The 243,964-nt window shown below is 42.9% G+C and overlaps 2 protein-coding genes, 1 long non-coding RNA gene and 1 other non-coding gene across 11 annotated transcripts; 2 read left to right on the top strand and 2 right to left on the bottom strand.

Moving 5' to 3' along the window:
* Positions 1-17,792: 17,792 nt before the first annotated feature.
* Positions 17,793-31,569, bottom strand: LOC113986397. The gene is made up of 3 exons (XR_005566987.1): positions 31,468-31,569; positions 18,858-19,044; positions 17,793-18,267 (listed from the first exon to the last, which is right to left on the bottom strand). It is a non-coding gene; the product is annotated as an uncharacterized LOC113986397 (transcript).
* An 804-nt stretch (positions 31,570-32,373) lies between these two features.
* On the top strand, positions 32,374-202,008 carry MAP4K4 (mitogen-activated protein kinase kinase kinase kinase 4). 8 transcript variants are annotated; one of them, XM_027718062.2, is made up of 33 exons: positions 32,374-32,459; positions 32,841-32,906; positions 110,539-110,595; positions 137,617-137,742; positions 138,537-138,647; positions 141,445-141,535; positions 143,048-143,178; positions 145,430-145,484; positions 147,859-147,937; positions 150,044-150,219; positions 150,891-150,963; positions 151,442-151,652; positions 161,511-161,672; positions 163,774-163,860; positions 164,535-164,768; positions 168,055-168,216; positions 170,248-170,472; positions 171,385-171,491; positions 172,416-172,567; positions 173,264-173,361; positions 173,704-173,712; positions 174,357-174,532; positions 174,898-175,018; positions 176,187-176,378; positions 178,709-178,826; positions 179,082-179,252; positions 183,984-184,127; positions 190,936-191,070; positions 193,957-194,057; positions 194,780-194,929; positions 195,765-195,924; positions 197,880-198,019; positions 198,767-202,008. In XM_027718062.2, the coding sequence occupies exons 1-33, from the start codon at positions 32,403-32,405 to the stop codon at positions 198,848-198,850; spliced, it is 4,161 nt and encodes a 1,386-aa protein (XP_027573863.1). In that variant the 5' UTR covers positions 32,374-32,402; the 3' UTR covers positions 198,851-202,008. The 8 variants fall into 8 exon arrangements, with proteins under 8 accessions (XP_027573863.1, XP_027573862.1, XP_027573861.1 ...); XM_027718061.2 differs by having other exon boundaries at positions 170,242-170,472; positions 179,085-179,252; XM_027718060.2 differs by having other exon boundaries at positions 170,242-170,472.
* LOC113986398 lies at positions 151,325-154,617 on the bottom strand. The gene is made up of 3 exons (XR_003540154.2): positions 154,516-154,617; positions 153,504-153,536; positions 151,325-151,964 (listed from the first exon to the last, which is right to left on the bottom strand). It is a non-coding gene; the product is annotated as an uncharacterized LOC113986398 (long non-coding RNA).
* Positions 202,009-229,803: 27,795 nt separating the features above from the next.
* On the top strand, positions 229,804-242,113 carry IL1R2 (interleukin 1 receptor type 2). Its single transcript, XM_027718173.2, has 8 exons — positions 229,804-230,068; positions 230,161-230,419; positions 232,546-232,720; positions 234,136-234,310; positions 235,387-235,452; positions 236,715-236,850; positions 238,277-238,422; positions 239,732-242,113. The coding sequence occupies exons 1-8, from the start codon at positions 229,990-229,992 to the stop codon at positions 239,845-239,847; spliced, it is 1,152 nt and encodes a 383-aa protein (XP_027573974.1). The 5' UTR covers positions 229,804-229,989; the 3' UTR covers positions 239,848-242,113.
* Positions 242,114-243,964: the final 1,851 nt, after the last annotated feature.

Raw genomic sequence — 243,964 nt, 5'->3', positions numbered from 1 at the left:
TTTTTCCAGACAGTTATCATAAATAACATTTACTGTTAAAACACACGACAAAAACACTATTACATTTTCTGCTGTGTTTTGAAATACATGCCTTTCTACAGTTCATGATCAAATCTGGCTAAAAGACCCTAGAATGAAGCTTTTGTGATCAGACTGCTATGCTGTAAACTGAAATAAAAAGAAGCACCTTCTTTGTCAAGGTGGTTTAAAGTTGCCACAGTCAAAAGTCAAAACTTCCACATAATCTGAGATGACCAAGAGTATTTGTACAATGTAATGCTTGGTGACAAAAAACCCTTCAGAAAAGTTATCAGTCAAAATTAATTCAAAAGTGATCACATAATATTTTTTCTTTAATTCTAGATGTCAGGATCTCTCATAAATAATCAGATAGGTGACTTGCTGGATGAATAGATCAAGTTCTGCATATTCAGAAAATAGGCAGTAATTCAGTCAAGATTTCTTTTAAGAAAAGCACAATATTTGGCTGACCCTGTGAAATTTGCCTCTCAGCTTAGGCCCTCACCTGCACCAGCACACTTCAGCTTACAGTCCTCTCAGTGTGTGCCATCACACGTGCTGATTTTGATCAGTGCTGGCCAGTGAAATGATCCAATTAATCCTCAAAGTTAGCAAGTGAGTTGGTACAGAGGAAAAGGCACTAACCTCTAAGGAAGGGATAAGAACAAGCCCTGCGTACATGTAGAACGTCCTAGCCCGGTGCACAGTTGAGGCTAGAATTTTGCAGAATTCCCCCTCCTGCTGTATTTATTAGTTAGATGGTGGCAGGAACTCCCCCGGCTGCTGAGCCTTGGTCATCAACACTGCTCATTTGTTGAATGGTGCCTGGCCTGAGGGTTTGGCCTGCAGTGACTAATGCTATTCCAAGTGATTTGGCAGCTAGCGCAATCAAGGACCGCTTCCCAGTAGATACCCTGTTTTAGAAGTTAAGAGAATTGAATGCAACAGGCACGGGCTAAACTCCATCCCAGCTGCCCTTACTGACAGAGAGTGGTCCTGGGCGATGTACATTTGAGAAGACATCCACCTACATACTTGTTCATCCATCTTGCCTGTACCACATGATTTATAAAGACAAAATTATTATCCACTGTCCCTCTGCAAACTGTCACTGGAGATTGATCAGATCTAGAGAGAACATGGAGGCCCTTGGCAGTCCTAACAGATCATAGAGCCACAGAATAGTTTGAGTTGGAAGGGACCTTTAAAGGCTGTCTAGTCCCTGCAATAAGAAAGGACATCTTCAACTAGATTAGATTGCCCAGAGCCTCATCCAACTTGACTTTGAATATTTCCACAGATGAGGCATCTGCCACCCCTCTGGACAACCTGTTCCAGTGTTTCAGCACCCTCATTGTAAAAATTTTCTTCCTTATATCTGTATATACCCTCTTTTAGCTTAAAACCATGACCCCTTGTCCTATGCAACAAGTCCTGCTAAAGGGTTTGTCTGCATCTTTCTTATAAGCCCCCTTTACGTACTGAAAGGCTACAATAAGGTCTTGCCAAAGCCTTCTCTTCTCCAGGCTGAACAGCCCCAACTCTCTCAGCATTTCTTTGTAGGAGAGCTGCTCCAGCCCTCTGATCATCTTGGTGGCCTTCCTTTGGACCTGCTCCAATAGTCCACCCATCAAATCCTTCTCTCTCCAATTTAAATGGAAGGATGTTGTGGGGGACCATGTCAAAGGCTGTACACAAGTCCAGACAGATGACATCTGTAGCTCTTCCCTTGTCCACTGGTGTAGTCACTCCATTGTAGAAGGCCGCTAGGTTGGTCAGACAGGACTTGCCCTTGGTTAAGCTGTTGTGGCTGTCCCAAATCACCTCCCTGTCCTCCGCCTTAGCATAGCTTCTAAGAGGGTCTGTTTCATGATCTTCCCAGGTATAGAGATGAGGCTGACAGGTCAGTAGTTCCCAGGGTCCTCCTTTCTACCCTTTTTAAAGATGGGTACAGTGTTTTCCAGTCAGATGGGACTTCATCTGACTGCCATGACTTTTCAGATATTGTGAAGAGTGGCTTGGCAACTACATCAGCCGATTACCTCAGGACTCTGGGATGTATCTCATCAGGTCCCATGGACTCATGTACATTCAGGTGGTCATGAACCTGATCTTTATGTGCGGTGATGGGGCACTTTGCTCCTCCAGTCCCCATCTTGCAGTCCATCCACTCAAGAAGTGTGGAAAGAGAGGTTGCCAGGGCAGTCTGAGGCAAAAAGTTGTTGTCTATCTCAGCCTTCTCCAGTTACCAGTTTGCCAGTCCTGCTCATTGGAGTACATTTTCTTTGATCTTCCTTTTCTGGCTAAAGTATCTGTAGAAGCCCTTCTTGTTATTCTTTTCATTCCTCACCAAGTTCAGCTCCATCTGCACCTTGGCCTTCCTAACCCCATTCCTACACAACTGGACTGCCTATCTCTACCCTTCCCAGGATATCTATCCCTGTTTCCACTGCCTGTGCATTTCCTTCTTGCATTTTAGTTTTACCAGCAGGTCTTGACTCAGCTGTGCCGATCTTTTGCCTTCCTTACCTGATTTCTTACATCAGGGGATCAAGAGCTCTTGTGCTCTTTGGAAAGCATCCTTAAAGATCTGCCAGTTCTGTTCTGCTCCCTTGTCTTTGAGGGCAGTTTCCCAGGGGGTCATATTGACTAACTCCTTGAACAGCTGGAAGTTTGCTTTGGTAACATTCAGGGTCCTGATTTTATTCTTTATCTGACACATATCCCTCTGGACTGCGAACTCCACCAGTGCATGATCACTTCAGACCAGGCTGCCTCCAGTCTTGACATCCTTGATTAGCTCTCTTGCTTTGGTAACCATCAGATCCAGTATCTTATCCCCTCTGGTAGGACTGTCTATTACCTGTCTCATGAAGTTATCTTCCATGCATTCCAGGAATCTCCTGGATTGCTACTCACTGTGCTACTTTTCCGGCAGATGTTGGGGGGGGTTGAAGTCAGCAGGACAAGAGCCTGTGAGCACAGTGCCTCCTGTAGCTAGAGAAGGAAAGCTTCATCAGTAGGCTCCCCTTGGTCAGCTGACCTGTAGCAGACACCGACCATGAGGTTCCTTTTCTTACCTTTGTCTCTGATTCTCACCTGCAGGCTTTCAACTTGCTCATGGATATTCTTCAGAGATAGCTCTTCACGTTCTGTCCATCTCTTGATGCAGAGGGGAACCCCTCTGCCTCTCCTTCCTCTCCTGTCCCTTCTGAACAGCCTGTAGCCATCAGTAGCCACACTTCAGTCATTGGACTCATCCCACCAAGTTTCAGTAATGGCAACTAGGTCGTAGCTTTCTAGCAGCATGGTGGCTTCCAGCTCTTCCTGTTTGTTGCCCACACTGAGTGTGTTGGTGCAGAGACACTTCAGCTGGGCTGTTGGCCACGTCACCTTCTTAGAGGAACACCCCTTAATTCCTCTGAGATATTTCCCTGTTGGTTTCTATCACTCCAGGAGCCCCTGGTTCATCTCGGTAAGGCTTCAAGTCGGCTGCAGTGTAGACAGCACCTTTCAGAGCTGGCTGAGGCCCTTGCTAGCACTCAGTCCTTCTAACCTTGGTGTGTCATCCCACAGCTTGTCACAGGCAAGCCTGACATTATCCACTTCCCACTTCAAGTCTAGTTTAAAGCTCTGTCAAGGAGCCATGCTAGATGGTGAGGAAAGACCTTCTTCCCCCTTAATTATGGAGGGAAAATTTAAGGTTTAAATTTGGTCATTCTTCAGCATCAAACTGAATTTAACCTGCAGCCACTGAATGCCATTGAAATGGAAGCTGCAAAATAATCAGTTCTGGGGCAGGAAGAAGATTTTCTGGGCGATGTTTCTGACTCATTTTGCTGCAGTACTACCATCTTTGTCAGTTAATACTGCTTTTAGCAATGAAACTGCTTTACTTTGGGTAGAACACAGAACTTCTCTGCTTTCTTAGAAAAACAAAATTATGCTGATTTGTATTTTTTCCTCATGCAGGCTGCATTTGTTTGCACACAAGATATGAATAATGAAGGAGTCTATAAAATTCAGCTGGTGAAATTCTATTGGAGTTTGCAAGAAACAAAACACAAAAACAGCCCATCAAGTAAAAATGGCTGATTGATGCAAAAGGCAACACAGATGGAGGTAATGGGGTTTCAAAAAAGGAATTAGAGAAGATCTGAACGGAAGCTCATAAATCTGCAGCAATTCAGCTTTGCCAAGAATTGCAGTGGGAAATCCTCATTATGGGAGATATTTCTGTGCTGTATTCACCCGTGAGAGCAGCTTTGCTAGGGCAACCAGGGGAAAACATGATCTTGTGGTGACAGTGAGACCCAGCCATCAGCATTCCTAAGCCTTGTCAGCCTTCGATGCTGACTCACCAGGCAGCCTTGAGTGAGTCACTTATTGCCAGATGCTTCCACCTGACCTTGTCAGGGTGCTGCAAACAAGGAAGCAAAACAGACTTACCTTTGGCAACTCTGGCAAACAAGTTTTATCATGTTGTATTCCAGCTTCCCCCATGCCGCCAGATGAGTAGTGTGGCTGAGAAAGAAGCCAGGCCAGGCCACTTTTGGTCTGGGGGCTTGGCAGAGACACAAAGGAGTTATTTGTAGCAGAGGAAGACGAGAGAGGCTCTCCACTGTTGCAAAGGAAACACGATGACTGGTAGAAAGCTCTTTGTGCATAGGAAGTGGAGAACCTGGTTGGTGGAAAGCTTTTTGTACGTAGGCAGCAGAGAATCCAGTGGCTCAGCAGATCCCATGGGAAAGACCAGTGAGAGAGGAGAATGCAGAGCCCCAGGGAGGGAGCCACATGAACACAGGAAATAACCTCGTGCCACACCAGCTCACCTGAAGGACTTAGAGGCTGGCCTTACATCTTCCACTAAATGGAAAAAAGATCACTGCTTCTAACAGTGGGCTAATGAATCTTAGAGGGCTGAAAAATCTGGGGATTTTTCTGGTTTATTCCACCAGTTTCTCACCAGAAGGCACACCATGTTGCTAGTCTGGGAAGGGCTGTCCTTGGTATGACAATCTCTGTCTTGAGGCAATTGCTGTGACATGCTTTTTCTCTTCTGTGGGATCAGGTGTGGGCAGCCTGATCTATGTTAGAAAAAGATCATCAGGAGTGTCTGAAACAATTTATTTGGCATTGGGTTTTCCTGAGGGTTTCTCTCTGTAGTGCCTCTCCAGAGCACTTCTTGTACCACCCCCTCTGACCACTAACACTGAGCTGGACTAACATGACTCACAAAGCCTAAAGAAAGAGCTGAGACTAGAGTGGTGCTTGGTCAGATCTACAAGTTCAGGACAGAAGGAGCCATAATCACCCTTCTTCCTGCCTGAACTTCAGCTCCCCTCACCTCCCATTGCTGGCTCTGGACCAAACATCCCTTTTTCATTACAGGAGATAACGTTGTCATTAATCACGTTGCTGCATCCAATATTTATACATAGAAAATTCAACCTGTATTCCAGGTTATTGAAAATCCCTCCTGCGTGCCAGCAGAGGGTTAGTTTTTGGCTGCCCAGATCCTCAGTAACAGCTGTGGGGGCAGATTTTCAAGGAGGGGCAAACGAGAGGCTAGCCATCCTGCAGAGCTGTAATCTGGGGTTTGGAGTTAGCCCACCTCTTGTACATATGTAAGTACCATTAAAGTCAGTCCAGGAGTCCTCACTGCAGTAGGCAGCTTAGACACAAACTCAGGAAACAAACTGTGTCCCGAGCACTCCCTCCACACCCCCTCCCTGCCCAGCTTCCCCTGGGCTCTGTGAGGGCTGTGAAATGCTGGAGGGTTTGGGATGGATCTCAGCTCCGCTGGGCTGAGGTGGGTAAACCAATGTGAGTAAACTATAAATGGTCCCTATTTTCTGTTACTGTGACCCTTCAGTGACACCTGGAAGCTTCAGGGAGCGATTCATAAGACCGCGTTTACAACAGGTTAGCTGCACTAATGGAGCTGTAGGAAGAGGTGTCTAGAAATCTTCATGGGTATGGGCTTAGCCCAGCTACATACCATGGGCAATGCAGAAAGCTGTCCTGAGGTGTTTGTACTAACCCACAAGCCAGGTTGTATTTTAGTAGGTAGTTCTCTACCTGTTTGTAGAGTCTTCTCAGCACTCTGGCAGCTTCCTAGGTAAGTGATGGACATCCCTCTGTGTGAGGTCTCAATCTGACACCACAAAGTACTCCATAGCGAGCAAGCCTTCATTCAGAGAGGGAGATACCTCCATGCAGTAAGTCCATCTCATTTCTGGTCTGTGACTCTGTTGGAAAACTGCGCTAGTGAAACATGTTTGCCAGTCTTAATCCCTGGATAGCACAGTGAAGCCTTATGTCCTTTGTGCTGCATCCAGCTACAGCATTGCTTTGCTAAACATATTAAGTGTTAGAATTTTTGTACTCTCTTGCTAGAAACAGATAAAAATAATACTTATGACGCAGCCGACCAATCTGAGTTAGTGAAACATTGAAAACTCCCAGTTGTCTTTGAATAGATACATTTCAAAGTGTTGCCCAAATACTTTGGAACAATATTCAAACTATGTTTTCTTTGTGAAGTATTTTATTTGATGCTTGAAAGATATTTGATGTCTGCAAGCTATTGAATTTGACTCTCAGCTCATGTTGAGCTCTAAGCAACATGCTTCATGGCTGCAGGACTGAAGTTTCTCTCTTGACAACTGGTGATTTGCACACAATAGTTTTTCTCCTTTTTTGGCTTTTTTGCAGGTAATTTATGCTAAATTCACAAAGCATTTGCAGAATGGCTTCTACCATAGAAAAACCGTTATGTTATCTCAGAAGTTGCAGTAAATGACATTATGTGTTTTATTTGCAGTGCACCTAAATGCTTTATTTGCTCTTTGAAAAGAGCTATAAGCAAATTTTCTCTTTCTGAAACTGTTAATGGGCATATTTTCTGTCACATCCGGAACTTGCATATATTACGTGACCAGCTATCTTGTTAAATTCCTTTGAGCAAATCATTGTTTAGTACTGCAGGTGTAAATTCTTCTGGAGCCAGTGGAAGCAGGAAGTACATATCCAAGAGCTGCATTTCGCCTGTTAATTGAATTGTCCAGACCATCAGATGACCAAAGGGGACAAGGGGAAAAATGGGAGCAATAAATTGCGGTACGCTTGATGTGCTGGTATGCTGGAAGGATATAGAGGGAGATGCCTTTTTGGACACATAACCACTATTCATTGATTAGAAAAGCTGGGGAAAGGGAGGATATTTGAGAGGCTGGGAAAGAGATGTAGCAACTGGAGCCAGTGGGAGAGCATGACTGTACCCACTGTCAGAGTTTCAGTGCACCAAAGCCAGGGTGCCTCACCCCATAATGACACAGCTAAATGGAAAGATTTTGTTTCTTTTGTGTCTCCACCCAGTTAGATAAAGATATGGCTAATGAAAGCCAGGTCACACCTGTCTACTGGCACCTTTTCCTCTCTCATTACGTGTGTTACCTTCCAGATAGATTTATCTTGGCATAGAGAGAAAGCGGGTTCTTTTTGTTTGTTTTCTGTTTTCCTTTTAATTTTAGAGGAAGTGTTTCATACCTGAAAGGTACAGATTACAGATGCTTTTACTTTCTCTAAACTTTACTCTGATGGCAAAATGGAAGCTACTGAATCTTTTGTGTTTGATTCACTAGAGAATAAATATGTAAATAAAAAGTTGGGGCTGCACAGATTATAGCCCTCTGACAATAGCCCATTAAAAAACATGAAGTAAAACCAGGGATATCTTAAGCAATTTCATGAAATGGAAAATATTTATGTGTCTGGTTTTAATATTTTCACATATCTTTTATCTTTTTGCATATTATGATTTGAAGGAATTTTAATTCACCTCAAAATACTTGTTAATGCAATGGAAACACTTCACTGCCTAGTGTAGCTGGTTCTAGCTCTGTATCTTTCATCAATACCTTCTCTGGGGAAATCCTCTTTATTTCTAACAGACAACCCAAATCAGGATAAGAGAGTTTGACCTACAATGAATTAGGGATGCAGACATGGTTTAGCTGAGAAAACAGAGGTTTCTGTTAATTGAGGAATTATCTGTCCTGAAGCAAAACCCCTTTTGAACATACCATGTATTCAGATGAGAGAATATTTTTTCAACTTCAAGCCTCTAGCAGAATGATAAAAGTCTCATGTTGAAACTACAGGTGCTTCATGCAACACTGAGTAAATTACTCTGGAGTGAGTTTGGCTGGAGAGAAGTGACAGTACTGTTATTCATTGCACAAGCACCTCAGTCAGTCTGCTCAGGTTTCTGGAAACCTCTGTAGTCTGATTCACTATTTCCTTACTGTTTGTTCTGGGACTGGGAGTAACTATGCAAACATGATGTTGATGCAATATTGCAGGGAGTATCTAGGCTAATCCCCGCATTCAACTTCTGAACATGTTTGTTGAGAGCAAGGGGTTGGATTCCTTGCTGTCTTTTCTCCTATGTTGTCTGTAAGCCTTTGGAGGTATAGCCACAGGTAGAGTTTTACACTTATTTTCTAACTGTAAACCTCCATGTGCAAGCCAGTGAAAGAAATAATTTCTAGTCTACAGTGAACATGTTCTGACAGTTGGCATAAGGACATAGCTAGCACAAAAATGTATTATCATTTTACAATATTATCTTTTTACAAATTTGCATGAAATCATCTTTGTCTTTAAAATCATCTAAGGTAATCAGGCTAACATCTTGGTTTTGGTTTTGGTATTGATGGCTTGGTGCTGTCAATAAAGAATTAGAATTTTCTTCCCTCTAGATTTGCTTTAATGTGTCCAAAGATTTAGTTGTTCTACCAAGACTCTTCCGATGACTAAGAGTTTAGTTGGGAGGGGACAGTATAGGAACCAGAAGCACACTTTTAGAGATCTGTGTTATTTTTTAATATGCATTTCAGACAGCATCCATCTCAGCTAACACTGAACAGCTTCATCTGCATCTGAGCTAGTCCTGTATGTCCTGTTCCAGTAACTGTGAGAAACATCTGACCTGTTTTAGATATCTGCCTTATGAAGAAAAGTAGGAAAGCCTGCTTCCTTCCATCAGCTGTGAAGGGATCTCTTCAATGCATTCATATGTGGAAGCTTGTAGTCAGTTTGATGACTGGCATTCCACCCTTTGCAACTGACCAAGAAGCAGGATTGGATAAAATAAGTATCCGATCGTACAACAAGTAGGTTATTTACAGTAGCAGAATGTCTGAAGGAAGAAAAAAATCAGCAGACCTTTCAGACCTGCTTTGCAGTTCCTGATTCTCCAGGGAGTGTTGTGTTGGTTTTGGAGATATTTATGAGGGAGGAGGATTTAACGTTTCCTTTAAGGGCTGCAAAGTTTCTAAGGGCAGGGTGGATGGTGGTTGGATGTCTTTTTAGGAAAAAAAACCTTGACTTGTATTTCTCTGCAGACAGTCCTACTTTCAGTTGCAAAGTAGTGGTATGGAGACCAAAAAGGTTTCCTGTTTAATCTCCCAGCCGGAACTACAAACACATGAACAGATTTCTAGAAAAACACAGCTATAAGATTGCATTTCCTGGCACTGGCTGTGGATGTGGTTTGATATTGTAAAGTGTACATGGCCTGCAGACAGGCAGGACAGAAGTCCATGGGACTCGGGATGCATCTGAGGGTGCTGAGAGAGACAGCTATGGCTTTCTGTCATCTTTGGAAGGCTGTGGCCATTGGAGAAGGTCTCTAATACCTGGGAAAATGCAAATATCACATCTGAAGTGTGAGAAAGTATCCAAGGAACTGCAGATTGGTTGGCCTAATCTGAAAAAGATTATGAATATATCTTCTGGAAGCTGTGACTGGACTCGTGAAGACAGACAGATAACTGGGAACAGCCAACATGGGCTTAGCAAGAACAAATCATGCCTACCCACCCTGCCTACCTTCTGTGCTGAGATGATTAGCTCCGTGAAAAAGGGGAAAGCAGTGCTCATTACAAAGATGTTAAGCAGTACTGACCCCTGAGGGAGGCCACTAGAAAGCAGCTGCCAGTGGAACTTTGTGCCTCTGACCACAAACATTTAAGCCCAGTGATCCAGCCAGCTTTCCACCCACCATGCAGTCTGCTCATGCATTTCAGCAACTTGGCTCTAAGGATGCTATGAGAGGCTACAGTGAAGGCCAAGATCAAATCAAGAGGCAACTGGCATAGGTTGCACCAAAGGCAATCCTAATCAGATAAAAGGAAAACCAAACCTTATGGAGGGGGTTGATTCCTACTCTGAAACCCCCATCCTCGAAGATGGTACACAGGTACAAAGGCCCTGAACAACGTCTTCTGAGAGAGCCCCATTCTAGTGAAGGGGTGGACCAGATGGGTGAAAGGCACCCAGACAGGTCCTTTCCAAACTGAATTATTCTATGATCTATACTGTAGGGTATGTGTTTATATGTAGATGTGCAGGAGACTTTCAGCACCATCTCTGGCCTTGTGTGGGAGGCTGTTTTGTACCTTAATTCAAAACAGTCATGTCTGGCTTTCTCCAGGAGAAGAAACAACCTTCTGGGAGCTGATGCTTTTGTTTCCACTTCTGTTATGGAGATGTCAGAATCATGAAAGTTACCACTGCATGCAAGACTAATTACCACCTATTTGAGAAAATGAATATGGGGCTGTATTGCTTTCTTACAAGGTCAGGTGTGGAAGCTGTCTGGGCGATGGGAGGAGGTCTGTCTGTGCTATCCTATAGAGGAAGGGCTGAAGGACAGAGCTGTCACTCTACTGCTTACTGCCCCCAATACCCATCTCTGTTTTGTGTGTGAGTTGGTGTTTGTTCCACCCTGATGCTGCTCTAAAATTAAAGATGATACTAATTCAACATGTTCTTGCCATGTAGAGGCAACTAAAGAGAAATAACGGCAAAGACAGACTCATGGGGAACAGCAGTGAGGGGCAGTATGTACCTTCTCTGTCCTCTGGATAGGAAACGGAATAACCTTTAAGGGCTCAGCCAAAAGTAAACATTTTTGTGACATCATCAGTACTTAACCTAAGCAACCCATGCTAATATTGCTTCCAATATCATGATCTAGATAATGCCTGTGAATGGATAGAAGGCTCCACATTGTGGGGCTACATCCGTGTACATTTTATCTCATATGTGATGATATGAGCACTAGTATCTGTGCTCATTCTTAGAGGTACATCAAGCAGGGTTTCTCTGACCCATTTTAAAGCAAACCCATCTACACTAAGATTCCCTTTGTGGTCAGAGGAGAGATATAGATATTTCCAGGGAGTAATTTCTCTCTTTCTACAGCATATCTTCAGAAGAGATTATATAACTTCCTGGCAGCATCTGTTTCTTTCCAGCTACTGGAAAGGATGTGTGGGTGACAGGCTCAAATGCAGATATCTGCACTGTAAACATCAAGGGTGTGGATTCATCTCACCCTGATTTTAGGGTGTAGAGTAATTGCCCTGACCAGCCTCCCACAGGACCCTCAGACATCTATCCTGTACTCTTTGTAGCAGAGTCTGGTGTGAACTCGGGCCCTGGTGCCCAGCCCTTTTTCCGCTTATACTGTAATTTTGCTATGCCCTGATGATCCTTACTTGCTCTCTTGACTCTCCACATTGACTTCACACCTAGCTCCTTGCCTGCTGCTCGCGTCTGAAGGGCTGGATTCAGTCGCCTCAGGTCCAATGCCATTTGGTGTTGGCTATCCCATTTAGCCTTGAGCTGATGCTCCAGTAGTCTCCCACAGGTCCTACACCAGCCCCACGAGGATGTCACAACAATCCACAGGAATCTGAAATTGTGCCAGACACTGATGGGCAGGCAGCCGGACTGTGCCTCAGGTGTCTAAAGCCTAGGTGTCTGCAGGGGAGCTAGGTGCCTAAGCTCTTGGTACAGTCAGTAAGGATCTAGACCATATGGTTAGTGGAGTCTGGAGAGCAATTTGGCTGACCAGATGTTGGTGTCTACTTCAGAGGGAGAGTAGCTTGCTGGGCTCCACCAACTGTATGGGCTCAGTCTTCCTTGGCTGCCACTGGAGTTTCAGCTGTATATCACATCTAGGCACTATAATTCAGGCTAAATCCCACCCATGGTTACTAGAAAGAGAAGAAATAAATACATTTATCAGAAAAATATGAAAATGATCACTCTTTGTGTGAAACATTATGATTTTCATCTGAAAAGTATAGAAAGGGAAAAGCTTTGTGGATATTTAAGGCTCAATCACTGTGTCTGTACATGCAATCACACACACGGTGTATTATATAAACTCTCACAGAACACATCCTTTGTTTACAGTCATATGGATTTACAAACAGGAACACATTCATTGTATACAATATGTTTTTTGCTTCTGTAAACTGCAAATGTGGAATTATAAATAATAATTTGGGATATTTCCCACATGTTTTTCTGCATTCTTGGTTTCTATCTTTACAAGTAAATGAAAATATCGGTAGTATAAAATAATGATCTCTTTTTGCTCCATCTCCTCTGCTCAGTTCTACAGTATTGTTATATCCTCCTCTGTTGTCATAGAAATGATTGATATGTCCAGTCACAGTGTTCTTGCCATACCCTTGCCTCTACATATTATCCTTTAAACCAGACTCTAAGTTGGCTTTTTGATATTTTGGGTTATGTTCTGAAGAGACCAAAAAAAAAAAAAACCCAACCAAACCAAACCCAAAAACCTTTGGCCTGAGAAGACTGAAACTAATTCAAAAGACAAAGCTACATATATTAATACTGTGAATATCCATGATTTTATTCTAAGCCTTGTGACATTTTTATTAACCCCTGACTTTGGCAAGCGTTGACTTTGTGAGAATCTTAGCATCTTCTCATGCAAAACAAGTATTTGCATTGTTTAAAGCTTCCTAGCTATGAAACTTAAAAACACAAGGGCAAATTTAGAGGAGGGGGCCCTGTTGATCTTAGGGGGAATTAATTGAGATTTTTGCAGATTTGGGTTTCCCTCTCAAGAAAGCAGGAGAAAAAAAGAATTAGTCAAGCTCTTGTTTGACATGATGCAATATTTCAGAACTTAGTAATGCAAGCTGGCTACTTCCAGACTCAGATGTCCATTCCATGGCAGTTTATCATCCTAAGGAATACCCTGGAGCTAGCTGGGCTTCTTTTCCACTGGCTTCCACTTCCCTCCAGCAGTGCCTGCAGGGATATGGCACCAGACACATCTCCCTTTCCTTTCGTCTGGACAATAAGTCTTGGTTTTTTTCCCACCCCCCCACCCCCCAATTCCTCCACCCAGAGCCCCATGAAGGCCTCTACACGGTCCCCCATGCATCCTCTGTGCAGGAGAGAGGGCTTTCTGTTCATCTAAGGCATTTGCAACACTTGAATGCTTTCAGCTCGGAGCAAAGCAACACAAGCCGAGTCTTGGGAAAGGGGGCTGCATGGCTTTGAACCTAGGAACAGGGCGGCCCAGCCAGAAGCAGAAGGGGCTTTCAGTGCAATTGCGGCATGGCACGGACGGACCTCGAAGCTGCCACTAAATCTCTTTTTCAATCTCTCGCCTTTTTTGGGGACTCTGCATCGTGATGCTGCCTGTAATACCGATTTCTAGCAAGTGCCACTAGGTGGCTCGAGATTGAACCTCTGCAGGCATCAGCCTTCAGTGGAATGTGCGTGTGTGGGGGGCAGGAATTTGGGAATTATCCTTGGGCGGTGCACACCACCCTCATTGCTCTGTGATTTTCAGATCTTGGTTACAGATGCTGAAGGAGGGAAAGAGGCATCCCAGCAAACTGTCTGAAATGGGAACGAGCTCATTCTCATTTCTCACGTGAAATGAAACACCGGGAATTCTCTCTTGATTTATTCCTTGAGAACTGGGACTAGTGATAGCCTGGAGTCTAGTAATACTCCTTGGAATACCAGTCATGCCCCGTTCCCCCCACCTGCCTGAAAAAAAAGTGTATTATTCTTCTTCTCTTTTAAGATTTTATCAAAGGCAATTGTTACCATCATCAGGGCTTATTTTGACCCAAGTTTGCCTTGAGAACCCACTATGGATGAGAGGTCTGAGTTTAACCTACTGGAGGAGAGAAGGGCTTTCCCAGGCCCAGCAGATGACAAGGGTGATCACCAAAAGCATTGGTTTTATGCCTGTCACCCTTCTGACCTCTTTCAGGGTATGCCCTGAAGTAATCAATTACTACCCGTTTCTTGCTTCACTCCGTACCAAACCTCTGTGTTTTCTGCCCATTCTTGTTCAGTCTTATTCCAGAGTGCTTCTTGTTTTGTCCTTCCCTCCATGCATGAGGCTTTATGTGTTTGCCTGCAGCAGGAGCTCTGCAGGCATCTATTACTTCTTTTCCAAACAGTGCAATTCCACATCCCAGGAGGGCTGTGACCCTCTTCCCTTTCCCTCACTGATACCTGTCCGGGCATCAGACCTGCGGTTTGGCACACACGCCCTGCGACAGTGGTGGGGCATCTCCCACCTGCCACCCACTCTGAGCTGCCCCAGCTGCCTGGGGTCCATGTGAGAGGATGCTGTGGGGAGGAGCTGGGAGGAGAAAGGAAGGTGGGATGCACTACTTAGCCCTGCCTGGAAAACCTCACCCTGCTGCCTGAGGAAGCCAGGGCTGAGTTAGTCAGGGAGCCAACACCTCAAAGGCAAGGAGGAGGAGGGGGAAAGAGGAGATAGAGGCATTGTTGAGCAAGAAGGTGCAAGTGGGTGCCATCAGCCAGTTGTTTGAACTATAAACAACTGCAGAGATGCCGGGAGCTGTAGCTATGCTAAACAGTTGGCCCATCCCCCTCCTATGGTGTTTCCATTCCCCTTTTCCTCCTCCACACTCAACAGGGCTTTGGCCAGCAATACATTTTGGATTTGATTAGAAAACAACTTATATCCTATGAAATGCAGGCAGGCAAGCACAGCAATGCTGGCAAGTCAAGCATCTGGTCTCACAGGCCCTGACAGCAAGTCAAATATATCCCCCCACTCCCTTACTGGCCTTAAAACTCCTCATTTAGGGCCAGAGGCAGTAAAAGTGAGCAACACCAAACTACTCATCCGGCTCTTCTACAGTAGAGCATGGAGAGATTTCATCTGGTTTCTGTGCAGCAGCTACCAGAGCTCCCAGTATCCATTGAGAATTTAGAGGCTTGTTTTAAAGTGTAAACATACACTTATTCCCAACATTGCTTTTATCAAGAGAAAAGAGATGAAAAAATTAATTCATTAGTCCCACCTAAAGCCCCTTTCCCAGTGTTGGCTCTTGCCTCAGCCTCTGTCCCCACAAACATTACCTACATCCCCCGCAGAGGGCTCCTCCTGTCTTCCTCATTTTTAGGGTGGAGGCTAATAACCTCCCCAACCCTGGTAAGTCAGGATTAATTAACCTGCGCATCCCTGCAGGCTTCCAACACCTGCTAATTGAGAGAATCTAGCCAGGCTCTCACGGTGCGGTTTTTGTTTTTTTTTTTTTTTTTTTTTTTTTTTTTGCACACAGCAAGTTTTAGCACCTGGAATAAGGGAAGGTTATAAGCCCTGCCTTTGCTTGGGTGCTTTACAGTGAAGGAGAGAAAAAAAGTGGGGACGCAAATTATATTTCATAGTGTCTGTTTTAGTTTTATTTTTTCATTTTAATTTAGACCAGCAACCTCTTTCGCATGGGACGGGCATCTGCTAGTAAGCAGCCCTGTTGCATGCCATTACCACCTTTCTGAGGCTGGGGGAGGCACTTCTAGCTGAGTTCTACCTCTCTGCTAATGGGCACCCCCTCTGATGGCTGGTGGCTGCCATCTGTGGCACATGTTGTAGAGCATGTAGTCAATCACTGCGGGATGCAGTTATCTTGTGCAAGAGCTCTCTAGGGACTGATTTAGGACCACTATAGTAAGGACAGTTAGAGCTAATTGGATTTTTTTCCCCCCAACCTGGGTTTCCAGATGTGACAGGGCAGCACTACTTTATTAACCTAGCTGTGTTCATCCATGCTCCCTGTTACAGAGGAAGTGATTTTTTTTTTCTTGGTGTTGAATCACAGCTTAGTGGGGGTTGTTTCCTGCCAGTTCCTGAACAAGAGCCAAGTGGCCTTCCTTGCCTGCTGGAATTTTACAGCATGCACTGAGCAGGGGTGCCACTCTGCTAAATGCTGGCATTTTTTATTTCAGTGAACACTTCTTGTTATCTCCACTAAAAAATGACTCATTTTCAGTGGACTGGGCAAACCAGAAAAAAAAAAAAATCCCTGGCAATATCTTCAGTGACCCATTCAGGTGGATAAACCTTCTACAAATGTCCCCTCACAGCTAACAGGACACTGGCAAATAACTTGTGTGCAGAAGAATGAAGGTGGTGTTTTGCTGGCTCCCCTCCCACAAGAGCCTCGGCCACAGGTGGAGAATTGTCACCACCCAGCCCTTCCCTGCCCAGACGCTCAGCTCTGTCTTGGGACCAGCTTTGGTGCTCTCTGGGTCCTCCTGCAACCAGATGAAAGCTGGATGAAATACAGAGCTGTTTTCTGCTAGCGCTTTGGTCCAACACCTACCAGGCCACAAGGGAGGAGAAATGAGCCCACCTGTTTGGGAAGATGTTTGATCACTGTAGAGCAGCAGCCTCAGTTTGTCTGCCAGTGCCACCCACCAGCCACCAATTCTTTTTCACAGCATCTTTTTGGGAGAGATGAGAAACAAAGGCCCAAGGGGAGCTTAAATAACATGCCAAAGGTCATAGTAAAATAAACCTAGCTTTCCTCACAAGTTTTGCTAGAGTGTTTTTGGGTTTGTGCATTTCTGTGGGTAGGTTTTACTAGTAGGGGTGGGGGCTACAAGGTTGGCTTCTGTTAGACACTGCTAGAAGCTTCCCCTGCCTAGCGGAGCCAATGCCAGCTGACTCCAGGACGGACCTCCTGCCGCTGGCCAAGGCCAAGTCAATCAGGAGTAATGGTAATGCCTCTGTGCTAACATATTTAAGAATAGAGAGGTATTGCGCAGAAAGAATTCCAGCCAGGGAAGAGCGGAGTGAGAACATGGGAACAAGGTAGACACCAATTTCAGTGCAGAAGGAGGGGCAGGAGGTGCTCCAGGCGCTGGAGCTGAGGCCCTGCAGCCCGTGGTGCAGACCATGGTGGAGCAGCTGTGCCCCTGCAGCCCATGGAGGACCATTGGGGTGCAGAGACCCACCTGCAGCCCATGGAGGAGCCCATGCTGGAGCAGGTGGATATCTGAAGGAGGCTGTGACCCAGTGGGAGGCCTAAGATGGAGCAGGGTCCTGCCGGAGACCTGCAGCCCATGGAGAGGGAAGCCCACGCTGAAGCAGGTTTTTCCTGGGTAGGACTTGTGGCCCCTGTGGGGGACCCACACCGGTACAGCTCATCCTTGAAGGACTGCACCCCATGGAGAAGTGATCCAGTTTGGGAAGAACTGTTGCCTGTGGGAAGGACTCACGCTGGAGAGGTTCATCAAGGACTGTCTCCCATGGGAGGGACCCCAAGGGAGCAGGGGAAGGACTCCTCTCTCTGAGCAGCGGCAAAAAAAACAACTGACCATAACCTCCATTCCCCGTCGCCCTGCACTGCTGGGGGGAGGAAGTAGAGCATGGAAGGAAGGAGGGGTGGGGGGAGAGTGTTTTTAAGATTATTTTATTTCTCACTCTTTTGCTCTTATCCTGTTAGTAATAAAGTAATATCCCCACTTTTAGACTGTTTTGCCCATGATGGTGATCAGTAACTGACCTCTCCCAGCTGTTATCTCAACTCATGAATCCTTAGCTGTTATTTTTTTCTCTCCTCTGTCCAGTTGCAGAGGGAGAGTGAGAGAGTGGCTATAGTGGGTACCTGGCATCCGGCCAGGGTCAACCCACTACAGTGTTGCCTCAAAGCAACCAAAAAATGACTTGTATGCTATATTTGTTTGGCTAATCCCGTGCTTTAGATAATGGACAGCTTGGCCCCATTTGCACTGTGACCCACTCCTAGGGCAAAGGAATGTGTTTCAGAGAGCAGAAATTATTTTATATCATGGCCATTGATCCTTTGCATTCTGCAGTTGTTCGCTGAGGATCTCCACAAGAATAAGTGCTCCATCTTTATCTGTCTGAAAGATCTTTAAGAGAGGCTGAAGGCTTGATTGTACTGTGCACAATACCACTTCAGAACCAGAGCAGAGAGCATCCTTCAGATCAGCATGGAAAATCTGTGTTCTTCACAGTCCAGGCAGGGGTGGTGGTGGCTCCTGCCAACCACAGTGGCTCCAGCAGGATACTTAGAGGAATGCTTAAAAGGATGCTCCATCTACCTGCAAACAATTATGACAAAGGCTTTAAGAAATGCAGCTCTGGAGCAAGAAGGACCACAGGCAATACCATCTGCATAAATATCAGAGGCTTCATTCCCTTGGAGACCCTAGACCCATAGATACACCTGCTTGTGCCTGGTTACTCCTTTCTCCTGGCTTCACACATAATCTCCCTCCTTTTTTTTTTTTTTTTCCCCATCTGCCAGCATCAGGGCATCTCCTTTCGTATGGAGAGCAGCTGCCCCTTCCCCACCACCCACCCATCAGCCACAATACCTTTTCCATCCTAAATGTTTCCATGATTCTATATAGCTCTTCTTTCACTAGCAACTGAAGGCTAGTACCAGAGTAGTGGTTCTCCTTATGAAGTCCCTACCTGCCCTCCCACTCACAGTTTCCCCATGAAGCATCATTCCTAGCATCCTGTACTTGGCTTGCCTAAAGGCCGCCGCTCTTTAACTACAAGACATGCTTCTGGCATTCCTGGGAAGCAAATTACAGTCATGCTGGCAGCTGCCCTCTGCCCCTGTCTATTGCAATAGCTCAAGATGATGCCAGCAGGCCCTGGACTGCATTAGGAAGAGAGTCACCAGAAGGTCGAGGGAGGTGATTATTCCCATCTGTTCAGCACTAGTAGACAGACACATCAGGGTGCTGGGTCCAGTACAACACAGACAGGAACTTTCTGCAGTAAGTCAGTGAAGGGCCATGAAGATGATGAAGACACTGGTGCATCTGACATCTGAGGAGAGGTCGAGAGAGCTGGGATTGTGCAGCCTGGAAAAGAGAAGGGTCAGGGGTATATGGCCCTTGTGAATGAATACCCAGTGGGGTAACTAAGGAAGATGAACTCAGACTCTAAGGGGTGTCCAGTTAAAGGACAAGAGACAATTGGCATAAATGGAAATACAAGAAATACCATTTCAACATTAAAAAAATCCCACACTTCTTTACTAAATGGATGACCACCGAGATGGGTTGTGGAGTCTCCATCCTTGGATATACTCAAAATCCGACTGCATCCAGTCCTAAGCAGCCTGCACTAGCTGTCTCTGCTCTGACCAGGCATCTGACTAGACAATTCCCAGAGGTGCCTGCCTCCCAGCCTTCACCATTCTGTGATCCTGCTTGCTGATTCACATGTCCTGTGGTCAAGCCTAGTACCCTTACCCTCAACCATCTTGATGGAATGGTGTTTGGCACTCCAGGGTGAAGGAACAAATTAGCTCTTCTACAGCAGATACTCAAGAGATACCTGAGCAGCTGACAAATGCACATCTGATATGGGAGCAGATGAGGAAAAATCCATAGGGCGTTAAGTCCAGACAAGGCATTTGGGATTCCTCCCATCTAACTCTGGACATTTGCAGTGTAACCATTTATGCATGAGTTATGTATCTCCCTTTTGAGTCAAATAGACTCCCTTTTGGCTCCCTTTTGAGTCAATACAGAGAAATAGGCATTTCTAAAAAGTGATTCATGTGACCTATTTCACATGAGATGAATCATGGCCAAGAACTGCCTTTCTTTCTCTGATGACTATTATAAAGAGAGAGAGACATGAAGAGGTCAAATTTGGACTTCTATATTGTATATATCTTATGGCATTTAGGATGATTCCCACCTCTGATACTTGTGCAGAAGTCTATCTGTTATTGCCTAGAGTAAATTTTTACACACCATAAAATGAAGTCAAAATTGATGAATGTCTCTTCGACTACAAAGAGGACTAAACAAACAGACAACTGAAAAGGACAGGCAAACTCCAGAGCTCTGAAGATTAAAAGTTCATATAAGCAACCTCGGGACTGGATGAAATCCTATTTTATTATTCCAAGAGTGAGTGTATTGGGGTACAGATCAAGGGCACTTTTTAAGTTATGGGACTTCTTCTGGTACATTGGACCAAAGTCAAGGGCCCTAAACCCAACCCTAAAGATTCCTTGTGTGGCTAGGCTCCTCAGAGTCCAGGGGAGTCTAGAGAACTGATCACTTGATCAGTCCATGCTACTGTCTCTGGGGTGGACAGAAGAGAGCTGTGGACAAGACAGCTTGGTAAGGATATATCTTAGATCATTCTTTGCAATTGTTAGTCCATATTTCCTTGCATACATCTATCAACAGGATCTTTTTGGGGCATATCTTCGCCTCATCATGCTGTTGATTGAACTTCCTTACTTATAAACTATCCTTGGCCTGAAATGACAAGCAGCAGTGACAGGCCTTGGGTTGGGTCAAATGCTTGAAGGGCGCTGCAAGAAGACATAACCTGTCTTGTCTTGTCTTTTAAAATATGATGAGGCAACAGAGCATAAAACCGTTTTCCCTTTTTGCACTGTCTGGCACGCATCTGGACAGTATCTGGACAGAAGACTGATCAAACTTGGCAGAGGTGGCTTGGCTATGCAGAGCGATGCCTGCACACACCATAGGAAGCCAGATTGCATAAACACACTATGGTAGTATGGGTGCTGGGGCACAATGTGGTCCTGGGTGCTTTAGATAGTCAGTCTAGGAGCTTGACCTTAATGTTGTTCCAAGGGTTCTGTGAAAAGGCACTATAGCTCCAGATTTCATCAGACAAGTAATATCTTGGCAAGATTCTTAGCCCCAGGATTTTTCAAAGGAAGCCACAATCTTAGAGAGCTGCATCATTTTGGGATGTTAGCAGTGTAGAAAAAGAAAAGGTTGAGAAAGGGTATATAAAGTCAGTTGCTTGGAAAAATAACATATAAAGTGTGAATGAAAATAGTTCATCTCAAATCAGGTATCTCAAATCCCAAACTAGTTCCTGGTATAAAAGAACTTATGACCTCTGATTTCTCAGCATTTTGATAAAGATGGTAATGCTTTTGTTTTTCTCAGAGATGTCACACAACTATATCAGATTTAGGTGTTAAGTGTAGATATTAGCTGTTGTCCTGTAAAACGTAGTGTGCAAACATGTTGGAAACTGTTGTGGGATGCAGGGAGAAGGTTGATATTTAAATATAATTTTACATCTTTCCAGTGTAAAATTCCATCATTAAAAAAATCATACAGTGTTTCTGTCCTATGTTATTATAGTGGTGAGAGGAAAATGACTTACAAAATGCTTGAAATGCTTGATAAGGTAACTGGCTAAGGTAACTGGCTCTTATTTAAAACTCAGTAACTTCACCCATTTGGTATTGCCCTTTCAACAGTATGAAAATATATCTATATGTTTTCTTCCAGCAGAGGTGAGTGAACACCAAGACAGGGCCTTTCTTTCTCTACTGCACACATGTCCACCTTTGCATGATCTCCACCATTTCTTGCACTAGCATGATTCCATCTAGGTCAAGAATAGTCCAGCTGCAGAGGTTTCTATCCCAACCTTGTCAAAATTGAAGTGCAAGGGAAAACTATTTTGGTGACATCACATTCATCCTCAGTAAGATGAATTTCAGACCCCAACATGAGTGTAGATTTAGCCTTTCTCCCCTGGAGGAAATCAAGGACTTGTTCAGGAAGGGAACTGTAGGCAGGGTTCGAGTACATCTGGCAGTGTCCTAGGGAACTCTACAAAGCCTCTTGCCAAGTACTTAGGATCTGATCTGGGGCAACGCCCTTGTTCAGAAGTGTGCATTTGCATGCCATTAATGTCCTACCACCTTTAGTACTTTAGCTGTCTTCTGAACTGGGACTTCCTCCTGTGGTGTATGCCTTCATCTCATAATTTCTCCTTGTGCTTTACACCTAGCTGAAATAACGGCTCCAGTCTGGGCTTGTGAGAGGAGGGAGCAACAATGATCAAAGCAGCAGAAAAAGTTTTCAAATGCTGTTGGGAAATCATGTGCTGTTTTTCTATTCTTTGTATAAATTTTCATGCTTTTTCCATTTCAGGGCTACTTGAGCCAAGGGCAAATTGCCTATTCACCATTGCCTAACAACATCTTTTTTTCTGATGATGACTGTTTACAGTAAGAACACAAGCCTTAAATGTGAGAAGTTGGTCATCAGAGCTTCCATGCAGTTTCAGAAGAAGAGCTGCACTAATTCACAGCAGTTAAAGATCCGTCCCCTGGACTTCACTTTGCTAGTCAAACGGGTAAATAGCTTTCAAAACATGCATGATTGCACAGCTGAAAATCTCAAAAACTGGCATTGCATGAAAAAGCATTGCCTGGCTGCATGGGATTCATCACACCAGTCCAAGATATCTTCAGCACAGGCTTCAGCCTCCAAACTAACCATGCCTTCTTAGTCAGTGCTAAGATACCACTCCTCTTTGCCACTTTATCTGTCTGATTCATGATGAGATGAACATGAAGGTTCATCCTGAAGGTGCTTACTTCTTTCAGTCAACTATTAAAGGAAGCTTAGGTGATCAGCTTAGATATAGGCATGCAAAATGGATGGATGAATCCCATGTTTTAGCCGCAGATAACAGCTCTCTGTAGACACTCTTTATTCAGTGTTTCTGTTATGACCAGAAAGCCCCTAAAAGCTTACACATTTCAGAGGAAAAAATATTTGCATTGATTAGGAATACAAAGGAATAAATTCACTAGAAGTACTTCACAGTTACACTGAGGAGCTTTACCAAACTGCTGTGTCACAGCTGCCCTGATATTTGGCTTACTTAAAATCAGATCACAGAAGGTAAATGCATCATACAGAAGAGCCCTGTTAAATTAGCAAGATCTAGAAAAGGACAGAGGATGCCCTTGCAAGCCAAACTGTAATACAAAGCTAAAACACTTTGCCTCACATCAAAATCCAGCAATGTCCCATAACATTCAATCTTTTACTATATTTTGATGGCAATATTTTGTTTAAAAAAACAATACCTGGAAGATTATTTGTGTCAATGAGCAGCCCTTTTCATTTCAACCATCTATTTTTTCAAATTCTACACTGCATAGTGATATCAGCCTAGAGGCTCTGTCTGTTCCCACAGACCTTTCCCTGGTATTTCTATTGGCATGTCAGCAGCAGCCCCATGAGATCTTGGTTTTGCTGTTGGAGTTAAGAAGCTGCCAATGCCATTTCACCATTTCAGTCTCCCACTTGCTCCTCTTCGCTGTCATGGCCTCCTCGGTGATGCCACTGCCAGGAATCAGAAACGATTTTCTCCTTCTGGGGGAGTGTTATTTTTTGGCCAGTGTGAGGCTTAGTCCTGCAAACTCTTGTTCTGGCAACAGGAGTTGCCCAAGGAGAGGTGTGAAGCCAGGTACAAGGCGCCAGAGAAGGGAGAAGAGGGAACATTTTAAGTTAGCTTCACTGACAAAGCCAGTTTCCTGATATTATGTCCTCTGTGGACCTCATGCTGTATAAAATGAAAGGGAAACTTAAATCAATTAAGCCTATGTATTAACTGTGGAAATCCTTACCTGGTCCTACATTTTCTTCACCAGCACTGGGTTTTAATTTTTCATTTAAAAGGATAGTTAATTTTCACCTAAACTTTTTTTCTCCTTTCTTTTGCATTTTGGTGATAATTCACTCTTCATTTTAAAGTTACTTTCAAAACATAACTCCCTACTCATTGTAAAATATAACACAAAATGAAAATCCCTTCAACATTCAAATAAAAGTGACTTGGAAACTGAAGAAGAAAGCTTTCAAAGGACAGACTTCAGTAGCCTTAATGTTTGTTTAAAATATATGCCTTACACTTTAATTTTGACTTCTATAATTTACCTCACTTAAGTCACAGTCCTCAAAGATTTATGAATTCACAGGGAGTTTTCACAATGCATGAAGTTCAACATGGGGATAAATTTGCAGGTTTAAAGGCAGCTGTACTCAGACCAGGGGCACTGTGGGAATTCAGATTGTCACAGCTTCTTTGCAGAAGCCCACTGTTCATAGAAGTGCATTGGCTTCATTCTGGGGACACGATGACTTCTGTACCAGCTCAGGCCATGGCTAAAGGTTGATTATTACCCCATCTGTGGACTTTTTTGGATCAGCTTGCTCTGCATCAAATACAGACACACAACATCACCTTTCCGTTCAGTTACCCAAGTATAGAGAAATATTTCTGTGATGGCTTTATGCCATTTTTACCAGGTTTAAGCTGGCTACAGTACCTGCTCCATCAGAAAATGTTCTGTGACAAAATTACTTCTTCAGAATTTTTTTAACACATTTGAATTGACAGAATAAGTTCATAAAGGTTAAGTGTTTTGCATCATATTGTTGTGGCATTTCTGACTCAGTACATGGCACATCAAGACTATGTTGAGGGTCATGCCAAAACAAGGCCCAAGTTCCTGAAAAGTGATCTCCACCTATCTCCTCAAGAGCCTGGCACGCTTGCAGACTCAACTTGACATGACAACAACCCCCTGCAGCGCTACAGGCTGGGCACAGAGTGGCTGGAAAGCAGCCAGGCAGAAAGGGACCTGGGGGTACTAATTGACAGGAAGCTCAACATGAGCCAACAGTGTGCCCAGGTGGCCAAGAAGGCCAATGGGATCTTGTCCTGTATCAAAAATAGCGTGGCCAGCAGGAGCAGGGAAGTGATCCTTCCCCTGTACTCTGCGTTGGTGAGGCCACACCTTGAGTATTGTGTTCAGTTCTGGGCCCCTCAGTTCAGAAAGGATATTGAGGTGCTGGAGCGGGTCCAGAGAAGAGCGACAAGGCTGGTGAAGGGACTGGAGCATAAGTCCTATGGGGAGAGGCTGAGGGAGCTGGGGTTGTTTAGCCTGGAGAAGAGGAGGCTCAGAGGTGACCTCATCACCGTCTATAACTACCTGAAGGGAAGTTCTAGCCAGGTGGGGGTTGGTCTCTTCTCTCAGGCACTCAGCAATAGGACAAGGGGGCACGGGCTTAAGCTCCGCCAGGGGAAATTTAAGTTGGATATCAGGAGAAAATTCTTTACAGAGAGAGTAATCAGGCATTGGAATGGGCTGCCCAGAGAGGTGGTGCATTCACCATCCCTGGAGATTTTTAAACGCAGATTGGACGTGGCACTGAGTGCCATGATCTAGTAAATGGACTGGATTTGGACCAAGGGTTGGACTTGATGATCTCGGAGGTCTTTTCCAACCCAATCGATTCCATGATTCTATGATTCTATGATTCTATGTGTTTATATAAGCTAGAGGGCTCTGAAAGAGCAGCACAACCATGTACACACTCAATGCCTTACTTATTTCTGCCTTCACCACACTGTGAGCACAACTGAGTTGGAAAAAACAAAATAAAATCTGAAAAGAGGTGTTATTTCCAACAGTTACCTGTTTGGTCACATGGCTCTTGTAAGGACAATGCAGTGACAGGAGCCAAAAAACAGGAGAAAAAGCATAGGATACATGCCCATTGCTTAGTGGGGAAGGCTTGGGAGATCCTTACACAAGCACTGCCTGTAAATGCCTGCGGAGCCACAGCCACCATCATCTTGGCAAAGCAACTTTTCTTATTCTGGGGAACAAATGTGGTGTGAGCAGGCTGTCTCTCTGTCTTGCTCATCATCCAGAAGGACAGCTCTCAGAAACCCAGAGCATCCCCAGGTGCCACTGGGTGAGATAAAGCAAATCAAGACAAATGTGAGGACAGACACACTCCCTGAGGAGTTCTGACTCAGACAGGGAGGAAAAGAGTTTGCTCATAGCCACTACAGTTACGGCTCAGGGCCCTGTATAAGAGGTGAAATAAGTGGCACAGTTGGGTCATGGGAAGATAACTACAAGGCAGCTTAGCTACAAGCAGAGATAGCCTGTGACAGCCAGTCACATGTGGTAATTGCATGCTTTGCGTGACAGATAGCAGGACAAGAAACAGCTTGTTAAAACTTAGAGCATGGGCAGTCCTGAAAAATATACATGGGATCTTCTCCATTAGCCCAAGCATGCAACAGAATTTTCATATCAAGTTTATGCATTTTTGCCAGGTTTAAGCCTGGCTGCAGGACTGACAATTCACAGCCTGATAGGAAGTGCAAGATCCTGGACTGTGCTGTGAATTCAGTCTGGGTAGATCAGTTAGGGATGTGGAGTCAGAGAAAAGACTATGGTGGCATGAAATCACCCTTCCTTGTGTACAGGAGCAGTCTCTTTATGGAGGCTGTGCTCCATGGATGTAAATCCTGTGTGGGCATGTTCAGAATCAGATTGAAAATGCCCCAGCTAGGTGATGCAAATTATTGAGCTTCACTCTGCTGGTTTAGATTTGTTCACAGATTTCTCTGGAAGCACATTATCCTGGCAAACTTCATACCATTTCAGCCATCAGCTTCCCACATCCTGTGGCTCTAAATGGACCAGGTACTATCCTTCTTCACCACATCCAGCATAAAAGATGACACAAACACTATTATATTATTTTCATAAGACTATTGTCATATGTTCATTTGTGATCTGGATTAAGTTAGAACTGCTGGGTGCTCCAGTACTGCACAGGTGTGATACTAATTATTACAGGACTAAAGTTAACTTTTCTCCTTAGGCTATACTGCAGTTTCTCCCCAAAACAACTTTTAGGACATGGTTTCATGGTACCTAGATCTCTGTGCGACAACAACTTGAGGAATTTCTGCTCTCACATTACTGCCCACCACTTATTTAAAGCAGGGCATTAAAAAGAAGTGAATCAACCCCTGCAAAAAAATAAAGATGGTGTTTTCTTTTTTGCTAAGATCAGTCTAGCTACCTGACCACTACTCAGGGGAGCTGTACTGGCACAGCTGAAAAAACAGCACAGATGTGGAATCTGGCTGGGGATGGGAAAAGGTGGGCACCTCTAAAGTGCTGACAGTGCTGATAGTACTGTGCCTTCCCACCTGGTACCAAGCAGCTGAGGAAAGTGCTCTGACTCACGATGCCACTCTTCCTGCGCTGGTGGGATTGCTATATTTAGGCAGTCCCTGTGTTTCAGTCCTTTCAGTCTAGTCCCCCAAATGCTAACAGAGGAAGCCAGCCAGGTAGTAAACAGTGATGGCCTCAAAGCACACAGCTGGTGGACAGCTGCTCCTTTTTAGCCTTGTGGAACATCGTGTCACCTACAGCAACATCTACCTGTGCTTCCCCAAGCTTGGGGTCTAGCTACCTGCCTGAGCCTTGCCTGCGTGCTGGAACGAGGGTAACCCATCGGTCTGGGAGGCAGTACAGTACCCTGAGGAGGGAGAAGCAGCAGGAAGTCACCAGCAGCAGTGTGTGTGCAACTGGGCAACCAGAGCTGTAGGAACACATCCACCCATATGACATTCAGATGCAGTATGTAAGAACCTGGGTGTGCCAGCAGTGATCACATAGAGCAGCTCTCACATGGAGGTGTGAGATGGTGGTGGAAGCAACAGAGGAGAGGAGCATAAGGTGGAGGAAGCTGTGTGGCATCCTTCTGTAATTGATCTGCTCCCAGGACCTGTTGTAATCACCAGCATGAGAAGAACTCACCAGCATGAGGAGAAAAGCTAGTCTTCCATGTCTCCCAACCACCCTCTGGCCTTGGGATCCCACCAAGATCTCCTGCAGCAGGAGAGCTAGCCTGTGCAAAGTCTCACTCAGCCTCATACACTACTCTGTCCTGTGATATTCCTTACCCTCACAGACTTTTTCAGCCAAGGAGAGAACCATTTTCCTAGAGTATGATGGGTGATATGTCTAACACTTCACACTATCAAGGAGGTCAAAATCACTGTCATATTCTAAACAGAGAACGGGAAGGGAGACAGGAAATGAGATGCCCTAAGGCTATGGAATGAATCAGTAGTAGAAACAAAATGAAAATTCAGAACTTCCTGTCTCTTTACTCATCTCCCTGAATACAGTTGATGATTAAGCTCATAAAAAGTTAGTGCAGTTGATGACCTCTACATCTCTGTCAGTTATTAGGGCCCCAGCACATTAAATGTAGAAAATAATAAAACAAAGACAATTTCAACAAACTGGGAAAAAACTAGAGAGCAAGGAATTTCTTTTGTGGCTAGAACATAACTGTTGGGTTCCCACAGTTCTTCTTCCAGTAAAGAAGGAAGCTTCTCTAGTTCTACCCCTATGGGTCCACCGAGAGTTGAAACTGGCTTAAGCCATAGCCACAACCAAGAGGAAATGCTGTGGTTACACTTCCTTCCCTCATACAGCTTCTGCCCCTCTCTCTTTTGTCAACACAACTGCCCAAGCAGGCACATGATGAAGCAGCCCATAGACCTGATCAACAGTAACATTAAAAGTTGTTTTCCTTTCATGGGCTAGCTTTGCTATGAGTCCTGGCTCACTGCACAGCTGTATGAATGCTTATGCTGACACAAGGGGTGAGGTGCCAGAGAACAGGAATAAATGGCCAGAGAAAGGGAGGCTCAGCACCCCTCTTTCAGGAATGCTGAAACTACTCAGGCAGCTGCAGCTCTTCTGTTCCCTCAACTGCTACAAGCACAACAAGCAGGGATGGGTGCAACTGTGCAATAAGCAGGGAGGGTGATGGAAATCAGTGCACAGGTCCCCAACTCTCTCCTGCTTTGTTCCCAAATGGATGGAGTTGACTCAGATTTTTTGATGCTTCTTCTCTTTTTGTCATTAGAGAACACCGTATGTGCTCTGTGTGTGGCATGACTATCCACAGGGCTGAAATTGCCTTTCCTTGCGTTTCATCTTCATTATGATTTTTGATGGCTGCCTCACTGTCTCCTCAGGGTGCTGGTTTCACTGCGAGGAAGAGTTAAACCAGACCACTCATCCTCTTTCCAGTGGTTTCAGATTTGATCTTTTAACCTTTAGACTTTCCAAAGTGGGTAAGTATACTGTGCTGAAGAGCATGATGAACATGTGAACAGAGTGGTTTTGGCCACAGCCAGAGAGGCTTCTTCCTCAAGAAAGCAAGCCTTTCATCCTGCTGCTTGTGTGGGAAGGAAAACGGAGGGGAGGTGGCATGGTGCTTCACCCTGGGAACTAGCAGGAACCTCTCCTGTGGCATTTACTGCTTTATGAAAACTATTGTTTTCCCTGAAGTTAGGGGATGCGTTACTTTTCAAGGATTCATAATCTTCTTGTTAGCACTTTTCCTTCTTCAGCGGTCTTCTGGTATAACACTAGAACACAACAAAGTACTAAACTCACTGCATTAAAACAAGCTCAGAGCAGAGAGGGGACACTATGGTGGAGCCACATCAGAGCTAGAATAGTGAAAATGTGTATTTGGGCTCAGATCCTCAGCTCTAAAAAACCTGTGCTGTACTTTTCAGGGGCACAAGAAAAGTGTTACATATACTGGGTTTGGAAAACTTTTGGTTCAGACTTTGGGCTTGAAAATCTTTCAGCATCCAGAAACACACAGCAACAGTCTCTAAGGTAGTATTAACATTACAGAAGGGGATTGTGGAGTTATAATAGACATGTTCCACAGAAATGTCTTAGTCATACTCAACAACAGTGAAAAAAGGAAGTATCAAGAGAAGACTAGTAATCAGGACATCACCATGACACTGCATGGTGAACCCATCACAAACATGATATGGAAATCCACTTCCTTGTCTTAAAAAAGAAGGCATTAGAAACAGAAATGGTTCAATGAAGGGCAAATATTGAATAGCTTCCATTCATGGTATCACTAAAAAGACCAGAATTTGCCAGCTGGCAAAAACTGATGGGAAACACAACATAACAGAAGTCTATAAAAAATTAATATAATGGAGAAATTGAATAGGAAATTATTCCAACACAAGAACCAGCAGGTTTTTTTTTTTTCTTTTGCAATCTAGCACATGTTGGTTCAAAGCCAATGAACAAAGGTGGTCTCCACATAACATGCTAGTTCAGCTCTGGAACTCTGAGCCAGAGGACACCGTAAGGGCCAGAAGCATGTATGAATCCACAAAGTAAATGGGCAATCTAATGGAAGGAAAAAATCATCAGAGAATAGGAAATGCAGTGACACCAAATGCTGCTAAAGAACACGCTGAGGTGTAGAGAACCAGCAGGATACCCCAGGGAAGTATCACTGGACGATTAAAGTATCCCTGTGATCTTCCTTCAACATTTAGCACTGGCTACACCTGCAGACAGGACGCTGCGGCAGACAGGCAATGGAGCTGACCTTCCAAGTCTTCTCTTATGCATAAAAAGGCTGAGTTAAATAAGCCACGTAATACAAACCAGGGTGATGACAATAAACCTTCGTGGAAATCCACTTTTCAAAACCTACTGCATCTCTAGACCTGATCTTACTCCTGTGTGCATGCACTCAGGTGGACCCAGTGTCAAACCCATTTGAAATAATTTGCCTTTTTCCAACTATAGGTTGCCGTACAGAGAAAAACAGTTTCCTGGCCTAGGCTGGAGTTTCCTTTCTTTGTATCTACACTTTAAGTGAAAATGATGCACACCATTAAACTGTTATGGTAATTTATGCTTACACTTTCTGCTCAACAGGTTTGCTTTGTTTCAAAAGTATGTTTCTGTGATAGTTATAGCTATGTATATGTAATTTTGTGGTTAAAGTAGAAGAGAGAGGAAAACCTTGGTTCCCACAGGAAATGTAACTCAACCTCTTGCAAGTAGGTAACATTTTTGCCATATCAGTGTGATAAAGAACTTCAGTGAGAAACAAACCCTGCCAAGGTTTACACCTGTGTGCAAATGCCTGATGTATCTAGCTTGAAAGAGGTTAATGAGATTTTTCCACGATTCAGATTCTGCTGGAGGATTCTTCTGGGTGGGAATGGGGCCTGAGACAGTTCGGTTAGAAATGATGTGATAAAACACCATGACAGTTGGGTCTGGTTCTGGGGGCTAGGATTTGACTCTCTTTCTGCAGAGGTCTCTGATGAGGCAGGAATATTTTTCCTGTAGGCCTGGGGTCTCGGGGCAGGGAGAAACTGACATTTTGTTGGTCATCTCACGGGGGATGGGAAGGGAAAATACTCCTACCCCATGGTCAATACCGGCCGCGACAGAACAACGCTGACTGTGCAGTCCCCCAGAGGGGCGGCGGGGGCTGGGGGGCGGCAGGACCCCTTCCCTGTCCTCGCCGCGGGGCAGAGGCAGCGTGGGCTGCCCGCAGCAGCCCGCCAGTGGCGGCCCTGCCGCAGATACGCGTGGGGCTCCCCGCCGGCAGGGCCCAGGCACTGCTGGGGCGGGGAAGGGGCCGCCCTCAGTCGCCCCTGCCCCGCAGGGCTATTGTTGGGCGGCGGGGCGGGCAGGGCTGTGGGGCCGGTTCTCTCCCCGCCCGCCCGCCCGCCCGCCCGCCCGCGCTCCCTCCCTCCGTCCCTCCGTCTCTCTCTCCCTGCGAGTTTACCCAGAAGTGCTCTGGTGCGGGCGCGTTTCCGCCGGTTTTTCCTGTTGGAGAAGGGAAGGGGGAGCTGTTTTCTCTCTCTCTCTTCGCTCTCAGTATATTTTGTATCCCTTTTCTCCTCCTCCTTCTCCTCCTCCTCCTCCTCCTCCTCCTCCTCCTCCTCCTCCCCGGCTATCTTTGTCTGGCTCGCAACACCCCGCTCCAGCCCCGCGCCCCTGCCCCGCCGCCGCCGGGACGCGCAGCCCGTGCCCGCCGGTGCCCGGCGCCGTTGGATGCGAGGGCAGCGCCGCGGGAAGGGCTGGGAGGCGGCGGGGGCTCCGCCGCGCCGCTGGGCGTGAGCCGCCCCCCCATGCGAGAGCGGGGCCGCGGCTGCCACTGCCGGCTCCCGGCGTGAGCGCCGCCGGCCGGGCTGGGCCGAGCCGAGCCGTGCCGTGCCATGCCCGGGCGCGGGGCGCATCGTGAGGCTGCCAGAGGCTGCCGGCCCCGGCGCCGCTCCTGCCGCCGCCGCCGCGACATGGTGTGAGCCCGCTGCCGCCGGGGACGCGCGGGCACCCACCAACCCACCCACTCAGCCACCGACCGGCCGGCCGGGATCCTCGGGAGGATCCAGCCCCGCAGTGCAACGCGGGAGGACAGACGGACAAACCGCAACACCCCCTCTCCTTCCTTCTTCCTTCCTTCACCTCCCTCTCCCCCCTCCTCCTCCCACCATCCATCTATCTATCCATCATCCCCCCCGCCAACCCCTCCCAATGCTGAAGAGTTTCAACCCGGCGGGGCTGGAGTGAAGAAGGGAAGGGCGGAAGGGAGGAGAGGAGAACAGCGGAGCGGAGCTTCGCGCAATTCACAGCTGCTCCAGGGAGGGGGGAGCGGCCTCGCTATTATTTAACAGAGAAGAAAAAAATACTAAAGGAAAAAAAAAAAGAAGAGACGGGAAAATGGCGAACGATTCTCCTGCAAAAAGTCTGGTGGATATCGACCTTTCCTCCCTGCGGGTGAGTGCCGGTGCCGGGGGCCGGGGCGGGGGCCCCCCAGGGCCGGCGCGCCCCTTGCCAGGGCTGCCGGTCCGGCGGGGGTGGGAGCGGCCGGTCTGGGCCTGGGGCCGGTGCCGGGGCGCGGGGGGCCCGCGGCCGCGTGGGGGGAGCCCTCCCGCGGGGGCGGGCGGGGGGAGCGCGGCCCTGGGCTGCTTTTCCTTTGTTTGCATGTATTGGCATGTGCGTGGAAAAGCAGGGCGCAACAGCTGCACGCCGCCAGCAGCCGGGCTCGCTGGCTGGGCTCTGCCAGCAGCCATCGCCTCACAAAAATGTAATAACCCCGCTTCTCTTCTCCCCCTTCTCCCCTCCCCCCCCGACCCCTTTGCCCCTTCCTCCTCCTAGGACCCCGCTGGGATTTTTGAGCTCGTGGAAGTGGTTGGCAATGGCACGTACGGGCAAGTTTACAAGGTTTGTGCAGAATTTTTTCTCCTTTTATTGTTGCCGATTTTCCAGAGGGTTCCCGGTGCCTGCGCCGGGCTGGGCACACGGCTGCAGGCGAGCCACCCGCTGTGGCAAACGGAACGGTGAGGGGTGGTAAAAGTGTTGTCCTTGTCATTGTTGCTGGCCGTGACAAGTTTGTCAGCCTCTTGGCTTCTGCTTTTTCAAAGGGGCACAAATTGCTCTCCTAAGTACCCATCCTGAAATGGTGAAATAGCTCTTTATTGTCCTTGTTCCTCCCTGTGCTCCCTCTAGAGAAATGACCAAACCAAGTGGACGCTGTCAGAATGTGGCCAGGTTATACAAATAGGTCCACAGGCTTATTCTAATTTGCTGCTGGAAATCCTCATGGAAGTTGCTGCTGCTGCAGTGACTTTAGACAAAGACATTGTCCTTAATTAAAATTGTCACCCGGTTTCCTTGTTGGAAAACCTTCAAAGTGCTGAAGCTACAGAGTTGGGGGCGAGTGCATCTGATCCCACTGGGCTGTGCTGTAATGGGGGGTGCAGAGTGACAGTAATAAGTGATTGAAGCAGGAAAAGCTTATTTTGTGAAAACCAGAATTCCCAGAATAACCTGTTTGACAAGTGTATGACTTTAGAAAATAGAAATCGGACAGTGCCCATGTGGGTGTGAAACTAGCCTACTTTTTTTTTTGTTTCTTTTTTCCACTTTAGTGTGCAGTCAGTGGAACAAACAAATCTTGAGATTGCATGACTGCAGTGAGTGTTAGCTACCAGAATGACTAATTATTCACACAGACTTAATACTTGGCTTAAACTGTAAAAATGCAAGATACATTTGGAGAGGGAAGGAGAGAGAACTGAAAGTAGCTGAGAATGCCTAGCTGTTTGTTTGGGTTTTTTAGTTGTTTTTTGTTGTTGTTGGTGTTTTTGTTTTGGTTTGGTTTTTTTGCTTATAAACAAGGCAGTGTAATTGGTGAGTTTCCCTGATGGCAAGATACTGCTGCTTGCAGCTCCAGTAACTAAATAAAGCACTTTGGTGCCTCTTCTGCAAATGAAACGCATGTCAGTATGTTTTGAGGGCGTGAACCTCAGCCTTCCTGATGGAGAAGTAGTCTGCCTGCGCAGTGTGTGAATTGCATTTTAAGACTTGAGGTGGAATAATCAGGCTGCTGCTGTTGGCATAGAGATGGAAAAAAGGATGTGGCTCGAAAAGTCAGAGGAGAGGAGGGAGATGAGTAAGAAGCTGCACTTTGACACAACTATGACCATTTAATTTTTTTCTGCCATTTTTTTTCTGAAAATTGAAATGACACAATTTAATTTTTTTCTGTAATCCTTTTGCTCCCAGAGCTTGCATCAGCTGAACCCTTTTTAAAAAAAAAAAAAAAAGTAGGGCGTGAATGTGTGACTTGAAACTCTCCTGTTAATTATTACAATTTGGTGCATTGTTTCTTGGCTTGATTGTTAATGCTTTGAGTTAATTGGCAAAGTTTTCCGTGGTTTAACAGTCTTGACAATAGAAATTTTAAATTTATTTTTCCTTAGGTACGCTAGAACTCTCCCAGAATAGTTAGCATTAGAAATTAAACTCAAAACATGCATTTATTGACTTGGAAGAGCTGAATGAAGACCTGATGTCTAAGGGCATTGCGTCGGTGTCGCTGATAACAGGGGGAGCAACAGGCACTCTCCTTGCTTGCTATAGAGTCTACCAGACAGTAGTGGATTGACAGTTGTTTAAGGTTGGGTTGGCACTGCTTCTTCTTCTTAGGCATTTGCCCACATTTATATACATAGACTGAAAATCTGGACACCTAACAGAGCCTTACATAAACAAAAAATACTAAACCAAAAGACTTCCTTGCTGTGATAAACATCCTTTGCAGGGCTAAGGGTTGGACTTGATGATCCTTGTGGGTCCCTTCCAACTCAGCACATTCTCTGATTCTGTGATCTTTCTTCTTAAAATAATGAAGTTATGTAAAAAAAATTAATTATTGCAATAGTATTTAACTTTTCTTGGCCACTTTTTTGTTAGGAAAAATGCTCCAGGAACACCCAAAGGTGAAACTCTGTGTGTACATTTTGAGGGCTTTCATAGGAACTGCTTAATTGAGGGAAAAATGAGGTTACGCTGCGTTTGCTTGTTGCTTTCCGCTTTCCTCCTACCCAGCAACCACTTCTTGAAATCCCTCTTCCTGGATGGTTTTATTTCCCTTTTAAGCGGTCTGTCATCCCCAAGGACTGGGGGGTGGGGTGTAGGTTGCCTTTGAGGAGCCGTGCTCCGAGATGTAGTTTGATGTACTTCCACATTCGAGTATAGGCATCAGCGATGATGTCACCCGGGAGCGGGATTGGCTGGCTACCTGCCACTGCGGGGAGGACACGGAGGGAGTGGGAGAGGGCATGACGTTATCTCTTTGTCTAGCTCATAAACCCGGCGATGATGCCGAAGGTCGTTTGCCTTGCTGGGGAGTCTGCTTTCCAGCAGCGGTGGGAAGGGGACTGCGCCGACCTGTTGAAAAGCAGAAAACAGCCCTGTTTTATTCCTCTTTGCCTTAACTGAGCTTGCTGGAAATAGCTGATCTCTCTAGCTAGTGATATTTCTGTAGCTAGTTCTAACTTAGCTTTTTATTTAGCTGTATATAGGTGTCTAGATGTATAAGCAAGGAGGAAATGTGAGGGCAGCACTTGGATATTTGGCACCTAAATACAAGTGGAGTTACTCCCTGTCACAGAGCAGTGTGAACCCTCCTGGGATTTTATGCCATTGAATGGGTTGGTTTATGCGAAGTGTACTGTGGGCCTGAGACCATAGCGGTGAGGTATTAAAAATACTAAGTTTTATTCTGCTGTGCCTAAATTGGGGTAATGAGTTTAAACTGAAAGAGAGCAGGTTTAGATTAGATATTGGGAAGAAATTCTTTACTGTGAGGGTGGTGAACCTGGGAACAGGTTGCCCAGAGAAGTTGTAGATGCCCCATGCTTACCAGTGCTCAAGGCCAGGCTGGAATTGGGCTTTGAGCAACCTGGTGTAGTGGAAGGTGTCTCTGCCTATGACAAAGGGGTTGGCACTACATGACCTTTAAGGTCTTTTCCAACCCAAACCATTGTGTGATCCCATGATTGTGAAGTCTGTAGAGTTTACATTATTTTCATCTTCGTAACCTTGCTTACACCTCTCCCATGTGAAGAAGTCTTGCGTTTCAAGAGGAACTTGTTACAAAATGGTGAACTGGGGGGGGGCAAAAAGAGCCTGAGGTTCCCCAGCCCTGGGTAGCTAAAAGAAAGGGGTGTTTTGAGGAAGCCTTTGCCGAGCGCAGGGCAAAGGGCAGCGGTGGGGGTGGCTCATTTGTCCTGCGGCCAAGCAGAGCTCCTCTACTGCTCCTCTGAAATCCCGGGCAATCAAAGTCCGCATGGAAGTTGTTTGCCCTTTTATAGTTGATGCAGACCCCGAGAACAATGGCGTGGAAGTTGCGTCGCTTAGATTAGTTAGAAAGCAAAGGGTTAAACGCTGCCAAGTACAGCCGGCAGCGTTCCCTCGGAGCCGAGGCAGGAAGGATCGGCCACAGAACCCCCTGGGTCGGCAGTCTTAAAACTTTTAAGGAGCCTCGCGCCTTTGCTGGCGTTGGGAGGGAGGAATTTCCCTTCAGTAGGTCGGAGTCAGCTGGCGGGAGCCGAGCGGCGTGTGCGGGCCGGCCCGGGCAGCGCCCTGTGCCCGCGGCGGGGGCACAGCGGGCAGGAGCTCCCACCGCGGCCCCGCCGCCCCTCCTTCCAGCAGCCTGTGCCACCTTCCGCCAGGGGCAAGCAGGGGAGGATGTGAATGGCACAGGAATCGGCAAGAAATAATGGTGTTAGCATGCAGTTGTGCTTTTTGTGCTTGCTGCTGGCTTGTGGTGCGGTTGGGATGGGGGATGGATGTGCCGCCCCTCTTCTTTCCTCTTGAGTGAGGCCAGTCCTGCTTCGGTGTAACTGGAACTTGTAGCCAGCTCACAAAGTGATCGGCTGCCGTAAGGGTTTTTTTTGATCTTTTACAAGTAGTGGAGAAGCATTTTTAGCATTGCTGCGGTTAGATTTTAGTTTTTCAAATCCAATTGCGAGCTTAATTTGAAGTTTGGCTTGCACCAAATGAAAACTCTTCTGAAATTGGTCTCAAGATAAGGTTCGAACTAGGTGTTTGCTTCCCTTCTGTGTTTTTTTTGTTGTTGTTGTTGTTGTTTTATTGCAGAAATTACCTGTGAACTAAAGGCAACTGGTTAATACTTTTCTACCACCTGATCGTTCATAGAGGCTTCTTAACTGTGCTATTGAGACTAAACTGTGTTACCTTGCTCAGTCACTTCTGGTTTTTTGTATGTGTCTGTGTTTTTTAAGACATCTAACACTTTAAAATAGCTGTTGTGAGTGTGCTGTTACATCTCACAGATAGACATTGTAATTCTCTTGTGGCAGCAGTGACTGGGGGGGAAGGATATTTTTGTGGGAGTTCTGAGACTTAACAGGAGTGCACCAGAAAGATGAGAATTGGGGTTGATACTCCTAATTGCCCTCAACGCAGGCTGGTGTGACTTTCTGAGAGCCTTGTAATAGTTAATTCATAGTGAAGGCTTCTTTTGTTGATTTATGTTGCAGCCTTCCAAAACTGCATGTAAATGATGTGTATTGTCTAACGGCTGACTCGTAAAAGGAAATGATGTAAGATGTGATCGTTTAAATGCTGATTTGAAAATAAATTAAAACTTGTATAAATGTTTTCCCATGCTAAGGATACCCTGTTTTTGTCTTAATGGAGTTTATATCTTAGAAGGTGACTGTGTTGGGGGGTAGGAAGAGAGGACAGTGCTTGGTATTCTCTACTAACTCAGTTAAGGTTTTTTTTTCCCACCTCCCTCTCCCCTTTGTTTCTTTCACTGCTAAAGGGACATCATTGTGGATTCAAGTGATTTTGTTAAACATGAATACAATTCCAGTCTTATCACTATAAAGACAAACTGTACTCAGGATCAGTGAGGTCACTGGCTTTCAGGAACTGGTCCAGACCAGCTCTCTCAAGTATGAACTGCCCTTCTTCCCTTCCTCCTCTGATTTTTTGTGGATTGTGTTGCAAAGTGAGTGTCTGCCATTGGAGAAATTGCAAAGGACCAGGCAGTGGCTGGAATACAGACATTTTTTTTGGGTCCTGCAAAACCTAGATGTTTATCCTCCTGTCCTCTCCCAAACTGGCTGAACTTTTGACCAGTTCTCCATCACCCAAATCCTTCTTAATTAAATATACAAAAGCTAGGCAGGTGGCCAGTGGGGATTACTGATATTTATTTTTATTAAAAAAAAAAAGAAAAAGAGAAAAGAAAGCAATGTGTCAATTGTGGGTAACCACATGTCCCTCTTATTCCTCCTCCCCCAGTCCATCTGTCTGTTTGCAAAATGTGTGGGTTTTTGTATTTTGTCTTAAATCAAATTGCAGGTTCCTGGGGCAGGGATTCATTATTTCTGGAGTAAATAGAAGAGGACCCAGCACTCTGGGACATGGGAACATGAGTGTGTGCAGGGCTTTGAGGTGATGGATGGAAAAAGATCTAGCCCAGAGTTTTATGCTGACTCTTAAGAATTTTTTTTTAGCTTTCTGTAGGAATATATTTCAACTGGTGTGGATAAAATTTCAGTTGAAATCATCTCGTACTCTCTCTTTCCTTTTTGTATGCATGTGCTCTTTCCCCATTGGCAATGGTAGGGGTCATTTCTCTGGGTTTGTATAGGTGGATGGTTTTCCCCATCAAGGTCTCTGCACCTTGCTGCAGGCATGAGGAAGGTGAGCTTTATCGGTAAGGCCCAGAGTAGGGGTTTTTGGTAGTTTTGGGATATTGAAGAAAGACGAGGGGAAAACCAGGGAGCTACACCTTCCATTTCTTGTTTAATTTTTGCTCTCTCCTAGTAATGTTGCCTAGTTTGGTGACATGTTGTAACTTCCAGGCACCAGAGCCTTGACGGTAGTGTGCAGAAATGCACGGTTTGGGCTCTGTGATGATAGCAGATCTGCACCTCCCACCCTAGGGAATGATGTAGAGGAACGTCCCCGAAGGGAATCCAGCATTACAAGAGGTGCTCACCCTTTGCATTTCTCTGCCTTCAGCATATACATTTTTTAGTATAAATTTTTGGACTAGAATTCTAGCTGACTTTTCTCATGTGGTCTAGCGTGTGTTTGTGTATATGCATTATGTTCTAGTCATCTTCTTTTCAAGTGGTACTTTCTGTTGCAAGTGTGATTTCAGCTCAGTAGGTAGTGTACCTACCTTCCTGAGATCTGTTTTCCTTGGAGGAAAGTGGTATTTTTGTTTTTCCCGTTTTACATTTCTGACTGTACACTCTGGCTCCCCAAGATGTTGGATGACGTTGATATTTAAGATCAGTAGCATTGACTTGCAGAATGTGAGCTTGACTATAGTCAAAAGTTACAGTAAGATCCTTATCTGTGTCGTTATTTTAGGTCCCAGCCCACAGAAAGTGGTGGAAAGAATTCAGCTTGCTGAATGAGAGGTGGATTTGGAAGGGGATCTCATAGCTTTGCTCAAGAGTTCTCTCATCAAATACCTTATGTTTGTAGTTATGCGTCCCTGACTATTTCTCAGGTCAGCACGGGCTCAAGAAAAGATACTGTTGGCTATAAAATCGGGCAGCTATGGGAAGGGGGAGGAAAAAATGCACGGCTGAACATACCTCTTGAGAACTTTGAGGTAGCTTTGAATATAGAGGATTTTGACATTGCATCTCAGTATTATTTCCAAAGTGTATTTTCTGCCTTGAATGCGGTGTGGAACACTTTCACAGAGGCACAACAAATATGGCACTGATTACAAACTGTGGAGTGCTGCGGAATGGTCAATATGCTGTTGAGAAGTTCATTGTACCTCCACCTAAGCCTCATTCTTGGTCCCTTGTCGTTTCCTGAGCAAGGTTTGATGTATCTTCTCCCAAGTGGCCACGGGACTCTGCAGTCCTAACTTGTGTGGTGTCTATTTCACTGTTAGAAAAAGGACAGAGCAGCTTTCCGAAAAAGAAGCAAATGCAGACTGTAGTCCTACAGGCAGAGCAGTCCTCTACTCTCTCAGGCTTTGTCGTCCTGCAGCACAATGAAGTCTGCTGTTCTGAGTGTAATGAATAACTACAATATGACCTCAGTGGTGGTGATTTTAATTTTCTGCTGATTGGGAAACCTCCGAAAAGCACCACTAAATAAAGATGAAATCACAGAGACTGGGGAGTGGAGATGCTGACCCTTGCAGAGGACTTGCACTTCTGAGGCACATAAGGATTGGAAAGATGTATGGATGCAGAAGGATTCTTTGTACTTTATTTAGAAATTGGTGCAGCTAACTCCTATCTCTAGTGCCCTGTGCAGCTCAACTGTAGCAGGCATGAAGGGTGTTGACATCTCCCAGGGATTCTCCTGTGTCCTCCTCCTGCTTGACCTTGCATTATAGTTGTAAGTGAAGGATGAAATCTATGGGAAGATTTGGAGTTAGGAAGAGATAGTGGAACAGTTGAGAGAGCAGCAGTCTATTGAAGGTGAATTTACAGAAGAAATCAGAAGGTGAAGAAGAATCTGGCTTACATGTTGAGAATTAATTAGTGGATTGTTCACAGTTGTGGGAAACAAAAAGTTGCGTTGAGTCAGGAAAGTGCTTAATATAAGAAAAAGTAAGGAGCAGCTTAATTGTCAGTAGCACATTAGCATATATAATTTATATTTAAAAACTAATATATATATTATGAAAATTATATTATGGAGTTCATTAGCCAGCCAGGCTGTGGGGCTTATGCACACCAGGGGAATGTTTGTTTACACAGGTTTTTATGCTGATTTTAGCATGGCCCAGGCTGAGGAGACCTCCTTTAGCCCACCTAGCCATGTTGTGACCATATGCCAGAATAAGGAATGTCTTTTGAGGGAAATAGTTTAGCACTAGTGGCAAAATGCTGGTTTCCCACTGGAGCTGCCCCTCCCTGAGTTGCTCTGGCACTGTAGCTGTCATTATTATTATGCAAACAGGACACTACAAGTGCCAACAGGTCCTGATCAGCCTGTCTAGCAATTAAACAGCTAATGTGGTAAAACTCCTAACATGGATGCAGTTATACTGGTATTATAGTGCTTATCTGGTATGTCTCCGTCACCTCCATTTGGAGCTGTCCCATGGCATGTTGATAAGAGCTGTTCTCTGTGCAGGGATCACAGTGACTCATAGGTTTGTACCTGTGGCTAAAGGAGCTGCATGGACTGTAGCCACTCCTCCTGGAGCAAGGTCTGGCCCTGGAGAAGGTCTGCTGTGGGCTGGGGTCAGGGATGTGGCTGCTGGCACTGATGGTGGTGTGCCATGGCCATTTGTCTGCTTTGTCCCCTGCCCCTGTGTGACTTGAGCACCCCAGTAACTCCCTGGCTCTGGGGCTGTTGGTGAGGTCCGCTTGCTTAATGCTCTTCTTACCACCCTGGCCGAGGAAGCCCAAAAGGATCCCTCTGGTCATCTTAGATCTGCAGCTTTGGAGGCATGGATGCTGCCCCACTCTGTACCTGCCTCTGAGGCTTTTTCTTCTTCTAGTGTTGCTTTCCACATGGAAGTGCAAGTCCACATGTCCATTCATGACACCCTTCTGCTTTCTCTGGCTACTCACTCTATGGTGTATTATCCTCCCAAATGACTTCTCTTTTTGGTATGTTCATGGAGTTCCCCTTAGCTTCACTGCATATTTTAGGGTTCTGAAAATCATGCTGGTTTTAGGTATAAATGTTTGGGTTACCATCATTCTGTGTTGGACCAGTCCGTGGTGTGGACTTGTTGGCTCTGGTTCCTGTACCTAGCAACTTCACTGGAGGACAGAGGTGAAATGGGAGAGTGTTACTTAGGTAGGTAAAAAAAATGACAGCAGCTTGAAATAATTAATTGCATCAAATCTGAATTTTATTAACTTCCAGAGGGCTACCAAGGCCATAGTTTACTCCTTCTGGTTTACCTCAAAGCTGATGCACTTTGTTTAGGATTTTTGCATTTGGCACTGTTAAAAATGACTTGAAGTCTTAAAAATACAACAGTCAATTTTAGTTAAGCTCTGGTAATTTCAATTGCTTCTTCGTGGGATTTTGTGAGAGTAGCTGTAGGGGATGACAGTGGGCAAGAGTTCATGATTCTAATTTTAGCTGTAAGCTCAAACCAAAATAAACTGGTCTCAAAACTTGCTCACTAAACTTTGAACTGTCTAATGATATTGGGTTATTTTGTTTTCAAATTCAGGAAAGAAAAGCTTACAGTCCATGGACCTTAATGTGTTATCACAAAGTATACTGTGCCCTACTTGGGTTTATGTATCTTAGAGTCAGGGACCCCCCAGTATTATTTAGGTTTATTATTTTTCTTCATTTTTATACTTCCCAAGGGAAATTCGGTACAGTACCTAACAGGAAGCATAACTGTGCAAAGCTCTTCTCAAGAGGGAATACTTGTAGCTGAGTTATAAATCCTTACATGTAGGATGTACCCACATAAAGAAAAAATGCTGATGGACTCTTAGCTGTAGTCCACTACCATGTGCTAATGCAATAATCAAAATAATGCTTGGGGGAACTGGTGCAGCAGAATTTGCAAATAATGTTGAGGTGTTTGCTGACTGAAAGCCCTGATTAAGTTTCTTTTGTGCTTCCCCAAAAAACTGATAGTGCTGTTTAGCTCCAGTTATTAGTGGCCTGATAGGTGAAAAATGCATTTTGTAGTAAGAGCTGTTGATACACACAGATGCTCAGTAATTTACAGCTTGTTTCTGTACAATGGGCTTGGATGGTACTTTTGAAAGACGCTTAAGTAGGGGTGGGCTGCTTACTGTCCTTGTGCCTTTAATCTGAGCTGTGTGCTCTAGGACTCACCGCGGGGGGGTGGGGGGGGGTGGGGGGGGAGGCAGGGGGAAAGAGGGGAATGGCATCTAAGAATTAACTACCCTAGGATGAGATAAATTGCTCTTTACCTGAGTCTTTGTCTGTTAGTTAAAATGGGAACTTTGGATGAATATCTCAGTTTTATGTCTTCTAGATGTCTTAGGATTGGACAGGTTGACCCCACTCTGTACCATGCATGTAGCAGCTCCTACAGTCCCATCTACTTCGTGGGACATATAGTAGGAGTGAAGATGCCTTTTTAAGTGGAAATATGAAAGTGATTGACATGTGAAAGCCCCCTTGCCCATCGCGGAAGGGAAACATCCATTTTCTCAAAAGACTCATAAGTAAATGGCCTGTTTTTGCGTTTCCCAAGAGGTGAATGTGCTTGCCCTGAATTGGTATTCTTTGCACTCTTATGTGGAGGCTGGGAACTTACCCATAGATAGGTTTATTTCTGCAGAAGTTCTGAGGGATCTGGTTGAGAAGAACTATCAATGTAAAAAGCAGTCAGTGTCTTGAGTCTTTTCTGTGTACCCCAGCAGTAAGCACTGGGGTCTTTCCTGTTCAGGTAAATTAAACTTTTATTGAGCATCCATTTAATCTAGGTTACTGTTTTTCAGGAGAGAATTATGGAAATACTTTAGTTTTTTTGATAGTGTTGATAAGGATTGTAATTAAGTGCCTGACATTCAAACTGGTTTTTCCAAATGTCTGCTTCTCTGGAGGGTATACTTTCCCATCAAACCTGTTTGTTTTTTTTAAGTATTTGTTTTTCCCAGCTGTGTCATTATATTGCTTCTCCCTATCTGTAAGCTCAGCTAGTAGAATTCAGTCTGGTTGCGAATTTTACGTTTAAATCTCAGCCTGTTGTAAATCCAAGTATCTTTTCTCCAATTAACTCTGGGGCTTTTTTTTGGGCAATATCTTGGATCTTCCTTCGGCAGCTACAGTCCTGAGGTACTTGAAGTTTCATATTGCACACTGTTTTTTAAACTTCACTGTCAGTTGCATGGTAATCTCCTGTATAAACATAGAAGGAAGTGGAACTCTTGTGTCATTGTCCTCTGATACTCTAGTTATCCACTGTGCTTTACTTCGGAGTGAGGATGTGGGAGGGAAGTACATGGGGCAACTGATGTAATTTATGCCCAGCCGCTCAGGAAATACATGACAGAGGTATGATCCAAACCTCTGAATGCAAAATGATGTGCTTTAATCAAAAGGTGTGTTTTCTTCTGCTTTAGTGGTAGCTGGGATCAGTTTTCACACTTCCAAGCCAAAGAGAGGGAAGACTTTGCATGCTGACCCTCTGGTCTCTTAAAAACTGTTCAGAGGAAGGGTCTAAATGTCCTTGGGTGACTGGGTGGGTGGATCTCATAGAGTGAGCCTCATGGTACCCCTGCTTCTTTTACTTGTGTTTGTGGTGGAATTATTATGTGCTGTCCTGCAGTTGGCAAGGTTTCTGTTGAAATGAGTTCTGCAGAAAGGCCTGAACTGAATTGCTCACATTTAACTGTGTTGCTGTCTGTAACAGAGGTGAGGAAGGTATTAGGATATTTTACCATGACTAAACAGCAGCTTTAATACCTTTAAAATTGGTATCTTGACGTTTATGAGCAGATATCACATTACAGTGATAGCTTCAGGGGCCTTCTGCTACATATGAGAGCTCTGGGTTGATTTAGGAAGCAAATAAATAGAATTTTAAAGCCACCCTAACCCAATCAAGCATGTTAAATCGAAAATGCAAGGTGATGCTATATCCTTAGATTATCCTGTAAACCGCTGTTGCTTAGCAGATGAAGTTAATGATGTACTGTTACAGAAGAAGGAGCAAAAGGCGCAGTGTTGAGAACCATGGGGGAGTCTGGGATGTGAAGGACCTCTCTCATAGAATCATAGAATCAGCTGGGTTGGAAGGGACCTCCAAGATCATCAAGTCCAACCCTTGATCCACAACCGCTGTGGTTCCCAGACCATGGCACTAAGTGCCACATCCAGTCTCTTTTTAAAAATCTCCAGGGACAGAGAATCCAGCACTTCCCTGGGCAGCCCATTCCAATGTCTGATCACCCTCTCTGTAAAGAAATTCTTTCAAATATCCAACCTAAACCTCCCCTGGCACAACTTGAGACCATACCCTCTTGTCTTGCGGATCTTTTCCTGGGAAAAGACACCAACCCCCACCTGGCTACAACCTCCTTTCAGGTGGTTGTAGAGAGTGATGAGGTCTCTCCTGAGCCTCCTCTTCTCCAGGCTGAACAGCCCCAGCTCCCTCAGCCTCTCCTCACAGGACTTGTGCTTGAGTCCCTTCACCAGCCTAGTTGTCCTCCTCTGGACCTGCTCCAGGACCTCTCATTTCACAGCAGGTGTTTTGTGCACCAGTGCCATACCCTGCACCTGAGGGGTGCATACGCAGGAGTCCCTGTGCCACAGGGTTTGGGGCTTTGACAGAGCTGGCACGTCTCCGGGCTCCCTTAACTTGTCGCCTTTGCCTGTGTTTCTGGTGTGGTCTTGCGGGGGAAGAAAGAATGTCAGCTTATTAATAGTGACAGCGCAGGCTTTCTCCTCTTCATCTGTTTAAAAATCACTGGAATGCTTTGAATAACAAATTAATGAAATTTTTTTTTTTTTCTTTTTAATCCGAGCATTGGGAAAGGTGCACTTTGCTCCTTCTTTTCCCACATGTGAAACACATTGAAATTCTCTGATCTGACTTGTCCTTGGGGACTATGGAAAACATTCCATGCAGCTCCCCCTGTGCCTTTTCACCAATAGTTAAGTTCTGGGGTGATGACAAGTGAATAGGGAGAAAATGTTTCAAGTCATGTGAAAGAAATGTTACTTGTTAAATAACTTGAGTGTTAAAAGAAGGAAAGGGAAAAGCTTTTCTTAGCCTTTGTGCATCTTATATGGCAAGGAATGAAAATCTTTAATATTGACCTAATTTTATTTGTATTTAAGATCAAAGAGCTCTTGTGAATGAGTTGCTTGTCTTATATGTCAGTGACTTTAAGGTTTTCTGAATGGCTTGAGGCAGTAAATCAGTTCTGAGTAATGCTACCTTTCTTTAGGTTTCCTCTGAGGTAATGGAAGTGTGTTCTGGTTTCCTCTTCAGGAATACAGATATATTAGTTAGTGAGCAGACTTCTTTCCAGCTAATTGCTGAGTTTACCTCCTCATGAGGCAAATTGGAGGTGCCTCCTCATGAACCAAGTTTTGTCGCAATGCTTGTGCATTGGTAAGGAATATGTTTTGTATATGTGTGCTATGGTTGCACTGGGCTGTATGGGAAAGGGGAAGATTTTATTTTGTGTTCCCCACCAGAAGGATTTTCTGTTTCAGAAAGGAGAAGGGAAGGTTAGGCAGACAGATGGAACACCTTGGATGTGGTGTCTGATTACTTTATTCCAGCAAGGAGAGGGATCATATGGTACAGAGCTGCGCTGAAAGCACCAGGTCTTGGAGATGCCTGGACTTGCTGGAGAATCTACTGATAATGTGGGTTTTAATCTTTCTCTGTAACTCAGATAGAAGAAGATCAGAAAATGGCATGTGAACAGCATTTCAAATCTGTAAAGACAGAATCAACTTAGTTTGTAGATCCTTTTGAGTTTTGAAACAAAGCCAATAGACTTGTGTATTAAAATGTGTTACTGCTAATATTCATTCACTCTATAGGATCACTATGCTTAGGAAAAGAGGAGGTTCTTCTTAAGGGAAGAATCCTAAATCCTCCTCTTTTTTCTTCAAGAATTCTTTTTGCGGATGCCATTGTTGGTTGATGTGATATGGCACATGTAGATGAAAACTTACTGAAGAGGGTGTGGGTGGTACAGTACCTCCAAGGTGGTAGTTGTGTCTGCTGAGCTTTGCTTGTGTGTCTGCATCAGTGGTGGTGGATGCTGCTGACTAGGCTGTGCCTCTTCTCACCTCCTTGGCTCTGAGGCAGTGCTTGTTGTGAGAGTGAGAGGTGCCCAATAAATGGGAAATCTCATAAAGCCACTTGTGTTGCTTAACTTTACCAAAACCTGGCTCTTTGTCAAGGTTAGCTCAAAAGTTGGGATTATGTTTTCCTTCCAAGAACCCTGGTTTGAAGCACCATTAATTGTGTGTCAGTTACCATATGTGTTATGATAATAACCAAGAGTGGAAAAGACTAGATTTATTTTAGTGAACATTTCACCTGGTAAAAATGTAATAGTTTATCTGCCTTCAAAGGCCATTCCTTTTTCTCTTATGCAAATTGTGCACCCAGAAGCAGTACAGAGTGTTTCCCAGAGAGATATGTTTATAACGTGACCTTGAGATGCTGCTCTTCCTAAGAGGCGGGTGGGGCTGTTCCAAGGATGCTTAGTCCTGAGTTTCTTTGAAAGGCACAGATTGAGTTTGCCTCTGCTATGCTGAATTCTGTGGGTTTCTTTTAATAGTGACTACGGACAGCTTTAAAAGATGATAAAAACCAATATGCTGAAATGACTAGGGACTTGTGTCTGAATCACAGCTGTCAGCAAAACCACCTAGTTTCGGGAACTGTTCTGCGTGATGGCAGAAAGTCTTGTCAGCACCCAAACCAAACTTCTCTTCAACAAATACGTGATTTCATTGTTGGAATGTTTTGAGGGAAATGTTTTGAACATCTTTGCTGTCTTAGGCCTGCAGGATTGCAGACCTTAGCAGATTATGCAGACCGTCTGTGTGTTTATAATTTAAGAGATGTAAATGTCATTTGAGAGACAAAGAAGTGTGGTGGAATAAGAGCATGATAGAGGTAATCCTTCTTCTGCAGAGTTCAGGTGTATATTGGTTTAGTTTAGATTATTTTTTAGATTATTTTGGTAAAGCTAAATGTGCTTTGACTCTCCAGGAACAGACCCTGTCTGCTGAAGTCAGAGGAACTAAACTGAGTGTCAGCCTGGCTCTCTAGCTTGTGATTAGAGCCGTGTGGGCAAAGGCTGGCACAGTTGTGGTTTGAGACAATGCTCACTTGTCACACTTGAGAGAAAAAAGTATTCTTTCTAGTTATAACACTTTTTGGAAGTGCCTCAGGTCTTAAACTTCTTTGACTTATTCTTTAATCTTTTCTCATATAATGAATTTTCTGATTTTGCCCTTTTTCTTAGTGATGGCAGATTTCTCTCCCTTTCTGTGATTTGTTTTGTCCTTCTCACTCTCTTCCCTCATACTCATCTGATGTAGGTGAATTCCTCCTGCTGGCCTCCCTTCCTCTACACTCATCATGCCTTGCATTTCTTCCTCTAGGCTTGCCTGTGGCTTATTTGCTTTTTTTGGTATAAAAGTAACTGACAAATAGAAAGGATATGGTTAAATCTGCATGACCTCTGGTATCGGCTGTAGTTCTGCCAAGGTAAATGAGAGTGAGGTATGTTTGTTTTTACATGAATGTGTTGCTCCACATGCATTCTGTACCTTCTTTAGATCTTTATTTTGTGGTCTCTTTTTGCCCTGGCTTTCTGTCCATTTTATTCTGTCCTCAACACTTTTTTAACCTCAGGGCTGACTTCAGCTGTGTTTGGATTTGTGGTACAGGTCTGAAATCCTTACAAGGTTCATGAAAAAATAGATGACTAGGTAGATGGGAGTGAGAGAGCCCGTTTACTCTTCTTCTCCCCCCTGCTTCTTTGTGGAGAAGGCCTATTAAACCCTCTCTTTATTGGTCATTGGGAAGATGTGTGCCCAAGCTTCAGGCTTACCTCTGCTTGCAGATCTGTCTTTTGTTACACTGGGGTATTTTTTTTACCCCCATCTTTCAGACAAAAGTGTGGTGCAATCTTATGAAGTTAGGGTGTTCCCCACCAGTGGACAGAGGAGCTCTGCGGGGATGCTCTGTGCTCTCCCAGGGCTCTTTCCGCTGGGATTGAAGGTGTGAGGTTTGGATATGCTAATAAAGGATATTGAAAGTCTTTGTCTAGACTAGGCATGCTGCCCTTGACACATGCTATGTTGGTATAGTTAAAACCTCGGGTACTTAGTGTGTGCTAACCTCGGGTGGTAAATCCACGGCTAGACAAGCCCCCTAAGGAGGTAGTGGATGAGGTGGGGATTTCTTTGCATTAGTCTTTGCTGTAACTTCAGCTGGTGCCTGAATGTAAAACTGGTAATAAACAGCCATAAACCCTGGATGATGCTTCTCTTGTCAGCTCCTGTCTGAATAGGGGCTTTTTCATGACACATGCTTGTTTGCTCATGTTTCTCTTTTAAGGAAAGCAGTTAAACTAGGCAATAACCACCAGTAATTCACTGCTCTGTTAAGCATGTAATAAACCAAGCCCCAGATCCCTTGGTCTCGAGCCGTTAGAGACTGCTGCCCTTTGTTTCTCTCCTGGTAGACAGGAGGGAAGAAATGGGCACAACCAGCTTGTTAGGTGTGGGAAGGACGAAAGGGTGGCTGGACAGGGGAGAAGTGTGATGATGTGGTGCTCCTAGGATAGGCATCGCTATCCTTCCCAAAAATTGTGGGATCACATCCCAGCCTTTGCTCTGTCTCTGTGATGGCAAAACATTGTGAAGTCTGCTGCGAATTTGTTTTAAAAAGGAATTGCAGCAGCTTGTGGTTGGTGTTGAATGATGTGCGGATCTCAGCTCATTCTCCTTAGTAAAGCAGGCACCTCTTGTTGACTACAAGGCTTGCTATCATATTCTGACCTTTGTTTAACCCAGGTGCAGCCCACCTGTGGGCTAGCTAGTAGCTGATTTAATTCTGCTCTGCCTTCACTCATTGCTAAATACAGCCTTCTAAATTACCAAGTGGACTTTGTTGCAATTTTTTTGTTTTCTTTTGGTTTGGATTTTTTTTTTTAAACAAAGCTACTCCATGCAAGTGTTGGTGCAGAGTGGAAACAAAGGAAAGGCTTTAACCAGTATGTGGATACATGTTTAGGACAGGTGTCTTACAGAGTTCTGGGAAACTCTTATTGTAAAAACAAAATTAAAGTACCTTCAGATCTCTGAGCTGCCCCCTTAAGCCTCAGATGCAGCCTCTGGAAATCAGTTTGCTCTTTCAGAAAGAGAATGGCTTCATGCTCTTTCTCTGCATGATTCTGCGAAATGCATTTCCAGGGGGGATCTTTCTTACACTTATGCAGAACAAATTTTAGGAAAACGTTCCACTTTCTTCTCTCTTCAGATTTCTAAAAGTGAACTCCATCATGACTTTTCAAAGTGTGGGTTTAAGCAAAAGCTCTCAAGGCATTTCAGTGCTGGTTCTGATGCAGCTGTTAGTTTAAGGAATCTTTTTTAAACTGGAGGTGGTTGTTAATTATATTCAGGAGAGGAAAATGCAGTGTTGAGCTGGATAAACTGTAGTTTAGCTGATACTTATTTTGAGGTTGGGTGTGGCAGGTACAAAAGACGTCCTGTAAGAAACATAAGAGGAGAAAAAGACTGGTTTAAATTTTGATACAACTAATTTTTAACAATCTTTTCTGAAATTTTCTCCTTCTGCAACATATTTTTAGCATCACTGCCATGCAGGAGAGCACCATTGCTCCCTGCCACCCTGCTTCCACTGCTTTGTTGCAATGCTTCTGGCTTTCCAAAATGTGATGTGACTTTTAGATGCTCAGTGCGGTTCACTGTAGGACAGGGAGTATACATGAGTGTTGTTTCTCAGTCCTCTAGGTATAAGAGGTGCCTAGTGGCTCTGTAAATGCTAAATGGCAGTAAGACTGTAAGTGCTAGGTAACTGGTAGAGAGGAAGTGGGGGAATTGAGGGAGGAGATCTGGTTGTCCCTGTGGGTCTCTCTTTAGCTGGTTGGCTTGCAAGTTTCCATGTGGACCGTCACCACATCCCATCTCTGGTTCTGTGGGTTAGCCTGTGTGATTGTCCCCCTGAGACTGTATGGGTATCATGGCCTTAAGAAATGGTTCATTCAATTTGTCAGGATGATAATAACATTTGATGGGGAAAGCTTTATATGTGGAGTGACTGCCCTTGGAGCCTGAAGCTTAGTCACAGTTTTCCTTGCTGATTGTGCTTCTCCTCTCTGAATGCATCCAGGGCCATCCGCTCCATGCACAGGAGTGATGCTCTCCTCTTGGGAGCCATCCACCACTCTGCTTTGATTCAGACTGTGCTGCCCAGGAACTGCTTTCCTGCCCTTACTGGGAGTGGAGTGGGTGGGAGAACAGGGACACACACCAGGCTTACTATACTTGGTTTCCCAACCCGCTGGGTTTACCAGGTGAAGTCCAATTAGTTATTTATTCAGATTTTTGTCACATCGTGGATTAACTGAGGCGTGCCTAAGGGTGTCTGTGACCTTGTGCCATATCGTGAGCAGTGGGGGATGGAGAGACTGATGTGCCTCGCTCCAGCATTAGGCACAGTAATTGCCACTGTATACTTACCCAGTCTTTCGGGTGCTGGACAGGAATACAGTGATCCCTCTGGGAGTGTCAGGCAACAAATTGTAAAGATCCAAACTCTTACTCAGATATCTGCAATTTTGAATATACTCACATAGCCTCTTTTTCCCCAGGAAAACCATGATTGCATCTATTTTTTTTAAGATTCCCTCCCCCCCCCCCTCTTTTGATCTGCAGGGAGGTGACAGTTGTGGGAGGATTGAGCCAAGTCTGTTTTTTTTAGGTATTAGGAGGTACTTAGAGGAGTTTCTGTTCAGACCACCATCTGGACAAAGATTCATTTACTGAGGAGCTGCACTGGTTCCAGGGGAAGCCTGGTCATGTGGAGTGTGTATGGTTATAGCAGGATGACAAGGCCGTAAAGGAAGGTCTAGGCTGCTATATGGTTACTTTAGGGCAGTGTGTTTTTCTGAAATTTTTACTGGATGAAAAAAAAACAGGTAGTTGGTACAGATGGGCAGATCTGTTTTTTAGAGGGTTTGGTGCTGACCTCTGTAATTCATAGGATAGGCAATGTTAATTGTTAATTGTTCCTACGTGGCAAATTCAAAAATAATACAGGTGCTTGAGTACTTGGGAATCACTTTTTCCTTGGATTGGCCTGGACCTGTACCCGCCCCATGCAGGAATTGCTGAAAGCAGCTTAGGTTCTTGGGAGGAGTTTAAATTGCAGCAGATTTCCAACTTGACCGCATGAAGTGTTTGGCTCTTGCCCTTGGACATGGATCCTGTTAGTCCTGCTCTGCTGAATTTAACTGGCTGTGTTTCATGCTCTCTGTGCTGGAATTGATTACCAGGGGAACATGGCACACATGTCCCACTCTGTGGGCATCATACTGGTGGGGCTTTACATTTAGGCACCAGAAGGATTAAAGGGCACACTTTGAAAAGATACTACTTCATCTCGCTGATAAGCGGAGCTGAACAGGCGGAGGGAGAGAGGGGTTAATGCCCCTTTTACCCAAGGTCTTTTTAAAGAAAGGCAGTCATTTAGCTAAAATATACATCCACAGTTCATTCCTGTTTAAACTGAAATTACTGAGTAAAGAAATGCATCCTGGGAATAGATTAAGCCGAATGCTAGGAAAGGAGCACATATCTCTCGAGCTCAGTTGACAGCGATATGCTTCAGGGTTTTCTGTATTAAATATTTGATAAATCTGTAGTAGACTTGAATCCTGCGTGGTTTTAATTACTTTTGATTTTTTAAGCCTGCAGGATTCTGACATTTTTTTTTCATCGTGATCCTGTTTCATCATGGAATGAGCACTTGGGTATAATCAACCATAGCCACATCCTTGTGACGGGCATACCAATCCCTGTGGAGCTGGACATAAGGCTGGGAGGTGAAAGTTCTGGTCCTGAAATTTGTTGCTTCATAAATATTTGATTAACTTTATTATTTTAGCATAAGGTTGGTTTATTGCTATTTACTATATTTTATTAAAATTCTACTATTAAAAGTGCAAGCATATGTATTTGCTTCTAATGAACCCTTTCTTTCTCTGCTGTTGCCAGCAGTTCGCTATAGGGTTGTTAGCAGCCAGTGCTTCCAGGGATTATGGGATGCGAAAGAAGGAATGGTGGGGAAGCATTTCCTCTTCCTATTTACTTTGAAGTATTTTATGTCAGAAAATATTTAGCTTTTTGTTGTTTTTTGTTTTTTGGTTTTTTTTTGACTGGAGAGAGGCTGATTCTCCCTGTGCATTTTAAAGCAGAGTTCTGGATCTTCCTTTGCTGTTGAGTTATATTTGGAGGGTGTTTGCCTGTCTGCGTGCCGTAAGCATGTAGGTGCCACTGGCCTCTGTGCCTCTTTGCTTTTTTCCCCCCACTCCCAGCTGAGCAAACCCAGACCTTTCATCTGTTCCCTGCGTTGCATTTCCAGCCTTTGGATAAACTTGTCTTGCTGGGAGCCACCAACACAGGCAATTCTGCTGAGCAGATGCACCTGTTATCTCCCTGTGTAATTTATGTCAGCTAGTGTGATGGTGTTCTCACAACACTGAATGAAGAGAGAGGTCAAGGGGAATAAAACAAACCAACCCAGCCATAAGCAGTTGTTTGTAGCTGTTTCAGACAGTCTATTCTTGCTGTTGCTTTATCACTGTCATGTTTTGGGCCTGCAGACTCTGGACTGTAGAGAGTAAGGAAAAAAAGTCCATCCCCGGAGAGAACTTTGCTTATTCACAGTGCACATATCTTTCCTAGCAAGAATACACGTTTTTTAAGGGGAAAGCACTGATCCCATGTGAGCAATTGTGATATTTTGTTGTGAGTAATCAATACATCCCTATGCAAAACAGGACTGCTAGAAGTACTTTCACCCAGCCAGAGGTGCAGACCAGTAGCTGACAGTCTTTTCCCATTTCTCCTTATTTTGACCAGGTCTGCAGCTGTTTGTCTTTTGAGAGACCCTTTCTGGAGAAGTTTTTTGTGACTTAATTTTTTTTCCCCTCTCCTTGTGGTATGTTCTTGGTCTCTGAATTTTGCATTCTCCATCCTTCAGAGTTTTTAATACTTGGGAAATTAATCTTTCTTTAGTCTGTTTTCCATAAGGTTGTAGGTATTCAAGAAATGTTGGAGACAGCCAAAACAAAAGACCTTCCAAGACAAAAAATATAATACAAGCCACCTGAGTAGCTTAGTGTTCTTCAGCTGCCCACTAGTGACCCTCCTTTTCCCTCAGTCTCGGGGGCTCTGTGAAGTCTCTCCTCTCTGGATTTGCCAAGTGCTCTTGCCTATAATCACTGGTAATAAAAGCATGCTTAAGATCTGACGAGTGTCTAGGGATATACTTGTCAAGACTGTATGTCTCCTCAGTCTCTGCAACTTTTTCCAACAATGAGTGTGGATGGAGTGCCTCAGACCCCTAAGCTGCAGCTGAGCGAGCGGCTTGCCTGGGGGCACGTGCTTGGCCATTTCCCTCTTAGCCCCTGCCTCGGGCAGAGACAGGTATGGGGCAGATCCTCATTTTTCAGGAAACATCAGGGAGGTTATGTTATATATGGTTGGGTAGAGGATGTGTTTGCTGTGTGCACAACACTGGTGAAACTTCTGCTGAAGGGCAGTGGCTCACCCCACTCCTTTCTCTGAGACTTAATGTGTTTTAAGGGGACTCTGCTACTATGGACAACCATGGAATGATGCTCTCAGCATGGGTATGGGTCACAGGGACACGGTCACATAGCTAATGAAGGTTGGTCTGTATCAGGGCTTATGTTAGCCATGGGTGACTCTCTGGCTGACTGCAGGTTGGAAAGCTTAAGCTCAGGTGGGAGAGCCTGGTTGTGTTGTCTTCCTCTATCACCTGTCTCTGCCGATGCTCATCAGCACCTGGGTGTTGCCCAACGCTGGTTTAACTCCTTGTCAATTCATCTCTGTTATACAAGTCATCTGCTGACAAAACAAAGATCTGGGTCACTGCTCTTAAAATAGATTCAGCATTAGGCAAATTGCTCAAGCAAGCTCTCCTTTCCTCTGAGAAGACAATGTCAACTCAACCTCATAGGGATACCCCTGAGAAGCGGAGCATCCTACTGCAGAGACCCTGTCAATTTAGCACACTTGCCTAATATGCTTTTAAAATGCAATGCCCAGCTGTTTGCACAATGTTTGACTTGTGCATGAGAGAGTAAGGTTTTCTTTCTTTATATTAATGCAGATCTGTGCATCAATATGAATTGTTTTGGGTCTTTTGTTGGGTTTTTTTTGAGTTTGTTTTTTTTTTTTTTGAGGTGGTCTTTGGAAATCTCTTCTTTCTTTGTGCTTTGGTACCTGGAAGTGTGATTGGCATGTTTAACTTTATCCATAACAGCTGTAATAAATGATATCTGTACAAGTTGATTATTTCCCTTGCTTAGGCAGGGTTTAGTGGTGCCACTTTCATCTTGATAATAGTCATCCAGTAACTGCTCTGAACACACTGTGCCAAGCTCACATGTGGGTGCACAACTGGTCAAGGTTGGATTACTCATGAAATTCACTTTTAAGGTCACAGCCGGGCTTCTGCAGACTTTGATCCTGAGTTTATAGGACGGCTTGCTGCACCACATGCCCTTCTGCCAGAATACTGCGGACTTCCTGGGCCTAGGCTGCAAAATGTACTGCCTGGCAGTTTCTTCTGCTTGTCCAGGGGATTTCTTCTACTCTGAAGAGGGCTACTGTCACTGGGAGTGGGACTGGAAAACACTGATTAAAAAAGGGGAATTGGAAAGCAGGATGTTGGTTCTTCTTGCTCATCGGAGTCCACCTCTCTGTTGACGTTATTGTGGGCATGGAAAAGCGTGGTAGGCATTGATTTGATGAATTGGGAAGTCTAGGTAGAATTTCCATTTATGAGGCAAATATGGTTTGGTGTCCCATGACTGTGTTCCCTGCTTGACCCCTTCTCAGTCTGGGTTGGCAGTAGCAGAAAAGTTCCTCTAATGATAGGGGAGCTGGCAGTTTTCTTCTAGTTGTAGAATCATAGAATCATTTAGATTGGAAAAAACCTTTAATGCCATGGAGTGCAACTGTTAACCTAGCACTGCCAAATTATGCCTTAGAAAACATCGTATGTTTTTGAGGGAGAGGTGGGAGGGCAGCATGAGCCCTCATAATTTTTACCCTACCCTAACACTTGCTTCGGTTTTGGGTGATACCCCAAGTAGATGCTAGACAAGGTTGCGGGCAGTGACTTGCTGTTGTGTGAAATCAGCACAAACTGTGCACCCCAACAAGGCTTCGGGGGAGCAGATGCCTTCAAGATGGATCTAACAAAACCAGGCTGCTGACCAGAGGGCTACGTGTGCAGGCAGGTAAAATACTGGTAAGAGTTGTGTGCAGCACCATTGTAAGTGGAGTTTCAGACTTCTGTTTGGGCAACAGCAGATTGCTCTCTGTGTGAGCACTCTGCAGCCCTGAAAAGCAGTGGCATGAGCACTCACTAAATATAGGCAATACTGGCATTGCCTCTGCAGTGTTTTAGCAAGAGCACTTGGCTAGCATGGAGTTCAGATGAAAGCTCTTCCTCTGGGCCGCGATCCTTTATCTCCTTCCCCCTGAAGGCTACTCCAACTATTGTGCTGTAGAAAGTCTTGGTAGAATTGGTCCTGTCCTCTTTTTGAAATTTTAGTACTTGCATGAATAAAGGTTTGATTGGTTTGGGAAGGACATGGTACGATGCTTTTTGTGATATGTCATCACGTGCAGTGTTTCCTAAGTCTTGAGTCTGCACAGTTAAGGATATTGAAATATTGTTCAGATGAAAGGGAGGATGAAGGGTTGGTTTTTAATGGTAGTTCTTCCACTTGGAAGAGGAGAGGTGGGCATGCTAGTACCTACTTCAGCCCCCTCCCGACATTGTACTTTGAGGAAAAACAGAATGTCTCAGTATTTCTGGGGGGTGAGAAGGGAGTGCAGGCTGAACTGAGAAGTGGCTGTTGGCAGGTACCAGTTTTACCCCCAGTGAGGGACTGAGGAACAGAGGGAATCAAATACTTCTGTAGATACTGTGCTCAATGGGAGCAGAAGGCTCCCTCTGTTATCAGGCCTGTATGTCCCCAGTGGATTTTAAGTCCAAACTGTTTCTTGTCTGTTGGCTAAGAACAAACCATTTCTTCTCACAGACTAGAGGAAAAATCAAGGATCACTGTGGCAACTGTTAATAATGTTCTTCTACCCTAATGTTTTTCTCGTGATGAAACGTTGATTGTTTCTTTTTCCTTGATGATGAAAAAGCAGAAGTGCCAGGCAGTGATTTTAAATGGCCCTCTCCAAAGGACATAACTACTTTGGAAATTAACTCCATGCTGCCACTGAGATTAGTCCTGACCTGGAGCCTAGCATTTACCTTTTCATTTTGGGTTCTTCCCAGTCCCAAATCCCAAGTCTAATCAATTTAAACAGAAATTTGAACTGGGAAAAGACTTTGTAACTGTTTTCCTAAAGTAGCAGATGCTCATCCTGTTGTAGCCTTTGTCAGTGATGCGTTGGGAGCAGAAAACTCTGTTACTTGTTTGCCCCAAATCACTGCCAGGAAGATGGACTGAATGAGGGTCAAAAATTGTTTCAGGTGATTGTCAGTCTTTTTATTTCAGCTGTACTGAAGTTTTGCTGTACTGAGCCCAGCACTAAAGCTGAGTGACCTTCAGCTACTGCTGCACCTTCATCTGTGAACTGAGGTCTGGCCTTGATTTTATGCTTTAACATTTTAATCAGAAAGGGTAAGGACTGGGACAGAGAATGGTTGGGTGGCACATGATGGGTCTACTTATGAAATCGGGCCCAAAGTCATGACAAAATCAAAGTACTATGATGCACAGAGTAGGAATTTTCAGCAGAGGCAGTGCTGAGGTGCTGTATGCTTCAGTTGCTTGCTGTATCTTTAAAAAGCAGTTGCCTCTGTCTCTCTCATTTCAGCATTTCTTTTACAAAATTACAGTTAATTTGGCCCAGAACTGGTTTTCTTTTGTTTGTGCGTTTTTGGTTTTTTTCCCCCAAGGGGTGGAATATTCATATGGGCTAGAAAAACAGCAAAAAGTAAATACAAGTTTGCTGGAGTGGTCTTGCTGCTTGTGCTGTACCTTTAGATATTATTCTCTTGGCTGGAAATGTTGAGCTAAATCTTAACTGGGGTTTGAATGGTGAAATCACATGACATGCTAATTTTGGCTCAAAAGGTAAGAAAACAAAAGGAAGATGAATAGAATGGTTGACATAATGCAGAGAGATTGAATTAGTATGTTAAAGCCATATGTGAAATACTCCTATTCAGGCATTTCATGCAGCTTCTAAGAGCTCTCACTGCTGTGTTGTTGCTTGGTCTCTTCTGTGTCGCTACTATGAATTTTTTAGTCTGTGAGAGAAATGTGTGTGTACTGCACATCAGAATAATATAAATCATGCATGTTAACATACTAAAGGGATAACTGTAACTGCTCTGTTAGGCTGATAGTGTCTTTATAATCAGAACTTCTAAATCAATGCTCTCCCCTCAATGTATGAAGCTGTGACAGCTGTTCCTTGGACATTCACGTGCGTGTATTCATTTTTAGTTCCTATATCAATCACTAGCTTTTTATACAAGGCTTGGTCAGGTTGATAAAAGACAAAAAAGGATCCTGTCTAATACAGCTTACAGTGAAAGTGGCACAGTGAGTTCCTTCTGCATGAACAGTGGTCCCCTGATGTATCAAGGAGACCTGATTATACAACAGGACTAATCAGCTCTGGATGCTGCCATGAATTATGGGTTGGCTTAAGTGCTGCGATACACATTTCTGCCTTAAATTGATGTCAGAATCAAAACAGAAAACCAGAGCAGAAAGCCCAAATGTCGTCGAGGCTTATCTTCTTTAGGTCTCTATCAGGGTTAAAGAAGAGGTTTCTTACTGTAATTATAACCTGTCTCTTCTATCCAGGCTAGCAAGAATAAACCAGTTTATATTGGAACTTTACTGCATGATGTTACACAACTATGCTTATTTAAATGTGGCTATTTTTGTAATATGTGCATTGTGCCTCAATGAGAGTAATGGATAAAGAGTGTTGACCCACTGAAATGTAGCTGAATACAGAGGTACAATGTTTATGGAAGTTACAGTGAACACACCATGTTTGCACTTGGGGCAGAAAAAAAGGTGGAAAATAATGAATGTGGAAAAAAATAATATCTGGTGTAAATATATGCCTTTTCATGCTACGGAGAACCAATAAGTTATTTCCCCCTCTCCCTTTCTTTATTTGACTATTTTCCATTTTTATTTAGCTCTTTTCAGTGGTTTAATTTTGGCACCTTATGCGCAGAGCCTCCTCACTTTTTAATTTCAGACGCCAGCAATTAATGTCCAAGGCTTACCCATTTACTCAGACTTAGTTGCATATATGGTTGAGAGAGGAACAGGCATTTCCAAGTGATTCATCTGACCTGTCTTATCGCCTAATCAAAAGGTGACTAGCTGAAACTAGCGGTTAGATGCCCTGAATTAGGACAGATGTGTTCCCTCTCTCCACCCCCATAATTTCCCCAGAACAGATTGCTTTGTGAAGAGGATGAGGAGGGTGACTTTGGTCCATTCCCAGTAATTCCCAAACGAGGTCCAGACCTGTTAGGTGAGTTTGAGGGATAACTGTGCTTGGGAGATGGTGATTCAGACCAAATGGCTTTCAGAAAGGGTTCAATACTGGCTGTGGAGAACTCAGCTGTTTCTTAGATATGCAAATGGACTCCCTCTGGTTTGGCTGGGAGAGCTGGGTGTCTGTGTCTCCTCATGATGAGATTGTTTGTTTGTTTATCTGTATAGGATTTTCAACATTATAAATTCTAAGTATAATTATAATAATAGATGGCATGGTTATTTCACAAACAATGTGCCCTCTGCTGCCATCAACTACTGCATTCAAGAGCCTATGTGCCTGTCTACAGCTTCCTGCCCTCTTACCATCTCTGTATTCCAGTTGTTCTAGGCTTACCCTCATTGAAAACAGCAGGAGTTTTGAAACACTAAGAGAAAAAATAATAAGAATGCTAAAGAAATGCTAAAAATGCTAAGAATGCTTTTGGGGTTTTCCTGTCCAGAACCAGGATTTGGACTCAAAGATTCTTGTGGGTCCCTTCCAACTCAGGATATTCTATGATTCTGTGATTCTAACATGATCTAGTAAGGAGGAAATTGTCAATTCATTGGTAAGAAGCAGCACTCCGTCACCTTATTTTTGTGCTGGCTGGGAGTAGTGACACAGCCCCTGTGACGTACGAGGTGTGCCTGTAGAGGAAAGCTGGCACCTACCTTGCAAATAATTACAGTCTAAGCAAGCTTGGAAAAGGGGTGGGGTGCGGTGAATAACTCAGTTTGTGAGGGATTTGTTGTACAATAAAGTTGACTTCAGTTGGGTTCAGTTCAGTTGGTTTAATTTTTCTTCTAAGTTTTTACCCTTGCAGGGTTCAAGTCACAAAGTGAGGGGACACTGCCATTCGTATGCTTTTTTTGGAAGGGGGGCTCAAAATTTGAACCCCCACAGTTAAACCTGGGTCTTTCTCAGGTGTTTCTTTCAGCAGATACATTGACTGGGAGAGTTTGGCCCTTCCCCACTACCACCCCCTTGGCTGGGCTGATACAGCCCTGGCAGCAGCCTGAATTTCAGTCTCCGGGCAGCTGGCAAAGTGGCTCTGGGTGCCAGAATGGCGGGGAGGGAGAAGGAGGAGGAGGGATGCTGGGCTTGGCCCTGCTATTGAAACAAACGCTTTGGAAACTGTGGTTGGAGACTGGCAGTTTGTGAAAGTTGGTTTTAGGGCTTATTAGTGCTGGATCAGAAGCGTTCTGATCACATCTAAATCCTTGCTGTGTAAACTCTGCTGGTTCAAATCCGCTTGCATTTATTTATTTTTTTTTATTTAAACAGGTTAACTTCCCACTGATGGGGCTTTGTGGAGGTTTGGGTGTCCCTCTCCTCTTGCAGCCAGTGGAAAGCTGGCAGGTTGTCCGAGCTTTTGCTAACACAAGAGTAATGTGGCTGGCTGGCTGGCTGCTGGCTTCTCTCCAGCATTTTGGGGTGGGGAGGTGGTGAGCTTTGCTTGCCCTATGGGCACCTGCTGGCTGGTTGTTGCTGGCAGGCTCGTGGGGAAAGGTATGGTCCCCAGCTGGCAACAGTGTTCTGGAAAAGCCTTGGAAATGTGATGCTGCTTGCACGGCAGCTTGCCTTGGCTGGGGACAGCTACCATGGCGTGTACCCAGCCAAAAGAGGGCTTCATCTGCCCCGGGAACATGTTGGGGTTTCACTGTGCTGGGGGGGGATGCCTTGCAGGATGCTGCTTGTGCAGATGTCGCCCTTACTGGGGTGCCGTGTCAGCTGGAAACGGTTAGCTTGGGAGTCGGAATACTTGCAAATACATAAAACATGGATTGAAAATGTCAGGCTGGAGTGTTGAAGGGAGATCCCTCAAGTCTCACCTATGCTATGAAGATAACCATCTAGGCCTCTTTCCTCAGAGTACAGTGCAGCCTGAGTAAATGGGTCTTAATATTTCTGATGAGGAACACCCCACAGCCATCTTGTCTCCCTCGAAGGGGCTCATGGGCTATGCTCATAGATGCTTTCAGCTTTATCTTGAACAGTTTCACTTGTATGCTACTGCTTCTGAGGGAACATCACGTGGGCCCTGTTGGAGTGAGGCAAAATCCTATTTGATTGATAGCTTCTCCTGCCCCAAAGAGAGGTAGGGAAACCTGTGCCCCTTTGCTTCGCTCCTTCTCCCAGTCACTGTGTCTGTGGGAGAGCGAATATGCTGGCCAGTACAATACCAAATTCATTCTTTTTCATTTATTGTTGTTTCTTGATGGGAGATAAAATCGAGAGGCAAACACCACATCAGAAAACTGGTAGAGCATTTAGTTTTACCTGGAAGTTGTAGTAAGGGTGTGAAACTCTCCTGATAAGATTTCCCCCGAAATTATATTTTGGCTGTGCAGCCCTTGTGTTTGTTTGAACCAGGGGTGTTCCCTCATATTTACTGTTTTTTCCTTTTGCAAGCCAAACATCCCTCAGGTGTGCAGCTGAGCCAGCCGTGGGTGGGTGGGACTGAAGGCAAGAGGAGGACAAGCACATGCAGGAAGAGACATATTCTGGATTCCTGCTGTGGAGATGAGTAATCACTGGTGGTTAAAGCAAAACAGCAGTTACAGATAGAGTTTTATCTTTTCCTCACATCCCTTTTCCCTACTGGAGAGCTGTGTACCTTTTCGCGATTGAGGTCTAAACAGCTGAACCCCAGGGTTGCAGGAAAAATTATGAGCTGTGTTTTTTTTGGCATTGGAAAAAACTTGCAAATTATCTTACTATTTTTTTCTTTTTACTGTGAACTGTGAAATGATGATCTATAGCCACATGCCAAATACTGGGTAATCTGTGAAAGGGATTGTTGCGCAGGAGGTGAGGGTGCTTGTGTGCTGCCTGGTTTTGAGGATATTAAAAAAATGCTGAATTGTTTTTGTAGGACTAAGTTTGACTTTATAGTGTATTGGGGAACACAGGTAGGAACTGGAGCCTACTGGCACAGTTGCTCAGCCTGGCAGTTGTAAAAGTTTTGTGTGTGAGGCCATGAACAATGGCTTGGAATGTGATGCTATTGATTTTTTTTTTCCCTGCAGTGTTTCATAAATACTGTGCAGTTTAACTCAGCTTTTAACCTTGCATGGAGTTTGAAGTGTGAGGCTTCTCACCCGGCATCAGATGGCTCACTCAGTGGAAAAAAAAGCCATCCACCCTACAGCTCAAATCCCATTGGTACGTGAAAACGTGCCCATTCCTCTGTCTGATTCCCAGCCTGGGTGGTGGCAGCCCTCCGGGGTGGTCCCTGGGAGGTCTTGCACAGCTCACTGAGAGAAGCACAAGCACTGCAGGCTGCAGTGCCTGGAGTGTGAGCCTGAAGTCTTAGACGCCTTAGTTTCTCGCCTGGATCACTGTAGCATCTGTTTGGACCTAACAGGGCTTTGTAGTACAGTGTAACTCTGCTTACTGAGTTTTAGACTGCATGTGGTACTCAGTGCTCACCAGGAAAAGGTGACCATAGAGCGCTCTGAAAAAAAAAATCTTACAGCTAACCGAGACTTGTTTTTAACCAGTTACCATTTCACTGAATATTGCATTGCATATTCATTAAAAAAAAAACATAAAAAAGTCCAGTGGGGGAGCTTTATAGCTTTTCCATGTTTTTATAATTTTCCCATGTTTCTGGATGTGCAGGTGTCTCATTTACATTCCTAGAAACACAGCATTCATGTTTCCTTTAAAGTCAAGGTTTCTGATCTGTTGTACTTAGCTTAAGGCATCCTTGGCATTGCTCAGGAACACCTTGGAGAGGGGATCATTTCACAATGCAGTAACTGCAGGTGGTGACGTCGTGGTGATATGAGCAAAAGAAAAACTGTTGGAAGTCTCACCATGTGAGTTGGGTTTCTCGTGCTGTGACACCCATGAATATCTCTTGTGTGTTGAGTTTCTGTCGTAGCATGTCTTGGTTTGTGCCTGTGTGTTGTCCTGTGCCTCTTGTACAGCCAACCCTTTGTACAGGTTATTGTGCAGATTTTGCTCCCAGTTTTGCAGATCTGGATTTAGTTAGTGCTACACTCCCTTGTCTGATTTATTTATTGCTGTTTCACATGGTGGATCAGCAAATACTGTTGAAAGATGTGCTTGATAGCAGTATTAGGAGAAAAGCCAAGTGCCTATCTTGTCTGTAGGTGGAGTGACTACCTCTCGTGAATAAGATGATTAACACACATGTACACACCAGAAAAAAAACCCCAACCAAAAAAAAAAGGCCTTGAAATGTTCACTTTTTCCTTTAGACATCACCCTTGACTTGCTTGGGGCAGTGACCCTGTGTTGTGATTTTCAGACGGGTGACTCAGGAGTGCTGATGACAAAACATCTGCTTGGAGTTTTCTGGTTATGAGAGGAGCATCCCATTTCTGCTCCTCTGCACCTTGCCTGCTTAGCCACCAGGCAGCTGGAGACATTGCTGCATCTGCATTAATAAATGCTCTGAGGTTACCCCAGAAATGAATTATATGCTGGACAAACTGTGGAAATATAAACATATTTTTTGTTTCCTGGAGTAGCCCTCTTTGAACTTTGGTGAAGCATAAAATGTACTGGAGGCTCTCACAGAGGTTTTACAGGAAAGTTTTTTCTGTAGGATCAGCTAAAGGGGAAAAGGTCTGACCTGTAGCTGGTTGAAATGAGTGTTGGCTAAAGTTAATAGAGTAACACAATGTGCAGTTTTGTGTCTTTGTGTTTTACACTTCTGCCTGTTTATGCTTCTGCCTAAACTCAAGTTATCAATGAAACTGTCTAATTCCAAGTGTTGCTGAAATATTTTGATATTGAATGTGGCTTTTAATGTTGGGCTCTTTTGGGAACCAAATTTTGTCATTTTATGATGGAACGATTTTAAACAAGAGCAAGTGCTATGTATCTTTTTTCTTTTTTCTCTTTGTTTTTTTTTTTTTCCCTTTTCTATTTTTTTCTTTTTTCTTTTTCTTTTTTGTTTTTCCCCTTTAGGGAGTGGGATTTTTTAAAAAAATTAAGCTCTATGGTAAGTTAGTTGCAGCTGTTAAGATCCTGGTATGTTGCTCCAGTGCATCCAGACAGTGTAGCCATGATCTAGCCATTGCACTTGAATTCTTTGCATTCTGGGAGCACTTGCAGTTTAGCTACTGGGATCTGTTGGACTGCAGAAATCCCCATGGTGGGAAGGTATGCACATAGGCTCTCTGCGGAGAAATTATTCGATTGACACCGCCCCTCCCCCATGGAAAACATGTGCATGTACTCTCGAAGGCTATTTATTTGCCTTATACTGGGTCAACTGTAAAACCCTTTCTGAAATTATGTTCCCTGAAAGCCTCTTGAAGAATAGTGAGCTCAAGCCAGAAAGGTCCTGTTTTACAGCCCTGCTGTCATGAAAGAAATCTAAGTGTAGAAAAAAATACAGCTTAAATACCTCAGATATTTATTTTGCCCTTTCATTACACAAGCATCTCCTCCCTCCTTAGGTTAGGGGGTCAGGGCATGTGTGTATGTGGGGCTGTGCTTTCGAGGGGAACCCTGCTGCACAGGCACTTGTGGGCCTCCTCTGAGCTCTGGTCCCCTTATTGTTTTAACAATTAATCTTTCACCCATTTATAATTTGAAACACTGATAAGTACATCCTTCTCTCCCCAAATTCTCAAGAATCTCTCCAGTCTCCTGCTTGATTACGTATCTCCAAGCTTGCACAAATAAGTCCTCCAAAGTTATCTAGCCAAATGAAACCTTGGGGGGATGTGTTTGACCTTGGTTTGTGCAGCGACTGTACCTTACCCACTTGTCCTGAAGACAGAAAAGAATGTTGACATTCACAATGTGAAAATAAATATTTGAAGATAGGTTTTGGTCTGTCAACATAAACAAAGTCTGTCTCATGTTTGTGTTTTAAGGGTCTGTATTATAGCCTTCACAATACTAGCCTGTATTATCCAAAAGCCCTTCATAGGAGGCATTTTAAATTGGAAGTTAAAATCAGAAAACAAAGCAGAAGTAAAGCTCCTCTACTCCTATGGTTGCTTATATTCCTTTCTTCCTCCTAAATCTTTTTTTTAATGTATTTTTTTTCTTTTATGTTTTTGCATATCCTCACAACAAATGGGATGTTTGCTACCCCACTTGGTAGCTCAAACCCCTGCCCCAACCCTTGCTTTCATGGGAGGCCTTAATTTGAAAGAAAATTTGAGAATATCTGTAGGCTGCTAAAGAAGAATTGGAAGGCTTACTTCATGTTAAGAGCTCCCACCTTCATTCTTTGCTGTGGAAATAAATAAAAGACTTGTTTTTAAGACTTGGCATATTTGCCCGAATGCCTTCCTTGTCACTAATGGATGGAGGGACCATAGCTCTGTGTAACAATAGGCCATAGGAACACTGCTTCCAAGGACATCTAATGACAGGAAAGGAATAAAAGCCCAAATATCTACTTTGGATTCCGTATGTGTGCATCTGCTCCAGGAAACTTCAAGATGAAAAAAATTAAGATTCAAGGATGCCTACTTGGTAGCTTTGTTGATACATGATCCTATGTGTGAATCCTTTCCTTTCTTTCTCTGTATTGTTGAAAGAGCACAAGCCCTTGTTTTGGACCATTCCCCATTCATTAGGACCTCCTAAGAAAGTAAGGAGTGACATGTTGAATTTGGACTGGGCCAGGTTTGTTTGCGTGAGGCCAAGTAGGGATTTGCACAGTGGGCTCTACAGGAGTAATCTCTTGCAAGGAAAATGGTTCCTTAAAGTGTGGCGCTCATTTCCCAAAGTGCAGCTTGCATGAGACGAGGGCGTCTGTACCACTGAGGTGCACTGTCTCTTGGGCATCCTGAGAGAGATGTGCCAATGGGAATGGGCTGCTACTCATGGAGATGTGACAGTGCCTCTCAAAATTCTCCAACTAATATTGCAAAATTTCTTCTGGAGTTTTGCTTTAAAGACTAAAGGGAACCAGAAGCATTTGGCACTGGTTAAAATGCTGAGTTTATTGTTCTCCTACCTGCTGTGCTTTTGTATTTCTAAAGCCAAGGTGAGATTATTAGTGGCCTACAGTATGTGTTCACTTGATTTTCAGATAATACTTCCAATGTTACTGTGCCTGCTAGCACTGTTTCAGACCATCAGGTTGGCTTCAGAGAAGACTGGAGAAGAGCAATCGTTGGTATCAGTTTCTGCACTGAGAATTCACTGGCAGTCTGTGATGTGCGCAAGGACCAGATCTGGTTTTGATCTGATTAACTTGTTTATAGCTTCAGGTAGAAGAGCTGAAAACTATCTGGAAGCCACTTTGCCATCCTCTGTTTTCCCTGGCTGCTTCAAATGACTATTGCTTTTTCTTGGAGTTTTCCTCCACGTTGGGCAGCCTTTCCCACCCTATTTAAAAGGGACTGCTGCGCTTGGTGCAGTATTTGTAGAAAATCTAATGTTGACAGACAATAATATATTTAAACAACTTTCCTTGAAACCTTTTTGTCATGGTTGGACTATCTGGCAGGCTGATTGTGTTGTGCAGAGCAGAGGCCTGGAGTCAGGTTTCATGTTTTGGTTAATTTGCAGGTCATTTAGAGCTCAGGGTATTGCAAGAAAACAGCAGAGCTGTGTGAAAAACATGGGGTTTATCACTTACCTCTGTCTGGTTTCGGTGTGGGAGGTTTTTTTTGTTTTGTTTGTTTGTTTGTTTGTATCTTATTCAGAGAAATTAGTTTTCCTGTCTTTCCTGCCCTTCCAGTTCATGCCCTAAAAATCTCTGAACTTTCAATGAAGAGATGAACTTGAAGTCAACCAATTGGCTTCCTTGTTTGTGTTTGTTTGAAAGAAAGTTTTAAATTTTTACAGTTTAAGAGATGGAAGTGTAACCAACTAACCCTCACCAGTGGCACTTCCAGCTCCTTACTAGTGGCCTTTGCCTGGTAATGTCCTACTTGGAGATGGTGTCCTGATGGAACTGAGACCTTGGCAGTGGTCCTTAAAATGAATAAAACTCTGTGGACAGCTACATCTGTCCTATAGGTTTTATGGTCTCTGCTATAGCTCTATTCTGGCAATAATAAATGAGAAATGTGGTTCTCGATGGCGTGGGAGGCCAAAGATAGTACCAGCTACTGTCTGTTCAGAGTGCAGATCACCCAGCTCCTGAGACATATACACCTTCAAATGCTAGCTCCTTAAACTCACACCTTGTGTTCTTGCTTATTCTTTTCACTATTGAGGTGTAAGAAAGGCACAAAAAGTAAGCATAGCTTACTTTAGAGTTGCAATTCAGGAGAGGTTCTCTGTCCCTTCCAGTGCAATATTAACCTTGTAATGGTCTTAGGGGTAAACAAGTGCTGGGAATGGTTCAGGAGTCTGAAGTCTGATCACTTTAAACAAATCTGTGGTTGGAAGCAGTGACAGACAAGAGGATGGAGCTGGGGCTTCCTAAGCTGCTTTGCTTTCATGGAGAGTGACGCCTGGTTAATCTGTCACTGCTGTTGGGTGCCTGGCTGTCCCACCAGTGGGACCACAGGTCAAGGCGCAATGAGCTTGGACCCAAAAGCGGGATGGGTCTGAGGTCTCAAGTACGGGCAGCTTCTGAGACAGTGACATCAGTGTATCAGTGCATGGTCAATGCTGTGCCAGTATCTTAGTGATGTGAACATGCTCCCTTTTAGAAGGCACAATGGGAAGCTTATGAGACAGAGCACTAGAGGTAGCTGTTAAGGAAAGGCTGAAAAGTTTGGTATGAGTCACCCAATGTGGGGGTGACTCAGAGAAGCAACTGGTTCTGAACTGTGTCCGTGGAGTAGACCTCTTCTTGGGCACCGTCAGTTTAGCCTGCTGGCACTGTGAGACTGTGTATTGCTTCAACACTGATGGGATGCAATCCGCTTTCCTTCTGCTCTCAGGGTTTTTATTGCTGGGGGAAGTTGAAAACGAGTTGTTGGATATGGTGGCTTGGTGCCCACCAAAGCTGCTCTATCACTCCCCTCCTCAACTGGACAGGGGAGAGAAAACAGAACAAAAGGCTCATGGGTCGAGATAAGGACAGGGAGAGATCCCTCACCATTTAATGTCACATGCAAAACAGACTTGACTTGGGGAAATTAATTAAATTTATTACCAATCAAATCAGAATAGGATAATAAGTAAAACAAATCTTAAAAACACCTTCCCCACAGTCCTCCCTTCTTCCCTGGCCTAACTTTATTCATGATTTTCTATCTCCACACCTCAGTGACGCAGGGAGACAGGGAATAGGGACTGTGGTCAGTTCATCACATGTTGCTTCTGCCCCTGCTTCCCCCTCAAGGAGAGTAGTCCTTCCCTGCTCCAGCATGGGGTCCCTCCCACAGGAGACAGTCCTTCACAAACTCCTCCAATGTGAGTTCTTTATGAACTGCTCCAGTGTGGGTCCCTTTCACGGGCTGCAGTCCTTCAGGAACAGAATGCTCCAGTGTGGGTCTACTGTGGGGGCACAGGTCTTGCCAGCAAACCTGCTCCAGCATTGGTTCCTCTCATCATGGGTACCCAGGTCCTGCCAGGAGCATGCTTTGGTGTGGGCTTCCCCACAAGCTCACAATCTCTTCCAGGCATCCATCTGCTCCAGCATGGGTTCCTCCAGGGGATGTAGGTGGATATCTGCTCCACCATAGACCTCCATGGGCTGCAGGAGGACAGCCTGCCTTACCATGGTCTTCACCATGAGCTGCAGGGGAATCTGCCTTGGCATCTGGAGCCCCTCCTCCCCCTTCTTCTTTACTGACCTGTGTGTCTACATGGTTTTTTCTCTCACATTTTCTCACTCCTCCCTTCTCTGGCCGCAATTACTTCCACACAATATTTTTTTCCCCTGCTTAAATATATTATCCTGAAGTCCTTACTACCATTGCTGCTGAGCTTTGCCTTGACCAGCAGTGGGTCCATTTTGGAGATGACTGGTGTTGGCTCTGTCAGAAGTAGGGGAAGCTTCTAGCAGCTCCCCAGAGAAGACACCTCTATAGGCCCCTCCCTATCCCCCCACCACCAGAACCTTGCCATGCAAACCCAATACTTTGGCCTGTGAGATCTTACTGGTGCCGTTTATACTGGTGGCTTTCATCTGCACAGGCTTTGGGACTTGGATTAAACCTGGGGAAGACAAATTAAATTGGATCACTTCAAGTGCTTTTGTGTGTGCTTCTGATTTGCTTTACTAGAGTATAGTGATGGCCTGAGTTTTCCAGAACTAGTCCACTGAGAGGAGGAAAAAAAAAGATGTGTTTAGGCAAATGAAGGCTTCTGCAGCTTAGTGCTTGTCTACATGGGGAAGTTAGTGCGCAGTAAGCTAGGGTGTGAATTTACAGCACGCTAGCTGCTCTGCACTAACTCCCCCTGTGGATGCTGAGTGTGCACTAAGAGCGCCTGTTGGGCAGGTTAATTTAGTCTGCTGAAAGAAAGTGTGCTGAAAATTCACACTGCCGCTTCCTTCGCCCTGACTTTCCCATGTAGACAAGCCCTTAGTAAGTCTAGGATAAAAAGTCCTTGTTCAGAGGTCTGGCTTAAATTCTTTCCTCCCTGTTCTTTCTTCCTTGTTCTTTCCTCCTTCTCTCTTCTCCCATTTCTGCCTCTCTTTTTTCTCCCTTCTCTCCTCTTTGTTTTCTCTTCACCTTTATTCACTCCAGATTAAATGTAACTGGGACTTTGTCATCCTAGTGAAAACTCTCTGTGCACTTAAATTTGATGGGAAGGAGGGAATAACTTCAGAGGGAGGCCTGAAGGTGCCAGTGTAAAATGCTTTTGGACCAGATGCAGAAAGAGGCATGTCCTCCAAAGCTTAAGGTGGGTTTGACCAGCATAAATGGTATAACTAAAAGCTAGAAGAGCACAGTCATTTGGAGGAAAGTACTTTCCCTTGCTTAGAAGATGAGGTGCTATTTATATATGAAACTATAGGTTTTGTAGACATATTCTTTGATTTGTTTATCCTTCAACAGTTAGGGATCCCATAAAAAAAAAAACTTCTAACAAGTACAGGCAGTAATTCTCTTACTGATTCCTGAGGTATCAGGGCAGATTAGTGTTGGGGAAATTATGGCAGCAAATTAATTTTTTAATAGGTTATACTCACTGATAATTATTTCTCTCAGCACATCTCACTGGCTTTTGCCTCTGTTTATTTCCTCTTGGGAGGTACGAGATGGGAGAGGGAAAATTGTATGTCCTGGTGCAAAATGCGAAGCCATCAGTTCTTTTGGTTTTGGATATGGGTTAGCATATGAAGCTTTCGTCTGTGTCATACTGATTTTTTTTCTATCTAGATTTTGGAGAAATAGGTGGTTCTGGTGACTTACGTGATGGAATGAAAATATGCATTTCTTCTTCTTAATTGGGAGGGTGAGAAGGCATGGTTACATACATGTGTGAAAACAAACAACTCTTACAGCTCATCTTACTGTGCTAAAATAAGCCCAGTCAAATGGGTGAAATAGGTCAGGTACGGTGTTACGCCATACTGGCTCTTCGAATGTGTATCCTGATTCGAGGTGGAGTTTCACAGAGAGCTTTTCCAACTTACCTGCCCCAGCCCTGATGAGGAGGGAGATACAGGCTCTTCCTTCTTCCTTCTCTCCTATATGCATGCACTCACGTACTGTTCATGCATGTGTGGTTATGCTGGATGCAGTCCATTTCATTCAGTGTTTCCAAATGAAAGGAAGTGAAGGAGGAGGAGCAATTTGGGGATAAAAGAGTAATTGCAGGGCTGTCTGATGTGGAGATCTTACTTTAAGGATTTGCACAAACACTCACAGAACTATAGTAAACAGCCTGTGTTCATGGTTTGGTTGGGTGTTCCAGATCCCCCCCATAGGCCTGTCTATGCTGTCTTAATGGTCCACTGCAGTAATGACTTAGAGGTATCGCCACAGGGATTGGAAGCAATTATATCATCCCTCTTTTTTCAACAGAACATGTGTTGTTGTTATGTAGTTTGTCTTTAAAGTACAGAAATGACAGTGGTGGCTTCTGCTTGGTGTCCTGGCTCGTGTGGCCGTGAGTTTGTGAAGTGGACTTTAGCCTCCTGTAGCAGAGACCATGAGCAGTAAATGCAGGTGTGCCACTGCTGTGGGGTGACTGACTTAATTCTTCCTACTGCTGTTTCTTGTCTTCTGTGGTATATCAGCTGGTAGTTTGTCAGCCTGTAAACATATATTTCTTTATTTTATAGAAAGTTTATAAAACACAGGAAAAACTTCCTGTAGGGTTTGAGAAGAATAAATAAACCCCCAATGTATCTGTGCAAAGGAGCAGGAGTTTTTCCTTGTATTATAATTGTAACATATTGTTGATGGATGCCTTTTATATAAACAAGCCTAAAAAAAAAGAGGCAATGTGGTAGGTGCTCTTGCTGCAATTTCCCTTCCAAATTAAACTGATCTATGCCCTTTTTTCTTTCCTGATGTAACCTCGCATAAATTGCTTTTAACAATTTTTTTTATATATATATATATATATATTTCTTTTTTTTTATATCTGTCTGGTCATTTCCTTTCTTTTCTGGCATCTGTGGTGGGAATATGTCTCTGTTTAGCCACTCCTTCCCTCCTTTCCATTTTTGGGAGACCCTTCTCCTGTAAATGTTCCCAGTGCCAGCTTCCCTGGGCTGCTGCTCCTGGCCGTGCCAAGCAGTGAACAAAGCTGAACTTCAGCAGTCTCTTGGCTTTCCAGGCGCCTGCCAGCTTCTGAATAGCAGCCGGGGAGACTGATGAGGCACTGTTCTCCTTCTGCTTTCCTGCGCTTTGGCAAGGCAAGGCTGGCCACTGGGACCATGCCCTTGCGGGCTTATGAAGACATTACTCACTTCTTTTTTGCCTGAGTTTGGGTTTAAGTGATTCCGTAGCTAGTGGGGCACAGAGGTGGGATTGTGCTCTGGTTGAAAGCTTGGGCTCTGCTGAGGTTTGGGAGCTTGCACTGGGGTCCTTCCTGTTTTCTATGGGTGAGACGAGTCTATCAGAGCATTGCTTTTGCCCTTTGAGCATCAAACTCCTAAACACAATTAAGCAGGACAAGAAGGAGAAGGAAAAAGGTACTCTCTCTACTTCCAGTTTTCCTTCCTGGAGCTGGGACGTGCAGGGGACACAGTGTAACAGGAGCAAAGCCTAGTTTTGTGGGGGGTGACTAGTTCTGCACACCGGATGGTGTGCCTGGGAGGACTCAAAGGTGACAGAGATAAGGCTTGGATCCTAGTTACCCGACTAATAAAAGACTTATTCCAGCCTTAATAAGCTCCTTGGACAGATGGATTCTGTTGGACAGATGGATTTAATCTGGGAAAATGATTACATGGCTTTTGTACTCATTAGTATTTTTGGTCTTGGTATTTATATGTTAATATTCTTGCAGTAGGTTGGTGAAAAGACGGCTGTGTAAACCTGTACTGCTTTCTGCTTGCAGCATTGGGGCAAGATGCCTTTATGCTTCCCTTCCCACTGATGTATGTGGTGTACACGTGTGCTTGTCTATATTTTACAGACATATGTCTTTAATGTACATACAGGTATGTATATATATATACATATTTATAGACATATGTCTGTAACATATATGTGGACTGTATGGACTGTATGTTCCCAGGATTCTTGCATGATTGAGGTGCAAGCTTCCATTTTGATAAGCTGTGCAGCCCTGTGTTCCCTGGAGGTGCAGCTGGAAGTGATTTTCTAAGCAGGAATATTCTGTCTCCAGCTTGTGTGCAGCCACCTTTTTGAAGGACACTTGGCAGCTCTTTGAGGTAGTGAGGGAGGTCAAAGTTGGGACTGTTGGGTTGTCCCTCATGTCCTCAATAGCATAATAGACCACATGGTGGACTAAAGAGTAACTAAACAGATTCAGTGTCTTCATATAACAGAGAAAAGCACTTGCACTGGAGTGGGTGCATAATAGAAGATGGTTTGGGAATAAATAATGTTAGAACAGAGGACGATAATAACAATCATGTCTCCGTAAGAGTTGTTCAAAGCAAGCAGCTATAGAAACACAGAGTGAGAAAGAACACGCCAAACATTTTGTGATTGGACTTTTTATTTTCATTGCCCTAAGTGAGAGGTACTTAATTTTAAGCACTTAATTTTCCCATTATGGATGGGTGTCACTTGCAGCTCTGAACTGGCTGGGGATTTTTGAAATGGCTGGAGCATGATGAAGTTTTAAATGAAGTCAGAAATTGAATCTTACAGTGGAAACTTTCTTCATGTGTTTAATTTACTACCTCCAGAGCTAGTGGAAAAGGGCTGGAGGCAGAGAGAAAGGGAAGAATGATATTCATGAATTGTTTGGTGAATGTATGAGTGGGTGTTTTAATGGAAAAAAAAACAAACAAAAAACAAGTTAATTTCACAAGGTTTATCAACTTACTTTGCTATAAACTGAAGCAGTGTTTGACAAATACTTATTTTTTTTCCTCCCCTGCACTTAATTTTCCTATAAATGCTTTACCAATGCTACCTCTTATGAAAGATTAGCTTAGTGGTTTTGCAGGCTTTGAAGGAATGGCCATTTACAGTGGGGAGCAGTGAGTTTTGTGACCTGCCCTGGAAGTCTGGGCTGAGTTGCTGGCAATGTGAGTGTGCAGGGTTGGGCAATCTTTCTGATGCTAGGTTACCCTGCAGGATGGGTAGCCTTCCATTTCTGGGACTGACCAGAAGGAATCCTCTTTGAAATACTTTTCCCAGTGTAGGTGTCTGCACTTTTGGTTTTCACAGGGAATGTGCTAAGGTTGACAGTATTGGTATTTAAAATGTTTCAGTGCTTTCTCAGATATAGTGTGTCCCTTATCTCTTCCCATGAGTAGGCAGGAACAGGTGAGCTGTTTCCTGTAGGTGCCTGGAAACCCCACGTAGGGGGGTTAGAGGTCCCTAGTTCAGCCCTGTAAGCCATCGGGTGTGATGTGGTGTGCACAGATGGGGGTCTGGCAGTACCAGGTGTGTGACCTGGCTGAGCCAGGTGCTCTGTGCCTGAAGCACAGGGTGCAGGTTGTGCTGGTGAGGCTTCTCTGCCCCTCTAATTGTCATACTACTGCGGATCAGTATTAAAATAACACAGACTTCTGGGTGGAAGGTGCTCATATTTGATGTTCTGATTTTTTTTGTGTGTGTGTCTCCGATGACTTGTTCAGCGCTTATATGTCTAGACTTTCTTGATTCTGGAAAGAAAAAACATGAATAAAAGACTCCAGAATGATGTGCTCATGTTTCAGGGACCTCAGGGCTGTTGTGGTGAGATGTTCAAGACATGGTTGCTGTGAAAGGGGGATGGGGTTGTCAAGCAAAGGGCAATTAAAGAGTTCTTCAGGGAACAGATGATCCCAGCTGTGTAATTAAAAATAGTGGCCTGCTGCTGTCAGTGCTGTTGGGTTTGCAGTTAGAAGCAGAGCCAAGGAAGGCAGTAGGCTTCTGCCCCTCCCAGAGCCCGGGTGCAGGATGCAGAGGCCTGTCTGCCTAATCATTTTTCCCTCTGGTACTTTCTTTCCCCCTGCTTTCCGAGCGCACCCGCAAGGAAGCCCCACCCCGGTGAAGGGAGTGCTGGTGCTGACGGCTGTGCATGCTCTGGGATGCTTGTTTCTGTGCAGCTTGCTTCAAAGCACCAGGCATCCCTGTACGTAGAAAAACTGTGTTCTACTGGATGCTGCATGGGTTTCTCTGAAAAAAATTGCTAACGCAAGTCTTTAGTTACAAACTACAACAGCAAAAACAACTGCTGTGGAGTAGCATCATTTATACTGACCAGCAGTGAGTCTTAAAAATTGGTTTTCCTCTAAGTTATGGAGTTTACTTTTCTTTTTTGCCTTTTTTTTGTTTTCCAGTTATGTATTCTGCATTACGTATTGTATTAATAAAGCACCTCCCAGATGAATTCCTTTATTTAGGGAAATATCCCCTTGGCTTTTCTCCTTTATCTTTTTTTAATGATGGGTTCGCTCTGCCTTTTGACTGGTGCCATGAATCATGTGTGTGTTAATAGATCTCTGTCAAGGTCTGCTTGCTCACAGGATTCAGAAGGGGAACAAATGATGAGATGTCTTGTAAATGAAGAACTACTGTAGCCATATTACAGGTTGAAAAACAAAGAAACCCCAAACCCGCTAGCGTGAGGTAATTTTTCTGTGAGAAAAGGTGCTTGAAAAGACAGTAGAAAAGCAGGTCTGACATAACTGCAACTCTCCAATTCTTTTAAGTCTTGTCCAACTGTGTGAAGGAGTACACATGGCATTAGCCTTTTGACCAACCTTTTCTTTGCTTGCTTGTTATCGTTCTTCAAGGATATTTGCATCTTTTGCCTGCAGCAAAACAGAATTTGCTTTTATGATGACATTTGAATGACTCAAGGGAATTTCTCCTGTAGTTTTATTTAAATTCAAAACACCTTTTGATTAATCACATGAAGAGGGGTCATGTGGTCAGTATTGTCTGTTTTGGTAGGAAAAATAGTGTGCTTCCCATATTCAGCTTGCAAAGAGAGTTGCTATTGTGTTGAGTTGCTGGTACTCAGCTGTGATGAATGTCAGTGTTGCTGGATAAAGACCTTAGGACTTCACACTAAATTCCTGCACTCAACTTGCTGGCAAAGCGATTAACTGAGCTAGCATTTGTGAACTATGAGGGGACAGCCAGGCACCTCCTTGAGTGCTTGCAGATGAGCCATGGGGGAGGGTGGTGTGCTGCTGGAAGCAGCAACCGGAATAAGGGGAAGGAGTGTCTGCTCTGCAGTGCTCCAGTTTTAGTATCGCACAGCTGTGGACAGAGGCAGATGCAGCTCAGATGCCACTCCGATTTGGAGCAGACAAAGTGTGCATATGGGTGGATTTCAGTGGGTGAGTTTTGCTGCAGAGGCAGGGATGAGTGGCAGACATCTGGGATGAGGGGGACCTTCAGCTACCAGTGTATGGCCAGCTGCAGCCTGCTGTCTTGGGTCTGTTAAGTATGTTCCTGGAAATAAGAAATTATCCTCCACCCACAAAAATACACGAACCCTAGGGTTGGCGTGTTGAATTTCTTGGCTCAGAAGTTAGGAATCAGTAGATGCACAGTTATTCTTACAGCATCTCCCTTTTTTTATCCTTCATTGTGTAGCCTAAAACATGGGCAAGTGGAGTGTGATGGTACTTTATCATAATGGCAGTTTGTAGGAAAACTGAATCAAAGTTTACACAGATAAAAGAATAATCCCAGCAGGTCCAAAATTTGGGCCTGAGAATTGGATGGCTTTAGCATAAAGGAAAAGATTTCATTGTAGATGTAGGGTAGGGAACAGCGAGGGTTTTTCATTTTTCAGTGATTGAGAAGTATTGTTTTTTAACAGCATAGTTCTCATACGCTTCTGTTGTCTTCTGGTCTTTTAGAAATAATAATTCTTTAGGCTAATCCTGCTCTGGAGGGTAGGTATGCATTTACTATCCAATTCTGCTTTGGACTGCCCTGGCCAAATCTCAAATAATTCCCAGATATAGTGAGATCAGAGTACCAGCCTGGGATTCAGCAGTGTGTTACAGGTTATGTATCCATGAGTGGGAAGCTGCTCTTTTTGAAATGCCTGTTCTTAGTATTGTTAAAGTCTTTGCCCCCTGAACCCTGTTCACTGTTCTGGAGATGACTGTTATCACTCTCCTTGGAGATTATTTACAATGGTTTAAGCTATGTTGATTGGTATAGGGTGAGGCTGTCAGTATTATTTGGGGTGCCTTTGTAGCTAAAAATTAAATAATTTTATTCTAGCCTGTATTCTTAAGAGCTGCATGCACATGTTAACCAGTCCTTGGAAACACCTTGCAGAAGGCACTACTGAGAAAATACTATAATCTCTGTTAAACAGTGGCAATTTTACTCTGTTATTCATTCTCCCTTATATTTCTCCTCCCAGTGTTTATTCCCCTTGATTGCTTGGCAGCCTGCTGTTTTCTGGTGTATGTAGAAGGCTGCAGTACAAAGAGTTACTTTTAGTTTTGGATGAATGTGCTGGGGCATTGATACTGAGGAAAATACAGACGTGCTCTCAAATTTACGTTCACAAATAATTTCATTGACTAGGGGCCTAAAGGGACAAATTATTTCAATTTATTCATTACATTTTTGTAAACCTAGATTTGAAGAGTTTCCTGTTTGAATTAGATGTATCACAAATGGCAGAAGCCTGCCTGGTTTATTCTACGTACTGAAGAGTTTGAAACAGTTAGGTTTGGATTAATTAGAGCTAGCAGCAATAAATTGTTTTACCCATAGCTCTCAGACTTTGTTTTGAAGAGCAGATTCAGCACTGTGATTGAAGGTGACATGAGGACTGAATCATACACTCAACCCCATCCAACATTTGCATATAATACATTTTAATTACTTTTAAATTTGGAATGAAAACCCATCTTATGATGATCTTTATGCTAAGAGCATGCTTTGTGTTTTTATAGTAAGACTGCATTTTGGGTGATTGCTGCATGGCATTTTAATATATTTTTAATGAGGAATTTTTTCTACAGTGGCTTTGCTTTGCATTTTATAAAAAAAATAGTGTCTTTTACTTGTAGACTAAGGTAAAAAATATTGAGCTGAGAGATAATTTGCCTTGTCTTTTTTATGTGGTGTTATGCTCTATCTTGGTTTTGAACAATGTTACATTTCGGTACATGATGAAGTTGATGACAGGTCGCTGAAGTATGACGACAAAGTCAGGCTTAATTTTAGCATATTTTGTACTTGGAAAGTTCACTAAGTCCTTTTACAGTCTGATTTAAATGCATCTGTTAGTCGCTTAACTCATATTTGAAGTGGAAGGACAAACTTTTGAGCGGGCAGAACGTGTAATCACGGAAAGTGAAAAACAGCTTGTGATTAAGGAATTGAAACTACTGGTGAGAATTTTTATAGTGGCATGTAGTTTATATAACTAGCCGAATTAAAATTTAACCATATGTGAATATCTTTCCTCTTACGGAATACGTTTACTTTAAAAAAAAAAAGAAAACAAACCCCAAAGGAATCCAGCAATTACAGGGAGTGCATTGCATTTGATCTCTTACCAGTCTTTTGCTGATAGTATTTTAAAGCATGAATTTAATCTTAATGCATACATAATTCTTTCCTATTTCCACTTGTTTGGTTTGGACTGCGAGAACAGAGCAACAGCTAATATCTGTGTTTATCAATACCCGTTTCCATATCACCACCTCCTTGGGGAGAGAGAGTTTGCTTTCAGAGCAGTGTTTCAAAAGCACTTTCCTAAGCTCAGAGCTGAGCTCTGCTCCCAGAAGCTGTCAGGCTGGCTGGTCCTGAGGGGGATGGAGGACCGTTTTAATTTACCTGCTGCTTCTTCCATAAGGAAGAAAACATCTGAAAAGAGGAGTGGGGTAGGGGGAAAAAACCTTAGTGTTTTCCATTGAGCTGTACAACTCCACTTAGCCATCTTGATATTAAATCCCAATAAAGGGAAAACAGGAACTTTCTCCTTTGCTTAGTTGCTTTATGTCAGCATTACATCTTCTCAACTGCACTTGTCACTCAAGTGCTGAGTCCTACTTTTTAAGATGCCAGTGAGCTGCCACTCTTGATGTAAAAGCCTGTTTCCAAGAACTTAAGCTTTTTCTACACAAAAATCTAAGTGTATTTGGAATAGCCTAAGAGCTTCCATGTGTGATCAGAGTACAGATTTGTACTGCCTAGGCTGCTGTCTAGAGTACTTGGCAGTGATGGAGAAAAGGATTAATATATGTATACAGAGAAAGAGAGAGATCTCTCATAGGATATACCAACCTTTGGCAGCTCATGGCGGGGATGTTGGGTGGGTGCCTTCTTTCTTTTTTTTTTTTTTTTTTTCCTTTGATCAAGGTTGCATCCAGTTCATTCATGCTTAATAGTCCTTATGGTTTAAACCGTGTTTCCACCTTTGGCTTCAGTGTCATCCTGTGGGAAGGAGTCTGGCTGTGTGAAAAAAAGTACTAGTTGAACTTGCTACTCAATAAACAGTGGTAGAAGCACCATGGTGTGTCTTGTCAGGGCTGATGTCTCTGCCTGGGGAGGAGCACTCAAGAGCCGTCTGCAGCTGGCACAGCCTCATCTTTCCTGCCGTTCTTCTCCCCTCATTTCAAGATAGGAAAGTTACACCTACACCTCGGCAGCTTGATGACCTGTGGGTTGCATTGCATGCGCAGCCCACTTCCATCTGCCGAGCATAATTAATGATACGTGTGTGTCCATCTATTAGATTGTCAGGCTAGTGTAAACAGTCCTTTTTCCTTTGGAAACACGGCTACTCAAAAGCATGCTATCACCAAATTGGTATTTGTTTTAATACACAAGTTGGAAAAATATGTTTTTCTCATTTATTAGACTGTCATGAGGGCTCCGTAAGTCAGGCCTATATCTTGCTCTCTCCTGCAATGTCAGCTGGGATTCCCTTCCCATACTGCTATGAATCCCATTTTTGCTGAAACAGTTATATGTGTTGTGCAGTTAGGAGAAGAGCACTTGAGATGAGAAGTTATTTGTTAACAGTAAATTTGGGGCTTAATTAAATAAGTTATTTTGGTTTTAAAAATATTCCTTAACTCTGAAAGAGATTTTGTTCCTGAATTTCTGTAGTTGCTTTCCTGCTTCTCAACAAAGTATAAGATAAGTTTTATGAAGAATCAAAACAAGCTTTAGGTGTTGCTTGCCATATAGTTTTTGTTGGGTATAGTTTCTCAGCTGTAGGGTTTTATTTGATGTAATTTTCTAATTTGGCTCTCCAGGCTGTATTCTAAGTGTATGCATTTTGTTGTTGATCTGCTTTCAAATTTTCATATATGGAATTTGGTGCTTCAAACTATTCTTACCCTTTGTGGAATGAGGGAAGAAGAAAAGCAAAAAATGCACGTATAAACATTTCATGGTATATTCTTATGTACGTAAACTCAGATGTTCATCAGATCAGTAGGGAGCAGAGTTTTTTCTAATTATGGTGTTCACCAAGAAATAGCTCAGCAAATTTGAATAGCCCAGGAAGACAGAACAAAAGGATGTGACTCATGCAGTGTATGTCTTTCAGGGAGACCAATGAAAATGTGAAGAAAGACTGTGAAATTTTGCATATGTTGTTTTTGGCATCTGTTTAGATGTGCAGAAGACTTCAGTTTTTCTAAGGAAAAATGCTTTTGACTATCTGCTTTTATCTTCTGAATATTATCAGCAGCTTCAGAAATCAGCATTTGGCAGAAAAAAAGTTTTGATTATGACAACTTTACTCTTTGTTAGTAAAGAGTATGAATTACTAGGATTTACTGTAGTAAATATTTTCAGAATATAGTAATCTTAAATTAAATGTGGCATGCATTGAAGGTTTCCCAAGATATGGAATACGTTTTTCATATTTTTCAGAGAGTGTGTAATCTTACTTTTTTTCCAGGATGGAGATTATTAAGAAAAATGTTGGGTTTTTTTTTTCCACACCAGCAGTTGGTGACATAGTTTGCCGAGCATGCAATATATAAACAGATGAAAGCTATTTTTGATGTGTCATTGTCTCAGCAAGATGGGAATTGGCAGCACCGATGAAATGACAAGTACTTGGCGCTGTTGACTTTACCACATGGCTGTCAGTCTAGCGATTAAAAAGAACTGGCAGGCGAGGATTGCTGTGGTTTAAGCAGAGGAGCCGATTTTCTACTGTAGAGCCTGATTCTGCACATTTTGACTCATTTTGAGGTTCTGAAATCAGGTGACTTGGCTCAAGTGAGGTGGGGGTTGCTTGAGCATCTTGCAGGATTGAGTCCTCAGAACCAGTCTGCTCCTCCGCAGACCCTCCTGTGGTGCTGCAGGGCTCGCTAGCACACATGGATGCACGGACACACAGACAGACACGCACACGTGCGCAGTCAGGGTGCTGTGTTCTGAGCCAGAAGAATTCAGGCGTTGTATTGATCCTAGGGTGGAAACTTTTCTGTCCCTGTCAGGTTTGAACTCTGGGCTGAAGTTGCATTTGCTTTTTACAGCAGTGTTTCTGGTTAGTGTTGGAATAAAGAGGATAAGTTGATTTTTTTTTTTTTTACTACTTTTTCTGAAATGGGAATCTAAAATAACTGTCCTCTTCAAGATACCATGCAGGAGTGATTTCATCCCTTAAATTAGCAAGTTAGATGAATACCATTAATGAAGAGCTTGATCTCTTGATGGATACAAGTGGGACAGAGAACATGCCTAAATTTAGGAATTTTCTCTCCCTGTGGGTGGGGGACGTATATGCCCCAGCCGTGTCACTTTCTGTGACATGGTGGAGGGGTAACGTGTTGCAGAAAAGCGTTTTCTTTATTTATTTTACTGTCGCTTTTAAAGGCTAATTGGAAGGATATCTTCGGCTCTGCTGAAGTGCTTAAAGGGCTCCTTGTGGATGGTTAAGCAAAGGCCCTTTGTTCCCTCCGCTGCTGGACTCACGTGATGGCAGCGAGGGGATAAATAGGGACAAGACACGTGCAAAGCAAAGGATTGACTTATCTTCACAGCCCCCCCCCCCCCCCCCCCCCCCCCCCCCCGCCATCTCCACCCTCCCACCCTGCTGCAGGCCTTTGGCTGATTTTTTTGTTGAGCACGATCTAGTTTTCTGTAGTTAAATTCAAGATGAGTGGGGGTAGTGGAGAGGGAAATCTCCATCCCAGTTAAGAAGTTGCCAGTGACTTAATGCTGCAGAAAGGGCCGTTCTCCAGACCCTTTAGGATTTTAATGAATGTAGCTGATGGTTTGGTTAGAGCTTTTCTTTCCTTTTGTGACAGATTGCTGATACCCATCCAGGAAACCGAAATGCAAAAGTCATTTGTGGCCACACTGTTTTTCTCCTTCTCCTCCATCTCCCCAGGTCCAGACAAGCTTGCTCTGGCAGCAGCCATGGATGAGCTGTCGGCAAAGGATGGTGGGAGCTGGGTGTTCTGTCCTAGCAAGGTGCTGCACACCAGTCCTGGTCACAGTCCCTCTTTCTGCCCCTTGGGGATCTACCTCTGTCAGCAGATACATGGGTGATCGCTGCTGGTGTCTGGGTTTCGGAGGAACATGCTCCTGCCAACTCTTTGCATGAGCCATCTGTCTTTAACGACCTCTCCATTAGCTCTTTAATAACCTAATGGGTTGGGTGGTTTTGTTTTTTGGTGTTTCTTGTGTTCCCCCTCTCAGCAGACAGGAAATTTTTCAGTATTGTGCCTGGTGGTTTCATGTTACAAATCCTCTCAGCTGGCTTCTCATTTTATTGGCCATTTTTCTAATCACCTTGTACCAGCTGTAGGGAAGGGGAGAGAAGCCACTCTTGGGGTCTGAGGCTGGACTGCTGCCCCTCAATTTTCACCCTTTCCTGCTTCTGTTTCTCAGACTCAGTTTTAAGCCTCAGTTGCCAAATGTATGAAACATTGGCTATATGGCTAGACCTATTCAACTCTGAACTCACTTTAACATTTTAAACTTATCAGAATTGTGTTAAGGGACTTAAAGTCGCATGGCCATTTCAGAAGTGCAACAGGTATTAATTCCCTGAGCTCCATAATTAATTTTTATGGAGAGAACTGGACTACTGCACATTTTTGACGTACCTTCCCTATTTCTGATGAAAGGAAGAGGGGGTAAAATACAACTTAACAGTTAATTTGGTGCAGGTCTTATTTTGCTTTGTTTTGTGGAGGCAACAGGAAAGAGATGGGGGAATAGGGGGATGGAGATGACACAGAGTTACCTGAAGCTTTTGAACTCTTTTGGAGCCTAGGGGCAATATGTGTGTGAAGGGAGTGTGAATTCTTGACATCACTGGTCTCAGTGATCTGCAGAGCTTACAGCGGCTTCAAAAAACTGTGAAAATACATGCTTTATATTAAGCATGGGTATTTGGTTTAAATCCTTTTTTTAGGAGTTTAGGACATTGCTTTGCTTTGTTTTGAGAGAAAAATGAGTAGACATCAGTGCTTAGCTTTTACTGTGTTGCATACTTAACCAGATACTATGTAAAGCTCCTAGTTAGTGTTTTTAATTCACACACAGTATCCAAACACTCCTACCCCTGGCCTACAAGTTTTCCAGACCTCTGAAAGGCAGCACTGTTTCAGGTAGGAGTTAGACTTACGGCTGTGCTCCCTCATGGACTGTTGTTGTTATTTGCTTAGCACATCCGTTTTCTCTGGGTAGCTGGGCTTCAGGGAGGTCCTGAGCTCGCACCACTCTGCAAATGCTCACAACAGATTAGACCTGCCATGAGTTTTGAAGAAAACAGGCCTCTTTCACAGGTTTTTTTATTAAAGTTTAGTCAGAACTTCTTGCGACTTATGTTTTCAAAGTTTCTCGGTTCTTCTGGGAAGGTTTGTGTCTTGGGGAAGAAAGCTGTCTACTGACCCTGGATATTTTACGAGAGTGCCATCAGAAGAGAAAGTCCTCTATGTAATCATTAGCGTTTACATTACCAATTCTTACAAATGCAATATTACACGGTTTTGTCCCTTGATGACCTGTAGTTGTTACTGAAAGTGCCACTGTTTGGTCCCTGACTCTGTGTGGGAGGCTTGAAATAGCTCCTGGTGGTGCTTTCTTCCCCCACCCTTCCATCTATTGCCCTCATCACCCAGCACTGAGTTGCTCAGCGGCTGTCGGCATTTTGCCTGCATCCAGAGGAAGCCTGGAGCGGTGGCTGTGTTCGGGGCTGAACCCTGAGGGGTTAGGAGCAAGCTGTGTCTTCTCCTCCAGCTGCCCGAAACTGGCATTAGGGAAACCTTGGCTTTCAATATGGGTAAATTGAATTAGACGTGCTCTTTTCACTGCTGCTGTCGTGTTGTTAGAGCATATTTGTGCCCAGATAAAATACCTGGGTTGGGGGGGGGGGTAGAGGAGGCAAGTTGAAGGAAGGGGATTTTGTGTGTGTGTGTGTGTGTGTGTGTGCATGGCTTGGACAAGAAATCTTTGAACCTCTCATGTAGTTACTCATTTAATTCCTAGGGAGTGTGGGGCCTGCAGCTCAAACTCTGACGTGAGAAGTGTGACTATTCACATACCTTCGGTTTTTAGGAGGGCTCAAAGAAACTTGTCTTTTCGAGTGTGCACAGTATCTGTCTTCTGTCTTCTGAAAATCCCTGACTACTTTTTTTCTTTTTTTTTTTTTTTCTTAACCTTTGAAGTAACATTGAGTGTTACTATTTAATCTTTCGAAGTGCTGATGCTGACAGAATGCCATGTGATACCATTTCAGAGGCAGTGAGGTTTTGGGGGGTGCTTGAGGGAGGGCAGCAGCTCATTCTATGGTTTCCTGCCCTTTATGCTGTGCTCTTGCAGGGGAACATGGGTCATCCTTGTGGGCTTTACCCTTTCTGCCATGGGGAAGGCCTTTTGATCTGGGCCTTTAGGGAATGAAGCTGGTAGAGATTTTGGGGTGCCCTGAAGGGCAGCAGAAGCCCAGAAAGATGGGTAGCTCAAAGCAGATACATGATTTGTCCCTGGGTAATCCCTAGGCCCTGGTGTCCTGCGATGCTCTGACATCACCCCCAGCGAGGTTGCTGATGCTACTGTAGTGTCAACACATTTCCCATTTCTCTTTCAGTCAGTGCTCTTGAAAATATGAGACTTTTCCTGACTTGAACAAATGTCAGGTCTTATTATTAATCATTTTTTGCCTTCTTTTCCCCACTAATCTTCCTGTGAGGAGTCCGTGTGCTAGCCTTAAGAAGTGGATCAGTGCTTGAATTTTCTCTCTTATAAACATGGTACTCCCGTGCACTGACTTACAAATCCCATTGAAGCTTCTTATGCTCTTATTTGGTTTTGAAATACTTCAAATAGGCTCTCATTGTCTCTGGCCTCATGCTGTTTATTTACTTATTTATCCAAGGTGCCCTTTGGCCGGCTGAAGGGCTTCAGTCATTTTTTGGCTGCACTTTGGTAGGTCTTTTAAGTGTGGTTAGCAAGCATGCTTAAGCATGGTTTAAAATTCTTATGGCTGAACAAAATTACAACATGCTTCTGCCAGCATTACGGTGGGAGCCAACTGGTGTCAGGGCTGTCTGAAAAAACATGCTTCGAAATAAGGGAGAGCTGCAGCAGTCAGGGATGCTGGGCTGGGCTGACCTGTCTTACAACCTGGGGTGGCCACAGCCACATCTGAGCCCTGCTCTGCTCCAGCCTGACGGGCTTCTGTGCCATCAATAGCTGCCCTGCCTCCTTCTGGGGAGAAAGAGGCTTTAGAGGTGAGACACGGAGTTGATGGAGAAGAGGCAGGAGGAAAGAGCAGAGGGGCTTTGGCATTGCAGAGCATATCATGATTCACAGCTGTTGGATGTTAGCTGGGGCAGGAATAACCTCTATTCATCTGTGTCATCCTGTGCTTTCAGTAGGCACTTTGCATAAGTGTTTTTTATAATAGCAGGTTAACCTTTCTGAGGGAAAAAATTGCCAAGCCCTGTTTAAGAGTAAAAGTCTGGCTGTTGTAAAGGAAAATACATTTGCAGCACAAATGGGTAATTATCTCCCAGAGCTTGGTCTTATCTATTCTCTATTTGCAAGGGATCTGATGATACCATCTCGGTGGCATTTCCTCAGGAAAGTTTGTAGGTCAGATCCCCTACCCACCCTGGCCCTGCCCAAGCCACTGGTAAAGGAAGGGGAGGGAGAGAAGGAACGACCATACGGACATGTTTTCCGATGGAGACAGGAAACAAAACAGGATTCGTTGCTCCCTTCACCTCCACTTTGCTCCCGAGTAGCGGTGCAGGCAGAGGTTTGCACACACATTCCCCTCAGTGCCTTTGGCTGGGCTGTTGTGTTATGGGTCTGCAGTGTGCTAATCTCCTGCATGTGATCACGTCTCCTTTCCATGTCTGGCCTAAGTTACTTAACAACCAACAGATTAACCTTAGGAAGATTTCCTCTGGCTTGAGGGGGAAGGAAGCCTGTTCTTTTCTTACTGAACAGGGGACTCTTATGTAAGAGAACCAAAGGTGTTGACTACAATCCTTGGGTATGGGATGCATGGGTCTTGTGTTGCTGGGACTTTTTTATAGTGTAGGTCATTTGAAGGGGGTTTGGACTTTTTTCTGTTTTCCTCCCCGGCAAGATGAGTCAACTGCAAACCTTATTAAGGAAATCACATATGCCATCTTTCCTTGCCCCGAAATCACTAATTTATGTGTACATGCTTGTGTATATGCATGTACAGATATACACTCCATTCATATAAAAGAGTCTCAGGAGACCATCCAGTCCTGTGCCCCAAGACTGGAGTGTTTGGTCTGTTGGGTTGCTGCCTGTGGATATTTTGTGTAGCCTGTGGTCTCATAGTACTGCATCCTCAGACAGCCTATTTCTGGAGATAACCATTATCAATAAGGAGAACTCTGTAGTTTGTAGCATGCCCCCTGATTTCCAGCTGATAAGTGAAAACCATCAGGAGTTTGTGTCTTATCCTCAGGAGAGGCACTGGTTTTGGTAGGAATGCTGTGTCCTTCACTCCCTCTGCCCCAGCTTTTCAGGAAGCTTTGACCCTGAGCACTTGCTGCTGACAGCAGGTGCTCAGCCTCCCAGCGCAGCAGTGCTGGTCTGAGCTGTGGATGTGCATTTTCTTCATGCTCTTCTTGACAAAGAAGCAACTGGAGTTTTCTGCCAGTCTGTCTCTCTGAACCGGTGGTGGCTGCTGCTGCTGCTGCTGTGCCTGAGGCAGGGGGCTGGAGGTGCTGGAAGGGGAGCTGCCAGGCGCCTGCTACTGGTGGCAGTAGCTCACCCTTAGATGGGTTTTTAGCTGAATCCCAGTCACGCCCACAGACATCTGCTCGAGTCTTGTCTGAGTGAGGTGTGAAACCTCTGGTGCACTGGCAGTGAGGTGAAACGTGGGTCCAAGCTGTGATTTGCAGCAGTATGGTCTGATAGGTGGGCTTAATTTGACAGCGAGGGACTCATGAGGTGTTGGTGCACATACGTGGGCTTCCCATTCCCACTGGTTCCACACCCTGCTTTCTGCTTACATTCTCACATGCTTTCTTACCCTTGGTTTTTGCCTATTTTTTGCCTGTTCCCTCTTACTCATGTAGTGGCTTCCCTGCTTTGCCTCATTTACCTCCAAACAAGGACAGGAACTAACTTCATGCAGCTTGGCTGAAGATGAAAACAAAACAACCTTCTCTCAAACACCCACTTTTTTTTTTTGGTGGGCAAGATGGTAAACCTCTTTGAAAGAACATTTTCACCACTCTTATTTTCCTCTTTTGGGGATCAATACTTCCTTATCAAATATGCTTTTGATAATTACTGAAAGTGATCAAATCACCCATGACTTTTTACAAATGAACCTGTACATTAAGAAAAGTAAATCCAAGCAAACTAGACTGTTTGGTTTCTGTAGATATTTAAAAAAGGTGATTTACTCTTCCCATAAACGGTGACAGCCTTTCTGTTTCACCAGCTTTAGCTGAAAGAATGGAGTCAAGCTAGGAGAAATAGTCCTTCATTCATCTGACTGATGTGAGAGAGCATGCTTTCAGAAAGGCATGTTTTGAAAAGGCTTAAGTTACAGTTATGTTGTCCTCAAAAAACCAGAATTCATTTTCATAGCTGAGGATGGAATAAATGGATTTCTTTAAATGACAGTATTTTTAGTAAAAATGTGGGGAGTAGAGTAGTAATAAAATTGTCTGCAGCTGAGATAACATTTTATTTATTTACTTATCTGGTTTTTTTCCTGGTTGAGAGCTAGCACAAGGCACTGTCATTGCATGAACACAGTGAAGAGGTCAGGTGCTAATTTCTGTTCTCCAGGAAAGGGACAAAATCTGGAGGAGCTGCACTTTGCTTGTGAGCTCCTGATTTTTATCAGCAGCCTGTGATCTAATCTGCTTGCTCTTGTTAACATGATTTTCTTCCTCCTTACTGTGTTACAAGATCAGTTGGACAGCCATCCAGCCATCCAACCATCCAACCATCCATCCATCTTTGAAGTCCATAGCTTTGGTAACAGCAGCAAAAGTCATGGGAGGAGGAGTCTGCCTTAGCCTTTTCAAATTACTTATCACTTCCTTGGCACCTCATTGAATACCCTCTTGAGACATGTCTAGAGAAAGGTAGATATTTTTCTCCTCCTGACAGAGTTCATCACAGTTCCAGTCACACAGCATAGTGGTAGTTAATTGTGAAACCATGCTGAAAGTGATGTCCTTGGCAGCGGTACCTTTTTCTTGTTGAACTTTTTGGCATGGTAGTGGCTTTTAGCAACCCAGTACTCATGAACCTACTTCCTTAATTTATAAATATTAAATTAGAAGAATTAAATGTCTTCTGATTTTAGTCTTTAAGCTAATGAAAGTGAAGTAAATCATGGTTATGGATGAACTGCTGTGTAAACTTGCTGCTGTAAAATACCCTGCCAAGTAGAATACTATAACAAAGTAAATCCTATAAGCCTAAAGCTTAATTGTTGATTTGATTTAGGCATATATACAAATGCTAAGAAAATACTATTAATTTGGGTTCTAGTATAAGTTGTAATTCAAGTTGTAAAACAGTTCCATTGTGAGCCTCAGATTGGAGACCCTCAAACTAACTGTTTTTTTCTTCTTCCCTCTTTTGGCTGACAGTTTGCATCTGGCTGGTTCTCCCTGGAGATTGCTTTGAATGTTTGTGCTCTGTGGTTTTGTTTCGGCCTTGGAAATCAGGAGGGTGATAGGAGGAATTAGTTCCCCTCATCTGATTGAATTCTATCCTTTGTTTTACAGTGGTCCGTAGCAAACATTTTAAGCTAGAGGAGAAACTGACATTAGAGAGAGCTTGATAGCTCATGAGATGTGGAAATATACCCGTATGCATAGAGCAGTCCTTCAGTGGAAGAGTGCCCTGAGAAACTGCCTCCATCAGAACCTCGTAATATATTCTTAAAATGGAGACTGTAACTAGTGTCACAGGCCCTATAGGTTAGAACTGTGGCAATTCTAACAAAATCACATTTATAGGGGGACATAGCATGGTTGATAAACATGGTCAAAGCTTGGGCATGGAAAACCTCTGAGCTCTGAAACAGGAGGAGCAAGCTTAGCAAGCTTCAAACTATATGCAAGTTGAGTTGATCAGTATAAATTTCTGTCTAAGAAGGGTTTTTTTTTTTGTTTTGTATATTTTTTGGGAGTATATGTTTTGGTTTTTGTGGATTTTTATACTTTTCTTATTTGCATGGCCTTTTTTGAATACCACAGCTGCATTTGGATCACTTTAGAGAGTATTTTACTAATTCTAAGATTCTTAGGGTTTTCTCTTCCAGCTTACCAAGTGGCTGGGAACTTGCAGGGCCTGAGTGTTGGACATGAGGCAGCCAGAGGAAAGAGCTGAATTTGCAGCAGCATTTGTTCAGGCCAGGCCTTTTCCACGTGGAAAAGTTTGTGCCCTAGCTGGGACAGGATTAAACTCCTGGAGTATTTGCTGTCTGGGATAGCTTGGGTGCACATGCTTTCCTGAAGCAAGGAAGCCAGGTCGTAAGCTCGTTGGACTAAGTGTGGGTGGTTGAATGGTGTGTGACACAGTGCCACTTTGGTCATGATTTGAGGCCACTGAGTGGTACTGCAGTGTAAATAAGAAATAAATTGTCGCTGAGCCGCACTTTCACGCCAAGTCTGTGTAAAACCATTCAGTCCCAACAGGCTGTTGTTCCAACTTTAATTAGTGGTTGGTGTGGGCTTCCCCCAGTACCCAGACCACATCGATAGTGGGTGAAGAGGCTGCAGCCTCATCTTCCCACTTTCTTTGCAGAGGTAGCTCTCTGGTTCCCTTGTGCTCCTAATTGAAGAGTTCCCATTGAGTTCCCATTTGCTGCACATCACTTTATGCCTGTCTGAGCTCTGGGGATGCCCCGAGCTCCTCTAATCTGCCTGGAGTTCAACTCCACAGGGACAGGCTTCTTTGGCTTCCCGTGCTTCATGCCAGGTCAGATTCTCAAAACGTGGCTGGTGGGGAAGTCGTGTGAGCTGCAGGCTTCCTTCTTCCCCCTTCCTGGCTGACACGGTCCCTGTGGAGTTCCTTCAACTGTTTCCCGCTGGGAGCTGGTGACGTTCTGTGTATTTTCAGTGATGCAGAAAAACTACCTGGAAAACCCATCCTCGTTCATTTGTTCCTATGGATGACTAATATTTGAAAAATAACCTGCAAAACACCTGTGTGCGAAGGTGTATTTACTCATGCTACAGATACCTGGTATGAAGTTCCCCCCATCTGTGCCTCTGCTTAGATGGATTAATTTAATTTACAGCTTGCTGTAGCCATAGCTGCACGTGTGGGAGTCTGTTTGTTTTACCTATAGACCCACGGAAGACTCTCACTCAACCTTTGCTCCTTTTTCTAGCATTTTTCTGAGGTTTAGGTTCCTCTTTGATCCTTGACTGACCTAGGAAGGAGTGAACTGTGTAAACCTGAAGGTAATTGGTTGTTCTACTCAGTAAAGAAGGCTCTCTATCTTTTTTTCTTTCCCCTGTAGTAGCTTTATTTTTGCCATGAGTTTCCCCTTTCTTTGCTTTAACTGTTGGTGTTTGGGCATAGTAATATAAAACAGATAACCTTGGGAGTATAAAACAGGTATTTATAAATACTGCACGCGTTACTTCTCCTCGCTCTACAAGTTCTTGCTATAAGCTTTGTCTTTTAAAATGCAGGAAACCTGATAGTTTAAGATAAATGGGATAAAGCAGATTGTTGGTGTCAAATCCAGCATTGGAAAGAGATAGGAGAAGGGGCACAGGGAGGAATTGTATTTGGACTTCACATTTTCACGTAATGTGAGGTCAGGTATGCGTTTGTGCTGGGTGATGCTATGGTGACCTCTTGTCATTGTGTTGAATGACTAATCAACTAGATAGTTAAATGCCTTCCAGTCCAAATTGTTAGTCCTCCTTTCCCAACAAAGAGAAGAATAACACAGTTTTAGCCTACTGTGCTGCTCCCTACTGTGCTATAGTGTGGGCCTCGAAGAGAGCTTTATTTGGAACATGGCGTAGGGAGAAGATGATTGGACTGTTGATCTTTTTTTTTATTGTTCTGTTAAATTCATGATGCACTTCCCTCTAACCAATGCTCATTATATGTAATCTTGTAAACTAGCCTGCTAACGTACCTTAGCAGGATTGTAATGAATCAGAGACACACAAAAGCACCAGGCAGAGGGTGATCTTAGGACCTAATTAAACGATGTCTGCCGCTCCTAGAAGAGGTGGGGAGGAGTGTGACAAGTCCTTCACGCGTGGTGCAGTTTCTTTAAATAGCTGTAACTCTTGCAGCTGAGCGAGGATGGAGGATGAGACAGTGTGCCTGTTGGGGGGTCATGGGAGTGGTGGGCTACACCAAGTGCTTAGTGGTCCTCCATCACAACATTGAATTAATCATGATCCCAGGATTTAAGGATCTTTTGCTTTGGAGCAGTTTCTTGGGGTCCCACCTTGCTCTGCAAAAATTGTCATTTAAGAGGAGGATTTAAACCTGCAGCAAATGCTGGGTGGGTTGTGGGGTACAGAAGAGGGTCCCTGTGGGTGGAGAGTGCTGCACGGCCCCAGGCTGCTCCTTGTTTCTGGAAACTTCTTCCTTGGATTTGCAGAATTTTAAAATAATTTGGCATAGAGTGAGCCATCAGTTGCGAAGTGTGGGAGGAGTTGGCCTGCATTAAAGGCAGTCTTTTCTCACCACCCCTGAAACACAGAGCCTTCAGAGGATCTAGTGACTTTTAATTTTGGAAACAAGAACACCTTAGATCTGAAAGTACACCAGCAACTCCAGCTCTGAGCCAGGCAAGGTGCAGAAGCGACAGTGCTGAAGGAGTAGAATTTTGTCCTGAAGGACAAAATGTCTCTACAGAGAGGGAATTCAGAAATTTATTTCATTTTGCTTTTCTTTCAGGCTTGTAGATAAAGATCTGCATTTCTTCTACATCGGCAAATCTTGTATTCACAGTGTCTTGAAGACACCCAAATGATTCTGTTAATATTTGTTCAACAGATCTTTCTTTACTTAAAAAGGTCTTTTTTCTAAAGGCTGTCTTGACTTGCTCATTCCCTTTTGCTGTACTGAAGAGGAGTGAAAGAATTAAGAATAATCCTTCACAAACCCCTTTCTTCCTTTCCAAATTTAACACGGAAAGCATTAATGCTCAGAAACTGCAAGTTATAATGCATACACTCCTAGAAAAATCACACCACCTCTTCAGGAATAGGGGAATTTTTTTTTTAATGTATGGGTTTAAGAGTGAAAAATTAAAAAAGGTGGAGGGATCTTATCTCACGTGAAGTGGTAGTAAAGAGTAGCCTTTTTGAATAGGCACTCCTTTTCATCCTGTCTGTCAAATTGTGGTGTTGTTTGCAGCATGCCTTTTTATGGAGGCTGAGAAGCTATGCCTGCTGTTAAGCTGCTCATGGGTCCTTTGTTCCAACCATGTCAAGGCAATTCCTCAAAGTCAAAGGGATTCCTCCCACTTTCAGGGGCCACTGCAGCCCTGCTGCCTTCAAAACCAGGGTATACCCAGTTGGGACGCTGCCTTGGAGCTGCTGGACCAGAGGGATTGCTGATGGTGATATTGTACCTCAGGGGCAGTGGGATGGGACCTATACTCTTCAATTCCACACTCTCTTCCCTCTGCTTCTCTCCACCAAGGAAAGGTATGCTGGAACACCTTGTTCTGCCTAGCCCCCAGCATCTGCTCCGAAAGGACATATATCTCTAATTAGATCTCACGCTGTTTTCTGCCTGCCCTGTGATGTCCCACAAGGCATCAATCACCAATATTTAGACCGCACAAATTGAACTGTAGGATGCTGGCAGTCCAGTCTCAGCCTCTTGCTGGAGGAAGAGGAAGTCTGACTCCATTTCCTCGGTTTTCCCTCAGCACCCATGATCTTGGCTTTTGTGGTGTGGTCTGCTCTCCTCCAGATCTGCCGTGGCACTGAATGTGCCTGATGCTTCTGCTGGTCTCAAATGGCTGCTCAGTACAGAGGAACTGCAAATACTTGTGTAGGGCACCAGTCCTGATAATATTTAGCTATTCTTTAATATGTGATCTATCTGTAGTGGCTTTTACCCAGGAACATCAAAGCACTTTTAAAAATAAACATTAATGAATTACGCCTGACAACACAACTATAAAGCTAATATTTTTATGAATTAAAAAAAAAACAACACAGAAAAATAATTAGTTTCATGTTCAAAATTGCACAGGAAATCTACAGCTGAAGTGGAAATGTGTCATCTCCTTCCAGACCTCTCTTCTTGACATGCACTCTCCTATCTCACGCAGTCTCATGGTGACAAACACCCCGGATTTGTGTGTGTGTTTGTGCATCTCCTTCAATGTGCCTTGAATCCTGGCAATGTTCTCGTCTCCATGTTGTCTTCCAACCCCAAACCCACTGTTCATGGAAGGACCTTTCTGATGCTTCTGTGTTCTCTTGTAAGCAGAGTGTTAGAGCTAACTGCTCTAACAGGAAAAAACAAAGGTTAGCATGTTTTTCTCTTTCAGAGTAAACTGAAGATGCAAATATGCGCTCTTTATCTACTGGATGTTTCATCTGAGGAAGTGAAAAGTGGTAAAAGAAACCATTGCTTAATTTTTAAGCAGAATTAGGAGGCTTTGCAGGATGAGGCTTGAAAAGAGTAGAAAGAAACATCTGCAAACTGAGATTTAGGAAAGTGGACATAAGACTAGGAATGCAGATGCCGTTTGGGTCAGACTGCCACTTCATGCATGAACTGTACGAAAAATGATAGCAATGCTAACATTTAAATGTATATAGAAGTTTATTAACAAATAATTTGTGTGTGTAGAGGTCCTCTGGAACAGCTGTTGGTTTCAGAAGTAGTTTGGCTGAGAGTTTATGGTCTGCTAAAGAGTTTTGCAAAAATATTTAATGGATATTTATTCCTTAAGTTTTAAAGTTTTTGTTGCTAGTACCTCTTAGTGGGTCTCAACTATCTCGCTTCTGAAGATTTGAGAAGCACCTTGCATATTTCAGATGTTACAGCAGACAAACAGTACAGAGATTTGCTTTTTTCCCCTGGCTTTGAACATCAGGCCATTTTTTTCTTTTTACCCCACTGAATTTGAACTACCTGTGTTTTCATGAATACCTTCTAGTCACAGCCAAAGTGGTGGGAAGGACAAGTAAAGTCCAGTCCTGGAAGTGTCTCTGTCTAGCTGTGGTGGAGAGAAGCATTGTTAACGCTCATTAACGGCATTTGAGGACCGAAATTATCTTCATCTTGTATTGGCAATAAGTCAACAACACTGTTTATGCAATGGTTTTCTTCCCCATTAGGAATGAACTTTGGTGGTCTGAAGGGAGACTCCTCTGTGCGAAGAGCACGTTGGCAGGTTATGGCAGTAGCTGGGATTACTGAATTCTGGCATTTCCTCATCCTTATAATCTGTTGTGTGCACGCTTGTTTCCTGGGCTTGTCTGTCGTAACGGCCTGTCCTCTTGTGTTGATTTGTCCTTCCTAGTAGTGGCTAGGCAGGGATCCTTTGTAAGGACTAATGGTCCTGGAAGCAACTCCCTTTTTCTTCCATCCCCATCTCCCCCCTGCTTTTTCTTTGACTGTTCCTTCCAGCTTTATGGAGTGGTTGCCACCTCTTTTTGTTATGGTACATCCATAAAACAGATTTCTTTGTCTGAGATTGGATGTTTAAAGTTAGAAAAGAAGCTCCGTTGGGTGTTGCCACCCTTCCCTCCCCTAGCTGATTTTTGATTGCTCGGCACTCTTGCCTGGGCCTACCTGTGAGTGTCACATGCCATCCAGTATCAGGTAATCTTGATTGAAGAAAGAAAGGCTTTGCTAATCATTCACAAGCTGGGGGAAATTAAATCCTAGCAATAGTTGAATTTATTAGGTATTCTCTTTTGAGATACTATTTACTGAGATAAATGGAGTCATCATGGCTGGGAGTGCTGAAGATCTGATGTGGAGGAAGAGATGAAAGATAAAGCTGTACTTGTACCTACATGCTATAGTCTTCAACTCTCTTGCCATTGACCCATCCACCAAACTAACAAGCTTTTGTTTGTTTGCAGTTGTTACCTTCTGTTTCCCAGGGCTCTCCTAAAGCAGTAGAGTGGTGTGGTTCCCCAGTGTGGCTGCGCCAAGCTGGACATGCAGACCTCTGCCCTGCTTCCTCCCTGGGGCTCATCTGTCCTCTCTGCTGTGTTTTGACCCACTCTTTCTCTCAAGTCTCTTCCATAGGGCAGCCTAGAGAAACGTAGCCTGAAGATCTCCTTTCTAAGTGGATTTCCTTAAAAGAATCAGTCTTGATTTAAGTATATAATGTATCTTCTAGTTTGTTTGCTTGGAATATATTGGCACAGGCTTGCCTATGCTTTGAATGATTTCTATCTCGAGACAGAGTTAAAACTTGTCATCAGTAAGTGTGTACTTATCACTGAGTGTGCAACACATTCACAGGAGTCTTAAAAGTAAACCAAATGAATTTCTGCCTGAAATGAAGACTGGAAAGCTGGAGTGATCCAGTTCAAATTCACAGTAGTATGTTTTTCTATTAATTTTCAATTGCTTGTACTGAAGCCAAGGATGGTTCTCGAAGACTTTCATGCAGCAGTAAACTAGATGTTTGCTTTTTCTTGCTTGCAACTTCTTGTTGAATTTCACTCACTGATTTCAATGCTAACTATAAATGCGAATGGCAAACATTATAATTAGGTAGATCTCTTTTAGCTACAGACTTATTCACATAGTAGAGAAATGTTGGTTTTCTTCTATTTTTTTCCTTTTTCTCTGGAATACTGTCTCCTGAAATTCCTAAACTAATGAGCAGACTAAATGGAAACTGTGAGTTATCAGTTTTTAAATGTGTATAGAAGATGATTTTTAAGCTACTGAAGTGGTAGTAAAAGTGAAAACAAAAAGCAGAGTCATCAAAATCTATTAAAGTAAAATCAAGCACTTGCTAGTTTTTGAAATGGAGTGGTGACATTTGCCCGTAACTTGCATCTGCTTATTTTCTCTGCCCCAGCCATTTGGCTGCATACTGAGGAACCCGTGCTCTGTGCTCCCTGCAGAAACTTGGATGTTACATTCCTTAGTTTTAATTTTTTTTTGGATCTCGGATGATTCTACCTCTGGTCCTCTTAGCTTTGCCTCTTTCTTGGTTGCACTTAGAGTTTGTGGCAAAAATCAGAAAAGGAAGCCCCTGTAGCTTTCTGCTGGTGGAAGGTACAAGCTCCTTCCCTTCCTTCTGCTGTATGGGCATCTTACATGCTTCCAGCATTGAATTCTTGTGTTTATTTGAACTCAAGCCCAGCATAATATCAAATTAAGCTTTGGGGGTTTTCTTGATGTTTCAGATGGAAATTAATTGGTGGCTTTGAGCTTTGTTTTGTGTATTTCCTTTCCAGGCATCTCAGTCTGAGATGTACTGTAGCTAGACAAGGAGAGAGCACAAGAACTCTGTTTGTTCGACTTGTTTTTGACTAAAATAGCCTTTCAGGCCCTGATCTAGGTAGAATAAGACCTTTGGGACACACCTGTGTATCTGTGAGGACCTGATTGCCCTCCATCAGGCTGTGTGTAGCTGCAACGGGTGCCCCCGTGATGCCTTTGGGAGGGTCAGAGAGCCACCAGCTTTCCTTTGGAAAGAGCCGGTTGTAGGAGCCTGCCTCCCTGTCATAGATGGTCAGGCAAAGGTGAGTGCTGATGGAAAATGTGTTTTGGAGTGTATGTGTGTTACTTTGTCTGTGTTTTTCACCTGCAGTGATAGGTCAGCAGCATTCCAGCCAGAATTTAACTTTGCCAGAGATGGGGCTGCCAGAGCTGCGCTTTGGTGGCTGCCTCCAACCTTCTTTCCCTTTGTGCCCTGTAGTTTCTGAATGTGGGCAGTTTCCCTGGGTGGTGAAGCACCCTCATCTACTGGGCTGGTGGGTGGGATGGGATTCTGACTTTGATCAGGGTCTTCTCACTCAGAATTGGTGATGCGGGTGGTGAATCAGTCATTGAAGCTCAGGTTTAGAGCATCGTGCCATAGTCAGCCCTTAGTTCAGCTGTGTGTTTGGTGGGGCTGCCCCACACTTGGCATAAATACGCATCTGTGCATGTGTGTGTCTTCAGTCATGGTCCATATTTGACAACACTTCAGTTAAATTTTGTCTTGCATATGCTTCTGGTGATCCATTGGTTCGGTGAAAATGCTTTAAGTGTTAAATATTGCTCGTGCTTGTGTTTTGAAAGACAAGCCCTTGGACTTGTTATGAATGCTACTTTGACAGCAGTTGCAATAGCTATGCACTACATAATTGAGCAATCTATTCCAGCTTTCTATCTTCATGTTTTCAATGCAGACACATGATTATAATAAACTGCAATGCTCTTTCCATAATTAGACAAGTGGCTGTAAATTTATAAGGCAAACTTTAAAAGCATTGGAACTTTTGGAAATCCAGTTTTAGTACAATTTTAAAAAATAGTTACTTTGTTTTAGCTGTCCTCAGAGGGCCCTAATTTGGGACAGGCACATCTGGGGTGTGTAGACCCCTCCCCCGCATCTTGGAAATCCAGTCCTGCTGGTGATACAACATTCAGACTGGTGGAAAGGACCTTGTTGTCTTTCCCTGATGGGAGAAGGGAGTAGAAGTAGTAGGGCAGCATCACAGATAATTTAATTTCGTTTTCAGTGCATGACACTTAATTGGAAGATTGCTTAATTCTAGGAACTGCTGTTCTGCACCACCATACCACATAATGTATTTAGGTCATGGCTTTAGTGTTTGGTCAGAGTATCTGATTGTGATTAACGTGACTATTTTCCAGATTCAGGTGGTGATTTATGTAAATGGTGGGTAGCTTTTGAGGCAGTGTTGCTCAGACTTTCCTCTGTAGGTAGCTTTCTGTACATCCTAGGAAAGTGTGACCGAGCAAATACCTTAAAGCAAGTGGAAGGCTTCTACTTTAAAAAAAATAAATTATTTCCAGTCCCCCTCTCCATTTCTTTTAGTAAGACTGGAAGTGGTGGAAAGTAACAGTTAGAGATTAAATTTGGCTACAGCACTATGTATATATATCTGTATTTGTAGGATTAAAATTTTAAAGTTTAAATCCTCAGTGTGATTAAGCAGTGTTTTCACTTGTGAAACCCTAACCAAAAACTTACTGGAGGATTCTGGGCTGTTCCCTGTCTGGTCAGCCTCTGAGCTGCAGTAGCTGAGGTGACCGGTTATTTTTCAAAGCCCCACGCTGCAGGAGGCCGTGTGCTGGCTCCACCTGGGCTGTGATCCAGATGTGTCTGGGTTCATCCCTGACAGTCAAGCTGCCTCTGCTCTTGGAGACGCCAGAGTATCAGCAGATACATGGGATCTTTCATGGCTGTCTCTTTGGAAAACAGCCAGCTGAGGATGGAAACTTTGGGTGTGTAGGGCGCTCCTGAGTCAGGGCTGGATGATTGCTGGAGAAGTATTTTTTTTTGTTTGCCAGGGGCTGGGTCATCAGTCCAAACTGTTTACAGGCTCTCATCTCCATATCTGTATTTAGAGGAGATGAGCTGGTGGGCCAGGATATGGTCAGCCTGCTGTAGTCATCAGCAGGGCTGGCCCATTTTCTGCTTTCTTTATGTTGTGCATCTGCCCTCAGTGAGATGGAACCCTGTCAAGACACTTGTGTCCCCACTGCCTCTCCCCTTTATGTGAGTGTGGCTGCCAGAATGCTTGCAGCACCAGAGGGACAACCTTGTTGCCCATATGGGGTAGTGTTTGGGGTTGAGATACCCACCACCTCCTTCTTCCTTTCCCTTTGCCACCTGGGAAGTGGTGCAGTATTACAGAGGTTTCATGGTTAAAGTGATGCTGGAATAAGCTCCCCAGATATGTTCAGCTACGAAATGTATGAGTCATCCTCCTTAGCTGAATTTTGATTCTCACTCCTCTTTTGCAGTCTGGGGCAACAGTAAGTTGTCCTATTTGTTCCAGTTTGCCGAATGATTTACAACCAAAAGCTTGGTCTTTCTGACTAGTAGTTTTTATATTACATCTAGTGGCAACTGTGGTCCAGAGTAGTGACTTGTGGTCTACAGGAATGGCTGATGTTGGATCACGAGCTACATAATACTTTCATGTAGCGTCAAAAAGTTCTGCAGTGTATATCCTCCAACCGTCACATCACCCAGCAGTTCTTCTCTGTTCACAATCTGCAGTTCTAGCGGGGCACCTTCTCTAGTTGTCCCCAGTTGACCATCTGTGTCAGGAAGTTATAATCTTCCACACAATCCAAGAGCCACCTGGACTGTTTCCTCTCTGCTATGTTGTATTTCTAGCAGGTGTCTGGTAAGTTTAAGTCCCTTGTGAGAACAAGGGCCAGTGATCATGAAACTGCTACCAGCTGCTTATAGAATATTTCATCTGCCTCTCCATCCTGGTTGGGTGGTCTATAACAGATTTCCACCAGGATATCTGCCTTGGCCTTCCCTCTGATTCTTACCCATAAACACTCTACCCTGTCATCACCCTGTCATTAAGCTCTAGACACTCAAAACACTCCCTAACATACAGTGTTATCCCACCATGTTTCTGTGATGGCAATTATATAATAGTTTTCCTGCTACACGATGACTTCTGTTTGTTGCCCATGCTTTGTGCATCGGGGTAAATTAACTTCAGGTGGTTTATTGATTCTGTCACCTTTTCGGGGGAAGAAGCCCAAATTCCTATGTAACCATTCTCGGATGCTTTTGTGGTTTCTAACACACCAATAACCCACTGTGTCTTCGCTGCTACATGAATCTCCATCCCCAACCTCTACAGCAAACTGAAGGACCTTGGTAGCACACTGTCCCTCAAACACTGGCATGCTTCTCCTAGGGTTATCTCTAGCAATCCTGGTTTTATCCCTTTCCCCCTTCAAAATTAGTTCAAAGCACTTTCAATGAGCCCTGTTAACTGCTGTGCAAAGATCCTTTTGCTGCTTTGAGACAGGTATACCTGTCTGTTGCCAGCAGGACTGCTGTCATGTAGTCTGACTGATCAAAAGCCCTAAAATTCTGCTGGGGGGGACACCAGGCTCACAGCCAGGTATTGATCTGCTGACTTTTCCTGTGGAAAGAAATCTCACAAACCCTTTTGCACCAGAATAACTTTTGTTTAATCTGCATTTTATTTGTACCCTGAGTGCAGAGCAGGGTAGGAGAAGACTGGCTGCAATGGGAGCAGCACTGTGGCCTTGCTTTGCAAGTTCTCCCAAGGAATTTCTTCCATTTTTGTTTGCCACAACTTGATCTGTGAAAGCGTGTAGTATGTTATTCAAGAGTGGTGAACGTGTTTTGACTAGTTTTTGTGAGGCACTTGGTGTGTTCTTGTATACTCGATAAAAAGTCATTACTGGAGAACGTGCAGGCTCCATTTCCTTAATGCTGTTCTTTTCCGTGGATTAACCTGTGAGCTGAATGTGTTGCATAATGGCTTTTCTGTCATGTGGCTCTTTCACATAATAAACATATTTGCCACATGCTTTGGGAATGCATATTAAATACTATCCAGGTAGCAACTGACAGGAATTTGCGTTCATTTTGGTCTTTCTTTTGATAAAGAAAGAAAGAAATAAATGGCTCTGCAACCTCTGAGATTGGGGTTTTGTTGTTACTGAGTCTGGTACACAAAGGGTTGTTAGTACAGGCTTGGTTTTTTGAGTCAAACTCCCATGCTGATAACGCAGAAATAGTTTGAGGTCTGAAAATACTGCCTGAGTATTTGAAAATAGTTTGTGTGGACACAAAGCTGTTTACAGATCACTCGCTGGCCACCAGCCAGTTTCTCAAGGACAAGGTGGTTTGGATTTTTTTTTCCCCTTTAGAATCACAAATGTACTTGGCAGGTTATCAGAAGATAAAAATGCTGGAAATAGTCTCCTGGTACAAGTCCTCATTTAATTAAAATACGTACAACTTTAGGCTAAATGTGTGTTTTGCATCTTGCAAGCAACTTGGTAAAATATTTCTGAATTCGTTCTTACGTATGGAGTTACAATATAAAACATGGTCCCCATTCTTTTTAAGAATGCCTCCTCTTGTAGTACTCCTGCAGCATACCTGGTGCTCTAGAAAATGTATTTTAACTTCAGCAGTTCCTGCCAGGTAAATTATGACTTCTTAGTCTGTAGTAGTGAGAAGATGTGACTAACTGGAAGTCGCATTGATGATGTTTGTAATAGCTAAAGGAAAGATAATAGAATAGAAGAACAGAATATTCTGAGTTGCAAGAGACCACAAGGATCATTGAAGTGCAACTCCTGATGGCAGTCAGTGTCTCCCCTGAGTAGGAAAAGCAAAAAGCTCAAAACCACACAGTTCCAACCCATCTTTGTTGTGTGGTTTAGCACTGGAGGAGTATTGACAGTTGGACTGGAACCTATTTTTTTAATATAAATAAATAAATGTATATTTAGGAGTTCACTAACTTTTCTTCTTTAATGCTAATGTACTGGAATTTTTTAAAGGCTGTCAATATGAAATCTTTAATTGTAACCACGTTGAAATAAAACTTGTTACACAGCCTGACTTCCCTGCTCTGCTCAGCTGTGTTGTTCTACTGGGATGGTATTCATGGAAAAGGTTCTCCTTCCTCTTGCCCCTCATTAATATTAATCTGTCCAGTACTAGCAGATTTTCCCCATGGAGTGTGTTAGCATCTTCTGGTGCACCTAGACAAAAGGTAGGACTTTCCTCATGGGGGCAGCTGAGCATGACATTGTGTGTGTTGGGCTCCTCCGTGTCCAGTGGGCTGTATCAACAGCAGCAAATCTAAAAACATACTAAAAAGGGAAATAAAAAGCAGCGAAGCCAATTGTTCTTCCTTTTCCCTTCCCCTCCTGCTATGTCTTTTACATTTACAATGAGGTTTTATGCCTTCCATTTAGCTAACTTTAAATTCAAGGAAAAGTTGATTTCTATTTATTACCCTGCTTGCTGCTCTCCAGTAGAATGGTGGGAAGTTCAGGATGGTGCCTCAGGCAGCCAGGCCCTGAAGCAGCATAGCTGGACACATGCTGTCTGTGACTGCTGGATGCTGCCCAGTGAGGGACACTGACCTCTCGCTGCTGCTCTTTTTTGTCAGTAGACCGAATTTCGCAGAGCTGCTCTTTTTTGTCAGTAGACTGAATGCAACAAGGCTGGTAGGGTGTGTGTGAACTTGGTTTTCCTTCTGTACGACTTCTGACAATGCCCCCAGGAGAGTGCAGGCTGCTTATAACAGTGGTGGTGCATGGAGGGGCAAGGACTAACTAGGTTTTGATTATTTTTTTCCCCCACAAAGAAAAGTATGACTCTGTGGCACTTCTGTGTGCTCTATGCCTAAATACATAAATTTGTCGGGGGCATCTTGCCTCCTCTTTCAGAAGGGGTGTGCCCAGCACCGAGGTGGTTTCTCAGCAGCTTCTTGGTGGTGAGTGGAGTGAAACAGGTGCAGAGTTGCCTGGGTATGCAGAGGGCCTTGGTCACAGGTTGTCAATTGCTCCTTTCAGTCAGAAAGCTCAGCTCTGCATGTCCGGGGTGATGAGTTAAATGTCGATATTAATCCATTTAAAAACCAGTCAAACAAAAGAGGAGCAGCCCGAGGCTTTTTTTTGTACAGGCTAATTTTGATGTCACTCTGGAGAAGTGATGGTGAGACTCTGCCCTTTATCTACTGTCTCTCTCAGCTGCAGAGGCACCTGCATTGTTTCAAAGCCCCCTTCCACCCATGTGGGGAGCCGTGGTTGTGATGGTGTGTAGCAAGTACAGGGCTTGCTCTGGTGACCTGTGGTGGTCCCCTTCAACCTGATTAACATTGCCCCTGTGACAGGCTGTGTTATTGGCCATGCCACCAAACCGTGCCTGCTGCTCCTTCAGGCAGTGGCCAATATACAACAGAAAGTGTTTGGTGATGGAAGTGCCTCTGTATCTGTAGAACATGTAATTTTGTATCTAGAAGTAGATGATTTATCATTTTGGTCTAAATTCTTCTCTTAGTGTTCTCCATCTGGCTTATTTTTAATTATAGTTGCCAGAAAGAAATTGTTCTGTATGAAAGATATCATTGCAGGCATCCGAGGAGACAAATTGGTGTTAGAAGGGGTGGATTTAGTGACTGGTAAAGCCATTAAGGTAGGGTGAAGAAGTGGTTTGAATGAGAGCCAGACACAGCCGATTCTAGTTGATATTTCCTAAAGGAAGCCAAATGTTCTCCGAGCCAACCGTGTCCATGTGGGAGGTATGCCTCTACTCTGGTTTAATTATTTTCTTTTGTTTTAATTTGGGAGGTTTTTTGGTGTCTTTTAGTACTGTGCCAACTAAATTACCTAGGCAGGTTTAAAAACAGAAAAAAAATGCAAAGATTAGTAAGGTCCTTCTCTTTTTGAAGAGGGCTGAGGGTGCGGACTCTATTATAAGAGAAAACAAGTGATGGTGCTTTTAGTAAAGGTCCCTAAATGTGGGCATACCATGGTGGTGATGGGAAGAATGGTATGGTGACTTCAAAGAAGGCTCTTGAAGATAGTATTTTCCAGGCTGGGGTCTCAAGCCAGTTACATCAAGTGTCCCTTTAGAAGAAGCATCTAATATGGGGCAGGAAGCTCTGGGTGGCCACCTACAGAGCAGCAAAGCTTGATCCAGCACACGGCTGATGACTGGGGTGTCTGACAGAGTGGCAGCACTCAGCACAACGTATCTTTCAAAAAGGCCTGAAGTTGAGGCCTTGTGGAAAAACACATTGCAGCCTTGTTGCCTGTGTTGCTAGCAGGCCCTAGTTTGTCAGCCTTTCCTGCTCAGTATTTGCGAAGAATAAAAAGGAGGGAAATCTGTAGGCTCCACTTGATAAGAGAGTGTTTGGTGCCATCTGAGCCAGGAAATGTGTAGTCCTGAGGAATCCCAGTTGGCTGAATGGACTGAGATTGGTATGACTGGGTGACGAAGGGCCAGCCATAGTCTTAAACTGAACAGCTGCTGGACCCATTACCCTCCCTTTCCCCTGCAACATCCCCTTCTTTTGCTATCTTTTTAAATCTGTTTCCCAGTCAGATGTCTCAGCAGCTGTGAACTGTAATAGGCATAATTGTCAGGCCTCACTTAGGCAAATCTTTCTAAGGTCCTGTGGGAAATTGGTGTTGTTTTCCAGGTGAATGTGAAGAGAACTGTCTGCCGTTGCAATTCTCTTTCTGTCCTTTCCCATCAGACAAAACAATCTCCGGCTGATCAGTGGGGCAAGGTGGACTGCTGGGCAGGGTGCTGGGAGTCAGCAGAGATGCCTTCTAGCTGAGCTCTGCCGTTGACCTGTTGTGATCCTGGGAAAGTTAGATTGTGGCTTGCTGCCACAGTTTTCCCACCATCTGTTTTTTTTTTTTTTTGCCTTTCCCTTCTCCTGTTTGGGCAATGAGCCGTTTGGGAGAAGGAAATGCCTCTGATAATGTATATACCGCATCTTTCAGAGTGGGAAAGCTACCACAAAACTAGCAATCAAAATGAAAAATCAGTGCATAGAACTATCTTTTTTTCTTCCTAGCAGGTGTAACATCTTTTCACTCTGTCCCTGGAAGAACAAGACTGATAATAACTGTGCATTTTTCTGTGCATTATTTCACAGAATGCAGTACTATGCATGAGTAAATTGCCATTATTATGTCTTCACAGACAGCAAGTGAGCCTATGGATAGCTAAAGCAGGATAGAGAGTATGTTGTTTTCTGTTTTGCTTTCCAGGCATTTGATGTCAAGAGTTAGACAGGGGGAAAACTCAGAGCCCTGTCCTGTCTTTGACTTAAAACAGTGCAAGTCTTTAATAGCTCTGGTTGGTTTGGATTTAGAAATCATCTAACAGGATGATTATTTGTCATGTGTTTCTGCAGTGATTTCCCAGGCTTTTGTACTGGGGTTGTTTGCTCGTTTTTATTGTAGAAGTAGTCTTCATGCCATGTAAACATTATATCTTTTTTACGAATTTATCTCCATCGCTGGAGCCTACAGAATGCTGTATCAGCAGGAACAGCATTATTTTGGTAGACTTTTTGCTTAAGAAGACTTTATACTTAATTATTTGGTTTTGACTGGGGAGGTTGCTTTCACTTTGCCATTGTGTCTTTTTGCCTGTCAGAATGTGTTATGTTTCCTCCACAAGCACTACTTCCATTGCTTTTCACAGGGTAGACCTAATCTTTTTGGGGACTGGAAAGAAGCATCATGTTGAGTCCAAGTTTTTACAATGCAGAGTTGGTTGGTCTGCAACTTTCTGTGTTGGCGAGCGACAAAAAGAGCTCATGGTAAACATGACTTGGAATAATAAGTTATCGTTTATTGCACTGATGTGTGCAACCTAATAGCAGAATATTGCTTCATGGCCTGTTGCCTCAGGCTGGTAGGAGTTGAGAGTCAACTGAATGAGAAGCAAATTGGAAAGCTGTTTAGCATGGGGGCATTGAACAGCACTACTAAGAGGTGGTACTGTGGTGAGTTTTCACTCGATAGCATGTCTAAATCTGGTCTGCTGCTTCTCTGTGCATTGTGGCAGTTGAAACTGAATTAGTAGATTTTTTTTTTTTTCAAATCAGTTGTTCTTTCTACAACTGTCATTATAGAATACTGGGAGCTTAGAGAAGTTTTCCAAAAGACTTAATGGTGTACAGTGTACAGGATAATCCAAGCTTCCAAGTCATAGTCACATATGCTGCTTTCCTTCCTTAATGTGTAATGTTGCCCCATATTCTGCTTCTGTGCCATTTAGCTGGGGACCAAGCTTACAGGAACAGTCTCCCAAAGGCACGTTATTACACAGGCCTGAAACTATGTTAGTAGGAGAATTGCATTACTGTGAAATACACATCTTGGATAATTAAGAGGGGTTGGAAGTAAATGAGCTGATAGGATTCCTTTTGCATTTCATTTGCATAGTTCTTTGATAACATTAAGGCACAAGAAAAAAAAAGCACCATGAAAAACAGCACATAACAGCACTTGCCTTTGAACCTTTCCAGAACAAAAATTTTACAGTAATAATGTGTGCCAAGGAAGAAAGAGGCAAGAAGTAGGTGTATTAACTGACTTGGAGAGTGTGGGCAGGCTTGAAATTTATAATGTTCTACAGATCTTGGCAGTTTACCAAGGATTCCCCTTGTCCCCTCTGCCTTTCAACATGCATAAAGCCCGCTGAGATGAGAAATAAACAGCATATTGCTATCAGACATATGGGATATGCTTAAGTAGTGGATGCAGTTGAAGATCCAGTTAAATGCTGCAGTGTTGCTGTGTTCATGAGAAAAGCTGTAACCTTATGTAAATGAACTTTCTGTCATCTGCACAAGAAGAAACAGGACAAAATTTGGGGCTGATGGTCTCAACTCTATTGACTCCATTTAAAAATGCAATGGTGCAAGTAGCAGTCTTAGAAATATTCTTATGCTTCTTCCTTGGGAGGATAACCAAGTTCTTTAATATGAATAGAACCATGAAATGAGGGAAAGAAAGGTGGGAAGAATACATAAGAAATGACAAGTAGTTTGGAAATTTTGATCAATAAAATCTTAACGTGGTCTAAATGAAGGAAGTGTATTGGTGAACTCATTTCTCTGGGGATGAGCTTACAGTGCTGACGTTTTCTTGTGGCCCCCATGCTGAAACCTGGTAAGAGGCAAACTCACTCCCAGCATGATGTAGCCTTTTCTATCTGTTGCTACTACTATGCAGTGAAACCTCTGCAGCTTCCTCAGTCCTTTGGCTCTGGAGACAGTCATCTTATGCTTAGCAAGATGCGTCTTGGTTGCTGCTGCCTCCATTGCATGTTTCATATCCATACTTAACATTCTGGCCATGGGACAGTTATCTTGTGATCCCCAGCCTCTGATATTTGGCATCTAGCAGTATTTTAAGAAACTGCTGTTTTCAGTTAGCATGGGTTGCGTTTTGCAGTCTTGCAGAGCTTTTTAGATATCCAGATGGTAATTGGCAACAATGCGCCTGGAGAAACAAAGCTGCAAGAACCTCTGCCGTGCCATGGGGATGGGAGATCCCATGATGCCACAAGTCCACACTGCACTAAAGCAGGGGCCTCATTCTGCATGAAAAGTGTTTTCTCAATGGAGTGGTGTTGCTGAGATAGGGTGTCTGTATGGAGCCTTAATGTTTACAGCATTTATGAAGTGTCCTGTGAGTTGGATTTGAATAAATTTTAATCCCAGGAGATTGAGTTCAGAGGGTTTCTCCCATCTATGATTTCTGCAGTTCTTTCTTCATGTTCAATCACTTTGCAATTTAATTATTACTCTTTTTAATGCAGAAAATTTTTTCCAAAGCAAAAGCTGGCTATGAAAATCTGAATATTGGTTTCCAAAATGGGAATGCTTAGCCATTTCATATTATGAGCAAAATTATACAAGCATGCTAATAGTTTGACAAGTCTGTTCTTGAACAGAACTGTTAAGCAGATAAACAACAAACCAAAAACTCAGCTCATGCTTATATGCTGTGCTTGTGATATTTGCTTTCTCCTTTCCTCTGAAAATATTTTTAATGAAAAGAATGTGTCTTCAAAATATCCTTTTACTTCTCTCATATAAATTAATGTCATGCAGGCCTGTCCCCTCACGTTGTAGATGCTTAGAATATAGAGTGCTCCATACATTATGAAAAGGGTATTTGGAGTAATTTTAAACAATATTTTGAAGTGACCATGGTTTAAATTTGGCCTGGGATACTGAGCAGCCCACACTTCCCACACTGCAGTTCACTTGCTTTCAGTCCCTTAGGAGCGTTATGTAGAAGCTTTTCTCATCCCAGAAGAAGCAAAGCGAAACATGAGCAATTGCTGTAGCTGGCCCAGGTTTTCGTAGGGACATTTGTGGAAGCACCATCAGGATCCTGTGAAGCTGCTGGGGAAGGATGGTTGGGCTGATGCACATTAGTCATCCTGAGTGGGCCAGTCTCACAGGAGGAACACTGACTTGAGAAAAGCTGTGAAGCTCTGAAAAATTTCAGGTGTCTCTCTGGAAATAGCAAGCCCACCAGTAGTTTGTAGATTTGAAAAGACAAATAGAGCAAAAATTCCATAAAATATGTGGCATCTTATGGATGTCTTGCTACTTTGCTCTTCTGTGTGCCACATTTTCTGCTTGAGTATATTCTGCCACCATTTTAGCATCTCCACCTTGCTGCAGAGCGAATGGTTAACTGCTTTTTTAAAGAAGTTTCTTTCTTCAGAAGTCCTTAGTGTTGTGAGCTTTTTTCCTGTGAGATGTCCTCGTAACTGTCTTATCTTTAGGGTATTCTTTTTGTGTCTCAAACTGATCATCCCACGTCCTTGGGCCTTCAAGTTCCTTTGACAGACCTGTGGAAAATAGGATCAGAGCTGAGGGCAGTAATTTTTCTGCCTTGGTGTAAACCATTTTCCCCTCCTTCCTTGTGGGATGGTAAATTTTGAGGAGAAGATCACAAGCTTCTGTCATTAGGCAGAGGTCCAGGGTGGGAAATTGGAGTTGGAAATCTCCTGGGCTTGCTGAAAGGCTTTGGTTCAAGAAGTAATAAGGTCAAGGTAAGGTCAGTCTTGGCTACTGCACACATGTTATGACCCTAACTTTGTTTCAAAATCGAAACCAGCTTGAGACCAAGCTGTAAAAAGAAATGCCTGCAGTAAAGAGAGTTTACAGAGCAAGCAAAAGCCTGAGAACAGTAATGTATTTATAGAAAGCATGTGGATTGGTTAGTAAGGGGAGAGTGCAGCACAAAAAGAGTTGTGAAAGAAAGCTGAGGCAGCCAATTCTGCAGCATTTCATCCTTTTGGATGCACCAGCAATGCCTGGCCATTACCTCCATGGAGGCCACCGTAAGATGTGAAGGGGTCAAGATTTCTCTGAAGAGACTAGTGGTTTGGGGTGCTTCCATTCTGGGGTGTCAATCTTGAAAGAATCTGTAACAAGATTAATAAATTAGTCCAGGAAAAAAATGCACTGTTGATGTCCATCAGCTAGAGTGGATGCTACATATGAGTTTCTGCCTAGGAAACTTAGAAATAGGTGAGGAGAAGAATAAAGGAACTGTGACTTTAGTGAAATGTTTTGTTGTGTTTTTATCATTACTTGTGATAAAAGTGATGAAATATAGTGGGCATTCCTCTTGCTGGAGAGCTTGACTGATGCAGACAAGACCTTTTGGGGATGGTGCTTGGAAAGTTATTGGGAGACTGGGCTGTTTGACTAGAAGTCTCGAGGCAAACTGCTGGGTGTTAAGTGGAGAGCTGGAAAATACCAATATAGGGACCATTTCTAAATGCCTGTTTAGGAAAAAAAGTACAAACCAGCTAATTGATGTGTCCCCACTTCATGTAAACATATAGAGGAGAGAAAAAGTTTTTTGTTAGAAGTCAGCTGAGGTGAATTGCAGCCCACCTGGAGTAGGCTGTAGTGCTGGAGGGGCCTGTCGTATCTCCTGCCTCCCAGCCCTGTGACATCCTGCCAGCTGTCTCTGTTCCGACTGCAGAACAAACCAGTTTAATTTCCTGGACTGCAATCCCCTGCCCCACCCTGCAGTTTCTTAACTGTGTTAACTTTCTGCCATTTTAGTGATCTCAATCAGTTTGTCGTATGATACAATGAGTGCCAGAAGGAGCTCAGTGCTCCTGGGAGAAATATGTGACAGGAGGCAGAGGAAGGAAGGGTAGGAGCTCCCTGCTGCAGCAGCTGGGGTCTATGAACTCGGTTCCAGCTGTACTGAGAAACTATCCTTATCATGGAGTAGCTGAAGAGAGATGACATCTTGTTCTTCTCTAGCTATTGTGAGACAAATGAAGAGACCTCTTGCAGGTCTGATGCATCACTTGCAAAAACCTCTCATTTTTTTACTAGTGAAAACCAAAACAAAGAGAAATGTCCTAAGCCCTAAGCATGGGCTAACACCCTAAGCATGCTTACATTTATCTAGTAATATGTCACCCAGGTACCAGGCACTGGTCCATAGAAATAAAATATACAACACATGGCGTTTATCTATTCTGACATGTTAATAGACTATCATTAATGACTATAAGCTTTGCTAAAGTAAACAGAAGGGAAGCTGTGAATATCATGTGAATATCATATTATTATTACATCATAATAATCATTTTAATGTGGAGAAAAAGAAATAGGTTCTGAAATTTGTATAAGAACATTTTAAAAAGAATTTTTTTTTTTTTGCCATCTAGAGTATTTGTTGTTTTTTCCTAGGACATATAAGAAGGGTCTAGCACATCTGGGAAAAATCCAGTGACTGGAACTCTTGTCCAGATATTTTGCTCTGTGTATGCTTGAAGGGATGGGTGAAATGCTGGTGTTGACAGTTCTCTCTCTCTTATTCAGGGTCGACATGTCAAAACGGGTCAGCTGGCGGCCATCAAAGTCATGGACGTTACAGAGGTGAGTAGAGGAACCTTCTGCTTTATTAGCAACATGGGTAAAATTTAATATTTGAGAGATGGTATATGGCTTACCTCACATTTCTATTGAAGGGCATGATTTTTACATGTGAATGTTTGCTCTCTGCTTGCACGACCTGACCTCTCAAACCCATCTGCCCTTTACGAGATTTCTGTTGCTGGGGCCTCTGGCCTTTACAAATTGCTTTGGCCAGTGCCAGGGCATATGAGTGCACACAGCACTCCATTTTCAGAAATTTCTTAGAAGAGGGGAAAAAAATCATATTTCTCACTTTTTGTCTCTTAAATGTATCATCTTGCTTTTACTGAAAAAGAAGGTGAGGACGCTGCTTGATACAGAGGACAGTGTTCTCCTTGGTACATTTGCAGCCTGCAAAGGATATATGTTTATTCAAAGGAATGGGTCCAATAAAGTTCCAAGAAGACTGAAAGCAGAAACATCTGCAGGAATGATGCAGGATTGATGAGCAGATTGCTAGCAGAATTCAGCAATGTAAAGTAGTAGTAGTAGTAACTGACCCACAGGGATTTACTTAGATGGGAAAGAAGGGAAATGAACCCAGCCAAAGAAATAAAAAATATGTGCCTATATTTGAATCCTTAGATGTCTTGCAGTTTATGCTGTTCAAAAAGCAATCAGTTTAAGTCATAAAAAAGATCAAGAAAAGCATGGGTTTGTCCCTGTTGATTCCAGTTGTGTTGTATAGAGTTACATCCACTAATTAACAGAGCTTCAGATTTAAAATCGAATGAGAGCCTCCCATGTGCAATGCTTGACTGATACTGCTGTTCTGTAGAGGTATTGTGCCTTTTCAAACTAAGTGTCTTACTCTTCTGAACTCCTCAATCTTACAGGTATTCAGGTGAAAATTTTGTTAATGCGTGTGCATTATACAGAGCAAGGGGTCTTTGGCAAGACTGGTTATATTAAGCAAAACTCCTGGAAGCGTATTGCTGCAAAATATTTTGTAGTTTGGTGTGTATATAGGTGCAACAAGTAAAAGTGGCCTTGGACACAAGGTCCTACATGAGTGGTAGGGTGTAACAGGTAAATAGGCAGGTGAGGAAGAAAACAAGAAGGCAGGGTTAGGTCAACTGATAGGACTTCAGTCTTATCTCTGAATCTCGTAGTGATCGATGGGCAGTGTGACTGCTGCTCTCTAACTTAAGCTGTTGTGTCTGCCAAGAGCTAGATATTCTTGCTTTGTAAGATGGCCTGATAAAGATCAATTTTCAGCTGAAGTTTGTCAAAGTCTGCCTTCAAGAGGAGGCAATGCTTTTTTTGCTGCAGTTAACAAGCAGAGAAACCAGAGAAAAATGAAGGTGTGTTGACACACAGTGAATGTTCTTTGCAGAGCAAGTGTTTCCATTTGTGCAATGGTTTTACACAGGGCAGCTTGCTGGACTGTGCATGACAAAGGATTCTTCCATAATATTAAGATTGGCTCTAATGCACACTCTTTCTGTTTTTAATATCATGTATAAATCACAAACAGTTGTAATGGAGAGGTTGCACGGCAAAAGGAAAACACTTGAAAAATGCTGTCTAGGTATGGCTAAACTCATGTTGCAGGACACGGCTTAAGTTTTGAAACTTTCTGTAATTTTCATCTGGTTTTGAAAAGCAAGTTGTATATTGGCATGGTCTCTCAAAAACGCAATGCTTTTTGAGGGGATGAAGGGCAGTCAGAGGGAAGAGTTTGGAGATGTTAGTTCCATGCAGCTTAAAAAATCATTGTCTTTCCTACTAGTGGAGCCTCATGTGTTTTGCTTCGAAGTAATGAGCCTGCAGGGGCTAAAAATGTGTAAATTCTTCCAAGTCATGCTAAATCAGCTCCACTTTGTAACACTGGGCATGGGTGATATTGTTGCATGGATCATTTTCTCAGTGGCAGATGTGGCCATAGGATGTTCCTGTCCAGTCTTGCTTGCTGGTTCCTTGCCTGTTTCCCAACACTTGTGCCGACACGACTGCCTGGAGGCCAGATGGTGACCTGGATCAGTGAACAGGCTGCGGTTCCAGTTTAAAAATACCATCACTCCTCTCCTTCCTCTGGTTTATTTATAAACTGGATTGGTTCATTGATCACTGATTAGCACATAATGTTACCAACTGTTGTGTGATTTCTATGAAGAAGGTGGCATGAGACCAGAAAAGAGCTACTGCTGGCCATCAGGGAGAAGGGGCAGTAGCTCAAATTGACATTTCTGCCAGATACAGCCATATCCTTAAGACATGGCTTCAGTTTCTCATGGGATGGTTCATGAACACCTCCTTTTACTGGCAAACAATACATCTCCATCTCCAGTGCAGCTCACCACAACATACAGGGACAATGGGAGGAGAGAACATGGGGACAGAGAGGACAGTGACTGCCACCCTTAGCTCTGTCCCAAAAGAAATGCTGAAGAAACCACAGCCTCAAATTCACCTTCTCTGCCTGCTGTAAGAGCTACAGTTAGATGAACTGCTAATGGTAATACTAACAGTGTCCATGCCCATGGAGAAAGAAGCTTCAGTGGAAACTTTCACAAAACTGAAATTGTGATTTTTCTAATGAGTGGCTGCTTGAAGCTGTAGGTGATTTGTGCCAATGTGCATATTTTATTGGCAGTGTTATGCCTTTCTGCTTAAATTCAAGCAGTACTGTGAGGGATATCTGATTATTTTGACTAACCTGAGTTGAGAACAGACACAGACTTTCTTCTGGGAACCTCTGATCCAGTACTTGCTTTGCCAAATGCTTAACAAATTAGAAAACCTAATGTGTTCACATGCTCTGTGGGCACACCCCAAATTTTCAGACTTCAAGGCCATGATTCTGCAATTCACACATTGCTCAGGATCAGTGAAGTTATGTGAGTTCTGGGCTGTAAAGTTTTTAACACCCAAACAGGTGAGTTGTCAAACTCAGAGTAAAGGCTTTCCTTTAAAAGTTTTTGTTGGCATGAAGAAAATGAGGTAGTATAATCTCTGACTAGAGATATTGGAAGAAACATTATACCTCTGTATTGTACATGGCACTGTGGAAATGCTCTTCATCCTTCTCATCTTTTCTTGTGGTTTTCTCTTTAGATTTTAATTTTGAAAAGGATGGTGGCAATCATGAGAAAAGAGGAGGTGGGCTGAAGCTATCAGCTTGATCTTTGAATATATTATGACTAGTTAGTACTGCTGCCTTAAATGTTGGGGGGGTGTTGATGTGCATAAAACTTTCCTGCCTCTTCTATTTTCCTCCTTTCTAAACAAATTAAGAAAAGACTTAGAAGACTGTATGAATCTTTACAGATCTTTACTTCTACAGCACTAAAGCGAGCACTAAGGGATCTGTAAGACCTAAAGATCTCTAAGTTTTAGTACAGAATGGTGCATATGTAGGTCCTATTTTCACTTTCTGAGGGCGAAGCTACAGTGCATGTAGGCTGAAAAAATTTCACTAGAGTATAGAACAAATAAAACCAAAAACCTCACCAGTCTTCGTCAATGGAAAGCTATTCTAATTCCTTGTTGGAATGAACCCAATGACCGTAAAAGGGGAACAATATGACCTATCATTGTATAGGCACTTTAAAAATTGTTTTAGAAAACGTACATATGTAGGATAACTTTCATGCTGCACATGTGTTGTGGGGAGGCATTATTTGAGAGATTCCTGTAGTCTGTCATTAATCTTTTTATTGTAGGGTCTCTGTTCCTTTTGTGACGTTGTATTGGAGAAGGCAGTGATCAGTCTGTGTTGACCCCTTCCACTCACTGATTGTTAGGTTTCCATAATTGTAAGATTTCCATGACTCTTAAAATTTGGTAGTCACTATTCAGTTAAAGAATCGGTTTTCTTGTGAAGTAAATAACATTTAAAACCTTAGCAAAGCTTACTTGGCAAATCTACCTGCACCCAAGCTGTTAACTTACATTATACCCTAAAAGCTTGACTATGCTTAACTCCTTTTGAAGCTTTCCTTGCAGCTGCACGGTTGTTTCCAGTGTCACTCCTGTGTTCCGCTTCCAGCAATGCTTTTCTCTTTGAAAGCTTTAGTAACTGATTTTTGAGGGAAAAACACAATTGCTTCTCCTCTGTTTGTTATAACCCCTGATGCTGCTGCTTCTTCCTCCTACCTCTTCCCACACACACACTTGGCATCCCTTGGGAAAGTTTTCTGCATGCCTTTTTTAATAGCAGCATTTCTCAGCTCTTGTGCCCAGTGTTTCATGACTTGTCCAGTCTAGTCCGTGTAAACTTATGCTAAGTAAACAACTGAATACTGTATCCTGCTGATTTGTGAAAGAAGCTGGATTGCTTTTAGTGCTTGCCTGTCTTGCTGTTTCTGTACATCCTCTGCAGAAAAATTAACAACCTCAGACCAAAACCTCCAGGCCTGCAGAGAAACATGGCACATCTCCATACCTAGAACAGGAAAGGTTACCTGAATTACTCATTGCCATCTTCCTGACTCTGCTGACTGCTTATTTCTGTTGCAATAGGCAAGTCCCTTTGATTCTTGTGAGTCTCTATCTTATAGCCTACATGGTGTTATAAACTGCAGTCTTCTGGATGAGCTGTCCATAGGACATCCCCAAAGTAGTCTGCAGAAGAACCACAGATAGATAAAAATATGTGTATATTCCCACACAAACTGGCAGACAAAATGAGGGGAAAACAAAATAATAAACACCAAAAGTTTGCCCTAACTATTATCTATGTTCTTTTATTCCCCATGAAGACTGAAAGACAATCCATGGATTTTGATCTGTTTAGAGGGGAAAAAAAATAAAAAGCTGATGGCTCACTCTAGAAGACTGGGAAATGCATATACTTCTGGCCCTGTGCAACAGAACTGGGTCAAGCCAGTCTGGAGAAGCTGAATATGGGCCATCCTTTTAGTGCAGAGATATGAATGCACTGCTTTACCTGGCTTAGTGCAGCTGCCTGATAAAGAAAGTACTTATATTGGTCCATGGCTGTACTTACTGTGAAATCAGCCAAAGCAAACCTGAAGTCAGTAGAGTTACTTAAAGCCTTTGCCGTGTTACTTCTTCTTATGAGTCACTTCTTAATATGAATTGAGAAAATGGATAAGGGATCTAAAAATCCTGATTGTTCCATGGGGAATACTGGCACCCTGCTTGCTTGTCCCTCAAATGTGAGGTTGCTTACTGCTAGTCTGTACAACATTTTGTAGTCTTGGGTTAAACAGTTACCTGGCAAAACAAAGAATCATTCTGTGGAAAAGGAATAAATAGGAAAGGTATTTACGATGTGGATAGCTCTGCTGTCCAGTCTGTCCCGAAGCTGATTAACCTCTGACCTCTTCTAGGGATTAGGTAAAAAATAAAAAGAAAAAAAAAGAAAAAGGCTGCTGGGAACTATCTGTTTCAGTTCAGAGGAAAACAGAGCTGGACAGAGCGGTCCCTTGAGCTGTAACATCTGGTTTGGGAGGAGGTCAAAAGAGCTATGATAGTCTTGCAGATGGTAGGGCAGCCTTTTTTGAGCTGCAGAGCAGTTGTATAATTGACAGTTTCCCTCCTTAATTGAGATCCCTCACCTGCCTTTGCTGCATGCCATTGCCCAGCAGCTTGGCACAGTTCTTTCCCCTGCTTTACCACTGACTTGATGCTGTGAGGTTCAGTCCTGGGTGCTGTCAGGGCCTGCTGCGCTGGCTGACATCTGTGTGGGACCAGGCTCTCCTGCAGCTCTGTGCTGCCTGTTTTTCTGTGAGACCCCAGTTTGGGTCAGCCGGGGGTGGTCCTGTCTGTCTTCAGGGTGATGTGGTGCAAAGGGCCTTGCAGGGGGTGCCAGACACATCACAACACACCTGTCCTTGGGTGGCTGGGCAGTGCTTAGCTTGCCAGCTCATAGTCATAACAGAGTAGAACAACATTTAACTCTAAAGAGCCTTTTGTTCTTACAGTCATACAAGGAACAGTGACTTTATCTCCCAGCATGGCAAATACATTTAACACCTGGCTTGAGTCAGATCTGCAATTTTTGGACATGATCCAAGAAATTTTCTGCAGCAGTGCTGGCACCAGTTTGAATAAAGGGCAAACTTCCACTCTCCTCATCTGAGTACTTAGGTGGTTAGCAAGACTGCTGGGCTACAGAAGGTTATTTGGAAAGGGAAGGATGTCAAGTTTGATGGAGTTGCAAAGAGGAGGTTGAATAGGGAGCTTCACAGGCGGTTTGAGGTCAGGGCAGAAAGCTGTGGCTGTATCAAGAAGGTCGGGAAATTATACTGCTGGAGAGAGCTGGTGTCCAGCACTAAGGCTCTGCATTGCTGTGTCCCAGCGAAGAGCAACTTTGCACTGATACTGTGGATGGGAAAAATGGACAAAGGGGAGAGAAAAAAATGGATGTAAAACATTCAGACATGCACGCTTGTTTCTCTGTCTGCTTTTTTCAACGTATATTTTCTCCTTATACAAGATTTCCACCTGAGTGGAAGACTGTTTGCATGCACAGCCTATCGTCCTTGCAGGTATACTGCTCTATATATTCTAACGTGCTTGTTTTGAAACCTGGACTGTTTCAAGGCTGGAGGAAACGGACGTTTTCCCTTTGCCGTGAAGATCCTTGAGGGCACCATTGGTACCTCACCAGCATGTATTATCTGTCAAAGGCAAAAGAACTTTGGCTGTGAAGGCTTCATGGTGCTCACTTAATAGGATTCCTCTTGTGTGGCTTTTCCACTGAGGCTAGGAGATGGCTTCATACTCAAGGTTGATTGTGGAACACTATATTGAGAAAGTGTAAAGAAAGCTGTATTGTCTCTGCCTTCTCCTCCTCTGTATGTTTATGTCATCTGATGTGGAAGGTGTTTGTCCTGTCTAGAAGAAAATGTTTTGCCAGTACTCTGTAAATCCTAATGTAGTTTAGATAACACAACCTGAATTTATGGCCACTTAAAGGGAACTTTGCTGTAGTTTTGAGCATAGAAGAATCTCCTAGTTTTAGGAAAACAGCTTTAAAATTTTGCCTACCTGGCTGTAAGAGAACCAGATAGCACTCTGCTGTAGCACAACAGATGATGCTCGGGATATACTCCTCAGCTGTGGCACTGAGACCTGCTGCTGCTTGTCAGTATGTGAGAGCTCATGCTTAATAATGGGGCATAATGGAAACAGCTACAGCTGACTTCCATTGGCAGAAGGGCAGGATTGTATATTAAGATTTCTCTGCAAGTCTTGAACTCTTTGGACAAGTCTGGACTTTTTGTTTAAAAATTTCTTCCTTTGGTCTGATGGTGCAACTGCATGGACACACTCAGAAGGAAAGGATAAGTCATTTAGGTGAACTTATTGACATCTGTTACCACCCTTAGGCACTGTTTATCAGTCCAGGTGTTTATCAGGCCAATACTCATGCATTTAGCTCTAATCCTGTGCCTGTTTTCCTTCAGTCCTTAGGCTTGGTTACCTGCAGTCATCTGAAGACCTGCTGTTAAGCATTGACAGAGAAGTCACTAATGACAATGTGATTTCATATGTATATGAATAACTGCTAGCATCTATATATGTCAGGGAAATCTGGACCCTAGTACTAACAGTGGTTGAAGGCTCAGTGTGGGTAGCATGCAGATGCTTTCACAGTTGTGATACTTTACCTACCAGTCATACCTGCACTGACATGCATTTGAGCAATAATAACCTGTGCAAATTCTAGTGATGGAGCATTTCTTCTAAGCTGAGGGGAGTGTTTGTGCAGGTGGCCTTGATCTGTGCGATTTGCCACTGCCTTCCACAGTGCTGAGCTCTGTCTGAGCTGTCTGAGGAGATTCGAGTTCTGATGGGAAACAGAAATGTTTTGTGTGCAGATAATAGCAAAAAGTATGGGGCTGCATTTTATATCATTTCTGTCAGACACGCAGCACAGCTCAATTTACCCCCAGTGAATCAGACATATTATCTGCTGAAAGACAACAAGGCAACCTTGTCAGTGCAGTGTTAGAGCGTGTGTGCTCTTGCCAGTTTGGGCAAAGTAAAACCAACGAGAATTGTGACAGAGCATTGTACCTTCATTTTAGCAAGTTTCCAGGACGAATTTGGCTCTATGGCGTATTCCTCCTGCCTGCATAGGCAAGCAAAAGATCCCAGGTCCAGTATGAACTGCTGTCTTTTGGAGATGCACTTTAAAATCTGGCTTGGGCATTAGGCTCAAAGTCAGGGGAATTAATTCTCTGTTTATGTTAAAGAGGATATATCTGCTTGAAATGTAATCTTTCTTGACTGTGTTTAACTGTAGTTTCATAAACCACACCTGCCAGTGGGCTCCTGTTTTTGCTACAACATTCCGTATTTTTATCTTGACTTCCTAAGGAAATGAGGCTTCTTGGTGATACTGATTATGTCCTGTCTTTTACCAAATAACTTTTGGCTCTGATGGTCAACTTCGGCCAAGTTTAATGAGGAGAAATTCTGAAGATACAGAGTCCTGACAAGTTATGTGAAAACTGGCAGGCTGCATGGAGAATGGGAGGCTGAAATTTATAACCTCTGTTTTGAAAGTGGTAGACAGACCTTAGCCACCCTCCATTATCAGTCAGCTGACCACTGTTTTGCAGTAAATCAGGTGGAGAAAGTAGATTACTTCATTTTTATTTAAGAAAAAAGTTCTGATATTTCACATCTCAAGTGCGTACTGCAGCTATAGGAATGTCTGCAGGGTAGCACGTACAAACTGCTTTCAAGCATTTTTAAAATCTCCCTCTGGTTCTTTCTTTGTGGTTGCACAAATCTGGTATTGTACATTTGAGATTACCCTGTGTGATCTCTCTCCCCTTCTTTCTTAACATGCATATGTATATATAAACATAAACCAGCAATGTTACTTTCCAACATTTAATGAGTCAAAAATGTTTTCTCTAAGTCCCTCGACACTGCTCCTTTTGGGAGACACAGTTTGAATGATTGTGCATGGAGTTGTTGGCTGAAATAGTCTTCAAGCCCAGCTCCTAAATCTGGCAATTATGGTAGCAAGTGCTAATGCTCAAGCACCTGGGAATTCATTATACTCTAAGCTGGTTTGTAACCACGAGAAATGTTGCCCTTGTGCCTAACAGGAAAGTGTTTGTCTCCCACTGTGTCCAATCTCTTAAATATGCAATGGGAAACACACAGCTGAGCTAGTGTTAAAAGAGCCCTGAAGATGCTGTGCAAACTAGTTAGTTAATCAGTGTAGAAGATGCTGTTTGTCTCCAGAGCCTAGAAGTATCTCAAGTCCTTTCCAGCAAGGGTCCTGTGTACATACTTCTAGATATAGAGTAGCCTTTCTGTCAGAGAACACTAAATAAAGTGCAGAGAACACTAAACAGAAGTGGAAAAGTGTTGTCATTAAATTGCAAATATTGGTGCTTCATAATAAGCACACAGTTTATTTTGTTCCCCTGTGTTTGCCGTCTCTCTTAGCATCTTTCTTAGAGCACTGGGAGTCTGACCACGGAGGGACCTTTTTGTTCCGATGTTTCCCTGTTTTGGGAGGGAAACATCATTTTGTTCCTGTTGATTTTTTTTTTTTTTTTTAATGTGAGGCTTTATTTCTTGAATGTTTTGTTCTGAAAGGTGTGCCTGTGAGAAGTGATCAGGTTATCAGCAGAAGTGCTGCTGTTCCTGTATGGGTAGCAAACACATGGGTGTTGTGTTCTGCCTCACATCCACCAGGTAAAATGGTAGTTTATTTACGCAGCACATCACTGGTGCAAAAGATGCGGCGAGAGTTCAACAGCCTGCTCTCTTTTGTACCTCATTCTGTAGGATGATGCGTCTCTCTCTCTGCCTAGTGGAGTGGTCAGTTCCAGAAGTGAGCTCAGCTTTTTGTATGTTGTTTGGTATATGAGGTATTTCTGCAGTGTTTTGCTTCAGCAAGGATATTTTCCACTGTAGCACCTTCTTCCTGAACTGAGTTTTAGTGTTTCATTCTAGAGCTGGTAAGAACTAAGTGGAAATCCTAGTGGAAATACAGCAGCCCGTGGACCTTCAGATAACTATTACCAGGCTGGCAAAGCACCTGGGCTCTGCCTGCAAGAGCAAGAAAGGAGAGCATCCATGATCCCTGAAAATGATTTTCTTATGTGGAATATTTCACCAAATGGAAATGCAGTTGAGCAGAGAGACCATAGTAGGCAGGGAGAGAGAACATTCCTGTGGCTGGCAGCTGGCTGTCTGACCCCCCCTGTGCTAACCTGTCCTCCTGGCCGGGGCTGCAGGCGGACACGCAGCCCTGAGTCACTGCTGTGGAAACAGTGATGCAAAGGCAGCATTTTTAAGGAGGAGTTTATTTGTCTCTTGCACATTTTACTCAGCAGCCTTTTCAGTAGCATTTATTGGTTTTGCTTCTCTGAGCCTGTGGGATAAAACTGTTTTTATAAATGAGTTTGTTGGTTTTCATTCTGAATTCTTCTTTTTGCTTCTGTTACTACACCCCTTTGCAACAATTTTTTTAAATGTAAAGCCTTGCGTCAATTATAAAATGATAGTTGCACTGATTTATAGATCAGAGGGGGCTGCATGATCAAACAAGTCCCCACTCAATTTGAGTCCCTGAGGGATATGTCTGTTCCTATTTCAGAATTGCTGTTGCTCCCCAATTCTGATTAAAAAGTTTGGGAAATGTACCTAGCCTAGTCTTGATTTGCAACACCAATGGTTAGAGTTTGCATTGTTCATGTAAAAGTGGATGGATCAGCATGTAAATGCAAACTCATTCTCTGTGCCTACAAATGTAAACAAACTGCTTGTAGATACAGGAAAGGATTTCTCCCACTGGCAGGAAAGAAAGGAGGAATTGGTTGCATTTTCTATTTGTAAATGTTTAGATGGCATCCTGTTGTGATAGCAGTGCTTTCTCCTGACATAGGTGTCTATGGCTTTTCCCAATTTTCTAGTTACTTCCCCCTTGAGATAAGGTTTTACAATACAACAAAGACAATTCGATGATCGCTGGTACTTCAGGGTCAGCCCTGTCTCTCTTCTCCTCCTTTTCAAGCTCCCTTTGTACCAGCATCTATCTGGTCCCATCCTTCAGAGCTCCATTGACAAACAAGTTGGGGGTTTTTTTGGTGTTTTTTCCCTTTCCCCCCCCTTTTTTTTTTAAATACAAATTAACTTTCTACTGTTTTTGCCCTCCTAAAGCTGGCCAGGGTAGTGGGTGAGAAGGGCCAGGCAGGTCAGGGAGTGGGAAAGGTAGCATCTGGGAGCTGGCCTGCAGCAGCAGCTCCACAAGGTTACAGTCACGAGGCTGCCTGAGGAACCCACGACCATCCCTTTGCAGTGTGAACCCAGAATGAAAGTCAGCTGCAACACCTTTCCAGCATTCTGGCTTCATCTTTCCCGGCCACCTGTGGTGGCTTCTGAGGAACTGTTTGTTGTGCTCCACACCTACAGATTTAGGAATAAAGAATGGAGTGCAAAGGTCTTCTGCAGAGATTCCCCCACCCTCTGATTCCTTCCACTGTGCAACAGTTTTAGTTGCAACTATTTTTAGTCTGCTTGCTTGCCTCAGAAATTACTTCATTTTCTTCTTTGGACCATTTCCATAACATTTATTGTGATTCTGAATTCCAGTGTTCAGGATAATGTCAGAGCAAAGAATCACTGTGTGGCAAGCTCAGTTCGAGTACCAGAGCCAGAAAGCCTGTGCTGAGGATGTGTGATGCCAGCCACCTCCAATCTGGTGACCCATGGGAAACTGGCTTGTCTGAACCACATTTTGGACCATGCCCCATGTTTGCAGGCACAGAACCTAGTTAACCCTGAGTTTAATGGTGCTTTGGTTAGTGAATGGCAAAAGAAAACAACCCTTCAGTGGGCTAATCCAAGTGGCCAAAGTAGGTCTACCTCTGAAAGGCATCTGTTTGCTTTAAATGAAGTTTGTAATCAAAAGCCCAGCCTGCCCTTGCTGTGTGTGCTCCCATTGCTAATTTACTGGATGTCACCCATTCTTCCTCCATATATTAGATAGGATTTAAATCAGCAGTTTTTTTGGCAATAAAGTGGTCTTAAGATATGTAAGGTGTTAGAGCAGAGTTTGTTGTGGGAAACAATGCTAATTTTAACATTGTTGCATATGATACATCTAATGATTTGCCACTTTGACATATAAAAATATCACAGAATCGTAGAATCAGCAAGGTTGGAAGAGGTCTACAAGATCATCCAGTCCAACCCTTGAAACATGGTCATCTTGACCTGGTGTGGCTGATGAGCAGTGACCCCTTATGCAGGTGTTTGTCTGCATTTTTCCCTCCTGATTGCACGCAAAGTGAATACTTCTGTAACTGCTCTGCTTTTGTCCATCACTAGAGGGCTTCAGAGGGAGAAACCTGCTTGCCTTCCACATAATGTCAAGAGCCAGAAGTTTCTTCTGAAACCTGATACACAGCATTGTAACAGAGACAAACTTTGAGTTATACTAGTAGAAGCTTACTGGTGTTCAGCAGTTTTTTGACATCTTCCATTCGGAGAACTTTCATCATTATTTTTTTTTCCTTTTAAACCTTCTCTTTGAATCATGTTTACAAGAAAAATGGTAAAACAAGGCCTTACCTGGCCTTACAGGTGTGAAGTGAGTAGGGCTGGTGGACAGATAATGGTACATAAAGGGTTTTGCAGTGCCCTGCACTTCCCTGATGGTGAAGTGACTGGAACGTACAGGTGTGCGCGGGCATGGGTCTGTTCTCCAGGCCAGCACCTCAATGTTGGCACTGGGGAGAGGTGGCCAAAACTGGGTCACGACTCTTGCATGGCTGTACATGCTGTGGTTCCTGGGGGAAAGTCTCTGCTCACAAACCAAAGGTGTGAGGGAATAAGGAGTGTATTGTGTGAAAGACAACCCTAGCTGGATGTCTTGCTTTGAAGAGGTTTACCAGTGAGTTGGAGAGCTGCCCTCAGCCAAGTCCACTTTCAGTCATGAAGTTTTATAGGTCATGAAAAGCAGCAATGTCCGTTTTTTTCCCTCATGCCTTGCCTTTGTATGCAGCAGCACACATGCACTGCCATCATCCCTTGTGCTTTGGATCAGTGGCTCAGCGTTAGCCCAGGGAGACTTGTGAGTGCCTCCAATTTCTCTCTGTGGTGTGGGAACACTGAAGCACATAATGGCTGCGATTCAAAGACAAATGCTAGCTCTTTGCTGCTGATCACTTTGGCAGAAACCCCCAGATGCTCAGAGACTACAGATGGAGCTGTTTTGGGGAAGAGTTTTTTTGTTTAAAAAAAAAAAAAAAAGAAAGCACACCAGCAATCTTAGAATTTCCCATTCTTATTGTTAGTGATAGTAGTATTAGTATTATGTTTTTCTATCTTTATACTAGCCTCCCTGTTTTTCCTTTTCCTATTCTACACCCCCGACCTCTCACTTTTTAATTCATGCCAGCCAGAGCGCAGCTAAAAGCTTTTCCTAGTGGTGCATTATTTGTTAGTAAATCAGCAAAGACAAGCTTAACCAATTTAACCAGCAATTTTCTTTTGAGTGGGCTTTGGGATTTCTCCATGTCCCTGTTGGAGGGACCAGTTTGCAGGAAACTGCAGGAGAGGAGCCTGCAGCCATGACGGGCTTTGTTCGGATGCCTGTAGTCTGGCAGAAGCTGACCTCCTCAACACATGGTCTTTCACTTAGCTGCTTCTATCCAACTACTGGAGAGGTCCAATTTGCTGTGTGTGGGATTTCTGCTGCTTCCATGCTGCTTGGTAATGTTTCCAGACTGAACAGCGTATCCTTGCCTCGATGGTGGAGCTGGAGCTGGCAGGGTTGCTGCAGCCTGTCCCTTTGTGCATGACTTCATTGTCCCACAGCTCTTCTCTGAGCAAATCCGGTGCCTTGAACCATATCCTCCTGAATTTTGAATCTCTCTCCAAACAATCTAGGTTTCCTCCTTTGGATGTAACTGTGTGTTCCCTCCCCCCCCCCTTTGGCTGGGCTAATTGCTCTTTGTCTGGTTTCAAATCAAGTGTGATTAAGGGAAGGTTTCTTCAAACTGTCACTTCATCGTGTTACCAGACTAGCATAGTAAAAAGTTGTAATATCTGTTGGGGTAAATACCCTGAGCACAGAATTTCGGGCTCTTTCCTGCTCATGAGTCATCTTCCCCTGAGACTCTGTAGTGATAGCATTACTTTTATTTTAACGGAAAAAAGTTCCTGAGAAGATGACCAGTTATTTATCTGAACAAGAGAGGTGATGTTTTTTGTAGTTTTATTTTGTTTTTTTTTAACTGCCAAAATTTATATGTATCCTTAAGGAAGGCACTGCTCGGGCAGGCTGGAGCATAGGAGATGTGGTAGCTATTGGAGGGCGGGGAAACCAAATCAGTACTTTTTCTGAGGGAGATCAGATTATATTATGTATTGGAGGGTTTCAGTAAAACATGTTATGCCTGCTTTTATTTTACAGGCAAGTTGCTGAGTTTCACTTTTTGACAGGGACTTGTGCTGCAGGAGTGAACTATGCCTGTCTGAACTGCCTGCCTGAGAAAAGAGCCCCCAGAGCAGCTCCCAGCAGGCTCACACCCCCACCCCCCTTTTCGTCACCTTTCTCTTTGAAGGTGTATGGTGCCCAGAGAGTGGAATAAACAAAGAAGTGAGTCCCTAGCCACAAGCCTGAAGGAGAGGTGTTTCCCCCCATCTCTGCCTCGGGTTGGGCTGCAGCCTGGATGAGGTGGTGGATGTGCTTCTACCTCTTCCCTGACTGGTGCAGGGCTCTTTCTTTCTGAGTGAAGTGTCCTGGCCTCTTGAGTTTCTCTTACAGACTTTGTGGTTGATATAGGCCCTGTCACAGGAGAGCTTTGGACTGAGTAAAGCTCATTTTCTTCTTATCAGCACCCAGGTGTCGGTGCCTGACTCCCTTGTTCCTGTTTGGACTGCTTTCTGCCTGCTCTGGGTACACATCTGCAGTTTAAGCAGCTATCTGACAATTTAGCATTTTAGCCTCTGCAGCCCCACAGGTCCCCTCTGCTGGTCTTGTGCAGTTGTGACAGACAAGGCAAGGCTGGCAGGTAGGTCTGGCAGGAGGCCTTGCTTTGCAGCATGGGTGCAGGAAGGCAAAGAGCAGCTGAACCTCACTGGGAGCTGGTGTTGGGGTTAGGAAGTGGTCTTCTGTCCCAAAACTCCTGCCAGTGCTCTCAGGGTTTCAGCTCAAGACTGAGAGACTTGTGCTGGAATCTGGGCTGTTTGTTTTTAGACTGGAGGGTGAGATTCCATAGCAGCTCTGATTTTTGAAGTGAAATACTTTTTAATAAATGGTTACCTGTTCACAGCCCAGCAGCAAAACCAAAAGTTTAATGTAGTATTAGGAGCATTTTATATTTTCTCTGGTCCTATTTTCTTGGCTGTTAATCATGGTCTCTTTGTCACCTGCCCAGCTAAGGGTAAATGCAGCTGGGGTGTAATATTATTTGCAAGTATTTGTTGATTTTTATTTATTCTGAAGGAGGCAGAAGGGCTTTTCTTTCCAGGCAGGTAAATAACTAGCTGGCTATCTGCAGCCTTCTTGCTCAGAGAGCAGGAGGGAAGGTAGAGAGGGGACCGTGACACCCCACATAATAGATGGACATGAGCATCTTGTGGCTCTGTTCATTGTTAATTCACTCCTGCAGCACTGCTCAGCTGTGAGGTTCCAGGCGTGCTTGGCAGCACCGACAACAAAAACATCTGGTTCAAGAATATAGCTCCCTTCTGCTGGCAGCTGCATGAAAATGATTTTGTACATTGTGGCATAATGCCAAATGCACTTAACTTGTACGCTAAAGTGCGCAGCCTTTATAAAGCTTTGGCAGTGCAGGGCGATTTTAAATGCTGTGCATAAGTCAGCGTTAATCTACCAAAGAAAATCAAAACGTCAGCAACTGATTTTATAAAGAACTCGCTTATCACGTGTGCCCAGACGTGGCTATACCTCTGTACCTGTCTAACAGCTGTTCCTGTCTGAACAAAAAGGAAAACCCTTTTAGTCACAGCCCTGGTTGTCATGTGCCCTCCGTGAAGGTTTGGCACAAACATGAAGGGAAATTTGCCCCTCTGACATCCCTGAATTCCTCTGTCAGCAGCCGCATTTTTCTGTAACTGATAGAGGCTGTCTGTCTCCCCTATTGTTTTAGAAAGGACCTGGTGTGTGCTGAAGAAAATGTTAACTGTGAATCAAGTAGCTTGTGTGTCTGCTGGTAAATTGTAATTTGAGTGGTGGGACCTGATAATTACAGACATCATCATCTTTTCCGTCAGTTGTAGATCATTCTGTAGTGGATTTCCCTTTTTAAAGAGAGCTGTATTTCTGAGCATGAGTGTATTTTAGAGGTAAAATATAATATCTGTATTCCTTCTTGCTTTGAAAACCCTTAGGGTTTATAAGCGTGGATCTCATCTGTACGTGAACAAGCAAGTTGGAGAGGTCTTTGCTCCAGAAAAGCTCCTCTCAGTGTATATATTTCTAGTTATTTATTTTTTATTTCCACAGAGTAGCTGAGCTTGGTGTTAGGTTTTAGGTTTTGGAAATGCTGCGGAAGAGCAGGGAGGAAAAGAAACCCTGGGTCTCATCTGGCATCAGTCATAGGCCTGAGTTTATACTTTGGAGAAGGAGTGAATTCCTCCCCAAGAAGTAGCAGGTGATTTGAGGACTTGGATAGGGTGTTTCAGTAGTTGTATGCAGGGCTGATGGTGTCACATATACTGACCTGATGTTAATTCTCTGCTCTGTCACTGCTTTGAGGAGCAATTCTCACCAAACCAGAGAAAGAAGGAAGAGAAGGGGGAGATGGTGGCAAAGGGAGGAGGAGCAAGCCTTTGCCCTCCTGCTGGCTTTTAAAGCAGCCTTTGCTTGCAATATTGGTGAAAGAAACCAAAGGTATTTTCTGGGGTATTTTTAAAATTGAAAACGGAATTTGACAAGCCTGTAGGGCTTGGTCCATTCTCCTCCCTTTTCCTCATCCCAGCCACCCACAGTCTGCACAGACAGTATTTATTCACCCTGTTTCTCAAACACAGGATAGTGGGTTGGTGTCGCAGCTTTCTTTGTGATCCTTTCTGTCCCTCATCAGGTGAGAGGAACAGGCGTTTTAACCTTCTGGGTCCTCCCTGTTTGCACCTGGCTTTTTGCATTTGCAGTACTTTCTCTGCATAAGGCAGGGGAGAAAGCTGCAGATTACTGACAGAGGCTGAGCAATGACTAATATTGGACCGGAGGCACTGAAGTGTTTAACCTTTAGGCAAAGATTAACTGAAATCAAAACTTGTAAGGACTTGTGCACTCACACTGTGTCATTCAATCATGTTGGTAAGACACATGTACAGATCGGATGATTCCTTTTATTCCTGCGTAATTTACATATTTTGGCTGCTTCACAAAAGAAACCTTGTGTTGAATAAGTCAGATCATGATCTCACACAAGTCCTTGCTTACAAGAAGTTTTTTGGAAGCTGTAGCATAGCCCAAAATTTCGAGTTTTCCTTTTGTGGGTGTAAAACAGAGCATAGGTTACCGGCTGCACTAAAAACGGGCATTAAGCGTGCATATTGCTTCCTAAGCCCGTGTATTACCTTCGACGTTTGTGTATGTGATGGCTGTCTGTTTGATGTTGTTTCATCTGGCAGTTGTACCTCAGAGAGACGTAGACTACTTTAGAAAAGAAGCATTAAATCTGTTTCTTCGTAGTAGTGGGCTAAGTGAAGTATGCCACTTTATAGAAGTGGATTGCGGGGTTGCAGAGAAAATGACGTGATTTTGTTTTCGAGGCTTTTCTTAGTACTCATTTTCTGACAAAATACAGGGCTTTGTTAGTGTTGCAGATGGAGTTTTAAATATTTGGAAGGAAAAATTACAGCACTCACAACATTTTAATAGGAAGAGTTTCCTTAATTAAAGCCTAGAGGACTTAGGGAATGTGGACAGCTGAGGGATTAGCAATATGCTACAAAGTTCCTCTTGCACATACCAGTAGATTTGGGTTCAGAAGCCAAAGTCCATAATAAATTTGTAGTCTTCCAGCAGCTGTTTGCTGGCTTTAACCATTGATGCTGCTAGTAACCAAAGCCTGGATTCATTCTATTGAATTTTAGGCACACAGGGGTTGTGCTGAAGGCTAGAATGTAGGTGACCTGGGCATCTACAATTTAGCATGGGGGGAAAGGTGCCTGTGAGGGGACAGGTCTGTCCACCTGAGGTGGTGTTCATCCTATAGAGGGGTAAAAATCACTGGTGGGACTCTGTCTCCTAGAAGCGTGAGATACCTGCTTTGAGGCTACCAGCTACTCGCTGCTGGCAGTTGTGGTGGTGCTTGTTTGTGCTCCCCAGTTTTGGTTTGGATGGATTTTTTGTTTTGTTTGTTTAGTTGGTTGGGGGTTTTTTAAATTTTATTTTTTAATGTATGATTGATTTTGGAATACTGTTGCCAGGCTGCCCCCTCTGCTTTGCAAACCTATCTATTTGCTTTTGGCCTATATAATGTAAGGTACTGAGCTGTGCCAAGCCCTTCATCACTGTTAGGCAAAGAAATGGTGGCATGTGATGGAGTTGCTGAGTTTCTCTTGTAAGCTGTTTCTCCAGTCCCATCTCTTTTTGATAAAGGATCCTATATGAAACAACCTCAGGGAAAGCCAAAATGGGATTACTTTTCCTTCCTCTTACTTGTTCTGTTCCTGTTCGGGTGTGCATCATGATAGCTTTCGTGTTTGTTATCCCAAACTGTTGGGATATTTTATGTCTTTTAGCATTTGGGTTTCATTCCATGTATGAAATGAAAGAGGTGTTGTAAATAAATTCCTCTTCCCTTTTCGCCTACAGGGCTTGTTGGTCATTGTGGGTGTGGGCCTGTATACTGAATGAATCTGTCCTGTGAGGGAATTAGTGTGTTCATGTAATTGTAGGTTTTCATGATGTATGTAGTAGAAGGACATTAGCATTATGTTAGAACTGCTATTTTTAAGGTATTTTACCTTCTCAGCTTACATTTCTTCTTGAGTGTCACAACCCCCCTACTCCTCACACACCAGTGCATAGGAAATCTGTGGTGCATAGGAAATCTGCTTTCAGTCATTTCAACCTTTTGTTTTCTCTCCTCTCTCAGATGTTTGCCTTCTCCCCTCCTCTGAGTTTAAAGCTTTGTCTCAAACCAGAACTTCAGTTTCTTGTTGAATCTCTCCAGCTACATGAAACCTGCAGGACTTGGGAGCCTTTTCCACCTCCCATGTCCAAACTGTGACCCAGCACTGTCTGGACTGCACACGAAGGGAGGAACCCATGTGTTGATCCCCTTTGGGAAGGAGATCTGCCTTCCAGGTGGGAGCAACGGAGCTTCATATTGCCCAGGGGAAAGCAGGGACAAGGCAGTGGGCAAATGCCTCCCTTGTCTCTGTCACCCCCAGAGATGCTGCTTTCCTTGGCATCAAATGCACACTGAGATTGAAAGCAGAAAAGCTGTTCAACTTTTTGGCATTGTACATTAGTCTATTTTCTCTCCAGCATCTACATCTCCTCATATTGTCTGAGCCTGGAACTTTGTGTAAAGGAGATTGCTATAATTTCTTTCACACACAAGCTTACTTTTCATATCTGCTAGCAAGGGCTTGTTCAGATTACAAGAAATCTGAGACTGGATGTAGAATTGTATAGCAACAGGCATTTTTAGTGTGAATAATAGTGATGTAAGTAGGGTACTAAACATTCCCTTTTTTATGAGAGCTCTGAAGATGTCAGTATAAGGCTAGCTTGTTGCATAACCTGTAAATAATTTAGGCTTGATGAGGATGGACAGTTGAATTGTATCTAGGACAAACATGCAATCTGAGCAGGAAACTCTTTTAAGTAATCATATCTACGATTGAGGGACTAGTGTTGGAAATGGTTGAAGGGATTTGCCCTGAGGAGGTTTCTCTCCTGGTTGTCTTCGGAAAAAGCCTGTGGCATCCTGGGGTTTTACCGAGGGAGGTCAGCAGTGGTGCAGTTTCTTTGCCTTCAGAGCAGCTCATTGAATGACCAGCAAAAGCACTGGAGGCACATCAGGCAAGAAAGAAAATATTGTCAGAGTGACTGGCAGAGGAGGTGGTTTGCAGGGAGACAATAGACAAGTATTGTTTTCACGTGGTTTTTGGCTCCTTCCTGCCTGCACGTGATTCCATCTCCCATGCCTGCACAATGCTGCTACACAGGCTCCTTCAGGCAGTGCTGGGACCCTGCTGAAGAGCTCGCCCTCCCTCATGCCTTTGTCCAGTTAATTTAGCTGTCGCTTTATGGCTGCAGCCTCAGTGATGGCACTGCTGTGAGCAACTTGGCTCATTTTCGCCCTTGTTTCAAATGGTGCCTTTAGCATGCAGTAGAGAGGGTGTTGTGCCAAGGGGAGACAAAGCAGCTTCTGTTTTGTGTGTGTTTGGAAGTGTGTTCCTCACCTGCTTGATGAAATGTTGCCACTGAAGGTAACCGAACGTGGTCATAAGGACAGCACTGTTCTGCCAGCCAGTCTTCACAAAACTAAGGTTTTTTTGACCCTTGAAAAAACTTCACAGCCGTCTTCTGCAATTACTCTGCCTGAGCAGTGTTGCCGGTTTGCTGTTTCTGGCAGCATGGCTCTGTGCTGACAGCGTCAGCAGCTCGGAGGCTGGTGGGCAGCTCACAGTGACAGGATGGGTAAAACCCGTGAAGGGCTTGCTCTGCTTGGGCTGCATTTGTGAACAAGGGGCAAACTCTGAGAGGCACCCTCAGTAGCATTTGGGGGGGGCGGGGCGATGCTCGCCACCTGTGCCACTGCTTGCTGGGTGTCTAGTTTCCTTTTGTGTCACTGAGTGTGTGGCATGATAGATGCCTTTTCTTAAGAGTGAACAGTCTGAAGGCCTTTGAAAAAGTCTGTGTTAGGAAAGGACTTGAACGACAGTGCAGAGAAATTAATGTGCTGATGCCAAGGTGGGGAGAGTCTGTGGGTAAGGGGTCTGTGAAAAAGAGACCTTGCATATGAAGTGAAACAGGCACAGAGAGTGCTGGGAGCGAGAAGGTAACAGAGAGAGACAGAAGGGAAATAAACTTGCATGAGGTCTTTAGCTTGAGGGTGACAATGCTCAAAGTCTTGTAAAAGACTCTGAAGAAATGGGATGTAATAAGAAAGTTGGACGCTCTTGTATGTTAAGATTTAGGAGGAACTGTATACGGACTTGATAAGTGTTTACTGCAGCTCTCAATTAAAGTATTTTCTTTAGACTTTCCCTCCCAAGAAAACTGTGTTTGATTTTCCTCTTAAAAACTATTTTATGTCATATTCCCAATTCCAACACGCCATTGTGATGTTGGAGAGGATCGCGTTTTTCCACATTGCACTCTCCACACTGCAAGCTGCTCTGCTTTATACAAACTTCCTACCTTGGCAGTCACTGGCAGGGACTTACCCGGCACTTGAAGTATCATTGCTCTTGTGGTTTGGTTCCTCCCAAAATTACGATCTCCTTCCTTGCGTGGAGGCAGCACCACAGCTCCCAGTTCAAGTACAGTGCTATGTGCAATATTGGCCCAACTTTCCTTGCCAAAATATCTCCCTCGTGTGTGAGAACTTTATTAACAACTGTATATATTATGGATTCCAGCAGCAGAAAAGGTCACTTATTGTGCTAGGCACTATTCAGACTTTCCCTGTCCTGGACAGATTGTGCTCTGAATGGATGCCGGCCAGGTCTGGTGTGCGAGGAGTTAGGGGGGTTGTGACACTCAAGCAGAAAGGTGGTTTGCGAAAGTTAGTTGTGATTTATTGAGGAAGACTTTTCTTTGTGGTTTTGGTGTCTTTTAGGAGTTTTTTGGGTTTTTTTGCTTTTTTTATATGGGTAGAGGGCAGAAATGAAAAGTGAGAAGAAGCTGAAAAGAAAATAAACTGGGTTTCTTGTGAGTTTCTCCTGTTTTTCTTTAACTTTTGTGTCAGAGGCACATAGTGAAAGAAAGGGCAAATCGTCGTCATTTTGGTGCCTCTGAAGGCAAACTGGTCTCCTCTCCACCACTCTGGGGGTCTGTGGATTAGAAGTCCCTTTTCCCTCCCAGCCCTGGGCTGGGTTGTTTGGGCTGAGGCTGCTGCCTGCCACTCTACACAGGTCCCAACTCTCCTGTGATCTCCTGTGATTCCCAAATTCCACAAGTTACCACTGGAGCTCATGTTCCTCCACAGCTCAGCTTACTCTGAAACTCCAGGCAGAGCATTGCCAGCTGCCATTTTCCAGGGAGGGCAGCCTCCTGGGTATAGGCAGGCAGAGCTTTGTCATCAGCATTGGGAAAGCAAATGAAAACACCTTTGCTAGTGTGTTTGGCTTTCCACTGTTTGGTCATGATATTCATTCTTAAAACCCTTGGTTGTGGCTTAAAATGACTGGGTGCCATTTGTATGGGGAGAGCTGAGATTTGTCACTGTCTCATTTCTTAAATCAAAAAGCAAAGTTACTGAAGGGACCAATTTGTATTCCACTTCATACTGATTTAGAGCAGCATATAAATCATCTGGCGGGGTAGGTATACTTGCTCTTGCCTTTATCACAGAACATTGTCTTGCTTTATCCTTGCTGGACTGTGTTTTCTCATTTGCATTTGTCCTCATCATATTACTAGGGTAAATAAAATCTTCTGAAATTGTCCTGAGTTTCTTTTCCTTGAGCAGTGCCAATCCCTTAAGAGGGCAGAATCAACAACTGGCAAAGAGCAGTGGTCAGACAGGTCTTCCACCTGGGGGAGTTTGAATGGAAAGTCACCACTTACATGCCCTAGGACGTGTCTTTTCTCTATGCTTAGGTGGCTTGTATTTTTTTTAATTTTAAAATTCAGCTCCTGAAATAATTTCATTGTGCTATAGAGTTTGTACTTCCCCCTTCCTTCCTGAAATGTGTTTCTCAGAGACAGATTCTCGTAGGGGTCTCACAGCAGTTTTAATGCTGGAACATGTCAGAACTGTTGTGCTTAGTCTCCTGAGGCATCTAGGCAAATGATGTTTAGAGAAGTATATAGAAACACAACAGACATGATGTGATTTTTCTTTTCCTTTGGTTATGTTCTCCCTGCTTCTGATACTTCTAGAGCTTAATTCTCTTCTTTTCCATCCCTACACAACGAAGTGTAGCAAATGTCCAGCGAAGTGTTTCTGCGTTCCTCATCTTCTAAAAATTTGTGTAAATAAACAGAATTTTCTTCCAATAATGATGTGGAGAGTGGGGTGTTACCTTTGGAAAACATGATGAAGTGGAATAATCGAGCTGTCCAGGTTAATCTTCCATATATGGATCTATTCTAGTAGCTTTTATTTGACTGGGAGTTACTTCCATGGCAACCACGGTCAGATACTTAAAACATTAGCTACTTAAATCATCACAATTTTGTAAATGTTGATGTAATGAAAATAAGAAGTCATTGATTTGCCATCTGCATGCAGAAAAACCTGTACTGATATTTAGCGTGCAGTGATGAATGGAAGGATAAGTGGTGTTGAGATTTTGTGCTATAGCCATAAGCAAGCTGATCAGGTGCCGCTGGGTGGCATGCTGAGAGGTAACATGACTGATTTTATTTTTACTGTGCTAGTTCAAATGATCAGAAATATCTTAGTGTACATAGGTGGATTTCTATGCTGGCATCGTATGTGGGTTTTAATCTTACAGGCAAAATTATTTTGATCGAAGAGCGTTGCAGTTAGAAATCCCTAGGAATGCTGACATGTCCATTTAATCTCTGAAGGGAAACACATGGAAAGGGAGAGGAAAGCTGCTCCAAGCTTGATCCAACCACGTGAGTCTTGTGAAAGTATAGCTTGCTGAAAAAATTACTGGTAGTCAGACGTGCTGTCACAAACAGCAAATGTAGAAGTATAAAACACACCAGCCCAATCACAGGGGAGACAAAGAAGGTTTCAATTGGGAGTTTGTATCCACAGATAATGGCTTAAAGTGGTAATTAATGCCAGCTGCATAAAATCACTAGGAAGGACTCACCAGCTGCCTCTCCAAGAAAAAAGAATGTACTTTTGTATTACTTCATGAGAATGACAGTCTCTTGCCTCAACCAATTTTAATTTTCTCCTTTTGTGATACCAGTGCCTCTGTAAATGAAGGGACTGTTAGTGGTGCAGTGCATGTGTTGTCGGGAGGAGGTGAGGGACTTTCACTTTCTGAGGCTGGCTCACATGTCCAGATCCCAGGACGGCTGCCAAAACACCTCGCTCCGTGCAGGAGAATCCCTTCTGCAGGCTGCAGCATACCCTCCTTGAGGCATGTGTGTCCATAAGGAGACCTGTGTGGAAATGGTCTTATCCAGTGAGATTTTTGGGTGGGATTCATGTCATCCTGGTGCAAGACATCTGCAAGAGTGGTGTCTGCATCTTTGCTAATGACCTCACCCTCCTTTTGTAGTTAGCAGGGAGAAGTAAAAACACCAGTAGGGCGCACATTGTTTGGCCTCTTTCAGATGTCCACATGGGAATGAAATGAGCTGCACCCTGGAAAAAACCCCCACTCCTGAATCTGGAACAGAACACCTTTGGTCTGGCCAGTCTTTTTTTTTTTAAAAATTTCGGGGGGTTTTTAAAATATTCCACCAGTTGCTGTACTTCAGTTGTGCTGCAGCCTTCTCTGTGCTGATTAATCCTCATGATAGTTCCTGTCGCCACAAAGTCTTCAGGACTCATTGCCAGGGAGTTATCGATCCGCACTAAGTAAGTGGAGTCCTCCAGAGTCTGGCAAGAATTACCAAATCCATTTATTTTTGTAGACTAGATTTTGGACTGGATTGATCTGTAGGTGAGATGCTATTTGTGTTGTGGACAAATGCTCCAGGGTGGCTGAAATAGAAGTGTAGGACCATTATTAGCCTTAGTTAAGGTTGATGCTTGGGGTTGCTGGAGGCCATTGAGCAGGTGCTGTGACACAACCTTAGTGAAAAGCTGAAAGAGCAGTAACTGCCTGCAGTCTGCTGGGTCTGCGTGTGCCTTTTTTGTTGTTTGTTCCTCAGTGTTTTTGGTGGGGTTGTTTGGTTGGTTGCTTGGTTTGTTGGGTATTTTGGTGGGATTTTGATTATTTTACTTTTCAGAAATAGATCCTAAGTATTATCATTTTGGCTGCTGTTACAATAGATAAACATGGACAACCTTTAGGACATCCTGCCCATTGTATTGTAAAAGCTATTGCGTTCATGTGCTGAGGGTAGGAAATAATTTTTATCTAAAAAGTCCATTCAAAATAGCAGATTAATCCAATTATACATATTAACCTATCAGCAATTAAGTCCCAAACTGTTAAGTTTAACAAAGCTATCACAGTTTTTTCCCTAAATACACAATTCAGAGGTTCAGCTTAGTAGTTCCCAGTATAATAAGCATGTATTCTTCTTCTCTTTTTTTTTTTTCTTTTTGCATATGGTCTAAATAAATAGAAAATTATGCAACAGCAAGGACAACAGAAGCAGCTAAGGAAGCACCAAGTTAGCTTTTGGCTCAAAAAGCTGTTCTGACAACGCTTTCTCCCAGGGCTGCTGTTCACTGGGAACTTTGATTTACAAGATTGTTTTACTATTTTGTTCAGTGTTCCAGAAATACACAGTATTTTACTTCAAAGATGCATCATGAGAAGATATAAGAATAGTTTATCCCTAGTGCATTTTGGGAATTCTGTCATAATAGTTTACGACTAAGCGTTGCATCCTACTATCAGAATATTTGAAAGAATTGCTTGCTTTGTAGCATAGAGTAGCTTCTTTTACTCAAGCTGTGTGTATCAGTGTGTATAAACAGTTAACATGTAGTTAGTATTAACATCTGTATATGTCATGAATAGGATATTTGATTGCTAGCATGGTACAAATTGCAAGGAAGTTTAAGGCTTAAAATTTTATCATGCAATCAGCTTTGGCATCACAGGATAATCAAAATATGTGCTACCATTCCCATCAGCCAGCAGCCCTAGGGAACAGAAGTTTTGGGTTCTTCCTGGAATTAATTTAGGGTAGACATCTTCTGCCTGGGTATCTAAGGATAGAAAATTGTGGAGAAAATAAAGATTGTGCCTAAAGGGGTATCCATCTGCCTTTTCATTTGGTGCCTCGATAGGTGCTTGAAGAAGACTCCTACTGTCTTTGGTATGGGAAGGGAGAGCTGGGGGTGGGATGGCATCTGCTCCTTCTTCTGTATCTGCTGGCTGCCTGCTCAGACACCACCTCAAAGCATGTGGATCCTTCCATGCAACATGTCCTACTGTCACTTCAGAAACAAATTGTGGGTGTTTTTAAGGAGGAGTTTCATAGTGTTACCTGTTCTGTCTCTTTAAAGGGGTGACGTCCCTTCACCTGAGCTGCTCTCTTTTTGGCATCTGGCTGAAGCAGGGGGAGCTGTGGGAAATCCTTCCTCTGCCTTTGTGTCCCAGCATCCTGTTTACTGCCCGGGCTCCTGGCCTGTTCTTTCTGATGCACTTGCTCTTCCTCCACAGAGACAGATGGAGGAGGAGGAAACTTGTGCATGAGGCCAATGCTTTGTCCTTGCAGTGAGGGGAATTCCTGATCTCCACCTCTGCTTTCCTGTGCCAGTCCCGTGCTGGCACTGAAATGGGAACCTGCTTCAGCAGCTGGCTGCATGGAGCTGCTGTCTGGCAGTTAAATAGAACTGGTTGCAATTTTCAAAATTAAAGGAGAAAAAATGAGGAAGATGTAAATAATACTCCTCTATCATAAATACACAGATTTTTCCGGGTTTCTAGTTCTCTGGGTTACATACAATAAAAACCTGCTAGCTATGTATTTGCTTATGGTATTATAAGCACAGGGTTTTTGGAACAGATTATGTCCTGCTCCATCATTGGGTCAAGTCCAGTGCATCCTTCGTTTGCTTTTTTGCACTGCTGAAAACATGGGAAAGTAAAGACCTATTTTAGACCATCTCAATAAACAGTTTTAGGATGGGTTTCCTGAGCATGATGCTGGTAAAAATTAAACTTAAAAAAACCTACTTGTGTGAAAGTGAAGGATAAATAAATAATACATGTGGTATATTAAACATATGGGGGTTTGTTTTATTTTTTTTTCCAAAGGATGAAGAAGAAGAAATCAAACTGGAGATTAATATGCTAAAGAAATATTCTCATCATAGAAATATTGCAACTTATTATGGTGCTTTCATTAAGAAAAGTCCTCCAGGACATGATGACCAACTGTGGGTAAGCAGATATTTTTCAAACATGTTCATAAGTCTTTCCCTATTGGATGTAGTTTGAGGATGACAGGAATACCATGTTATGGAAAGACAAACTAATAGAATTTGGTGCTTGCCTGAACAGATAGATAAGTGAATCACATAGACTAATCACACATTCTTAAGAGGATGGCTGAACCAAAGCGTGCTATAAGCAGTGGATTTGTTCTTAAAGTAACTTTTTTTCCCCACTTCCCTGATGGATAGTAGCATGTTTCTTGGGAACAAGACAGCTGAGCTGAGCAGTAAGAATATGTGACTGTAAAAAGAAAGCTCCACTTGAGAATTGTACCTATTACATTTCCCATCCCACCTCATCTACACCCTCTAGAGGACTGAAGTTTGGGTTTGAAATGGCAGGATATAGTCATCAGTGCATGTTCTTCCATAAATAAATGGGAGTTAAAGGATAAGATGTGTTGCAATGGTGTGATCAGTTTGATTCCTTCAGTATTGGATGTGCTCTTACTGCTAATGCCTTTTGCGTAGCTGAGCAAATCCAGATTCCCAGCATTAAATTACAGTGATTAAATCAGTCCTTGAAAATGCGGTAACTGATATGAGACATATTCCATATATGTCTGACACACATTGAAGACATTTGCTTGAATCCATTTTCCAGGCAGATATGTAAAAAAAAATTCTATTCTCTGCTTCACGAGGGTTTCCCAAATCAATGCTGCAACCTGATTGTTTGGCTTTGCTAAACAGCTGAGAACTGTGTTTAATGTTGGTTGTACACTGATATTTGTTTTTCAGCTTGTTATGGAGTTTTGTGGAGCAGGCTCTATCACAGACCTTGTGAAGAACACGAAAGGGAATACTCTGAAAGAAGACTGGATAGCATATATCTCCAGAGAGATTCTCCGGGTAAGGAAAATAGTCTGTTCCACACAGAAAGTCTTAAAAGACATAGCCTAGCTTGAGGTTCTGCAAGAAGCTGTTTCTGATCAATCCCATTAGCCATTTCATCACTTGAAGAGCGTATAGAAGCAGATAGATGTCTCCTCCACATCATTTAACTGGGTGTGAGTTGTACTGTATATTGTAACAGCAACCTTGCAGAAAATAGCAGTTTTTAGTCATGAGAAGCCAGCAGAAGAGCCAGTGACCTTACCTATTGTAGAAGCTGTGAAACAGTGTCCACAAGACCTGAGGCTGAAACGGTGTTGTAGCACAGTAGGGTATGAAATGGAATTTTCCGAATGTGCTTGCAGCTGTCTTTCTCTGCTCCTAATCAAACCTATGGAGGAAGGGAGTTGTTGGCTCGGGCCAGCAGTCAGGACTTCTGTGCTGTGATGTGCTCTCATATTGTATATTCCTGCAGTCTGTCTAGAGCAAGCAGCTATATTATGTGTGGCTGTGCGGTGCTAGCAGATGGCGCTGCAAAAGTTTTTCGGGAATAGGGCTGCAACTTACCATTTTTTTCAAAAATTGAAACTTTAACTAGTTACTCTTAATATTTAATTTTCAGTTGGTACAGTTTAAGTGCTTTTTGAATTGGCATTTGTTTGCTGCACTAAGTGAATCTGATATGGTTTTCTCATGCTTCTTTGTAAAACAAATTACCTCCTACCCATACCACTACACAGTACGTTCAGTTGCCTAATCGTAAATGAAGTTCTGAAGGGCTTTATGTTAAAGGAAACCAACACTGGCTCTTGCATAAATCAATGCTGCTGTTGTCTGTGTTATATGTTTGCTTTGCCTCGGCAATTTTTAGGATGAGGATGAAGGGAGACATATGATTCTGGTCTCTTGCTCTAATTCCAAACGCTAGAAGAGAGTCCAGCTGCTGGCATTTGGGCTGGCACATTTTAAGTTGTCTACAATGGAGAAGTTGTATTTCAAATCAAATGGATAGCACGCTTTAATATGGGGAAAGCTAACTTCTGCAGGACTGGTCATATGCTTGATTTGAGAGCTCTGTGGCCTTGGAGGTATTCCATGCTATATTGGATTCATTCTAGGTTCTCCTTAGGTAAAGCAGTCAAACGCTTGCTGAGAAGAGGGAAAAAAATTTATTTACCTCAGAAAAGAGTTAGGGAAAGCTATTTTCTCATTCCAGGGAAAGATGTGCTGAAGGAGCCTTAATTACTGGCCAGCGGGAACTGGAATATCTGGAAAAAAAGGAACGCTAAACTCACATTGCTATGAGACATTGCAAAACCTGATTTGACACAAGAGTTTGTCAGAGATGGAGGAGGTTGTGTAACACAAAGTTAAAATGAGCTAAAGGGCCGAAGATTGGTTTAGGCGGAGACACAGGTGTGAAGATCAACCCAGTGGATCCTCGTGTGGTTGGAGGAGTCTGAGGACTGCAGGAAAATGATGTGCCCCTCTGTCTCCTCCCAACCCTTTGCAAACCCAAATGTGTTTTTTCAGTAAGGTTCGATGGTACTCTGGAGAGAACAGACGATTATCTCTTTGGCTGGGTCAGAGTAGCAGAAGGCTTTAAAAAGTATGCTGTGTGAAGCTGTGGAAAAGCCTTCATTCCTGTGAAAAATAAGACCACACTTAACATTAGCAGTCAGTGAAGAGTTTTGGGGACATCAGCCCCCTTGATTTGCTTATGATGTGTGGAGAGAAGTTGTGGATGGTGGGTTTTTTGTCACACTCATTAATTGTTTTAAAAAAAGAAAATAGCCTGGTGGTTATGTAGGCAAACTGGTAAATGATCATTTAATGAAGAACATGTGTTAGGAAATACTTCTCTACAGCAACCACTACTCTCTTAACCTCTTGCAGCTGTAAAGTTTCTATTTCTTTATTTTTCATAAAAAATTAAAAGCCTGTGAGAGCAACAAGAATAGGCAAGACGATCCCACTAGAGACTGCAATTTTCCAAGCAGAAAACTGAGGAGAAACCAAAATACAGGCAGTTGCTAAGAGGGTTGCGTGTTCTCCCAATTACATTAGAGAGTAAAATGCAACATATGTCTTTCTCAGCCCTCCCTCCACATGGCTAACGCTTTGGGGCATGCATCCAGGTGCTGTCTCAACAAAAAGCACCGTATGCCAGGAGGTTTTGTTTCCTTTGGAAAGTATAATGCTTACGCTTTTTAAAATTTTTTTTCCTCTTCTTTTCTTTTGCATTTTTTTTCCTGAGGAAGAATTATCTGGCTTCATGTGTATGGAGGCTAGAGAAGAGAACTGCAGCTTTACAGCAGAGCATTTCTTTGTCATCTGTCATCCCTTGCCCTCAAACATGACTGCCAGTCCATCATCATCCCACTCCTTCTCAGGGGTGCATATATGCATATTGATACTGCATCCTTTTTCTTTCCACCTCCCTTCCCCAGACTAAATTCTGTGTGACCCTGTGCATGTCAGATGTCAGTGATGTGCACTGATGCTGATGTCATTTACAGTGTAAGTGCACGGAGACTTTCTGGGAGCTGAACTTCCTTCACAGGACAGCGGAGAGGTGTTTGCACAGTGCAGATGTTGGGCTGTATTTATGTACAGTGTGTGCATAACCTGGGGCCTTTGTCTCTGGGTGGTGTGCTGCTACAAGGCTGCTGTGGGTCCCATTGCACCCAGTTGCTGAGTAAGAGCACAAGACCCAGTGCTGTGAGCTCTGGGGCTGCTGGGTATGGGTAGTCTGTTGCTAAGCCAAGAGCCTAACTCGAAACATCCTCTCCTTCCTCTCTTCTCCTTAATGCAGGGGTTGGCACATCTTCATGCCCATCATGTGATTCACAGGGATATCAAAGGGCAAAATGTGCTGTTAACAGAGAACGCAGAAGTGAAACTTGGTAAGTAGGCACACATGTCCACTTCCTCATTCATTCAGCCTTTGGCTTTATAATGTTCTGAAATTAATTTCATCATTTAAGAGCCCCACAACATGTTTTCTAGCATGAATACTCTGTAACTGCTTCCCTGTGGATTGACAGCCTGCATATATTTCCTCCTGCTTTGGGAGGATGAAGCAGGTTGTTGTTGAATTTTGTCAGAAGATGTTGACTTTCATGCCAGAGAATCAGTGATGGGATCATTTTGTTTACCCTGCTGAGCTTGAGTTTGTTCTAATTCCCTTTATTCTGGACTTGGGAAGTGACAGGAGTCTCTCTTGTATTTGGCTTTCATTAAAATAGCACCTGCTGTTCACGTTCTGGACACAAAAATATGATCTGGACAGCACTCTCAAGGGAACTGTAGCATCGAGTTCAAAACACAGTTCCAGCTCTGGCATGCCTGCCGAAAACTGTGCTCATCTCTGACCTCTTCTCTCCCTGCCAAGTGGACATACTCTTTTTTATTTCCTCTCTAATTTGTCTCTTTCAGTTTATTGCACATGTTAACCTTCTGCGTTTGTATCACGCTACACTCACCACCTTTTTTTCGTTAAATATAGAGCCATGCTGAAGCCCTCCCACCCAGCCCACATCCCTTCTGTTTTGCATTACACCTTCCTGCAGCACAAGGCATGGGAAGATGTCCCGGCTGCTGGAGGAGGAAGCTCTCAGGAGAGCTTTCCTTTGTTTGGTCCAAAATGGAGCACAGTAGCTTCCAAACCATTGCTCCCACTGAGCTTGTCTACACCAGTTTGTCAGTGTTGCTCGGATGACGGATGCAGTGAAGCTGACACAGGCTGCTACTGGTATAGAAGGACATATAGTACTGGTTGTCAGCAGGGAGAACTGAAGGGTGGAAAACACCCTTGTAATATAATTGCCTTGCATCTTTTTCACAATGTGTGTGCATGTGTGCTCAAAGTTAGCGCTCCTTGAGTAATCCTCGTCTTTTGCTCCCACTGATGCTATTGCTCTGTCATCAAAGCAGAGACCAATTCCCTGAACAACAGATCGTTTTTTTTTAGAGCAGAAAAAGTGGTGAGCCAAAAGGGAGGTTCAGAAAGGTGTTTATGAATGCAGTTTTCCCACAGCATGAGAGGTACCTTTGGGAAGTGGCTCTTTCTGTATAGGCAAAGGTGCTTGGCTTCACCATGTGGGAAGGGAATAGCACTTTCTCAGCCTCCCAAGCAGTATTTTTTGCAACTGTGCTCTCCCTTCTGTCCAGGCAGACCAGTGAGAGGTACAGGAGAGATGGTTGTATGCTGCTGTGTTCCCTGACACTTGTGGCCCAAGCACATTGTGTGTGAACCACAAGGGCTTATTTGCCTCAGGATTAATCATTGTATTTTTCCTCAGCATAGTCCTCCTACGTGGAACATCTACAGGGTTTTGTTTCCAAATCACTTTATGAAAGTAATCACTGCATTATTTTTCCCCTCTTATTTTATTTTATTCTTTTCCCACCCACAGTGGATTTTGGTGTGAGTGCTCAGCTGGACAGAACAGTTGGCAGGAGAAACACTTTTATTGGGACTCCATACTGGATGGCTCCAGAAGTTATTGCCTGTGATGAAAATCCAGATGCTACGTATGATTATAGAGTAAGAGAGTCCTGTTCAAAGAAAAAAAAACAAAACAAACATTTGCAGTATAAATGTCCATGAATGATGCCAGTTTTTGAGACTTCTTATGCTTTGTAGGAGTAATAACTATTTTGTATAGTTACATTCTTATTATGGGAGTACAAGGTATAGATACTGTCAAATTGTGATCTTTAACAGTTGCTGTTGGTTGTATTATCGTATCTTTGAGACATAAGGAATACAGGACTTCAGGATGCTGTATGTGCTTAGAGAAGGCCAAGAAGAGTTTAACTGGAAATGCTTGTGTTCTCAATTTGTGTAATGGTTGTACATTAAATTGTGTTAGACTCCATCCCAGTTATTGTAGTAACCCAGAACAATACATTTTAGGTGTTGCCTTAAATAGAACCACTCTCTGGAGAGCCAATGAAGTACAGAAAGAGCTCTTAAAACTATTAGTTTTTTCAGGATACATATACAAGTTGATAAAAATTTATCCATCACAACATTTCTTAACAAAGATCATTCTTTACATTGTTTGGTGCAAAGCAAAGATGTAATTACTGCAAAACTGTAATTGTCTTGATGGTATTTGCTCTACCCTTTAAGAATATGAAGCATATGTATTTAAAGTTAAATTTTTCTAGTGAAAGCATAGTGTAATCTTAAAAGTTGTTCTCAGCTGACTTTAATGAGAGCACAAACAAAGAAAAAAATGTGAAAGTATGCTTTTTTAGAAATATTTGCCTGGACTAATGCAGTGTTCCAAATTTTAACCAAGGGCAACAACAATATCAGAAAGTCAGGGATTAAGGTCCTAGAGATTAATATCAGTTATATCACTTAATTATATCAATTTGCTCAGGCTGATAATGTTGTTAGCTATCGGTATGTTTGTGTATGTCTAAATCTGTTTAAAAACCGAGATTATTTGAATCAGTGTTTTTGTACCTTTTGACTGAGAATGATCAGATTGGTCCTATTTCTCGTGATTTAATGTTTTATATCTATCATCCCACTGTACTAAAGATAATGCTTTATATCTTTGCAGGTGGAGTTATTAGTAAGGGAGGTTTGCTATTAAATGATCTAATAAAATAGAAAAACTCCCTGTAATATTTGTAAAGCAGTAGTGATGTGAAAAACAATTCCTCCTGCTTCTGAAAACACCTGTTGATTGTTACTAGTGGAGCCTATAAGGCACTCTTTCCCAAAAATTTCATGTTTGAAAGATTCTGTAAGGTCACAAGGTTGTGCAGTTTAGCTTAAATGGCTGAATTGGACCACGAGAAAAGATTGCCTTGCTGTGTCTGAAAATACAATTGTTGGAAATGCTTTTCTGCTTGCAGTACATGAAGAGCTTATTTGCTCATTACTTTTAAGTAATTTGAAATAAACACAGCACTATTATGGCCAGACAGGACAACTACTTTGCTCAAGAACAGCTCTTTCACAGCAGCCTCCTCCAGCACTTTGCCCATTAAGCCGTGTCAGTCTCTGAAGCTGGTTCCTTGCCAGAATCTTCCATCTTTTGCCTGTGTTTGACCTTCCTGGCTCTTGTTCAGGCTCTCCCTAGTCAGAGGTGCTGGCCAGAGGTGGTACCTTGAAAGGCTCCTGCTGAAGGACTTTTGTTCTATAAAGCTAAGAAGGTAGGGGGGGAGTGTTGCCTTTGGCTGCAAACAATGTCTTTGGCACAGACAGAGGTGAAGTAAATGTTGTGAATCTCTGCCTTTTCAGTGGTGTTGGTGACTAATTCACCTCTCTTGTTTAACACAGACCAGTATTTTCCTTCTGTTCCTTCTTGTTGTTTACGTACCTGAAGAACCCTTTCTTGTAGTTTTTAATATCTCTGGCCACTTTAAATTTGAGCTAAGCTTTTGTGTTTATAACTATATCTCTACACACCCTGGCAATACCCTTGGTCAGTCCTTTTTAAATAAGAAAGTATTGGAAACTGTTGTTTCACAGGCTTAAATATCTGGCAAATGTATTTTCCATTGTCATAATGTGAATATATTTTTATGTGTTATTAGAAAGGGTTGTTTGCTCACTCTGTAAGAATAGGTGCTTGTATTTCTGCATATACATATGTATTATGTGAAAAGAGGGATTTTATTATACTGTTACAAGAAAAAAGTAGCTTGTATTATTTAAATAGCCATGGTATTTGGTTTCAGCCTCACCTACAGGGCCTCTCTAAATAGTACTCTCTTACTGTCTGAATGGGCAAATCCACCTACTAACATATGGTCTTTCTCTTTTTATGCAGAGTGACCTTTGGTCATGCGGCATTACAGCCATAGAGATGGCAGAAGGAGCTCCCCGTAAGTGAAATGTGTGCTTCTCCAGGGGGCTGATTAAGACTGAGACATATACTTGGGTGATGCTGGTTGTAATCTAAGCCTAGTTTTGAGGTTTCTGAAAGTTTCCTCATGTTATTTCTGTTCTCTTTGGTTTTGCCTGCTCTATAAATATAAAATCCTGTAAATAGCAATGCTTTTGATAAAGATAGGATTGTGTTTAAGCACTACAGTGCAGACTGCAGTAATTTAATTTCTATAGTAGGAATATTTGGAAGCTAATCGAGTGTCTGACTTCCTTCCTATGGCTAGAATATTGTGTTTTGGAGTTGCGTCCCAATTTGTCTATGGCCTGGCCTGGAATACTGAAACCTCAGCTGGGGAGAGGGTCAGTGGGGCCTTGAGGAAACAGACTTTAATGAAAAGCACATCTGTAGCAATTGTTTCTGTGTTGACTTTGTGTCGGTCTGGATAATGCTAACATTGCTTCTCTTTTTGTTTCCACTCGTCAGCGGGTGGTGTTGGTCTTCCTTAGCAGTGTAAATCCATCTTCAACACAAAGCACTGAACTTAAGTATCCTTAAGCAGGGATCATTGTCACTTCATATGATATTTTTTGAGAGGGGAATCGGAAACCAAAAATGCACAACTTTCTAATAGGTTCTTTTCCTTTCACACAGTTCTTTTGGAATATCAAGGCAGCAGATATATGTGAGGAGGACAGAAACATTTGAAAAGAAAAGAAGTTAGGCATGATATTTTGGCTTTTAATGATAATTTTTATGAAAATTGCAAATTTTGAACTTGCAAATATGCTTACCCTCACCTTCAGTTGGAGCTCTGTATTTAAAAAATAATAACTTAAGGTACTTAAGAGTAAGTTAATTTTTTTTACACATAGAAAACTACCACCACACCAGAGCCCAACTGGAAACATCTGTCTTTGAAATAATCATGTTGAAATAAAGTACTGATATTTCCCGGCAAAAAAATGGTCATTTCATTATAGTTGCTGTCTGATTTTTGTTGTTGTTGACTTTAATGTAAGATTTATAAATCAAATCACAGTGCTCTTGTGTTGATTCATGTTTTAGGAAGTCTGATGGTTGGTTTTGGGTTTTTTCCCCCTTCCTAATTCATGTACATTTGCATGAATGCCCTTGTGAGAGCTGCTCCCAGGACACTTCAACCAGTGCTGTATGAAGTGTTTGAACTACCCCATGACCTCCTTTTTGCCATACCTTTTAGTTCATTGCATTGGGTTGCCTGGATGGCTTTCAATTAAAAGCTGTGTCTGTGGGCTTTGTAAGCCTAGAATTGGACAACAATTTTTTTTTATTTCCAAACCTAAGCAGAGTTTGACCCCTCTTTGTGTAAATGCACAAGAGGGTCATTTCAGAAGTAAGCAAAAATCCAATGTAAATGCTGAACAGCTCTTGTCCTCTGGCATGTAGGCCCTACCTCCTCCTCCAGTGGCAGCTGAAGAGTCCATCTTTAAGGTTGGTGTTCTGCTGGGATTGCAGACATCCAAGGGGCTTCTTTGTCAAGATTGTGGCCCCTTATTTTTGAATCCAGAATTCACTTTACATCAATTTGTTTCTCCTGAATTTCCATTGTGTGGAAAATGTCAGCTCTTCCTGCAGTGATCACTCAGGCTGAGACTGATGGTACAAGAGGTCAAACACAGGAAGATGGTTAAAACAGAAGATTTGCTCCTAGTGATCTTTTTTGGTCAACCTCTCTCCCTGCTCCCTTATTTTCCTGTTTGCTATGCTTATGGGACAGGAGGAAACGCTGTTGGGCAGAATTCCTGGGCTCCCACTAAATGTCCACTGAAAGCAACAGAACTTCTTTTGACAAAAGTTATGGGCTTGCATTTCGGTTCTGCAGGGAATCCTTTTTTGTGATACAGACCCTCTCGTGCTTTAAAACTTTCATGCCTTGAAGTAAAGAAAATACCTAAGTCGGGAGAGTAGAAGCGAGGCATCCTCCACAGTGGGAGCAAAGGGCAGGTGGAGGGAAGATTTTATGAAACAGTAACTGTCATTCTTCCCTTCTGCCATCATCATCTCCCAATGTTTTATTGACTGGAAAGTCAATAAAAAAGTTAGATGACTTGTGGCTAGAGGAGGGCCATGCTCAGATGTTCCCATCATGGTTAATTCTGAAGGTTAATCCGTGCTTCTGTCTCCTCTTTTTTGGGCTACCCTTGGCACACTGAGCTGTGGAACTCTTGTAATTTTGGGCTAATTCCATTTAGCTGTGTTGCTGTCTGCACCTGCTGCATGTACATTTGGGATGGTGGAAATGATTGTGGAAGCTGAAGTCATGGTATTGACAGAGAGCAACTAAACCGGTGTCTGTATATCTCTGTTTGGTTTTGTTTTCTTCCCTTCAGCACTTTGTGACATGCATCCCATGAGAGCTCTCTTTCTGATACCCAGGAACCCCCCACCACGGTTAAAATCCAAGAAATGGTATGTATTAGTTACATCTTGCTTGAAGCATTTTGTAGCATGATGTTTTCTTGTGTCACGTACAGTTTTGTGACCGCTTCCGCAGAACTACAAAGCAATTTAAGGTAGCAAAAATCGCTCTGTTATCTTTTGTGCCACTGAACCAAAGCATGAAATAAAATTCATGCGTTGTTTAGTTCTGTTTGTCTCAGAGAAATTTTATCTGGAATTGTGTGTGAAAATTGCTTCTTGACAGAGCAGAATCTGTATTAAGGTGACAAATGAATCGATATTTTAAAAAATAAACTCCTGCAGCACTCTTAATATACACTATGTTTTCTCAGATGTATCATAACACAGAAACAGAACAGTACTATAGCGTTCTAGTTGCTAAATAGAAAGGAGCTATTAAAACTAATGAAGGCTTTTACTATAATTATTGTAAATGGTTGGAATTGAGTGCATGCTTCTTGCCAACTGAGCAGAATCCATTAGTATCGGAGGATTTCCTCCCAGTTACTGGTTACAACTGGCACATATGAAAAAAAATACTCCCTAGAAAGAGGTTTCTTATAGATTGAATGTGATCACAGGATGCTGTGATCCTGTCAAAATAATGAAGTGGTTTGACTGCCAGTTCAGTATCAGCATAGTATAAACTTGGCTTGCTTGCTGGGATTGATCTTTACCTGGATTGACTTATTTATGCACTTGTACTGTTAAGGGGTGCTCCCTCTCGTATTTCCCTTCTACATGTATTAAAGGAATAGAGATGCATATACAGTATTTGCATAAGCCTTTCATTAACCTTTTTATGTAAAATAATAACACTTAAGGTGTGAGGAATAAAAAATCTAAACAACCAAGTAACCTTGAATTCAGCCTTTTTGATTACAGTAGGAAAGTGAACTGATGGATGGAAATCATTGTTTTCACACTTAACCATGTAGTGGAGATGTTTGCTCTCCAAGCACTGGCGCAGGTTGAGAGTACCTACCAATTACAAAGTGACTCTGATCAAAACCGGTGCTGTTGTGACTCAACTGTTCTGATAGTGTGCTCAGGGGCAGGTTATGAGAAAATGGGCCAAGTGATGAAAAAATCGTAGAATCATCATAGAATGATTGGGTCGGAAGTGACGTTAAAGATCATCTAGGTCCAAACCCTGCCATTGACAGGGATGCCACCCATGAGTTCAGGTAGCTCAGGACCACATCCAATCTGGCCTTGAACACTTCCAGGGATGGGGCATCCACAGCTTCTCTGGGCAGCCTGTTCCAGTGCCTCACTGCAGTTTTGAATATTTCCAATATTGTCATTTTGTAAGATGGCTTGTTGGTGACTTCTTAGTGGAGACGTCTTTCGAGAGTTCAAATGAAGTGCAAATTTAGGAAGGTGGTGCTTAGCTAACTCCTGTACCCTGTCACTATGATGTGTGTAGTTCACACTCTTAAATTGTGTCAGAGAGAATTTGACCCCAGGTGCATGAACAGACAACACTGATCAACATCCACCTGTTGTTCTGTAAGAATTTTTTTGTGTGACTCTTCAGGTAAAAAATAAAATAATCTTAAATTCTAGCAGACCTAACTAGGTGAGCCCAGGTGCATACAAGAGCAGTGAGGTGCTGCATGTGTTGGTAGTGGCAGACGCAGTTCTTCTGACTTCTGGCATGGCTGTCTGTAGCAGACGTTCCCTTAGATAGCATGGGCAGGTGAAGGCATACCAGAGCTGCCCTGCCTCTACTCCAAGCAAGCTGGAATTCTATCCAGTTCTGATCAAGAAGTAGCAGAGCTGGGTTTGCATGATTTACCTTCGCTAATAGATCCTGACTTTCAGAGTAATTATCCCTGTGAAAGAGGGCACATTACTATGAGGCTGTGCCTAAGCGCTGCAGGTATGTTCATGTTACCCTGTGTCCCTGCAGCCCTGTGCCCATTATGCTCAGCTTAGCTGGAACACACTCAACTTTGTTTAGGAGGTACACTTGCAGGCAGCACTTGTACTGTCCTCTGAGATGTGATGCTCTCTGAGGAAAGGAATTAGACTTTGAAGAAGAACATAACAAATGTTTCAGTTGAGTTTTACCTGTCACTTTGTTTTGTTTTTTCCTTCCTGCTTTCTCAGGTCAAAAAAGTTTTTCAGCTTTATAGAAGGTTGTCTAGTGAAGAATTACATGCAGCGACCTTCTACAGAACAACTGTTGAAACATCCCTTTATACGTGACCAACCAAATGAAAGGCAAGTCCGAATCCAGCTTAAAGACCATATAGACAGGACCAGAAAGAAGAGAGGAGAGAAAGGTATGCAGCTTATAAAAATCAAGTATTTCAACTTGTCAAAAATACATATTTTTGTCCTGCTTTGCATTCTAAATCCTCACCCCTAGAAAAGCTCCAAACAACCCAAGTCCTTAAAAGGTTCTTTTTTAATTCATAATTTGACTATCAGCAGGCTTCTGTGTTGTTCTGTCCTTTACAGAGGAAGTATCAATTTCAAGTGCTGTATTTTCCGATACATTGAGTTTACTCACTTCTGGGCCACTGCCTCTTCCATCCATACAAGTGTTAAATGGTATTTTTGAGGATATTGGCATATACGCATTTCCCATTTTTGATCGGCAGTTGTTTCATTTCCTGAAACAGTGCCATAAATCAGACTTGCATGAAATAACCCATCACAAGAGCTATGAAGCTAGTGTTTGGGGTAGCCTTTTCTCTTTATTCAGGTGCTGCTGAGGTGTCTTGTCTTACATATGAAACCTGGTGTCATTCAGGGAACTTGCTGGAAGTCTTCTGTGCTCCTTTACAAGTCTGGGAAGATGGGGTTGTATATATAGAATGAGTTCTAGGGTCTGTGATAGATCTTTTCACTGAAGGGGACAGGAAATGGTTCACTGAGGTGCTACTGCAACCCTCCACTGTCCTAAAATTAAAGATAAGTACTACCTAGGCCTTTGTTTCTTTCCTGTTAGATGAGACGGAGTATGAATATAGTGGAAGTGAGGAAGAAGAGGAGGAAGTGCCTGAACAAGAAGGAGAGCCAAGGTAATAACTGCTTTTGGGATGGCTCAGGGCAGTCCATGCCAAGTAAGTCTAAAGGTCTGTGATTATAAATCAGGAGCAAGCTAAATTTCTCTCTTATTAAGTGAATGCATAAGCCACACAAACCACCCAAAAAGTTTGAATACCTATGCCGTGACTGGTAAAGGCTTTAAAACTCCCCCTCCTATGGCTTAGAACCAACAAGCTCTGGATGGAGGGAGATTTATGGCAAATACGATTGATCAGGGTCTCCACAATGTCAGCATTGGTCCTTATTTTACTTGGCCTCATTTCGCACCTTCCACTGAGAGCATGTATTTAACATGCACCCAGTGTCTTTGCTTTGAAAGAAACAAGATAAAACTTTAACATCATGATATATTTTATTAAATATTTTAATAAAAATTTCCTGCTTGGAAAAGGTATGTAATGGCTCATCAGGCTCTTTTGTACTGGAGGCTTTAACTTCCTCTTGTTGCAGTTCCATTGTCAATGTGCCTGGAGAATCAACCCTCCGACGTGATTTCCTGAGACTGCAGCAGGAAAACAAGGAACGGTCTGAGGCCCTTCGGAGACAGCAGCTGCTGCAGGAGCAGCAGCTCCGTGAACAGGAGGAGTACAAGAGGCAGCTGCTGGCAGAGAGGCAAAAGCGCATCGAGCAGCAGAAGGAGCAAAGGAGGCGGCTAGAAGAGGTAGAAACAGGAGACTGGAGTCTGTGGGGCAGAAGCCCTTCTTCCACTTGTGTTTACCATTTCTACGCCCATTTAAAAAGAGTTCCCTGTAGCCCCAGCACATCTCAGGAAAGAAAGCAGCATGTGAAAATCCAACTGCAAACATAGAGCAAAGCACTTAAATCCATCACTGGCTACTTGAATATAAGCTGTCTTCCCAAGCATTTGAATATCCAGCAGCTCCACTGGAGGCAACAAGAGCCAGAGCTGGGTTGTTTGAAGGTGTTTTGTGTGGGAAGGCTGTGTCTTGGTCTCTGTTTAGACTTTAGGTAGCTGTAGAGAACAGGAGACATTAATTATTACCAGGTGAATTTTTTTTTCAAGAGTATTTCTGGGGAGTATGGGGGGCTATAACATGTCTCAAATTTCCCTTTAAAGCTTTCTCAAACATTTGTTTGGCATTTATTCTTGTAGGTAGAAACCTATTTTTTAATGTAAAACTCTCTCATGCGTATTAGCTTAATGACTAAAAGCCACCTAGATCATAGAATCATAGAATGATTTGGATTGGAAGGGGCCTTTAAAGGTACATTTATAAATATGTTTTATAAATCAGTGTTAAAATTATAATTCTGCAAGAACTGCAAATATATAAACCATCTTTTTGTGATACAGTAAGGAGGCAATTTCTATATACTACTGGAAGATAAAATGAATGTACATGTTCAGTATTGTTCTGTCATACTTTTCACCTCCTAAAGTCTCATGTGCATTTATATATATGTATGTAGATGGAATATGCAGTGTGAGCTTCGGAGGTAGGAGGATTTCAAAACAGCTCTTTAGGGCAGAGCTGGGTATGACACAGAGCTGAAGTGAAACCAATCTTCTGGCTCTTCAGGAAGTACAGGGTCAAATTCCAGTCGTCCTTAAATGACCTCTTGCTTGCATCTCTGTTTCAACCGTTCACTTAGCAATGATGGAAAAACTACACCCAGTCTGGTTTTCCAAATTCTGGTAATGTTTAATGAGGACGCAACCAGGACCAAATGTTGATTTGCATCCCATGATGCGTTTGCGTAACAAATAATACAAAGTTCCAAATAGCTTTCCAGGTCACATTATGCTCCTTATCCCTCTTTTTCAGTGTGCAAATGAGTTTAGTGCTTCCGTAAGGAGAGATTGGTAGCTAAGATTCAGCCACACATGAATCCAGGAGAAGAGGCAAGGGGGAGGCATATAAACTCCATTTCTCTTCTGTTTCTTCCCCACCCTTCTAAGAATGCCAAGATAAACATCGTAGCACTTCCAAGTGTTTTAGACTCTGTAGCAATTTTGTGGGGGGAGCAACTAATAAAAAAAGACACTAGAAAAATATGAAAATAAAATATTGATATTGACAAAGGTGGGCAAAAGTTGAGATACTGTTTAGCCTCTCAAATTTTTCTTAGTGTGGGAGTCAATGGTTTCACTTAAATGCCACTTTAATCTCTAAGGTTCTGCAGGCAGTATTTTTTTGTTGAAGAAGAGGATTACAATTAAATTATCTAGGTCATTTAACTTTAGTAATGAGTGCAACTCTTAAAATCTAGATTTTCTTTTTAAAAGAAAAAGTTTCCACTGCTGCTAGTAGTGGAAACAAAGCAGTGCACTGTTCTCCTTGCATGGATTGAACTTTTTGGGGAAGTTGCAGATATCATAACTTAATGAGCAACTAAAAAGAAAAGACAATTACCTGGAAGTTGTGTTTAATCAGTCCTGCTTTTTAAAATACAAAACAAAACTGACAGCTTCCACATCCACAAGACAGCACATAACTGAATATGGTTGCACAATAAACCATGTAAAATTTTTAAGATATAAGTTTTTTACCTTGTATTGATCTGTAACCTCTGCCTGGTTCCCCTGGAGGCATAAATATGAATGATGAGTTATAACGGTTTCCTTTTGCAGGTGAAGGAGTGGGCATATTGTTCTTAAAGTGAATTAAAAAAGGCCTCACATTTAGCTTTCACAAAAAAAACCATTTAGTTTGTTGGATCTTGTGTTGGAAAAATGTATGATCCCAAGTGATTTTTAACAAAATAGCAGCCAAAACAAGCTCTTTCATATGGGGGAAGGGTGGTAGACATATATTTAGATAAACATCAGTGTTGTGACACAATTGAAGGCCAAAATATTGGAATGTTGTCACTTTGTCCTCAACTCACTCCCCCTGTTTTGATGAAGCCAGTAAACAATGAAGAGCTTGGTAATGGGAGTTAAGATTAGTGTCAGGCGTCGAGTCTCAGGGCTTCCATAGCTTTGTTGATATTTTTACCAAGCCTTGCTTTCTTGTAATTTTTTTCTTGTGTAAAGTAAGTTTATGTTTGCATATACCCAGTTAATCTTCTTTGTTAGAATTTTATGTATTAGATAATCTTCCTGGACAAGTTGCATATACTTCCCCCCCTCCCTGCTTTCTATATTAAAATTGAGGGCTTGTTCTTACAATGCTGGCACAGAGCCTAGACAGTTTTGACCGAGACTGTAACAGGAACGGTGTTTAGGACATCTGCCAAAACTGTAATTCTCAGCAGTATTAGAGAAAAGATTACTTTTTAAAAGGCATATAGGTGACTTCTAAAACTTGTTGTTGCAGGAACCTTATAATTTGTGTGTTCCTGAGAAGGTGAAAATGATATGAGGTCAAAGTATAGGAAAGGACCTGAGACATTTTGGGATGGGTATTATTTGTCCTACGCTCAACCTTCCTTTAAGAGTCATATAAAGACTATCAACTGAAATGTTTCTACACCATTGCACGCAACATGAGGAACAAACAAGAGGAGCTCAAAGTTTTGACCCGGTCCCATAAATTTGACATCAATGGCATAAGTGAAACCTGATGGGATGAGTCCTATGACTGGAGTGCCCCGTTGGACAGTTACAGGCTCTTCAGGAGGGATATGCAGGGCAGAAGAGGCGGAGGGATGACACTGTATGTTATAGAAGGGTTAGAATGTATGGAGCTCACAGTTGGCAATGGAACAGTTGAGAGCCTCTGGGTAATAATCAAGGGGCAAACAAATGCGGATGTCATCGTGGGAGTCTGCTATAGGCCTCCCAGCCAGGACGCTGACAAATTATTCTTTGAGGAACTAAGGACACTTCCAAGTGAACTACCCTTGTCCTTATGGGGGATTTCAACTTACCAGAAGTTAACTGGGATCATCACACAGATGGTAGAACCCAGGCCAGAAGATTCCTAAAAACCTGGATGACGACTTACGGAACAGATCCTAAGGGAGCCGACTTGGAAAGATGCCCTACTTGATCTACTGCGTGTCAACAGAGTGCATCTTGTGAGCGAAGTTGAGATTGGTGGCCACAGTGACTATGAAGCAACTGAGTTTAAAATCTCTGTTGGCAGGAGGACAAGTGCCAGCAACACCTCAACTCTGAGCATGAGGAGAGCAGACTTCAGACTGCTCAGGGAATTAGTAAGTAAAGTCCCCCGGCAAAATGTTTTTGCAGGTGCTGGGGTCCGTCAGTGCTGGTCGGTTTACCTCCTAAGGGCACAGGAGCAGCAATTCCCGAATGTTGCAAGTCAAGCAGGTGAGGCAGAAGGCCGGCTTGACTGAACAGGGATATTCTCTGGAAATAAAGCAAAAAAGGAAGGTTTATGCCCAGTGGAAGCAAGGTGAAGTGACATGGGAAGAACACACAGATGCTTCTTGCTGCTGTAGGGAGAAAACTCATGCAGCCAAAGCTGAACTGGAGTTGAAGCTGACCAGAAATGTGGGGGCCAATAAAAGGAATTTTTTCAAATACATTAATGGCAATAGACTGTATATAAATATCATTGGCCCACTGCAGGATGAGGATGGTCATCTCACAAACAGGGACAGAGACAAGGCAGAGGTGTTTAATGCTTTCTTTGCCTCTGTCTTCAACACAGATAATGGACCAAGGGGGTCTCAGTACCATGAGCTGGAAGACCATGACTGCCAGAATGATCAGTTCCCAGTTGACCCTAAAATTGTGTGATCTACTGCTCCAGCTGCATCCCTACAAATCTGTGGGGTCTGATGGGGTTCACCCAAGAATCCTCAAAGAGCTGACTGTTGTCACCACAAAACCTCTCCAGATGATTTTTGAGCAGTCTTGGGAATCCAGACAGGTCCCAGCTGACTGGAAGTTGGCGAACACTGTCCCGATTTTCAAGAATGACCAAGAAGGAGGACCATGGAAACTGCAGGCCTGTTAGACTCACTTCAGTGCCTGGTAAAGTTATGGAGAAGATTATTCTAGGAAGTATTGAAGAACACCAGAAAACCAACACAGTCACTGGTCACAGCCAGCATGGCTTCATTTGAGGAAAGTCCTGCTTATCAAACCCGATTTCCTTTTATGACAAGGTAACCCACCTAGTTGATCAAGGGAAGCCAGTCGATGTAATCTTTTTGGATTTCAGTAAAGCTTTTGATACCGTCTCTCACAGGATCCTTCTGAACAAAGTGTCCATCACACAGCTGGACAAACACATCATGTAGCGGGTGAGCAATTTGCTCATGGGTGGAGCACAGAGGGTAATAGTGAATGGGGTAACATCAGACTGGTGACCTGGGGTTCCACAGGGCTCCGTCTTAGGCCCTCTGCTTTTCAGCATCTTCATGAATGACTGGGTTACAGGACTGGAAGGGATACTAAGCAAGTTTGCAGATGACACAAAACTCAGAGGAACTGTTGACTCCCTCGAAGGCAGGGAGGCCCTGCAGAGAGACCTCATCAAATTAGAGGACTGGGCAATCACCAACCATATGAAGTTCAACAAGGGGAAGTGTTGGATTCTGCACCAGGATGGGGCAACCCTGGCTGTACATACAGCCTGGGGAATGAGGTGCTGGAAAGCAGTGCCGTGGAAAGGGAGCTTGGGGTCCTGGTCGATGGCAAGTTGGATATGAGTCAGCAGTGCCCTGGCAGCCAGGAGGGTCAACCATGTCCTGGGGGACATCAGCCAAAGCATCACCAGCCAGTTGAGGGAGGTGATTGTCCAGTTCTGCTCTGCACTGGTGCAGCCTCACCTGGAATATTGTGTGCGGTTTCGGAAACTTCAATGCAAGAAATATATAAAGCTATTAGAGAGGGTCCCAAGAAGGGCAATGAAGATGGTGAAGGACCTCGATGGGAAGCCATATGAGGAGCAGCTGAGGTCACTTGGTGTGTTCATGTTGGAGAAGAGCAGACGGAGGGGAGACCTCATTGCAGTCTACAACTTCCTTGTGTGGGGAAGAAGAGGGGCAGACACTGATCTCTTCTCTGTGGTGACTAGTGACAGAACCTGAAGGAATGGCCTGAAATTGTGTCAGGGGAGGTTTAGGTTGGATATTAGAAAAAAGTTTTTCACTGAGAGGGTGGTTGGGCACTGGAACAGGCTCCTCAGGGAAGTGGTCACAGCACCAAGCCTGACAGAGTTCAGGAATTTGTTTGGATGATACTCTCAGGCACATGGTGTGACTCTTGGGGATGGTCCTGTGCAGGGCCAGGAGTTGGACTTGATGATCCTTGTGGATCCCTTCCAACTCAGCATATTCTGTGATTCTGTGAACTATGTAAGTAAATGTTTAGATAGCTCAAACAAGAAAGCCGAGCTGTTCTGGCTGATCAGGTATGTATCTGTGTTTCTGTTCAGCAACGTGGAGACAACTGCTGTCTATGAAAAAGGTGTTTGAATTTGTACTTAGCAAAACTGAGTCTGATTTGGAAAATTCCGAATTGGCTGTGCTGGAATCCCGTTCTGTGTGGACCTCCACAGTTCAGGATAACTTCATTAAATGGTGCCTCTGTCCCTGGCTATGAGAACCTAAGGGATGTTTTTGAAGTGGTAGGTTATAGCTCCACTGACAAGTAGTACAGTCCTGTTGAAGCAGATTGTGGAGTACAATAATTAAAGTGCTGAGGACCTGAAGATTTCACTTCATGTCTTTAAAGACTGGAGGAATTCCTTTGGACTAGCTGAGGTCTAGACTGTGTGCCTGCTTGTGGTTGGAGTGCATCTGCCTTTTTAATTTCGTCCAAAAGGAGTGGTTGGCACTCCAAGACATCTTCAAAATATGAAACAAAACTGGATAAGTGGAGACGATTGGCTGATTCATTTCAAAAGAACCCTCCTGATATGAACCAAGATGCTAATGTAGGTGTACCTGCAGGCAGTTTTTGCCAGGGCTTTGTGTCTTTTTCAGAGGGGGAGATTATTCATATCTCCTTAATTTGAATTGCTTGCAACTTGGATTGGTACTGAGTAAGAAGTTCTGCTTCTGGTTTATCTCTAGTGTGGACAAAGCAAAAGTCTCTTTAATAATCTCTTCTTAAACTGATACCAGACTACTTAATTCTTTGTGAAAGAAATAATTAATATATGTATTTATCAATCCTTGAATATAAGACAGAGTAATAATATTTTATGAATTTTAAATTAGAGGATCTATATCTGTCTTCATCATCTCACTGTATGAAGAAGACCCTGAGTTTGTTGGTATACACCAACTGCATGTGTAGTTGCATTGCCCCCTCCTGGTAAATCATGCTCTACTGCATGGACTTCCAGTTTGGAGATGTCAGGTTCCATTATGAGATCATCATTATTGTACCCTAGAACTGGACAAGGAGCCAGAGTATTGACACAATGTTTTCTATTCTATGCGTGCTTTTTGGATTTTTTTTGAATTTTTATTTTTTAATGTTGTTTGCATAGAAAATGCCCATTTTGTGGAATGCAGTATGGACTCTGTCAAAATTCTGTTTTGGCATGTCTGAAATTTCTTTGAAGAATTCTTGCCCTTACCTTCTGGTCTACAGTTAGCTCCTTGAAAATAAGCTTTTTATCTGACATGTGCCGGAAAGTTGGCAATACCATATCCAACTAAAGAAGATCTGGACCCAGCTTGGGTCAATGCAACTTGCTTTGCATCAACCAGCTTTGCCATCGCTTTGACAAGATGTAGACTAGGACCCAAGAGAAGGTTGTCTCTGTAGGTTACCTTTCCCTGAGCTTGTTAAAAGTAAATTCCATTTTGTTATTGGCCAGTAGTTTGATTCTGAGGTTTCAAAGGCCACATACAAAGGAAGTGAAATCTTTCTTTTCCAGCTAGATCTTGGGAATAAGGGGATCATGCAAGATGTTTGTGCGGGCTCCTGCAGTGCCAGGTACCTCCCTTCCCACATGCCCATCAAGGGGCTGAGGCGGTGTCTGATGGGAAGGTGGAAGTGAGACTGAGAAACCACATCTCTCTGTGTACTTTGGCACACAGGCAATAGCACATTTGTGCTTTGGAGATTTGACTTCAATGCACGCTGGTGGCAGAGAATCCTTCTTTCCCCCCTTTTTTTTTTTGCTGAGTAATAAATATCTACTGTTGTACTGAGCTAGATACCTGGATCAAGGTTTGCTTAAAAATCTCATCTTTTAAAAATTGATTTTGTTTATTTTGTGATGCCATGGGAAAACAGCTCTCTTAATCAAACTGTAACTTTTTTTTCTCACATTAAGTTCAGTTATTTATAATTATTGCTGAATACTTCTGAATTAGTTCAAGATGCAATGAATTTGCCCATCTTCCTTGTAGTGAGAATGATGCCATCTCAAGATTTGCAATATATCTGCTTAACAATGTCAACACAATATTGTTTGAGTTGATAAATGTGCATATTATATTAGCCAGCCAACAGTGTGCTGTCTCTTGCATCCTCAAGGCAACAATATTATTATACTTCACATCTTAGTTTTCTTAAACAAAGAGCCTGTCAGACTTGATTAGCCAAGAAGCACCTGAATATATTGACTTAAAAGTAGAAATTGCTTGACACCGATGTGTATATTCAGAAATAAAAGTGCCTACTTAATCCTTTTACAGTGCTTAAAAAATGAGGGAGGGGAAGCAGTGAAACTTATGAAATGCACTGTATGCCATAGCTGCCTTGCAGCGCTTTTGCTATTTTTATATCTGCTTTCATTGAAGAGAGCTTGCTTAAGCACAAGCAAAAAGGCTGGTAAGTGGATTTAGTTAGAAGAGATGCAAGAGCAAGGAAACTGTGTTTCTGAGAAGATACAGAAAATAAGGGGGAGAAGAGAGCTTATGTGTTGGGGCACAGGAAGGTGGTAGTGAACCCAAGATGATACTGTGGGCCAGGAAGGAGGGCGTCATAGTTACAGCATGGGTGTATTTGAAGAGTGGTCTTCAAGAAAGTGGCATCTTTCCCCAAACTTCAGTTAATTAAAGAGAATTGGAAATCAGCCTGTACTGAGTGTTTCTACTTCATGAAGTCACAGAATGGTTCGGGTTGGGAGGGACCTTAAAGACCATCTAGCTCCAAGCCCCCTGCCATGGGCAGGGATGCCTTCCACCACTGAAAGCCCCATCCAGTCTGGCTTTGAACACTTCCAGGGATGGGACATCCACTACTTCTCATTGAAGAAAAGGTCAGAGAACCCCAAGAACCATCTTCCTGTGCCCCTCCCCCCATGTTTCTTATCCACTGTCATGTCAGTATTGATTCCAGAAGGTGGAAAAGCTGTTGATTTTTCATTTACTTAATAGTAATGCAGGATAACGTGCCAAGCAGAGAAAACTCATCCCATTAAGTAACCTTTGCTTGTTCAGTTGAGCACAACGATGAAATGCACATTGGTAACTGGATTTGTGAACCCAAATAAAAACTTAGTCTGCTCTTTCTTGCAAGACTACTTGGAGTGCCTTGAGACTGGCAAATCTGTGGCAGCTTTCCTTCAACAGAAATTAGTGATAGTATTAACCTTAACCTAAATGTGATAAGGAATAACCAATATACGTTTTCATTTTTGTCTCTGGGATTAAATTTGTGCATGCTATTTTTTGGTTTAAATTTCTTCTATATTTTTTAACATATTATAGAAACCCATAATGGAAGTAAATGTAGAGATATTTCCAGTTGATGGTTGAAAAGGAGACAGCTGGGTCTTTTGACACTTAGGCAGTTGTGGGAGGCTGCCTGGGATTCTGAGGTAGGTGGAGTAACTGGATGCTTCTGCTGAAGTGCATGAGGAGTCGGTCACGACTGTATGGGCATTTAAAATGTCTCCTCTGAAGTCATATGTAGTGCTCTGTAGACATAAATGAATCAGTTCATGCTTTCTAGAGCTGTTTTCCAGGTTATTTTCAGACCTGAACAGACTTATGAGCACCAGTTTGTATTTGGGTCATGTGTGGAAGCTTATCTGTGTAAATGTAAAAGCTTAGTTCAGCTGTTTTTCCTCTTTTACATATAGGTGCTTTTGATGTTCTGGGAGGGGCTGAGGTGTTATTGGTCAGCCTTTCGTCTCAGGCGAAGTTTGGGCAGTCTGTTAAACTGAGCTTGGACATTGGGCCAACACCACCAAGTTCTTAGCACACCATGAACTATTTTAAGAGAGAAGTTACTTACATAAAGTTCAGATAGTTGTCATTTGAGTTAGCTGATTCAGTAGGGCTGATAATTCACTTTTGGCAACATGTAGATAATTTGCTGATGTCAAGGAAGTTGTCGCTGATTAAGATTTGAATTCGACAGTTGTTCAAAGATTGAGATTTCAGTGTTAGCCTCTCTTGAAGAGAGCAGTGCACTTCCACACCTTGGTTGTCAGGAACATGGTATGTGACTTTGTGTGTGCGCATGAAGAAACCAGAGAGAGTATGCGAGGCTGCTTTTAGAGATAGGTATGTGCTGGCTATGAGTTAGTTTCCTGGTGGAACACTTGCATAAAATGTTTTGTCACTCAGTTGCAGAACTTGCCAGTCCTCGCTCGACTATAGAAAGCAACCCCACCTCTTTCTTTGATAACAACAAAAGTAAAACTTTGTGGTTTCTTTTCCCTTTTTGTAGCAACAAAGAAGAGAAAGGGAAGCTCGGAGGCAACAAGAGCGTGAGCAAAGGCGGAGAGAACAGGAGGAAAAAAGACGTCTGGAAGAAATGGAGAGGAGGCGTAAGGAGGAGGAAGAGAGAAGAAGAGCAGAGGAGGAAAAGAGGAGGGTAGAAAGGGAGCAGGTGAGTCCATGATACAGATATATGTGCAATAGGTTTGTTTCTTCTAAATCTAATTTAATTTTTTAAAAATTAGTAAACCTAAAGCAGCTTAGAGGCAACCTAACACTAACTCTTTCATCTTTGTTTTCTTTGACAGCAAATGCACTAACATAGATCGTAGCGCTTTATGGAAAATTCTGGCAGACTCAATATTCCCTCAAAAAAAAGAAGTCTTGTTGCAGTACTCATTCTAAATTCAGCTTGCGCCCCTGGGCTGGACTAAAAATCATTAGAATTGGCAAAATCATCACTGGGGCTGAAAATTGTTTCTAGGCTTGTCTTGCTGGATCAGTGGTTCTTGCAGGACATGCCCCTGTTCAGAAGGCCTCCCAAGAGAAAGGCAGCTCTGTTGCATGTCAACTTCTGCCACCCAGAATTGGTCAGAGGCTTGTCATGAACTTTGCATACTCTGAATTTGAGAAGGAATCTTTGAGCTGCAGAGGGTTTTCCTTCTTAAAATTTAAATATACAATTACTCTCTCTGTCTGTTTAAAATGAGCTCTAATAATGTATGCCAGTTCAGGCACCAAGTATATCTTGAGTTATGTCAGTATGACCTTAATATATTGAAAGTACAGGTGAGAAACCTGTTAAACTGTGAAATTCAGCTGCTATATTTATGCATGAAATCTGCATGTTTTAAAATCCCTTAATAACTTTAATCAGGGTGATAATCAGGACAATACTTACTGTGCATGTACTGCAAAATACTGACCCCAAATAAAAGGCCAAAACTTCTGTCCTAGAGACTGATTGTAAATTTCTCATTAACTTCAGTAATTTTGAGTTTGGCCCGGATACATCTTAATTTTTTCTTACATAAAGTCACTGTATTTGAGATCACTGATGATCGTGTTACTGGGGAATTTTATTGTGTTTGTGTATGTTTCAAAGATTTTTGAGTCAAAAGGAGAGAAGACTAACAAATGGGAATAAATATATGGAAAATCTCTAATTACTGCATAGCAATTTGCTTTTGGGCAGACACCGAGTATTCCCCCAGCTGCTTTTTAAACTGTTGAAATGCTAATTACGCACAGTGCCGGTAATGACAAATGGTTAATTGATGTGGCCAAGCTGAACCACTCTGAATTTTTATTCTTTTTTCTAGAAGAAAAGACATGTCTCCTCTTAGAATTTTTGTTAACTGAAACTGTGGCTCAGCCAATGTGCGTAACAACAGTATAGTGTATCTCATCAGTCTGTCACAAGACTTTCTATAACTCCCATCATTGTATCACTGATCCATTAATTTCTTTATGCATACACTGTAACTGTGTGCGTGTGCTTGTGTGTGTGCGCGCATGCACATGTTACATACTTCCATTAATTGCATGATAGGATGTTACCAGCTTGGGTTTGGTGCTTCAGAGTTTGAGTTCTTCCAGGGGGTAGGTGAAGCAGTGGGTAAATGTCTCGACCTATTGAGGCTGCAGGTGAAGAAATGGATAGAGAGCAAGCGAGTTTGGTCTAATATCTGTTTCCTGGTGGATGTTTGTTTGTGTCATAACCATCGCATAATTCAGCAAGGCTGGCAGTGTTTGCTCAGGAGAAGCTTCTGGTGAGGGCAGCAGGGGAGACGGCAGGGCAGGTCCCAACTGCACTTGGCAGAGCCCCTTTGGGGGAGCTTGCTCCAGCTCTGCCTACACTATGCCTGGCTCTAGCTGTTGCTAACAGTTCATCGCACCAGTGCAACACACTAATGTTTAATACAACTTGCATGTGACTTTGTATTGGCTGTGTTCAATCAGACTTGCTGTGTTTTAACTTTCCAAAACCTTCAAGTGCATTTTGCTGCTTCTTGAAACCACTTCCAAAATACATAAACGAGCTCTGGCCCGTGCCCGTAACATTTGCAGGAGTGCAAATTTCAGAACAGAAGGGGCCAAAATCCAATGCTTAGGAGGCAGGGCTTCCTAAATTGTTCTGCAGGCACTAATCCATCCTGAAGTGCGTTTCTCATTAAAGCTGAACTGGGGAAGTAGCGTGTGGTGTTCCACCCAGGGGGTTCTGATGCATTCCTTTTGAATAAATTTATTGCTGGGTAATTTCTATGTGACAGGAGTATATCAGGCGACAGCTAGAAGAGGAGCAGCGGCACTTGGAAATTCTACAGCAGCAGCTGCTCCAGGAGCAGGCCATGTTACTGGTAAAGCACTGTATCTGTTTTGTTCAGTAGCTATAGGATCCATTTATCCGGTCAGTACTAGGCTTCCCTCAGTCGGGCACAGCTGCACTGACAGTATGACGACAAAGGAGCGCGATTAAAAGGCCATTTATGCAAGCGTTGTGGGCTGACAGGCACATATGAGAAGTGCTGTATGGTCACACTGCTTTCTGGGCAGTAAGAGGAGGCTTTATGTTAAAGTGGAACAGTTCTAGTGTGGTGGTCGAGTTTCTGAACAGACCTTGGCATTCAGTGAAGAACTAGAGTGCTTGTGTTGCAGATCAAAACCACACATGATATGTAAATCCACCCCAGGGTACAATGGCCTAGTGTTGGTCTAAGTCATTGTTTTATGAACTTTACACTGGATTTAGTATAAATAACTCTTTTTTTTCCCCTTTAATAAAAATCAGTTTTGACATAACTCTCCAATCATGTCAAGCTTAGCAGTACTCTCTTGACTTTCCCAACATGAGACACAAGCCATATGGGTCTAACTTAGCTCTTGGTTACACTTTAACAATGAAATAAACAAACAAACAAACAAAAAAAGTCGCAACAGCAACCAGAAAGGTGCCTTTTTAATGGGATGGATAGGGACACGTCCAACATACAGTCAGTGTCATGTCTTGAATTACTCACCTGTTCTCTCAAAGGAATACAGATGGCGAGAGATGGAGGAACACCGACAGGCAGAGCGACTCCAGCGCCAGTTGCAGCAGGAGCAAGCCTACCTCCTGTCGCTGCAGCACGATCACAGGCGGCAGCAGCAGCAGCAACAGCAGCAGCAGCAACAACAGCAGCAGCAGCAGCAGCAAGAAAGAAATAAACAAAGCTATCATACCCCTGAGCCAAAATCCCACTATGAGCCTGCTGAAAGAGCACGTGAGGTAAGTCCTGCTTGTGGGCAGGAATCTGCTAACTGCTCCTCTGCCTGTTTGCATCAGCATGAGTGCAGTTCTGCTACAGTACAGTTGGAGGCCAAAGCGTCACTCATAAGAGGCAGAATACTTTAAATTGTTCGTCACTGGTTTTCAAACTTGAGAGCTACTTCTGATTAGTTTTGCTGCAATCACTGAAGTTTAGTGTGTTGAAGTATATATAAAAGTTGGAAAGAAGGTCTGGAAGGCTGCAGACTAAAGGGACCTAGTTTTGGAAGCGTCACATCAGAAAGTTACATCTGTGCTTCATCAGATGTGTTTTTGTAGGAAGCATTGGTGCCGTTGGCTATCTGTGTCTCTGGCAAGTGCTGGTGATTGGAAACTGAGAGTCATTTGGAAAGCACAAATGTATAAGGGATATTTGCACACAGCACATTTTTACATGTTTTGACATATGCTCTTCGAAATTTCCTTCTCGTGAACACAAACCAGAATTTCATTAATTTCATTTTTGAAGTGTTAAGTATTCGCTTCTGAGATCACGTCCTGCTCTTTTGAAACTTTGTGGTGCTGCCTTCTTGGACTTCAGGCACTCACAAATCAATCGGAAGTCACCAATGTGCTGTTAGTTTCAGTGAGTGGTCCCCTGTCTCCATTGGTCCATGGGTAAGCTAAGCAAGTAATTGCCTCTGATGCATACTTGGCATTCTTTCAGTGGTCTTATTCTTATGTTTCCCTTGAGTGCCATACTTCCCGCAAACCACCAGACTGGGCAATGCTAGTCAAAGCTCTTGAAGGCATTCATCAGCAGCCTGTGGGAACTAGGTAAATACATTTTGGAACAAGAACAAAAAATATCCTTGGGGTTACTGAACATGATAAAATAGGTCTCGGTTTGCCTTCATCCAGTAGATCTTCTTAGTCTTTGAAGTATTGCTGTTTGGGCTTGGTGGACACAAACTCGTTTTCTTCTAGATGCTGTTGTCCAAGTTTTTCATAAACCATGTTTGTGCTATCTCATCCATTCTGCTTGATGGTTGACGTATCTGGTACATCTCTCTTACTTGGAATAAATTCAGACGTACTGGTATGTAGTGGTGCAGACATGGAACCAGCCCTCTGGTCCTTGTTGCACTCTCTTGGCCCATCTCAACAAAAGCATAGTGCCAGTCCAGCACTTCTGTCTGGCCTGAATGCTGGCTTTGGAGTGATGCAGAACTGTATGTGCTCCATTTTCCTTTCAGAGTATAAAAGGAGAGAAACTAATGAAGTCTCAAGTGTTGCATCCATTAGAAGAACCAGTGACTCAGCTATTTTTTTGTTGTAGTCTTTTTCTTTTGAGATTACTCTAGCTAGAACGAATGAAGGCACAGAAATGTTGGTTAGTAGTCAAATCTTCCCAGAACTTGCTGTGTAATAGTCTTTTTAAAAAGTGTAGTAGAAGTATAGCCTGGCAGTGGGAGTGACACCAGTTAATCTCAAGAGCAGGCATTAACTCTGACATCTTTCTTGACATAAAATAGCGAATTAGAATGAGTGTTCTGTGCCTCATACTTTCAGACAAAGTCTCCATATGCGGAGATGCTGACCATAGGGGTGATAAGCTGAAGTGGACTAACTTTCCTGTTCTGGCAAAGTCTAATGGTGATCAGTTTTTTAACTCATTGCAGTAGCAATGAGGATATAAGGCAAAGGACTTCTAAGATTGGCTTTGGGAAGCAGTGAGGAGGTTGGAGCTTAATACCATTTTCAGGTCCAGACAGTCAGATGAGTGGAACAGGATGTGTTTCTATCCAGGGATGCGCTCTCTGTCTCTTTCCCACTTCTTGCCTGATTTTGAAGACACGTGGCTCATGCAGTTCATGTGCTTTGTGGAAGAAACCTCCTATCATCTACCGCTAGAGATGTGAAAACCTGCTCCTTCAGACAGAAGGACTTGGGGCTTTTCCTTGTTCTATTCATAACAAGAAGTCTGGCCTGTTTTTTAAACTTTAAAGGATGGCTCTGTGAATTTGAACACGGTGGTGAAAATAATTGTACGGTGAAGATGCTTGCTTCCATTCTTCTTGTTCTTCCCAAGACGTGGTGTATTTTGTGTAGACCTGGCAGAAGCTTGTCTTCTTGTTCCCATAGGCAAACTGTTACATCCTCAAATTTTGGAAAGCAGAGGCAGGTTGGGTTTGTAAAGCAGCCCAGCTGAAGTGAGGAGTCCTGGAAATTTGCCTCTGTCTTCTGACAGCCAGTCTCTCCAGACTGTCACTGCTAGGAAACCACCCCAGTACTGGTTTTGTGCTTCAGGCACAAGGGTTTAAAGCACATGAAATCAGCCCAAGCTACCCCGTTGATCTTTGATGCTTTGGTAAAATTCTGGGAGTTTAGCATTCCTCAGAGGCAGCTCCTCTGGCAGAAACGCACATGCTGCCCTGGTTCCAGTGACAGACGGTCTTAGGAAATTTGAGGAGGATATTTACTTTTTGCCTATAGCCTCTCTCTGTCTCTTGCCCTTCATACCTGTCACTTTGTTCTCAATGCTGTGGCCTTGGAAGAGTCAATGTTTCTGCATGAGGATCTTGCTTGATGTTCTTCTGAGGACTAAGCACATTCTGATTTAATCTTTCCTTCAACAAGCTCTTGACATTAATGTATGATCACTTCTGCACCTTCCTGAGAACAGGAAACAAGCTGCTGAGGCTGTCCTCTGCAGCCTATGAGGTTGTGTTGGGAGTATTTGATAAGAGAGAGGATGATCAGTCCTACAGTTTTGTACTTAAAGCTGAACAGGCTCCAGTATTACCTGGTAGAGAAGTATATCCTCCTATCTCTTTTTCCTTTGCCAAAGAGAGAAGCACAAGAAAGCAGATAATCCAAAACCATTGGTTTCGTAAGGTAGGTAACTATAGTAAGGGATAGCAGTGGGAAATGTACCTTTATATTGTAAAGTTGTTTCTGTTTTCATATATCCTTTTTATTGTTTGTGGGGAAAATACTGATGGGTAATAATTAGTCTAGGCAGAAAGAAGCCCAGTAATGGTCTTTCTTCATATTATCTCACATCTAACTGCCTCCCGTATCTCCTCTCTTTCCAGTATGGATTTTCCGTATTGGCACAATTACCACTTCGGTGTAGTTCACTCAGTGAACTTACAGTGCTGGCAAAAGTGGTAGGGAAAAAGTCCTGCTAAACCCCAGATGTATTTGGTTTCTTTTTGGTAAAGAAAAGTGGTACTCACCTTTGTATTTCTACTGTAATTGGTTTTATTGACTCAAGGCTTAACCTCTGTTTATTTTGCCTTAGGTGGAAGAGAGGTTTAGAAAAACTAATCAGGGCTCCCCTGAAGCACAGTCTAAACAGGTGGGCAAAGTGTTGGAGCCACCAGTGCCTTCAAGATCAGAGTCCTTTTCCAATGGAAACTCAGAACCTGCTCAGCCTGCCCTGCAGAGGCCAATGGAACCCCAGGTAAGTGCCCAGGAAAATCCTGGTGAGCCTGGAGGAAACGCAGAAGTCCCAACAGGTCTTCTTCAAGTTTGCGATCTTGGCGCTTAGAAAGTCTTATGTAAATGGTAGCACTGTTACACAACATAGCTTATTCACTAGATTTGCTCTTTATCTGTTTTTGCTTATTTTATTGGTAAACTGATGGATTTTTGGGTTTTGTGGTGGGTTTTTTTGGGGGTGTGTGTGTTTTTTTAATGTTAGAGCTAGAAGAACTGTTGCATTCTGTTATTATCTGTGCAACAGTGACATGGACTAAACGCTGGTGACAGTTGCAGAACACTTTTACAATTCAGAATTTGCTCTGTGCAATGTATTTACTAATAAAAAGGATGCTCAGAAAAAAAGTGAGCTTGCTTGGTTTTTAAAATTCTTGCTGAGGGAAGCTAACCGAACAAGTGGGTTTTAATAGTATGAGCATGGTTTCAAAGAGATTTACAAAACATGACTAAGAAAAGCAAGTTTGTTGTCAGCTCCTAAACAGAGTTCTCTACCACCTCTGGAAAATCAAAAAGAGGTTGAAACCACTGAGCTGCATGGCAGCTGTTGTTCTGTTTTTTTCTGATGAAGAGCCTCCAGATCTTAATATCTGATCTCATAGGAATTACGGCATGAATTGAAAAAGTAACCTCTGTCTAAAACTTAGACATAGCCCATAAATTCTGAGCAATTTAGGTGTATTAAGTTAAATGGTATAGTTCTGCATTCAGTTCCTGTTTCCATGCAGAATTTTCTTCTTTCAAATAAAGTCTGTTGATGACACTGCAAGCTAACAACATCCCTGACTGTGACTAGGTATTGCAACTCTTTTGGGCAACAGGAGAATTTGAACAGACGGGAGAGTGGGAGAAATCAGGACAGAACTTCATCTCTTACTCATTAATTCCTGGCTTATATTCAAACCTCTATGACTATTTCAAAATATTGGACTTGTATCTTCATGTTCTCTGTGCCAGCTACTTTTAAACTGTGTCTTCCACTCATATTAAGAATAATCAGGCTCTTCAACAGCTGTGTGTATTAAAATTGAGGAAATAATAATCATACAAAAATAAATACATCCAACCTACTGAAACTGGGATTGAAAGCAAAGTTTTGGTTAATTACTAGGTGTGGAAACAGTATGTTCCTCAGTTAGGACATTTCCTTTTCCTTAGTTTCAGAAGTCAACTCTGAAAGACAGGTTTATACACAAGGAGGAAACAGGCTGAAGGGTCAATAGGGATTTCAGTGGAAATCCCAATGGAATTTTGACTCTGGAGTCACTTTGTGCCTTCTTAATGTATGTAGTTGAATGTGTGTGTGTGTGTAAGTGTGTGTGTGTAGTTTGTGTCTAAATATGTATATATGTACAGTATATGGTACATATATGGTGTAAGTATTGTACATATGTATACAATATATATATGTACATATATATACAATATAGATTATGTTTTTTATACATATTGCAATGACTGTAAAGGAATAAAGGCTTTGTGTTATGGTCTTTCTCCAAAAGTTTGCAACTGTGTCTAGTTCCTAATTTATTAGGAAACATAGATGTCTTTTGGTTTGCACAAGTCAGAGCATTCTTTAATTTTGTACTTTTCTTCAATTGGATGTCCACTTCAAATTTCCCAGCCCACCAGTGCTGCCATGAGACCTGGTCAAAGCCCACTGAAGATCGGGGAATCGAAGGCGACTTCTTTCTTGAGTGGCCTTTAGACTCAGTCTCATTGAGCAGATATTGGGTCCTGTTTTCTTCTGGGCACCAGTGTATGTGTATGTGGAGAGCATATCTCACAAAAAATGCATATGTGCTGTATTTTCAGTCTGTTACGTTCTTTGGGCGCTTGCCTTGCTTTTAAGTGCATTGATTCCACCCCACGCTTACCTAATGCCATAACCAATTTGTCTCTGCCCACCCCACCTGCCTTTATTCTGTGTTAATTGGAAAGCCGGTTATACTGAGCGCATTGAATGTTTTATGTTTTGTTTTCTTGTAAGGTACAGTGGTCCCATCTGGCATCTCTCAAGAACAATGTTTCCCCTGTCTCGCGATCCCATTCCTTCAGTGACCCTTCTCCCAAATTTGCTCATCACCATCTTCGTTCCCAGGACCCATATCCACCTTCACGCAGTGAAGTGCTAAATCAGAGTTCTGACTCTAAGTCGGAGGTACCCGACCCCACCCAAAAGGCTTGGGCTAGATCAGACAGTGACGAGGTGCCTCCAAGGGTAAGGAGTAGAAAGACAGATGTGTGCTATTTTTTTATTATTAATTATAATTTTCTTAAGAATGTGATACCCTGAGCACTGGGAAGACTGTGCCCTTGTGCCAGCATTGGTAACAGTATTTTGGAAGGCAGATCCTAATGTAGATGTTCGGTCAATGGGTTAATGATAATCAACCTTAAGTACAATATTGAAGCTTCATATAAAATTGGAAATTATTTACAGAATGCAGCTATTTCAGAGAAACAATTTATTATGCAAAGTTAACAGGTCATTGCCATATTCAGAAAAGAATTTAAAATATCCCTGAGGTTATTGCTCAGAGTTAATTTTCCTCTTCATCTGTTAGCAACCCAAACTATGAATCATACATTTATTTAAAATTGAGATGGAACTGAACAAAAAGGAAACATTCAATATATTTCCTCTTCCTCTCCCCCCCCATCCCCCCACTGGGATTTGCTTCTTCTGAGTATATTCTTGCTCCCCCACCAGTCTTTGCCTTCTGCTGATCCATTCCCGGGCATTTGTTTGGTTCCCTTGAGCTTATTCTCCTAATTCTCATGCTGTTTCAGCAAATTGCTTTGTGCCTCCCCTGCTTCAGTCAAAATGCCATATTCTTTTTAAATGTCTCAGTAGTTGGGAGGGTAGTGGGGCGTGTATGTGTTCGTGTGGTAACTATTAAACACTATTTAATGTTAAGACTAAACTTTGTGTTCTCTTCAAATTCTGAATAGCATCCCAACTAAGGCTTTTGGTTTTATGGGTGTTTGTTTACTGCTTTTGGTCATTGATGCTAGCTTGGACTTAGAAAGTGTTAAAATCTTAAGAATATATTCTGTGGCAGGACAGGTTTAATTTTCCTCTTCTCTCTCTCCTCTTCATGGGTTTAACACAGTCTTTTTTTCTCCCAAGGTACCTGTGAGAACAACGTCCCGATCGCCAGTCCTGTCCCGCCGTGATTCTCCACTGCAGGGCAGTGGGCAACAGAATAACCAAGCAGGTCAAAGAAACTCCACGAGGTTTGTAAGCCTAATGTCCTCACCTTTCTTGATTTGGAACAAAGAAACTCATGGGAAATCAGACATTTCCAGACAGTTTTTGGCCAATGCCTGTTGGACATGAAAGGAAAATGATGTTGGATCCTTTTTCAGTAATGATTAATATTAATTTCCCTTGAGGTAGCCCATGTGTCAACTAAGACTGGCAAAATTTCTTCTTCCCTCTCCTCCTTTGAGTTGCCTGCCCTGTAACTTTAGCAGTAATTTCAATTAAGATTTTGGAAAAAAATGTGACCATTTATGAACATCTTGCCTTTTGATGCCACAGGTCAGCTCGGGCATACTGAGGGGATTACTGGCAGCAGAAGTGTTTGTAATATCTAAAGTGAAGAGATCTCAGAAACTTGCTGGCATCTTGGCCAGAACCAGACTTCAGGAGGGGGAAAAGCATCCATGAGCTGTTACACAGAGCATCTGAGATTAGGAAGGGGGAGGAGGGGACTGACGTCTGAGCTCAGCAGAGCAAAATGGACAGGCTCCCCTGGAACTGGCTCACTAGACGGGGGTGAAGGTATTCTGGTATTCTTTTTGGCTTGGGCTTGGGTGCCCAGGGGACTTCTGAGCCAATTTTAAACCTGCTGCATGCAGGCTGAGGGAACTGTCCACTTTAGGTTAGATTCATAAGAATGGCAAGTAGATATCTCCATATATAAAGAATAGCTTATACCCACCTAAACGGGTTTTTTTACCATCATAAATAAGGTAGAGGGAGCCAATGGCAGAGGAAGCCACTGCCTGGGTTGTGCAGCATCACTGGTGCCCTCAGCTTAGTGTTCTTTCAGATGAGTTATTAGCGAAACACTGAGGAAGAGTGATGTTTGAGTTTAGAAACAGGAATTTGGAACTGAAGTGTGTGACAAATAATTTCTTTTCTCCCCAATACAGCAATATAGAGCCTCGTCTGCTGTGGGAAAGGGTGGAGAAGCTCGTACCAAGGCCAGGCAGTGGGAGTTCTTCGGGTTCAAGCAACTCTGGCTCACAGCCTGGCTCCCACCCCGGCTCTCAGAGTGGGTCTGGAGAGCGGTTCCGGATGAGATGTAAGTCCTTCTCCCACCCTTTGTAACACTGTGTGTCTAAGTTTATTAAGCTGTGAAACGCTCAATGATTAAGGATGCTAACCCCCACATGGAATGACCTTTGAGCATGCAGTGTCAAAGATGGGTTAGCTTCCTGTACCCCCTTGGCTGTATGTCCTTGCTTCCGAAAGGCAACAGGCACAGAAGTCGTTTTCAAAGAGTTTAATTGTTCTTTAATTTGCATCCAGTCACTGCTTCGTTTTCCTATGTGCAAACATCCCAGTCTCCATGCCCTCATAGCTCCCTTCCTTATGTGTGCAAGGGCACATTTTGATGCTTGTTGCCTGTCATCTTGGTGGTGGCAGGGTGCAGACTGCTGTGGATAGGTCTCAGCTGGGCTACATTGAATGCTGATGGAGGTTTTGCAGCTTGTGGCCACACTTGAGTCTTTTGATTTGCAGTTGTGTGACTGTTTACTTTGGCTTCAGTCATAGGTCAGTTGCACCTGTACAAATCACAGCTAATGATGTCTTTTTGTATAGTCCTTCAGGGACAGTGTAATAGTGAACTTGTGAAACTTAGGTCATGCAGTCAGACACCACCTGATAGTTTTCTCACCTCTCTTCCTCTCTCCAAAGTGAAGTAAGAAAAACATATTTTAGCTCCCTGCCTAATCTGTTTTGTTCGGTGTTCCTTTTGGGGTCTTGGCACATGCAGCATCATCCAAATCAGAGGGTTCGCCGTCGCAGCGTCATGAAAGTGCACCTAAAAAGCCTGAAGAGAAAAAGGAAGTCTTCAGACCTATCAAGCCTGCTGTAAGTTGCATCCACTTTCCCTTGTCCACCTTCTCTCTTAGGTGGACTCACAAAAAGTACGGTGTGAGCTTCTACTCATGGTGCCCTCAGGGATGAACTTCAGCTTGAGCTGAGTTTCTAACTGTGGGTGTAACCGCACGTTCTCAGCTGTGCAATTGCCTGCACACATCACAGTACTTTAAACATTAGGTTTTACTCTGCTTCTGGGATTGATTTCTACTCTGATCTTCTTTCTTCCTAACTTTTGCCTTTCTCTCTTTCAATCCTGTGCTTCCTTCCTGGGGCTGGATCAATGATCGTGCATATGACCTGAATGTGCCAATACTGGGCTGAATGGTGCAGGGAGAAGTGGTAAGACCTTAAATTGTTGCTACTTTCTGTGAAAGATTTCTGACGTGTCATTTATCTGGCTGCTATTACAATTGACTACAACTGTGTGTCCAGTTGTATCTCGGGAAACTCAGTGGGTTTTCACAGTATTTCCAACTTTACTTAAAACTTTCTTCTCTTGCCATATCTCTTATGATACTGCCCTAGCACCCAAATATGTCAGCTTTCTTAAAGAAACATAGAGGTTGGTCCTTCCCTTCTGATAGTAGGTGGGTGCTATTAACCGGAAAATTTAGGAAAATAAACTGTGACAGTCAACCATATGAGAGTGGATCTTGGTGCTTGTATATGTCCTTCAGATGGTATAGTAGAGTAAACTGAAGTCATAAGCAGGGTAGTTGGGATTCAGAATATGCCCATTTTTCTATGATATGGCAAGACCCCCTTAGGTTGACTCCTGTGGTGCTTTAATTTATCAGAAAGTGAGTTTTCATAACTGTTAGGAATGAGTAAGTCTGAGGAAACTACAGCTGGGACAATGGAAACATGGCAGCGGACAAGTGAGAAAATTTGGGCACTAATCCTGGGCATTTCTCTTGCGAACTCTTCTTCTCTCTTAGTCACAACATCAAGTTTTTTGGTTTTTTTCTCCCCTCTCCCATCAGGATTTAACTGCATTGGCAAAGGAATTGCGAGCAGTGGAGGATGTGCGACCTCCACATAAAGTAACAGACTACTCCTCCTCAAGTGAGGAGTCAGGGACAACAGATGAGGAAGATGATGATATGGAACAAGAAGGAGCAGATGAATCTACTTCTGGACCAGATGATGTCCGAGCAGTGTTAGTTCTTCTACCAGTGTTTTGCATCTGTTTTCCCTAGTAGGGGATTGAAGGAGAAAAGGTTGTTGAGTATTTTGGTGGGGGTTTTTTGTTTGTTTAGTTTGGTTTTCTATTTTGTTTTGGTTTGGGGGTTTGTTTGTTTGTGTTTTTGTTGAGTTTTTTTTGTGTGTATGGTTTTGGTTTTTTTGGTTTTTGTTTGTTTTTGTGGAGTTTTTATAGAGAGGCTTTTCTAGGCAGGTTGTATTGTAAATATTCCACTCTGGTCACAATACAAATTAATTTTCAGTGTGCCTTGATGCAGGGCAGTGACAGCTAGGGCACTAGTGCTATTATCTCACTCCAGTTATTTCTTGTCTGCCAAATAGGTCAACGTTGAACTTGAGCAATGGTGAAACAGAGTCAGTGAAAACCATGATTGTCCACGATGATGTGGAGAGTGAACCTGCCTTGACTCCTTCGAAGGAGGGCACCTTAATTGTTCGACAGGTATTGCTTTTCCTTCCCTGTGCAGTGCTGCACCCTTTCTGTGCTCATTAACCCACTCGCTCATTCACCCATGCTGTTTCTACATTATATTTGTTGTTCGTATTATCAAGACACAGCTGTAGTGGATTTCAGATGAGCAAGATGTTTGATGCATGCAAGAAGGAGAGTAGCCCTTGCTTCTGTTTTGCATGCTTTCCGGTGACACCCATGGCAGCACCATGCAGAATATCTCAAAGTCTGTGGGAGAGAAGGGTAGAAAAGCTACAGGTGTGTGGAGCAAGTACATGGAGGAAGAACTTAGTTTAGTTTTACCATAGAACCAAACATGTGTCTCAGGAGTGGGTCTAGGAGGGAGACAGGGGTGGGAACACTCAGGGCTTTTTAAAATTGTTTTGAAACTGTAGTTGAGGGCGTACAGACCACCCAAATAACATACATACACATGTACATACAAATTCACGCAACAGTTGGTGTTGGGGAGAAGTAGAATAGGTGGTGAAGCAGAGAATGTGGACAGAGCTAGAGTGCTATGTTGTTTCCTTTGATTCTGAAAATACTGCATTCTTGTGCCTCTGAAAGATAATGATTCCCTGCTTTTAAATGAGCTTGTGTGTTAATGAGCGTGCTAGCTTATAGGAGTTTCCTCAGTAATCGCATTTCTGAGTTTCACAACTGAATGCCAATTTCTTAATTGAGCCCTCTGGTTTGAAAATTAAGATTTCATGGTTATTGTTTTGAATAGTTATCTGCAGGCATTCTCCAGAAAGTCCAAACTGCTATCTCTATAGAATCTAAGTTAGTTTTAAACAAAACAATAGGGAAAGAAATCCTCGCCCCACCCTCAAAAATGTGCTTGTCCCTGTTGTGGTGTCGGACTTAGCAGCACAGTCACTCTTTTGTGAAATAGTGAAACTGGCTGTGCAAGTCAACCACACAAACCAAGCTTTTGCTTGCCAGAAGAGGTGGGAATTTGATGAATACCAGTAGCTCTGCCCACTTTCCCTTTCCATCCAGTCATCAAAGCATGGATTATCAGCTTATTTAAAAAAATAAATTAAAAACTAAATGTGAAAAGGTAGGAAGTGAGGGAGAGAAGGAGAGAGGTTGTTAGGGATATAGACCTTTAAGCAGCACTTGAGCAAGACAAGTGTGCCTGTTTTTTCTACAGAGTACAGTTGACAAAAAGCGTGCCAGCCATCATGAGAGCAATGGCTTTGCCGGTCGCATTCACCTCTTGCCAGATCTCTTACAGCAAAGCCATTCCTCCTCCACTTCCTCCACCTCCTCCTCCCCATCCTCCAGCCAGCCGACACCCACCATGTCCCCACAGACACCCCAGGACAAGCTAACTACTAATGAGGTATGTCTTACACCACAGCTGGCTGCTTTTGTAGGGTTATAGCAGCATTGCCTAGTAGCTAGTTTGCAAAGGAACTCCAGCCAATCTCCCCTGCTTTTTTTTTCTTGTCACCTTTGTTCCCACCCTCCAAATAACACATTTCAGTTCTGTGTAAGAAGCCCTTAACTGTAGAGCAGTCCCACGCCAAACTTGCCAGTTTACTATTTTGCTTCCTTTAGTGAGTCATTAATTGCATGGCATTCATTTTAAACTAAACTTGATTACTAGCATTTTCAAGCCAATACTCTTTTTTTTTAAATTCTGTTTTATTCCGGGAGCAGTCTAATTGCAAGCAATGTACCTCTTCAGAATTAGCAGTTAATTTTGGCTTTGTCAGTAAAGGCTGGACTAGTAACTCCACACATATGAGGAGCTGCTTGTGGAAACTCACCTTTTGGGAGAGGAAGCAGCTGCAGAGGGATTTTGCTCTTTAAACCTTGTCACGTGGCAAGGTTTAAACAAATCAGGGGGTGCCTGGGAGGATTGTAAAAGCCTGAGGTATTGTTATTTTGGAATAATGAATGGGGAAAAATATTTGGGTTTTTTCCAAGTATGTGTGTATTCTGAAAAGCAGCTGTGTAAAGGTGACTGTTCACCAGCACTGGTTATGTCCAGGTAGAGAAGGCTTCACCATGGGGGAAGCTCCCTCTTGCTCTCCTGGGCTGATCCTAGGATAGTATCTTCCCTTACTAAGTGCTGGTGGGAAAGCCTGGTCCTTCCTGTGTGTGTAACCCCTCACAGCAGAGAAGAGGCACACATGTGAATGAACAAAGGGCGTCGTTTGGCTCTTACCAACCCTAGCAGTAAGCGAGGAGCCCGATATGGTGTCTCCACTCCTGGCTGGGCGGCCAGTCTGGCTTACAGGGTGGGCCTCTTAAGCAGGGGAATGGTACAGGGGAGCAAAACTTGGTGAAGAGAAGCTGCTGCTTAGAGTCTTGCCATGTAGGTGTGCAAGTGCTGTGATGAGGAGAGGTTGCAGTGAGCTGGGTAGGCTGATGGCAATGCACGCGTTTACCACATAATCAAACATGCTTCTGAACCAGAGGGTGGGAGGGAGCGTTTCCTCTTGGAAATTCATTTAGCATAATACTTAATTTTCAGATATGATTCACTGGTCTTTGATCTTTCTAAAAGCACACTTGTAGGTTATAGAGATCAGTTGATTGATCCAGAGATATGCTTGCTCATTACTTTGATCTAAGCAATAAGTAAGCAGGGTTCACTTAACTCAGCTTAGGAAGTGAAGGCTGGGGCAGTACCTGGTGATGAAGGAACCTTTTGGTATTGAGCTGTGCAGGGGACCGATACACTCTGAGACAAATCTCTGGGTTTTTTCTGCAGAGTAGAGGCTTAGGAAGATCATAAGTTGAAGATTAGTTGATGCTAAAGAAGTGTCTCATAACTACATTTGCATAAAGCTGAGCAAAAACCCAGTACTGCTTGGTATAACTTACCCACATGCACACCCTTTATATATATACTATTTTTTCACTTGTCCCGTTCTGCTTCATTATGCAATGTTGTCACTATAATACTAAACTGGCAAGAGTTTTTAAGTCGTTTCATTTCCACTTTTAACAGTTCATTGTTTCACTTCTTTCTTTCTTTATGTTTTTTCATGTTTAGACCTCATAACTCAGCAAGCACCAGTGATTTTATCCACTGCATATTCATAGTGTCATGTCACCGTTTGCTACACCTTCCACACTAATGAGCCCCTTTGTTCGATACAGGTTTAATACGTTGCTTTGTCAAATAAAGGTGGAAGAACCTGCTGCAGCTTTCTGGCAAGAGGCTCAGGTTAAACAAAATAGGGAGAATGAACAGTAGCAAACATTGAAACATAATCCATAATAGAAGTGAATGCTTGATCCCAGATGGTTCTGATTTTGTTGCACAAACCAAGAGGTCAAACTTCATAATTTATTAAACTAACTCAATTCAGGAGATGCTTCATGAATTCAAAAACTGTAGGTAGTGGACAACTTGCAGATAAAATAGTATACCTCCATTTAAGCAGATTTTTAAAAGGAGAGACATTCCCCTTGTGCCTGATTGTAGTGGCTTTGCTAGCAGCTGAGTTTCAGGGATGACATTTTGCTGTAACGTGTGGTGTGCATATGTATCTAGTTCAGGTGTGGTGCCTGTAGTGCGTTGTGTATCTATAAAGGAAGTATAAAGGTCTGGGGAGGTTCTGTAGCATAATTCTGTAGTAACTTTAAAACGTTGGTTGTTGTTATCCATGCTTTTTATTGTCATTAATATTAATAAAGTTGAAATTTACATTGCAGACTCAGTCCGCTAGTAACACACTCCAGAAACACAAATCTTCCTCCTCCTTTACACCTTTTATAGACCCCAGATTACTACAGATTTCTCCATCTAGTGGGACAACTGTGACTTCTGTGGGTAAGTAAAGTAGCTGAAGACAACAATTGAAAAAGGGTTCAGTGGCTCTTTAAAGTACTTAAGAATGTTACCATCATGCTTTTTATTTAATTTGCAATGGATTGCATAGTTTATTTTCTTTTTCCATTTACATTTCTTACAAAAAGAAAGACTTTCTCAGTATTCTCAGTTACTGATTTGGGTTGTATAATGTCAAGAGTATATGGCCGGAATTTAGCACTCGAGGGATATTACATGCACTTTTCTTTTTTTCAGTAGGATTTTCTAGTGAAGCAATGAGATCAGAAGCAATAAGGCAAGACCCTACACGGAAAGGATCAGTTGTCAATGTGAATCCCACGAATACTCGGCCACAGAGTGATACACCAGAGATCCGCAAATACAAGAAGAGATTCAATTCTGAGATACTGTGTGCTGCCTTATGGGGTAATGCAAATGTGTTCTTCCCTTGCCTCCTGCACTTCTGAAGTGTAGACACGCCAGTATGAGCTTGCAGTCTTCGATGATGTACCTCTGAAACTGTAGCTGTTCCTCTGCGTTTATTCAGTGCTTGTTTGCATCTTCTTGTTGCAAGAGCTGATTATTATTGTGTTGTTTACATTATGTTGCTTCTGCTTTGATATTATTTCCCACTGGTATATATGCTTCTGATTGCATAGTTCAGACTTAGAACCACAGAATCATTAGAATCATTAAGGTTGGAAAAGACTTTCAAGATCCTCGAGTCCAACCTTTGGCCGAACACCACCATATCAACTAGACCATAGCACTATGTGCCACATCCAGTTGTTTCTTGAACACTTGCAGGGATGGTAACTCTACCACCACCCTGGGCAGCCTGTTCCAATGCTTAACCACCCTTCTTCCTGGTGTCTGTCCCGAACCTACCCTGGTGCATCTTGAGTCCTTTTGTTCTGTCACAAGTTGCCTGGGAGAGGCTTCATTCAGTTGATCAGGATGTCCTTTCCAGCTTTTTCTAAGTCCTTCTGGTACATCTCTTGCAGCTTTTTGGAGCTTGTAGTAGTCCTTACATTGTACACCTGGTACACACATGGTATTTCTTTTGAAAAATAATCATCTTCTTGAGCCTCTTGCTATTGTATTGTTGCAGAGCTTGATTAAGATGTGCTTCGTAAGATGACTTGCCCCCTCAGTCATCAGTTTATGTAGGAAGGAAGAGGGAAAAGAGGAGGGTAGGAGGGACATTTTCCATTCTGAGACTGTGACTTAGCTTTGTTAAGAGTGGTTACTGCAGAGAGAAGCTGGATATGAGATGTCATCTGACCAAATGTGTCTGGTCTTCTTGTCACAAGGAATAATTTGTGTTGGTGCCAGACCAGTTAGTCAGGATCCCACACTTCACCACGCTTAGAGCCGTGCTTGTTGCCTGCTACAATGTGACATCAATGCTGCAACACCCAGGGAGGGCTTTCTTCTGCTATGCCATTTGTTTCTTGACCAGAATCTATGGGGGCACATGATATTTTTTGTTATCTAGATGTTAATAGATGATGCTTGTGTATGTTACATACATATTTGTCTAATATGCCGAAACTTGGCAGACTGTAAATGCACATGCATGTAATTTTAAAAACTATAAAGAAGAGAGTTGGCCATACCCCTGAGTCACATGATGATTGTATAGGTGACACAGTCTACTTATCTTTTCTGCATTTTCATTGCTCTTTCCAGGGCCTTAGTTCTCTTTTGGGGTTATTTCCACCATTTCTTTTTTTCTCAGAACAGCACGTTTGTCTCAGTCTTCTTGCCTGCAAGGCTGTGTCAGTTAAAGAGCTCTCCCAACACCTTATCTTCCTATCTGCTGTTTTCTTTATTTCCAGAATTTACTGGTAAGAATTTTTACCCCAATGCTATTTCTGCTTGTATTCATGTGTATAAAATGATAAAATGAGGACTTGTGCAAATATAAACTTTCAGACTGTGAGAGGGCAAAGGCAGAGAGAAATCATGTGGTATCAGTAAAGATGATTCATAATTTCTCCAATCTGCCTTGTTTTGCCAGTAGCAATTCTTGTTAATGGTTTTATATTTCTTTGATCTCTGTATCTGACTGTTAGGGTGATTTCAAAAAAGGTGTAAAATCCTAGAAGTGTGTTACAACCGTGACACAGCCCTTCCTTGTTAAACATTTAGGGCCAAACTGATGGTGATACAAGCTGGTACACATGCTTATTTCTTGGTAAGGTTTAGCTTCCTCTACCCTTAAGCAAGTTAAACAATTTCATGGTGATGCTTCTTATTAAAAAAGAGGGGGGCTTGCTTTGCTTTGTCTTTACCAGTGGTAATGCCAGTAGTATCTGGCAGACTGCTGATTGCATTAGGTCTGCGATGTTGTTTCTTCTAGTTCTGAGTGGTAATAGTCAATGTTAATGATATGGATGCAGTAGGATAGATTTTTACACCCAGCCTCCACAAGCAGCCTGTACTTTTTCAGGAAGCATTTCCATTTGTTTGAAAAAAACAGAACTGCTTAATTGTAGGGTGGTGGTAGAAGAGCTCTGCTGTCTGTGAGTAATGAGGGTGCTTGCATTTTAAAATACAAGCACTGCTTGCCACCAGCGTAGTACCTCATTAGTTTCATCTCAAAATGCATATAGCTAAGGGAAGGGATCAGGGACAAGTGTGCACGTGAACTTGAAGCAGAAACAACTGCACCACAAGGGCAGCAGAAGGAGAGATTGGGGTGGAAGCGCAAGCAACGGAGCCCTGATGAACAAAGAGGGTAAGGGACCCTGAGTGAGCAGTTTGCATGTGGCTTGTTTTGAATTGTAATCTACAATGGAAAAAATACAGAAATGCATGTTGAAGTTGAATCACTTGAAGCTTTAGTCAGTGGGTCCTGGAGCTGCAGGAAGGAGACCAACTGCTGGGCACTTCCTAGGCTGGTTTGGTGCTGCTGCAGCCTGTGCTCAGACCTGATTCATGTGTATGTCACTCTCCCTGCTTCCTTCTGCCACTTCCCAATTTGAGGATGTCTCTCAGTATGAGAGACAGTCTGTGTGAAGTGTTCTTGTGGTGAAATGCCCATGGGAGCTGTGGGATGGGATCCAGTGGGTGCAAACCATGAGGGGAACGCAGAAGCAATAGGCGGGCAGAATGGGGATGAAGGAGGTGTCAATAGCTGGAGAGCCTGGGAGGATGACACGCCTCTCAGGAGAAGTAGCAGACCAGCAAATCTGAGAAAAGATACATGATTGTTTGTGGGGACTGCTGGGACCTCTGCAGTTTTCTTACTGAAAAGGTGAGAGAGAGGAAAATGAAGATGCATGATGGTTTCTGACCTCCCAGTAGGCTACATCTCTTTTTCCCATTCACCCAGAGGCTTTTCAGGGTGCTCCAACACCAGTAGCTCAGCTCCCTTCCCCATCATTGCTTCCTCCTGGCTGCCACTCTGCTCCCCCTTAACACCCTCTTCCCCTTCAGAGACACCTTGTGCCCCCTGGGTCAGGTTAACGTGCTCTCCCTTTTGCAAACCACTCCCATGCTTGGTGGCCAGGGTGTTGTTTAGGGGAGCAGTGCCCTTTTTTAGTACTGTGAGAAGGCATGTCACTCCTCTACAGATGCAGACCACACCGAGATACACACCTTTGCACTGGGCCCACCTGCTGTATTAGAAAAGGTTCATTATGGGATCAGCCCAAATGGCCCAGTGACACCAATATAGTTGTATCTGAGGTTTAACTGTCTGACTAGGGATTAAGGCCATTAAGAAATATAACTGTGATCATTTTGTGTGAGTTTTGGTACCCCTCACCCCTCTTCCAGCATTAGCGTGCCTTTTTGTTTCGGAACTGATGCTCTGTCCAGCACACAACTGGATAAACATCATGCAGTGAGCAGTAGGCTCACTGGTTGAGCACAGAGAGTAATAGTGAATGGGGTAACATCAGACTGGTGACCTGTCACTAGTGGGGTTTCACAGGGCTCCATCTTGGGCTCTGTGCTCTTCAACATCTTCAGAAATGACTTGGACACAGGACTGGAAGGGATGCTAAGCAAGTTTGCAGATGACACAAAACTGGGAGCAGCTGTTGACTCCTGGAAGGCAGGGAGGCCCTGCAGAGAGACCCCAACTAATTAGAGGACTGGGCAATCACCAACCATATGAAGTTCAACAAGGGAAAGTGCCGGATTCTGCGCCTGGGATGAGGGAACCCCGGATGTACATAAGCCTGGGGAATGAGGTGCTGGAAAGCAGTGCCATGGAAAGGGAGCTGAGGGTCCTGGTTGATGGCAAGTTGGATATGAGTCAGCAGTGCCCTGGCAGCCAGGAGGGTCAACCATGTCCTGGGGGACATCAGGCAAAGCATCACCAGCCAGTTGAGGGAGGTGATTGTCCAGTTCTGCTCTGCGCTGGTGTAGCCTCACCTGGAATATTGTGTGCAGTTTTGGGCACCACAATATAAGAAAGATATTAAGCTATTAGAGAGAGTCCTAAAGAGGACAGTGAAGATGGTGAAGGGCCTCGATGGGAAGCCATATGAGGAGCAGCTGAGGTCACTTGGTGTGTTCATGCTGGAGGAGATGGAGGAGGACCTCATTGCAGTCTACAACTTCCTTGTGTGGGGAAGAAGAGGGGCAGACACTGATCTCTTCTCTGTGGTGACTAGTGACAGAACCTGAAGGAATGGCCTGAAATTGTGTCAGGGGAGGTTTAGGTTGGATATTAGAAAAAAGTTTTTCACTGAGAGGGTGGTTGGGCACTGGAACAGGCTCCTCAGGGAAGTGGTCACAGCACCAAGCCTGACAGAGTTCAAGAAACATTTCGACAATACACTCAGACACATGGTGTGACTCTTGGGGATGGTCCTGTGCAGGGCCAGGAGTTGGATTTGATGATCCTTGTGGTTCCCTTCCAATTCAGCATATTCTGTGATTCTGATTCTAGAAAGTCTTCTGTGGTCTACCAGTCTCTTACTCTTTTGAACATGGATGGTTTGTTGTCAGTAGTCACTGTGGCCAGGTAATGTAGACAGCCTCTACATCGTGAGATCTTTTAGGCTGCAGGCAACTGAGACCCATCCGGCAGTGGTTAGACCTGCTTCAAACAAGACAGTTGCTATATCAATCATCAGTTCATCAGAATATGTGGAAAATGTGCCTACTAACTTGGATCTTTGGTTTTATTTCTTGTAGGAGTGAACTTGTTAGTGGGCACTGAAAGCGGTCTGATGCTCCTAGATAGAAGTGGGCAGGGGAAGGTTTATCCGCTCATCAATCGAAGACGATTCCAGCAAATGGATGTACTTGAAGGCCTGAATGTCTTGGTGACAATTTCTGGTAAAGTTGACTGTTTAACGTTATATTTTTCCTCCATCTGTCATGGCATAACAGAAAGCTTTTCTTGGCAGCCTTTTGAGGGGGAAGTCCAGACTTGACTGAAGTGACAGTGGGTTTTCCATCATTTCACCTCTCTGAGTCTACGGTTTATTTCTGCAACTTAATCATTTTCCACACAACACCCGTGCCTGCTTGCCCCCTGTCTTCTGTAGGGTGGCCTTTAAAAGTGCTGCACAGGATTGGGGGAAATGTCTGTCTTAGTTTGCTTCTTCAGTATATGAGAGCTGGAAGTTAATGCTTTGTGAAAATGGCATTCTTTCCCTCTTTCATAATTGCTTTCAACTTGACCTCTTTCTAACCAAAACACAATTTGCTGCTTGGGTTTAAAGACATCTTTCTTCTGTGTTAAAAACAGTAGAATGGGAAGAGCTCTTGCTTTTAGTGTGATGTGCAGTAAGAGTTTGTGTTTGAGAGAGAGGAATACAGTGTGTATATGGAATGGAAATTCCCAGGGTGAGATCAGTGCAGCTTTTGGCCTGGTCTCTCACTGGATGCAACTTGTAGATGGCAAAGGAACGGTAGATGGTGGTGATTGTTGTGTTTGTTTTGTGTGCACTGATGAAAAACGTGTTGTATGAAGCTTGAGGTTCCAGACTCTTTGGCTCCAGAGAGTTATTGCATAAGGTTATCCTGCTGTTAGGCAGCTTGATGTGGTGCACTGTTAGTCTTTTTTCACAGGTGTTCTTCAGCCATTTACCTTCCTTTTATTTTAGTTTGTTTGGAAAATCAGTCTTTGCGATGTTGCATGTGTGTGACAGGGAGAGGATGTTAAATAAGGCTTCTTACAGTGTTCCCTCTCTTGTTGTTCAGACCCACCTAGATTTTGTTGAGGCTCTGGAACCTCTCTGAATCCACTGGAGGAGCTCTTTGGATCTCCCAACACTTGTGCAAAAGGACACACACCTAGACAATTTAATGGAATTTAGCGCATTAGCAATGTGCTACCACGGGTCCAAAGAATTGTGCCCATGCTCATGTCATCAACACAGGACTTGTTTCTGTCTGGAACAACTGAATTTTATTGGCTTGTCGCTTACTACATTCTCAACTACAGCTATAGCTATGCTGTATATAAAAAAATGAATCAAGCAGTGTTTAAAAATACACAACCTACTGTGTGTCCTTTTGATGTCTGTATGTTAAAATACAAGCTGTTTGAAAGGCACCATTTGATAGAGTTTATTCTATAGCAGACCTTGTAAACAAAAATATTGTATAATCCAACTTGTGTGAAATCTGTTGGTTTGAAACGTACCCTACACAGTTGACAAATGTCTGTGATTCAGTCTTGTGTATAATTGTTTTAGTTTTTTTTATCTTTGCATCAGTCGCAATTGGAGTACCCTGACACATCCGTTTTCTTTGTTTCTTTCAAAACTATTGCTTCCTCTGTGGAGACATGCTACATTAACCCTTAGGAAATCAGCTGATTTTTGTCTGTTTTATGCCTTTGTCTCTGTCCCATCTCCTGTGTTTTATGGGAGGTATGAGGAGTTTTATGGAGTACGAAATAGGAAAGAAACATCCTTGACCACTGAAAGGCAGGGCTGGGGGAGCATACTCAGTGAAGCCATAATGCTGTTATGCCCAAGTTCTCTCTTATATCGTGCTTTTGCCTTCAGTCCTGCACTTCTCAGTTTTTATTACCCTCATGCATGACTTCCCTAAGTATCTTTTTATTTGTGCTGAGTTGCTTCACCTCTCCAGCCAAAACTGGAATGCTGAAATGACATTGTGTTTCTGCAAGTGGTATGTTTTGAAAGATTCGTTATGGAACTGCCTCTGAGCTGTGTCTCAGGACTGCTACAGCTTCACTGGGAGCATTATTCAGCTCACTGTGTGCACTCAGCCTTATGTTGCCTTGAATTTTTTGGAAAGTGATGTGCTGTTGGTGGTGGGATTTGAAAGGCGTCACCACATCGTGTGACAAAATTGCAATGTGTTAGGATTTTGAAAGGATTGTCACCTAAAATTGCTTTAAATATACACTCTTGAGTTTGAAAACATGAAATCAATTCTTGACCCAATTTATAGCTGAAATACAAAACTTTCTGACAACAAAGCTTTTGATACTGAGATACTGAGCCTGATAGAACTGGTACAAGAAAGCTTTGCAGGTAAAATAAAGTAGTTGATTGGTTCTTCAGCTCATACTGTTGAGAGGCAAAAGCATAGTTTCGGCTGCTCAGGTGATACAGTGGAGAGTGATAAAAACACTGGAGGTGAGAGCGGCAACGTGCATACAGAACACACTCCTGTTGTGGCTCCCTGGGGGTTTTGCCAGTCCCGCTGGCAGACGGTGGCACTAGGAATGTAGGAAGAGATGACAGAGTAGAAGAACTGGTTGGAATCTGTCTGCTTAATAATTACAAACCATACAGACAACAAAAACAAAAACTCAGTATAGGAAAAGGGACTTTACATTTAAAACTATGTCTGTGGGAGAATCCAAGCTGGGAGTTCTCGAAGAATTCCCTTGCTGATATGTTCATTTGGTGGCTTGAGCCGAGTTTTCTTTCTTGTATTGTCCCCAAGAAAATAAAAAAGACCAGGTTTTTGAGAGCTGTTTAAACTGACTGGTAGAACTTTACGAAGAGAAGGATCTAATCCCCCCACTCTGAATGCGAACATTAAGAGCACCATAACTTGTTGAAATACATGCATAGCCATATTTATATAACTAACCAGTCCTGCTCTTTTCATGTCAGGCTGCAGAAAGGCAGAGGAATTTCCTGTCTTGTGACTTTTCCCTGTGGTCTAGACACAAAACCACAATGGGAACACACTTCGTGTATTTCTCTGTTGTTTTGAAAAATGTTTCTGGTTGGACAGGAATACGCTGGTGCACATCATGTAAACCAGAATTTAAAAAAAATTAGCCACGTGCTGGGAAATTCCCATGTGTACTGTTTGTTCTGAGTCTTCAAGGTTGACTAAGCTACTGGGAAAGCTACAACCTTGAAAATATCTGAAGCAGAATTTGTCTCCTGGTGAACAGGGACTCACGATGGTTTTCAGAACATTTGGTGCCTTGTACTGACCTTGAGCCCTCTGAACTCTTTCTTGCCCAGAACTGAAGTGGCTTCTGGTCTGATCTATGTTTCCTATTTTTCCACGTTTCTGAAAGGGCCCTTGTGGCTATCGTTTGCAGTGTTTTCATGGAAGGACCTTTTCTTGGTCAGATGTGGGACTTTTGGGGACTGTTTCATGCTCTAGTCCCTTCTCCAAATCCTGGGAAAGCTACAGGAGTGGTAGGGTTTTATCCTTTTATGAAACATGTCTTAGTCAATATGAAGTCAGGCAATAAATCAGAGTGCTCATTTACTGCCAAATCTACAGTCCCATTTGTAATGGAGATAAACAAAGGACAGTGCAATGTTACTTCACATTTCATTGCATGCCATTAGAACAGAAGAGCTTTTAAAATTAAGTATCAGGTCCTGTATTTGCAATCAGGTCTCCAGTTCCACTTTAAATTTAAGCTTGGTGAACAGATTTTTTACTTTGAAACCACCTCCTCTTTTCTTCCTGCCCTTACCCATCCTGATAATCATAAAAAGATCTTTTAGACCGTGTGTCTTTGTAATGCAGTGCCTTGTGCTCGAGTCCATGGAGCAACCTGTTTGCAAACTGTGCTTCCCCATTGTCACGGTTTGAGAGCTCCAAAAATCCAATTTCCAAGCCTCCCCCACTTTACCTCAGCACTGAAGAGAAGTTTTCAGGCAGGCACAACTCAGTATAGGGGAAGGGAATATATACAATTTATTACTATACAAACTAAATACTATACAAACTAAAAAGCAATTATATATACAATATTAACACAGCTTCTACCACCATTTGGACCCTCCCCCATCAGTTCAGGAGAAGTCTTCAGAGCGATAGTGAAAAGTCTCTCTCTCACTGGGGTATCAGGGAAGGGGTTGAAACCCCCACCAGCCCTTAGCTTCATACTGAGGTCCTATCCTGAGCTGCAGGGGAAACAGCTTGCGCCATCAGGATCTTCATCATGAAAGGTCCAGGGAGTCAACTCTGAGTCCTTCCTCCCTGGTTTCGTGAAGGTTTCCTCCCAGGGGTAAGATGTTCCGTTCTCACCCTCCAGTTGCAGGCTCTGGGTCTCTGCTCAGTTCTTTTTACCCCAAATAGTTTTAAAGTCCTTACCCAGAAAAAAACCTGCTTGTTTGGCTCTCTCATTCTTCTTTAGCTGCTGCAGGTTCCAGTTTCTGTAGTCCATGTCGAAACCCAACGTAGAGCACCTCCGAGCTCTCTCTGTCCCGTCTCCAATTTCTGCCTGGAGTTCTCCCAACTGTTGCAACGAATCGCAACTGTTTCTCCCGGCAACAGAGCCTCACTGGCCCATCTCTTGGCTCTGCTCCAGTGCCTTACCTGCCTTAAATCCACACCACCGCCTTCCCAGGCAGTGGGGGAAGAAAAAGAAAGCCCCCTCGCCTTGGCTACAGGGTACTCAGTCCAGTTATAACTGTCCCAAGCCCTGCAGTCTACCTGGGGGGGGGGAAGAGGGCTTGGCCCCCTCGTGAGGGACCTGCCTCTCTCCCTCTTACCTCATGGTTGTGAGTCTATCTCTCTCCCTCACAACACTCCACGCTACCTTAAGCCCTGGCTTAGCCAGGGCTGTAGGGCCCAGGGCCCACCCCCAAGTTTTGGGGGGAGGACCCTACCACCCCTCGGCTCTCTCACACACTCTCAGACACACACAGCCACACACTCCGACACACACAGCCACACACTCCGACACTCTGCCAACAACTTTGGCTGTTGTTGATCTCTAATTTTCACGGGAGCGAAAAAAACCAGCTCCGACTGGTCCCTCAGGGGGAACTCTCCTGGGACCAATCACCTCTAGGCCCCCCGGCTCCTGGGGGGGGACAGCTCAAACCAAGACACCCATGTGCTACCCCAGCCCTTAGATTCTTTTTCTGGCAAGCCCAGCTCTGTTAGGGGATGCCCTGCCGTCAGGATAGCGGGTCTGTGCCAGCTCCAGGACCCCCGGGTGGAGCTGGCTGGGCACAGCAGGATGGTCTCAATGCTTGGGCCTCATGTCCTGCTGCCGCCAGTATCCCCAAGCAGCCAGCTCCATGAACTGATCCGTCAGTAGGCATCATGTGAAAACTTAGAAGACAAGTTAAAGACATTAGCTGAACCCTGTAACTGGGTCTGGCTGGAAGGCTGCCAGATAGACCATCTTGACAGGTCACAGCTTTCTGCAGCATAGACCAGTGCTGTGTCACTTGGCTGTGTCACCCCAGCCCAGCAGTGGCTGTGGTACAGATCACCTCTTAACCTCCAAGAGCCATGAAACATTCTCTACAGTCACCTGGCCACCTCATCATGGCTGGTGAAGCACAAGCATGGAGCTACTACAGTGACAAGTACGGTCCCTGAGAGCATCTCCTGTTTCCTTTCCTTCCACAGAGAACTCATGGAGCCTTATTAAATGGCTCGCAGTCAAAGCAGGGATGTCCTCCCTTCCTCACTCACAGTTTCATCTGCGGAACTGTAATGATTTCGAGCAGCAAAGAGCTGGGGGAAGGAGAATGCAACTTTGAATATGTGCATTTAGGGCCACCTTCTCACTAGTTCAGCTTTGTAGGCCCTTAGTTGTTAAAAAATTACTGATAAAGTTTATCATGACCCTTGCTTTGCATTCAAAGAGGCTTTCTCATATTGAGACTTAAGAGTCTGCGCAGTATTTTGATGACGTTGCAGATGCCCAGGCTGCCCTATCTTCAACTGACAATGCAAGTAGCTTCTCTCACCTGTGGAGAAGAAACACCTCTCACAGTTTCTGTGTACAGCCTGATAAATATTACACCTCTTCCAGCACAAGGGAAGGGCTGCTGATAAAGCAGTCATCAGCTTTTAGCGAGCAGATGAAGTTTGCATGGGCCATGTGAAATTCCCTCACAGTAATTTCCGATATTGTACGTTCTTTGTTACTACAGAACTCGTATAAAGTGGTTCAGTAATGAAATTTATGCCATGAACAATCTTATTAAAACTCAATCAGTTTGTCTCTGAGAATGATACAAGGGAGGGAATTGTCCTGATCACTAACTGGGAAAAGTTTCTACAGTTTGTAAAAATACATATCCATAAGTTTGTAAAAATATCATATCCATATTCTTCTTCACTTGTGCTTCCTCCTTTCAATCCAGTCCTAGTCCTTCTGATAGCTGTATAGATAGTTTCAGGTCTCATATTCCATCCTGCTGCTCTCCTACAGTTTTGTGCCAAAAAGAGCCATTCTGACTCAGCTATATCTATCTATCTATCTATCTATCTATATTTATATATGTATATGTATATATATATATATGTATACGTGTATGTGTATATATATGTATATGTGTATATATATATATATATATTTCATCTCAGTGCATGACTTTCTGGTGCTTTTGTTGTGGGAGTACAGCCCTCTTTTAATGAAAGTTGTTTATGTCCTAAGAACCAGACAGCCAAAGAGCTGTTCCCTTGATTTTGTCATTTATGTTCATGTGGTATTGCCATGTGTCTCTGTCATTGCTTACAGTAAAGCATTTGTCTGGGTGGAGTCTGGAGTGAAGCTGTTGTGGACATAAAAACGGAGGGAGATTTCTGTGGTTGCAGCATTTTCTGCTTCATTATTGTTTTGGTTTACTCTGCAGGGCCTTCTGTTTGCCTGGGCAGGGCTTTTTGTAAGTATCTTCCTGTGGAGATAAACCAATTTGTTTCATTTTGTGGCCAGGTAAGAAGAACAAGTTGCGAGTTTACTATTTGTCCTGGTTAAGAAATAAAATTCTTCACAACGACCCTGAAGTAGAAAAGAAACAGGGCTGGACGACGGTGGGCGACTTGGAAGGCTGTGTGCACTATAAAGTTGGTGAGTAGCAAATACCGTAATCAACTAGTCAGGATAAAAGATGGCTGAGAAAGAGAACTACAGTGCATGTAGCTCCTAGGTTTAAGGTTTGGTTGGTTTTATTTGCAGCTGTCTTACCTATTCCTCAAGGTGAATTTTGCTGGCAAAGCACCAGAATAGATGGCAAGTTATGGGGTTAAATTGAGATGATGAGAGAGGTTTTGTGATGGGATGGTGGGCTGTGAGCTGGAGAGGGTGCAAATCCCCGTCTGTCTGCTTCCCGTAATGGATGCAGCTTCTAGAAGGGTGCTGATACAGGCAGTGAGGACTGGTAATATTTCACCATCTCTCTTAGACCCTTTAAATAACAGAGAGATTCTTGTCCCCAGCAACAGTTCTCTTCACCAACAAGTTTCCCTGATCTCTTACCATGGTGAATTTACAAGCTGGAATAGATTTAAAAAAGGCTCTCTTTAATGTAGATTTTAAATACTGGGGGAGAAAATATTGAAAGGAAAAAAAAAAAGGCATTGGAGGAGAAAGGAAGCCCAACTAATGCATGAGGTTTGGGAGGGTATCTGGAAACAGAAGCGTATGTTTAACTTCAAGATGATTCATCAGTTCCTCTAAGCTCACGAAATTCCCTAATGCTGTCTCAGATTCATTGCAGTAGAGTTACAGGATGAAGAGTATTTTCACTAGGCAGGTGCCCTTTGAGTGGTTTTAAGTAATTTAAATGGATTTGACTATAGAAACTTCCACCAAAGCTAGTGAAAGACATGCAGCATTCACAGCCAGTGGAGTATGCAGTGAGCCTGCTGCCCTGCAGGTGGGGATATGAACCAAGAGCTCTTGCTCCTGCTTCAGTTTCATGGTACATCCTAAGGGGCACTGGATGTTGCCTTAGATTCGATTTTCTCCCAAGAGCCACCTCAGTTCCTTTCCATCTGTGTCAGTCAGTGTGGAACACCAGCAATCAAACTGTTCTCAGTCTCCTCCTGTCATGCGTGTGCTCTTGGAGAAATCTGCTAATGGGGCGTAATCAATAGCAGTGGCAGTAAGTGACTGCTGAACCAGGAGCTTGACCCCGAAAACAAGTAATAATGCACTGCTCTGGTATCATACCCCAGGGTGTCAGCAGCATAATAAAGTGGCCTGTTAACAATACATCAACAGCTATTGAAAGGAGGCTTTCCAGCAGGGAAGCATCTGAAACAAAGAGCATTCTCTTCCAGTTGAAGAGAGGTTTGTTATGCTGGGCTGCAGCCTGGCACTGAACTTCCCTCTGAACCATAGAAATACAGTAGACTTCTTCAGGTAGTGAGAGGGCTCTTTGACAGCTCTGCTTCAGTTCCCAAGAAGGAGAGCTCTGCCAATAGTTGGGTTCGCAGTCTGGACGCTGTCACCAAGGCAGCTGGCACTGATCACTTCCTTGTCTCTTTGATGCAACAGGGGTCTCAGACATAAGGGTGAAGTGGTATTTATGGATTTCAGTTGCTTCAGGCAACTTTTGGCTCCTCTAAATGATAAATTGCTCTTTTGAAACTTAAGATTTGGGTGAATTCCCAGATAGCATCCAGAGCAAAGAATGAGTATTATCAAATGTCCGCTTTCACAGATAAGGTGGTTTTGTTCAACACCCCCTCTTCCCCCCGAAAAAAATTCCAGGAAGTCTTGTAAGCAAGACAAGACTGAACAAAAGCTCTGTTTTAGTCAGTACAGCTGTGGAAGCTGAGAGACATTTTTGTCTGTTGAAAAAGTGTCAAGTCCTTTAACACTTCTAATTCAGTAGTCTTGCTTTCCTGCGCAGTAAAAAAAGCAAGTATTAGCTTGGTCTACCTGTTGCTTACCAAGAGAAAATAACTGCAGGCTTGTACAGAAGTAGGGTGTCTAAAAGACATTAAAATAGCATTCATTAAAGAAGTGTTCTCACAAGTTTTGAGTTTTTCACTCCTAATGTGTTTCAAAATTAGTTTTGGTTGAGAGATATAATGGCAGAAGGTGAAGGTGCATGGAATTATACATTGTTTTGGAGAAGTGTTATATTCCTCTAAAACTTGGGCTAAAAAGGTTGCACTATCATCTAAATAATGCTAATTTTTTTTCTTTCCCTGTGGAAATGGGAAAGAATGCTGGAAACACGTAAACAAACTTAAATATCTCTAAGTCTGCATGATTTGTTCCTTCCCAAATCCAGATGGTAGCTGGAAATACAGATCCAGCAACACTTCTGGAATGTCCAGAACAGACCTTTTCTGGTGGTTAATTTAGCCAGCAGTTTGAATGAGGCAACAGAGATGTATTTGAGCATCTGTGGCTCACTATGTAATGACACTTTATTTCTGATTAGTGAAGTGGATTTTTTTCCTTTTTCTCAAGGAGTTATCTCAGACTTTAGGGACAAAGGAAAATTCTCCATTATCAAACTTGCCTTCTGCTGTTGAAATTGGGTTGTTTCTTATTTTTTTTAAATTTCTTTTTTTCCTCCTATCTCTGGGGAATTTTGCCATCAGCTCAAAGTAACAGTATTGGTGCTGTGACTGGAACTGCCAATACACTCTTCTAGAGTCACAGCCTTCTTTTATTGGAATGTCCCTATCTGAAAACTCATTTTCTTGTCTTGATGAATTAGCACTGTCCAATGTGGAAAAAAATAAGTGTAAATAAGTGTGTACTGACTGGGTAATTCTAAATATGGTGACATGTTCAGTTACTAATAATGACTTTTGTGGCGTAAATGTATCAACATTCTTGACTACATAGAATTAGCAGTCCTAAAATGCAGTGTTACTAAATCCTCAAAATGACAGTATTTCTTCATACTTACATAAATTTTCTGCTTTCTTGAAGTAATTGGAATGACTTTAGAATTACTGCTGAATTCTTTCTTGTTTTCTTTAATTTCAGTAAAATATGAAAGAATCAAGTTCTTGGTAATTGCATTGAAGAGTTCTGTGGAAGTCTATGCATGGGCACCAAAGCCATACCATAAATTTATGGCCTTTAAGGTAACAGTATATTTCAACCATACGTAGGATTTTCTCATAGCCGCTTGCAGCTATCCCTATTATGAAAATGTTATGACATTTTATCATGGCCATATTACAAGTTCTTCAGTAAATGTCCACAAACTTGGTATTATATTAATTTAGGAGTTATTTTAGTTCTAAGAGGCAGTACTTAAAGGTCTGAATTGTGACCAAACATAAACTAGTAATGACATAATATCACAACTTTTTGTTTGATCTCTCTGTAAATAAAACACGAGGCAGAGAGAATTGAGTCTAAAGTTCTTTGTCTGAGCAGAACAAGTTATGAAGTGATACTCAGCATTGTTACGGGATTTTTTTTGAATGCTGCAGGAAAGAAGTTAGATGCCTTGATATAATTGCCAGACTGATTTACAGATAGTTACTATTCGTTGTGCAGATTGAAGTAAGTACTACAGGAGTGTCAAATTGCCCTGAACTTTGGAGAAAACAATTTTTATTAAAAAAGCAAACAGACCAAGTAAACCCCACATAAAATAGTTTAGGTGATTGAAATGTAGCAGTTTGCAGAGTAATCTGTCCTTGTCCATGAGAGATATGTTAGCCTAACTGGTCTGGTGGCTGGGGACCCAGAGGCATGTGGAGGAATAAACCCATAATGTGTGCATTCGAGCATGTTTTTATAAAGCCCGTTGTTGTTCTAAGCAGTTAAGTAAATCTCTCTGATGCTTGTCTCACAGTCATTTGGAGAACTGGTACATAAGCCATTGCTGGTGGATCTAACCGTAGAAGAGGGTCAGAGACTAAAAGTGATCTATGGCTCCTGCGCTGGTTTCCATGCCGTTGATGTGGATTCAGGATCGGTCTATGATATTTATCTACCAACACATGTAAGAGCTGCTGCTGGGGTTGGGTTTTTTCTTTCTGGTATATCAGCCCCCTTGCCCCCCACCCCTTCCTTTCCTCAAATGACCAATATGTCAGGCAGTCCCTCTGGATCACTGCCAAATGCTTGCAGTGGTGGATTGGGTGGACAAGTCTTAAGCAGACGCAGCCATGCGTGCTTAGGGGTTTGTACCTCAATGTCGGACCTTTCCTCATGACCAGAATGTCTCTATGGTTGGGAGTTGCCCACTCAGATCCGATGTGGGCCAACATGACAGTTTCAGGGCTAGCAGCTAAATGGCCAAGCTCATTGCAAATACCCAGCAGCAAAAATGACACAACAGCCCACTGATGAGTTTCAACGGGGTTAGCAAAGGCCAGGTGGCCTTAGCTGCCACGGTTTCCTGTTGTTCATTGTACGCAGAGGTGTCAGATGGGCCACCCCAAGCACTGTTCAATGCAGTGCAGAGGTCTGAGGTCTGCATCAGGGCTGCTTGCCCCAGACTCCCTTTCCGCCCATTGAAAAAAAAAAAAAGCACACCTACAGAGAAATTAATTTTCCCTGGTTTTAGATGTCTGCTTTAAGATGAGAGGATTTGTGCTCCAAGGGTTTTTACAGGTCTTGGTCACTGTGTAGGCTGTGTAGCTTGAGGGGAGCAGATCTAGCACTTCTAAAATAAGTGAATTTGGAATTAGATGATCTTGGAAGTCCCTTCCAGCCCAAGCCATTCTATGAATCCCTAATGTGAGAGCCAAAAATAAAAATCACTCAGCCCTTTCTTCTAGCGCAGGCTCTGCAATATTAAAACAAAACATTCCTCTTCACTTCTGTCTCTGTAGATCCAGAGTAGTATCCAACCTCATGCAATCATCATTCTCCCAAACACGGATGGGATGGAGCTATTGGTCTGCTACGAGGATGAAGGAGTTTATGTCAACACATATGGAAGGATAACCAAGGATGTGGTTCTGCAGTGGGGAGAAATGCCAACTTCAGTTGGTAAGTGCCTCTGGCAAGCCATATACAATGTGTTGTTGGGGACCATGAGTGTGTTCACGTGGGCAGGAGGAAGGAGCATCTAGTTTGCTGCTTCTGCATCTGAAGTCATTGCTATATTATTCCTGGAAAACAGCTGCACAAAGTGAAGAGTAATCATGTGGATCTGTTTTGTGCTGAAGTTTTTATGAGCAAAATCCAAAAGTTATGGAGTTCATGATTGAAAAACTCACCATGACCTCCGTAGGCTGCTGCAGAATTTTTTCTAGACAGCCACAAAGTTGTGGAAACCTTTCAGTATAAAAACTGTAAGGTGGCAGATGACTAAAATGTTATGAGTAATTCTGTATAGATAACAAAATGTGTATCTCATTTGGTGGGTCTGCTTATTCACCTGTAGATTGCTCATCTATCCTAGCACAATTCTCCCTCATCTCTCCAGTTCAAAGGTCGTTTTGAGAGGGGGAGGAATGAGTGTAGTAAAATGGGTGCATATTTTTTATGGACACAAGTACACACCAGGATCTCTCTTACTGCTTGTGCTACCGTATTTCAGTGCAGAGTGTAACATGGGCTGTGGTCACACCTTCCTTTTGTTGGGCAAGCACATTGTGTTTTACATGCTGTGGAATGGATGCATATATTGGGAGATGACTGCTGATAGCTGTCTGAGCAACAGGAACAACAGTGGAGGAGGAAATTTAAAGAAGTCTCATGCACAGCATGTTCAATCTTGTGATTAACTCTTGACTAGATCTAAAAGCAAGCAGAATTTATCAGATGGCAAATTCCCAGAGCCTTTGGAAACTGGAATGTTTGTGAAGTAAATGAGATTGAGGCGACCGACACCATCTGAACATCTCATCTGACAATTCTGGAAATTATTTGGCCCAGTTAGCACTAGTGGCATATTTAAAAATAGATAGTTTTTCATCATGATGGCATGTGCAATGTTATTGGTGTACATTATACCGTAGGAGATAATTTGACTTAATTTCACTAAAAGTTAATATGAAAAAAATTATATCAAACGTAAGTACTGAAAAATTAAATATTTTTAAATTTTGATGGCTAAGAAGTTATTTTTATTTTTCTGTTACATAATGCATGCGAATCAGGGGCAACAGCTTAGTCTTCATTAAGTTCTCATATGTTATTTTTGACAGCATTCCTTAAGACTATCCGTTGAATTGCTTTTTGAATATACTTTTTCATAATGCTGGTGACTTTTCTTTTTATTTAATTTTCTTCCTGCTATCAAGAGCAGATTTTTTTCCTCATGCTATTACTGATCTGTGTTCCCCTGTGCCATTCATATGGAAAAATGTTTGATTTGTTGCTTTCTTTATACACAAAGGAAAGCAGTATGTCAAATAATAATAGTCCTACTTTGAGAGCTTAATGTGAACCTTTTTTTGAGGTATACAGAATGCTTTTCAGACCAGTTGGCTTTCTCAAGGAGATCAGTTTTTGAAGTATTACTCCCTCTCACTCTCTGTGTTTTTGCTGACTAACTCCTTCAGGGAGGGAAAATAACACTGTAAGACAGAGAGCTGATGCTGCAGGCCTACTGGACTAGTCTCTTTAAACCTTAGCTTCTACTTTCTCCTAGTCAACACCTAATTAACCTGTCTCTTTGCCAAACTTGTGAGAAGAAGCCTGTGTAAAAACTAAATGTTCTCTCCATCTAATTAAAGGTTATAAAGTTCCCTTTGTGTCATGAATGCTCAGGGAAGAAGTACGTAACTAACACAGAAAACACACAAAGGAAATTTAAAAAAAAAGGCATTTTTAGGTGTCATGAATGTTCTGAGGACAGAAATAGTACTCTGAATATGTGTGTAGCTATAATACACACATGCAGGTAATTTTAGTAGAATGCGTCGATATGTTCCTTGCTTTTTGTGTTCCTCCGTGTTGCTTTCTACTTGTCCTAACGTGCTGTTTTCTTTCCAAAGCATACATCCGGTCTAACCAGATCATGGGCTGGGGAGAAAAAGCTATAGAAATACGATCCGTGGAAACTGGACACTTGGATGGTGTGTTCATGCACAAAAGGGCACAAAGACTCAAATTCTTGTGTGAACGCAATGACAAGGTATGTTCCAGCCCCCCTCCCCAAGTTTGTTGCCAAGATGATAAGCGTGTACTTTGATTGGGTACTTGGGTTGGGTTGACCTTGACCAGCAGCCAAACACCCACCCAAGCCTCAAGCTCTCTCCCCTCTCCCATGGAATGGAAAGAAAATGGTAGAATGGTAGATTGGAAGAAAGAAATGGAAAGAAGACTTGTAGATTGACATAAAGTCAACTTAATAAGACAGCAAAGACTGCGCTTGCAAGCCAGGCAAAATAAAGAGTTAATACGCAACCTCCCATTGGCAGGTGGACGTCCAGATGCTTTCCACATGTAATGCTTGTTTAGGAAGGCAAATGTCATCACCACAACGTCCCTCCTGTCCTCTCTCTTTCCCTGGGCTTTTATTGCTGCGCATGACGCTGCATGTTATGGGACATCGCTTTGGTCAGTTTGGGTCAACTGTCCCAGCACTGTGCCCTCCCAACCCCTTGCCCATCCCAACCCGCTGGTCTTTTAGGGGTGAGTGGGCTGGAGAGAAAACCTTGATGCTGTGCAAGTGTTGTTCAGCAGCAGCCGAAACACCGGTGTGTTAGCAACACTGTTTAACCACAGATGCAAAGCCCAGCACCATACAGGCTGCTGTGAAGAGCGTCAACTCCATCCCCACCAGACACAGCAATTGCACTGCCAATATTGGGGATAGTGAAGGCAAATTAGAGCCACTGCTGTCCTACCTGTTGAATTTGCCAATCTCTTTTCTTTACAGGTTTTCTTTGCCTCCGTACGGTCAGGTGGAAGTAGTCAAGTCTATTTCATGACCCTTGGCAGGACTTCTCTTCTGAGCTGGTAGAAGTGGTGGGATTTGGAGAGGAATTGCTGACATCCAGAGCCTGAGATCTTCATAACTTGGAATTATTTTCAACTGGAGTACAGACCTGCACTAATGCAGCACTCTGTGTAAATGTGTGTGCAGGCATCACTGGTGTTAGGTTTCTTTATGTTTTTCAACTGAGGCTGCGAGGCAGCTGGTGCTGTAAAGATATTGCCATCAGGTGCTACAATGTCTTTGAGATTCGGGATCACACTAGAAAGCTACAGGTCTTCTTTCCCTTCAGCTCCAGGATTCCTAGGCTTTGAAGGACTCAGATAGTTAGTGTTAAAACAGAGAAGGGGTGAAAAAGGAAGAAAAACAAACCAGGCTTACCATGAACATGCTGTTTGTTGAGTGGACAGGAGGCAGGCAAGAGAAGGTGACAAGTGGTGTAGAGAGTCAGACTGGCTGAAACAGAGGGCAGATCTAGTCTAGTAATGTTAACAATGTATTTAATTGACATTTCTTTTTTGTAATGTGACAATGTGGACAAAGAGGAAGGTGCAGGTTTTAAGAAGTTAATATTTATAAAATGTGAAAGACACAGTGACTAGGATAACTTCTTCTTGGGGGACAGGGAGGGTGGGAAGGGACTTGGGGTGGAATTCTTAGGATTTTTTGTTTCTGCAGTTTTATTTTGGCCTGGCCAATAACTTTAGTCATTTTCTGTGTACCAGGTGTTGCCTGAAACATGTGCAGATGATTTAAAAAAAAAAAAAAAGAAAAAAATATTCATTTTCTATAACGATTCTGTGTTAGGCCAGAACTTGGTTATGTCACAGTATTAGCACTGCCTCAGTTAAAGGTTTAATTTTTGTTTAAACCTAGAAGTGCAACAACAGTTTTACCACAGTCTGCACTCGCAGAACTAAAAAAAAAAAAAAAAAAAAAAAAAAAAAAAAAGGAAAAAAAAGAAAAAAGAGAGAAATAAAATCCAAACTACATATGTTTATTTTTTGTGCCTACCTCATTGTTTTTAATGCATAAAATAAAAGAGGTGGTTTAGTTTATACGTTTTTAGAAGAAAACCGTTAATGTCTAATTTAATCTTAATACCAAAACTATCAGATTGAAAGGTTTCTGACTGTTATTGCATAGCAAGTTTCAGCAGGAGGAGAGAGTAGTCCGTTGGGGCAATAGTGGTAGCGGTATGGCAGTGAGACACTGATTAATGTAATTCGCTTACAAAATTTGGTGAAGCAAGCATTTTTTAAACCAGTTTCATCCTTAATAGAACTCTGAATTTAGCCTAAAACCAGAGATTTCACTCTTCTAACATGTGGGCTTAGTAACAGGCAGGTAAAAGTAACTAGGCTAGTTCTATAAATTGTTAAATGTTGTAAGAAACATTTTGGGGCGGTGATGTTTTTCTTTTTTAAGAATGCAATGCACTAAAACTCTTTTAAGAATGTAGTTAATACTGCTTATTCATAAAAACAGCGTATACCTGTGTTTAGATGTAAGATCCCAGCTCTGGCTTTTTTCTTTCTTTTTTTTTTTTTATTTTAAGTCAGTTTTATTTTATGCATAAGTTCTGACATTTGTAATAAATGTCTTGAGAGTAATAATTTGTTTAATGGCTACATGTTCATTACTTGAGAAATCCTGAGTGTATAATAATCTGTTGGTGTAATAATGCACAGTGTCACGATTCAGCCATTCTCCTTTTTGTTTTCTTTTTTTTTTTCCTTAATTCCTTTGGTGGGGTACTTTGTTGACAGCTGCCTTAAGCTGTTCATTCAGTGAACAGGCTCTCAGTGTTTCATGGGCTTTGTCTTCTGCTGCGGTTAACTTTCCTTCATGGCATGACAGGTAGGGCTTTTTAAATAAGTATTCTTCAATTCAGTCAAGCCAATGGCTCAAGTGACTGGTCACACAATCAATTAAGAGCCAAGAGCACCCAGTGTGCAAAGCTCAGACTCAACAGACCCTTCTTTTGGTGTCAAATCTGACTGCTGTAAATCCTTCAACCCCAATCAGCGCTGCTGCTGAAGACTCTCCTTCGAACATCGTAAATGGTTGAAAAGCAAGCGGTAAATGCGTACCTCCAGCGCATGTGTGTGCACACAGCAATCCCACTCCCCCACCCCCCCCCAAAAAAAATCAAAACTCAAGAAAGCCTTACATTTGCTGGCGGAGGAATACCTAGAACTATTTTTTTTTAACTGTATGACTTTTGGATAGCGTTGAAGGTGAAGGATGTGTTCTTTTCAGGCCCGATGTGGTCAGTCAGAAGAACGATCAACCTTTCGTACTATAATGAACTAAAGGGGACTTGGAAATGCAACGTGATGGTAGACATGGGTGTAATCACAGAGCTGCCCTGTAGTGTAGTTTGCCGAAGCTGATTCGATCGAATGTCAGTCTGCGTGATTTAAATCTTCCAGTGCTATGTGGTCAAAATTAACTTAGTCCTTGAAAGCTGATGCTATTCACCTAGAGGAAGATGCTCCAGTGCTGTAGGGATGCCCAGGTCATGGATACGTGCTGTTGAAGTTTTGTGGCTCTGAAGGAGGGTGGAAATCTCCTTCCTTCAGTGGGTCTGCCTGCCTGGCAGCTTCTGCCTCTGCAGAAGTGCCAACATGGCAAGATAAAAACAGTATTACAAAACCACTACGTATACTAACATCGAACTCTTCAAACAGTGCTTTTGTAAGCAAAGAAGAAAAGAAAAGCTCCTAGGTTTAGTTTTAAGCTTTAATAAGTAATAATTTTCTGTATCTTTAAGTCAAAGTAACCCTAACTTGTATGACTGCAGTGTTTTCATTTTTTATCTTATGCACATGTTATGTTGGAGAAAATGTTTACAAAAATGGTTTTGTTACACTAATGTGCATCACATATTTATGGTTTATTTGAAAGTGATTTTTGTGGGTTTTTTAGTTTTTCATAGTAGTAGTAGTACACTTTTTGTGATTTATAACCCCAAACTCTGCTGATTATAAAGTTGCTAAACAATAATACAAAATGACAAACTGCATTAAAATTACTAATCGTAGAGCTGCAAAGCAGACTGGTGACAAGTAAAACACTCAGCCTTTTTTTGCAGTGCTATCTAACTTGTCTTCTGTGTATTATGGAAATTACTGTTTTTTCCCCGTTTTTCCTTAAATAAAGTCAAATTGACACCTCTTGTATGTGGAAAGTATTTTGAATATCTACTGGCTGCAGAAATCAAGCTGCATGTTGCATAGTTGCATGTTACCATAAGAATGAAAGCCTTATTGTCAAATCTCATAATTTTAGAGACTTTGACTTTAAATGTGGGCTTTTGAGGGCTTTTTTTGTTGTTCTTTTTTTTTTCCATAAAGCCCAATCTCCTCATGCAGTTGCTCTTTTGAGAATTGCAGTTTTCCTTTTAAAGAGAAAGTGAAAATCTTAGAAACGGGAATGAAAGCCTGGTGTTTCAGAAAGAAGTTGTACAAGGCGAGCTTGGGTGCATTGTGAACATGCCCTCCTGCCACACCGCCTTCAGGCATGTGTTTTTTGTGAGCTGACCTTCCTTATTGTCAAGAGTGCAATGAACAGGAGTCTGGAGCCAAATTCTTGTGTGGCATGAAAACACGGCTTCAAAAAAGCCAGGCTTTCTGAGTCATAGTCACTCTTTTCGCCCTCGGGATTTCTGCTGGGCTTTGCCCATGTTTTTCCACCACAGGCTGCGTCTGTTTTCTGAAGTGGTGATAAGCAGTAGACATTTCCTTCCGACTAGGCTGATCTCTGTGTGAAGAGGAGGAAGTCTACTCTCCTGGGCCCCTGCCTTTCCTTGTACTCTCATCTGTGGAAGGCATGGGATGTGGTGTAAGTTGAAAAATATTTCAGGGTTTCACTTGCTTCCTATGGACAAAGGTATCTGAAATCCTCAAGCCTCACAGCTTTTCTGCTTCTGTAAGGATAAATACTGACTGAGCTTAAAAAACTATGAGGACCAGCCAACTGCTGGTCAGGCTCCTGCTGGCTCTGCTCCAGTTGCTGCTTCAGAGCTGCTGGTTTTCCTCAGTCATTCTTGACTCTTTGAAGACTTCCCCGAGTTAAACATGCTTAGGTGTAATTGAATGAGCACTGTGTCTAACCATGAAGACAGATGTGAGGTGATGCTCATTCCAGTATGCAGTAAGTAACTGAAAGCAGCAACGCCAGGTGTGAGCTTCACAGCGGGCACTGGCAGAGGCGATGGAGAACAGGGAAAAATCCTTCATGCTCTTGTGAAGAAAGGCACAACGATGGTGATTTACAGGAAGGAAGAAATAAAAAAAAGAGCATTGGAAAGCAGCAGATCTCATTCCTCTATGGGACTTGTGTAGGTGGTAGTGATGAGAGAGACCCACATTTGTACTTCGTGAGGGAAGGAGAGATGTCTGTGGGACAGAAGATAACAAACAGTGCAGCAAAGGAACATGTACATCTTAAAAATTAGCAACTGCAGTAGTCAAACCAGAGAAAGAAATGATCAAACTTCAAAAGAATCACTTGAAACAGTTTTTTAACAAAGCTTTTAAATATATAAGTTAAATATTAGTAAAGAAAAGTGCAGAACACTTACCCAGGAAATTGAAGTAACAAAAATCGAAATTAGAAAAGATACAAGAGCCAGCCCTTTCCAGCGGGTTGCTCTTCTAAAAGGCATGTGCTAGAGCATTAGGATTGTACATGAAAGGGGGAAAGTCTAGTTTTGTGGACCGCTATCTTTTGTGCAGAGAGCTTGTTAGTTCTTCTACTTGTAATCATGTCGTGGCCTGGAATGAGGACTGTAATAGTGCTGAAAAGAGACTGAAGTTGGAGAAACTTCAAATGCAAGACAAGAGCCAATGACAGAGAGGCCACTCAGCACTGTGCATTCAGCGAGGGAATCTGCTGTGTCAAAATGGTCCGTGGCAACAAATACACTTATAGTAATGTGAATGCATTTCATTTCTGCCTTAGGATCCAGTGCCTTGTGATTTCTGGTATCTCAGCCCAAAGCTGTTTTCTCTCTTTTCCAAGATCACTGAAGAAATACTTGCACTGAGTTGTGCCATGCTGCTTAAGCAGTATTCAATAAGCACTTGACATGGCCAGCCTGGTTTACTTGCTGCTGACTCTTACTTTGACTTGCAATTCCAAATGGTCCAGCAGGGAAAGAATCCTGGGAGGGAACTTAACTGTGAGAAGACTTCTTTTGCCACATGAGGAACATGCTTTATGACCAGGATTTTGGTTGTATATGAGGGGTGTCCCCTGCCTGCTGGACTATATTGGTATGTGTAAGGGATGCAAGTTCAAAGAGCCGTGTGTGCCCAGTAGCTGTAAAAGTGTTGGATGTAGCTGTCTCCCAATATGCACAAATTCACTGCTGAACCAGCACCCAGCTGTTGGCCTATCTCCAACGTGTTAAAGGTGGGAAGGCTGGTAACAATTGTCTTCTTTTGACTTAACCTTTTTTTTTCAAGTCTTTTTCAACACACTACAGTGTTAGTGCTGCTCGGGGAAGTGTGAAAACACAGGGTGAGGCCAAAAACAGCACAGCTGTTACAGCCACTTGGACTGCTGTGGAGGTTACTGGTTGGGGGAATTAAAGGAGAACATCAGGACACTTCATTTTCACTCTGTGATGGTGTGGCTTCATGCAGCACATGCTAAAGGGTAAAAGCTCTGCTCTAGAAATACTGATCATCTTACTCTCCTTACCTCTCTGGTTTATCTCACTCTTGGTCTAAACAATAATAAACTCGGGAGAGAAGGAGGGAGGAAGGTGTTTCGTTGAAATCCCTGACTCAATCAAAGTATGCCCTTTCCAGCTGAGGAAATGACAGGGTTTTTTCCTTTGTTATATTCTAATAGGAAATTCACTTTTAATGTTTTATTCTCAAGCTCTTGTGATTCTATGGGGTAAATATGTGGTACAGGAAAGTCAGATTAATTTGCTCCAACTGCTGTATACAGCTCAGATTTTATTTGCCCTCTGTGTGAAATTTTTATTTCACAACCTCGTGTTTGTCGTTCAGCATAATTAGTCCCTTAAAAGGCATTACCGCACTTCCATTTTATTTTACTATTTGCATCTCCCAAGCAATTTTGCCCAGGCCATGTTAGCCATGGAGAAAATGCTTTCTGGGCTCTCAAACAATTGTTGGAGCAAAGGGATTGTAAAATACTGTTTGTGTCGACTCTTGTCACCAGGAAGTTACAGACAGTTTTTGGTAGAGTCTCGTCAGTATAGTAGCAAGACTCTAGTCTTACAAACAGGTAAAGCTGAAAGACAGAAGAGAGTAAATGGTGTGTTTAGGAGCTTTTAGTGAGTCAGAGAGATAGTAAGAAAACAGGTTTTAGTTTAAGATCCTTCAGCTCAACCATTAAACCATCTCGGCCCCTTCAGATATGGATGTGTCCCTGATGTTTGATGAAGGCAATAGAGTGTGATCCACAGGGTCACATTTCTGGGCCAGATGCTGATGCTGACTAAACTTTGGCAATTTGGACAGGAAGCCATTAGCAAGGCGAGATCTGTGGGAGAGCAGAAGCAAAGAGGGAATGCACATTTTCCTCTTCTGTTTTCTTGCAATGATTTTACCAAATTTCCTACCCCTGCTAAGGATACATGTGCGTATATTAGTTGGCATAAAGCATGCCTACTTGCAACAAGGAGAAGTCCTGGCTTTTGGGAACCCCATGTCTCCTACTGGTGGTACCACCAGGCAGAAAGTGGACTTGGGTCCTCCTAGAAGAGCCTTGTCAAGAGCTTTTTCAACCCCGTTGCAGGGTTAAGCATTTGTTTTATCTTCAAACACGATGGGCACAATCTAACCTCTCTTCTCCCAAGCACTTAGTTGTGTCCTAACCTCCACCTGTTGCCGAAATGTAATCCCAAACCTGAAGGCAATCTTCCTGCTGAAGATCCTGTCATGGTGCAGCCTACACAGAGCAGAGCAGCTGGCAAAGCCAGACTGGTGGGCACAAACAGAAGCTCTTTCCTAAGAACTGTCTCTCTGGGCTTCATTAAGTGCTAGACCTACCTCAATCAAATTGCAAGAACTTCTGGAAAATTCATATGGAAATTTTCTTGATGTTTTGGTAATGAAATTAGCTGAAAGATAAGAAGAGAGCACAAACTGGCATAGACTGTTAAAATGCAAAGTATGTAATTATAGACTCACAGTTGTAATGACTCTAATGGATATCAGAGACAAGTATAAAAGGAGAATAAATTATTTCAGGGCATAAAGAATCAGTTATGGGTAATTAAACTGCAATTATCATTACTGTGCTGCTATGACAGATTTTTTAAACTAATTTTTTAAAACGGAATAATGGAATAAAATGGAAAGTTAAGCATGAATTCATCTATTATCTGCCATTCAGATAAAAACATTTTTCTAGTGCTTTTCAAAATGTGCCAGTGGGACGGATCTTAGTTTTACTAGAGAAAACACCAGGGATTTTTATGAAGTGATTGATTTCACGTCACACAGCTGTTCAGTGGCATCATTTAAACTCTTGTTTGGTGAGGTGCATAAACTCATGCCCACTGCCAATCACAGAAGCCAGCAATCAGGTTCCAACAGTTCTTCACATGTTAAAGATGAAGGGGTTTGGTAAATTGGTAATCCAATTCAGAGCAAGGATGGCACCAGTTAGAGTGGCTATTATCGTTCTTGGTTCAGTCTGCAGTGCTGGGATGGTGGAACCTGGAAATCAGCTCTTAAAAAGCTGCACTTTACAAAATTGAGACAAACACTCATTGGTGTCACCTTACCTTAAAAGGGCCCTTGTAAAATGTGTCAGGTGAGCATCTGCTCCATGAACAGGTGTGGTGCATGAAGGACAGGTAGTTCTGTTCATGAAATCACAGACCTGAGATGGCAGTGGATTACAAATGATGAGCCAGGAAGGCAGTGGGCCACCCTCTCTCCATCTGAAGGTACTGAAGACTTTGCAGCTGGGGAGAAACTCCTTACTGGTACCAGTGTACAAACTCAGGTGTTAAAAGTGACAACACGAAATGAAGATAGAGGATAACTTTGCCTGTATTGCATGTATCGTGCACTGAGGAGCAAGGAAATGAATTCTAGGTGTGCTCCTGGCACTGTCTCTCTATGGATCACCCAAGGTAGTGGTATTTGCAGTGTGATTACTCAGAGTCCCTAAAACCTGGATGCCCTTTGGTATTCTGACTGGCTTCCAGCTGCTGCAGAAGAAATGTTGGGGTTCCCAGGGAGGTGGGGATGTCTGGACGAGAACTGCGTGCTTGGGTTTAGGTACCTAAATCCCATCAGGGGTTTTAGCATTTTTGCCTTGATGCTAAACTCCTCAGTGTAGGGCTTGTCATCTGTTGTGTGTGTTTGTGTATTGCCGTGTGGAACCTAACCAGTAAATGTTGTAATGCAAACCTTTTAACAAAGGATTTTTAAAAGATGCTGAAAATTTGGAAGATACCGGGGTTTAATGTTCCTAACTTAATCCAGAGACCTCCTTCTACTGCTCAGCATTTAATTACATTTATAGACTTTTCTTGAAGAGCGTATTCACTCTGCAACAGATGGTCCTCATGAAAGTGTTAAAAACTGTCTTTATCCTCATTAATTAACTTGGAACCTTATGTATATCTTGATATCATCTGAAGCACTTGTTTTTTCATAAATTATATCAATTTAGTACACTTCATAAATACTAATGAAATTGTCTGCATTCCTATTGAGGGAGGGGTATCATTAGAAGCATTTTTTTCTATTATCCTAACTTGAAATAAGAAACAAAAGATTATATTTTTTTATGGAAGAAAATTTAAAGAGCATTTTGTTTCAGAAAACATCAAAGGAAGACATTGCAGTATTTGGTCAAAACTAATTTCTTATTTTCTAATAACTGTAATATTTTGCTTGCTGTAATAACCACCAGTATATCATTATGTTAACTGTAATTTGAATTCTAAAGGTATTTTCCTGTTGCTACATTCATCATCCCTATATGCAGTGCATTTTGAATGGACAACTTCTCTTGTGGTTCAGCTCACAGAGTTTGTCTCCAAAGGAAATGTGTTACATCGGGCTGCATTTACGTTTTTGAGGGGTTGGGTATATGTATAAGCATCTAAGTACCGGGTGAGAGAAAATGTTTTATAAATTTTATGGTGTTGATTAAGTATTGCAGGGTATATCAATTAAACAAAATATTCTGTCTCAGTCAAACTGATCTCAGCCAAAATTTACCTCTCTCCTTCCTTGATTGGAGTACCTCTATTTCACAAGACTAGCACTTCTTCCCATGAGAGGTATCAGTTACGTGGCAAAATATTTTTCTGATTAAAGAAGAAAAGACTGAGATGGAAGAGGCTATAAGACCCTTGTGATTTTTTGTATATGAAGCACTGAAGTGATGTTCTGTCCAGTTGGCCAAAGTTTTCGCTCCTTGAGCTGCACCATGCCTTGCCATCGGCCTCACGTGAGAAGCCTTTGTTGATTTGAGGCACCCACAGATCTAAGCTGCAGACTTGTGGACAAACAAGTGCCAGTTGCCCCTAATTCAGGTAGATGTCTTGGAATGATGGTTCTTGTTAGAACAACTGAGAGTTGGGGCAGAAGGGGAAAGCATAAACAACTCAGAGACTGCCAAGCACGCAAGCCCTTCCTCAGATGGACTAAACACAAGCTGCAAGCCAGTCCTTGAAGTTCAGCGGGCTGTGTCTTCAGCCCGCTGATGGACAAGAGAGCTAGTGGCAGATAACTGTTAATTAGAGCTGGTTGTTTTCTAAGGAAAAATGTGCCCAGTCGAATAAAGGGAGGTTTAGGCTGAAAATGAGGAAAATGGGTGACAGTGCTATGCTGTAACACCAGTGCCTACTGTGGGACCCTGATCTCTATTACCTGTTTCTCATACTTGTCTTTAGAAGAGCATTTATTCACTGCCTTTAAACATGTGTCTTCTGCCTAAAGATGCATACCTTGATATTTATTTTGTGAAGACAGTACAAAATAGATTTTCCCACAAATTCCATTTGGGAGCTTTTAAAGAGCAAATAATTGCATCACGATGGCATGGGAGTTGGGCACAACCCCTCATGCTACAGCATAGAGGTGAAAGGAGCAGAACTCATTGTGTTCCTTGTGGCACATGCACATATGTCTAAGAATGAAAAAGAGCATTATTCAGCACTGTTTTTTACACCATTGCAGAGAATATCTCGCAATTTGGGTTCTTGACTGAAATCACTCCAATATATTGATCCCCTGGGATGAGTTTGCAGCTGAGATTCACTGCAGCAGATTATTTGTTTTTAAAAGACCAATCAGAATGGAGGGTCTAGAAAGCAACTAACAGTAGAAGTGTTCCTTTATGGGTTTTTCCCAGTAAGAAAATTGTCTGGAAGTGAAATCTCTGCATCTGGATTCTGCAGGAACTTGGATGGAGTGTAAACCAGAAGCAATCTGGAAACCTCTGTTGCTCTCTAAAGTCAACCACACTCCGAATACCCCAGGACAATGAAAGTTAATTCAGATTGATTTGGGTGAACTGTGAGAAGATGAGCAACAGAGAACTACTTTCTACTGGTGGTGAGCTCCATCTTCTGCTCTCTAATTTTTATGCACCCCATGACCCTAATACAGCCAGTGATCTCAATTCAGATACTTCCAGACACATCTGTGAGTTCCTGTATGCACCAAGGCAAGGGAGCAGACGGCCCTCCCAGACATCCCTGTGCCTGAGTCTGCTCATATCTGTTCCTGCAAGGCAGACAAACCTCCTTCACCAGACTCTTTGTTGCCACTGCTGGGGGGAAGGGCTGGCCAGCCCGGTAAGCCCACCTGGACGTTTGCTGGCCCTCTTTGTGGAAGGTGGTAAAGTACTCTTAGGCCTGTGTGTTTTGGTGGTCTCCTTATGTGGGACTGCCACAGCGGGTAGCCTAGGCTGGGATGAGAGACCCTCTGGTGACCCTGAGGGCTGGCCCTAGTGAGCCATGCCATGCCTGTTTCCCTGTCAGCTCCACCATGGAGAGCAGGAAAAAGAGCAAGAGGCAACAAAAATTAATAAAGTGAAGTTGTTGTTCCCTTTTTGCCCCATTTCTGTAAACAGTACCAACCCTTTTAGCTTCAGTTTTGCTTCTAGTCATGAAGACCATGGTGTTCTCATTCCTGTTGCTGAAAGGCTAAAAATGGCTCTGAGGTCTTCCCATTTCTTTGGGATAACAGCACTGGGAGGAGGAAGATGTGATTTGCTAGTATCTGCAAGATGTTTGCATGGCAAGGCCAAATATACAAGACTTCTCTTGACAATCCTAAGAGAAGGAGTAGATATGCCAGGGACTGCATGCCAGTGGAGCTGGGGTTGGATGCTGCCCACAGCTGTGCCCCACAGCTGGAGGACACAGAGTCTGGGGGGGCTGGTGAGGCTTTGCACCTGGTGCTGCACCTTGGGGCTTACCAAGCTGGGTGCTACCATCTGGGGGAAACTCCTGTCAGCAGATCCCACTGCGGGGTGAGATCTGTTATTTAGGATCTTCCCACACCTGGCTGCATCTGCTGCAGGAGATGCAGCTTTCTTCCCTCTGCAAACCATGCCTTTAGGGCCTGAAGAACTCATTACTTTCTCAGAAGTTTAAGACGGTTGTATTTTTGCAGCAGCTGTAAATTCAGTCTTATTTGAAGAAGTGTTACTGTTCCCATTCCCTTCTGCTTTTCTCAGCTCCTGTTTTTCTGCTGTCTGACTTTCCCTCCTTCCTTCCTTAACTAGCTATCATATTTCTGTTTCTGCCAAAAAGCAGTGTTTATTTTGCAATGTAATAGATTGAGGCAGCACACTGGATGCAGCTATTGCTGCTTCTAGCAAAATGCAACTGTGTCTACCAAGATTGTATTACTGCACTGCACTGTGTAACTGTACACGTATCCTAATGCAAACTGTCCCCAGATGGGCAGACACTCCAGCTTATAGTCAAACAGCTTTGGGCTAATATGCAAACAGAGGAGTATTTGCATGAAGGGATGAGGCTGCAGAATACATTTCCCTCTTGTCTGGGGAAGTTTTGATACTCTGTAGGTTGAATACCAACCTACAAGAAAAAGACCAGAGGAACCAGATAATGCAAATATTGAAATACTTGATTTTATGTGGATTGATGAGTTTTAAATTGTGGTCACTTTTCCAAGTCCAGGTCAAAGACATACTGGCTGGAGGCTGAATGTTTATATGTGGCATTGTCTTGGCAGGCACCTTGCAAATCCCAGAAGACATAAGCGCTGCAGAAACAGGAGAACACCTCCTGGAAAACTGCAGCTGGGGCATTTTCTCAGCATCAGAAGTACAGAGGGTTTAGTGGTGGACTTGGCAATGTTAGGTTTATGGTTGGACTCAATGATCTTAAGGGTCTTTTCCTGCCTAAACGATTCTATGATTCCTAAGAGGTTTTGAACAGGCAAAATCCAAATCTTGTTTCTAAATTGGCCATCTGTTTGCAAACAGCGTATAAGCAAATGCTATATTTTCACATACGTGACTTGGTTTCAAGTTGATTGGGCTAACTCTAAGGCTTGACTAATGCATTTTGTAATAGCCATCTTCACTACTTTGGAAAGTGTTGTCTGTGCTGACATTTCTCACACACCAAATGCAGAGGCCTAGAAGTTCCTTTTGGATTTGAAAAACGGTGCTATTAAGCAAGTGCATTTTGAAAGTTCTAATCTCACCCCAGGAAACACCATTCATGTGGAGATGTGACCATCAGAAAAGTGCATTGAGTTTCTTTCCTCTAAGGTCTGGGCTGAGCTCATATCTCTCAGCATGGATGCTGAGTGCTTGCTGGCACATAGGGTAGATTTTTGTGAGAGTTTTGTGCAATGGGAGTAGATTGGAAGATGCTCAGAAATCTGAAGTTTGCAGAGACAGTGGCAGTAAATATTTTTTGAAGGCTGTTATGGGTCAGAGATAAAAAACTAAAGTGTGTCTTTGTCAGGTGAGTAACATTGATGCTATGCATGTAAATGGACAAATTCTTCTTCTTGCAACATCACTTGGCAATATCAAATATCACTCTGTGTGTGGCAAATATTTCCTTTTTCTTTTTTCACTATTTTGAATGAGCACATTAGGATAGCCTGCTTCAAGCCACAGTATAGAGAGGTTCACATCTCAGGAGAAGAAAGTTTCGTTGCTATTTCATAGTAAGAGGCTGTGAATCTCATCTGGGAAACTTTTAATGATGACTGTATCCATTCTCAGATTCATAAGATTTTCATACTTAAGACTGCTTTAAAAAGAACTCCAGGAAACCCAAAATTTCATTCACCCACAGTTAAAAAGCAATTTGATTAATTCTAGCACTTGGGATTTCTGTTGTGGTTTTCCTAAAGTAGGGAGACTTTTCCTGGAAGGACCTTCAAAGTCACTGCTGTACTGCTGCTTTGTTGATTAGTTCAGGTAAACTCCTAGTAGTGGATAGAAGGGAACAGTCATTTTCCAGTAGAAATATGGCATGGTTTTAATATACAGTCTTCATATATTGGTGGAATGTAGCCATCTTCTTACTATATGTTTTTAAGATGTATTGTGGCAGGAAATTTCAAGAGAGAGAGCTGGTAACCACGAAAACTCCCTTGTGGCACCTTGTTGTTTTCCCCTTCATACTTGTCTGAGATTCCTGGAACAACAACTGCCCACAGGAGCTAGAAGGGAACAGCCTCTAAACACTGGGTGAGACTGGAGATATCCTTTTAACTTCTCCTTTAGATTATTCTTTCTATCCTGTCCCAAAAAAACTCCCAAACCTCCAAAGATTTTGTCTAAGTGCTATCATTTAGATGTGTTAGGAACACATTTTGATATCTTCATCCGTTAAGAGATTAAAATTCTCACTTCACTACCCTCACTTCAGCCTACTTCAGCTGAGTATGATTTGAGTGCCACATCCATACAGCTTGGAAAAGCATAGGGTTTAATTTTGCTCAGGAGAGCAGGTGAGCTCTTGACATATTGACTTGATGTGCTGCTCACAGCCTACTGTGGCACCCAAACACTGACAAAACCTTTCTGCTTTTAGCAGAATCCATCAGTAGCTGGATTTCTTCAAGATTTGAAACAAATGGTTTGTAGGGCATTTTGATATCATTTAGCAAAGGGCTCCCTTTGAGGTACAATGATTTTGTATTTTTCTCTCTGCTAAGTCTCTGATCTTCAGGTTTAGGAACTAGCATGCCTGTTATTTCTCAAGTACTGTAGAACTTGGAGTGTATAATTTCACAAGTTAATCTTAAAATAGTGCAAGTGTAAATGTCAGTAGCTTTTCACATAGTTACATTGCACTTTTTATATTGCTTTACTTATTATAGTTTTATATTGCTTTTTTATTGCAAGAGAAATTATATTAAGCTTACTTATGATATTTAAAAGATATTGCAGGGAAATCAAAATGCTGCCTAAATAAACCCTCCTAGAGACCTAGGCTCTTTGCCATTGAGAAATACATCTGAATTCTTCAAGAACTGAACTTGAGCAAACCAGTTTGACCATGGTTGACTGAGTTCCCCCTGCCATCACCTTTGGCTGGTGCAGTGCTGAAACAGGTAGTCCTGAAACAGGGTCAGAGTCAGATGTTTTCAGTGCCCAGGTCTGAGGTTGTTTAGGCCAAATGTCTCGGTTTGGATCATGTCTATTTAACCTTTTTGCATAAGGTTGTATGAGTAAATAGGCACACATGAATGGGCTTATTTTCCACCTCAAGTCTGTGCTGATGTGTTGGGATTTAAACCGATGGACTGAAGCTTATTTATTTCACTACTGTTGAGAATTATTTTTAGGAACTGATGCATCTCAGGCATATTTAAAGACAGTACGACATCCTTGAAGTGAACAGCATGTGATATGTGAAAGGAGGCAATAAGCAGCTAAAAAAGGAGGTAAAGTTAGCAGTGTAAGTGTCATTGGGAACAGACAGATGGGTACCAGCTGTCTTTTTTGATAGATACTTAGATATGCTGTATGAACTGAGAAAGCAAAATGTACTCTAACTGAACACTGTTAACCCTGTAGAATAAAAGAGATCTGTTAAAAACATGAAACTTAGATTTTTTTTTTTTAAACTAGGGCCATATTCTGTGTAAAGTATGTTTTTCTTTAATATTCAAATAGGGAAGTATTTCAAGTTGTTTCAGTCTCTAGTGCTGCTGGATACATGATAAGACCTCTGGATATATGATAAAATGAATATTTACAGTGTATCACAAATGGGGAAGGAACTGTAATTTTTGAAGACGTGGCTTCTTTTTGTCAAAGTGTTGGTTCGATTTTTCACAAAAAGAAAACTGGAAGCAGATCAATAAAGTATAAGACCACCCACTAGAAAACATTAATTTCATATCATATATTCAAACTTGACAAAGTGGAGAGAAGAGTCTATTAAAAGCAAACAAAAAACCCCCAATCAAACGAAAAAACAATGAACAAAAACCCACCAAGGAAACAGAAGAATGAGGAGCCAGGACTGAAAGGAGAGGTAAGTGGAAGACTGATGCAAAAAATTGCACTGCGTGTCCCCTGCTGCAGCTTCCTTCCCTGTTCACTGAAGTTTGTAACATGGTTAGACTTGGATGAGTGCACAGCCACTGATTTGATATTCCTAACCTTACCAGCAGGAATAGGACAGTATATTCCTCCAACTCCAGCTGCTGAAAAGAATTGTTAGATAAGAAACTTGGTGTACAATTTTTGTTAAAAAAATAACCTTCTGCCTTGATACCTTGTTATGTTGAGCAGGTCATGCTACCACCCAGCCTAACTGAGTTCTATGTCATATTTAGGGCAATATTGATGTGCCTGCCATTCGCATAAGCTGTTGTGTCATGGCTCTCAGTATTTTTATGTGGAGTGCAGTGATGACTGAGACTATTGAAGGGAAATGCTTCCTACAGCCAACAGATTTGAAGAAATGTATCTTGGAAGCATCCCACAGCATGGAACAAGTTCCTTGTTGTATTTGTTAGGAGAAAAATATGCAGGTAATGTTAGTTGCAATAAATGTCCTGCAGAATGTCGTAATTAGTAATTTAAGCCAGGATTCCCAAATTCCTATATCCTAGAGACTGCAGAAACATCTGAAAATATACATCAGTAGGCCACATTGAACTTTAAGACATGAGTGATTATAATGGCCGTTTGGCTTGGTTTCTTCCGGGATGTATTTCCAGAAGCAAATTCTAAATGTTCTGGGGTGCTTTCCTCTCATATAATTTCACAGCATTGCTGACTCGCTCTAGTTGAAAACTGAATCAGTTCAGCTAGGGTGAGCTTTTTGTTGTCAAGTGAGCAGCAATCATATCAAAATCAAATTTGTAAAGAGGAAGCAAGTTGAAGCCTCTTGATGTGTGGCAATTCTTCCGGAACAGGGCAGGCGACGTGCAATCTGGGACGGCCCCCGGGGACAACAGATCAATGAATACTTGCACGGAGATGTTGCCTAAGTAAACACAGTCACGGGGTCTTATTTCACAAGCATGTTTTCCTATTACTTGACTAGTAATGGGATGCTCTTTGTACAGTGAACTCTGGGTACCTTATGGCTACCTTTCTCACCTAGAAAACCTGAGGTCTACAACTTCATGAACCAGAGTGCAAAGCATGAGGTTCAGCATGGGCTGAATCGGGGGTGCAAGGGCTGAATTGTTTTCCAACATGAGGTTGCTCTCAAAGGTGTCTCTACACTTTCAGCTCCAGACGTGTGCTGGAGCAATGTATGGTTGCGTGAGTGGTGCACATACGGTACATTTTGTTCTGCAATCAGTGTCCATAGGTTTCATTTCACTACCTTCCACATGAGCACAGATTGCCAGTAAGAGCTGTGAAGTGTTGCTCCCACAAGTTTTCGGGAAACCTGTGCATGTTCTGCACAGTGCCCTAGAAAGCACAGGATGTCCTGGGCCCACTGCTATCATTCCTGGAACTCCAGTGTTCCTGCAAATGGGTGCCTTTTTAAAATTCTGCCTTCTTGCATGGTGAAAGCCTTGATGTACTTTGTGGTCTTTGCAGTCAGGCATATAAACAGGGAACTGGTGAGTAGCTGATGGTAGTGAGAAAGATACTTGTAATCAACTAGTCCTACCTCTGAAGATGAGTCAACCTGAAGTAGGCACAGGGTGCAGCGCTGGGGATCAGAGGGATGGGATGGCAGGGAAAGACCCCCATTACATCAAAAACTACTTTCCTTGGGCTGTGGAAAGACCTTGCTGCAATGACCTGTCACCATGAGAACTCCTGCATGTAGACTTTGCTCTTTGCAAATTCGTTCTCTATTTTTTGCTAATCCATTTGGTAGATGATGATGATACATGATAGGGGAATGTGCCACCATGAAGTGCCTTTGTCCAAAACTAAGTGGCAAACTGGAAGTTCTTTGTAACTAGACATGGCTGGACTTCTGGGGCTGCATGGTGCTGGATTCAACCAGCAGGAAGAGAATAAAGGACACAACAGAAAATATTTCTACAGAATTTTGAGAATCCATATTATGCATACATGTGGTTCTGGCTGTCCTACCTCAAGTGGGGTGCAAAATTATAAAATGTACACACATGGGCAGCAAGAATGACAGATGATCCAGAGCTACATCCCCTACAGCAAGATTAGATAGTTGATAGCACAGAGAAGAGTTGGCATTTTGAAGACATGGTCATGGCTAGAGGCTGGAGGTAAACCAGACTCCTGAAAGCCAGTAGGTGTTGGCATCAGTCCTTTCCTGAGGCTCTGAAAGGTCTTAGTTACTGATTGCCAGAAAATACAAAAGGGAAAAGTCACATTACGTGTACCATGTTCTTACATCTCCTTAAATATCTGTCAGCCAGAAACGAGGCTCTGCGGATATTCAGTCTGGCCTACTGTGACTGCTCTGACATTCTTATGGTTTCAGACTCCCCAGCTGTCATGAATATTTCTCTACAAGATGCTACAAGCTGAGCCCCCTGACTTGTTGGTTGCCGTATGACCGATTACAGGGTCTTTAGAAGACCTGGAAGTGTTTTCCACCACTTTGTTTTATATTAAGAATTTTTTTCCCATACATGTATGTGTTGCTTTTCTTCCGATGTTCCAAAGGTCCAGAATGTCTTTTGTTCTTGTCTTACAAAGCCTTTTGCTAGCAAAAGAGTTAGCTATTTTCTGAGTAAGCTGCAGTGTGCACATAGGTGTATCTATGCGTGCATTTTCAGAGCAGAAAAGTAAAGGGTCTTGTGATCAATGCTGAACATTCCTGAGAAACATCTTCATATCCTAAGAGCTGCTGTCTGTGATATGGGCAGCTGTCATGGATGAACCAGGTGTATGGCTTAGAGGCTTCTCTACAGTGGTGCAAAGGTGGAGATTGATGCATTTAATCTCTTTATGGTAACAACAGCCTCTCCTGCATTTGTACCACTCTGTGCATTGTCCGTCTCCTGTGTCCTGGCCCTATTTTTTCTCATGACCTAACTTTTACTGTGTTAGTAGGTAACTTACCTCTATACAAAATCCCCCATTTAAATGTGTGATCTGGTTATAGCAACCTGGGGATGACTGCTAAGGGCAATGGGAGGACAGAGGTCTGCTCAGAGGTGAGGGCTGTGGAGGCGAGCAGTTTGAGAGATGGACAAGAACATGCATCAGAGGCACATCAGAACTTGGCTCAGAGTGTAGATGAATTTGCATCCACTTTGCTGCAGGTGAACTTGCTCCTGTCTGGAAAGGTCTGTTTCTGAGAGGGGCTTGATAATATGCATAAAATACTACAGGATTTGCAAACCCTGCATTTTGTTTATTAAACATGAAACACCTGAACCCAGAGCAATATGAATTTATCCATGGCAGATCCTAAGTGAGGCATAAACCCTGCTAAAAGCAGAGCCTTTCAGTTCAATATTCGTCCTTTGCACTAGCTTCTGATGAAAACCTATCTTGCATAAACATCAAATCTGGCACATTAAAAGAATCCTTTCCTCAAGGTAGTGTTTCTTCAACTTCTCAGAAAACGCAACCTTAAGGAAGAGCTCTGCCATGCACTATTCTTCATTATAACGTTAAAAGATATTGAAATGGTCAATTAAGTAGAGTGTTAAAAACAGTGGCTGCTTACATTGTTAAAAAACCACTAAGAATCTCCCTTTTGCAGACTGCAGTGCCAGAAAGTTTCAGACCTTTTCTCTGCTCCCCCAAGCCTTCAAAATTAGAAAAAATTGATGAGTGGAGGATATACTAGAAAAATTATTCTCTTCTGTTACGGTAGGAATTTGGGGAAGTGAAGAAGTAAATTTATCCTAAGACGAAGAGACAAGTGGTCTGAGCAAGGTCTGGAGGATGCCATCCCAGTTCTGACAGTTCTGTGAATGATTAGCTGCAGGGGCTCTGCCAGGTGCTAATAAACGGTATCATCAGCAAAATCATTAATGGATTTTGATCCAAAATGACACAGCACTGCTACTACTGAAGTTTTTAATGTGCACTACTATGTAAATACTTTTTAGTGTACCCCTTGTGTTCTTATTGTACATGTAAATGTCACTAAAATGCTATTAGCTGTGTTAACAATAAGTAAGCTTTTTCTTGCTGGAGTTTTGCTGTAGAATAATTTTGAGTTACTACAAACATTTACCATTTTACATTAAATATTTTTGACTAGATTACTCTGGTGTCCCCAGTGAGCACAGCCAGCACCCTGTAGGTCTTCCACTTTGCGTGGGGCAATGGAAGAACAGACTGCAAAGCAGGAACAGAAACTCTGCAGGGCTTTCATTTTTGCCCTTCTTTTGGGGTCTTTTGCAATTAGAATACAAACCTTTCCTCTCAGCAGGTGGCAGCCTCTGTATTTCTCCATGTATGGATACATATGTGTCTCTGATTTTTTTTTTCTTTATCTCAATCTATGTATTGAGAGAGAGAGAGAGAGAGAGAGCTGCAAATGAGTATGTGCCTTGTTACATATGATCTCTTATCTCCAGTATTTCACTTGGATATTTTAAAGTCCAGCAAAAGATTCTGTGACTTCTGTGTGGGACATAAAATTAACAAGCCTCTCATCTCAGACCAGCATCATAAATACATGGTGAAACAGACAGCAGCTCTGAACAACTGAGTGCTCTGTCCTTGCTGTGCAGAGCTGGCCAGTAGCAACTTCAAGGGAGCCAACAATGATTTAAGGTTCTAAACACTGTTGCCATACCATTACGATATGAAATGGTTAAATTTGGTTCCCCTTTTTTTCTCTTTTGTTCCCGTAACTGTGGTATCAAGCCAGAGCCACGTCTATTATTCATATATCCTGCTGAAACCATTCTCCCTGGGAAGTCTATTCACAAAATTTGTACATTACTCAAAATAGTAACTTTTAAAGGTCCTGAGATCTTTCAGCTTTCCATGAAGACAAGGGGAATGGCTCAACACTTATGAGCTGATCTTAAAATAAGTGCAGGGCTCTGCTGGTCCCAAGTGAAATAAATGTCCCTGTGATAACAGATCCTGGAAGCTACAGCCTGGAAGGACCAGCAAGGATCTCAGTTTTGTTGGGAAGGAAGCTCTTAATCCGGGAATGTTTTGAAGGAAAACCCCACCACTTTCTTGCAAACTTTCATTAAAGTTGCCCAAATTGTCCTGCAAATGGTAAAGCCTTCCAATGAACAAAGTCTGAATGAAAACTCTTCCATCTTGTGATTAAGAAAAAAATGCATATGAAAGCAATATTGTTGTCAAAACATCTTCTTTTTCTTTTCAAAATGTAGTTGATAGCAACGATTTAAACAAATATCATTAAATAGTCTTGGCTTTCCATTACGTGTTAAATCCTCCCAAAGTCTTTAAGAAATTGAAGTTGCTGAAATTATGAGTTCTCTTTTAAGCTGATACAGAACATTGTGTGCTTGAGAAGAGCTTAACTCTGCATTTGAAGGCTGAAATCCTCTCAAGATCAGTTTTGCTGCCCCATGTGTATTTGTACTCCTGTTATGTGGTCAGCTGTTAAAAGTATAACAGAATACCATGAGCTCAGCTGATGGTAACTGTTTTTAATAAAAACAAATGTGTTCATTAACCTAAACAAATGGTACAAAATCTGAACTTTCTTCAGTACATCACAGTGTGTGTGCATCAACTGAACAGATACACAAAAGATAAAGACTAAGCCTACTAACTCTTTATTGCAAGTGTGATCTTGCAGCATCACTTGGTTGCTCTTGCGTTCTTTTTTAGGACAATGGTGTTGTTGGGATTGGTTCTATTTCTTCTGAACTGACTTGATTTCTCCTGATTCATGTTTTCGAATACACTGATTCTTCCCCTGCCTCTTCATTTAGAAGCAGTATCTGTTGCATCTGTTTATTTATTATTCGTTTATTTGTAACCCTCTCTTCATTTATATCACTGATCCAGAACAAGTCTATCTCGTCATGTTTTTTCTCAAGCAACTGTTGATGCCAGTCAGAATTGCTGGTCATTGTGACATTACATACAGGACAAGCACCAAGGGAGAAAGCCAAGTACAACTGAAACTTTGTTGTCTGTATTTCTATAGCATATGCACTTTCATGTGTTTTGCACTGTGTCCCCCATCCCATCACCATAAATCCTGTGATAATGAATTACACATTACTGTAGTGGAGTAGGAAAGAAATAACTTGGGTTATTGTATCCACTAAGTGTGTTTCATATTCCTGCTTCTTAAAACAAGTGTGTGAAATATACTTGTGTGTCCAAAAGACAGTAAAACTAAGATAAATGAGAAGATTTACTGCCTGCATTACATAAATGACTTCATCTTCTTGGTGAGACAAATATTTAATTCAGGAATATGTAATAAAAAAGTAAAAGTAATGGTTAATATTACACTCCCAGTACACCTACAGTTATGTATGATCTGTACCAGCTCAATTTTTCCCTAATAATAAGCCATACTTTTGTCGCTGTTTTTCATAGTATGAAGTTACTTCTTACTTCCTAAATTTAGGTTCAGCTAACAAAAAGTTAATTATGAACAAAAATCTTTGTCATCTGTTTTTCTCTTTGCCTTTGGAATTCCTGTTTGCTGGGTTGGCTGCTTAAACCAAGTACAAAAACTGATTTAGAAATCTATTGTTCCTGTTGTTTTGGCTCATGTAATTCTATATGACTTCATGCTCCTCAACTGGACATAGTTCCTCCCCTGTCTGCTGTTACCGTGAGCTTTTTGTAATCACTGCTGTGTTTTTAAATCCCTCAACACTTTTCACATGCAAGACCACAGAGCTTCATGCATAAAAAGACCAATAGTGATTACAAGCAAACACTGTGATTTCGGAACTGGAGGGAAAGAAAAAGCTAATCAGCAATCTCAGGTTTGCTTCTTTTTCTAGCATGCCCCTAGTGCCTCCACCGGCTCACTGCCTGCAGTCTGAGAAAATGCCAAAGCTGTGGGAAATGTCTGCTGTTCTCCTCAGCATTGCTTCCTCCCAGTCAGCCCCACCTCTTAGCCCTGACATGTTGAGTGACCAGATTGGTGCTGCAGCTTTACCTGAAGCCCTGCAGTAAGGCATGGTAGGTGATGTATGCTGTAGGCTTGCTCCATCCAAGCAGTGGGGATGGCTGCTAGCTTGGGGAAGCAGAAGGAACCCCAGTGAGGTTGTAGGAAATTAGGGGTTGTCCTCTTCTCCCAGGTAACAAGTCACAAGACAAGAGGAAATGGCCTCAAGTTGCATCAGATTAGATATTAGAAAAAATTTCTTCACTGGCCGGATGGACAGGCTTTGGAATGTTCTGCATAGGGAAGTGGTGAAATCACCATCCATGGAAGTGTTCAAAAGGTGTGTGGATATGGCACTTGGGGATATGGTTTAGTGATGAACATGGTGATGATGGGTTAATGATTGGACTTGATGATCTTAGAGTTTCTTTCCAGCCTGAATGATTCCATGGGTGGCCCAGACTAGAAAGATATGGGTGCAGCAATGCTGGGGCCCTGCACTGATCCCCTTGCTGAAGCTGAGGTCACCATCACCATGGGTGGCCATCATTTGAAAAGTGTGGAAGTGGCAATGTTAGGACTCTGCTGTGATCCCCTTGGCATGCCTTTTCCAGCCCCAGTGTCCCTGGAGCTGTAGGCTTTGTTGCTCTCTGAACCCAAATGCTAATGCTAATGGTGTCTTTTCACTGTGGCTGACGTCCCTATCACCACAGGTGACCATCACTTGAAAGGCATGGAAGCAGCAATGCTGTGGCCCTGCACTGACACCCTTGACAAACCTTTTCCAGTACCCATGGAGTTCTAGGCTGCTTTGCTCTCTGAACCCTACCCCTAACCCCAATGGCAGTTTGTCCATGTGACTGAGGTCCCCATCACTACAGGTGGTCCACATAAAAAACAAGTATGGGCAGAAGCTTTGGGTTGCTGTCATGATCCCCTTGTTATGCCTTTTCCAGTTGTGGCAGTTTGAGCCACATTAGAAATCCAAAATCCAATTTCCAAGCTTCCCCCACACCTCCCCATAATTTATCCCAACACCGAAGAGAAAACTTTCAGACCAGAGGCTTCTATAGGGGAAGGGGAAGTATTTACATTTATTTACACAAATAAATATACTGTACAAACTAAAAGCAACTATATATAAATATATTACACTTCTATCAGTCCCTTCGAAGCTTCTCCTTTAACTTTAGTCCAGGAAAAGCCTTTTCAGGCTGATAAGTAACCAGTCTCTCTCTCGTGGGAGTGTTCGGGGCCCTTGAACCTTCAGCTGTTTGTGGAAGTCCTTCCTTCCTCACGAAGTCCAAGAAGGTAGCTCTGAGTCCTTTCTCCTTGATCCTGTGTCATTTCTGCTGTGTGATCTCTCTCTCGGTTCTGTAGGCTGCTGTAGTGTAGCTTATCAATGTACACGTCCTCCAAGTCAGTTTTCGGCTGCCCCTGGTCAAACCTCGGCAGGGCAACTCCCGAGCCTCTCTCTCTCTGGCCCGTCTCCAACTTTGCCCGGGATTCCCTTCCCTAGTGCCGAGCTGCTTCGTTATCAGCCCGTCCACTTGGCTCTGCTTCAATGCTGAGCCTTGCACCACTCCCACTAAACAGTGAAAGGGAAAAACAGCCCCCTTCTGCGTCCTGGCTGCAAAGGGGGGGAAGAAGAAGAGGGCCTGGCCGCAAGGCCTGCCTCTCTCCCTCTCGCTTACCAGTTGTTTGTGAGTCATGTCCCTCACAAACACTCACTCACTCCAATGCTGTCTCTAACTCTGGCCTAGGCAGAGCTGGGGGGCCACAGGGTTCCCCTTTCCCTCCCCGGAGGGGGGAAGAAGGAACCCAGCCACCCCCTGGCCTTCTACACCTACACGCAGCAGCCACCAACAGAAACACACTGCCAACAGCTGCCGGTGCTGTGTATGTATGATTTTTCACAGGAGCGAACAAAGCAAGCAGTGATTGGACCTCCAGGGAACACTGCCCTGGCACCCAATCCCCTCTGAGCCCCTGACTCTCAGGGGGGGCCAATCTTAATCCATGACACCAGCCTTGGTTTCCCTGGAAATGTTGGCTCTTTTATTCTCTGAACCCTAACCCGAATGGCTTGAAGTTGTGGCAGAGGTCCCCCTCACCATAGGTCACCCACAATAAAAACGTGTGATATCAGTAATCTTGGGTTCCTACTGTGATCCCCTTGGCATGCCTTTTCCAGCCCCAGTATCCCTGGAGCTGTAGACTCTGTGGCTCTCTGAACCCCAACCCCAACACTAGCCCTTACAGCATCTTGTTGTTGGAGCTGAGGTCCCCATCACCATTGGTAGCCTAGATAAAAAAGATGTAGGAGCAGAAAAGTTGGGGACTCGCCATGATCCACTTGGCATGGCTTTTCCAGCTCCAGGGTTCCTGGAGATGTGGGATCTTTTAGTCTTTAAACCCTACCACTAACCCTAATGACTTCTAGTCACTGTGGCTGAGGTCTCCATCACTGTGGGTGGACCAGATGTTGGGGCCCTGCCATGATCCCCTTGGCTTGACTTTTTCATCCCCAGTGTCCTTGGAGCTCTAGGCTCTTTTACTCTCCGACCCCAACACTAATCCGAACCATATCCCTGAACAAAATTCAGGATATCTATACACCATTTTATCCATGACAGAAGGAAGGGCAGTAAGAGATATTTTTTCACTTTTATTGTCATTTCAGAGACGCATTAGGATGTATTGATGTTTAGATTGTCACTATTTAGCAATTTAAATTACCGTCTCCAGTTCAGTTTATAGAGACAGAGATATCATTTTACCTCTACTACTTTTAACAAACTGAACTTTGCAGCAGTCCTCTGTCACTGTTTTTCCACATAGCACCAAATATCAAGTAGACTGTGCCCTGGGATGGTTTTCTCCCTTAAATAAAATCCAGCAAATCCTACTTTTTCAGAAATCATTTATTTTACCAGTCTATGGCTGTGTGTCTGTGCACAGCGACTCTGGGCTTCTCTAGCTATTACTTTGTCCCTTTCAGCCTGTAGATTTCTACACTGAGGGTCTCCTCCTCCATGTTGCTTCCAGCTCTTGAGAGTGTAATTATTTTTCACAGACTGCCTGGCTTCTATTGCTATGAAAGAGTCTCTTGACATCCCAGGAACAAGTAGCAGTGAGGCAATCTGTAACCAAGCCATTGCTGCCTTGGCCAAACTAGCACTCCCTCATGGCAAAGTGTATCTCTTGGAGCATCTCCTCCTATTTCTTCCACTTAGTCATATACAACCTGGGTATGACAGCACTTATTCCTCTGGCTAAGCATGCAAATTCCTGTGTTCCTGGAATCTGTTGTGCCTTGTGCTAATTCCTCTGTTTAGTCTTTCTCTTTCTTTTCCATCTATTTGGTAATTCTCAGAGTTGGACAGCTTTTTTTCTTCCCTCTCCATTTCTGTGCTCCCCAGGACCCCATCTGGGAACAGTGCACAAGGATATTATAAGTAATGAAAACCAGGTTCCATCATGTCAATAAGCCCAAGAACATGTGTTGGTGCAATAGTTGAGGTTTACTTTGCATCTTTGCTTGCCAGTCAGCTTTCAACATTCAATATTTCTTAATCCCTCATCACCTTATTTTTATGTGAACCAGAGAAATTTTCTTCGGTTTTTAATTGCATGATATTCACTTAGCCAAACTGGATAACTGAATAAATAGCTAAGTCTATGGGAGTGCAGTTCTTGGATGCCGAACATCATCAACCACAGAGCCACTTGGGTGAGTTCCTCCAAGGCAGACAACAGAACCTGAGAGTTGCTAGAAGAAGCTGGTACATTATTTGTCCCTTATAGAAATGGTCTTATCTCCATTACATGATACCTGAATTTCCATCTCCCCTTCCATGGACTAGGGATACTGAACAGACACACCATGCTTGTGGAGGAGGCCTTTTGAAAGGCTCTGTTGCAAGGAACTTCCAGAACACTAAATATTTCTTGAGATTTTGTTTATTTTATTAGGATGTCTGAGGACAGCAAAATCCACCCAAATGTGGCAAGGCAGCTGCATGTAGCCCTGGTGTGGGAAATAGCTATGTAGTGAGATGAGCAATGGCTGAGACATATGGGAAATAGTCTGATCTTCAAGTCAGGAATTTCACAGCTATGCTCCAGCATTTTGAGCTGTATACATGAATCATCAGCACAATGAAACCAGAGAATGACACCAGCTTCCCTAAAAGAGTCTCTCTCTGTATGTATAGCTGCTAGACTTGCATATTTCTGTTTATAAATACTCAGTGATGACTGACCACAAAAATAACATGGCCTTCTCAGCAGAGAGCTCCTAAAAAAAAAGTACTTGTTCTATCTTTCATTTCTTCCTGAGTTATTCTAGACCAGACTTTTGCACCTCCAGATAAACTATTTTAACCTGAGGTTCTTGTAGTGGTGCATGTAATCAGGACATTTTCTGGATAAGAAGACAGCCAGGATAGAACTTTTCTAAAGAAAGCTGTTTAACTGTGTTGATCCTTGTTAGATGGATCAAAGGACATGATGCTGTCTGAGAACTGCACTGCTATTTGTGTTTAGTTTAGTTTTCTAAGGCAGGTCAGCATATGTTACTGCATTATAAACTCTGAATGTTGCAGCTGTATCCTCTAAGGGGCTGTGTTTTCAAAATGCCTGGAGTTGTAGCAGCATGAGGAAAGTTGGTGGCTGCTGATGTGTACAGATGGGAGACCCAAAGCATTGCCCCACAGAGGGAAAGTCAGGCAGCAACCAGTCCATACGAATGGTAATGGGTAATAAGTTGATCAGTTGTATCAGTGTAGTTGGAAGCGAGCCCAAGGATGTGCTACTGCACCTGGCCTAGACAAACTAGTCATGGGTGAGGTGGGAAAAGAGGACATGACATGAAGGGAAGGAAAGCACTGGAGCATGGTGGGGAAAGGCCATGAAGTGGCTGCAGTGGAGGAGTGTCTGTGAGGGCATGGGGCACAAATCTGTGGGAAAGAAGTGATGCTAGTTCTGCTGCTCATCAAACAGCTTGTTGTCACATGTCTTTACTCAGTGCATGCAATTAATGTGTTTGCAGCAGTGGGTAGGTACAATCTTTCCAAAGATATCAAGCCTCATTTCCTGCAGTTTTGCTCTTTTTGTGTCTGGTAAACATCTGGGTTATTTGCTGGGGATTTGCCTCATTTTGGTGACCAGGGTTACAATCAGAGGCTCCCACATCTATTGTGCAAGTCACTCATAGAGTAATAGCCTGATATTTAAACTTAATATAACACAGATCACCGAATCTGACAGCTTGTCTTTCTGGTTGCATACAGTGAATTGGAAATGGAAAGACTGATATAGTTTTATAATTCATGAGGTCAGATTCTCAGAATGAAGTGCAGAGACTCTGGAAGGCAAAACCAGGGGTTTCATAGTTCAAGTGTGAGTTTTGCGTCGAGGGGATTGAGTTCTTTCTTTTCTACAAGAAGATGGAGTGCTACAGGGCAGTTAATAACTTCAGTTGCATCATCAGCCTTTCAGATTTATGGATAACAGGACTGATGAAGAAAATCGATCAGCTTCTGTGTGGGGCTGATAGCTATAGAGATCCTTGCAATGACTGCATTGATCAGCATATAGAAACTATACAGACCACTACAGATTGAAATATGGCGCTTAATGATTTTTCTCTTTATTTACTGAACTGGTTATAATATGGTCAGTATTGCCTGCACAAAGGAATATATGCAATCCAAGCATGTGACACATCCCCAAAGATTGCAGTATATTAATAGTTGTCTTCATTGATATGTTTCTTCTCTCCATAGTAGAGGGCAGTATGGTCTCAAAACCTGATAATTTTTCATCTCTTAAACAATATTCTGAGGTCTTCAATACAACTGAGACTGATATTAAAGAAAAAGTCAATGAATTATGTTAGGATTAAATAAAAAAATGGTTCTTATGTGCTTACTGCAATAAACAGCTATGTTATTTTTATTACTCTGTCATTATTTGGTTAGTCAGAGCACCACAAGGCCTGAGCCTTGGGCTAGGACCCCAGTGCTCCAGACCAGGGTTGCTTGGCCAAGGTTTACGAAGCCCAGGCAGGTGAGGACATTTCACTGAAGTCTGCTAGACTTGTGTTCTGACTCCAGGTCCAGCAGGTCAGCCAGACACCACATCTTGCCTTCCTGGGCTTGCAGTGAGGCAGTGCATGACAGCTGCTCCACGAAGCATCAAGAGGCTGTAAGAGGTGCAAGGTTGCCTGGAAGGAACATGACAAGTCAGGACAAGGCACAGGAAAAACTGTCTTGTAGTTCAGTTCCAGATTGAAGTCCCTCATTAGATTGCCCTCTTCTAGACACGTGAAGGCCATCATTGCCACAAATTATAGTCCATTTCTTACTCCTTCTGCTCATGATCTGCTTATATCTGTTAATTCTTTATACCCTATTGCAAGAGAGCCTTAATGTAGGCAGTCACACTAAAATGGATATTATGGAAGGAAAAGGCAATCAACTCATTCGTGATTCAAAAGCGATCTGAGAAATCACAGAAGATTTATGTTGTCTATGACGAGCTTGCTAAACCACATAATGTGAAGATTGCAATTATTTAACTACAGTGCAATTTTTTAGCTGACCATGCTGCAGAACACCTTTTGTTACTCATGAGAAGTTTTTATTTGAGGTAGAGCACGAAATAGTCATGTGAAGATATGAGTGTATGCAAGCTACCACTTGTCAGAAAAAAAGGAAAATTAGTCACGTACTCATTTAGCAGTTATTTCCCCTTTTTTGGGAAATCCAAACACATTTTCTCTCTGTGCCTCTGTTTCTCTCATCCTCACTCTACGGAAGGAAAGAAAGCTCTGTCTAAAATGTCGTTTGGTTCTGACACAAATCTGATTGGGCAATGAGAGACAAATTTCCGCTGTGTGTTGAGCTAAACCTTATATAAGATCCTCACTAGCAATTTCCACAATAGCTTCTTTTGTGAAAAGCTAATGGCTGAAAGACTGCAGAAACACAGGTAAGTGAATCTGATGGAAATTTTGGAATGTAAACCTCCCCTAAACCCTCAAACTGTGTAGGGCTTATGAAGATCTCTAGTTACTAAAGCAAAGGAACTGGAAATCTCTAAACAAAATAACCAAGTGTTTTCATCAGGCAAAGAAACTGAGAGAGAGAAACTCACCTGTTACAGAGTATCCATATGAAGCATGAGGCTTGTTAATGACAGTAGCACCTAGTCCAGGTGCAGCTGAGGGAGGCTACAGCTCCATACCAACGCCCTTGGAAACCCTCGCAGATCTAGCAGTAGGGGAAATGACCCATGGTTATGAAACATTATTATTGAGAAAGAGGTTGGCTTTGTGGTGTTGCAGAGATGGCAATAAGCTGGAAATAGTTTATTGTAGTCAAACTATCAGATGCTAGATAAGTATAGCTACCAGAACAGGAAGAAATTTGGATTAAAACCATGACATAAATATGAGAGTGATAGGATAAACAGAAGATGCCCAAAGGTGAATACCTATGAATATGGCTATGTTATATTGTAGAAATGGTTTTCTGCTTTTGGATATGATTTGAAGTAATTGCACAGTCATTTTATATTCATCATAGTGTTAGACTAATGTTAAAAGTATGAGATTTCCATTTCTGTATATAAAATGGAAATGGTATGTATCACGTGCATACGTGTACTGCATTGCTCATAAATTCCTTACACAGAGCATAAACTAGTGCCTCTATGCAGCATGTTTTATATATTTTTGCCTGCGGCACACTGAGATAACACATTATCAATTGAGTAGCAGCAGCTGAAGCCTCGTGGCAGAGCAGAAGCATTCAGTGATGTACACAGAAACTTCTGGGTCCGTGCCAGGTCCATACAGATGACGTTTGATGAATGACTGTCAGCGGATAGTTTTGTTTTCCCTTAGTGTCACCATATCTGATTTTCAGGACAAGTTGTTCAGGGTTTTCCTTATCTTTTTTTTTTAGAACAGATGTAGTAGTGTCCATGCTGAAAACTCACTTAAGCACCACCAGCAAGATGGGTGTGCATGCGATGGGAGTCAATGTTTTTGCCCCAATAGAAACATTTGCTGGAGACTTTGAAATCTTGGCTCTGGTTATAGCAGGAAGTTTGCCTGCAGCCTGATCCACACTAGCTGGCCTACTTTAGTAGCCACATTGCGGAAAACATAGTGGCACAGGATTTAGTGAAGGCCATATAACCTTGGGAGACACCTGAGGTGATGGTTTCAGAGAACCAATATCTCTTCTGATGCATCTTTGCTCCTGTGTTCACCCAAGCTACTGCACTACAGCTCACTTGAAGCAGCTGACCCTTGCCTCAGTCACATCTTATTGCAAAATAAGCAGAACTAGATTTTCCCACCCTTAGCTGTTGCACTGAAAAGCTGTGGGGACAGAGCAGCATCTTGTGGTATGCTATTTTCATCTCCTGGAGTGAAAGGGAAGGGACAGAAGTGATATCTGTGTGCCAAGCCAGATGCTCTGGTTTCACCAAGTCAACCTCCATAAACTAGGGATGAAGACCCCTTTCTGCTCACTAAGGGTGAACTAAAGCTCCCCTGGTCTGGATTAAGGAAAAGAACATTTAACTCCTAAGATAATACTGACTATTTTCATTATATCATTTGTCTTGTAATAAACTTCCTTGTAGATTTCAAAAGACTTTCCCTTGACCTTCTTCCAATTTGCTGTGGAAAAAAATGCGTGGGCTCTTCTTTGTCCTGGTGACGTGCACAGCAGGTGCCTCTGCTTTCAGATTCCAGCAAGTCAAAAGCATGGGTAAGGGCATACTTTTTTTCTTTCTGTCTCCCTCACCCTTCTGTTCAATGTACCTCTCTGACAGTAATGTAAAAATGTCTCTGATTATATAGAAAACTGCCCAGATCACACCGTGTTTTTCAAACACTACTACGAATTGCATGGAGAACCTGTGGTTCTGAAGTGCCCTTCCCCCAGTTACAAACATTTGGATTTTTCTGCCTTGACTCCTAATATCACATGGCATAAAAATGGTTCAAAAACCATGATATCAGGAAGAGATGAAGATCCAAGAATCTGGGCAAAAGAAAATGCACTCTGGTTTTTACCAGTGATGCTAGAAGATTCAGGAGTATATATCTGCACGAAAAGGTGAGTATTTAAAAGAAAATCCAGTGCACTAACAAACTTACTATGTCTCAAACGCATTAGCTTGATTTGAAACTCCAGTTATATTCAGAGCATTTCTGGGTAAGATCATTTCCTCACTGACATTACTAGAGAAAAAATGTGGAAGGTCAGAATCTTAAGTGCATTATGTGTCTCCTGCAACTACATATACTGAAAGCTGGATAAATTGTAAAATGGGATTGCTGTTTTGGCTATGATGTCATGGGAAAACAGTGTATAAAGAATTTGTTCTGGCTTACCTATGAGCCAGTCAGAGCTACGGCAAGTGGGACATGCTGCAGGCAGGGGATTTTGCAGGATGCAAATGCCTTTGTGTACTTCAGGTTGCCCTATGAAACATATACTAAGACACTGCGGCTCTGCAGTGGCTTCCTTCTTTCATCTTCCTTGTCCCTGGTCTTCATTTTATTTCTCCTTCACATTTTAAACCAGAATTTGATTGCCTTGGTATTACTGGAAGACCTTTACCAAGACTCGATGTGTATTTACTAGATTGATAACAGACTTACGAGATTGCAGTGGGTGGAGACTTCAGGCATGGCTTTTTTCAGCCCTGTTGGTCAGTTTTTTTCTGAATGTTTACAATCTGACAGCCCAGTGTACCATTTCAAAAGAGGTACCAGGGTCTGGATTTGTTGGGGACTGAAGAAGGCAAAAACCCCCATCACCCTTGAAGCCTGAACTCCAGAAGGTGTCCCAGGTCTCTGTCCCCTCCAAGCTCCTCCAGCCAGCCAGCCTCCCAGTACATCCCTGGCATCTTGCTCTGGGGTTTATAGTGGAGAACATATCTCCACATCCCTGGAGCTGCTTGTGTAAAGCACGGTTTCCTTGCTGGCAAGACACACCTTGTGAATGATGTGTGTCAAAAGAAGAGATGGAGAGGCAGAACTCCAGCGGAGAAATCATGCTCAGCCTTTCCACATGTCTCAGCGGCGAGAAATGGTGGGGCAGAAGAGAAGACACTGATAGCGAGGCCAAAGCAATAAAAGGTTGTAAATATTGTTCTAGATCAGAGTAGTGCCTGAGACCTTCAAGGGTGTTTTTAAATCCCCTCTTTGTGCTATTCTGGCTTAGTTTGTCAATATATAATACTATGGCAGTGTTACTAATACCTACAGTAAAATGCTCTGAAACACGTTTGAAAAAGACATGTAAGATCCAGTACATAACTTCATTGCTAACACTATTGCAGGACTAATAGAGTACAAGCAAATTGTATTCCCTTGGCAATTCAGCCTATGGGAAAGCTATCAGATTTTTTTTTCAACACTGCAAAATGAGGGTAGAAGCAAACTATCAGAGATCTCTGCTTCTGTGAAGCTAGTATTTTGGATTTGGGCATCCAGCCTTTAAGTGAGATGACCACAGTGCCCTGGCAGCAGTGTCAGTCTGTCTGCTTGCAGCCCACAGCTGCTCTCCTGGAGGTGGCAGTCGAACCCCCTGGCTTTGTTGGCCCGTTCAAGGATCAGTCACTGCCCTGGGTAGAGGCACCTCCAAGGCAGGGCTTCAGAGGTTGTGGAGGACAGAATTTAAGCATCTGTCTTCCCAAGTTTGGTCCTCCTTGGGACTGGAAGTGATTGTCACTTGGGGCCTGAATGAATATTGCAAACCTTTCAAAGCCAGAATGCCTTCTTTTCTACACAATATGATATGTACTCACAGAAACGCCTGTGGTTGTGCAATAGTGACTGCAGATGTTTTTCAATACATGCTTTAAGGTTTTTATTTCATCATTAGGGTTTTCATAGTCAGGACCTTTTCCAAGGAAATGGTGGAGACTTCATGACACACCTGCTACTGTTCAGGTGAAAAAATTAAAAAAATGCTGTAGTCTAAGGGTGCACAGGAAACTTGGTGTACAAAAAAGAAAAGACTGAATGTCCAAGGCAGACATGTGTCAACCACATGTTTAGATTGTGCCAAAAGAAGAGTACCAGTGATTTTTCCAGCATCCCTCCTGGTATGATCTCAGACCTGGCCTCCTAGAAATTGCTAAGGAAAGAAATGGAACCAGGAGGAAACCTTGAGTGTCACTCAAGTTCCCTGTGTCACTGGTGGGTGCTCACCTCTCCCTCCTCTGTCTGCAGGAACTCCTCCTACTGCGTAGAAGTCTCCATCCACCTCACAGTCGTGGAGAAAACAGCTGCTCAGGAGATTGCCTATCCCCAGGTCCTCTTCACTTTCACTTCTGGAAAGATCGTTTGTCCTGACCTGTGGGATTTTTCACCAAATCGGACAAGCCTGGAGCTCAAGTGGTACAAGGTAGAACTTTCACCTCCTTTTTGTGCATAGCCTAGTTCCAATTTAGCACATAAATCTCCACTTTATGTCTCTCCTGAACATCATGTTGGTTAAGTCATGAGCACAGTGTAATATACTGGGAATTTTGGGGCAGATGTATATATTTTAAGAAAGGTTCTCTGGAGTGGATTCAGCACAGGGTGAAGTGTTCCACATGTTGTATGCTCTCACAGGCAGTGCAACTATATATAAGGATAGATTACTTACCCAACTCCAGGGTTTGCCACTTGAGATCAGGCTCTTCCCTTTGGCACTGTGCTTCTTTTTATGGCTCTTGTAGTGGATCCCATAAAGTAGGACCTCCCAGGGGTGCTTCCTCCCTTTGGGGTAGCTTTCATTAATCAACTGGAATACAGCGTTTGGAAATACTAGGTTAATTACAAAATGCTTACTTAGAGTGTTCTCTAGCCTAAATTACCAGTTTGTAGCTTTTCAAGTAGCAAGCATGGTTTTGCCTCTAAGGTCAAATATCTTTCAATTCATCATCCTCATCTGTACGATTTCTCACTGGAGAGCAGGGGATCCTTCTTGTATTTTCATAGTACCTTGGTTAACTTTTATTTATGCTTCACTATGTTTGCACGCTCTGCCTTGTGCAGCTGTTGTCTTACCGTGGGATGCAATACATAGGCTGGCTTCCTACAGCAGTGCCTAGGTTGTGATTGGTACCACACCAGTAAAATGATGCTGCTCATGATTCCCTTCAGAAGTGGGATATGAGCCACTTTATCTAAGCAAAAGGCTGCCCCCCTCAATATGGTTCTCATTACAACTGTCTGAAAGAGCTACCCTGCCTTCATGGAGCAGGAACATCATTGCTCCTTAGAAGGGCTCCAACCTTTGTATGAAGACAGCCTTAGGGATACAGAGCAGGAATTTATAACAGTTTATGAGGTATACAGGGTAAGTAACAGCTATGTGAAAATCTTTATGATTACTAGTATTTGTCTTCAAAGAACACCTTAGAATATTAGTCTTACTAGGTCATATATGGAAAGTGATATAATTGTGAAAACCCTCATGGGTACTAAAATGGTTTTGTCTTAGAAGAATATCTTGGCTGATTGCTCTTAAGAGGACTCAGAAAAGAGAGTGTTATACCTTTTCCATCTTAAAATGCGCTCTTTATTGAAGAACTATGTACACACATTGTAAGTAGATTAAAATAATGGTTCTTCACGTTTCACATAGTGCCACGGAGCATTTTAGAGATAGATACACATTAAAAGAACTTGCCCTTTGGTAGGAAAGTGGAACTGCTCAAATTTCCCAGTGATATTTAATAACAGAGAGATAGGGATAAGTAATTTTGTTTTGGACCTACACAGGACGTAACCATATCTAAGTCATAATGGCACTTGCTGTCCTTTCTCCAGGATGCCCTGCCTTTGGAAGACAACAATGAGAAATTCATCATTCTGAAAGGTTCAAATTCTCTGATCATGACGCCTGTGCTACCAACAGATGCTGGCTATTACACTTGCAAGATGTCATTTCCATTTGAAGGTGTGATGTATGAAATCACCAGGACAATTCAGCTGGAGACTGTTGGTAAATATAACATTAGATGATTAGAGATGTGAAGCACCTCTTGGACAAGGAAAGACTGAGACAACTGTGTTTGTTCAGCCTGGAAAAGAAAAGCCTTCAGGGTGACCTAATTGAGGCCTTCCAGTACCTAAAGGGGGTTTACAAGAAAGATGGAGAGGGACTTTTTACAAGAGCATGTAGTGACAGGACAAGGGAGAATGGCTTCGAACTGAAAAAGGACAGGTTGAGATTAGATATTAGGAGAAAGTTCTTTTCTATGAGGGTGGTGAGGCACTGGAATAAGTTGCCCAGAGAAGTTGTGGATGCCCCATCCCTGGAAGTGTTCAGGGCCAGGTTGGATGGAGCTCTGAGCAATCTGGTCTAGTGAAACATGTCCCTGCTCATGGCAGGGGGGTTGGAACTAGATGATCTTTAAGGCCCTTTCCAATCCAAACCATTCTGTGATTCTATGATTCAAGGATTGACACCTTAAAACATTACATCACTTAAGAAGACCTCTTCTTTGCTAATGAAACTCGGGAGAGGAGGTCATGCTCTATCTCTCAGGCATGCCAAGGGAATGGGGACACCGTGAGTGCTTGCCCTGGCACTGATGGGTCTCCCACAGCACCCCTGGCACAACAGGGGTCGTTCCTGCCAGTACCTGTGTTTTTTAAATCGAGCAATTGTGTCTTGGGGGCATGGGGGTGTCACTGCAAATTACTTCAGAGAGGTTAGGAGTTAAAGCACTTCATAGTTACTTAGGGCGAGGACAAAATGCTGTTTCGCAGAGGGGTGAAGGCGGCGGGGGGGAGGAAGGGACGTGACGCTGCTGCGCCGAGCGGCCAGCAGGGGGCGGGCGTGCCATGAATTCCTTTTGCTGCATCCCTCGGGATCGGGATGAGAACGGGATCCCGTCTCCACAAACACGGGTCTCTGGGCTTGAGACGGGAATGTCTCTTTTAGCCAGTGGGTTTAACAATCAATTGTTTTCGTGGCAGACAACAGGTGTTGAGCGAAGTGTCACGTTTCTAGTTCTGGGACCGTGCCCACGTTTGCTCTTGCGTTAGCACTGACTGTTCTCTTTCTAACTTCAGAACGAGAGAAAAGAATTACCCCAATAATTGTGTATCCAACTCAAAAGACAACATCAACTGTTCTTGGTAAGGCCTAACATTATTTCTGGAAACACCAAATCAGATAAAAATTAGAGCAGGTCCTCTTATGGTGTAATTTGTTGGTGTAAATTGTTGTAGTTTCTTTGATCTCTGTTATCTTACCTGAGGGTCAGTGCTGGTGTAGTTTTTGTTTCTTACTGTCTACAACCAGATGCTGCCTTCCAGGTAGGAGAAACTGCAGAAGTGCTATAGATTTTAGTCCCTTACAAAGCAATAAAAGCATGTTTGCACCATTAGCTCAGCTGCCCACAGTTCCCTCTTCACTAAGAACTTTTCTTTTTCACATTTCCTCAAATTGGTCTGGTTATCTGTTTCATTGGTTTTTACTCTTTGAACAAGACAGTTTTTAGTTAGCAAGTACTTGATAGGATCTCAATTTTTGTTTGAAGATTACATTATGACAACAAATGTCTGTTGCATTTTCTCCTCCTAGACAATGCCAGTCACATTTTACACTAAACTTTCTTAACTTGGGTACTATACACACAGCTCTGTCCTATGATGTTGTTAGTTTTCCCTACTACTTTTCTTTCCACCATTGTAGCCTACCAAGTTTTCGGGTTGCTTTTTTTTGTTTGTTTTGTTTTGGTTTTTTGTTCATTGTTGTTTTTGTGTTTTGTTTTGTTTCCTGTCTACCTCCATTTAGTGTTTTGTGTTCCTTTTATCACCATCTGCACAAATATAATAATAACATTGTTTGCATTATTGAGCCCTATGTTTTCCATAGATCCAGACCAGCCTGGAGTCTCTTTATCCTTAACTCTGAGTTACAATAACTTTATCAAAATTTCAGCATTTTTGCACAATCACTTTATCCCCAGAGGTCCCACCTTGAGCTGAATGCTCTTGTCCACAACATCTCCAAGCAAAGCTACACTTTTGGTTAATGCAATTGCTCCCGAGGGGTAAATCACATGGTGCCCTTTGGGCTGCAGTACGTCAGAAAGAGCAAGGCTGCAGGGACAGAGCTTTGCCTCCTGAGGAATGTGTTTAGAGCAAGAGTTGCTAACTCTTGCAATAGGAAAATGATTTGGTTAGCGCTGGGAAGGACTGACAAACTGAAGGGGCTTTCTGCCAAGGGGTAGGGGATCATAAGTAATCTGGGGATTAACTTCAGTTTTGAATGTAGTGGTGCTTGCCATGTGTGGGAACCTGATCTCCCACTGGAGTTGTTGACTTTCACGAGAAGAAAAAGTAGCTCTTCACGTGTATCCAAGTTGTTTTTCAATCTTTGTTTTTTTTGACAGGCTCCAAGATGACTCTTCCATGCAAAGTGTTTGTTGGGCTGAGCAGCCATGTCCAAACCGATGTGGAATGGCTGGCAAACGACACCAGTGTTGATGTGGTTTATAAACAAAGCAGAGTTACAGAGGGAGAACGACAGTAAGTCTGGCTAAAAGTGCTTCCTTGTGCTTGTTGTTTTAACTTGCAGTGCAAGAGGGGCTCTTGGTGCAACTGAATGCCAGGTAATGAAACGGGGTAGAGACAGATCTGAAGTAAAGGTGAGAGCACCTTCCCAAGGAATTCCTGGCTATGGATTAGGGTTTAGCATGGATCAGGGACCATTTCCAACAGAGTTTGGGGATGTGGCATCTGTATTTTGAGGGACAAGAGTGTTTAACAGTTATGGATGTGAGCTGGTTTTGGCCATTTGTGGCCACCAGTGCCAGATAATAACCTGGTCATGCTGCAGCCAGAGGTAACGTGGTCACTCAGCCGTATACCCAAGCATTTATGTGTTTTCCCATCCCATGATTGGCAGCATTAGTTTATAATCTTGTTTATATGGATAAGTGAAAATGCATTAAACCTGTGGTCAGGAACCATAAAATACCTCTGCAGGCTTTAGAATAGAGCACACATGTACTTTCTTACTTGGACTTTAAAAATTACTTTGATTATGACTATCACTATCATTATTGCTGTTACATATTATTATGGAATTGCACAAGGACAGTGACTATGACAGCTAAGGTTCATGTAGAACCCACAGTGTGTGAGACACGCCAGTTCTGCTGGAAGCCCCCATTATGGCAGCATGGCAAAACAGCTCAAATACCACCAGGAAAACAAATGCCCTGCAGAAGTCTCTGGCAAAGAGCCTACTGCCGTGTCCCTGCCTTCTTGTGGTACAGTCGGAATTCCATTGCATGGTGCAATGCAGACTCATGATCAGATCATTAAAGAGCAGCTGGACAACTGCTCCAGAAATGACTAAAAGATACCAAGGGACAATGTTTGACTGCAGCTAGAAAACCATTTTCAGAGAGTTGCACTCATGAAACAATAATGTTGAAATAAGCTGGAAACTTCTTAGACAGTTTCTTGTATGGAGGTCTTGGCTCAGGACATGTGATAGACAGGAATGGTGGTTCAGTTTTCTGAGAGCATTTGCAGGTTTATGTTCTCCATATGTCCTCTTCCATCTGGTAGTAATAATTAATTTCAGAAATGAATAGGTGATCAGAAAGAAGGAATTAGGTCCTTCCCCAATGCTGTGTAGAGAGCTTAAAGATATACGGAATTCTACTTGCCTTTCTTCCTTCCCTTTTATTATTTTTGCAAGACAACTTCAGATCTTTTTTCCTGTAGGCTCCAAAAAGTGCAGGATGAGTACTGCCCACTGAGACTCAACTAGTTAGCAGAACTGGACTGGGAGACATCATGTGTCCTTGAATGCTGTGTGGCTAGGTCAGAAATGAACCAATATCCAATACATTTTCTTGTGCTTCTTAGAATGAACATATTAAATAGAGAAAAGATAGCTTACAAAAGTATTGAACATTAAATTTTTCTTATTTTTTTCTAGAGAAATTGTAGAAAATGGTGAAAACTTCATTGAAGTACCATTGATTTTTGATTCTGTTGAAGAAATGGACTTTTACACAGACTTTACCTGTCTGGCCCAGAACAGATATGGATACCAAGTACTGCCAACAAGGGTCAAGCAGGAAGGTAGCTGTTTTCACTGCTTATTTTGGATAATTGTTATTATTATTCTAATGCTGACATATCATCCAAGCCTTTTATACTGTCAGAGATAGTGCCAGAATGAATTATTGCCTGGGGAAAGTCTAGCTGACTCTTTCACCTGTAGTCTTTGATATAGTTTGTTCACAAAATACACCTTCTATAGGTTATTTACTGACATTTTATGCAGAGGTAAAGATCCAGCTGTCCTGGTATATCTGTTTATTGAATAGGACTCCAATTTAGATACAGCTTGTGAAATGATGTTTTCAGTGAGACTACTGGCAAATTCCCTTTGGGTGTAGGAGGGCCAGAGCTCCTGCAGTTTCTGAACTAGTAGGGAAAAAAAAAGACAATAACAGAATTAATTACTTGAGTGTTCCTTTTCCTCATGCACAGACTGCCACCAAAATAACAAGAAGTATAAATTATGATGGGTGTTATTATTTTGGCTCCTAGTGAGGGGAAGAGAAGACTTAAGCTCAGTGTGATTAATATTGCAGCATGATAGACCACTGGCCAAGAACATGCTGTAAAATCAATGTGAAGCAACGCTAATTGTTTCTTTGCATGAGGTTGATGAATCACCAAAGCTTGCTCAAACTGTCTTAGAAAGGCACATTTAAGACTTCATTATGAGTTATAACTTCAGCATTCTATGATGAGGGATTTGTACTCATTTTGCTGGATGTGCTGGCCTTGTCTTCCATGAGCTGCATAGGTATCACTCACTACAAAGGAGGCAATCCATGTACTGGTATACGCTGGAATAATCAAAAATAGTCTGGACAGACACTGGTGTTGGAAACTGGTGGCCAACTGGTGTTGGCTTGATCATTACTAATTTATAAGCCACTCTGTAGGAGAAAATTATTCACACAGCTTGCGGGTAGACTAGCTGTTATGTACTCCTGCTCCATGCAGTGCTTTTACTTCCGTCTTGGAATGTCTCTGCTTTTAACAAATCAATTCGTGTGCCACAAATCAAGTGGCACACAGCCACTCTGATCAGGGGTTGGGAAGAGTCAGCTGTATGCAAAGGATTGATCTTTAAATTCTCACCCTCTGTTGTTCTCGAATTCTTCCTCCCATCTTCATAAACACATTTCCCAGAGTGTTCAATCAACAGACCTCTTCCTTTCACAGGTGCATAAGCCATGCTGGAAGGTTAACTTGCATATGTCCTTTTTGTTGTGATTTCTCCTCTTCCTCCTTGAACTTAGAGAACTATATTCCTGAGAGTTGGTTGTTTGGTTTTTTTTTAAATATTAATATTTATTCTTTACCTTTTCAGCTGTTGGTTTGTCCTGGTACATTGCAATGATTCCCATTGCATTGGCCTGTGTGATCGTGGGAGGGATATGCTGGAAGCGGAGAGACGATAAAGGATATAGCATAGCAAAGGTTTAAATTCTGCCTGTTTCTCCAGCTGCCAACAGAACAAAAAATCACCATGGCTATCTTTCACGTGAGGCACAGAGAGCATTTCAGACCTCATATACTGCATTCCCAGCAGACAGATATGTATCAACTCTTTCCCTCTTCTCCAAGTCTTCTATGATCTGATGAAGTTAAGAATATAAGTTTCCATTTTTATACTGCCTAGATGCAGGAAACCTGATTCTATTATTTTGCAGCTAGGGTGCAATCTGTAGGATTTTGGAACACAGAATACTGGGATTGTGCTCTGGATATGGGAAAGGTAGGGAAAGGGAGGTGCTCTTACCCTTTGTAATTTCAATAAACTTACTGGTTTTTTGTACAAAAGGAAAGGAAATCCCCTAGAAGACCCATTTGTTTTCCCTTTTCCAGAGCCAAATGCAGTTGTCATGGCAACTGTATATCTATGAACTTCTCCATAAAAAACCTAATTTTTTTCACCATTTGGATTATTCTTTGCTTAAATGGACTGTCTCAGAATATTCCTCCCCCAGAGAAAACTACATCTGCATAACAGATAACTGTACATTGGAGTATTCAGTTCTGTTTTATCTACTAATATGTCATACCTAGAGATTCATAGGCAGCTGTAACATGTTGTTATCTTTGCCAAGGAAAGAATTTGTGTTTTGAGAGTCATTTGACTAATAAAAACTTTCATTCCTGGAAGTAGTGGGACAGATTGCCAGTAGTAATATACAGTCTCACCCTTTTGTGCCTCCAACCCTTTCTGTGACCAATCTGGTGTAGCTTCAAATTGTGTCCTTTAAATTGCAGTATGCAAATTGACTACTCATGATACAAAACACTGCCTGTTAGGTTAATCTAACTGGATTCTAGTCTTGGTATAAATCAGAAGGGAGCAATAAATAATCAGTGACCATGCTGTACTTTGAGAGTCACAAGGAGTAAAATGACTTGGTTACTTCCTCTTCAAAGAGACACCACTTATAATAGCTGAGAAATAGGTACATGACATATAATGTGTATTATCTTCATCTGTATGGGAGGGAAGAGAAACTGCCTTAAAGGACTACATTGTTACAGAGCCGTAACTGACGCCTCTCACAGACTCTGAAGATAAAGCTTTTTGTTCATGTAAATCATCCCCGAGGTTTTTCAGACTCTGCAGGAAAGAAATCAGGAAAAACACTGGCTCCAAAGAAACAAATGGTAACAAACTAGGGAAATGAGCAGCTCATGTCCAACTGGGAGAGGCCATAATATAATTCCTTTCCACCATCTCTTATAGCTGGCTCTGAGTTAATCCAATAAATATTTGGAAAAACTTCAAAGAGTAGGATGGGACTTGAGTTAGGAAACCTTTATTATCTACTAGCAGAAACCTTTGCAAGTAATGAGATTTAAGCCAAAGCCTCCCTTTAAATATTCTAAGGCATGGAGATTAGAGTTCTGACACAGTCTGAGTCAAGAGCAACCAAAGAAGACTACAGAATTTACTGTTTCCAAGCACAGAATGTCAACTATGATGATAAAGACTACATGTATTTTATGGGCAGATGGGAAAAAGCTGTCTGCAAGTGTGGAAACCAGTCAATCCACTTGGATATCTGTTCTTTGAAGGAAGAAAGCTATAGATGAACTGACCAATGCTGGAAGGAACATGAAAAATATTTTAGGAACATCAGGAATGCTCATTATTTTCAAGCAATCACTAGTCTGTAGCTAGAGAATAAATTTTGTTTGTCAGTAAGTGTAACATTTCAAAATGTGATTTGTTCTTCCTTTCCATCTGTATCCTCCAAGAGTAGTGTAATAACACATCCAGCTATAGGTACAGGTTGGATTTCACCAAGTAGTGGAAAAGAAGTATGTGGAGTATTGATGCCATAAGAAAGTTAAACACCTCAGATCATCCTCCAAACTAGAGCAGAAGAAAGAAATCTGAATGTGAGATAAAAATTAAGCATAAAGAGAATAGATGTTACTCAGTGGCACCTTGAATACAAAAGGAATGTATAGAAACAAAGGCTTATCTTTTATGAAGTGATATTTGCTTCTCTAACTGTTGGTCTAGCAATATTCTGAAGGCTTTCCTCATAAGCAGACGTTCAAGTGAACTATATTATGTAGATATTTTACAGTAGGCTTGAATAAGTGGTCTACGTAATGTAAATGCTTTACATTTCTTTGTATCATTATACACAAGGGCAACATTGTTTTTGAAAATGTTATGTGAAAAATGAAAAACAAATAAACATATACTAGTGTGTGAGTTGTGTGTAAAGAAAGATGTGAGATATGAGATGGGACTTTGAGGGCGGCAGCACTTTCCTGGAAAGGTGTGATTTTTCCAGCGCTCTGCTGCAGAGGGACTTGTCCCCTGGAGGCACAGTCACCCCTGCTCTGTGGGGTTGCAGGATGAGCTCCATTCTTCAGCTGCTTCTCTCACCTTGTGACTGTGCCTGGTCACACCAAAGGAGGACTGTCCTGATGGGTCAAGCTCTGTTCCTGACTGCCACCATGTTCATGACTGTCCTTGCTCTGCAGTCCCCCAAGTTTTGGGCTCACTCTGGGCAGGTGGCACTGGGTGGTCTTTCTCTGCCTACCAGCTGTCTTCTGTTCACCTACTGGCTTCTGTGGGGAGACTTCTGGTTACAGACTGTCACTGTAGGGATGTGAATTTAGCATGTGCTCCCCAGGTGGGGGGATCTGTCTTGTTCAGCTTCCCAAAATGCTCCCCAAGATTTTTGTCTCCTTTTTTAATTCAAAATTAGAGAACTCCATTTATCACTGTACTTTAGGTAGGTGTCAGAGATTGAAATGGTTAATGATTTATGCATTCCAGGAGTTTGCAGGCTTTGACTTTTGCCCTAAAAAGGCAAGGAGATACCCCAGATGGACAGTTGAGCCCATAACCTCAGTGCTAAGCCCTAAAAAGGCAAGAAGATACCTCAGATGGGCTAAGCCCTAAAAAAGCAAGAAGATACTTCAGGTGGGAAATTGAGCCCATCCCTCCCTCCAGTGCTAAGCCCTAAAAAGGCAAACAACTCCTCATCCCAGGGAGGTGCAAAAGCATGCTGAGGGTATATAAACTGACTGGTGACTTTGGGAATTTGGGTTCTCCTTCTCCCCCACTGCCTGCGAATCAAGACCATCGCTCTCAAGCATCGCTGGATCCAGTGGACGGTAACTATGTCCATTTCTTTTGCACTCTCAGCTTCTCTTTTCCCTTACTCTCATCCTGTTTCTCCTCTCCCCTAAACAGTTTCTCCCCCCCAAAAAGTTATCTCTATGTTGCATTGTTTTATGACAACACCCAAAACGCTAGCATACTTGTTGATACAAAATTGTTAAAATAAACTTTGTTTTCAGACACCGATTATTTAGTGTCATTTCACTTCAATCCACCCCAAGGGAATTATTGATAAAAACCTGAGTTATCCCCCCCCCCTTTTCCTGGGGCGGGTCGTAACAGTAGGTCCATTCTGGAAGTTCATAGTCGTTAGTCTTGACGTATTTTGAGAAGGAAATGTCCTGAATCTCAAGGCAAATCGAAACTGAGGACTTAGTTTTACTGGTTTATAATCAGACTCGAAAAGAAATACAGTATTAGGGAACACCACTTCACATCAAGGATCCAGGGCTCTGCACCCCAATGTTTCTCTTTTGAAAAATTAAGGATGTAAGGAGGACAAGGCCACCTTGTTCCTGGAACTATATGGGTTTATAGCATTTTTCAAAGACCTTGTCTATCTGCAACAACTTCAAAGGCACACTCACAAAGAAGAGACTGACGTACTGTGGTCTTGGCATGACTTAACATCCAGGACAGAGGCTGCTCATGCAGGTAGTTCTTTTCAAGAAAAAAGTTCAGTTAACAATTATTTTCTTGTTTTATTCTTGTTTTATTTATTGATATCAGCTATCAATCTAAATAGGTAGCATAACTAGTGTTTGACCAGTGTAGCACATAAAAACCCCTAAATATAAATTGAAGAACATCAAATAATTAGACCTGCTTGTTCCCAAACAAAGCCCTTAAATAAATGTGGGAGCAAGTGGAAACAAGGATTGGACCTGCGCACAGAATTGATCTTGGCCAGTTAAGACAAGAAGCTTACAT

The sequence above is a fragment of the Pipra filicauda genome, unplaced genomic scaffold (assembly GCF_003945595.2).
Source record: "Pipra filicauda isolate LSUMZ 115617 unplaced genomic scaffold, ASM394559v2 scaffold83_size3615187_pilon, whole genome shotgun sequence".
NCBI lineage: Eukaryota > Metazoa > Chordata > Aves > Passeriformes > Pipridae > Pipra > Pipra filicauda.
Note: the sequence above shows the minus strand (reverse complement) of the source record. Positions and strands in the feature narration are given on the sequence as shown.

Bases quoted from the DNA above. Each gene is read 5' to 3' on its own strand.
- IL1R2 (XM_027718173.2), top strand. From the start codon at position 229,990: ATGCGTGGGCTCTTCTTTGTCCTGGTGACGTGCACAGCAGGTGCCTCT. The intron at 230,069-230,160 runs GTAAGGGCATAC...CTGATTATATAG, and splicing joins CCAGCAAGTCAAAAGCATGG to AAAACTGCCCAGATCACACC. The intron at 232,721-234,135 runs GTAGAACTTTCA...TCCTTTCTCCAG, and splicing joins TGGAGCTCAAGTGGTACAAG to GATGCCCTGCCTTTGGAAGA.
- MAP4K4 (XM_027718060.2), top strand. From the start codon at position 32,403: ATGGCGAACGATTCTCCTGCAAAAAGTCTGGTGGATATCGACCTTTCC. The intron at 110,596-137,616 runs GTGAGTAGAGGA...TTTTTTCCAAAG, and splicing joins AAGTCATGGACGTTACAGAG to GATGAAGAAGAAGAAATCAA. The intron at 184,128-190,935 runs GTAAAGTTGACT...TTTTGTGGCCAG, and splicing joins TGTCTTGGTGACAATTTCTG to GTAAGAAGAACAAGTTGCGA.